General features: G+C 40.9%; 1 protein-coding gene across 1 annotated transcript; it reads left to right on the top strand.

Annotated features, from left to right (window-relative positions):
• The first annotated feature begins 143071 nt into the window (after positions 1–143071).
• On the top strand, positions 143072–271868 carry MPDZ (multiple PDZ domain crumbs cell polarity complex component). Its single transcript, XM_077817668.1, has 46 exons — positions 143072–143130; positions 154529–154600; positions 155265–155431; positions 164644–164871; positions 166025–166164; positions 168284–168497; positions 171639–171767; positions 173441–173644; positions 176852–176966; positions 179811–179899; positions 181434–181629; positions 182971–183060; positions 185819–185898; positions 187724–187870; positions 189406–189570; positions 192623–192811; positions 195188–195397; positions 197550–197666; positions 201722–201883; positions 205996–206280; positions 207379–207505; positions 212149–212347; positions 221115–221219; positions 223564–223656; positions 226971–227148; positions 230696–230806; positions 240342–240504; positions 243551–243747; positions 245993–246084; positions 246407–246497; positions 246841–246921; positions 248243–248335; positions 248437–248511; positions 250234–250423; positions 252665–252810; positions 253227–253310; positions 253404–253597; positions 254053–254200; positions 257601–257687; positions 260885–260981; positions 261727–261770; positions 264093–264215; positions 266579–266683; positions 267028–267140; positions 268508–268631; positions 269548–271868. The coding sequence occupies exons 2-46, from the start codon at positions 154585–154587 to the stop codon at positions 269692–269694; spliced, it is 6150 nt and encodes a 2049-aa protein (XP_077673794.1). The 5' UTR covers positions 143072–143130; positions 154529–154584; the 3' UTR covers positions 269695–271868.
• The last annotated feature ends 16490 nt before the right edge of the window (positions 271869–288358 follow it).

Genomic DNA, 288358 nt, shown 5'->3' with positions numbered 1-288358 from the left:
TATGTCATCAGTCTTTGAATTTTGTACATTTTGAACTTCATCCAAAAATTATAATCCACCATTTGAAATCTTATAGCACTGGAGAAGGAGAAATGGTCTCCCCATTACAAAATTATAGCCGCAAACATTCATGTCCTACTGTAAATATATCACATGCTGTATCATGTTCCCCCTGGAAAATGACTTTTCTTTTCATTTATGAATCCTTTTGCAAAGGTTAGTGTTTGACAAAATCAAGCCCCTAACTGTGCCTTTCCATTTTATGCTGCAGGAAACGTTCGCTCTCTCTGAATGAGAGTAAATTATTTCATATTTCCATATTCACCATGTACTGCATATACAAACACTGAAACTTTGTGCACTTTAGGGGTTTTACATTTTCCGTGTATGTGTTTTTTCCAGATTATCATCATCATGCTAAACAGCATTATAGATTGAAAAAGTATCTACTACAGTTGTAATGCACTCTTCAGGTGGCATCTGTGCCATATAAAATTTTTTTATACCAAACATGAAGATAAAGATCCAGCCAGCCGCAACTGACCATAACCAGAACCAAATGATTTGGCACAAGGGCCAATCCTCAAACAGACCGTCCATTCGACACACAGGAATAATTCCCAATTAGCACAAAGGAGGAGGGGAAAAAATAGTCTGCAAACACCACACTTCTGTGGGGGTGCAATCTTACAATAAACACCGTATTGCAGGTAGGACATGAGATCAAGTGGGACTTAATCCTGCAAAGTACTGAGCTCGACTCCCTTGGAGTTAAGGGGATTTTAGGGTGCTCAGCACCTTGCAGCATGAGGCCCTTAAGTTCTCAGGGCCTAGTTTCCAGAGGACTTTACATATGAATATTAAAGCCCTTAGCACTTTGTGATAGGTTTTTGTTTTATAAGAACTAAAACGCAACTCTAAACTTTAGAATTGTGGTAAGTTGCAGCAGGAGAGAGGCAGTCTGCTTCACCAAAGTGATAAAAAAACTTTGCTTCCATTGGGAGAGAAGTTGTTTAATTTCCCTTTTTGCTATCCTTTCTGAAGACACTTTTTTGGGTGAGAGGGTGGGGTGAGGAGGGTTAGGGGAAGCAGACATGGGTTCTGATACAGTCATTTAACCAAGCAGTATTGTCCACTGATTTATTTTGAGTGCAGAGTGAGAGAGAAGGTTGGGAATGACTCTAAGTCTTCAATAGTAAAGTTTTACAATACATTTCTTTTTTGCCTGGGTCCAACTGAAAATGTGGCTCTAATTCTGCCTGTTTTGTGAAACAGGTCTCTCTCATTTTGCATATCATATGTCCTGTTAAAATTCTTTGTTACTTTTATTTTTAAAATTTGACATTTGTTTCTTTGAGACTATGGAATTTCATCAACACCTGGTGGTTTTGTCACATTTCATATAGCTATAGAAAAAAGAGTGTACTATATAAGCATGTTGGAAGTCTAGTAACAAAATGAAAGAACACAAACAGGATGTATAAATCGCAAAGCCAGAATCTCCTGTTAGCCAAGATATATAGAAATAGTCATAGTTTCAACTGGTAAGAAGCTAAACGGAAATAAATAATGGTATTCAAGATTAGTGCATTAATGAAAGTGGCAACTGAAATCAAAAAGGTTACATAACTCTTCATTGCACACAGATAAATGCTGTACGGTAACATACATTAATAATGCATACTTTCACTTAAGCATTTACGGGTTGATCCTGCTCTCAGATCTGTGTGCTTATTGATGAGTGTTTTGGCCTACAGCTGTTGCTATTATGGACAAAATGTGTGGGTGGGGATGGGCTCACATACCTATGAACAGGCCCATGCATCTACTACTTTTTTAAATGGTTGTATGAAGTGGGTGAAATTCACACCTTGCAGGTACAAAGCCTATGTGGGACATAAGTTGTGCTCAGACTGTGTGGAGGCCCTCTGAATTTCACCCCTTTAAAACAATGATCCTCTAAACTGTACACTCTTTGCACTCCCTGTGCTCCCACTTACTGATTCTTGGTAATGCAAGCAAAGTTTGATTCGGTTTCTTTTATAGGTTCATTTCCTTTCCATCAAGCCCAGAAATTTAGTGGCTGTGATTACCAAAGAGTTTTGCCGAAGAATTATCCAATCTTTCAAAACTGAAGTGGACAGGTTAAATGAATTGTCCATGCCACACTAAGGAATAATTGTTTGAACTAGGACTACATTTCCAGTATTCCTGGCTCTTGGACCTGTGCTCATGTTGCTAGGCCATGGCTTTTGAATAGGAAAAAGGCAAGATGGGCTTTTCTTTTGGAGAAGAAACCTGAGCAAGGAAGTCCAAAATGTAAGGAAGAGTTGTAAAACAGAATAGGTAGATAATATGGTAAGGTCACACATGGGATGAAACTCACCTTTGCAGATAGCCTGTACAAAGCCGGTATGCTATTTAAGTCCCACTTAAATCTCCTTTACGATTAAGTGGTGCATAGGCTTTGCTCTGCCCAAAGTGAATGTTATCTGTGAAGGACACATTATACATATCAGTTCTGAAAATAACTTGCCTCGCACTTCATTGCTAAAGCTGTTGTGCCTGTGACTTTTTTGTGGCTAAAAGCTTGGGGCTTCATTTTCAGGGACCTTCAGCTTTCCAGAGGAACTCATTTGGAGATGGGGGTGCTCAGCACCTCTGGAAATCAGGCTCTGAGGATTTTTTCATTTTTTTTCCCCAAAATGTTTTGCTGATCTCAATTACCTTTTCAGTGCTTAGGTGCTATAGAAAAAGCCTCTCACTTTACCATCTAAAAATGACAGACATTCTTGTGAGGCACTAAGCTTTCTCAACTTTCATTGAAGTCAATGGGCGTTGAGGGTACTCAGCAGCTTACAGAAGGTGCTCAGCAGCTTACAGGATCTGGCGCCAACCTATCAATCATGACCCACAGGTCAGCCATTTTATCTTTACTGGGATTAAACCTGTCATACAATAAAATATAAATGCACTTATGTGGAGATTTTCAAAGTAACAAAGGGGATTTAGGTGCTAATTCCCATTGACTTTCCATGGGAGTTGGATGCTTAGATCCTCTTTATTCCTTTGAAACTCTCTCTCCCTTTGTTATATTTTAAACATTAGCTTCTCAATTGTTTTAATTTTTGTTTTTAAACATCAGAGGGACACTAGTGCACAGGACTGCAACATTTATTATTTAAATGTAACCTTCTTTTTGTTTATCCGAGGGGAGCACAAAAGCATCTGAAACTACTATTTTTTTGTCTTGCTCAAATAAATAAAAAGGCCAGTTATGTTTCAGATTTGGAAAATAAATTCTCTCTCTGGATGAGGACATAAATGCCACATTTTATCCTTGATTTTTCCCCCTTTGTTTTATGAATTATAATTCAAATACATTAGAGATGAGATGACTCAGAACCACAAATTTTAAGACTGCTTCTAGTCTTTCCCCAAAGCAAAGCTTAGTTGGTCTAGAGATTTGGCTTGGATAAGGCTTCTCTATGGGTATGTTTTCACTACCTGCCGGATTGGCGAGCAGTGATTGATCCAGCAGGGATCGATTTATCGCACCTAGTCTAGACACAATAAATCAACCCCCAAGCGCTCTCCCGTCGACTCCTATATTCCAGCGCCACGAGAGGTGCAAGCAGAGTCGATGGAGTGGCAGCAGTCGACTCACCGCGGTGAAGACACCACGGTAAGTCAATCTAAGTACATTGACTTCAGCTACGTTATTCATGTAGCTGAAGTTGCATAACTTAGATCAATTCCCTCCCTCCCCCCAGTGTAGCCCAGGGCTAAGTCCACTCAATGTACTGCAGTACTCTGTTTTGGTGTATAGTCACCAATGAGAAAGTCAAATGTTGACATTAACAACCGCCTCTCCCTCTCAGCTATTGTTTTGGGACCATATAGGATACTCCATCAAAATCAGGGCTGTTTATTATTTAAATCTTTTTAATTATACTATTTATTTTTGAAGAGATTTTCTCACAATAATAAAATAGATGTATTTCTGTACAATCGTAGTATCCATAAAGAACTCCCCCCCCGCCCCTCCCCCCAAAAAAACCCCTGCTTTCCTGTAAGGGAAAAAGGTGCTGCCACTCCACTCAGTCAAAGGCTTTCTCCAGAACCAGGGACATTGTAAGTTACAGATTCTGTTTGGCCAATGATGTGAGTAACAACCTGATATTCTTAGAGCCATGCTTTCCAGTTATAAAACTCACTTGACATTTGAGTACCACAATTTTGCAATGTATCAGAGGGGTAGCCATGTTAGTCTGTATCCACAAAAACAATGAGGAGTCCGGTGACACCTTAAAGACTAACAGATTTATTTGGGCATAAGCTTTCATGGGTAAAAAAAACACATTCTAAGAAGTGGGTTTTTTTACCCATGAAAGTTTATGCCCAAATAAATCTGAAGGTGCCACCGGATTCCACAATTTTCATGACTCAATATGCCAAACTAGTACTCAGAATTAAAGATCTTTTCTAATGAGAATAGACCAACCTTCTGGCATGTATTCACTTTGACGCATAGTACTTTATTGTCTTCTAATGAAGTGTATTAGCTTTTTCAGTGTGTAATTAATTAAAGATGTATCAAAGAGAAGATAATCTTTATGGCAAATATTTTATAAATCTCTGTTACCACAAGCAATTCCTACAACTAAGAATTTTTTAAGCTCGCTGATTTCAACTTCATATATGTCTTGTTTAAATTCCTGGGACTGGGCTTCAGGCAGCTTGAAAAGTTTTAGAGTATTTAAATGAATTTGACTTTCAGTTTTTGAAGGACTGGAGAAAATGCTGTATCTGTCTTTTAAGTGCTGTTTAGAAATGGTTAAATTTTCAAATGCAAAATGTTCATTTAAAAAAAGGCCTGTTTTAAAAAAATTGGTTATTCTAGTGAAAATTGTTGTTGTTTTTTGATTTTTTTAATGGAAAACAAAAAATGTAGACTCTTCTTGGTTTTTCTTTTTCCTCCCTTATCTTCTGTCCTCTATGCTTCTTTCACAGCAAAAAAGGAAAGAAGAAAAAAGTGGGGGGAAAACAAAATTAAACTAAAAAACAAAACAAAAAATCCAACCCCTCAATATAAGAAACCCAACCCTGCAAAAGAACAATAACTGAGCATTTTCTAAATGGATAATAATTCTGAATATACCAAAAAAAATAATTTCTTTTTGAAACCTCGGGAATTCAAATGATTGAAATTTTGCGAAACTTTTCATGAATTCTTCCTCCCCCTCCCACCACACACCTGTTTTTTTGACCAGCTGCAGTGTTGTTGGTGCAGTGACATGTAGAAAAATGAATGAGGCTTGCATGGATTCAGATGGATGATCAATGGCACATTCTGGTGGGAGGGTTAGGAACAAGTCTGAGGACCAAGTGGCTTTAGGATAGAGTATATTTGTGTAGGTGAAGAGGGTACAGTGACTTAGAATGACAGAATGTTCAGCTCTGGGGTCAGTTATTCACTAACAACTTTAAGATGATGTTGCTAGTCGTATAGAGTCAAATACAGTCCCATTTTAGCCAAAACACAAAAGTTTAGGGGTAAGATAAGATTCCAGTTCTTCTCCAGACATCTGCAAATACACTGATCACATAATGGTGTTTTTTATCAGTGCTGCCCTGGTAAAAACTGACTCCACGTGCTGAGGTGGAGGATATGTATGTGCAGAAAAATGTTCCTCCCGCTCCCACTTTGAAAATTTGACAGAAAATGCCTAAATCACAAAAGACTAAAACAAAGGTTTTAACCTTTAATACCTTAAACTGGTTCATTCCTGGCTACCACAGACACCTTATCTTCCCATGTGATACTTCAGCTCCTGAGATAATCTGAAGAGCTCATGCTAAGAACCATGCTGGTTTAATCACAAGGACCTGTAGAGGCAGCATGTTGCTAGTGAGAATTCCTAACCAAAGCCTACATTTGTTGAAGTTCAGGCTGAACTTCAGAGTTATACTTCAAAACCTATTTGTTCTCCCAGGCTTTGCCTATATGGATGAGAAGGTGGGTAAGGATGGTGAGAGAAGTTTGGTTCTGGAGACCTCAGTCTGTTGGCCTAAATTGCTATCATGTTTTTATAAGGGTAACTGTACATTTTAAAAATTGAAATAAACAGACATGAGTCATGGTAATGGCCCTGCTAGAACTAGGAAAGAAACATGCTTCTATCTAAAAATGTGGGAACACAGGTTAAAACAGATATAATGTGCAAGAAAATGAAAGTTCTGGTATGTGTAGTGTGTAGTGTAGAATCTAGTTGCACTCTTACTGAGGTTAATAAACTTTGTAAATCCTTCATAAAAATAAACAGATGAATTAAATAGATGAATTACATGAAACTCATAGCTCATAAGGCATGAGCTAACAATGTAAGACAAATCAAGAGCTCAAGCAAGCACAGGCAGCACTGGAAAGGGAATCTTGGCCACAGAGATTAAAAGTACATTTGTGGACAAAAATAAACTTCAAAATTAGGGATTAAATTTATGACCTGATTTTGGCTAACCATAGTTTTTCTCAGGTCCATCACATGCTTTCAGCTTTATCAGTCCATTGACAAAAGTATTTCTAAAAAGGTCCTGCTGACCTTTAAACATCTGTCATAGAGACCAGGCCCAAATTGGTGCCGCTTGCCCGGCAAAAGCAGAGATGAGCTTTCATTAGTATAGTATAGGTATAGGTCCTAGCGCAATCTTGATTGGTGCCCATAGGTGGTTTCGTAATAGAAGTAATCGTTCCAATTCTACATTTAAATAAAATTTATCAAAAATTGCTGTGCTACTCTAAGGTTTAATTGGAGATAGATTACTTTTATGTGGGATTTGGAATGCAGCAAAACCTGGTAAATGAAAGCAGAAAAGAAATAGAGATAAATAACCTGATTTAATCTGGAATATATGCAATTTGATATTGACCACAGCTTTGTGGTCAATATCAAATTGATAGGGCTAAGACAAATTCTTCTGCATTTGTAAAACAACCAAATTCCGAACAGGAGCCTGACATGTGCACTGTATGTAGGGGGTGTGCTGTTAGGGAACACAAAATGAGAGAGAGCTTTTTTTTACTGTAGTGTGCACAAGTGCAAGAGTGGTTTTATATGTACTTGCATAACATTGGCTTTTAATTGGTCATGGATCATAAATGACTAGAAATCATTTATTTTCAGAAATGTAAACCATGCGCAAGGGTAAAATGTTAGCTATTATGGCAGCAATCACATTATTTTAGAGTGAGGTACAGATTCATTTAAGAAAATGAAGGTGATGATCTTTTACAAGTACTTCAAAAATAAACCCCCCTCACACCAGCTCACTCAAATTAGGGATTTGGGTTTGCTGACAAAAGCAAAGGAATTGAGAATTAAGGTTGCCAGAGTGTCAGTTCATCCTGAATTTGCACCATTGTGACGCCTTGTTGCAGTGGATTCGAAACTTCAGACAAATGGGTCAAATCTAGACTGCTCTAAGAAGGCAGAATTCCAGTCAGTTTTTGCTTTCTTACTGTAGGTCTGAATTTGGCCCTCTATGTGATTCTGCATACCATATATACAACATGATCCGCTTAGTGATTCTGTACAATGGGTAAGGATAGATTTCTTACCTTTTCTCAGTTAACTCTATTAAAATTGGTTCTGCTTTGAAAATTGATTCTGTAAAAATGATCTCTCAATGATTTCCTTACAAGGTATACTCAGTTTTCATCTAAAAAGATGTTGGGCGGGGGGAGGATTTTTTTTTTTTTTTAAACTGCGCATTCCTGCAAACTTAACCTGGGATCTGAGAACCAAGCTGGGCTCTTTTCTTCACAATCATTATTAGTAATAAATGCTTAGCAGGCTGAATCATGCCCTAAATTACTCCTCCGCAACACCATTGTCTTCAGATTCTTGCTTTCAATACAGGTTTGCAGAGATGTGTAATTAATTGGAATCTAGCATGCAGTTTTGTTGTTGATGAAGGGATAGAATCTATCTTATGCTTTGAGAATCTATCTCATGCAGGGCTAATAGAAGATAAAAACATAGAAACTTATTTTTTGTCACTGGCATGAGCCTGTGGCCCAGGAAGCAGATTTACTGAGGAAGAAAGTGCAGCTTTTACATAATTATTTTTCAAAGCAGCACCATATTGCATAATTGTTGTATGATTCAGGTTATTTGTATAAAATGTCGTCAAAGGGCAGCTCGTCCCTGTGAGTAGTCCAGACCCAGCAACCCTACATCCCAGTAGATGCTCACAATTGAGCCAGTTAAAGGGGGCAGGGCTGCACCTACGACTTGGCAGGGCTTAGGAAACGGATGAGTGACTGGGGCAGACTATGTTGAAAAAGCAGCTGCAGAGATGTAGCACTAACTTCTGGGGTGTGACCCTGGAGTAAGGGGCCACGTGTTCAGGGAGATAGATGGTCCTGAGTGCTCCAGAAGAAGGGAGTTGCTAAGAAAGGGGAGCTGAGGAAATGTTTGTGTTTGGTTTCCTTATGTTTGGAAAATAAATCTACTTAATGGAGACTGGACATGGCAGCATGTGTTTGGAAGCTGGGGAAAAGACTTGACCTATGACAGTCCTTCATATCATTTATTAGAAGTATAAAAATAAAATAAAATTGGAAGGAAACATCTAGTGTTATCAAAACAGATCTATAGGGCCTTCAAAGATAAATTGTCATTGGCAATATTACACTATTTTCCACTGACACAGTACTAACTCCTTATGTGCCACTCTGAAGCTCTGAGGTTTATTTTGCTGAGATTTTGCATAATTAGAATACACACTGCCATCTAAGAGAGAACCAAGAATAGGCTTTGAAGTTATCTAGAGTTGGTGCCAACTCAAAAGTCTAGATCATGTTTTAAATTTCCCTGAAGTTTGGGGGTGCTTTGATACGGAGTTTCGATCATTTGGAGCTTGATCTAACACCCGTTGGAATCAATGAAGACACTCATTAACTTAAATGGCAGTTGGATCAGGCCCTCAGAAACTAGTCTTAATTTACTGCAGTCTAATTACACACACTGGCATTTTCATTATAATAGGGCCATAAATTGTTGGATTATTCAAAGAAAAAGTACTTTGATTCCCAGTTTAGTGGGAGATTGTATTGCAGCCTTTAAGATGTACTTTCCAGTTTACCTACTGTCAGTGAAATTAAGGGGATTTGGACTGTTGTTCAGCTTTATGTTATAAGAGAGTAGATATTGTAATTATGTGTTCATAAACAGTTATGTTGCATAGACAGTAGGTGATACACTTCATAGGAAGTAATTCAATCGTTTAACTTCAAAGATAAAAAGAACTTTGACCCCATTCTGTGTTAAGAACCTAACATTTTGCATCTGAAATCTATCAAGAAAATATTTCCCACTCTGTGCCCAGCTAGGAGAATACTGCCCAAACTAATTTCAATCTAATTTTATTCAAAAGGAACCAAACAACCACTCCAAAACAATTAACCTTCTGAAGATCAGAACTTGCAGGCTAAAAACTAACCTGAAGTGAAGGAAATGGTCTGATTTATTAACTTCTCATATCCAAGGTTTTATAGTGGAAAAACACAATACCATGCAGTAAGGTGAGAATAGGATGGAAAAGAGGTGCATATAACTAGCAATAAATCAATAAAACTTTGGTTATAGAAAATGTAATGATGGTGAAAGAACAATAGGCATCTCTCTAAGAGATGACCCAAGAGACAAGAGGTAAGAGTTTGTTCACAAATGGGATACAGGGATGAAATGGTGCTTCAGTTGCTTAGTGTTGTTGTAGCCATGTTGGTCACAGGTTATGAGAGAGACAAGGTATGTGAGGTAATATCTTTTACTGGACCAACTTCTGTTGGTGGAAGGTACCAACTTCTGAGCATCACAGAGCTCTTCAGGTTTCAGGAAGGAAACCAGAATGTCTGAACAAATTGCAAGTTAAGAGAGGTTGTTAAGCAAAAGGGGTTTATGTATCCTGTCAGAGACCACTTAAAATGAAGAGGGCAGTTCAGGGTTAGCAGTCAGTGGGCTATGGTACAAATTGTTGTAGGGAGACATAGAACTAATGTCTGTGAGTCCATGATTTTTAGTGTCTAGCAGAATTATGAATTTAAGTTCCCAAGCTCAGCTTTTGAGAATGTTGTACAGGTTTCCTTTGAGAATGAGAACAGAGAGTGATCACTTTTTGAAAAGTGTTTGCTCACAGGGTGGAGTTTTTTGTCTTTTATCCTTCTGTATGAGAATTTATGCAGGAGCATAGTGATTGTCTGGCTTCATCCACTTAGTTGTTGCTGGGGCATTTAGTGCACTGGGTGAGGTACACCACATATTGTGATAGGCATATGTAGGACCCAGGAATCCTGAAAGGTTTATTGGGGGGATCATCACAGCAGTGGAAATATCTCTGAAGGTTTTGTCTGAACAATACTATATAGGCACTATCTGATTCAAACTTCTCTATTTCACAGACCATCTTTCCCCATTAGTGACAATGGAATTGTCCCCTTCTTCCCCAAACACTGCATCAGCAGAATTCAGAAAGCTACCTGAAAAAATCCAATAAACCAAATACAAGAAAGAACAATAACCACTTGTAATTACAGGCTAACTGATTAATAAAAGCATGACTCTTAGTAGTTGGGACGGCAGCAGCAGAGAGATATGGTTATCAAAATATCTACTTGCCCACAAAATACTATAGGTCCGTCAGTGTTGCTAGTGGATTGCTTAGGGAAAAGAACAAGGAGTACTCGTGGCACCTTAGAGACTAACAAATTTATTTGGGCATAAGCTTTCATGGGCTAAAACCCACTTCATCAGATGTATGGAGTGGAAAATACAGTAGGAAGATAGATATACAGAGAACATGAAAAGATGGGGTTTGCCATACCAGCTGTAACGAGACCAATCAATTAAGGTGGGCTATTATCAGGAGGGAAAAAAACTTTTGTAGTAATAATCAGGATGGCCCATTTCAAACAGTTGACAAGAAGGTGTGAGTAACAGTGGGGGGAAAATTAGCATGGGGAAGTAGTTTTTAGTTTGTGTAATGACCCATCCACTCCCAGTCTTTATTCAAGCCTAATTTAATGGTGTCCAGTTTGCAAATTAATTCCAGTTCTGCAGTTTCTCATTGGAGTCTGTTTTTCAAGTAGTTTTTGTTGTTGTTGTTGAATAATAGCGATTTTTAGGTCTGTAATTGAGTGTCCAGGGAGGTTGCAGTGTTCTCCAACTGGTTTTTGAATGTGATAATTCTTGACATCTGAATTGTGTCCATTTATTCTTTTGCATAGAGACTGTCTGGATTGGCCAATGTACATGGCATGGGGCATTGCTGGCACACGATGGCATATGTGCAGGTGAACGAGCCGCTGATGGTGTGGCTGATGTGATTAGGTCCTATGATGGTGTCCCTTGAATAGATAGGCGGACAGAGTTGGCAACAGGCTTTGTTGCAAGGATAGGTTCCTGGGCTAGTGGTTTTGTTGTGTGGTGTGTGGTTGCTGGTGAGTATTTGCTTCAGGTTGGGGGGCTGTCTGTTAGTGAGGACTGGCCTGTCTCCCAAAATCTGTGAGAGTGATGGGTTGTCCTTCAGGATAGATTGTAGATCCTTGATGATGCGCTGGAGAGGTTTTAGTTTGGGGCTGAAGGTGACGGCTAGTGGTGTTCTGTTACTTTCTTTGTTGGGTCTGTCCTGTAGTAGGTGACTTCTGGGTACTCTTCTGGCTCTGTCAATCTGTTTCTTCACTTCAGCAGGTGGGTATTGTAGTTTTAAGAATGCTTGATAGAGATCCTGAAGGTGTTTGTCTCTGTCTGAGGGATTGGCGCAAATGCAGTTGTATCTTAGAGCTTGGCTGTAGACAATGGATTGTGTGTAAGTAACTATAGCAGGCAGTAGGTTTCCGGTATAGGGTGTGTTTATGTGACCATCGCTTATTAGCACTGTAGTGTCCAGGAAGTGGATCTCTTGTGTGGACTGGTCTAGGCTGAGGTTGATGGTGGGATGGAAATTGTTGAAATCCTGGTGGAATTCCTCAAGGGCTGCTTTTCCATGGATCCAGATGATGATGTCATCAATGTAGCACAAGTAGAATAGGGGCATTAGGGGACAAGAGCTGAGGAAGCGTTGTTCTAAGTCAGCCATATGTGACCAGTCTCCAACTAAGCACAGTCTGCCCTATGTAGATGCACACAGTTCCTACCCATGTGAATGGGAGACCCATTAGCATACAGGATGAAATTCATCCTTGCGCAGAGAGCGGGTACAAGGCTCATGCACCACTTAAATTCACTTAATAACTATTTTGAGGGCTTAAATGGCACTTAGAGGGGCATAGGCCTGGTGTTGGCCTTCTGCATAGTGGGGAATTTCACAGAAAGGGTAGTGTGTGGCACTTACGAGCATTGTAGCTGAAACTATTGGCAAATAGATATTTCACCTCCCTCCCTGTCTATAGCTGGATCTTATATTTGAATATATCCTTCTCTTCAAATAGATTTCCAACAAACCCTGTGAAGCTGACCATGGGCATCTATACAATCCTTCTACATTGCTTTCTTTCAGCAATTAGGTAGCTTTAAAAAATGCTATTTATTTTGAATATAGCTCTGTTACTCTCCACTGCACCCAATCACTCTTGGCACCTTTGTATCCTGTCTGCATTATGTTAAAAGCAAGTAATTGACTTGGATATAAAAAGTTTAGATTTATGTGTTCTGCAATTTCTTAAATTTCATGCACTGGAACACTTAAACTTGAAAGACTCAGATTTTATACAGAAACTGTCAACCCAAGGGACAGCCCAGTGATTTATATCTAGAAATAAAGGCTGAAGTTCCATGATTGCCAAATTGCTCACTTGAAAAACACAGTGACTGTAAGAAGGGAAGGAGCCGTCAGAATTAGTAGTTACTCTCTCTCTGAACAATAGTGTGCTGTTAAGTGTCATCCTCTTTAGATGGATCACTCCTGGTTACCCCAGTGAAGGATTATTTCCTTCCTGAGGACTTGTCACCCATGAATAAGATACTCAGAGTTGGAGTTATCCTCCTTGAAGAAAGATAGATTTAAAAAAAATTTTTTTTTAGATTCTTCTTGTTCAATGCTTCACCTTCTTTGTGACAGCATCTAAAACTGTGTGCCAGTTCTCAAGACTTGATGGGACTGCAGCTATGGCTTTTGAGGTTAGCTAATTCTTCATGGAAAATATGAACTTCATCCAAATTGAAATTATTGCTAAAAGCTAAATTAAGTAATGAAGTTAGATCTACAGGAGCCAAATCTAGACCAGAGGGGTGGACTGGAGGAAGGCTTGCACTCCATTCCACCTTCCCAACAGAAGTAGGACTCATGAATGGAGTGCCAGACAAAGAACTCTTAGTTAAAGTTATTAATTAAGACAGCATCCCACCAGGGGAACATTTGCTCTAGCTGAGTGAATGGGAAGCAGGTGATAGAAGAGTCCAGGAGGAGTGTCAATAAAAAGATGTTTCCACAATAGAGCAATAAGAAAGGTATAGTGGGAGGCGCAGAGTTAAAGGACAGCAGCCAGAAGCTGTAGTGCAGCTGGGGAAAAAACAGCCATTTGCGGCTGACGGAAGAGTTGCTCTAAAACCACAGATGGGGAAAGAACAGAATCATAGACGTTAGAGACAGATAAGTCCTATTCCTTTCAGTAGGGGTCAAATTCTGGCCCCATTTAAGTCAATGGTAAAAGTCCTATTGACTTCAGTGAGGCCCAGAAATCACTCTATTTCATCAGTGGAATTCAGAGTCCCCAATCTACAGTAACAACTTTGCAGTTAACATGGCCAAAAACAGGTAGGAGAATTAGCTCAGAGCTGCTACTCCGCACGTACAAATCTTTGGACCTGCTGAATTTCCAGACCCTTATCTTACCACATCACAGGTGCTCAGGAAGAAACATTATAAATGAGGGGGGCATCCACCCCACACAGGACTGGCTGGGGTTAAAGTGGCTGGGTAGGCCAATTAACTCCATGGGCTGCACAAACAGATGTTCTTGGAGCTGGTACACCCAGAGACAGGAGGGAAAGGAGAGTCCAGGGAAGGAGCAGTGAGGGCAGAGAGAAAGCCCTGACCAGAGGGTCCCTGGAGAAGAGGGCAGGCCCAGTTCCTCTGACAGCCACTGAGGGTTTGGCATAGAGCTGAGGCAGTGAATGGGAAGACTGCCTAGAGCTGCTGATGGACTGTACCCTGGAAGGGAGAACGCTGAGTGACCTAGCCGGAGGGCTAAGTTATAAAGGCGACATTGAGGGCCCTGGAGAGAGAGAGGTGCTGCAGTCCAGAAGGAGACACCGAGTAATGGCGTGCAAACTGTGGAAGGGGGTGTTTACTGCAGGAGCTAATCCCCAGAGCAATCGGGAGATGCCAGACCAGCGGTGAGTGGTGCACCCCGTGACATCCCCGCACACTGTGCTCCCGGGACTTGGCAGCAGTTCTTCAGAATAAAAAGGGCTACGCATTTGCCATTAGAGATGGTTCTGCATTCCAGTTCCTTACACAGCAGAACTGCAGAGGGTATGATGTATTACTATGTGCTTTTTGTGGCCCCCTAGGATTTCATTCACGATCAACAATCATTTCCCTCAGGTCTTTCTCATTCACTATCTATCCAGAATTTTTACTCAGGAAGGTCCTGGATTCACAGTTTGCACAAGATTTTGAAAATTTAGTTAAAGATGAAATCCCACAATTTCCAACAGCAAATACAATGTTTTGTGTTCTGAAACACAGTAAAATTGCACCCTGAAACAAATGCTGAATTCCCACCTATTTGCCCTACACCGAAAACAACTTTTGTCCCCTCCACAAAACTTAAACATGCTTTTGAAATTAAGGTTATTCACTTATGAAAGTGACTTTTGGCTTGGTGGAAAACAGAGGAGTTCCAAACATTTTTGGTTGTGCACTGATTAATTTTATTTTTTTAAAAAATGAAATGCAGGGGCCAGGTGGAGTTCTGGCCCTAGGATGACTGAGCAAGGAAGGTTCACCAAAGCCCTTCATATGGAGGAGTGAGTCAGCGGAAGAGCTGCTAGTGTCTGTGGGGCAGAGGAAGTCAAATAGGCCTCCGCCCGCATAGTATGCGCCTGCTTTCAGACTCTTTCTTTACTTGGGCACCATCTGACTGGCTGTTCCTTTGAGGCTACTATACCAAGCATGAACTGATGCTGAGGTAGTCAAGGTGGCACTAGAAGTAAGGTCCATTTCAGGCAACAGTGGCCAAGCAGGCCAGTTGAGGCACTTAGAGAGGGGAAGAAGGAAAGGGATGATATGGGGAAGAAAAGGGGGGAGGGAATCAGATGTGATCCTGCTGTAATCTCAGACATTTTGCTTTTCATTTGTTTGTCTTGTCTATTTAGAAAGTGAGCTCTTTTAGGCAGGGTGTATGTCTTGCTATATGTCTATACAGCACCCAACACATTGTGGGTGCTACCTCCCATTTAATAAAAATAATAGTTTGGTTGATATTAATCTTCATACATGTTTCAGGAAAGCATGGCCTAGGTAACTATGTGAGTTACCATTGAGGAGTCCCATTGAGGCTGGTAGGCATATTGCATAGAAACAAAAGGACTGATCCACAGATGTCCCACTGCCTATGCTGATGCAAAAGGGCCACAATGCAGAGCCTTTGGTGCAGAAGTCTTTGGTGTTGATAGAGTTTCAAGTCAGGGGCATTCTGGAGGAAAGGGCGGGGGCGGGTAGATGTGGTCAGAGTGGTCTTGCATGCTGGCAATTCCCTGTTCTCAGGAACCCTCTGAGGCTGGGGACCAAAGCAGCCCCTGTATTCCTAGACTCAGGAAAGCACAACCTGTCTCATTTCAAAATACGTGTATCAAAGCCCTTTGAGCTCGATGGGACTCTTGACTTCGATGGGCTATGATCAGGCCTGGAAAGTCTGCAGCAAAATGGACAGTCTAGACAAAGGAGGAGACATACTAATCTTGCTGCCTTTAGTAGAGAAAAATCACTCTGAATCCAATCACTATTATTGTGAAATAATATTTATTATGACCACTCTGTTTGAGATCTATAATTTTTTGCTATCTTTCTTAAATGAAAGCATAAGTAAGCTGTGGAGGAGCCTTCTATTATACTTTGTGTACATACATATAAATCTTTAATTGACTAAAACAAAGTTTTAAAACAATCTCCAACTCATTCATGGGCTCATGTCACTTTCCTCCATGGCAGCCATGCTAATCTTGAGAGACGTAGCACATGAAATAAGTACCATACAGGCATCTGCTCTACATAGATGCCCAAAGTCCCACAGGCTTTCACTCTGTCCAATGGTCAGCTCTGCTACCCTGATGAAATGACTCAGCAAAATCTCTCTGCCCTTCCCCTACACAGAACTGCTGGTTCTTTACATTGCAGAGCATGATGTAGCCTATGTTTGGAAGACAAAGTCCCCAAACAATGTGTTTTCTAAACCCTTAATTTCTTAAAATCTCTGGGTGATACCTTAGGGATATAGTAAAAAGTGTTGCCTAAGCAAGTTAACAGTGCTCTTAAGGGGATGTCAGCAGTTTTATGACTATTTACATTTATAATGTATACACATGTATGTGTTTTGCAATAATTTTTAGATTAATTATACTAAATATAAATAATCTGGCTAAACGTTAGACTAAAACTTGTGGTTATTAGTTTTTTATTGTTGATTTTAATAGGACCAGGAGCTGGCACTTAGAGTCATTTTGCATTTCAGTATTTACTTTTTAGGATTATATCTGAACACTCTACGTGACAAATATTTAGAAATAGAATAAATAAAAAAAATCCAAAACAAAAACCAGTCCCAGCAACACCATCACTTGTAATACTAAGAAGTTGGATAGCATGAGTCAAATTCCCCAGTTTTCTCTAAACATCACACCCTAACAATATTTGCATTTGAAGTGACAGCAGTTGCTATTTTGAAATGCTAACATAAGCAGCTTTGAGTCATAGTATTAAGTAACATTTAATTATAGCCAGAACATCCCAGGCTACAACATTTACTGGATCTTCAGTGTCCATGATTTACTCTGTCCTAAACCATTTTACAAGGCATTTTAAATTTCCCAATAAGCAGACAGAGAGGGCATTTGTATATATTTTTTTGTCTTTGCGTAATTCCAAATGCTCAAAGATTCATCTGTGGACCCTAATGGCCTTTGGGATTTTTGGGAGTGGGTGGGGGGAACCCAAACTAAACCAGTTGAAGTACTTAAGGGAAGATTGTTGCTGGACCTTGTTCAGTATGTTGGAGGGGGAATGGAAAGATGCAAGTGTTATTGATCCTAGCTCTTTTGAAGATCCCTAGCAGCCCTTGTGCTTAAGGGTGTGAAGAGACTGTCTATGAAACCCACAGGGTATGGGAACGAGAGGGAGCCATGCCCCACATACGCCTAGGAGCTAGACAGGCCACGGAGTGGAGCACTACATCCTGTTCCACGAAGTGCAAATGCTGCTGAGACCCAATGCCTCATGTTCAGGACCATGGGTAAATACCACCATTTAGCTTTCAGAGAGACTATCTGATGTGCACAATAACTCCCTTTGGTCAGGAGTTGTGTAGGTATATATAGTATGGCGTTATGTGCCAAAGTACTAATTTTCCACTATGTAAAATAATCTCTTTGGTTGATTTAAGTCTAGTGCTCTTAAATTGTCTAAATACATAGTTACATGATGCCCAGGTGCCATGCTGAATGAGTCACTGTTATTTATCAGATTAGAAACATTTGTTGAAATTTCTAATGAATGTGTTAAGTGTCAGACGTTAACAGCTCCATGGGAGCATTTTGCTTCATTGTATTGCATTAGCTATACTTCTCTGAAGGCTTTTCCCCTCTTGCTTTGCTGTTAAATTTAAAAAATGAAGACATTATTGTCATGTTACCCTGGTAAATAATCCTGGGAGTCACTTTCTTCTAGCACAGAACAAGGAATTTTTCCTAAGAAAGGAAAGCGGTGTCATCCCTGAAGCTGCTTTTTCTCTGCTTCACTGTAGAGCTTTTGCCTAACCCTTTCCTTGCTGCTGCCTGCCTGGCTTCCTGCTAGTTTTTAAAGAAACAGTACAAAGATTCTCACATCTCTCCCCCATTTTCCCTCTACAAATATGTTTTAGCGGAAATTAATATTTAAAACTTGGATTATCAAATCCTAAAACTGTGGACCACTGTTTAAAAGCTTTAGGACTCTGCTCAACAGGATTTTGTCCTTTCACAAAGGCTGTGGTGCGAGTACCATTGCTCCCAGGGTCACTTTTCACCCAGGCCTGTCACGTAATGCTTTGGGTCAGTGATTGAAGAAAGTCAAAATGGGGAGGAGGAAGCTCAGCAATACTAGTGGTGTATATTGTCATGGGTATTGATGTCCTGTGACAAGGTGAAATTGCATCATCTCATTTGATGGGACATAGTACAGAGAATAGAAAGGGGATAAAGGAATAAATGTACCTGAGAGGAGTCCATGTCCACAAGCAAGTTCATAGCCAGACAAGTGTGTCTATGCCTAGATGCTTGGACACACATACGGATTGTGGCTTAGGGGAACATCCGATGTGTTCCCATCCCCTTCCCTCTGTGATCTTGTTTCCCCAGAGTGGAGTGTGCAACTGGGAGGTAGGGGGGAACTGTCAGGATCACTCTTTCAGTTGGATTGTGCTTAAAGGAGAGGAAGCCAATGGCAAGGCCTTGCTTTCCTTGGTGGTGCCAGGGAGGAAGAGCTGGCGGCAGCAGCAAAAGGAGAAACAGCAAGAGAACAGATCTTCCCATGGGGGAAAAAAAAAGGCATGTAGGGGACTCCCATCTTGAAAAATTCTTCATCTTCCGTTAGATGTGGGTGCTACTCCAACTACTGGTGGGAAGTCTTGAAGCTCCATAAACTCCTCATCCAGGCACCAACTCCTCCTGCTGCTCCCATTTCAGATCCCCTCTGCATTTTACCAACCAGTAATGAGGAAGGAAGAGAGGGAATGGAGGTGATCCCAAGGCCAGAAGAGGGGCAGAGACCTTTTCTTATGCTTTAAGTAGGGAGGGGCTTACACTATCTCAGACTCCGCCCTCCCCTTCCTTCAATCCCTGCTCATCTCTAGCCTGCTGGGCTGGTGATGAATTGCTGGCTTCTTTGAGGTCACGGTTGCAGAGCTCTTACTCACTTAGCACCTTCATCTTGTTTATCTGGCATCAACAGGTCTTCACAGAAGGAAGAGGAGGAGTAGTGGGAGGGGGAAGGTAGTGGAAGGGCCAGGAATAGGAAAGCAAGAGCTGGGTACTTCCACTTTTATCATCAGGATGAGGAAACTCAGAGGAGGAAGCCAGGTGTTGGTGAGGGTGTGTGTGAGAGAGAATGGGAGACAGAGATTGGTGACTGTGGTGAGTTGTTTGGAGCCAGATACAGAAGAGGACCCAGGGGAGAGGAAGAGGGGGAGCAGAGATGTGAATGAGGCTGCTAGGTATGGAGCCAGTATGGGGTGGGTAAAGATGTGTTCTGGGTGAGGGGTTGGTCAGTGTTTGGAAAGCTGTCTCCAGAATCAAGGGGAGACAAAGAATTAATTGGACTTGTGAAAGGGAGAGGGGTGTGTTTGTGTGTGTGTGCGTGTGGAGCAGAAGTAGATAAGGGAGGAGGGAAAGGTAGATATGGTGGTGTGGAGGGCAGAGAACTTGGAGGAGGGAAGGGTGAGAAATGAAGCATAAAAGGGGAAGCAGAAGATGGGCTGTTAAATACTTTCCTATCACAATAATTACAGATGGGATAGTACAATTGAGGAACTCATGTCCATTCAGAAAAGGAAGTGTAAGTGCAGGATAAATGATATCTGGAAATGTAGGAAGTGGTGGATTAGAGAATTCTAGATATCTTGTGCAATCTCAGTGAGGGTTTTATTGCAATATCACACCAGTTATACAGGTCTTTCTATTCATATAAAGCACACACACATAACCACTGCCGTTCACAACTGGCTTCTTCTTGGAAGATGACAAAGAATTCATTGTAAAGGGCTTTATAAAACTATATAACAGGTGAAGAACTTCTGCATTCCTTTTTCATTATGTCTTAGGCACTTCTGGGAATAGGAAAGATGTTGAGCTGCTTACATACCTGGCCAGTGCCATGCAATTTTGAGCCTGACAGGCTAGTTAGACTTCAGCTAAGCAGCCGAGAATAATGCCTTCATTGTCAAGCTAGAAGGAAAAGCCTGCAGCTGCTATATGTGTAAGTAAATACATGGAAAATGGAGAAGATTATATGCACCATGAAAACTGCTAGTTTATGCACCCTACCATTTCTAGTACAGTCACATCAAACTGCACATGGCGTGAAGTGCAGATTTCAATTTAGGTAATGTATATGCAGTTGGAGTGGAGCAGAGGACCATGACCATGACAATCTATCTCCTGTAGATTAATGTCTGGTGCAGGCAGGTTTGTCATAAACTATAGCTTAATATGGAGAACCTCTCAGTGTTTCCCTCATTTTCACTAATGCATTGTGCGTGCCTTTAAGAGATTCACAGTAGACGTAGGGCTATTGCTTTTAAATGTTGCCTCTGACCCAGATAATGTCAAAACGTCTGAATGCATGCAATGCTCTTTTTAAAAAGAGCATCTCTAATGTAATGCAAATGCACATTGTGGGGAAATTCCAGCTGAGAAAATGAAGCCTTATATTTCTAAAACCATATACATGTCACTAGCCCATTATTCTCCAGTTTTAAATGTAATTGCAGCCCAGCTTGGAATGAATTCCTGAAATAATAAAATACACCGAGTAGCAGTTACTAAGTCTTCCAGATATTTTATGCTCCCCAAAAAAGAAAGAGGGGTGGTGAGGAGGCAGAAGATGAAAGTGAAAGTCATATCCTTTTCTTTAACACGTTGTTGGAACACTCTGTGAAAAAATATTCTGGGCTTCTAACAGGCATTACAACATCAGTGTATCTGAAGCATTTGTATAAACGTATCTCGATCCAATTTTGTATGACACATTATTTCCAGACAATTAAGAATATTTATAATTGTTTTCTTTGGTAGGAACTTCTATTTCCAAATTTCTTTTAAAACTAATGTTTCCTATAAAGCCTGAGCAACCGTCATTTTGAAAGAATCCTCTCTTAATCATATGAACTGCTGTTTGAAACCACCTATTTTGGATAAATTTAGCATGTGTGTAGTACAGCCTTTATCACCAGGACTGGTACATTTTAAGTTATCATTATTTCATTGTGGATTCTTCTCTCCCTGCGCGCGCTCCCCCCCCCCCACACCCCCAGTCTGTCTTGGGAGAACTCCAAGAAACAGCTCCCATGATTAAAAACAGTGTAGATTAATATTGTGGTGGTGCTGAGCTGCAGTATTTTTCTCTCTCTCTCCTCCCCCCTCATTTGGTATAAAAATCTATGCTGCTCAGTAAGTGAAACCTAGATGGTTCAATTTCTGTGTTGTACTGCTAGGGTGGAGACCATACAAATGGAGTTTCTACAAAGGAAAATGTCAGCAGCCATTTAAAAAAGCAGACGGGAAGTTATTCAGTGACTACCACAGTACAAAGATCTTTTGACTAGAAAACTCACTTTTAAAATAATGCTGTGTGCGTACTCTGGGTTTCAGTAATCCACAGGGCGGATTTAGCTTTTTCATTGGAGGTGGCTTTTTCTGAGCACTGGGCTATTGAACTAGAAACCAACCTACCCCACTTTCAGCCAATGAAGGAGGTGACTGCTGACACCATTCAGCATGCCTTGCTTTCCTTTGGTCTTTTTTTGCTTCATTCAAGAGGAAGTGGGGTCTTCCAACCCAACTTACAGAAGTGCTGTTAATTACTTAGCCCCTTTTATCTTTATTTATGACATAACATACGCATAAATTCCATCTCTTATCTGGTTCTCATCAAGCTAAATTTCTGTCACTGTTAGTAACCCTGAGGATAGTCAAAACTGTAAAATTAACTCCACTTCAGTCTTTGAAAGAAAACAAAAAAGATAAAAACAGTCTCCTCAGGTCTTAAAGCCTGTGGTAGTTGATTAGTCCCTGCAGTAGGGAAAATTAAATTTTGTGGTTGAGACCCAGCATGCTTAGATGGTTTAATAATGCTATGGCCATCATCCAATGGCTCACAACCAAGAACTGAGGGTACTTTCTGTTCTTTACTCCCTCATGCAACACCTGAAAATCCTGGGGCGAATCAAACAGCAAATTAAAGCTCAAAAAACCCTCACCTGCAAAACATGTATAAGGAACTCATTTTAATGCTTTCAGGCTGAAATCATTGGGACAAGAGCCCAAAAAGAATGACAAAGCTATCTTGGTAAGTTGTTAAAGCTCCTTTTTGAATTCTTTGTTATCCAACTGTGCTTGTATTTTAATTTGTTTATTTCTGTTTCCAGTTCAGATACCAGCCAGCAAAAGCCAAGTAGCTCTCTACAAGTAATCAAATCACACAAAATGTTTCAAAAAGCCAATCTGTGATTATGAATGAAGGTTTGTTGCTGCTCAGATATAATGGTATATGGAATTTCTTTCTGACAGCTGACCCCCCCAGCACTCTACATTGAAACTTGATTAGAGCTATTCTTAAGAATCGAGCACAAATACTGTGGTGATTTGTATTATCACACAATATCGATGGTGTGAGACAATGCACCAGGTTGTCATTGTTAGTTACTACTTGTAGCCATTGTTTGCTACATGAAATATGGCTTTCAGTTACCACAACCAGACATGTGAAAATAGCAGTCTTTCTAAATGGAACTCAATATACTGTCCAGAAGATAATGAACATGACTTCAGTGGAGATAGATCTTAAGACAGAAGGTTGGTTCTAGCTAGTAGATAGGATTGTATGGAGGAAAAAAGGCAACAATTATTAGGTTTGAAATAGAAATACAGCTGTTAGAGAGAGAGAGAGGAATTCTATTGCCGTGCACTGTACCCGTGAGACAAATTTGAAAGTATCATTCATATGCAGCACAGTATCAGAAACCTGGGGTGTCAACAATTTGACTTTTTAAGAATATGCTTTGTTGTCTTCTTTCATTACATTTTACTTGTAAGAACACAGAATCTAGGAGAGAAATAGGATGTTCTCACTCAGGTAGTTTTATATTCCCCTTTCAATATAGGACACTTTAAATGACTATCCTGTCTTTTCTTTGAAAGAGTTTCCATGCTTTTTTAGAGATGGCACTGAACCCCAAATTTGACTATCCCTGCACTAGGTGGTGGGGCTTGAAACCTGAACTCCTAGCCTAATTTTCCAAAATGTCCAACTTCGTATCTTTATAATGGGGCTGAACCAAAACTCTGAATTTCAACAGCCCCCAACTTCTGAAGTGTTCAGAATCCTGGTCTGGATATGCATTTTGTGGCTGTCTACCTATTTGCATACTTATTTGGCCCCCATAACTGCTCAGTGTTTTACTTTGTTCACTGGCTTTATCCTCACAACACTTCTACGAGGTAGCAAGGTACTATCATGTCAATTATATGGCAGGGGAACTGAGGCATAGGGAGACTAAGTGATTTGCCCAAGGTTGAACAAGAAGTCTGTGGCAAAGCTTGGACTAGGTCTCCTGTACCTTAACTACAAGAGCATCTTTTCTTCCCTTTGCTAATGTTTGCATAGTCTTTTCAGTTTAATCTCCTTAGATTAATATTGAAACCACTATCTAAGCAAGCAGCAAGTTTCAATCTTCTTGAGGCATGTTTTGCCCAGTTTAGGCAATGTTCTCTTAATTTGCCCGGTCTCCTTTTCCTCATCTAGTTTTAGACCTGATGGAAACCCCAGTTTTCCTGCAAGCCAGAACAGTTGATGTTATACGCACTCTCAAAGGCGTTTGTTACTGCAGACATTCCTCGAACTCAGACCTATTGTAATATTGTTTTCAGAAAGGTGATTTGCATGCAGCCTGGAATGATGTCCAGTACATGCCTGCAACTTAACATGTGCTTGTTATGAAAGAAGTATATGCAGAACCTCTTAAAATTCACCCAACATAATTAGATACACTCTGGTTCATCTAAATGTTATCCAAAGGCTAAGTATCTGAAGCTTTAATTGAAAAAGCTCATTAACTTTAAATACAGCTAAAGTTGTTGTGGGGGCGGGCAGGAAGATTCTCGTTGGAAATAGTAGATTGTCCATGAAGACCAAAAATAAGTGTTTGAGTCTAAACCTATTAATCTTAAAGTTGACTGCATATTTATGATACTTCTGAAATGAGTCTGAGTGCTTAATTAAAAAAGGGAAACTTGTGCATGCATGTTAACTGAATTCTACTAATTGGGTGCATGTTGAGCAGACGTCAAGTATTTAAAAGTAAAAGGAGTCCAAAATAAAGCAGTTGTATGATATAAGAACACAGTGGACAGGTCTATGGTCAGCTTGAAACAATCTCCTAATTATGTATGATGACATGTTCACATATGGTGTAGCCCCTGCTGTTGTAGGTCCTACTGACAGATAACATACCATTACATGAAGGTGCATAATGGATATGAAAGTCATTATTGTAACCAATGGGAGTCAATATTGGGGGTTAAGTAATGCATAAGGCAATAAGTATTCTAGGACTAAATCCACAAAGGGACTTAGGTGCCTTGCCACCCAGTGGAATTTGCAGCCCTTAGTTAGGCACTTAGGCTCCCTATAGAGTATATGAGAGCATTAAGGGCCTAAGAATGGGATCCAAAAAAGCCAACATGGTGAGCAGGGAACTAGCAATGCTAATTAATAGCAGATGAGGAGGAGGAGAGGGGTGTTGCCTAACTCCTGCCCTTCTCAGGGAGTTAGGCAACTCCCTCCAGGCTGAATTTGGATACCTATGTCTGTTTGGGATTCTGAGCTATCAACCCTTACCTAGAGATAGGTGCCCAAACTGTTTTTTACAAGAAATGCTTTTGGGAGGGAAAGGCGTCCTCCCTGAAACATTTATCTGAATGGTAGACCACACAGCCAAGAGAGAGAGAGAGATCCCTGACCTGTGGAGGGGATTTGAACTTGGGTGTCCCACCTCTGAGTGTCCTGCCACTGAACTATGGAATCCCTTGAGGTGGATCTCTCTATATCTCTCCTGTTGAATTTATTCCACTGTTATAAATTAAATATGAATTGGTCCAGAGCGAGAGAGAAACTGACTCTACAGTTAAGTAGTTGGGGCACTTGCCTAAGAGGTGGTAAACCTAAATTGAAACCCCCTCTTAACATTAGGCAGCCAAGTGTCCCACACCCTAGGTGAGTCCTTTAAGCACTAGGCTAAAGGTTATAAAGGGAGGCTATTGTGTCTTCTCTGGCTGTTTTGTTTGAGTTTAGGTATACTCAGAACATGCCTACCGAATCCAGCCCACAGGCAAGATAGATGGGCCAATACCTAGTTTGAGGAACATGCTGGCACTTAGGCATCAGATGCCTAGACTGAAATGGCTGCTCACATACTCACTGGCAGAAACTTAGGCACCTAGGGAACTTTAATGGTAGAAACTCGGGTACCTAAGGATTTTAGCTGCCTATGGGGTTAGGTGGTAGCTGAGCAGGAGGTTTGAGGATCTCAGCGGTGCATAAGCATTGGACTTGTGCACCTCAGACCATGAGTGGACTTAGCCCCTAATTCCTAAAGGGACACACCAAATACAGGACACACCCTAGATCTACCATACAACTTATCTGTGCTACAGTATGGTTAGTGCTAGCCAGTTCTATTAGTTGACTTTCAGAAATATGACCCCTCTCCACTACAATGAAATGCTTTAAAAAACAAAATATTTTAACATTTCTGTGCATGCGTGCACATGGGTCTGTGTGTGGTACAGATGTAACAAGAAAACAAAAATGTAACAAAATTAACTATAGCAGAGCTAGTGCTCCACTGTAATGTTCAGACCAGCTTATATTAAAGTATTAACTGAGTGCTTTTGCTGGAAACTCTGAGATCCCTCTTCTTCCGCTTGTCTCTCAGGTCAAAGTGGAGATGAGCATTAACCCACACTTTTACAGAGGTGATTGTAGAGAAGGAAGGTAGGCACTCCACCCTAGGACCTCTCTCTCTCTCAGATTTGTTTAATGCAGTTGAGAAGATAGTGTCACTCAGTGAGCAACTACTTCTATGTGCCCTACGGGAGTCAGATTGGGAGCACGTGCAGTACAGATGAAATGTGGCAAAAAATAAGGGACAAGTCTGCGGTTCTACTGGGCATGTGCATATATGGCTTCTATCTCTGCCAAATCTGGATGAGAATTTCATGAGAACAAAAGGTACCTTTAAGATCTGAAGACTGTCCCTCTGCAAAACTTCAAATTCCTGAGCCATTTCAGGTTTCAGAGTAGCAGCCGTGTTAGTCTGTATCCGCAAAAAGAAAAGGAGGACTTGTGGCACCTTAGAGACTAACAAATTTATCTGAGCATAAGCTTTCGTGAGCTACAGCTCACTTCATCGGATTCATGCAGTGGAAAATACAGTGGGGAGATTTTATATACACAGAGAACATGAAACAATGGGTGTTACCATACACACTGTAACGAGAGTGATCAGGTAAGGTGAGCTATTAGCAGCAGGAGAGTGGGGGCGGGAGGGGGGGAAGGGAGGGAGGGAGGGACCTTTTGTAGTGATAATCAAGGTGGGCCATTTCCAGCAGTTGACAAGAAAGTCTGAGGAATAGTGGGAGGGGGGATAAACATGGGGGAATAGTTTTACTTTGTGTAATGACCCATCCACACCCAGTCTTTATTCAAGCCTAAATTAATTGTATCCAGTTTGCAAATTAATTCCAATTCAGCAGTCTCTTGTGGGAGTCTGTTTTTGAAGTTTTTTTGTTGAAGAATTGCCGCTTAGTAATGTAATCAAGTGATCAAAGAGGTTGAAGTGTTCGCCGACTGGTTTTTGGATGTTATAATTCTTGACATCTGATTTGTGTCCATTTATTCTTTTACATAGAGACTGTCCAGTATTGGCCAATGTAATTCAAAAGCTAATTGAACAACAAAAATTCTAGCTGTGAAAACTGTGAAACAACAAATGAAAAGGTCAGTTCCAGTGCTGCTACCTCTTGTGACTTTACCTCAAGTCTCACAATATTTGACATTTTACTTAACGATCCAGTTCCTGAAGACAAGTGGGTTCCATCAGAATCTCAACTTTTTTTTTTTTTTTTTTAAACTACATTTCTAGCCCTGGTTACAGAGATAAAAATGTGACACGAGGGCATGCTAAAGTCTCCAAAAATAAATAAATAAATAAAATAAAAAGAGAAAAGAAAAAAGTAAAAAAAATAGAACTTAAAGTGTGGCTTAAAAATCTGAGTTTTTTTTTTTTTTTTTTAAATCTCATGATTTTGGAGGGTCTGATTCATGATTTATGAATGGTTAGGGTTGGCCATAGTGCTATTCTTCATATTTCCTTATTGTTATTGACTTTAGTCTCCAAGAAAATATTGTACCTTTTTTTAAAGTCATATAATTGATGTATTCCACGTCTTTTCAAAAACAATTTTTCTGGTGATTCATATTTTGAGATTCTTAACAATGATATGCTGTGCTAATATTTAATACACTTTCAGAAGTGCTGACGATATGTAACTTCCACTTATTTTAGTAGGAATTACAGGTGGTCAGTGCTTCTTCAAATCTGGTCACTTATTTAAGTACTCAAATACTGAGTTCGGTGCCTAACTTTGGAACCCAAAGTGTTATCTATGTGGCCCACACCGTTCAGACTATGGGGATGCGAACTGCAGCACTGTGGACAAACTAAATACCTTTAGCTTAGTCCTTTTTAAAGAGAACTATGTTGATGTGAGTTTGGTACCTTTTTAGTTTTCACTCACCGCATCCACCTGGGAGTTACAGTGTAGCACACTTGTGCACACTGCAATTTGTACCTCATAGTCCAAACTGCAAGGCCATGTAGACATAGCCGAAGTTTAAAAATTTGGATAATGATTTCCAGTAGAGCTTGGGTGAATAGTGGAAAAAATTATTTGTATACACATTTGTTAAATCTGACTCGTACAAATTTGGTTGCACCAAATCACGATTTTTTGTTTTTCCATCAATAGTCCTGAAATAATTTTTATTCACATAAATATTTGGAGAAAAGAATAAAATAATTTTTTTCATGAAGTCACTTGCTGAGTCTAATGTGCATGCAAAGTTACTTGTTTGGAACGTGGCAAGAAAACTACCTTTAAAGCATACTAGGAGCCAATAAATCTGAACTTCCTCAGTCGGGAAAGAAAACCGCTATTCTTAAATCTGGCATCCATATATGTAGCCAAATAGAGAGCTTTCATGAGCAAAAATGGACTGGAAAATATTTTAAATGTTCTAAAATTTGTTTAATCTGTTTATGCCTTTCTTTAAAGTATACTCTCACTTCTTCCTGAGAAATTTAATGCCCCAATATTTTCTTCAGCCACTGCTCCTACTTATAAAGGTTAAGTCCTCCAATCAGGGATGAGAAACCATAACATGTGACTTAAGTGGCCACTTGCGCAGACTGCATACTGGATTCCATATATCAACTGCTTGCAGGAATTCTTGCTATGAACAGATTGTGAATACCTTGAGGCCAAAACGTTCACAAAAACACTTTGTAATTGTTCAAATAATGAAAACAATCATCATAAATGTGATCAATTTGAAAAGAAAAGGGCAAACTGACATATTGACACACTGGTTATTTTCAGCTACCTGAAGCCTCAGTGAAACAGTGCTTGTTTTAGTAACTTTCCATTCTTTAATCTGTACACAAAGTTTCTGAAGATATCACTTGGAGATAAACATCCAGTCCTCCTCCCTCTTGAGAGATGGCTTATTTCTTCAATTAAGACCCAGGTTGAAAAGGAACGGGATGTGATATTTACACCCCTTGAGGCAAATGTAACATGCACATTTAACAGTTTTGCCTAAAGGTAAAAGCTTTACCTAATCAGGCCAGGAATCAGCCCAGTTCTATCATATGCTAGAGGCTTTAAGATCCAGAGTACATATCCTTTAAAAAAAAAAAAAAAAAACCCGCTGACTTTGGAAAACTTTCCCTTCAGCCAGTCAGTTATTCTGACAAGCTAGTAATTAGCACTAAAAAGCACATGGTCTTTCTTTTTTGACAAATCTTTCAATCTTGACTGCTGAAAGCATTGCGTGAGAGGGATTGATTTGTGTAAATCGTCAAAAAGTTATTTTTTGCAAATGGCTTACATTTATTAATACATGTACTTCAAACAAAATCTTCCTGCTTTCCAAAGTAACCTGTGGGAAGGTATTTTTGAAGGGCCGGGGATGGCTTCACATCACAAGGCATACTGATGTTCTCAGTGTTCACTTTAAAATTGGGGAAACCTCTATATAGTGGGCCATAATCCGTCCTCAGCATCTTAAAGTATGACTGAAGCACCGCGCTATGTCTCAGCAGCAGCTCCACTGGGGGTGTAAATTACAAAGGCATTTATTGATGGTGGGCTTAAATTAGGCTAGTTGCAGATCTGTTATAAATCATGATGGCATGTGCTAAATTTGCATACTGTGCTCCACCTAGCTTAGCCTCTTACAAGGGGTAATGGCAGTGGAAAAGAAAGATGACCAGGGAGGTAGGAATATGTGAAAGCAGGTTGCTGGCTCTAAGTGATTAAGTGGTATTAGATCTTGCTTGTGACTTCTCTCTACTATGAGTATTAAACAGCAAGGAAGTCTTTTTTTTTTTTTTTTTTAAATTGAATGAAATGTCCTTGCCTGGTTATTCTGAACTCCCTGCCTTGTTAGAGAAAGCTGCTAGATGTGTTGCATATCACCCTGTGAAACTTTGTTAATACCAGCCTATTGATTTTCAGTCTGATCTTTGTTCTACATTGTGCCATCTTGAAGTACGAGAGCAACAAGGAAAATCTGATCTACTGGATTAAACTAATAAGTAGACCTGGAGTGTAGACTGGCTCTATTTAGGAAGGAAATAGTATTTTTAATTCACCTAACAAGTACTGTAGTGCAATCTCTTTATTATGAAAGTTGAACTTATAAATGTAGAATTAAGAACCAAACACTGCATTAAACTAAAACAATGTAAAATTTTAGAGCCTGCAAGTCCAGTCAGTCCTACTTCTTGTTAGCCAATCGCTCAGACAAACAAGTTTGTTTACATTTGCAGGAGATAATGCTGCCGTCTTCTTGTTTACAATGTCACTTGAAATTGAGAACAGGTGTTCGCATGGCACTGTTGTAGCTGGCTTTGCAAGATACACCGGACCCTTGCTAGAACGTGGGATTTGGGATCCATGTGTGGTACCGCATTAAAACGAAATGCAATTAAAGTAATTAAATTTGGGATCCATGGCCACGACTGCATTATATGTGAATTCGCACTATATAGATGCGCGTTCTAGCAAGGGTCCAGTGTATTTACATATTTAGCAAGGGTCCAGATATTACGTGCTAAAGATTCATATGTCCCTTCATGCTTCAATCACCATTCCAGAGGACATGTGTCCATGCCGATGACGGGTTCTGCTTGGTAACGATCTAAAGCAGTGTGGACCAACACATGCTCATTTCAGATGCCACCAGCAGAAGGTTGATTTTCTTCTTTGGTGGTTCAGGTTCTGTAGTTTCTGCATCAGAATGTTACTTTTTTAAGAATTCTGAAAGCATGCTCCACACCTCTTCCTTCTCAAAGTTTGGAAGGCACTTCAGATTCTTAAACCTTGGGTTGAATGCTGTAGCTGTCTTTAGAAATCTCACAGTGGTACCTTCTTTGCATTTTGTCAAATCTGCAGTCCGTTGGAATGGTGGCCGAAGCATGAAGGGGCATACGAATATTTAGCATATCTGGCACATAAATACCTTGCAATGCTGGTGACAAAAGTGCCATGCAAATGCCTGTTCTCACTTTCTGGGGACATTGTAAATAAAAAGATGGCAGCATGATCTCCTGTAAATGTAAACAAACTTGTTTGTTTTAGTGATTGGCTGAAAAAGAAGTAGGACTGAGTGGACTTGTAGGCTCTGAAGTTTTTACATTGTTTTGTTTTTTTTAGTGCAATTATGTAACAAAATCTACATTTGTAAATTGCACTTTCACGAGAAAGAGATTGCACTACAGTACTTGTATGAGGTGAATTGAAAAATACTGTTTTTATAGTGCAAATACTTTTTAATAAAAATAATATACACTTTGTATTCTGTGTTGTAATTGAAATAAATATATATGAAAATGTAGAAAAACATGCAAAATATTTTATAAATTTCAGTTGGTATTGTTTAACAGTGCAATTAACTCAAAAAAATTAATCATGATTTAAAAAATTAATCATGATTAATCGCAGTTTTAATCATGTGAGTTAACTGCGATTAATCGACAGCCCTACTACACCTATATAGTGATGGGTTCTAAATTAGCAGTTACCACTTATGACAGAGTGCAGGGAGTAAACCGGTGAGCCTGCACTCTGATCACTTAGATGCTACTTGTTTCCAGAGCAAGCTGAGTGGGGTAATTATCTAATTAGGTACATGAGCTGGGTGGGATAACCATTCAGTTAGCCCATCAGCCCAAGCCTACTAAAGAGGCATGGGAAGGACATGCCCAGGGGGAGAGGAACAGGGCTAGCTGAGCCCAGTCACACAGAGGCCTTAGCGAAGGGAGACCACGGGTCCTGAAGAGAGAGAGTCAAAAGTACTGTAGATATGGTAAACAAATGGTTGTCTGGTGGCTGTAATGATATTGGTGGAGGGAACTTGAAATAAAAGGTCAGTGAGTGCACACCTAGTGGAGTCTGTGCAGTTTCTGTGAGGAGTGAAGCTGTGTCCTGTTACACCACTTAAGAAAGATCTTGAAGTCCACTGTGGATAGTCTCTGAAAACTTCAGGTCAAAGTGCATTACTGGTCAACAAAGGCTAACAATGTTAGGAAAGGGATAGAAAATATCATAGTTGTGATAGCCCCATCTCAAAAAGAATATAGTGGAACTGGGAAAGGTACAGAGAAGGGCAACAAAGAAGATCAAGGGTATGGAACAGGGGATACTAAAAAGACTGTTCAGCTTAGAAAAGAGGAGACTAAGTGGGGGAGAGAGGAAATATGATAAAGGTCTGTAAAATGGTGTGGGGAAAAAAGTGAATAGAAAAGTGTTGTATAACCTTTCCCACAATACAAAAAGTAGAGGTTACCCAATGTAAATAATAGGCAGAAGGTTCAATACAAACAAGAGGAAGCACTTTTGCACACCGTGCACAACAAGCCCGTAGAACTCATTGCCATGGGATGGCCAAAAATATAACTAGATTAAAAAAGAGCTGGCTAATTTCATGGAGGCTAGGTCATTTAATGGCTGTTAGCCAAGATCTTCAGGGATGTGACACTAAATCTCTTCCAGAACATAGGAGGAGAAGATGGGTGAATCACTCCAATTTCCCTGTTTTGTACGCTCCCCTGAAGCTCTAATACTGACTACCATCAGAGACAGGATATTGAGCTAGATGGACTATTGATTTGATCTAGTCTGGTAGTTCTCATGTTCTTAAACCTTCCTCAGCAAATACTAATAAAAAAGTGGAGGTGCTCTGAAAAGTGATTGTGAAAACAATGCTTCTTTTTATTTTAGCAAATCCGCTCCATTTGAATTCAGCCACATCTGCCTCCTCACTTCAGTGACCACATAAGATTTCACTACTTTTTAACCTCTCACTAGTTTCCAAGTCAAATTTGTTCAGCTGGCAAGTAAAAAGGATGGGGTTTTTTTGTTTGTTTGTTTTTTAAAGATGCTTTTATTTATTTTTAGCTGTCACCTTTGCAAAATCAACCAAAATCTGAAAGCCAAGCCGGATTCTTTCCTGCTTACTTTATTCCGGTACCTGTAATACATCAAAGATTCTGCAACTGGTGCTCAGTTTAACAATTTTATTGGTAATGAATGAATAAGAAAAGAAACCAGTTCATTCTCCCATAGCTGGGTTGGCTCAACTGGAATAAAAGGAGGAAAACTATTGAATCATTTGTGTCATAAAACTAAAAATATATGACTAAGTACAAACAGGGAGCAGTTCTGTTCTACGTGCAGCATTTTTCTAGTCATTTTTCTCACCATAAGTGCTGCTCAAGATGCAAATTAATGAGGGATTTATGGAGCAAAGTGATAAATTGAACCATATAATAAACAAAACAAAAAGGACAGATCACCTATTGCTTGCTGAAATCAGTTGAGACTATAATCATTGAGCCAACCTATGATCTCTGATACACATGCACAGGTCTAATAGGCTTCAGTGGGAGTTGCTTGTGTGTAGCTGAAGTTAGAATAAGGCCTTCATGCTTCAGGGGTTGATAATAAATATAAACCAGGTGGTGATGAGTTCAACAAGTTGGTTTCAAATCAGTTATTCTTTTTTGCAACCTGCTGCAGGAGCCCATTTTAAGAACAAACCATATCTTTCTTTAATTACCATTTCTGAATGGAAACAGAAACACAAGATATGGGCACCAGAGCAGTAGTAATAATAACTGATATTCTCAGAAGGAGAGAGGAAAAATGGGAGAATGTAATATTGATCTGAGGGGGAGAGAGTCTGTTATACTTGATAACTTTGGATGGATCAACCTGATTGGCTTTGAAAAAGAAAGAAAACCATGAGTGAGCCATTTAGGTGCATTATGCTCTATGGTTCGTTGAGAACAGTAATTCTGAATTTGTGAAGTCAGACTACTTTTAATGCTTTCTTATTCAAAACCAACTATTGGCTGCATAGATTTAAAAGGGTGAATACATGGCAAAAATAAAATGTGAAAGGCAGAGATACAGTAGAAGAATTTTCTCTATCCACTTCTATAGCAGCAGTACACTCGGTTGGCTATTCATACAGAATACAAAATATGGTAACTTGACCCCACAATAAGATGTCACTATGAATGTAGTAAGAAAACCTCTTTTGATCCTGTCCATGTGCTCTATGGATCATGAGCTCCCAGGCTAGTGCTGTAGGCATGCCAAACTCTAGGGTCTACAGACTTCCTAACCTTCAATGGGTTCCCAATAAACACTTACTTAATTAAAAATGATTCTTTATGAGGGCTGGCAGGAGATAAAGAATGCAAATACCCTAAGTGTAGTGCCTATGAAATTAAGTCAATTTTATAGAAGTCGATTTTTAGAAATCAGTTTTATTCAGTCGATTGTGTATGTCCTGACTAAGCACATTAAGTCAGTGGAGTGTGTTCTCACTACCGTGGTTAGCGTCGACTCACGGAGCGGTGCGCTGTGGGAAGCTATCCCACAGTTCCCGTAGTCTCCGTTGCCCACTGGAATTCTGGGTTAAGCTCCCAGTGTCTGATGGAGAGTGGGGGGGGGGGGCAGAAAAATTGTCGCAGGTGGTTTTGAGTACATGTCGTCAGTCTCCCCTCCCTCCCTCCCTCCATGAAAGCAACTGCAGACAATAATTTCACACCTTTTTTCCTGGGTTACCCATGCAGACGCCCATAGCATGGCAAGCGTGGAGCCCGCTCAGCTCACTGCTGCTGTTGTGAACATTTTAAACCTCACACATTATACTGCAGCATGTGCAGAACCTTGCTAAGAGACAGCAGCATGAGGACAATTGTGAGGAGGATATGGACACAGAAGTTCATGAATGCACGGGATGTGGCAATTGGGACATCATGGCGGCAGTGGGGCTGGTTGATACAGTGGAATGGTGATTCTAGGCCCGGCAAACAAGCACAGACTGGTGGGACCGCATAGTGTTGAAGGTATGGAATGATTCCCAGTGGCTGCAAAACTTTTGCATACGTAAGGCCACTTTCCTGGAACTTTGTGAATTGCTTTCCCCGCCCTGAAATGCAGGAATACTAAGATGACACCTGACCTGACAGTTGAGAAGTGAGTGGTGATAGCCCTGTGGAAGCTTGCAATGCCTGACTGCTACCTGTCAGTCGGGAATCAATTTGGAGTGGGCAAATCTACCGTGGGGACTGCCGTGAGTCAAGTAGCCAATGCAATCACTGATGTTCTGCTATCAAGGGTAGTGACTCTGGGAAATGTGCAGGTCATAGTGGATGGCTTCACTGTAATGGGTTTTGCTAACTGTGGTGGGGCGATAGATGGAGTGCATATCCTATCTTGGCACCGGACCACCTTGCCAACCAGTACATAAACCGCAAGACGTACTTCTCAATGGTGCTGCAAGCACTGGTGGATCACAAGGGACGTTTCACAGACATCAACATGGGATGGCCAGGAAAGGTACATGACGTTCGCATCGTTAGGAACTTCGGGCTGTTTGCGCAGCTGCAAGAAGGGACTTACTTCCTAGACCAGAAAATTACGGTTGGGGATGATGAAATGCCAATAGTTCTTCTTGGAGGTGCAGCCTACCCCTTGCTCCTATGGCTCATGAAGCCGTACACAGGCAGCCTGGTCAGTAGTAAGGAGCAATTCAACTATAGGCTGAGCAAGTGCAGAATGGTGGTAGAATGGCTTTTCTGCAGCTTCACCAGATGCCTGAGCCTGTCCGTTTGCTTCCCCATTAGCCTCAGCATTGCATCCTGCCTCTTCTCATCACATTCACTTAATGCTTTCCTGGACTCTGCCATTGAATGCCTCCATGCATTCAGCTGTGCCCTATCAGTGCAGGAGGACTGCATGAGCTCAGAAAACATGTCATCGCAAGTGTGTTTTTTTTCACCTTCTAATCTGCGATAACCTCAGGGACGGAGAGGATAGGGGGAGCATAGAAATATTTGTACCTGCAGGGGGATAAAAAGGGAGAGTAAAATTTAAGATGATACATTTCTGAGAACAAAAGGGAGACTCTTTCACAGTGAATCAAGCAATTCACAGCAGACAGCACATGTGCTTTAGGTACAAGGTCGCATTTTGCCTTTTATATTGAGCGCCTGCTGGTATGGTGACATCACACAGGGCTGGGTAACAGAATTCGGTTTCCAGGCAGCCATAGTAAGCCAAAGGGTACATGGTTTTGGCTTCTAACACCTTCATAACATGTGGGAATGTTTTCAAACTGCAGCGTCCTCCTTTCCCATAGCAGGCAATGCCGGTTGGGTTTGTCATTTAAAAGGAGGGGCTGCGGTTTTTAGATAGATGAGAAGCACACACTTCCCCCCACCCCTCCATGTTGCTATTTGGGATAATCCCTTTTAGCCAATAGCAAATAGCCCAGCATTTATTGGGTCCTTTTACAGTTCCCTTACAAAAATTCCCCTATTTCAACCAGGTGACCATGAATGATATCCCTCTCCTGAGGCTAACACAGAAAGATAAAGACCGAATGTTGCTTGAATGCGACCAAAATCCAGGACCATTCGCTGCTATACTTTGTGCTGCAGTGATTCCAGACTACTTGCTACTGGCTTGGCGTGGTAAAGTGTGCTACCGCAGAGGACGAAATAAGGCAGCTCTCCCTAGAAACCCTCTGCAAAGGCTTTCAGAGTACCTCCAGGAGAGCTTCATGGAGATGTCCCTGGAGCATTCCTGCTCCATCCCCAGACACGTTAACAGACGTTTCCAGTAGCTGTACTGGCCGCAAATGCATCCCAAGTCTTCAGGGCAAATCAAACATTAAATACTATTGCTTTTAAACCCTGTACTGTAGTTACAAATGTGCACTCACCAGAGGTGCCTGCTCTACCTTTGGGGTCGGGGATCCTGCCTTGGGAGGATATTGGCTCCAGGGTGATGAAAAGGTCCTGGCTGCCGGGGAGAATGGATTCACTGCTTGCCTACTGCACATTCTTCTCCTCCTCCTCCTCCTCCTCCTCCCTGTTGCGTGAGACTCCCCGCTTGCAGGTGTCCACAGACAGTGGTGGTGTAGTGGTAGGGTCCCTCCCTAGAATATCATGCAGCTGATCATAGAAGCGGCATGTATGGGGCTCTGACCCAGAGTGCCTGTTTGCCTCCTTTGTCTTTTGGTAGGCTTGCCTGAGCTCCTTGACTTTTACGCGGTACTGCTGTGTGTCCCTGGTGTAGCCCCTCTCCACCATGCCCTGTGCGATTTTGGCATATATATTAGCATTTCTTCTTTTTGATCGGAATTCTGCCTGCACAGATTCTTCTCCCCATACAGCAATCAGATCCAGTGTCTCCCTTTTGCTCCATGCTGGAGCTCGTTTGCAATTCTGGGGGGACTGCATGGTTACCTGTGCTGCTGAGCTCGCCATGCTGACCAAACAGGAAATGAAATTCAAAAGTTCCCGGGGCTTTTCCTGTGTACCTGGCTAATGCATCGGAGTTGAAAGCACTATCCAGAGCGGTCACATTGGAGCACTCAGGGATAGCTCCTGGAGGCCAATAACGTCAATTTGCATCTGCACTACCGCAGATTCGACCCAGCAAGGTCGATTTTAGCACTACTCCCCTCGCCGGGGAGGAGTACAGAAGTCTATTTTAAGAGCCCTTTAGGTTGACAGAACGGGGCTGCTTGTGTAGATGCATTCATTATAAAATCGACCGAACGCAGCTAAATTCGACCTAACCATGTAGTGTAGACCAGGGCTTAGACTTCAGTTACAGTATGAATATAAAGAATATTCAAGTTATGCTCCTACAGAGCAGTCCAAAAGTAAAAGGTATAACCCTCAGGGGTCTAGGATCCAAATTCGGTCTTTAAGACATCTCTCTTTAGGAAGGAGAGAGAGAGAGACACCAAAGCCCATGGTTTTGCTCAGTCTCTGGTGTTCTAAGCATCTCCCAGTGGTCATACTAGGGGCTCCTTTGTGTCCTCTTCCTACCATCTTGTTATGCTGTTGGTCCAACTGCAGTTTGGATTCTGCTCCGATGGACAGTTCCTCATCCTAGCATCTTTGTGTAAGGTTCCTCCCACAACTTGTTCCCAGCCAAATGTTATAAAGCTACTCAAAATCTCCCTATCCCTCCAGCTCTCAAAAGCGCACTCACCCTCTCTCCCAAATATTAAAGAAAATGAGATTTGTACCATGCCTGACAATAGGGATGATGAATATTGTAGTTAAGTCACTGGACTTGAACTCTAAAGACCCTGGGTTTCCCAGTGTTGCCACAGACTTCTTTTGTGGCCTTCGACAAGTCACTTAATCTACCCGGTGCTTCACTTTTTGGGCATAATGCTCCCCTACTCGATAGCAGTGTTGAGGATAAAAGTAATGCAATGACCTGAGGTGCTCAGCTACTAAAGTGATGAGGATTATATAGGCACACAGATTAGAAATATTTTACTGTTCTGTATGCCCACATGCAACTTCTAGAGTTCTGTGTAACTAGTATTTAGCTTTCCATTCTCCAGGGTGTAAATCCTGAGTTCTCTTCCTGGTTCTGCCACTGACTCTCTGTGTGGCCTTGGTTAAGACAGATTTACAGTCTGACTGTTTCCCCAATAGCATTATGACCTCCATTTTATACGGTCACCTCTCAGGTGTGTTGTGAAGTCTGTGCAGTGCTCTGAACACGTAAAGTGCAATAATGATGCTAAGTATTATTCAGTGTGTATTTAAGCAGCATGGTAAACGTAATAGTATAAACCAGAGAACATTACAAACACAGCTAGAGCCAATAAATATAATCCTTAGGGCCAGATCCTGCATTCACTGAAGTCAGCGAGAAACAGATTGAGAGAAAGTGGCATTTAAATAAAATTGGGAATGACTAACAATTAGGCTGTATTTTGATGTCAATTTGCATTTTTTCTGACTACCTTGCAATAGAAGCATTTTTCATAACTAGTGCTTTGTATCAGTTTTCTGTGTTCGGTAATTCAGGCCATTGCATCATACACAATTTTAAAAAATAAAAATAAAGAACAACCCCCCACCCCACAACCCACAAGAAAGCCATTTTGCACGTTAGACAAAATTGTGCTGGGCATATGTCATTCCACTGATCTTGACCACAAATGGAAACAGCAGCAGCTATGACACAAAAGGACAATTTGAAGGTACCCACCATCCTTCAGGAAGTTATTGGAAGCTGTAACATCAGTTCAAAACATTCATTTCACTTTCAGTCTTAAACAATGCACTTGGATGAATGTCTCAATAAGAATCACCAAGAACACTTATCTACTTCCAAGTACTTATTATCCATTTGGGAATATGAAAGCCACAAACATTGAGAGTGCATATTTATTTTGCAGAAGTACATGCCTTCAAAATATGTTTATATCTAGCTGACAAGATAAATGTTTTTTCTTTTCTGTTTTTTTAAAAGGTAGCTACTATAGGTTTAGAACAAAACTACAGAATAAACTCCATGTTATGTCATCTTATCTCCTCCCAGAACTTCAGTATGATGGAAATAGTTGCAAAATCATGATCATGTCCTGACTCTGATCTTTCACCAGTGTAAGTGAAATGTAACTCTACTGAAGCCAATGGGTAGGGCTAGCTGACAATTTCCTGTTAACATTTTTTTTTTTTTGGCTGGACAACTGAGGTTATGCGAAAAAATGTTTTGCATAAAGTGCCTTGTTTTCCCCTTCTAGCTTTCAATTTAAAAACAAACACCCCTTTTGGGGGGTGAAGGGGGATATTTTGGGGGGTGGTGGTGTGGTGTGGGGTTGACAGTCAAAATCTTCCACTGAAAGTTTTGACAAAAAAGAAAAATTTACATTTTCATCTACATTTGGGGCAGGGGCATTTTGGGACCAGCTCTATCAATGGAGCTAATAACAGCCATGGGAATTCAAATGAGGCCCCATATCACTGTCCTCCTAACTGACATTTTCTGTCCTAGAAAATGGCTACTGACAAACTCTTCTATTCTTCTTCTGGATTCTAGGAGTTTAGGCTTCTGTGGATTGGCACATAGCTTCAGTCTCTTCTCACAAATGTTGTGCTGAAAAGACATGCGCTCTCTCACAATTCCAAAGCATACTGGAATACACAGAGCACAGCAGCAAACAGTCATACCCATATATTCTCAATGTCTGTGGACATGCTGCTGCTATCACTTTACCTCTAGCATTAGAACTAGTCAGTTACTGTGAGCATGGCAGCTGTCGGATCCAGATGTACGGCCTCTGGAATGAATCTCTCCAGTGGAGTCAGTTGACGATCACTTTCCCTTTCTTAGTTTTCTCAACAGTTCTGATGTGGTGGTGCTGTGCATCACGCCAGGTTTATCCACTTTCAGACAGTTTTCCTGTAACTGTGGTGAACTGACTCACTGTGACATGTTTTTGATGTGGGAAAGGAACAAATTACACACAAAGAGCCTGCCCCTCCTGTTGCTTAGGCTTTTTAAACTCTATTGACATGAATAGAGTCAGCCCTGATTTACTCCACTGAGAGAGCAAAATGTATTATAGCCTTTTAATCCAGCAAAGCAAAATGGTTTTTCCCTTGTTTGTGTGTATCGTGTTGAATGTTTTAGCTCTAAATCAGCGTGTCAAATTTACTATAGTTGCCACTGACATATAGATTCTGGTGTACTAGAACTGACTCAGGTGTCTGTCTAAGTTTCTAGCCATTGTGTTGTGTTGTACATTGTACACTTGTTTATAGGGTCCTCATTGTAGACTGTTTAGACAATAGTCCCATTGTTTGTGGGTTTGACCACGGAGCATCCAGGGGGTTCTATGGCTTCACTGTAGAAGTGTTCAGTCACTTGCAAAATAGGAATCAGTTGCACCAGATTCTGATACATTTTGAAACAACAAACACAACTTTTAACTGAAATTCATTAGGAAGGTATAAAATCTTTAGTTACTTTCAATTAAAAGCAGGACTGTGAATTTTGGGAATCTTGTGTGATCTGTTCCGAATAGACATACAGTTGGATTTGATGGGATTACTGTATGAAATTTGAAATGGGAGGACATAGCTAATCTGTATCCCAACTTCACCATCTAAGTAGAAAGTCTGAAAGTAAAATGAAAAGAGAAATGCAGGCATTGGGTTTTGGTTGTAAATATATACCAGCTCCTAGACCTACGGGACTGGTTTCCCTTCACTATACATTGGCCAATTCTGCTTCTAAAGCAAGTCTTTTCTCAGTACAGCTGATGACTAAGATAAAAGAATGGCTTATTCCTCTCCCATCACCAGGACTGGCCTTACCATGAGGCGAACTGAGGCAGCCGCCTCAGGTGGCAGACGGGGGCACCACTAAGAGTGTAGAAAATTGTCTGCAGCTGGTGCATATGTATTCTCTCTGCTCTAGATGCACAGAGATGGTGGAGTGCTGTGCTGGAGAAAGGAGGGCACAAGAGACATAACAGACAGCCAGGGGAAAAGGTGAGAGGGAATAACAGAAAGCAGCAGGAGCTGCAGGGAGAGAGAGGAGGAGGAGGAGCCTCTTATGTACCTCCCTAGCAGCCCCAGGAGCGTGGACTGATTAACACCAGCTTCTCAGGGAGCTTCCTGTTTCCTGCTGCTTCCCTGAACCCACTTGAGGAGAACAGGCAGTCAACTGAAGTAGTAGGAGCCAGTTAGGCCCTTAAGACGCTGATATCTTCCCTCACTTAGGCCCTGCTACCAGCCTGCTTATTTGTCCCCTTCAATTGAGTGTTGAGAGCCACTATAGCTGGCACAGAACAGCAGTCATGAGTGAAAGAAGAAACCGCCCCTCAGTGGCAGCATTCAGAAAAAGAAAGAAAGCAAAGGAAGCTTTCGTTATCTAAGCAGGAAGGCGCTCTCCTGAGATACATAGACACAAATGTTCAGTCAGCCTTCCAGCCCTAGTGAGGATGTGAGTGATGAGGAGATGCCTGATCTTCCAGGTAGTCAGAGTGCAGGTGACCTGGCAGCTAGTGCAGCATCCATATCTCCATCTCAAATGGATGTAACCATGCACATTCCTGAAGAAAAGTGTAGCTCAGAGAAGAGTGTGGTGGAGGCACAAGAAACAGCTGCTGCTGAGTTTAGTTCCTTAAGTCTAAATGATCCAGGACTGTGGACCCACTTGAGCAGTAGCCTGAGGGACTTCCTTGTACTGCATGGGCCACAGCAAGTGAAAAACTTCATGTTCCCCAAAGACAATGAAAATAGAAGTTTCCATTCAACACGTTACTGCCATGAAATCCCCAATGGTGACAAAGTGGAGAGGCCATGGCTTATGTACTCAAAAACCCAGAATGCTGCATGCTGTTTTTGTTTAGTCTAATATTCCAGCCCCATTGGGTTATACAGGAACAAAGGACTGGAAAAATCTGGATAGAAATCTGGCATGCCATGAGAAGGCAGCAAATCACCAGAGAGCATTCCATAGGTGGAAAGAGCTTGAGATGAGACTAAGGTTAAAGGCCACCATAGATGATCAGCATCAAGAGAAGATTGCATCAGAGTCCCTTCACTGGCAAAATGTTCTGAAAAGGCTCATTGCCATTGTGAGAATGCTTGCTACCCAAAACCTACCACTGCATGGCACTTCAAATCAGCTGTATGTGCTAAACAATGGAAACTTCCTTAAAATTGTGGAGTTGATGGCTGAGTTTGATGCTGTACTCCAGGAGCATCTAAGAAGAGTCACCACCCAAGAAATGTACACACACTACTACCTTGGAAAAACAATTCAAAATGAGATCATATGGCAACAAAAGTGAAACAGAAGGTTGTAGCACATCTGAAGTCAGCAAGATATTACTCTGTTATTCTGGACTGCACACCTCACATCCGCCATATGGAACAAGTGATGTTAATGGTGCATTTTGTAACAACAACAGAACCTAGTGAAAGTGTCACTGCAATGGTGACTGTCAGAGCATTTTCTAGAATTTGACATTGATACTATAGGAGCTGGTATGACAAATGTGCTCCTTAAAAAGCTGGAAGATACGGGAACTGCGATAGCTGACATGAGAGGTCAGGGCTATGATAATGGTGCCAACATGAGAGGAAAGAACAGAGGAGTGCAGACACGGATCCAAGAGTTAAACTCTCAAGCTTTTTTTGTCCCATGCAGTTCTCATTCATTGAACTTGGTGGTCAGTGATGCAGCACCAGCTTTTAGTGAGGCAGCTGAATTTTTTAATGTAATTAAAGCATTTATGTATTTTTCTCTGCATCAACTCATGAATGGCAAATTTTGAAGCAACATCTGGGAACATCCCCACTGACACTGAAACCACTGAGTGCCACACAATCGGAAAGTCGAATGGAGACGATAAAGCCTATCAAACACCAAATTGGGAAGATAGATGTTGCCATAGTTGCAATTATGGAGGATAATGCTATGACAGGAGCTGTTTGTGGGAGAATAGAGGGAAATGGAATCACCAGAAACATACATAACTTCAAATTTCTGTGTGGCTTAGTGTTGTGGCATGACATACCATTTGAAATAAATGTTGTAAGCAAGAGACTCCAAGGTGTTGACCTTTATATATCTGGATCAATGGAATAACTGAATAAAACAAAGTTATACCTACAGTCTTCCCTGTCAGATAAGGGATTTCAAAATGTTCTGAAGAGTGCACAGAAGTTGGCAGAGAAACTTCACACTGAAGCTATTTTCCCACCCATTCAAGAATACAAGAGTCACCGAAGAAGATGACTTTTTGATTACGAGGCACAGGATAATCCCATAGGAGATCCCAAACAACAATTCAAAGTTGAATTCTTTAACCAGGTGCTAGATTGTGCAATACAGTCAGCTGAAGAACGTTTCATGCAGCTCAAGGAACACAGCAGTATATTTGGGATGTTGTTATGATATTCCAAAACGCCTCACTATACCTGAAGAAGACCTACACCTGCAATGCAGGGCACTATAGACAGTGACGCATGATGACATGCGTGATATTGATGCGAGTGATTTAGGTGATGAACTGAAATCCCTTTCAAGATACATTTCAGCACAGTCAACTCCAAAGGCTGTTCTGGAATATATGTGCACAAATAAGATGACCACCCTCTTTCCAAATGCTTTTGTTGCTCTGCGCATACTTCTAGCATTTCCTGTAACAGTTGCCAGTGGATAACGCAGCTTCTCCAAGCTGAAGTTAATAAAAACACATCTACGCTCCATGATGACACAGGAGAGGCTGGTTGGCCTTGCAACCATCTCAGCAGAGCATGAGCTGGCCCAGACTGTGGACCTTCAGGAAGCAGTTCAAATCTTTGCAACCAAGAAGGCACTGAAAGCACCACTTTGATTATTCAAACAGATAAAAATGCCAGTGTTTACTATACAGACAAGAAAAGTTACATTTGGTGTTCAGGTGTTTGAAAGTTAAGTGTTACTTAAAATTTTTGAACAAGTCATTTTAAGTTGTTAGTTCTCCTTTATTGGGGTAAGTAGCAGAGCAGTACCATGAGAGGAGTAGAACAGGAAGAAGGCAGAATTGAGACCTTTCAAAGTTTTGGCCCAAGTGAGGAGGCATGGGGGCGTCATTTGAGCTCCCCGCCTCAGGTGCCAACATGTTGTGGGCCAGCCCTGCCCATCACTGTACTATAAAGTGAATCACACTGAGGATTAACTCAATTTAACATTCCTAAATGCATGGGGATAGTAGTCAGAGGAACTCTAACAATACTTCAAAATCCTGCCAAGGAAAACATACTACTTACCTTTTTGGCTTAAAGGAAAGGGCATCCCAGCACAGTCTGTTAGCCACTCGACATCACTCCCTAGAATTGTTGCCCAGCTCTTGGAGCAAGGGTATAATTTTGAACATGGGTGTTTTGTGGCAGGGATTCCAGCCTTGAACATAGATGTATAAGGCAATATGGATGTTTCATTGCTAGCCTATTTCTTGACTAGATTAACTTTTTGAAACTCAATTTCTGGGACCAGAATAAGTTTTGATTCTTAAATCTAGCAAAGTACAGAGTGGAGTCATTGTGTCATTCTAAAAAGGAATTGGAAATTCAGAGAGAATTTTTCATAAACTATGTATTTCAATGTTCTAGGATTGTTTAGCTATTAGCGGAGCATGATAATTGTATGATTATGATAAAATACAATCTTACACAGTATAGTATTTTTATTTATTCAAATGGCCAAACTTAAGCATATGAAATGTGAGCAAGACAGTGTGATCTAATTGCTAGAGCACTAAACTGGGACTTGGGAGATCTGGGTTCTATCTCTGGCTCTGCTCTTGCCCTGCTGAATCATCTTCTCTTGTATGCAGATGTCAGAACTCTGTCCCATATTCTGTAACTGGAGGATAGCCTCTGCATCAAGGGAGGCTAGGTGATCATTCCAGATGTCGAATTGAACACTCTTCTATCACATAAGTCTGCAACTCTACCCCACGGTCAGACAATGTCACCCTGCTGGGTTTTTACATCAAACTATGTGGGAAGTGAAGGTGATGGCGGCAACAAAAAAAGGCCTATCACCAGGGAGCGTACTCTTGCCAATACTTTTCAACATCTGTATGAATGATCAGCTGATCCATCTTAGCACAGGAAGTTTTTATCTATGCAGAAGACCTATGCATCACTGCCCATGCCAAGGATTTTGCCCAGATTGAAGTTATGCTGACATCAGAGCTGCCTCAGTCCATTACACCAAAAATCAATTGCATGCCAACCCAGCCAAAATGCAAGTGACTCTCTTCCATCTTTGGAATCATGAGGCCAATAGACAACTCAGCATCATTTGGAGATGGGTATCAATTACCCACTACTGGAATCCTGTTTACCTTGGAGTGATTCTAAGTCTGCATACTCTCCTTCAAGGCACATGTGGAGAAGAGAAGACAAAAGGCAAAGCTAGCACCTGGAATAGCATGTTCAGGAAGGCTGCAAATTCAAAATGTGGAACTAAACCAGCAACACTAAGAGCCACCACGCCTGCACTTTGCTATTTGACAGCTGAATTCATGTGACCAGTGTGGGAAAGATCAGTTCATGCAAAGAAGCTGACCCTTTGCTGAATGACCGCTGCTGCTACATCACAAGATTTTCTAAAACCAACAAATGTGAACAGCCAATATATACTTATGGGAATCTCTCTACTGGATATCAGGAGAGCAGTCACAAGTAAAATATTAAAATATTATGACTGGTCGAAGGTACCTGACACACCGCAGCAGTTAGCAGCCTGAAATTGCAAAAACGCTTCCCAGCAGCAACAGAACAGCTTAAAAAAAAATCACTGACTGCTACATGACCGGAAATGTGGCATCCACGCCTCGAAATACGTTGCCGTTGCCAGATACCTTCACACTGGTGCGGAGAAGGACTGGTCAATCTGGAGATCTGTAAATTACTTCCAAAAAAGAGCTGGCAGGTCAAAAGTCAATCTGCGGAAGTGGGGCTACCCCATTGACCCAGAAGCGTGACTGTCATGAAACACAAACCATGGAATGTCTGTTGGTCTGCCAGCTTCTGAAGGAAATATGCAGAATGGAAGAGCTCGCCTGGGCCATATCATGTGCCCAACACCTGAAAAACCTATGGTTGTGGTGGAAGGACACGAGAAGACCATGCTGGGTGACATTGAGCAATTCTGTTTAACCCTTTGTTGCCTCCATTTCCCCATCTGTAAAATAGGGCTGATACGTGCCTCCCTTTATTAGCTCTTTGAGATTTACTAATTAGAAGTGCTATATAAGAGCTAGGTGGTGATATATAGTTTTCCTGAACTGAACCATCCTGTAGCATATTTTAGCTCAAGTACAATGTGTTTAGAAACCTATGGGCTGCTGGGAAGATAGAGGATAAGAGCCTCACTTCTGCTCTAGCAGACTTTTCAGGCTGGCAGCCACTTCTGAGTTTTACAGAATGGTCTGTTCGTACCCGGGCGAAGAGCACAAACATTACTATGGCTGTTAAAAGAATTCTTATTGTGCATTCCTTAATTGTCCAATTATCTCTTGGGTTGCAGCCGAACAGAAAAACCTGAGCAGTAAAGTCAAATGGTTATGATTGTGTTTACATTTTATGGGAATATTTTTTTGTTTTGTTTTTGTTTTTTAAATCTCCCAGAGTTCTCAATTTGCTGGGCAGGCCCAGAAGATAAGAGTGGGTTCCTTTCTACCATACTCATGCCAACATGCTGGGGGCAAGTTGGCTTTTGCCTTGTTTAGAAGGTGAGGTGTGTGGAAGAACCTCACCAAACTTTTCCACTGGCATTCCTCCCAAGCTGGTGGATGTGCAGTGTTACATGCATTCTGGCAACACTGTATATTTGAAAGGGAAAGCGCACAAACTGCAAAAGTAGAAAAAAGGAAAATTCTGTTTTTTACTTTTTTCCTCCTCACTAACTACATTATTTTATCTCTCTGCATTTTAAAAAGACCAAGGGAGAAAATAGGAGGTTAGATTTATTTTGCTGAGAATTAACCCTTCACTGCACCACATCCTTTGATTGTGCTCTTTAGGATTTCTTCCTCCAAAGATTTTTGTCTCTTGTCTTCAACTGCCCCACTTCCTTACTTTCAGGTCCCCAAATCTTTCTGATTCTGGTCCTTCCCTGTCTGTCTGTAAGGTTCTCTCTCTTTCCCATGTGTCTCTGTCTGTCTGTCTGTGTCTCTCTCTCTCTCTCTCTCTCACTTCCTGTTACTCAGCCAAGTACCAAAAAGTGCTGGGGGCAGAAGGATCTATCAAAGATGTGTCACAAATATTTCCTACTATTCCCACTGTGGAACCTCAGGAAACTTAGCCTTTTCTGCTGGGCCAGCTGCTGTTTTCCAATCTTTAACCCTGGATAGTCATGAAAGACATAATAAAGAGGAGGGGAAAGGCGACTTCAAGAGGTTCAGGTAACTTCAGATTAGTATCAGACATTTTGGGGGCTTATCCAAACTAATTCAAGGCTCTCAATTCTGAGTTTCACCAGCACTAATCCTGACTCTTCTTCTACTTGTACTTGATCAACACTTGTGATGCTATCTTCCTGCTCTTTCCTCCCTTTCACATTGCCCCTTGCAGAACATGCTACAGCCTTGCTACAGGTTATAGGGTTGTCCTACTGTTTTTAAGATAAGCCACTATAATCTTAGTTTTATGTTTTATGAACAATCCCATCCAATGGTATGACCATTAAGATCCCATAGCTATTTGTCTAAGATGAAGGGCGTTTTTTCTGGACTCATTTTAATTTGTTCAGTTACTTCCCACCTATCTATACTCTCCATGCTTTTTTTCCCCATCATCAGCAGCTTTCCTATCCTCTTTCTGCTATACCTTGCTTGGTATTATTGTTGTGGCATTGGAGGCTGCTGTGTTTCATGCCAGCAGTGGTATTTGCAGTGATCGCTATATGTTCTCCACTTGCCTTGTAAAGGGGGTGTGGTTTTTTGGGGGGTGGGGGCGTGTGGGAGGTGGTAATGAGGCTTAATTGATACTTAAAAGTTGCTTAGAGGGAAAGTGCTGTTGAAATACAACATAAGCTTTAGATCTAAACCAGGCTCGAGTCATCCCAGAATGCTCTGGGACACTGTTTTGGAACTTTTCTGGGGAGCCAGAAAGGTGTTCCTATACTGAGTGATAGTCCCAGAAGTGTATTCCAGCACTTCCTTTTTTTAGGACTCTCACACTGAAATAAAGTAACTCTCGCGTGCCAGACCCCAGCCCCATGGACCACAACCAGCTCTAACACCCTGGCTGCTTCAAGCAGCAGAGAGCAGAATTATGGCCTGAGGCCCTCATCAATTAATTCTCATAAGTTAAATTGAAGTTAAATTTTTCTGTACAGAGTTCAACAAGATTAGTTTTCTGTGTCTTTTTAAATCTCTTTTTGCCTGTAAAATTTCTACATCTGGAACAAAAGAGTGCCCCCTAACTTCATCCTTTCCCTCTGAAAAGGATCATACCGAATGTGCGTGTGGGGAGAGGCATGTTTGTAATAAGTGAAGGAAATGGTTGGGGTCAGCTAGGGCTGTCGGAGACCGTCCAGATGAAATTCATACAGGGAACTGTGGTGGTGATTTTTGAGAAAGTTGGGTGATGGAACTTTCAAAATGAACAGTCTGTAATCTGGGTTTGGCTGAAACATGCCAGAAAGCTTAGGTCAGACCTGCAAGGTTCATTGCTTCTAAATCTGTATGATAGGGAATTGTTGCCGGCTCACTTTTTTTTTTTTTTTTTTCCTGTTTACTGAAGCACTCTAACTACATGTTGTAGAGGGGACACAAACCTCTTTGGGAAACTTCTGATTTTTTTGTACACTTAATTCAATTAAAAAAACCTATTTAAAAAAAATGCATATGGTAGTAATTGTCTAGCAAAATGGTTTATATCTAGAAACAACTGGCAGACAAAGGAGGAAAAACTGGGAACAGTCCAGTCTCCAAAAATATTCCCAAAAGACAGTATTTGCAACAATAGGAAGGATAATATAGTAGAATGAAAGGCATAAACCAGAGTTGCACTGTGCTTTTTTTTTTAAAAAAAAATTATCAGTTATCCTAAGACCTAAATTCTGTTTGAGATGTTTTATTTATAAGCATGAAAACGATTGCTAGATTTAAATGAAGGGTAGGTGTGTGTCAGATTCTTGGCAAGCGGTCGATACTGCAGCTCTTGGGTGGTGTTGGGGAGAGAGTGAACACGGTCCTGAAAGGACCTCAGCACCACGAAAATTCCAATCACAACCCATTACCCCAATCTTGTTTGTTATGTCTATATAGCTCTTTTAAAATAAAAATAATCTACCAACATATACAGCATGCTATAGATTAGCTAGCTTCATGTGTCTAGCTAAAAAGAGTTTGTGTTTTATTGTCTCTGTCACACAGATTGTGTTAATTATCTCTTTCTGGTGTTACAAGGTTTTTCCATCCCCCTTCCCCAAATGGCAGTTTTTTGGTGTTTTATTATTTTTTTGTTTTGTTTTTTTGTGTTTTGTTTTAGGATGATATTGCTGTTAAACTGAGTTAACAAATAAGAATAGTCAGACAAAATTGGTAGTGTGCTTAGGCAAATATTTGTGAAATGCTTGCTCTCAATGTTTTTATTACAAGAGGGGCTCCATTTTTGTTATTGTAAGAGAGGGCCGGAGAATAGTGAGCGTGTCTGCAGATTTTCAAAAAGGCAGTTCTCTATGGGATACAATACACAGACAGTGAATACGCATGAGCACACACACAACCCCAACGTAGATAAGTTTAAAATAATAATATGAATAATAAAAAAGAGCAAATAACACTTTGCAGACATCTAACACAGTATAGTTTACCCTGGCATGAACTGTAGTCTAATGATGGAATAATAACATTTGGCACAGGCCAGCAGATACAACTCAGCAACAATGGCTGCACTGTAGCCTGTGTGGTTTATACAATTGCCTAGTGCTTTACTTGGGACAAAGAATTTTAAAACAGAGGCAAAGCAGAAAAAATAAATGAGCAGGTTCAAGTTTACTGTAATATAAATATACATACACATTGTTGCAGATGTTATTCATTGGCAAATGCTGCCATATAATTATGCTGTGTGCTTCATAATATTTTAATGAGTTTTTACTCTAAATAGCAACAAAAATGGAACAATAAAAAAATAACAATAATTAGGAGGAAAAGTGGTGGGTTTCTCCTCCCCCCCCATTTTTTTTTCCCTTGGGAAAAACTAATAACAGGTTATGTAAAATGTCAAGAAAAAAAAAAGATTCCAATAAAGTGGAATTGATTCTATGTGTATAGTTTTTTAAACAGTTCATTTGTGCTAAAGGTTACAGCGTAATTCTGGTTGATTTTTATTTTTTGTATTCGCGGTGGGGAGGAGAGTGAAAAGCCCTTAAGTGGAATTGTTGCAAGGATGCTATTAATATATTGTGCCAATTAAAATCTTCAAATAAATAACAAACCACTTAATATGTAATGTAAATGTCACATTGATTTAGGCATTGTTATGCATAGATTATATCTCTTCGGGGGATGGATGCCTCGGCAGTCAGTGGAGGGGTATTTTACTGTTTAACTTTGCCAGGATGAATTTCATTGAAAACCAACGGAAGTTTGATAACCACACTAGCACTCAGTGTTTTCATACAAATGGCCTGTGTTAGCATTAGCAAATTTTTTATTATTTCTCCCATAACTTGGCATATCCCCAGCTACCTGAGCAAAAACCCTAAAGCACAATAATCCATTTCATTCTAACATGCCACCAGTTACACAAAATCTTCTGTGCTTTCCCTTTAAAAAGATTAAGTATAGGGACTGTACTTTGTTTGGGGCCTGCTCCAGCTCCCATAGCAGCCAGTGGGACTTTTGCCCTACGTTACAGTGGACTAGGATTGGGCCTTTAGCACAGATTGGTGAAATCAATGGACAGAAAACAGGAAGGTATGCTCGTGAGGTCTGTATGTGCCAAACCTCTTGACTTCTATTGATTTCAATGGCAAATGTCCCTTTGATTTCTGTGGGAAGAAATCAGGCCCTAAACAAAGTAAATTCTTCGTATTTAGATTTGCTTAACTGGAAAGTACAGAAGATTTTGTGTGAAGGACCCATATCTGGTGGCATGATGGAATAAAATCCAAGTGCATTGTTTTGGTATAAGATTATGTTCTGGGGTCGAAGACTGTTGATTTTTACCTTGGAAATCACATGCCCCACCAACACAGCCAGAGATCAGCGAGCTGCAGCATTTACGACATCAGGATCAGTCTGCCAAGTAATTTTTCTCATTTGTTTTTTTTTAAAAAAGTACTGTGACAAAGTTCCTCCTCTACCTTGGTGGATCTTGCGCTTATTGGCGGATTTGCTTGCCTCGGAGATTCATGGCAGTCCTCAGTTTGGCCGTTTTCATGAACCCAGAGTCCTGGTCAACTCCTCCTGTGTCTGACCAGGAGTTGGGAGGTTTGGGGGGAACCCGGGCCCGCCCTCTACTCCTGGTTCCAGCCCAGGGGCCTGTGGAATGCAGCTGTCTAGAGTGCCTCCTGGAACAGCTGTGCGACAGTTACAACTCCCTGGGCTACTTCCCCATGGCCTCCTCCCAACACCTTCTTTATCCTCGCCATAGGACCTTCCTCCTGGTGTCTGATAATGCTTGTACTCCTCAGTCCTCCAACAATGCACCTTCTCACTCTCAGCTGCTAGTGCCTCTTGCTCCCAGCTCCTCACACGTGCACCACAAACTGAAGTGAGCTCCTTTTTAAACTCAGGTGCCCTGATTAGCCTGCCTTAATTGATTCTAGCAGCTTCTTGATTGGCTGCAGGTGTTCTAATTAGCCTGTTTTGTCTTAATTGTTTCCAGAAAGTTCCTGATTGTTCTGGAACCTTTCCTTTGCCTTAACCAGGGAAAAGGGACCTACTCAACCTGGGGTTAATATATCTGCCTTCTATCCTGTAGCCATCTGGTCCGACCCTGTCACAGTACATAAAACTTCAGCAGATACTTGAACTGGAAGATCAGTGACATTCAGTCAAACCAAGCTATACAAATTCTTCTCTGGTTTATCACTCCCTGAAATCTCATTGAAGTCACTAGAAAGATACACCATGTAGATAAGGCCAGAATTTCTATATAGCGCCTAATTAAGGATAAAATCCTGAGTTCCGTTCCTTATCCAGAACTGCACTGTGTGTAAAGTAAAACTATTTCCCCATGTTTATTCCCCCCCCACCCACTGTTCCTCACACGTTCTTGTCAACTGCTGGAAATGGCCCACCTTGATAATCACTACAAAAGGGTTTTTTCCCCCTCGCCTGCTGGCAATAGCTCACCTTACCTGATCACTCTTGTTACAGTGTGTATGGTAACACCCATTGTTTCATGTTCTCTGTGTATAACATCTCCCCACTGTATTTTCCACGGCATGCATCTGATGAAGTGAGCTGTAACTCATGAAAGCTTATGCTCAAATTTTAGTCTCCAAGATGCCACAAGTATTCCTTTTCTTTTTGCGGATACAGACTAACACGGCTGCTTCGCTGAAACCTGCACTGTGTGTAGGCACAGTCAGCTGTGTAGGAGGACTGCAGAGTAGCCATACAATAGCTGGGATACAGGTTGGATTGGCCAGCTTTCCTTTTAGGCACATTCCCATTGAAACTTATGGGAGAGTATCCTGAGTGAATAAGACTTGACTAATATGAGACCCAAATTTTAAATACACCTTTTAATCAAAGTAACCAATGAAATGGAGAGGAGTGAGAAGACGAGAGAAAAGCAAGGATGCAACAGAACTGAGAGAACTGTAAAAGTAAGTGAAGAAAGGCAGTAAAGACGATTTTCAAATGTAGTTCTGCCATCTCAGTTTTGTTTTTCGTCACCTACAGTGCCGTGCCACAGCACAAAGTAAGGCTGACCTGATCATGTGAGACTTTGTGTTATTATCTCCTAGTGCAGCATTCAGGTTTGATATCCAATACAAACAGTACAGAAAGCCAGAAATCCGTACAGTGACTCTTGATTTCTGAAGTTGTAAAGTTAGAAAACATGTAGATCAAAGAGTTTACTTTTGAAACATGCAGCCTGCTCCCTAAAAAACAGAAACCTCCTTTGAGCACTTTAAGCTTGACCATTTAAAAAAAAAACCATTAAAAACACAGGCACGCAGAATACGCCTGGAGTAGCCTGTGTTGAGCTTGCAGATTCTTTACAAACATTTTCTCCTTGCCACTATCTTGTGAACACAACAAACTTCTTCAGAAAGGCAATCTGTGTGTAGAAAGAGTGATTAGGGAGCTACAGTCATTTCCTATCCACTGGTACTTATTATTTATAGTGATAAGTGTTTCAAAGGGCTGATTCCATTTCTTCTCCAGTTAAGCAGTAAATATATATACCCAAAATGTAACAATGTTGTGGTATTAAAATTCAGAAATAGACTTGCCTACTTCAATACCTACAACAGGACAGATTGGGTAGAAGGTACCCAATCAATGTTTCACAGAGCTCCCGTTGGGGGGAGAGGGGAGCGTATGCCATGAGATGGTCCAGTAAGGATCATGAGCTAAATCCGGGGACACCTTACATGAGCACTCCTAAGTAGAGCCCTACCAAATTCACAGCCATGAAAAATGTGTCACGGACCGTGAAATCTGGTCTTTTGTGTGCTTTTTCCCATATACTATACCGATTTTCATGGGGGGGCTAGCATTTACAAATTGGGGGTCCTGACCCAAAAGGAGTTCCAGGGGGTTCACAAAGTTATTTGAGGAGCGATTGCGGTATTGCCACCCTTACTTCTGTGCTGCCTTCACAGCCGGGTGGCCGGAGAGCCTCAGCTGTTGCTCAGGTGCCTGGCTCTGGAGGCAGCACCCCGCCAGCAGCAGCGCAGAAGTAAGGGTAGCAGTAGCACAATTCCCTACCCCTCCCCTGCCCACACACACATGCGCACACACACAGACAATAAACTTGTGACATCCCCTCCCTGCAACTCCTTTTTGGGTCAGGACCCCTACAATTACAACATGGTGAAGTTTCAGATTTAAATAGCTAAAATCATGAAATTTACTATTTTTAAAATCCTATGATGTGAAATTGACCAACATGTACTGTGAATTTGGTAGCGCCCTACCCATAAGACTTAAAAGCAGTGGTCGTCAGAGCAGTGTGTAAGAACTGCAGAGAGTCTGCAAAGGAGGCCTGCCCAGACTCATTTTCTCCATGAAGGAGAGATCTCTGGTGATTCACCGCAGGGATGAGTATACGCAACCTCAGTTTTTTTCTGTTTTCCTTTTTGCACTCTGAAATGTTCCAAAACTTCTCAAACTTTGGAAAAGTTAGAGTGGCAATATTAAAAAATGGCACTCTATAATTCTGCTAATCTGGAATTTTTCTGAAGTTGGGAAATTTTGGAAAGTTACAGAGTCGGGGGAGGGGAGGTGGGGGGGAGTGTGTGTGTGTGTGGGGGGGGAGACCACCTTGGGTATCATTCCTTGTATTGCACTCAATGGCAAGGCGGGGGGAGTAATTTTTTTTTTTTAATTTGTAAAGTTTTTGAAAATATATTTACAACAGTATGGAAACATTCTTCCATTTTAAATCTTCTGAAATGGAAACAACCTGAACATTGTGAAGCTTTTTTTCAGAGTTTGTTTTTTAGACTAGTTTCAATGCTGATTCCAGTGCAGCTGCCTCCAGGGGAGCCCCTGTCCTTGGCTATTGTAAGTGTGTTGGTGGTGGTTGTTAATAGCAGGGCTGAATTTTTTGTTCAGAGTTTTCTTTAATTTCAGGTTTTACTTAGTTCTAAGGAAGATGAATATTTTTCACTTTTGGAAAGATCCTAATCTTTCTCTTACATGATGATGCTCTTTACTGGCATATGTTTGGGGTAGCTATATTTACGCCCAGCTCCTTTCCTATGAATTATACAAATGAGGGCCAACAACATCATTATACCATGCCAAACCTTTCTTTTAATGCAGTGCATTTTACAGAGAAGCAATATTAGGACTATTTTAGATCTTAAAATGTTTGTTCTCCTCTTTTTTCATATCCCTCCCCATGGATATCTAGATTGCCTTAGTGCTATGAGTCCAACTCTACAGACAGAGAAAAATATTATTCTAATTTTTTGGAATGTCTACTAGCTTTCTGGGATAGCTTCTCTATAAATCAGGATGCTGTCACTTTCTGGACTGATATCTCACCAGAATCCTCCTAGTGCTAGAAATTAATACTGTTCCAACAATGAAAAAGGTATCTCTATCAAAACCAGCTTTTTCATACGTGCTCCTATTATATATATATATATATATATATTAGTCTGGGCTCTTCAAGATCTAGCTAGTTAGTGCTGTGTTTCCTACTGGGAATCTGCTATGTCCAACACTAATAGTGCTCCCATTTCTAGCCCCATTGGATCAACAGATACTGGACATTAAACTTGTCACTGGTATGTGTGCATGGCTATGGATATAGAATTATATATCCTTTGCAGTATATTTGTGCAATGGTATCCCCACTAAATTCTCTTTGGTGCTCTTTGTCCACTACCCAATGCAGAGCTGCCTGTTCCCCACTGATATTCTGCTGAAGTAAATGAAATGTTAAGTGGTACCCTCTAGTTACAGTAGCACAGACAGTGTGTTTTTTGCCTTGAAGATTCCAGTGGTTAAAAATAGGTAGCCCTTCTAGCACGTAGTTACTACATTATGCTATTGAGGAGGGAATTGTCATCTTTCAAAACAAGATCTCCTTCTCCAATCTTGCCAAAAAGGCCTGGATCAAGACATCACAGTGCATTGGGGGAAAGTACAGTGAGGAAAAGCATTTTCAATCAGTCCTCTCTAGAGCATAGTGTTCCTCCTGTAATGTCTCTTGTGCTGTTATAATTCTGTTGTGGCTCTGCAGTGGGAGAAAAGCATTATGAGCAGCAAACAATACTTTTCAGTGCAAGGACCACGTCTTTCTTCCTTTGTACCGTGCCCATTAGAATGGGGGCTAGTCTCCCTTAAGGCCTCTGAGTGCTACTGTAATATAAATATTAAACAGTAATAATAGATAACAAAGAAGGAGACTTTAAAGAAGGCTGGAGTATAGTGAGGGCAATAGAACTTTTTAAAATCAATTTTACCTATTTTCACCAGTATCACAGGGTATGTCTTCACTGCAATTAAAAACAAAAACCCACGGCACTAATTTCTCAGAACCTGAATCAATTGACTCTGGCTCCCCGGGCTCAGGCTGCAGGACTAAAAAATTGCAGTGTAGATGCTTGAGGTGGAGCCCAAGTTCTGAATTCCTCCCCTCCCCCATAGGGTTTCAGAGCCTGGACTCCAGCCTAAACCTGAATGTCTACACTAGCACCGCAAGCCCGAGCTCTCTGACCCGGGGTCAGCTATGGTCATGCTTCAATCTTTTATTGCAATGTGTAGACATACCTTGTACCTAAGGGTATGTCTTTTATTACACATTTCTTCTTACTCTGCCTCTGGTTGGCCAACAATTTATCATGGCCTTTTGAAGGAAAGTCCCACTCCCTCTTAAAATGTTCTCCCAGTGTAGTTAAAGAAAAGATCTTGTTCCATCCTCTCTCTCTCTCACACGCTTTTTGTTTTGGGTGTGTCTGAGGAGACAGATCCTCCTCCGAGATTCCACTGCCATGTCTCATTGGCAAATGTATGTTGTCCCAGCAGTAATTATACTCTTGGGATGGAAGCGAGGTTTTTTAAAAAAGAACTATAAAAACCCCACCAACCAGAAATGGGAAATTCACTGTGCTAGTCTGGAAGGCCAGGGTAGCAGGTGTCCAGCTCCCCCCCCGGCTTCCTCCACGGGGGACCCAGACCCCCACAAAATGAAGGAGACACCTCTGGCACTTGGGCAGACTCATCCGGAGTCTCTCGGTCCCCCTCTGCCCTGCTGCCGGCCCCCAGAACCACCCCAAATCCTCCAATGGCCATGCAGGCAAGGCCTGGCCTGGTAGGCTAGGTGCTAGTGGTTGCTGGATGATAGAGTAACTCTTCCTAAGAGTGCTAGAAATGTTCTTTTTCTCCTTTTATACTGCAAATCCTTATATGCTTTAAGAACTGCTACTGCTGTACTCCTACCCACATGCTCCTGAAAGAGAAAACAGGGGCAAAATCCTAGCTTGCAGGTGCTGGAAGTGATATGGCAGAGGGCAGAACTCACTTATGGTGATGTTATTAGAGGCACTGTCCACTTGCCTTCTTGATTTTCCTCATAGTCTATAAAGATCCAGAATGTGTCCCTTAATCCACTTATTAATATAATACAAGTAAACTGGTGGTGAGACCTTTCTCTGAATCATTTACTGTGAATACAAGCAATTCCTGGTCTTCTGCCCATTGACAGAGGCTGCATCTTTGTGAGAAAATACCACATACAGCAAAAATGTGGATGTATATACAAATGTTGTTTTTCTGAAACTATATGGGCAAATTTAGAATTCCTGGGGCCATATAAATCCCTTGTCTAATTCCATTTAAGACTATGCGGAATACAGCAGTCAGTGGAATTACAGCTGAGATGAATTTGGCCTGTTGTTTTCTTACGTGCCCATCTACAACATATTATCTGTTCTGTTGTCTGAATATTGTCCATAGTATTCAGGGAAAGGATCTGTGGAAAGAAAAATATGGCCATGTGACATAAAGTAGTCAGCAGAACCGAGAACATAGAAGAGCACATAAAGTAGTCAGCAGAACCAAGAACATAGAAAAGTTAAAGGTACTTTCTACTAATGTGGTATGGCAGAACTCTGAGAAACAAAACTAGCAGGTAAGGAATTGATCCTTTGTGTCTACAAACAATTCATTATAAACAGGCCTTCACTGAGGAAAAGACTCACGTTTACTGTTCTGGATACAGGTTCAGAGGTTAAGAATAAAATAAAAATCAATTAATCTCAAACAGTTCCAAAGAATGTTAAGCACAGTAATTACAAGATAAGCACTGAAGTAATTTTCACTTGACTGAGTGTGGGTGTGCAGTTTTCTGGCTGATGCAAGAATGGCTTACATCCCAATTAGGGTTTATTGATGCTAATTATTAAAATATATTTTAAAGTTGCAGTTAAAAACCTGAATGTACTTGTATGGTATCTTGTAACTGTGCTGTGGTAAATTGCTCAGATTTTTTTCTCGGAGAGAAAGTGGCTGAGTGAGGGTAAGTAGCATGATTGAATTCTACCAAGTAGGTTATTGCTAATAAATCTCCTCAGGCACCCTCCACCCTAAAAGTGAACCATTACTGGGCCATGGCACTGTGAACAAGGAGCTGATACAGATGGGTCAGTGTAATGTGAAATTATGAGAGCATCCTCTTGAAAATGCTCCATACAACAGGAATCCCAGAGCAAGGAGGCCCCTTGGGACATTCCCTGCCTCTGGGAAATAGAGCTTCAGGTTCATTTGAAAATGCCCGTGTCAAGATATCACTTTCTCAAGATTTCATTATCCTAATTTCTCAAATAATTGCTTTAGACACTGTTGTATTTAACAACTGCTTGGAAATTTAACATCAAATCTGTTTCCTTGCCACCATTTTTTAACTCCATCCCTGCTTTCTGTTACAATCAGAATATTTCTGAATGTGGGGCTGCTCACACTGACTATTTTATTTAAAGGGGGGGGGAAAATCCCTTTTAATTGTGATTACTATGTGAGTCAATGTTAAGGTGTTTTGCTTTGTTTTATTTTCCTAAAACACCATACCTGGATACAGTGAACCCAGTGGATTAGCACTCATGTAAAAAGATAGAGAAGATACGCAGGTGAGGTTTGCAATTTACCAACTGGACAGTGTTGATGGCCCAACCTAATAATACCATAGGTCAGGAACTGAAATCATAAGAGCCTCCCAGAACTTCTCTGTCCTCAGGCTGGTGGGCAGAACGTGCATGTGACACAAAATAAAATGAGAACTAGTCTTCCATAGGAAGGAGATAGCTGCCTGTACACTAGCAACCTCTACTGGCTTCTACTAGGAGAAAGGTTAAAAGCTGAGTTTGGGGGGGAGAGGCACATGCGGGGGGGGGGGGGGAGCGAAATTGGGATTTAGCCCTGTGTAGTGCGTATATGTGTGCACACGCTTGCTTGCGCGTCCTCTCTCTCTCTCTCTCTCTGTATTCAGGAATTCCCAGGGCTCTGTCACCACTCATGTTCTTTCTGATCATCCAAATGTGCCAGCAAGTCTGCTACAGCAGAGCATTGATGCCTTAACTATTCTAGTCAAAGTGGGAATTCATTCATAAGCTGTTCATACTTTAATTCCCCACCTTAATGGGAAACTTGACAAGAGTCAGACCACTGCTTTGGGATAAGGAATATTAATATCTAAGTGTGCTCATTGACCTGAAATGCTACCTATAGTGAGCACCTACACAGCCTCTTCAAAGCAAGAAAGAATCCTGCTTTAGCCAGAGATGCAATGGATGAGCTCTTTACATGCTGCTATTTGTTTGCAGGAGCATCAAAATCAAGCTTCCCCAATGCAAAATGCATCCATGTGGGGAACATTATTAATAATTAACAATTGCATTTGTAATGTAGTGCATACAGTGTTTCCTTTAACACTTTCACACCTTTACTCCAAAGATCTCCAAGCACTTCACAAGGATTAATATTAGAGATGGACTTGAGCTGTAAAATTCAGATCTGCATCTGGATCCAAACTTCATCACAGTTCAGGGTTATTCAGATCAGTGGTTTTAATTCAGCCTATTACAGGTAAAATACAAGGTTTCCACAGAGTTTAGATTTGGACACTACTTCAGCAAAATTCATATTGGTCAGATACAAAGCTTTGGTTTGGGTTCATCTCTAATTGCTAAATTTTCAAGACACACCGGCCATGTATTCCAGGCAACTATCATTAGACTTGTTTTCGAAATAGGCAAACAAAGACACAAGGAAGTTAAATGAGTTTACCAAAATCATACAGTGATTCATCAGCAGAGATGGGAGTAGAACCCAGGAATTCTTACTCAAGGTCCCTTGCTCTAACCACTAAACTTTTCACCTTCTAAACATGAAACAATTCATGGTTAACTTAAAAGTCAGATATTAAAGGTTATTATGCTCAAAGCTGCTCCTTTGATTCCTGAGGAAGATACATAACTACAAGGTAGCAAAGACGCGCTAATTAAAATTTGGCAGAGGACAGGGTGAAGTTGAAAATGTTGCCGTGAAGACTTATTTCAAAGTCAATGGAAAAATATATCACTTTCCCCTCCAGTGCTTGTTTTCAGGAAAATAACTAAGCAAACTTATTTTAAAATATAATTTAATTAATTAATATAACTTGGCTGAGCAGCCTCATAACTTTTTATTTATTTATTTATTTAGAATGTACTATGCACGTGCATCATTAATATCATCCCAATGGCATTGCTTTGTGTGGTTAGTATTAAGATTCAAAGCTATTTTACATAAATAGGATGACAGCTTAACACGGTTGGGGAGTGTTTTTATTGCCAATTTAACTCGTGTTAAATTAGTGGGTATTTAAGTGTCACTAAAACAATTTAGGGACCAATTCACAAAAGTATCAACTCTAGTAATATTTAAATGCAAATAAAAAATTGCACTTTAGTGTACTATTCAATTCATCATTGTTTTCTAATCAACAGTAATGCCACTTTGTTAGTAAGCATCCTGGAAAGAATGCCAGTTGCCTACAATTAAAATACATCACCTCGCTGAGAAGTGTCTTACAATGCAGTGCATTGCTCTATACATCTTCAGAGGGCTGAGCTGCCTCAAATCTGGTCCCAGTTAATGAGGAGAATGCTCTGTACCTTAAAATCTTGCGGCCTGCTTTTTAAAAGTCTTCTGTGTTTCCATATATGTAATATCGGATGGCTCACCTGGAAACCTTAAATTTACAATGTAATATTGATCTCCTAAACTTTTTAAACATACGATACTAATCCACTGAAACAGAAGAATTCTAATGCCAAACTGGGCTATGTTTATAAATACTGCCACACAGTTATCAACCAGCAAAAGTCTCGTTTCTTTGTTTTGTCCAACAGCAGGGATGAATTATTCATGAGGCCCAATTTCATATGCCTATTGTGTCTGCTGGTGAGAACACTGAATGCTGAAGCCCTAGGAAAGCTCAGCGCTTTGCTTGAAGTACATGCTGTGGGCCATCCAGGGGCTTAGTGTGTGCTTTCAGGTGAGTGGAACAAGCAGAGGAAGTTAACAGTGGCATCAGCTTGCCCACCTTCTGTGCTAGAGGAAACATGCTGCAGGATCCCCTCCTCCCGCTGCAAACAGGGTGTGAATGAGAAAAAGTTGGGGGATCAAAGAAAGATGAATGTTTCACAGTAAGTGCTGCTGTTCTTCTCCCCTTCTTTGCCCCAGGACTTTGAAAACGCACTGCAACCTCCAAACTGTTCATGAGTCATTTCAATCTGGTAATTTATGTGTCAAGTTTTTGCTTGTGGAATTTGAAAATTATTTATTCTTTAGTTTATTGCTTTATTTACTTACCTAAAGGATTGATTGATGTGCCAGCATCCCTCAGGCAGCAGAGGCCCTGTTTTTTAAAAGGAAGTCAATTGCTAACAGACAGGAGTTTCACAAACACACTAAATCAGACCTTCCTTATTGTTCTCTGTTTATAATGAATTCCTTTTGGCTCATGCAAAGTACCTGTCACTGACTACCCATTGAAACAGAATCCTACACCAGGCACGTGGTTGGCTGCGGCAGAAAGCCCTAGAACATAGGCAATAGTTTTAAGCCAACATAGGCACCCTCTGCAAGCAGTTCTCTTGAACTGTGCTTTCCAGAAAGTAATAGAGCCATTCCACAACAATGGGAGTTATTACAATTCCATCTGGCATCATTTATCAGCAGATGAGAGATGTGCAGGCAGAGAAGTTCACACTTTGATTTACTAAAATGGAGATTTCAGTTTATCTGCTGCTTTGTGTGACCATCCAACCTGTTTCCCTGGATATTCACTGCCAGAACTGATAGAGGTCATGACTGGGGGGCCAGGGAGGGGGAAGGAGTCTCTGTCTTCATTTCTTTACAGTACCTCACTACTTATTCTGTCACTTTGTGGTGAATTATTATGTATGCTGAAGGAGCTCAGTTTTTCAAACCCTGGATAGAAAAGTGTATACAAAACTCTTTAATGTGCCAGGGGTTTTGTCCATGTACCTCTTGCTTTCCCCCCACAAATAACAATAATTGTAGCACTTATGCAGCAGTTTTTAATCTTTAAAGAACTATACAAAGATGAACTTATTAATTCTCACCACTGCCTATAAAGCAGGTAGTTTTTTAGCTCCATTTTACAGATGGGACAAGTTAGGCACAGATGTTAAGTGACTTGCCCACAGCAACAGAAAAGTCAGCATCAGAGCCAGAATTGGATCCCAGGAGTTCCTGGCTCTCCTCATCTTTTGATGAGCCCTAACCTTAAGTAATGCATCAGTGAGCAGCACAGCTGATGGCATATACCAGAAATGCATGTTGTTTGGATTCAGTTCAGATTCTAAACTAGCTGGTTTCCAGCAAATCAGAAATGGGATTTGAGGGCTCCCAAATGAACAACTGCTGTTCCACATCAGTCTCTTTGTTGTTAGCTTGGCACCTTGTAGCAAAGACAGATATCATACGAGTATCGAACTGAATATACGAATGATCAGGTAATGATACTTCCATAGTAATTATGCCAATAAACCCATTAATATCGAGGCCCTTGATGTCATTATGCACCTGCTCACGTGGATGCACATTTGAAGATTTTTTTTTCCCCATTAGTTGTTGAATAATTGTGCTCTGGAAGATCAGCTTTCATTTTATTTTTTTAAAAATGTGATTCTTGTCTTATGCTGGTAAAGAAAAATTTCAAAATCTGAACTAATAATGATATAATGATAATTTAAATGTCAACACTGTTGATTGTTTCACAGCCTGTTTAACAGAAACATTAATCCGTGTGGTTGACTGTTGTTGTCCAGCAAAGACTTGTTGTCAAAAGCTGCCGTGTGAGAAACATAGAATTCCACTTCCATCTCCCAGATATAGTCACTTCACTTCCACCTCCGCATCAAAAGCGGGAAGTAACTGGAGAAGCATCACCACTACCAAACTCCACAACCACTTGAAAACCAAACTTAACTCTCATGCCTTCCTAAATGCTAAAAGCCCTCTAAAACTCAGAAGTTAAAATTTCCAACTTCCCTCGAACATTTTCTATTATAGTTTCACATTGCAGTATTAAAAAAACAAAAACAAAAAAAAGTACAGCTACTGACAACTGGAAATGTCTCCCAGTATAAAATGGACATTAACAAAAAATAAATAACATCTGGAATATTGCACTGATTGTACTGTACTGTATTAGGAGGTGCTGTGAAGAACAGAGCGCTTCCTGGGAAGAAGTGCTGCGTAATTCCAGAATCCCTGCTGCATCATTCTAGGACTCTTGCCAGCTAATTTAGGTCTTGTCTGCACAGGCCAAAAGGCCTCTGAGCATGCCCATTGTGGACTGTATATTCTAAACTCTGAAGAGTCGACATTGTGAGTTGGATGGTCATGCAGGTAATAAGTTTTAAATTTACATGGTCTCAGAAATTCTATCAAAACAAAGATGTGAGCATTATCCACTGAAAATTGATAAAGTACCAGCTAATCTCTAAATATTTACAGTTTTAGATGTAGGATTGCATTTTGGCAACGTGAGTCAAGTTTTCAATGACTTTAATGTACCATTTTGGAGGCTTTAAGTTTAAGCAAATGCTATTTGGTATTAGTTCTGCTCCTGAGGTATTTTAAAGAATAATTTCCCAGATTTTTGAAGGATTACAAAGTGCTAAAGAGTAATGGATGATGTTTTAATTTGGGCTGTAGATCATAAAGATCAATGAATGACTTCAGAAAGCTCTGTATAGGCAAACTCATATCACTGCATTTTAAAAAGTCATGAACTTGGTTAAGCAGCCATTATCTGTCCTGGACATAAATAGAACAAAGAATTGCTAATTCAGATTAAGTAAAGATACCTGTTCAAATGCCAACTGCACAAGATAAAGTGGATCTGCACAGATTTATGGGTATAGATCAGTGATATTCAGATCTTAGTGGTTCAGGAGCTAAATTAGAAGTCAACATTACCCCAAAGAGCCATAGTCATGTGAATTCATTGTTTCAGTTACTATTTATATATAAATATTATTCCCACAGCAAAATGACCAACTACAATTGGTTAATAACATAGTAAAAGCCTCCTGACTGGTTAATAACTTAGATTGTTTAATAATTAAATCACACAGTGTTTTAGTATGTGCTGCAAAGAGCCACAGGGGATACATTAAAGAGCCACTTGTGGTTCAGAAGCCTCAGTCTGAGTATCACTGGTATAGATTAAATATTAGGACAAATTCTAAGTGTTGATAGCCAACAAGCCTGTAGGTAAATTGCTGTATAATTATTTAATAAACGGGCATTCAAGCAGGCATCAATTGACAGGTTTTAAAATACAAGATTTAACTAAATCAGTTAGATCATCTTCAGATGCCCAAGGAAGGGATAAGGGACAGACCAGCACAGCTCCCTGAATGCTGCTCTCTTATACCGCTGCTTCAGTGGCCCCTATGGACCACTGCAGGGTTGTGAATCCCATAGCTGGACACATCTCCTTCTGCCCTGATCTCAGATGTCCCCTGCAGTTGGAGGTGTTGCTGCCGGGGTATCCCCTCGGGTGCTTACACCCTGCCTTAATTGCCTATTTATGCAAGCCCAACAGAGCAGCCTTCACTTGGGCCCAGATTAATTTCTTAAGTAGTAAGTGCAGCCAGTTGCATTTCAATTAAGATCCTTAAACAAAGCAGAAAGAAACTATCTCCAAATTGAAAGGCATGTTATCAGTTGCAGTTGGTTGTCTATCATTACACTCCCTGTGTGTAAATAAAATGAGGAAAGAAAAATGTATGGTAGAAACTCATTATAAATTATTTGCAAGATTGTGAGGTGGGTTGTTTGTATTATTTTTATCTTTGTCTTTAAAACCCTTGGAATCCTATACAAGATGGTGAAGCTGCAAAGATTTGGGGCAGATTTATAGTTATTCTGCTGCAGAGGGGCCATAGCACAGATGCACGTCCTCCTCAGTGAATAGCACTTGTGCAAGGGGAAACTCTATGACAACCACAAATAAAGCTCCATCAACTCTGTACTACCTCTGTCACCCCCTAGCAGGATCATGAGAAAATATTAGGGAAGCACTGGAGTGGCTATGGGTTGAGCCTCTAATAATTCCATTGTGAAAGAGGTGTTTCCAGAAGCCTGAGCAGCCCCAGCTGCACTAATTATTCATGCCACTAATTGGTTGGAAAGAAGAAACAGCACCTATCTGCCTTCTGAGTACGTACTAAATGTTGCAATCACTGCTAAACCTGTTCATAGGGAATAGTCTTATCAGAAAGTTGAAATTATCAGAGGAAAGATTCAAAAGTAGCACAAGCGCACCGTTGTGAATGACAACTAGAGGATGATGTTCCAATAGCTTATGAATTTGGCAAAGCCATAGTGCATATTATGAAGGTCAATTAAGAATGCAAGCTTTACTGTGAACATCATTTTCCACAGAACAGTGCTACACAATGCTCCTAGTAGTCTCCTAATACAAATATCAATTTGATTTTCCTCAGGAGATTAGCTCTCCTTTTGCAATGCAAATATTTTTAAGTGTACTAAACATGTTCTAGCACCTCAACATAGGCACTAAACTATTCGCATGCAAAATTACCCAGAGTAGGCAGACTGGCATAAGCTTATGCTAATGCCATATGTGCTGAAGAATTTGAGCCAGGAAACAACTAGAATCTGGACACTATTTACAATTTAAATTTAATTTTGAATAATAATATAAAAAAAGATCTTAAATCTAAAGCTTCAGTTAAAACTAATGCTTCACATAAAGCTAATTCCCACCCGTAAGTCATATATTTAAAATTGTTCCTTTCAAAAAATAATTCAATTCAGGAACTCGGTGAACAAACACTTCCAGTACAGCTGTTTCTTTTCTATTCTCCCTACTCCCATGCTATAGCTGCTTGTTTCTAATATGCAAACCGCTGTCCCCAAACAACTTGTGTTCCTTCTAAATGTTAGTGTTTGTGTCAGTTTGTTACCGCCAACATACTGTGTGGTGCACTGATCCAGAGGTTCGGTATCATTCAATATATAAACTGATCTCACCTGTTCGCACGTAGAGATACTGGATCAAACACTGTTCTTGGTTATACCACTGTAAACTTGGAGTAACTCCATTGACTTTAGCTGAGTTACTCAAGTTTAAATGGGAATAGAATTAGGCAAATTTTATACCTCTGTGAAATAGCAGCTACTTGTGAGTAGCATAATACAATTCTGTGTTTCACCGGTATCCACAAGTACTGCCATAAAGCAAAAAGAAATGGTATAGCAAAGAGCGTGAGCTTGAATGGGTGGTATCCCCATGATCAGGGATATTTAATGATATTTGCTCAATTAGGAGGATCTGATAGTGTCTATATATAGTGTCTGCATTGCAGGTAATAGTTGTACTTTTCAGATAATCACTTTTTAATGGCAATGGTAACAGGAAGAAATCTTTTTTTCCATTCAGCTCTTTTACAGTTGAAGGAAATCCACTGGTTCCTTCAAATGTAGTTTTATTTCCTTCAACTGTAGTTTCCAGCTCTGGAAGCAAAATAATTCCAGATGAATCAATCTCTCTCTCTCTCTTTCTCTGTGAGTGTATTAATCTCTCCATGATCAACTTTAATTGAGATTAACTGACTTCTAAGCAGATCTACAGAGTGGCTGAGAAACAGGAGTTATCAACACACAGCTTTTCTGCCCCTTCAGGAACAGCACTATGTATTCTAGGGCTTCGTACAACATGCGAGCCTCATTCTGATCTCACTTAACATCCATGTCAATGAGATGCAACTTCATTGACTTCAGTGAAGTTACACCAGTGTAAATCTGGTTTAAGTAAGATCAGAAGCAAGTCCTGTGTGTCCATTTCAGCTTGAGGTTTATAACCAAGTTTAACATTCATTTGTTCTTTTTAAGGAAATAAAAAGAAATAGCATTAATTTTAGCAGTAGCATTATTTAATTTAAAAATGTACAAACTAGAAAACTATATCCAAAGTCTAGATTTCTAGACAATCGCAATAAAAGGTAATAGGTACGAAGAGCCAGATTCTCTGGTGGTATAAATTGGCATTGCTTCTTTTTGACTTTCCTTGGGTTACACTGATTTACATCAGCTGAGGAACTGACCAAAGATTTGCTTTGTTTTGGAAAGGTAAATGATGACCAGATATGCTTAATCTCACCACAAGTCTGTCTTTGAATATGCCCTAAATTTTAGCTACTGTATATCTTAGTATTTCCAAAAAACAAACAAAACACCTCTAACTTAATTAGTGTTCTACATTCTTGACCTATGTAAAAGCTGCTTTAAGTCAGATCCTTTCTTCCAAAAAAAAAAAAAACTTCTTTGATTTGCATTCAGTCTTAGAAATGTTGAACCAATGCCTCAGAGCTTGAATCCATTTCTGTGAGGTTTTAGTTATAAGAGCCAACATGTCTGCTGCCTGGACTTTCCAAAAAATGTCCCACAAACGTACTAGAAATTTGCGGTTGTGTAGAAAGTTTTAATGGAAATTCTCCTCCACGTTTATGTGTCTACCCTTGCATATTAATACCATTACATTTTAAACAGTGGTTTTATTTCAGACATTGAATTAATTAAGCGGCAAAGAACAACGAAGTCAATTGGTATAGCAAAACAAATGCCAACAGCTCCCTCTACTGGCTGTGGAAGGGAAAAACAATAATTGTGGTTTTGAGAGAGCAAATCTTATTTTCAACCATGAGGCACCTTGAAAATAAAAAAATGTAATAAAAACTGTTTCAAGTTTAGACTAAATTGTGTAGTGAATTGTTTTGACCCCACTAGTGCCTTGGGCTATTCTACCCTTGAACCTCACACAGGGGCCAGGCCTAGCTGTAGTCTTTGCATTCTCTTAAGTGTAGTGACAGCTTACTGCTGGCACTTCTGAGACCCTAGCTACTGCAAAGGGGATGGGGAGGATGTGGGGCCAGGGTTCTCTCCTGCTCAGCAACCAGTAGAGCTAGTCTGCCGTGGTCGGGAGCATATGCTTCCATCTTTTAAAGGCTACACTGCAAGTGTACTCCACTTATGCTCTGGGGAGCTCTGGAAAGCATTGTCTTATTGAGGGACAGTGAGCTTTCCAGGAGTTTGTCTCCCTTAGCATGGGGTTGTACCTTAAAGGTCATGGGGGTTAGTTAACCATGGATATTAATCCAAAAAGTTTGTTTTTTTCTTCTATAATAAAGTTTTCCCTCCTTATCTAAACCTTTTTGGCCTGGAGAGCAGGCTTGGAATCTCATGGGCAAATCCATGCAAAGCTCTGACTGCATCACTCACCTCTACTTAGAACTGCTATCCTCTGAGCACCTGAAACAACATATGACAGACGTATCCAGCCTCACTCATTTGAAGTGAGCTGTCTCCTCTTACTTTTGGAATCATTTTCATGCAGCCATAAAGATTCACCGCATACATCAATGGAAAAAGTAATGTAACACTCCAAATTTTTCAAATCTCACTCATTCAAATGAGTGTGACTTGACTAGTCTGATATGATAAAATAACATGAGGGATTACAAAGATTTCACTTAAATGCACAATGAAATGAAACCTTTAAACTTTAGGAATGAAGATCTAAAATTGTGCATCAAACTGAGAGATAATGGAGTTTTTCTGAGTGAATAGCCTGTCAATTTTAATCCCAAGGTAAGTGTGTTTTACAAGTACACTTGCTTACATTGGTGGAGTCTTTATTTTTAGGGTGGTGGCAGAGGTTATTGTAATTGTGTGGAAGATTATTTGAGCAGGGTAATGTAAGGTTACAGTGGCTCTCTCAGAATCTCCTGTTCCTTCTGTATCAGCGCAAGAGAAGAGATTTACTTTAAACTGAATTCCAAGGGGCCTAATTTCCATTGTTCCCCTGTTTGTCAAAATAGCAGTTGTGTACAAACTACCTCTCCCTGCACCACTGAGAATTTAATCCTTATTAACAGATAAATTTAGTTGCTACATTGGGAAGCCCTTCAAAGGCAATCTCAGCTAATCTCAGGCTAATCTTGGTTCTTCTAAAAAACATTGTATGACACATCCACTATAAAGATATGATTTACCACACAGGAAATTTCCCAAGAATAACACAGAGCCTAAAGTAATGCCTCTATCTTGGACGTTTAAAGAAGGTTGAATACAATGATCAAACTAGATGCAGCACAACTGAGCATGCTTGGTTACTACTGTACAAATTCAGGGAAGAAGAGAGAGCAAAAGGAAATGGTTAAAAAAATAAAATCACCCAACTGCTTCAAACGAAATAAGGAGGAAAATGAAGCCAAGGGCCATTTGTGGCTTTGACTTTCAACTCTTTGGTCAGAGAGTGTGGTGATTTGAGCATCATTTTAAAAGCTTACGTTAGATGGTTAGATAGACCAGATGGAAAAATAGTGATGCACAGTGTAAAAGAGAGGTCCCTGGATACTGGTTAATCCTAGTCTTCATTAGACTTCAAGACACAAGACAAAAATTTCAAACCTAGATTCCTAAAGTTATGTTTGGATATCTAAATATAAGTGGCCTGACTTTCAAAAGAGATAAGCAGCCATAAATTTAACTGAGGTGAATGGGAAGTAAAGACGAGCAGCATATTTGAAAAATCAGGCCTTTTTTTAAAAAAGCTGCCTAAATAGGAGTTTAGAACCTAAATTTAGGCATCCACATTTTAAAATGTCAGTCATAGGATTTTGAATTATTTAAATAAACCTGTGTGACAGACAGGACCATACCTTCCAAAGAGATGAGCACAATTTTGTTGAGGCCATGGATCTGGTATATAAAAGCAATTTTATTGGAGCAGGCACTTGCGGATAGGATTAATAATGACAATAGATTATAGCTGCTATTGGTTACAAACTTTAGAAGGTATAATAAATTCAAAAGCCAATGCCTACGGAGAGGTAGATTTGTGTTAATGTATGTAAGCGAAGAAAGATATCTGTGAAATGCCAACTCAGAAGATATAGCAACTTTGATTCACTACAATTGTAACATTGCTTTGAGGAGTACAACTTTTCAATGACTATATTTAACTCAATGACAGAAATTTGTGGTCAGTTGCATGTTTTCTGTGAGGGAAGAAATTATCCTCAGGTAACAAAGTACATGTCTATTACTATAGATTTAAGTTTTAAAGAATATTTTATTGACTTGACTATTTAACTACCATGGGCCAACTTCTACTCTTGAACACACATCATGCATACGCTCAGCAGTCGGAACTGCAGACATTCAACACCTTGCAGGAGCCTCTAGCATCGGATTTACAGTGATCAGTGCTGTATAAAAACCCACATAGATTAGATAGATGCTATGTACAAATCCCATTGATTTTAGTGGGTGCCCCACACATAGAAAGAAAATAGTCCTATATCTCCATTCCTGGGATTTTTTTTTCTCCTTCCTCTGAAACATCTGTTACTTGTCATTGTCAAAAACAGGAAGTTGGAGTAGGTGGATCACTGGTCTGATGCAATATGGGAATTTTTGTGCGCCTCTATATTTGGGTGTAATATCTACATCAGAATTGAGCAGTTAACATAATTATTTCAACACTACATATGGAATACATGTACAGTTGCTATAATTTTATTCATATACAGAACTTGCTGGGTTTGATGTGGAGGCGGCTGGATGGTGGTTTAGTGTTCTGTGATATACAGGGGGTTAGACTGGCCTCTTCTGGCCTTAAACTCTCTGATCTTTGCTGTCTCTGAAGTATACTCTCTATAAGTAAGAAAATGTGTAAATATACCCATTGCATAGACTAGTGACTGTCTTTTTTTTTTTTTTTTTTTTTAAAGTTAGCACACTTACACAGCTACTTGAAAACTGGTTAGTTATATAATGGCATTTGTTACCTGTACTCGCTTTGGGAACCATGAATTGAGTAAATAGGCAGAGTAAAAAGGCACTACAGGAGCAGTAGTAACAGACGTAAAGGGGCCTCAGGCTAAAACATTGGGCCCACAAATCAGGCTATGTCAACACTGGCATGCAAACTTGGTCACTGGATGTGTACATTCTTGTGAAGGCTTCCCATAATGTGCCGAGTGTCCACATATGCTCTGCAGAACACGGGTAAGATGCTGTGTACACGTATGTACCCATGTTCATGCCGCCACTGTTGTGTGATGTTAGCACTGCCATTTTGGACGATATACCAGGGTTCAAGACTAAGCTTGATAAGTTTATGTAGGGGATGGTATGATGGGATAGCCTAATTTTGGCAATTAATTGATCTTTGACTATTAGCGATAAATATGCCCAATGGCTTACTACAGAGAATTCTTTCCTGGGTGTCTGGTTGGTGAGTCTTGCCCACATGCTCAGGGTTTAGCTGATGGCCATATTTGAAGTCAGGAAGGAATTTTACTCCAGGGCAGATTGGCAGAGGCCCTGGGGGTTTTTCGTCTTCCTCTGCAGCATGGGGTACGGGTCACTTGCTGGAGGATTCTCTGCACCTTGAAGTCTTTAAACCACGATTTGAGGACTTCAATAGCTCAGACATAGGTCAGGGGTTTGTTACAGGAGTGAGTGGGTAAGGTTCTGTGGCCTGTGTTGTGCAGGTCAGACTAGACGATCATAATGGTCCCTTCTGACCTTAAAATCTATGAGCCTATGAATCACAGGGATATGGAGGACTGCTTTGCTATGAGGTGCTGGTACTTCTCCCACCATCACACGTTTGCTGACGGTGGTGTTTGATGGCGGTTTCTCATTGTTCCCTGCCAAACTGGATTGAAGATGTAGAGCAATGGGATGATCTGGTTCTGCTCCTGCTCCTTGTTGCAGACAAATGCTTATTCAATGGAGTAGGCAACCAACGAGATCCTGGATGGAATTTGAGCAGAATTTTCTGACACCTCGAAGATGGTTGACCTTGAAGGTCAATGCCAACTCATTCAGCTCACATGGTACGGATATGGTGAATGCCAATATTGCCTGGTATGACTTTGATAGGCCATTGCTTCTGGTGCAAGAGAACCAGCACAGTGTGTTGGGATCACATTTTGGAAACCTGGGATGACCCACAGTGGCTTCAGAACTTCTGAACGAGGAAACAGACTTTCATGGAGATGTGTAAGGATCTTGCACCAAACCTCCAGGGTCAGAACACTCCATTCAAGGAAGCCATACCAGCGCCAAAGCGCATGGCTATTACCCTTGGAATACCCTGTGGAACCTGTGCATTGCTATAGATCTGTGCAAACCACTTTGGGGTTGGAAAGTGCACTGTCAGGGTTGTAGTTTTGCAGGTTTGCAAGGCAATTAACACTAACTTTCACCCACATGTGATTGTCATAAGAAACTTTTCAGAAATAATAGCAATATTTGAGAAGATGGGGTTTCTGAACTGTGCAGGGGTCATTTATGGCACCCATACTACAACACTTTGATCACCATAAGGGGCAAGTGTGTATGTGAAGCAAAGAAGGCTACCGTTCACTTGTTCTGCAAGGCATAGTAGACGACAGGGGCAGATTCATGAATACAAATGTGGAAAACGCTGGAAAGATTTGTGACACCCGGGTACTGAGATCGGGATTATACTTGAAGGGGAGGACTTTGTTCCCCAAAAGTGATATTTTCTGTATAGTGTCTGTGCTGACTGTTGTTTTGGGGGATCCTGCATAGCCACTCCTAACGCGGCTCCTGAAACTACCCCAGGACATTCCCTGGAAAAAGAGAATTCAATTACAAACTCGGTAGCTGCAGACTGGTTGTGGAATGCGCTTTTAGTAGACTGAAAACTTGTTGGCATTGCTTATGCATCTGTCTGGATGCCAATGTGGTGAACGCTGTTCATATAATCATTGCCTGCTGCACGCTCCATAACGTTTGTGAGGACAGGGGAGTGCTTCTACCCTGAGTGGGCTCAAGCTGGCTTACAAACTCTGTACAGGCAGCCAGATCCCACCCACGTACACGCTGGTTTCTAGCAAGTGAGGGAAATCAGGGCCATATGTGCACATCTTGGCATAGCAGAGAGGCAGAGGATGACATCTTCCTGTGTCGAGGGACATCTTAACATGCTGTACAACTGCTGGAAAAGCATATGACAGAACATTGGCACATACTTGTAGGATTACATAGCTTTATGGGGGTTTTGTTCCCTCATAGGGGATGGTCATTAGCTATTCATTTGTGGCACAATTCACACATTAAAGACAATTTATACCAGAGCACTTCCACTGGATTCACACTTTGGGGTTAGGTTTGTGCTGTGAAGGGTAGTGACTGAGTTGTAATGAGATTATTGTGCAATGTTTTTGTCTTCGCTGTTCACACTCATTTACAAACCTTTTCTCTGTAGCACTCCGTCTCTCTTAATGAGCTTAACAGTTGCGTGGAGGGGGAGAGCGGGGAGGTGCACCAATTTTTTTTAAATTTCGTTGTCTAACTGCCCATCGCAGCTGTTATGGCTAGAAACTGGTCAAGGTAGGGAGGGATAGGGGGAGGAATGAGGGGCCATTTAATCACCAAGCCATTCCTATATTTTCTGCATGTGAACTAAGCCATAAAAAACATTTATCTACCCATTTTTCTGTGTTGTAGATTTCTGTTGCACTGAGAATGAGCTGTGCTTTCTGTAAGCATATAACATTAACTGCATTTTCCCCATCCCTCCCATGTGTCCTTAGGACTTTGGATATTTCTGAACCTGGGATAAGTGTGGGTGTGGGACAGACAGAAAAGTGTTTTGCAGTATGACACCAACAGACAATTACACTATTCCAATTCATGTGCTGTGAAGCATGGGGCCCATTTCTGAATGTGAAAATATATCTTATGTTCATCACACTTAGGAAGGGAGGGTCCATGCACCTCAGGGAAATTTATCACATTTATTAAATGTAATATACATGAGCCAGCCCTAGCTGTCCCCAAGCACTAATTTTAGCAGCTTTCCCCCATTATCAGGGAAGGGCAAGGAGATTGCACAGACACATCAACATTTGTGCAGTGTCCACCAAGATTATTTAAAACATGATGGGACTGAATCTCTGAACATTGCACAAATGTTGATGTGTCTGTGCAATCTCCTTGCCCTTCCCTGATAATGGGGGAAAGCTGGGAAAATTAGTGCTTGGGGGCAGCTAGGGCTGGTTCCTGTGCAAGGTTTGAGGGGGGCACTTGGTGGAGATCAGGGACTCCAGCAGGCTCAGTGTTCCCCTCCTTGGGGCAGATCTCCCTCTGAGACATTTTGGGTGCAGATGGAAGGCATAGGTTCCAGTGGTCCTGGTCGTTCAGGGGGTTGGGTCGTTTGGCTCAGCAGCACTCTGGGTGGCAGCCAAAGGATGAGGAGATGGCAGTTCATGGGCAGGTGCAGTGGCCATGGCAGCAGGTGATTCCTGAATTTGTTTGGCCACCAGTTCTTTTAACCTCTCCATTATGTAATGCTTCCATTCCCTATGGTGCACCTTCTGCTCCATGAACCAGTTCTCGAAAGTCTCTTCCTGCTCAAGAACCTGATCCTCCCATGCCTACAGAAATTCAAACTGTTCTTGGTTCTTCCTGCCCATCCCTATGAGCAGTTCTTCCAGGGTTCTTGTCCAACTGCCTCTGCTGTCTCTGGGGTGATGTTCCTGCCCTGTTAGCAGAAAGGTTTCGTTCCATGGAGCCAAAGGTCCTGCCACCTCAAAGACAAGAGTAGCATGTATATATGTGTATATATACAATATTTTGTTCCTTTGGAAGAAACTGAGAAATCTCCCCTGCATAATATACCTTTGCTGTAGAAAGCCACAATTTAGGTACTTTTCAGTATTCCAGGAATGTGACAGAACCTTTGGTTCTCCGACAGTTTTTGCAGCCCATGAGGAAGGAGCAGATAAATGTACTAATGTTTTTTTAAAACATTATAATTTTCATAGTGTCTCAAGGCAGAGTGAAGAGGGAGGGGCTGTTCCTTCCAGGGGCTAGGTTACCAGTTTGCAAGGTTTTGTTTAAAAGGCTGCCCATCGTTTGGAGAACATAGCAGTTTTTGAGGTACCAGGATAGAAAAGAGAGGTGGCTTTCCAGTCATGTTGAGATCAGGCAATCTATTTCAGACAGATATCACCCCTCTACATATTGCTGAATAGAGGATTTTGGTCAGCTATGAAGTTGAACCAAGAAGATTTGCATTGCTGTTGAACTTCAAGGCCCATCTGGAGTTTCTGCTGCACCAGAAATGTGCTTATAAGACTGGGAGGCAATTTGACTGGAAATTGAGTGTATGGTCAACTAGCATACAGCATTTCCATGCAAAGGAAGATGAGAACTATGAAAACTACACACCCCCAGCATCACCAGAAAGTGTTGCCCCTGTGTCTGCCTAACAATGCTGAAATGGACAGGGGAAGAAGGAGACACGCTACAACTTTTAGTTCCCTTACATTTCAGATCCGCACCAGAAGCCCCTCGCCTCTCCACTGCAAAGGGATGCTGTATGGTGTTTATGCAGCTGCCAGACCAGATCCTTCTCCCACCTCCATTTCCCCACAACTTGTGCAGCATGGCTCGGTGCAGGGAAAGGCTAGACACCAGGGACGGGGATTTGTAACAATTTTGCAGTCTTCCAAGGGAGAGAAGACTGCTGTGACTAACTTTTCTCCAGACAACTCAAGTGTTCCCATCCTTCCTGGACCTAACTGCACACCCTCCACTTCAGCCATCCCCAACATTGTGAAGAGCTCCTCTTTGAAAAGGGTTGATAAGATCAAGAGGATGGGTAGCAGAAGCGTTGAAACTATGTAATCTTCTAAGGAACAAAAGACAGCTGTTACTAACTTTAGACAAACAACTACTGTTCCATCCCCAACCAGGACCTTTCTAACGTGCACTCTCCTGTCCCCTGGGACTATCACTGCCTAATTATGCATTTCTCGGCCAGCAGACACAAAGGTACAATGATTGCTCATTAACAATTTATTTTTAAGACATGTGATGCTGCTTCCCATATTTTTCATAGTAATGTTATGATATGATTGTGTCATAATCATAATGTATTTTATGCAAGATAGGTCATGTGAGGTATCATTGGAAAGGTTATGATTTACTGAATATGACTATCCTATTTGTATACATGTATCATTTTGTATCCAAAGTTAGGACTAACCATCTGTACTACAAAAGTGTTTGCACCTGGGGAACGTCCACCAGCCAGAATGCAATCAGTTTGGCTCGCTATCTGGGAATTAGTCAAGGACCATTAGGGAGAACAGTTGTCTTTGAAGATGCTAATCTTCCACCTTCCTGAGAATCTTTCCCGGGATGCTACAAACAGCCCCTGACTCATGGCTGCTTTGACACTACAGTGTCATGTGATCAAGTCACCTGGTACTGGACTCCATGATAGCATACCAGTATTTTTCCACTGTGGGTGGGGAGACACACTGGAAAACAAAGGATTCCCGCCATATGTAAAACCTTTTTAAGGCAGGGGAGTGACATGATCAGTGTTCATTCTTCACTGACTCCCCAGCCAAGATGATTGTTGTGAACATCTAAGAACCTGAGGGCTTGTCTACACTGTCACTTTGCAGCGCTGCACTTTCTCACTAGGGGTGTGAAAAATCTCCCCCCTGAGCGCAGCAAGACTAAGCGCTTTAAAGCGCTAGTGTGGAGAGGCTCCGCGCGCTGAGCTAATTCCCTCATGGAGGGCTCTCTCTCCCAGCTCTCACATGTGACCACACTTGCACGTCAAAGCATTCCCATGGCAGCGCTTTGAAGTTTCCAGTGTAGCCATGCCCCAGGTTTCAGCGTTGTAACGTGCCAGTGTAGACAGTGCACCAGTGCTGGGAGCTCTGCTCGTGAAGATGTGCCCTAAGACTGAACTGGGGAAGAAAGGACTGAACCCAGGCTGGAGGGCGTCTGGCCTGTGAAAGAAATACCTGGAGTTTTAAACTGCAAGCAAGAGCAGCTTGCCTTCAAGGATCTCTGCAATCTGCCTAAAACAACGTTTAGGGTGCAAAATCACTACTTATAACCAGTTTCTTTAGTATCTTAAGCTTAGTTTGCATGTTTGTTTCATTTGATAGGCAACCTGCTTTGATCTGTTTGCTAACTCTTATAATCACTTAAAATCTATTTTTTTGTAGTTATAAACTTGTTTTTGTTTTCTCTAAAACCAGTTTGTGGAATTCATAACTGGGAGTGGGTATGCAAAAGCTCTGCACATCTTCCTTCACATTGAGGGAGGGCAAATTTCAATGAGCTTACACTGTATAGTTTTCTGTGCAGTGCAAGACGATACAATTTTGGGTTTACACTCCAGAAGCGGTGTACACTTGAGTGCTGGGCAATTCCCTAGCTGAAGCCTTCCCATGCAGTGCTGATTTCAGTGTTTGCGTGTCTTTCTGCAGCTGGGTGTGTCCCTACCTGTGTGTGTGCTGGAGGAGGCTTGAGGGCCTGGCTCAGTGGGACAGTGTAAGGGAGCCCAGGCTGGTGGAACAGGGCGCTCAGTGGTACCCTAGTTCCAAATGGCACCCTGGGGAGAACTCATCGATCAGCCAAACACATAGTAGGACTACATCGGAAATCAATAACCTAGTTTGTTTATGTTGTGTCTTGCTCTGAGACCATTTTGGGGTGGAGTGGGGCAGGGGCTGGACTTAAAATCAGGAATGCAGCACCAGAGCAAGAAAGGATATTGGCAGGGAAAGGTGGCAGTCCATTGTAACTTAGCAGCCTCAGGGTTCTCCTGCCACGGCTTGGGATCCTCCTCTGGTTCATCAGGGCAGTTCCTCAATTGGCTCCTCCAGGCAGAGGTGCATAATCACATTCACCTCATCCTCCGGGTCTTCCAAGGCACTTCTCTGCAGTCCTTGCTTCCTTTTGTCAGCAAGGTGCACAACTGTCCCTCCTGGCTTTTCAAGGTTTTATTCACCTTGCAATGCTTTTGTGGATTCATGAACAAATGGAGTGTTGCCTTGAATTAGTGACAACTGCAGGATTGCAGTCGAAAGGTCACAATGGTTTGTATACAATATTACTATATCTGCCCACAATGATATGCAGTCTTTTAGAATAATTCCTAATATTAAATAACTATATCGGCATTTCACTTTGGTGCAACTACTTGCGGCCTTTATTTGTGCACGCCTTCCCATAACAGGCTTGTGGAGTCACCCAGGCAGTGCTCTTCTGGAAGTCTGATCCATCTAAGAAGGCAGCTCTGACTGAGTAATGAAAGGAGAGGAGAGTGCTTTTCCCTCTGGAGTAGCCTGATGTGTAAAATGCACCCTGGTATTTCAGAGATGGGTACTACAGAAGAAATGCACACGTTTGTAATCATTATAACCTGGAAGTTCTTACTTTTTTATTTAAGCAAAACTCCCACTGACTTTTGGCTGAGTAACTGAATTGACACTTACGGATTCGGCCCATTAATAATAGCTAACATTAGGAGAAGGCTTTTTTTCGTGACAGCCATAAACTTAGCCTACAAATATCAGTTTATCAACTTTCAGCCCTATGTCTGAGAGTGCTGCTCTTTATTTTTAATGAGCCCATCATCATGGTATGTGAGCACAAATGCAAGACAAATCTGGAGCAGGGGATGAACTACAACCCTGTGTGTAACTTACGAGGTGTTGCTCTTTTCATTCTTTTGGACCATATTAAAATGCAGACTCAGGTTTCAAGGGAAGTGAGTTTGTTAATGTCATTCTCATCCAAACTCCATGTGAACAATAGCCTAAAATCACTAAATGAACAATTACACCGAATCAACAGTCTGTACTGGGAAACCACTGAAGGCATCCATGCAGCCTGAAATAATGTATTTCATGAGGGAAGAGGGGGGGTGTTAAAATTGTTTAACTTGTCCTTAATTGCTGCTTTGTTTAGTATAAGGTTTAATTCTTGAGCACGATTCATCTGTCTGTCACCTGTATGAAAATAATCTAGAAAAAGACATTGGTTAGGATACACTGTTACAGCTTTGCAGTTTATATAATTCCCGCAGTTTATATAATTCCCACAGTTTATAGACTACATAGTGTAGGAACATATAAATATTTTGGACGAAAAGAGAAAAGAGTGTATTAATACCACTATTAGATACCATTCCTGCTTAGGTAGTATATAATCATTCAAGGCAGATACTCTCAATTTCCTCTCTGTCCCTAGAATCATTTACCAACATTTCACTACCATGAATAGGATAAGCCACTTATGGGCTCCTGCTCCTCACCTAAGTCATGTTGATTTTTATTGCCCTGTCCCTTTGTATTGACTGCCCTACCACAGTTTCCCATTAAGACGAAATTTCATCACATTACTGCATGTTCCTTCCTCAAGGTTATTGCTATAAAAAGCTAAACTAATTCACCCTAATTCTCAGTTTGTAGCCTTTTTTCAGACACATACCTCTTCTACAACAAGCTGCTTTCACTCGCAAGTACCATGTGCCTTTGAAACCAATTTTTTTCTTCTCAAGTACTATACTTATTGACCTTGTAGATCAATCTTTTGGTGAATCACCTTTTTAGAGGCTTTTACCAAAACAGAGAAATCATACCCATTTGTTCTCCATCAGCTCTCTTCTACTTCCTTAAAACAAAAAGGTGTCAAGCATGATCTCTCATTTATCAAACCTTTCTATTCCTCATTTTAAAATGACCGTCTAATTCAGGTGTCCCTTTACTCTGTCCCACATCAGTTCTTCCACAATGGCCTGTTTTAAAATTTCCCCACCCCATATACTTAATGGTAGATTATGATAATTTGCGTTTCTATAGCACCTTCCATCTCAGGATCCCAAAGAATTTTACAGACGTTGCTGAGTTAAGCTGTGCAACCACCCTGTGAGATAGGTAAGTATAACTATCTCCATAAGGAAAGGACGCACTGAGGTACGGAGAAATTTTTGTGGAAGCCTGTGGTGAGAAGGGAATAAAACCCAGATCTTCTGACTCACAGGACTGTGTTTTCATGTAATTTAGTTCTATTTTTTTAATTACCCTGATCAGATGCTCTATAGTGTCTTTACAATAATTAAGATCTCAGAGGCTGATTCTACCTCCCACTCTAGCCCTTATGTCCTGCTGTGGCAGATATAGAGTCCATACACAAGCTGCAAGTGGATAAGGGAGAATGACCCTAGCACGGGAACAAAATTGGGATAATGTAAGCAGCCTTACACTGTTTCCCCTGCAAGCCACAGCATTGGGGATGGTGTATGGATGGGGCTATCAGAGGGAGAGAGTGTGCCCATAGAGTTGAGTGCAGTGGGGATTCTGGGCTGCTGAGCAGCCCTGGGAATACTCTAATGTATGCGTGGGATTATTTTGGCCCTGCAGCAGGACAGAATCCAGAGGACAAAATGTTATCATAAAACCACCTTTGCGCCCATTCCTCTTGCTGTACCTTTCAGGAGGCAAATGGATTCATGCAAAACAATAAAAACTTACCTCCTGAACCTCTAAAAAGACTCTATCGCACTAACCTATATTCGCTGCATGATTACCCTTCCCAGACTTGGGAGTGGCAGGCTTTGCGATAACCACACTTAGTTTAGTGCATGTGTGACCACTTTCTGTTGCTCCTCCCCATCCTTTCCCTCATTGTGCAACTGATTGCAGTAAAACAGAGTACTTCATATATTCTTGTAAAATCGGCTCTGCTGAGATTCTGTGACTGTGTTCTCTCTCTCTCTCACTCTCTTTTTTTTTTCCCCCTCTAAAGTGTCCAGACAATTGAATGAGGATAGCATGTCTAGAGCCTGGAAAAAATAATACAAGGTGCCTCATTTTCTAAAAGGGTCAAAGACAGAATTTATTGTTGGAATAAATCTATAGTGGGTATTTACTACCAAGCAGCTGAATGAAAGGAGAAAAAATATTAATGACTAAGCTAATAGAAACAGGAAAAGTATATGAAAATAGCCAGCTGAGAATTTGCTCAACAGTGGATTATTGCACCAGCCATTTCAGACCTGGAGATATGGATTCAAATCCTGGCTCCTGGTCACATTGCCATAAAAAAATTCATAAACCTCATGTAGCTATGTATAGGAATCAGGGACTAGACCTACCAGGCCTGAGGACTCTTTTGCCCAGTGTCCCATGGAGTGGAGTCTGCCCTCACTCATTTAGTGGGATTGAGGTTGTAGTCCTTGATGACAAATGAACTTTAGTGTTTTCCTTCTTGTGCTCACAAAACCACCACATGTTTCAGCACAGATGACAGGCCCATCAGTGGGGCAGTGTGTGAAGAAGTTGGCACATTGCTGGTGTCCTATGGGCAACATGGAGAGGTTGCTCTACTATTTCCTTTTCTAGGCTCTGGCATGTTAGGGGAAAAAATGAAGATCTTAAGCTTTCTTTTAGGAATCTCACTTCCCCTATTGATTCCATATATGCACCTTCCTTCAGCTACCTCCATCCACTGTTTTCCTTTCTTCTTTTCAGTCCTTTTCACTGATGTCACCACTGCATTCTCAGGTCTGACTTTCCCTCCCTCCCTTCCTCTGCAACCCCTACAAAAATCATGCTCAAAGTGAGACTCTGATGCAGTAATCTAATTTGCAATGCGCTATTTGATTTCAGGAGCTCAACGGGATCATCCATTTACAGAGCTACACACTTTCCTGCCAGCTTGGCAGAACAAATGTTAACCTCTTACTTCAAAGCCCAGTCTTTGGTGAATGCTAATTGTTTAACCATAAATCAATCCCCAAATGAAACTAACAGCATAATTCCATATGGAAACTCCGATAGAATATAGTAGGATGAAATCAATAGACTTCTACTGACTGTTCTGTTCTAAAACCTATAAAATTTAACCAGGGAAAGGGAGTGTGGGCTTCCCTTCCTCTGCTAAAAGTGGAGGGGACCTTCCTTTCTCTCCCAGGCTTGGGTAAACAGTACTCTCCCAACTGCTCCCCCTCTTGACTGGTGCCGTGAGAACTCCCCTTTCTTGTTCAGTCTATTTTCACTACTGCATTTAATAGAGATCCTTTTTACAGTTGTTTTGTAACCATCCTATGCCATTCTTTAGCAGAAATATAATTTTCTATTAAATCTTATAGGGTGGCTGTATGGGAAGGTTATCTATTACATTCTATAGGACTTTTTCATAAAGGATTCCTGATCATTTATATTCTCGCAGTTGGACATACTTCCCCAACATGCACTGTGTTTTGCAAGACCCCACATCTATAGCTCAAGTGGAAATACATTGAAAAAAGCTTTAAAAATAAATGTATAGCTCATAAAAAAATGGAGCTTGCTCATACCAAGTCACCTCTTTCAGTTGTACTTATAGTTGGTACCACTTTTAAGTTGCACTGGTTGCAGCTGGTCTGTAGGCTCTCAGCTTCCCTGGATATAGTTTACTCTTAAATATTTAATGACCATTTGTTTCTTTAGGAGATTCAGCTCTTGCTCATTCTTTGAAAAAAAAAAAAAATCTCTCAGCATCATTCATATGCAGGCCTCTTGGTGTTTGGAAGACTTTTTCAATAATCTTTTAAGCTATTTGTGGGGGCCTGGAAGAGATTGCAAAACTTACTGGAGTTCATGAACCATTTTCTCCTGAAACTGATTGTGTGTGGGTGGGTGTCTGTCTTTTTAAGTTAGATTCCATTTTAAAAAACGATCTGCAGATAACATGCTATGTGCATATTATGGATAGACTAATACTCCAAAACCAAACCTGACTCAGATTTTGCCCTATGTAGAGTGGAGGCTTATGTAACATGTTTTTTCATTAGATTTTTCTCTCTCTGCTTCTTATCTCACAGTCTCTTTGTGTTAGTTTTCATTCTGCTCACTCCTTACTCTATTTTTCATCTCTTTTTTAAAGGTTGAACTGTTTTCCTTTTTTCCCATAGTCTCTCCCAGTGGAAGGTAATCCCAGAAATGTTTTACTTGGAAGTTCAGCTTTCAAACCTGTGATGTGAAAATGGGTTCAAAATTAGGCAAATGCTCTATGTGTATGTGATTTAGGAAGATGCTGGCAATTGAAGCTGTGTTTTAGAGACTTATGCTTGAATTCTTGACAGTGAAAACAACTTTGAGGTTTTATTGCTGTCTCTTGCTAAAGAAGAAGGAGTGATATTTCTACTGTTCTTACCTTTTAGCCACTCCAGTCACCTTACTTCATTGTTATTAGTGCTGCTGTGGTGCAGTTTTGTTGTTGTTGTGAAACTAAATGAAGCATGGATGGCTTTTGTCTATCAAATATAGACTAGAGCAGACCCGTAAAACAAGGATTTTTTTATTTTTAAAAATTGGCTGTATGGACATGCACTAAGGCAACAGTGCATTAGTATCTAGTATTTTCTGATATTCTACTATGGACAAATGTGATGAGTGAAGGATTGTAATTGCTGTTAGTAAATCAAGCATATTTCCATGCTATCCTCATAATCATTCCTTACATTTTTAGAGTGCTGCAGAACCCTGTATGAACTCTGCCTTGCACACGACATTATGTGATTTACAACTGGTGAATGTACAGAACAGTAAAATAGCAATTCCCACCAGGCATGATTCCAATCTCACTCGCGCTAGTTTTTACACCATTGCAACCTTATGGATGTCAATGAATTCCTCCTGATTTGCACCAGTAAAGTAACATGATAATGAAATATAGAACACAAAACCCACCATCATAATTGGTACTAATTTAATACCTTTGAAGCAGTCTTAATGGAAAAACCAGAGATTGAATGGATCTGGAGCAGGTTTGAGGCAAGAAAACTTTTCTGCTGCTAACTGTTTTGTATCATGTTGATGGATAAATAAAGGACTTCCTTCTTCAAGCCTGTGAAGTTTTGTACCTTTCTTAAATATATAGTTCACTTAAAATCTCTGTCTAAACTCTCTAGCTACTCAAACCACATTCCCAAAACATTGGAGTTAGATTAACATATTTCTGTTATATAACAGAAATTAGCTTAATAATACAAAATGAAATATTACTCCGGGAAGATGCAAGTGCAAAACCATGCATATATTCGGGGTTTGATGGTGAAAATTCAAAAAGAATCCTGTTCCATACTTCTTAGTCAGGCAACATTCCAACTGACTTTACAAGGTTTCTGATGACCAGGGATCCTAGTTTTCTGTGATTTTAAATAAACCTTCAAAATTCTGATTTAAAAACAACAATATAAATCTGTGTTTTTTCTGTAATGAAAATGAAAGGCTGAACTTTAGTTTTCCTAGCCACAATATACATAGATATCAGTTGAACTCATTTTATTGATATATATATATATATATATATATATATATATTAGTAGAACCCTATTTATCCGAGTCTCCATTATATGGTTCTCTGTGTGAACTGAATCACCAGCTGCAGGGGGCTCACTGGCCACAGGCCCCACCACTGGAAGCTCCAGGCAACTGGGGTCTTGGTTAATATGGAGAGCTGGATAATGGAGGCTCAGATAAATGGGGTTCTACTGTGTGTTTTTATTTTTACAAAACGTAAAAAGTAAAGGTTCTCTGTAAAAACACTGCTATATTTTTCTGTGACAAATGGACTTCTACAATCCCTGATGATGACCTACTCTTTCCAAATACACACTGTATCCAGCATCTTTTGTTTAGCTTAATGACTACCTTCTTTGACTACCTTCTTTATCTTGGGCAGACCTTACAAAAGTTTATGCTCTTCTCCCTTACTCTAAAATCTTTTTTGTTTCTTCTAGAAATCTCCATCATTTGCAGTGCAGCCAATCCTGCTTGAACTGGCTGCTTCTTGTAAATGGATGAAGTAAAGATTTATTATCATCAGAACATGTGGAAATTAGAAAATGGACTAATGGAAACCCTTAATGTCCTCTCAACAATCAGATGAATTGTAGATCAATACGGTATATTAATAGATTGGAAATGATTTAATATGGTATAAACATCCAACTCTCAGACAGTCGATGAAAAGAAAGAATAGCTCTTTTTTTATATAATATATATATATATACACACACACTAGATGGGTACCATGTCTTTCTAATAAGATAGTGGTTTGTATTTTTCAAAAAATATATATATTATAACAAAGACATGGTACCCACCTAGTATTTTGATATCTCTTGAAAGGGATAATATGAAAGAACTGTTCAGTATCCTTTTATAAAACCCACCCCACTTTGTTTGATATGAAACAATATATCTCCTGAGAAAAAAACAAATAGTACTGCTACCTTATAACAATGAATAAATCCTTTGTCATGTATTCTACACATAAAATAATAATAATAACTCCCTTATAGTTTGCAGACAGCAATTGTTACTTTCATTAGTATCAATACCTTCTTTGTTTGCAGTGCGTGCATAACATTGTAAAAAAGAATGATTAAATATGATTGATATAACATTTGTGGTCCCCACACACATTTTATATAAACCTCAAAGGAAACCTCAAAGAAGTTTAAAAAAAAAAAAAACTTCCAAAGGAAAATTACTGCAAAAGTACTTTGTGCTAAACTGGCATTAGGCATAAAAATAAAATGTCTGCAAGTGAATGATTCTTAAACTTAAGGGACTAATTAAGATTTTTAATGTGGTCTCATTCCTTGGAAAATATTAGAAGCCTTATGATTTAAGAAACTTTACTTCACAAATAAGAATTTGTGGAGGTCAGCTCACATATAGCTTCCAGGATTGGGTTTTAAACACAATTCTTCAATTAGTTCCTGTTGGATTGCATTGTGCATTACCTATGGGAGCATTTATGAAAACAGAGGATGATTTGAACTACCACAATTCTCATAAATGAGGGGTCAAATTGTTAGACCATGGTAGTTCACAGGAAAAAAGAGAAAACAAACTATCTCCATCAGGAGGACAGCACGTTCAGCCAGACTTCACAGATTTTTTTTTTCCCCCACTGTTAGCAGTCCTCAGACCCTCTCTCTCAGGGCTTGGTTTTAATGCCTTGCTGTACACTGGGTCACTCTGATCAGAAAGAGAGTTTGGGGGACACACACATACAAATATAACTTGCCAAAATATAGCTAGATAACTCTGGGAGTTCTAACTGATTTTAATAGGTTGTGTATAGTTTTCAGTGGTATCCAGCAGAGGAAAATAGGCTTGAATCTTGATGGCCTAATTCCTTTTAAAGCGTGGGTTTAAGATGTCACAAGTGGTGATGGAAGGTGGCCTAAATACCTCTTTCCATTAATTTTGACAGCACACACAAATGAAAAGCAAGAAAAATTACAAAAACCTGGTTCTTATTATTCAGATAGGGAAAATGAATGGGAGGAGGAGCCTGGCTGAGGGATTCAGTGTCACATCATTATGAATTTACTTCATAGTAATGTGCATTCTGTAAGTGCTCCACTGATGTTCAATTATACTTCAGTATTAGTTAAGTGTACCATTAAAGTCTTGTATTACTGACACAGGCAATATTTATTTAATTTAATTTTATGGCACATATTTCAAACAGGATAGGATGAAATATGGCCCAACCTTCCCAGTCATCAGGAGGTTTATTAGCATTGTCAAGCAGACGGAGGATTGACAAACCATTCCCATTAATGCATCAGAATCAAGTGGCATTCTGGGACCTTGCAAATTAACTAGGGATGGAAGAACTGCTGGAACAGGCTTAGTACTTGCTGTGCTCCAAAATGGTTATATTTGTGACTGTGGGAAGGATAGTTTGATGTGAAGGACTGGGGGAGGGAGGACGAAACTAAGGAGCTAAAGGTTCAAATTGTTTTGATTTTAGGCTGCAGATGAGCATAATTCTGGTTCGAGCAGAATGAATGACATCAGAACTTGGAATAAGTTGGTGGCCACACTCCAGCTCTTCTCAGGTGCAATACCACCATAATTGGCATTAACTACCCTCACCGTGCAGGCAGTCTCATGAGAGAGCTCAAGAACTGAATTGTCTGAGTAAATGAAGACCACTCCCACCACTAGAGGTGGTCCCATCAATGGAAGGTTGAGACACACTGGCGGAGAAATGTGGGAAAACCTGCACAACTGCCGGTGCTTTTAACTGTTCTGTGGAGAAATGGAGGACTTCAGTTTCCAAGGCTGTCAATCTGCTAACTTTGGCAGCAGTTAAAAAAGAAAATGCAAGGCAGATCATTGGATACAATCCTAGAGGTATGGAGCTGAAGTTGTTTTGGCATCAGAGAGGGCACTAAGTGAGAGCTCGCTGGGAATACTGCTGCGTGCAGTTTGATCACTAGTGAGACTGAAAATGTTCATCTAGAAGACAAACAGAATGTTAGGATCCAGGCCGTATGATGTTCATATAACAGTATTATTTGTGACTGCAAGGCAGAATCACATTCTTCCTGTCAAACACAGATGTATGGATATGTTTTATGTATGCTGCTTATTATTTTTTAAATGCAATATATAGTTAATTAAAAAAATGAAGCCAGATTAGCCAGCCCTGGCTTGAATACTGTAGGCAAAAATGAGACATGAAGGAATATTATTGAGGTAAATGAGATCCAGAATGGAAAAATATGAATTAATGCCAGTAAGCCTCATATTATAGGAACCAATTTAAAATGTGGAGGTTAAAAAGGACCAGTCTACTGGCAACTCAGTCAGCATTTATTTTACATTGGAGTAACTTGTGGGCTCAGTATTCAAATTCAGCTCTTTGAGAGGCAATCCAAGTCCTATATTTGGATGCTCAAACTGTATCATAATGGGAAGTGAAACAGTGAACTCTGTTGTAATTCACACCTTTACTTATCTGGGTGCAAGCTTGTGTATGGACACTCATTTCACAGTAAGAGTGCTCTCTTGTGCTAGAACTTAAGTTGATTTTTTACCACCTTAAATTATGTTGAAGTAGGCTACTCTCAGTGTGAAATAAGAGGGTCCATACACAGACTGCACTGACATAACTTGGTTGGTTGTAATTTCCAGGGTTATTTAGTTCAGTTTCAGTTTTTGTGCACACAAGGCCTAGGTGAAATGAGCATTTAGGCATCTAGATTTTTAAAGGTCTTTAGGCACCCAAAGAAGCAGATAGGCACCTAGTGTCACAAGTGACTAGATGCCTTAGGCCAGGGGTTCTCAACCTTTTTCTTTCTGAGATTACCCCCCCCCACACACACACACATGCTATAAAAACTTCATAGCCCACCTGTGCCACAACTGGTTTTCTGCATATAAAAGCCAGGGCCAGCATTAGGAAGTAGCAAGCCGAGTAATTGTCTAGGGCCCCATGCCACAGGGGGCCCTCTGAAGCTAAGTTGCTCAGGCTTTGGCTTCAGCACCAAGTGGTGGGGCTCAGGGCCTCAGGCTTCAGCCCCATGCAGTGGGGCTTCGGCTTGTTGCCCTGGGCCCCAGTGAGTCTAGTGCTGGCCCTGCTCGGTGGACCCCCAGAAACCTGCTCATGGCCCCCAGACCCCTGGTTGAGAACCACTGCCTTAGGCTACTCTTTCTGTTTTGCTGTCCTTTTGTAGGTTAATTGGTTGGTCTTTTATTTGGTAGAGCCAGTTTTGCTTTCCTCTTCCTTCCTGCCCCTCCTTATATGTTCCAACTTGAGCTCTTTTTGTCTCCAGCCCAACCCCTTCTCTCCACAGAGTGAGGAGTTTAAAAAACAAAAACAACCCCCCCCCCATCTTATTCTCATGTCTCACTCCTTCCAGGTCACTGAAAGGGACTAGTATCACATGGTGGGTGGAGTGATTTCTAGTGTCTCACATTGGTGGGTGGGGTGCAGGGTGGACTGAGTCCCAGTTGCTCTTTCACCTTTAGGTCCCTTTCTTATATCCATTCTTCCTGAGTGAGTAGGGCTGCAGGTGTATTTTCAGATTAGCTCCATGTTCCCAGGCAGATGGGAGAAAGCCAACTGCTAAGAATGAAGATTCCTGTACCTGGTCTTTGCCTAGGCCAAGCCTAGTGAGCTGAATACAGATCAGTTCACACTCCAAATACTCTCTCTCTGTCAGCAGTGTAACAGTATCCAGTGGCATCAGCACAAACTGTGACAGGGATTTTTTTTGTAACCCTGAGCCATGTCAGGTGATTGGGAGCCAAGAAATAAAGTTCTTCCTGTTGCTAGCACTCCAATGGGTCACAGCTTTATTACAAGGAGAAAGTGACCCTAAAATCAGGTGGCTCTGTACCTATTCAGATGCCCTGGGGTATCTGAGAATTTTTATTTTTTTTTAAACTATTATTCTGTATCTGCTGTCAGCAGTGAAGGGAGAGACAGGAAGACTGAATCATAGTGAAATCACTTTCTTGTTTTCCAATATATGAGCAAGATGTTGCAAGAGATGTTCATCTGGCTAATTCTTAGCTGCCAGTGATTATAAATATATCCCTGGGTACAATGCAGTATACAGATTCTGTTCTTTATTGCAGTTGCACTGTGGCATCATAATGCATGCTTGCTGTGCAGATCCACAGAAAGTCCCATCCCTCTAATTATGTATCTGCTTGCAGGGAAGCAGCTGCTGGCAGTTGCCTCACCTGTGAGTCCCAAAATGTATGTGTGTGGTTTTTTGTTTGTTTGGTGCATGCTGGGAGAGTACAGCTGGTGCATAACAAATGGCACATGGGAATTTCTAATCAGAAGCTATGTAGTGTGCTCAATCCCAACGTTGAGTTTGCATTGTTATGTGCCAGGGAGTCTCTAGCCAGAGTCCTCATGTGTGCTTAAGTGCCAAGTAAAGTTGTGGCAGAGCTGTCTGCTAAGTTTGTTGTTGCCGTGTCCTAATGAATAGTTGTGATTTGTTATTACATTCCCTTTTGTTTGGTCACACTTCTCTGTAGTCATAGGTGTCTTGAAATACTGGTGGACAGCCTTCTGGAAAACTCTGAATTGGGCTTTTGACTACTTCAGGCTGTTTAGAGGCACATCCAGAAACTTCCAATAAGGAAGCAGAGTGGGGAAGGGGAAAATTTGGTACAGGCATTCATTGCATGGAAGTTTTTCTCACTCAATCCATTTCTTTCTCTCCCCTCCCAAACAGATTAGATTGAGACATTACTAATCTTTAAAAGCCTTTAATCATAAAGCAGTTAAAATACAGTGTGTTTTAAAATATAATAAAGTGTGTAGCACAGTGTCCAAAAAAAGAAAGTAACTGCATCAAATAGAGGAGGAGATGCTGGTTTTAGGCAGTGACCCTTGAAACCTCAGAGCTTTGTTTAATTGGATGAGTACATAGTCTTTAAAAGTCAGCACAGGTTTTTGCCTTTTAACCACTCAAGTGTACACTGTTGCCCCCATTTTATGCCCTGGTGAGTCAAAAGTGAACATTAGGATGGATACACTATTCACTCAAGTGTCACTAATTAATCACATGTTGCTAATGAGGTACTGAGTACAAAGCTATGGCCTTTTGAGCTTAATTTTAGTCCGTTGCCTTATTTTTTATTACAAGGATACTTTCATTAATGGCTACTGTTTTATGGCTTCTTCCTCCTAATAAAATGTACTAGTATTTTATGCAAACATAGTAAAACCTGATGGCAACATCACTCTGCTTCAAAGCTTATAGCAATTTGACAATCACCTGATTGTTAGTGCTGATTTGAAACTTCTCGTTTTTGTCTTGATCATTTTTTATAATAAGCTGCAAAGTGGCAGAAATTAGTAAACTTTTTTTTCCACTGCAAAATGTCATCCACAGTAATTAATTTTGATAATTATAGTACATGTTGAGAAATCAAAGAGGAAAACTGACAGACATAAGAAGTCTGCTTGTTGAATGTCCATTATAAATTACAGAATATTATGAGGGTGAAAAATTCTGGAGAAAATAATGAATTGTAGACAAAATAGAAGGAGTTCAGTGAACACTGTCAAAACTTACAATGCGCTTGACTCATGATGAAATCTCCAAATTTATTTATCTAGATATTTATATTACATTACTATAAGATCTGAGCACCTAAAAAGCTAAAAGTATGTTTGGATTAGTTTGGTAAGAATCGAGTGGTTAGCAGTGGGGAATGTAAGTGTCTACAGAAGTTTGAAGGAGGGAGGGAATTTTTTTGGTGCTGCTAGAGATGCAGGAGTAACGGGATGCAATTAAGAAAATGAAAATTTAGACTGAATATCAAGTATAACTTCCTGACACAGAGATCTACTAGAATGACTAAATAGGCCTTTTCTATGAATATCTAGAGATGGGGCTGATTTGTAAAGTTTGGATCTAGTGGAGTTCCAAACTCCCGCAAAGAACAGGAGATTGCAATTCAGGGCTTTTAATTTATTGAGCCACAAAATCTACATCTTAATCTGGGTCTGCACATGCCAAAATCGAGGGCTTTACTTTATATTTTTTTTGAGCTGGTGTTTTAGGTTCCAACACATCTCTGGGTATCCTGCAAGGATCACATGATTGGAATGAGGCATGTTCAATAACTGAGGGATTTAAGTCTGATTTATCTGAAATAAAAATAGGGGTAAATTAAACTCACAATGTCTCCTTCCTGCCTTTATCTATGTAACTCTTTACTTCAGCTAAGACTGGTGGAGAAACAAAGGAAATTTAAGATGGGAACAAAGCAGATGAGAGAGAGATGAGTGAATTAGTTTATTTGAACTATCCCTCTCTCCTCAAACCTGTTCAGATCCCTTGACCCAAACCCAAATATTATATTTGAGGTTTGGTTAAGGACCCTCCTGAGGAGGAAGAATGGTGAGGGGAAGTTTTCCCAGGAAGTTCAGAGAAAGCAGGATCAGTTCCTGAGAGGGTAAAACTTGTCCAACAGGGTGTAAATCAGACACTAAATATATGAAACTCAGAGGAATGTGACTAAATCTGATGATATATGAAGACAAAAAAACACGTTTTATTGCTGGGAAAATACATGGGGGCAGGATGAGGTACTTTATTTCCATGAGAAGTTCATGTGTCTGGAGAGCGTCTGTCTGTTAGGCAGAGAAAACAAAAAAGAGATGGTGTTAGCCATGGGGACCTAACTGTGAAGCTTTGAAAGAACGGCAGGCTTTTGGAAAGGAAGGAAGCCTAAGTCAGAACCAAATTTAGGGTATTCAGCACAGTTATCATCCCATTGATAAATGGGAGAACTGAGCAAGCACAAATACAAGATGTGTAAGATGGGTTTGAAAACAAATGCTTGATGAAGTTCATAAATGTCAAATGAACAGATGGAACTGAGAGTGAAACCAGCAGGGAGATAAGGCAGAGATTGCTATAAGCAGGGGTGGAAAACCGGAAACTCCATTTGGTAGGCTAAAGGATTAGGATGAAGGAGCAGGGTTTGCCAAGATAAGAGCTGTAGCAGAGGCGGATATGGATGATCCTCAGGATAAAAGGAAGAACACAGGTCAGATGGGTCAATTAAGTGGAGAACGACTCCTTGGAAGTGCTGGAAGAAGAACAAAGAGGGAAAAGACTATTCACCACAAATACATTTATTCGATTCCATACAGATATATTCAGTGTTCTCTGTGCTATACAGTATGACACTGACTGTTTTTATTACCGGTTTTGGTGCTTTCATGTGTCCCCAAATTTGATAACATCAGCATATACCCTAGTTACATGCACAACCATTGAAACATCCATTACACTATGTACTGTAAGATCTTTGGGGCAGGGACTATTTTTGTTCTGTTTGTACTCCTGCAATACTCATAGTACTGTAAGTGAGCATTTCTTATCCACATTATACCATGTACTGGAGATGAGAAAAGTGGTCAAATTTTCTTTTGGTGAAATTTCACAATTTAAAAATGCAGGTATATGCAGAGAAAAAGCACACCAAAGACTTCCCACTTTGGGTCAGGAGAGAGTGCACCCATATTCTGATGGTTTCCTGCAGTTTGACTTGACTTCACACTATGCCTCAAAGGGAAGAATTTGGGCCAGTTTATTTTATATGTACAATAAAGTAGTACAGTCATGATCACCTAAGCAACCAAACTCTCTTCCTCTAAGGCTAAATGTTCTCACAGTTCTAGTGAATGGCGTGCATGCGTATAAGTAATTCTCTCTAGTAGCAACTGTAATGTTGAGGAAGACCGAGGGGCTAATTATTAGTGATATTGGGAACCCACAACGCCCATGGATTTTAACGGCCAATAGTGGATGCTCAGCACCTCTGAAAATCAGACTCTGGGAGCTTTATCAAGTTTGTATTTACTGCCCCCTCCAACCATGTCAAAAATTACCATGTAGTGAAAGCACCCATTCATTTTCCCAGCAGGAATCTATGATGCTATTGATATTTTGCGACCTTTCATGACAACATACCAGGCATCAGAGATGAATGCTACTGCCACTTCCAAACTCCCATTTGGAAGGACAATGTCAACTTAAACATCACACTTCATCTGAAAGTGTTGTATTTACAATATTGCAAATAATTCCTAAGATTACGGCAAGTGAAAGTTTAGAGAGAAAATATTTTTCTGTGTTTTTATCAGTTTACTTTGTTCATTTGACACCATTTTGTGTACAGTCAGTTCCCTTGTTATCCCTGTGTAGTGCCTAAGAAAAGGGATCTCAATGGTCTGTGAGCTTTCTAGTGGTGCTCACTGCATTCTGTGTTTTAGAAGCCACAAAACACCAATCAGAACAGCAGTACGTATGTAGCTAGGCCTTGTATGTTTGTGTGTATATTTAGTAAATGCTATTTGGGACCCAACAGTGTCCATGTGATTTCTTCATGTTACTTTGTTGTGTGAAGAGCAAAAGACAAAACAAATAATTTTTCCCTTTTGTTTTGTGACTTTTGCACAAAGCAACGGGGGAGAGAAAAACATTGGGAACCCCCCGAAAAAAGTGATTGTAAAACTAAATGAAAATTACCGTATATACTTGTTCGTTAGTCTGTTCATTTATAAGCTGACCCCCCCACAAAGATGGATAGGTAAAAATTAGTAAAAACTGTATGATCCTTTCATAAGCTGACCCTATATTTCAGGGGTTGGCAAACTTTGGCTCCCGGCCCGTCAGGGTAAGCTGCTGGCAGGTTGGGACGTTTTGTTTACCTGGAGCATTCACAGGCATGGAGCCCCTCAGCTCCCAGGGCCCGTGGTTTGCCATTCCCAGCCAATGGGAGCTGCTGAAGCTCCCGTTGGCTTGGAACAGCAAACTGCAGCCACTGGGAGCTGAGGGGCTCTGTGCCTGCAGACATCCCAAGTAAACAAAACGTCCTGACCCACCAGCGGCTTACCCTGATGGGCTGAGAGCCAAAGTTTTCCAGTCCCTGCTATATTTTAAAAGCTGGCGTCACAAGAAAGACTCAAAAGTTTTGCTAGAATTATTTTAATATAATCTAACGAAAAACCTGTTATAATAATAACTGAACAAATATGTATTCACTTTCAAAATTACAGTCAGTATTTAAAATCAGTAAATGGATATTTAAACAAATAACTTAGAACAATATCAGACTTTAAAAAGGTCTTAAAATCCTTCAAAGTCTGAATCAGTCTCTGATTCACCAAACAGTTCATTAAACTCAGCTTCAGTCACAGCTGCACTTGCATTGTCATCGTAGATGTCGGCAATGTCGTCTTCAGACTCAGATTCCTTCTCATCGTCAGCCTCTGTTGTGTCATCATCAAATACGGCATCATCTTCTGACCCGTTGAGTACATGCTGATACAACATTTCCTAAATGATTTTCTATCCTTTCCGAGGGAATAAACACCCACGCGTCCTTGATCCACTGGGCGACCAGATTGATTCCAGGCTTCATAAGATTCCTGCCTTTTGTCAACTTCACCATGACTGAGCACATCCATTCAGACCATATTTTGTGTAGCCTGTCTTTAAAGGGTTTGTTCAGGTAGACATCAAGCGGTTGTAGAACTGAAGTTAAGCCTCCAGGTATTACAGCCAAAGTAGTTTTCATATTTTTGGCCACATTTTTCATCTCATCCATCTTGTGTGCCCTGAACATGTCCTAAACGAGCATAACAGGTTTCTTGAAAAGTGTTCCTGGTCTCTTATTCCACACTTTTTCCAGCCATTCAATAGTCCCATTTTCATCCATCCCTTTTCGTGTGCATGTACGATGACACCAGCAGGAAATTTCATGTTTTTAGGAAAGGTTTTCCTTTTAAAAATAACAGGAGGGAACTATGATCCATTTGCCAAACATGATAAAACCACCGTAAAATGGATTTTTTCATGGCCAGTGGTTTTAATTCAAACTGTTTTTTCACCAACACTGGTTACAGTTCTGTTGCTTGAGAGATCGAATGTCATTGGTGTTTCGTCCATATTTCCTATTTGTGACAGTTCAAATGCATATTCCTTTTGATATTTTATAGTAAACCACTGGAAAGATTCAATTTTTTTTCTTCCAGATCTCTTGGCAGCTTTTGCGCTATCTTTGTTCGCTGACGAAGACACAGACTATGATGGTTCATGAAACAAGTACACCAACCCACTGATGCAACAAATATTGATGGCTTTACTGACTTGTATTTGTCATCTTTTGACATTTGCAGAGCATGCAGATGAATTCCAGTTCTAGTGACAATGTACCCACTTTGTCGACATTCAACAACCTAATTATTGAGATCTTTCTCCAGCTCAGGAAATGAAGCGCACCTCGTTGCACTTTTTTCTTGCTTCTTTACATGTCTTTTAGTGTTTTATTTTTTCACCATTCTTTTATTGCTTCTCATTGATAAAGAATTCATGAGCAGCGGCGCAATTATTGTTTGCTTCTGCATATTCAACAACTTTAAGTTTGAACGCTGTGTGATAAGCAGACCTTTTTTCTTTTGATTTCAATGTTCATTTTAAATACTAGTATGAAAATAGATTATTATTGTAGTTATAGATTTTGTAGGACTTTATATAGGAATGTCACCTGCTTTATAACTGTCAAATTATTATTGTTCTTTGTTTATTTCAAAGCAGCCCTGTAGATTGGCATGTCTGTGGGGATAACAGGCTATTTCAATTTTATTAGACATTCCATCGATTCTGCATGTTATATTTTCATATTGGCTCAAGACTTATGAGGTCCATTGGTAGAAATGCATGAAGAGATCAAATTACACAGTAGCGGACTGACAGCAGTGCTGTAGTACTATTGTTCATTGTATTTTTCTGATTGGCTTGGAAGGCATAGCATTTTGTGAAATACATGGGTCAAATGTCATGCAGATCTGCAGCACTGCTCTTTTAGTATTCCTTTCAAGCCAAGCTAGTCCACTAAACAAAGCCTTTGCAACTTTTTAAAAGGCTGCAGTATTGACATCAATAAATGGGTCGGCAAACTTTGTCTCCTGGCCTGTCAGGGTAAGCCACTGGTGGGTTGGGACGTTTTGTTTACCTGGAGAGTCTGCAGGCATGACTCGGTTCCCTGTGGCTGCAGTTCGCCGTTCCCAGCCAATGGGAGCTGCTAGCACTCCAGGTAAACAAAATGACAATGTATTAGATATTCAATTAAATGATTTCATAGTTTAAAATCATCAAATTTTGGTGTATACGCGTTTATCAGCCAACTCCCACTCTTTGATGCATCACTTTTTTTACCAAAAATATTCCGCTTATGAATGAATATATACGGTAAATCCTCTAAATGATTTTTAACTTGTTTTTTTTTAAATTGGACTGTATCTTTAAAGGATGCATTTGGTTTAAAAGACAGAAATTCTGTCTCATCCTAGAATAATCAGCACATCTCTGATGTGTGTCACTTTGAAATAATATCTATAAGACCAGTCTTATTTACAGCCAGATAAAAGCACTTGTATATGATCTTACAAAAACTTATTGCAACATTCAGTGGCTGTGAAGGCTACCCCAGAGTGTTTATTCCCTGTGTTTCTCGTCCAATATCCCACCCTCCTCTTTTATTTAAAACTGAGTCTAAAGTCAAATGAGGATTAACCTTACACAGAGTCTGGTACAACAATTGATGTACTTGCTAACTTTTTCCCACATAGCTGTTAGCAAAGAGAATTTAGTTTAAAGAGTTGCATTATAGAAATACAATTTTTAGTTCTTGACACGCTGTCATTTCTTTTTCTTTTCAGTAACTAACTGAAAACTTTTCTTGCCCTTTGAAGCTCCATGAAGTCTTCGTATGATCAATATTTCAGATAGTGACTATCACAAGTTCTTATGGGTAACTGGAGGAGCAACCAGGCAAGTGAAACAAACTATTGGTTTGCTTATAGTATATATATTTTTTCATTTATCCTTGATTGTAGTAGTGGGTATTGCATTCCTGCATTCATTTTACTAGTACTTGGTAATTCAATTTCATGCCAATAAAGTGAAATATTGAAATATCAGCAACTAAGGACGATTGAGTTTCTAAAAACTTTTTGAGTAAATTTAGTGCTTATAAAAGCTGTTACTTATAGTCCTAGAGACTGAAATCCCAATTCCTTAAGAACATGCTTAACTTTCAGAATGTGTTTACATCTACTTCTGTTCAGCAAAGGACATAAGCCAGTGCTTAAGTCCCAAAGTTGTATCAGTACTTTGCTAAACTGGTGTCGAAAGTCTGCTTTATAGCTACAGAAAAGTATTGCACAGATTCCCCACATTGTCACACTAATGTGCTTCCTTCCTGACCTGGAGAGGCCATCCCTAAGAGGCTCAGGATTGTTCACTCTCCATGCCCATTCAGCCCTTTTCTTCTTGGCTGAAACTGCCCATAAAGGTATGAATTAGTGCTAAAATGGTGGCATTTTTTGTACAATGGATATCTACTGCCTGGAAGTGGTTTGAGACCATCAGATGCATTCGCATAGGCCTGGAAACTGCCATCAGATGGAAACAATTTAAGTTGGTCAAATTTTTAAATACCTAATTCACAAATATTGTCATGACCAGTGATTTTTGGGTGTCCAATTTAAGACACCCTAAAGGGGCTAGGTTTTCAGAGGTAAGATGCTCAGCACTTTCTTTACTGACTCTTCACTGTATACTTTTAAAAGAATTGTGTAGTCTTCTTTCGTGCTGTAACTTCTATATTTGTGAGTGTAATATTAAGTTGTCTTTCCATGTTACTTCACTTTGTCAAGTGTGCTGTTTCAGAAGTAAGACTCCAATTCCGCAAAGCTCTAAAGAATGTAAGCAGATGCTTATGTCCTCATACTTATTCATAGTTAAGCACTTAACTGGGTGCTTAATTATAAACTAATGCTTAGGTTCCATTGAAGTGAATAGGAAGACTGACTTGATTAAAATTATGCATGTGCTTAAGTGATAACCTGAATCAGAGGCTAGGAACTGGAAAGGAAATGAGTCATTTTTGTCTATCCACCGCTATCTACTTAATGTGATCACTTTTAGAAGTGAAAATGACAGTAACAGCAAAATATAAATATTTGTAAGCATTTAGGATGTTTAACTTTCATATTTAAAAAAAGAAGTAACATTTCTTTTAGTCATTTCAAATGTTCTACAGTATGATCATAAAGCAAAAACAGAATTTCTGTTACAGATATCAAATACAGAGCTGAAATAGCTGAAATCATAGTATTATTTATGCCATCAGCCCAATTTTCAAATGTTGGCATCTTAATCAGTTATCCAAATCTTGCATTTAGACACACTAAATAGTGCTAGCCACAGGTATTTAAAATGGTCATTATCGTGCCTAAGTGGGGTCATCCAAATGTGGTATTTGGCCAGCCTGTTTAGGTACTGGGATGGGGCAAGGCCAGATGGCTATAGAAAAGTAGTGGGAGATAGATATATTAGCTCCAGGCTAAACAAATCCCTGGTACCAGAATATGTGAAATGGCAGCTGCTCCAGGTCACCTGGGGCCAATTAAGAACTTTCCAGAAGGCAGGGAGAATGCTAGGTTGATTGGGACACCTGAAGCCACTCAGGGGCTGGCTGAAACCAGTTAAAAGCCTCCCAGTTAGTCAGGTGGGTGTGCATGTCAGGAGCTGTGGGAGGAAGTTGCGCTGTTGGAGAGACTGAGTAGTACACACCATATCAGGCACCAGGAAGGAGGCCCTGAGGTAAGGGTGAAGTGGAGCTTGAGGAAGTGAGGGCTGCTGTTGGGGGGAAGTAGCCCAGGGAATTGTACATGTCATGTTTCTAAAAGTTCAGCTACCATAGCTGATACTATTAGGGTCCCTGGGCTGGAGCCTGGAGTAGAGGGTGGGCCCTGGCTCCCACCCCCCACCCCCGCCCACCTTTTCCCCCTGATTAATCACTGAGACTGGGAGACAACAGAGACTGTGCAAGGAAGGATAACTTCTCCTCACCTCCCTCACTGGCTTATGATGAAAATGGCTCAGTAGACTGTGACCCTTGTCTCTAGAGAGAGAAGGGTCACGTGGAGGGTCACAGTAAGCCTCTGAGGCTAGCAAAATCCGCCAGGAGACGTGGAACCCACGGAGACAAAGACAGAGCTTTGTCACAGTACCCATGTTTGAAAATGAGGTTATTATAGATGTACATGAATATAATACAGAAATATTGTCTGGAGTTCGGGTTTATATTTGAAAAGTACTATGGCTTTGTCTGAAAAAGTTAAAATGAAAGTTCTAGGTTAAAACACTGGGCTTATTAAAATCACTGGCAAAACTCACATCGATTTTTTTTAATAGGGCCAGAATGTCACCTTTGATGTTGTAAGCCCAATACAATTGTAACATTTTTTTGGTGTTTTCTTAAACATGTAAGCAAATCATAGTAGTATCTCTCTGTCTACACCTTGAGATCATTTGGAAATACTTGCCTGGTGAAGGTTAAAGAGGAAGCACAGAAAAGAGACCCAACTTACAAAATAGACCTGGCCAGCACAACTTTGGATCAAGGCTCTGTCTAGCACAGTCTGTACAAGAATGCTGGCAAGGTTCAGGCAGTGAGTCAGTGCTGTGAGAAGACAGAACAGTTTGGATTTTTCTATGAATATTGTAGCATACTGTAAAAGGGATTGTGGTGGATTGTAGGGGGTTTACTCACATGGTTTATCATTCCACCAGGACCTCTCAGTAGAATTATGTTATTGTACTACATGATTTTTTTCCTGTTATGTTTGTTAGACATATCTTTATAAATTAAATACATTCACCAACTCCAGATGCTGTAACTGGATGGGGTGGGGTGAAGGGACAATAAGAAAGAAAATATTTCACAATAATGTAGTCATAGATGTTTTATTTTTTATTTCCATAGACTGAAGGGGTTCTTTTTACAAAAGTTTTTAATTCATAGATTCATAGATACTAAGGTCAGAAGTGACCATTATGATCATCTAGTCTGACCTCCTGCACAACGTAGGCCACAGAATCTCACCCACCCACTCCTGCGAAAAACCTCTCACCTATGTCTGAGCTATTGAAGTCCTCAGATCGTGGTTTAAAGACTTCAAGAAGCAGAGAATCCTCCAGCAAGTGACCCGTGCCCCATGCTACAGAGGACGGTGAAAAACCTCCAGGGCCTCTTCCAATCTGCCCTGGAGGAAAATTCCTTCCCGACCCCAAATATGGCGATCAGCTAAACCCTGAGCATATGGGCAAGATTCATCAGCCAGATACTACAGAAAATTCTTTCCTGGGTACTCAGATCCCACCCCATCTAACATCACATCACAGGTCAGTAGGCCTATTTACCATGAATATTTAAGCTCGATTAATTACCAAAATCATGTTATCCTATCAACCATCTCCTCCATAAACTTATCAAGTTTAATCTTAAAGCCAGATAGATCTTTTGCCCCCACTGCTTCCTTTGGAAGGCTATTCCAAAACTTTACTCCTCTGATGGTTAGAAACCTTCATCTAATTTCAAGTCTAAACTTCCCTATGACCAGTTTATATCCATTTGTTCTTGTGTCCACATTGGTACTGAGCTTAAATAATTCCTCTCCCTCTCCGGTATTTATCCCTCTGATGTATTTATAGAGAGCAATCATATCTCCCCTCAACCTTCTTTTAGTTAGGCTAAACAAGCCAAGCTCCTTGAGTCTCCTTTCATAAGACAAGTTTTCCATTCCTCGGATCATCCTAGTAGCCCTTCTCTGTACCTGTTCCAGTTTGAATTCATCCTTCTTAAACATGGGAGACCAGAACAGCACACAGTATTCCAGGTGAGGTCTCACCAGTGCCTTGTATAATGGTATTAAAACCTCCTTATCTCTATTGGAAATACCTCTCCTGATGCATCCCAAGACCGCATTGGCTTTTTTCATTTCATTTTCATTTCAGTCGTCCTATGATCAACCAATACTCCAAGGTCCTTCTTCTCCTCCGTTACTTCTAATTGATGAGTCCCCAGCTTATAACTAAAATTCTTGTTATTAATCCCTAAATGCATAACCTTACACTTCTCACTATTTTAAATTTCATCCTATTACTATTACTCCAGTTTACAAGGTCATCCAGATCCTCCTGTATGATATCCTGGTCCTTCTCTAAATTGGCAATACCTCCCAGCTTTGTATTATCCGCAAACTTTATTAGCACACTCCCACTTTTTGTGCCGAGGTCAGTAATAAAAAGGTTAAATAAGATTGGTCCCAAAACTGATCCTTGAGGAACTCCACTGGTAACCTCCCTCCAGCCTGACAGTTCACCTTTCAGTAGGATCCGTTGTAGTCTCCCCTTTAATCAATTCCTTATCCACCTTTCAATTTTCATATTGATCCCCATCTTTTCCAATTTAACTAATAATTCCCCATGTGGCACAGTATCAAACGCCTTACTGAAATCTAGGTAAATTAGATCTACTGCCAGGTTTCAGAGTAACAGCCGTGTTAGTCTGTATTCGCAAAAAGAAAAGGAGTACTTGTGGCACCTTAGAGACTAACCAATTTATTTGAGCATAAGCTTTTGTGAGCTACAGCTCACTTCATCGGATGCATACTGTGGAAACTGCAGAAGACATTATATACACAGAGACCATGAAACAATAAGTCCTACCACCCCACTCTCCTGATGGTAATAGCTTATCTAAAGTGATCACTCTCCTTACAATGTGTATGATAATCAAGTTGGGCCATTTCCAGCACAAATCCAGGTTTTCTCACCCCCCACCCCCATACACACACAAACTCACTCTCCTGCTGGTAATAGCTCATCCAAACTGACCACTCTCCTTACAATGTGTATGATAATCAAGGTGGGCCATTTCCAGCATAAATCCACGTTTAACCAGAACGTCTGGGGGGGGGGGGGTTTAGGAAAAAACAAGGGGAAATGGGCTACCTTGCATAATGACTTAGCCACTCCCAGTCTCTATTTAAGCCTAAATTAATAGTATCCAATTTGCAAATGAATTCCAATTCAGCAGTTTCTCGCTGGAGTCTGGATTTGAAGTTTTTTTGTTTTAAGATAGCGACCTTCATGTCTGTGATTGCGTGACCAGAGAGATTGAAGTGTTCTCTGACTGGTTTATGAATGTTATAATTCTTGACATCTGATTTGTGTCCATTTATTCTTTTACGTAGAGACTGTCCAGTTTGACCAATGTACATGGCAGAGGGGCATTGCTGGCACATGATGGCATGTATCACATTGGTGGATGTGCAGGTGAACGAGCCTCTGATAGTGTGGCTGATGTTATTAGGCCCTGTGATGGTGTCCCCTGAATAGATATGTGGGCACAGTTGGCAACGGGCTTTGTTGCAAGGATAGGTTCCTGGGTTAGTGGTTCTGTTGTGTGGTATGTGGTTGTTGGTGAGTATTTACTTCAGGTTGGGGGGCTGTCTGTAGGCAAGGACTGGCCTGTCTCCCAAGATTTGTGAGAGTGTTGGGTCATCCTTCAGGATAGGTTGTAGATCCTTAATAATGCGTTGGAGGGGTTTTAGCTGGGGGCTGAAGGTGACGGCTAGTGGCGTTCTGTTATTTTCTTTGTTAGGCCTGTCCTGTAGTAGGTGACTTCTGGGAACTCTTCTGGCTCTATCAATCTGTTTCTTCACTTCCGCAGGTGGGTATTGTAGTGGTAAGAATGCTTGATAGAGATCTTGTAGGTGTTTGTCTCTGTCTGAGGGGTTGGAGCAAATGCAAATGGTTGGAGCAAATGGTTGTATCACAGAGCTTGGCTGTAGATGATGGATCGTGTGGTGTGGTCAGGGTGAAAGCTGGAGGCATGTAGGTAGGAATAGCGGTCAGTAGGTTTCTGGTATAGGATGGTGTTTATGTGACCATTGTTTATTAGCACTGTAGTGTCCAGGAAGTGGATCTCTTGTGTGGACTGGACCAGGCTGAGGTTGATGGTGGGATGGAAATTGTTGAAATCCTGGTGGAATTCCTCAAAGGCTTCTTTTCCATGGGTCCAGATGATGAAGATGTCATCAATATAGCGCAAGTAGAGTAGGGGCGTTAGGGGGCGAGAGCTGAGGAAGCGTTTTTCTAAATCAGCCATAAAAATGTTGGCATACTGTGGGGCCATGCGGGTACCCATAGCAGTGCCGCTGATCTGAAGGTATACATTGTCTCCAAATGTAAAATAGTTATGGGTAAGGACAAAGTCACAAAGTTCAGCCACCAGGTTAGCCGTGACATTATCGGGGATAGTGTTCTTGACAACTACAGCATTTGCTCAAGAAACTTCCTGAAAAAGCACAAGATCAAATCCGCACAGACACACCCCTGGAACCCCGACCTGGGATATTCTATCTACTACCTAAGATCCATAAACCTGGAAATCCTGGGCGCCCCATCATCTCAGGCATTGGCACCCTGACAGCAGGATTGTCTGGCTATGTAGACTCCCTCCTCAGGCCCTGTGCTACCAGCACTCCCAGCTACCTTCGAGACACCACTGACTTCCTGAGGAAACTACAATCCATCGGTGATCTTCCTGATAACACCATCCTGGCCACTATGGATGTAGAAGCCCTCTACACCGACATTCCACACAAAGATGGACTACAAGCCGTCAAGAACACTATCCCCGATAATGTCACGGCTAACCTGGTGGCTGAACTTTGTGACTTTGTCCTTACCCATAACTATTTTACATTTGGGGACAATGTATACCTTCAGATCAGCGGCACTGCTATGGGTACCCGCATGGCCCCACAGTATGCCAACATTTTTATGGCTGATTTAGAAAAACGCTTCCTCAGCTCTCGTCCCCTAACGCCCCTACTCTACTTGCGCTATATTGATGACATCTTCATCATCTGGACCCATGGAAAAGAAGCCTTTGAGGAATTCCACCAGGATTTCAACAATTTCCATCCCACCATCAACCTCAGCCTGGTCCAGTCCACACAAGAGATCCACTTCTTGGACACTACAGTGCTAATAAACAATGGTCACATAAACACCACCCTATACCGGAAACCTACTGACCGCTATTCCTACCTACGTGCCTCCAGCTTTCACCCTGACCACACCACACAATCCATCATCTACAGCCAAGCTCTGTGATACAACTGCATTTGCTCCAACCCCTCAGACAGAGACAAACACCTACAAGATCTCTATCAAGCATTCTTACCACTACAATACCCACCTGCGGAAGTGAAGAAACAGATTGATAGAGCCAGAAGAGTTCCCAGAAGTCACCTACTACAGGACAGGCCTAACAAAGAAAATAACAGAACGCCACTAGCCGTCACCTTCAGCCCCCAACTAAAACCCCTCCAACGCATTATTAAGGATCTACAACCTATCCTGAAGGATGACCCAACACTCTCACAAATCTTGGGAGACAGGCCAGTCCTTGCCTACAGACAGCCCCCCAACCTGAAGCAAACACTCACCAACAACCACATACCACACAACAGAACCACTAACCCAGGAACCTATCCTTGCAACAAAGCCCGTTGCCAACTGCGCCCACATATCTATTCAGGGGACGCCATCACAGGGCCTAATAACATCAGCCACACTATCAGAGGCTCGTTCACCTGCACATCCACCAATGTGATACATGCCATCATGTGCCAGCAATGCCCCTCTGCCATGTACATTGGTCAAACTGGACAGTCTCTACGTAAAAGAATAAATGGACACAAATCAGATGTCAAGAATTATAACATTCATAAACCGGTCAGAGAACACTTCAGTCTCTCTGGTCATGCAGTTACAGACATGACGGTTGCTATCTTAAAACAAAAAAACTTCAAATCCAGACTCCAGCGAGAAACTGCTGAATTGGAATTCATTTTCAAATTGGATACTATTAATTTAGGCTTAAATAGAGACTGGGAGTGGCTAAGTCATTACGCAAGGTAGCCCATTTCCCCTTGTTTTTTCCTACCCCCCCCCAGACATTCTGGTTAAACTTGGATTTATGCTGGAAATGGCCCACCTTGATTATCATACACATTGTAAGGAGAGTGGTCACTTTGGATAAGCTATTAGCAGCAGGAGAATGAGTTTGTGTGTGTGGTTTTTGGAAAAAAAAAAAGAGTGGTGGGGTGAGAAAACCTGGATTTGTGCTGGAAATGGCCCAACTTGATTATCATACACATTGTAAGGAGAGTGATCACTTTAGATAAGCTATTACCATCAGGAGAGTGGGGTGGTAGGACTTATTGTTTCATGGTCTCTGTGTATATAATGTCTTCTGCAGTTTCCACAGTATGCATCCGATGAAGTGAGCTGTAGCTCACCAAAGCTTATGCGCAAATAAATTGGTTAGTCTCTAAGGTGCCACAAGTACTCCTTTTCTTTTTAGATCTACTGCATTTCCTTTGTCTAAAAAGTCTGTTACTTTCTCAAAGAAGATCAGGTTGGTTTGGCACGATCTACCTTTTGTAAAACAATGTTGTATTTTGTCCCATTTACCATTGACCTCAATGTCCTTAACTACTTTCTCCTTCAAAATTTTTCCAAGACCTTGCATACTACAGATGTCAAACTAACAGGCCTGTAGTTACCCGGATCACCTTTTTTCCCTTTCTTAAAAATAGGGACTATGTTAGCAATTCTCCAATCATACGGTACAACCCTTGAGTTTACAGATTCATTAAAAATTCTTGCTAATGGGCTTGCAATTTTGGGTGCCAATTCCTTTAATATTCTTGGATGAAGATTATCTGGGCCCCCCGATTTAGTCCTAGTAAGCTGTTTGAGTTTTGCTTCTACCTCAGATATGGTAATATCTACCTCCATATCCTCATTCCCATTTGTCATGCTACCATTATCCCTAAGATCCTCTTTAGCCTTATTAAAGACTGAGGCAAAGTATTTGTTTAGATATTGGGCCTTGCCTAGATTATCCGTGACCTCCACTCCATCCTCAGTGTTTAGCGGTCCCATTTCTTTTCTTTGTTTATTTTTTTCTTATTTATATGGCTATAGAACCTTTTACTATTGGTTTTAATTCCCTTTGCAAGGTCCAACTGTACTTGACTTTTAGCCTGTCTCACTTTATCCCTATATGTTCTGACCTCAATAAGGTAGCTTTCCTTGCTGATCCCTCCCATCTTCCACTCCCTGTATGCCTTCTGCTTTTTCTTAATCACCTCTCTGAGATGCTTGGTCTACAACTCCTGCCTATGAATTTTTTCCCCTTTCTTGGGATGCAGGCTTCCAATAGCTTCTGCAGCTTTGAATTAAAGTAATCCCAGGCCTCCTCTGCCTTTAGATCCGTAAGTTCTTCAGTCCAATCCAATTCCTTAAGAGCTGCCTCCTAATTATGCAGTGTAATGATTGAGCTAGAGCAGGAGTGGGCAAACTTTTTGGCCCGAGGGCCACATAGGGGTTGCGCAACTGTATGGAGGGCTGGGTAGGGAAGGCTGTGCCTCCCCAAACAGTCTGGACCTGGACCCTGCCCCTATCCACCCCCTCCCACTCCTTGACCCCTAACCGCCCCCTTCTGGGACCCCACCCCCTATTCAACCTCCCTTCCCTGACCCGTATCCACACTCCCACCTTGACAGGCCCCCAGGGACTCCCATGCCTATCCAACCCTCCACCCCCCGTTCCCTGACCGCCCCACCCGCCAGAACCTCCACCCCATCCAACCGCTCCCTGTCCCCTGACTGCCCCCCCCCAGGACTCCCCACTCCCTGTCCCTTTACCATGCCAGAGCCAGCCATGCTGCCGCGCTGCCTGGCAGAAGTGACGGGCCAGAGCGCTGGCGGCATGGTGAGCTGAGGCTGTGGGGAGGGAGGACAGCAGGGGAGAGGCCGGGGACTAGCCTCCCTGGCCAGGAGCTCAGGGGCTGGGCAGGATGTCCCATGGGCCGGATGTGGCCCGCGGGCTGTAGTTTGCCCACCTCTGAGCTAGAGATATAGGCCATGATCATGCAAATAACTATCTAAGTGCTTAACTTTATGCTGTATGAGTAGTCCCATTACCTCCAAGCAACTTGTGTAAAATTAAATCTGCATAACTCTTTACAGAATTGAGGCCATAAGTTTCACCTATGACTGTAGTAATGAGGTGTTTCTGTTGGCATATCCTCTCTTAACCCCCAACAAAAGATTCTGCATCTCAGCTGGCAGGGCTAGGTCCAGCAAATATTTCTTTCAGTGCTAGAGGACACCTTTTTAATTAGATAGGGTTCATCTTTCAAGACACCCTGTTCCAACAATATATTTTCATGTCTGAAAACCTCATCTGTGAAGACATTAAGTTCTTTGGTTAAAAAAGAAAACATAATTAATTCTCTTTTGGCCAGACTCCTGAGATTCTACAGAATTGCTTAAAATGTAGTGAACAGAATACAGTAGTCATCCTTTCCCCTCCGGCACATTCATACTCCACCTTCTCTTAGGGTGAAGTTCCCACCCCAGTAGAGGGCCCACACAAGACCCCTGCACCACTTAGGTGTCACTTAACCTTCTAGAGGGGAGCTTAAGTAGCCCATAGGTCCTGTTCAGGCATTCTGAAGCTGTTCTGCAGAGCTCTTAATTTTGTATCAGGGGGTGAAAGAAAGAAATATGTAGTAGCCATCACCTGGGGAAGTGGGACTCTTATTCTGCCACCTCCAGCCCCTGATGGAAGGGTTGTTGGGGCCATGGAGATGCACTGCAGTCACTAGAGTGAAGCAGGAATGGCTAAACTTAGAGCTTAAAAATAAGGAAGGACTCAATTGTTACATTTAATAAGGCAAACGTTTACCACCAATATCAGAATGAGTTTGTTTCATCATATGAACCATTTTAGTGTCCTTTTCTGAGAATATTCCAGCTAGGATTAGTGGGGGAAGTCACAAATTTTAAGCCAATACTTCAAAGTAATTGTAGAAGGAGAAATCTTGAATCTGAAAATGAATCTTTTGACTGGAAACCTGATTCCAAATAAGCCATTAACATGGAGTCACAGACAGTCCCTTGGGTACTCCAGTTTATCTTGCCACTGAGACAACCTTGCCTTTGTGATAGATGGTCCTTACACCAAAAATCACAACAATATCCTGATTCCCAAAGGTACCATTATGCTGCTGTAATATACAAGCTCTGCATGTCCTTTAGGACTAACCCAAGCCAAAAAGCTTGGAGATCCCTTGCTTATGCTTAGAAATATTGCCCTCTCCAAATTCCAAGCAGCATAGTAATCCAGTTCCTACTGATTAGGGATTTTTATTCCCTTCCCCCAGAGTTCAAACTGATGGGACAAGTGTTGGCACCTGTCACCTCTTCATAGGGGTGTGTGAGAGGGGGCAATGAACAAAGTCTTTGTCCTTTGTTCAATGGGCCTTTTTGTGTGCTGAATGAGCACTTCACATAATAATTAACATTTCTTTCCTGTTTGACAAGTTATACAATTCTAGAGCTTTACAATACAGACACTCAATATAACTTTATATCATGGGCTACAGATGTTAAAAGTGAGATCAATATATGTAGCATCCTACTAGGATTTCATCAAGTCTAAACATATTCTTATCAACTTAACATCTATTTTAACAATGCTAATGCACAGGTGCACCAGACTGGTTTCCAGCTATGCATTTGTCAGTGTTCAGTGTGGCCTAGGGGCCTTGGCATGAGCTGGCATCTGGTCTCCCAGCATCACAATTTCATCACTAGAGCTGCCTCCTTCTCTATGTGCCCTGATTTTATTCTCTTTTTGACACCCCTGGGTAGGTGGTGGTATTTAATGGCTATTTATTATCTACTATAATCCATGCAGGACAAGAACACTTTATGCCTTGTACTAAGTATAATAGCAACAAAACCAATTAATGTTATATTTATGTGGATGCCATATGAATTCTATTACATGTTGTATTTAACTATGCAGAAGATGCATATTTGATGATGACCAAGGCTGGCTTCAATCTCTGCGGGCTGGCAGGTAATAAGAGCTCTGAGGAGGTAGCACAATCAGCCCCTGTAGAGGAAAGAGCTCCTCACATTGCTCAAACGCAGCCAATTAAGGAGCAGCGCAGATGGATTCCAAAGGTAATCGCAACCCATTCTCCTCAGCTGGTAGAATGATGGCTCTGATGTGGACAGAAGGGATTTAAATCAGGGAGGGAAGGAAAGAGCCTCAGGTTTGCAAGTAGCTCCATTGGGGTGAGAAACAAGTGAACTAATGGAAATTTAAGATGAAGAAATAACCTATTAAATGACTGTTGGGGTTTTAGCTCCTCTGCTCCCATTGAAGCCAATAAGAGCTAGAGGCATAACATTTTGAAAATCTCCCCAAAAGTGTGGTTTGTAAGTGAGACGTCATCAGTAATTCATTTGATGTTCATCCTTACAGCGATGATCACATGGTCTCCCTCTGACATTTACAACATCGGCATTATGGGACAGTACAGCACTCAGGGCAGTCTCACTAGCAGCAGAAATTAGGCATTTCTGCTGCATTGGGTGGAGAGAGTGGGCAAAAGGGATTTGAGTGTGTATGCGGGGAGTGCTCCTCACTATGGGGTCTGTCTTCACAAGGGTTCTGAATGCAACATTATCCAGTGGGTAGGTTGGGATATAGTATGGGTGAACTGAGGAACATCAGGGCCAGAGGATCAGCTGATGTCTGGATCCTACAGTTCTATGCCCTACTGCTGAACTCTGTGTGGAAGGATTGTTGGGACTATGGAGATGCACTGCAGTCACTGGACTGAAGTAACTTCCACAGGGTAGTTTTGCAGCTGCTCTGTGCCCTTGGTAATGGTCTGATTCCTTCCCCTGTGGCACCTCCATTAAGATATGGCACCTTGATTAAACCATCATACAGCTGTGAAATTAAAATCCAGGTTCAGAATTTTTATCCCCCTTTGCACTGTAAAGTCAGAGGTATTCAGATTGCACGTGTGGTGGGTGGGGAAGCAAGAGGTTGGGCTCATAACTTACATAATTATGTATAATTACTAATTATTATTGTATTTTATTATGGGTGTGCATAAATGCCTTCTGAGACAGTGAGATGAACCTCCTTCCAGAAGCAGAACACTGAGAACACTTGCAAGAAGAGGCAGCTTCCTCCGGTGGGTATGAGCAACAGCATCAACTTCTTCACAATCTTAAATTTCATTTACAAACAAGCAAATGCAACAGGAAGGTTCAGCCTAAAAACCATTGAAATGTAGCTGACTGTGGAGCTGCCTAGTCCTCTGCAAACGTATGTTTACCAAATTACCCTTCCAACACAATCAACTGCTACACCAAATGTAGCAGTGTGGTGTAGGGGAAAATAATCAGGTCAACAGGATGGGCTGGGGAGGCCAAGATTGAGGTTGTGGTCTGTGGTGTATGGCAATTGTGGAAATTCAAAGGTGTGTGCCTCTGGGAGGAGGAACGGAGTGTATGAATAAGCAGGAGGTTTAATGTTTCATTTCCTTCCTTTTGGGGGTTTGTGTTATGTATTTAGCAACTTTAACCACTTCCCAAAAGAATGTTTTATGTATTTTAAGGGGACTGGAGAGAAGGGAAAACAGTCACACCAGCATGAAAAGGGTTAAAGAATGCCTATGGGCCCAGCTAACCCCACCCCACAGTGAATGCCAGATCTGGAGGGGAAACAAAAGGAGAGAACCTGGCTCAGTTCAGGGCTGACCGATGAAGATGCAGGAGCTGGTTGCCTTCCTATGTGAGGAGAGTATCACTAGAAGCGTGACAGCTGGGGCAGCCACCAGGGAAGAAGCACTGTGTCCCTGACTGAGGGCGACTCAGGGGTGCACAGTAGTGAATGAAGGAGTGGTGGGTGAAATTCTGTGGCCTGCGTTGTGCAGGAGGTCAGACTAGATGATCATAATGGTCCCTTCTGAACTAAATATCTATGAAACTCTGTTACTGAACTGTAGAGATGTTTTGGGGTTTGACCCTTCAAGTCTTACATCTGTCCTGCCCTGAGGGATCTGAGGCTGTGGCAGAATGCTGCAAAAGGTCCACAAGGAGATCTGAGCTGAGTCACTTCATGCCCCAAACTGAAGAAACGGAGGTAGTCCAGAGCAGTGGACTTAGACTCTCTGCTGGAAGACTGCTGCCAGTGTTGCTTCACACAGGGCCCTGGGCTGGGACCTGGTGGAAAGGGAGGGTCTGAGCCCTTATGGATTTGTGCTAGGGGGGCTGAGGTACCTCTGCCAGGGAAGCAAGGGGCCGGAAGTCAGGCGCACCAACCACCAGGCTGCCCAGCCCTCCATGCACCCTATTATAGGAACATAGGTTGGCATGTTTTCAGGGTTTCACTGAAGAAGAGTGGTCTCAAGGTGCTGTAAAGGAATGTATCTGTCACCTCCAGCTTTTTGGTCAAAATTATTCCTTTCTTTAGATGTGTCTATTTGTACATTGCCTTTAAGAAGAACAGGCTCAGCACCACACTCTAGCAATCTCAATCCATGGGGTCTTTGTAATATGACTGCCAGTAACTGGGGAACCAGTTATTTGATTTTTGTTTGTTTGTTTTTAGTAAAGAACAGCAGTAATAACCAATAACTTTCAGTCACCTCCAAGCGTTGGCAGAATTCTCTTTCTAATTAAATTAAGCTTGGAAGCCAAGAGATCACTGCTGTGGAAATAGTGTTTGCATTTCTGCATTTAAGAAACAGGACATCCTGATTCGAGTTCCTTAGAAACTTTCCAGGCTTCTGGAGGCAATGGGTCTAGCTGCAGGAACGTGGTAATTTCAACACTACATGGAGTGAATTCCTTAAAAATTCTGAAACTTTTAATGTTGGCTGCCCCCTCTCCCAAACAAAGTCAGATTATTAGTTGTGTTTTACCAGTATGGCATGAATGTTAATTACAGGATTATCCTGGCCATTCCAGGACATGTAGCCAGCTGGGCTCACTACTCTGTGTGGTAATAAACACTATGCACATTTCCTGTTTCCTGATCTCACACTGAGTATTTATATATAGATAGATTTGATGGTTGATTTCAAGGTTTATCACTTTTCCCCATTCATTTCCTGCTTTCCTCCTCTCCAAAGCACATTCCTTCCTGCAGTATATCAAAGTAAAGTACATTTCTGGATGGGGAACTTTTATTTCCAGACAGGTAACACCCAACAGAAGCAGTTAACTTTGGAGACTTGAGATTTGAAAATGAAGATTTTTCACAGCACCCCCGACTCCCACTCTCACTTCTGCATGTTGTTGCCTGACCCTTTTTAAGGTTGATATTGTTTCAATTAATGACCAATTGATCTGACTACAATAAGATTCTTCCCCCCAAATCAGGCTACACTGAATTCACACTGTGGAGTTCATTATCTTGTGTGGTGTCTCGGGGTGGATATCAAGGACACTCACACTGAGGGCAAAGTAAATCCTTAGATACCTTTATTACAATAATAGTGAAAGCTAGAAAAGATCCAAGTCACATAACAAGATAAAGATAATACAGGATTGGGATAATCTGTGATATCCTTCTCTGCACAAGCTTTTAGAAATGCATACTCACACTCTTAGCCCTGGTCTACACTGGGGGAGGGGGGGAATCAATCTAAGTTACGCAACTTCAGCTATGTGAATAACGTAACTGAAGTCGACTTACTTAGATTGACTTATCGTGGTGTCTTCACTGCGGGGAGTAGACTGCTGCCGCTCCCCCGTGGACTCTGCCTGCGCCTCTCATGGTGCTGGAGTACAGTAGGCGATGGGAGAGTGCTCAGGGTTCAATTTATCGCGTCTAGTCTAGACGTGATAAATCGATCCCCGCTGGATTACCCGATCTGGCGGCTAGTGAAGACATGCTCTTAGTTGAGCACCATCCTTTTCTCCGATGGCACAAGTTCCCCAATGAGTTGAAGGGTCAAGGAGAAAAGAAGCAGACAGCAATGGAAGAGGCCCAGGAAAGAACAGCCCCAGACCACGTGGTGACTGCCTTGTTATGGGGCCTGAGCATCATCTGCTCACGCTCAGTCCTCCATGCCCATTATTATGCCTATATTTAGCCTTTTCACAAATATAATACTGGGGTGTATTTATTCTATAGGTTAACATATTGATATGGGTAACTACCATTTCAGCACATGATCATACCTGTCATCCCTTGCTTAAGCGGATTTGCGGTCATTACTTCCATGTTCCTTGCAGTTGCACTGACTGGAATATTCTGACTCCTATCATTGAGCAAGCTCTTCTTAGTACCCAAAATCTAAAGGTAACCATTGATCTGTGCCAAGGGTTACGGCCTACTTAACCACACTTATGCAAATGTATGCTCCAGCTAATATCTTACAGGATACAGGCCTGTAGGTTTCTTGTGTTACAGCTGAATATAATAAAAGGCAAGGCAGTGAATATAATGGGGCAAACTTGCCCTATGGGCTACATTATCCCATGAATATTGTCATAGGATGACTCTTCCCTAACTTGGGTGACTGAAAGTTTATCATTCTTAATTAGTTTTGCCTAGAGCCAAATCATTTACCATTCTGCTGTAAGCAGTATGTCTATATGTAAATGAAAGGCAATGTCATGTCATATAGCATCAAAGACCCATCTAGTCCACCATCTCTGCCAGTGTACTATATTTCCTTCTATTGTTCTTATTTCATGGTCCAGTACCTATGTGATGACTTTATTGCACATGTGATAATGCCTTTGGCATTAACTGATGCAGTGCGATTTTCTTCTATGAGCTGCTTTATTCTCATAAGGTCTGCATATTAATTGTATTTTACTATTTTAAGCACAAAGCTCCATTTTAGCTTTCTGCCTTGGTCAGGTAATTCCTTAAGATGGTTTCCTTTTTTCTTATGTGATTTTCAGTAAGTTAGTGGACTGCACAAGTGGTTTTTTAAAATAAAAATAAAAATTATATTTGTATTTAACGCTTGTGAAAGATGAGTTTGATGGCACTCTAAACTGAAGTCCTCTGATTCTCTACAGAACAGTTCCAGTATGGTTAGGAGCCAGACAACCCACACTAGCCTACTGGCACTTTCCAGGAGGAATAACACTCAGAATGAGGAAATGGTATTCTTGCCTAGAACATCCTCATCTTAAATTCCCATATGCTATTTGTATCAGGGGTGGTTTTTTGTTTAATCCTGTCTATGAGAATTGAACTAGGATCATTTCTAAGCCACTGGTCAGCTATCTGACTTTCATTTATGGGCTTACTCTGGATTCAAATTAGTTACCTAGAGATAAAACGCTCTTATACCATAAGCATTCCTGGCCTTTTATATCTTTATTAACATAAACTTTAAAAAAAACTAAACTACATACTCATGTGATACAGTACTCAATGTTTCTGCTCACACAGTACAGACGCTCCTTCACCAGGCTTTTTGGGGTAGTTTTTCAAGGAGAGAGATAGGGCTTGAGTTAATGGTCATTTTTAACTTTAATGAGTATCTTGGGAAGTCCCCCACAAAAACCATAACATATTTAGGGAGCAGCCTGTTAAAATAAACACCCCAGATAATTAAATCTAGTGGAAAATGAGGTGCCATTACGGTACCCATTGTGGATCCTAATAAATAAGTTATGGGTAGAACTGGCTGAATAAATATTAACAATAATTTGTTCAACAGGTTTTGCTTTTTGTCTGTTTGCAAATTGCTCATGAACAGACTGATCTCAATCATAGAGTATCAGGGTTGGAAGGGACCTCAGGAGGTTATCTAGTCCAACCCCCTGCTCAAAGCAGGACCAATCCCCAACTAAATCCCCAGCCAGGGCTTTGTCAAACCGGGCCTTAAAACCTCAAAGGAAGGAGAGTCCACCACCTCCCTAGGTAACCCATTCCAGTGCTTCATTACCCTCCTAGTAAAAAAGTTTTTCCTAATATCCAACCTAAACCTCCCCCACTGCAACTTAGAATCATAGAATAGAATCAAAGAATACCACGGTTGGAAGGGACCTCAGGAGGTCATCTAGTCCAACCCCCTGCTCAAAGCAGGATGAATCCCCAATTTTTGCCCCAGATCCCAAATGGCCCCCTCAAGGATTGAACTCACAACCCTGGGTTTAGCAGCCAAACCACTGAGCTATCCCTCCCCCCACTTGACACCATTAGTCCTTGTTCTGTCATCTGCTGCCACTGAGAACAGTCTAGATCCATCCTCTTTGGAACCCCCTTTCAGGTAGTTGAAAGCAACTATCAAATTCTCCCTCATTCTTCTCCTCTGCAGACTAAACAATCCCAGTTCCCTCAGCCTCTCCTCATAAGTCATGTGTTCCAGTCCCCTAATCATTTTTGTTGTCCTCCGCTGGACACTTTCCAATTTTTCCACATCCTTCTTGTAGTGTGGGGCCCCAAACTGGACACAGTACTCCAGCATTGGGGGTGCTCAATCAGAGTTGGGGGTGCTCAGCTCCTTGCAGGTTTGGGCCATATACTTCCCAAATTGTTGGGATTTCCCTATCATTACTCATAAGATGTGCTGCACACCAACTGGAAATACTTTTTCAGGTTATGAAGTTCTACAGTGCAAACAAAAATTATACTATATTTAAAAAAAGAGAGAAAGTGACATGAGCAGTTCCGAAAAACTCCTAACTCTTTTTAAAAAACCTGATTACATAACTCTAGTAGATTACAGCTGGGACAGTGCCAGCCATTGTAGATCCAAGAAAGGTGAAAATCTCCCAAAATTAAACTGAAATTAATGTGGCCAATACTCAGTTGAATTTCCAAATAAAACTCCTCTGTAACTGCATTGGGTGCCAATAAATGGGTCAACTTTCAACTAAGGAACTTGAAATATAACAAAAGCCAAGTGCTAGTTTACTATGTTTCATAGCAACAGGGATATTTTTTTTTTCCCCAATTGAGACATTAGAGGACACTTTTCTATGTTAAAAAAGGAGTTGCCTGATTTTTGCCTTCTTATAAACTATTTGCTTTATTATTGTCTTTTCAGTGAGACAAAAAAGGCCGATATAAAGGTCTCAGTCCAAATTCTCCTAAAATAGGGATAGTTATTCTGGATTTACACCAGTGTAATTGAGAACAGGATTCAGTTCTTTATATGGAAATTTACTGTGAGTGCTCAACAGTGCTCTCCTTTTGATTTTTGCCTTTTTTACTGTGGAAGTATGTTGGCGATATGTGAGAATTTACCACTACACTTGATACCCGCCTCTCCGCTTCCAATTTCAACCCCTAACTATGCCGCTCCAGCCCTGCCTATCAGATTGGGTGTGTGGCTGTATGTATGCAGAGGTAGTGCTAGTCCATTGGGGGATCTAAGTAGGAATATTTGCCCCCCCCCACACACATACTTAATAAGCGAATAGGGTGCCCCCTTGAGTTACTTGGGACCATAAGCAGTTTCTTAGTCTACGTATGCCTAGCGCTGGATCTGTATGTAGGAAACATTTTATGGAATTAATGCCAGTAAAATATTTGGTTTCTTAATACAGACATGAGTCTAATATAAAATAACCTTAAAAATAGAAAAAGCTTTTAATCGTACATATGCCGTAAGTACCTCCTGCACAGCATCTCCTTTTTTTACGTCTCTGACCATTGACCAAAAAAAAAAAAAATCTGAGCCAGATTTCTCCCTGGTGTCATTCCACTGATACACCAGGGATAAATTTGCCCCTTTCTGTCTATTTCATTGTATTTCCTTTCTAAGACCTTTGAGACATGTCTTCTATGAGTCATGTTCAAAGTTGGAAGGTGGCCCATTATCATAGGGGCTCAGCTGAGCATTCAATTAAGTCAGCAGAAATGAGAGGGCACTCCAGGGCTGATTGATGAGAGCTGTCCTGTATGTGAGCAGCCTGCAGAGAGCCTGCCATACGGCTTCATGAAAGAAGTTTTTAAAAATGGAGAACCTTGGAGGAGGGTCTGGTTGCCTATAGTCAAACAGAGAAGGACTGTTTATGCAGTGCTGGAACTCAGCTGACAGGAATAGGGAAGGGTGCTGTTTTCAGTGAGCCTCACCTCTGCACCATGGCGGTCTCTTGTGTTACTGGGGTTCAGCTCTGGCAGAACTCCAGCACTGTCTCCTGTGCCAGTAGAGAAACTTAGCATAAAAACAAAATGAGGAGTTTTGTCAGCAGCGTCCAGGTCGTAGGCTAGTAGATTTTGATTTAAAAACAAAACAAAACAAAAAAACTCCATTGGTATAATTGGCTGAGGATCTGTGTAATTAACATTAATAGTGCTAACTAAACATAGGTATTGGGGGGTCTGAAAGAGAGTGGAAGGGGAAGATGAGAGGAATTGATCTGAAGGGTTTTCAGAAAGGGGAGTGAGGTGGACAAGGAAGAGAAGAAATAAGTTTGACAGAGAAACTACTAGGGAGACAAGGTGGGTGAGGTAACATCTCCTTTTATAATTTCACCTGCCTTGTCTCTTATAACCAGGGACCGACATAGCTAGAATAACACTGCAAACAGAGAACGTACTGTCAGTTATGTCTCAGAACGCTTAAGAAAAAAGCCAAGGATGGGGGGAATAAGTAGCCATATGGAAATGCAGAAGAGAAAAAGAAAAGGAAGAGTACTGGGCTCAGAAAAGAGATGAAAGATGAATGTTCTGTAAAATGAAATGCAAATGTACATTGAATAGATATTGTAGAAAAATTAGACTAACGTAAGCAAACATAGAAGAAGGCAGAGAATAAGTTACACCACAATATACCTGCTCTGCCATTGACTTGTTGTGTGACCATGGACAAAACACCTAAATGCTCCATGCCTCAGTTTACCAATCTATAACATAGCAGTGATAAGAAGAAAAGTGAATTTGAATCAAGGAAAGAAAGAGGGGAGAAAAAGAATATACTATCTTTTAAAAATTGTGCCACTGAAGTTTGATACTAAAAGCAGCATCTGCACCAAAAGCACTCAGAAACACATCTGGACAGTCAAGATAAATGATTGTGTAAGAAGAAGGCAGGGGTTGAAGGTGGTTTAGGAGACCCAACCAGAGTGGAGAAGTGGGCCAGGGCCCTAGTTTCATATGTATGAAGTCTCCTGCTTCAGTAGGGAAAGGCTGATATTTTTATTTAAAATAAAATGCTTTCATATATGTTTCTTGTGATGATGATGATGATGATGTGATATCCGTACATATGTATTTGTTTGCAACTGACAGGAAATATGCCGATGTGTTGGGGGCCCTGTGGTTTTATTGTATCATTAGAACAAATGTATCGTTAGAACAAAACTTACCATGGAATCTCAGATAAATACCAATTGGCTTCCATGTTTCAGTATAAAATGTTTGCTCTTAAATGTCTTAAAGACGTCTACAAGCAATTGCATTTAGTATATCAGAATTTGTCTAGGGAATGTCCTGGATCCTGCACTTAAATTTCCTTACTTTCCCTTAAATAAAATTCTCTCTGCTGGTTATGTCTAATTGTTTGCATGCGTGTCAGATCTAACAGTGTGTTATATAACATATGCGTGGGAAATAGTTTAGGGTACAAAAGTGGTTTCTCATATTTCTGTGTCTTCCTCATTCTCAGGAATTGTTCTTTGCAACTTTGTGCCTAAGGAATCTTCAGAGACGAAAACCTTTGGGTTTGTTGTTTGCATTATCAACTGAAATGGAAACTCCAAAGCAGGGTAATTATTCCAGAATAAAGAAGTGTCCACAGGGGAGAGTTATACCAGCATAGCTATAGCAGAATAGTTATTTTGGTAGAACTGTGCTAGTCAATTTTCCCATCTAGAGAAGCTCTCAAAGTGGAGAGCTAAAGAAGAGATGAAAAGCTTGATTCTTGCAAACCCTTTGTGCAGGCCTAGCATCTGTCCTAGCCAGCAAAGGCTTCTTGGGGGTGCTTATGGCTTCATCTTCCTGAGCATTGGCATCCATAATAGGGAGATGCAACTACATACTCTGTCATCTGTGGAACAGCCATTTGATCCTATGTTGTGTACATAAAACTCCCACAGCTTTCCAATTTCTGGACCTATGTTGATCTCATTGCTGTCCCATAGATTTGGACCTGAGACATAATGTAAAAGGGAAAGCTTTGTTATCAGGTGCTGCTCTTTAATTTATGCAGAACTGGGGTGCTGTCATTCTTAAAATCATATAGGTCTCCAAAATGCACTGTCCACACAGAGGTGGAGGTATCCTTAAAAGTAGATGGGACTATACTGTATTTCCAAAGCATTCTGATCCTGGCATTTCATTCAGCCCATTGTAAAGATAAAGGTGAAATTGGCATTGTGGTTGGGATTCTGAACAATCCCCGTATTCTGGTGTGTACAGATCATCTGTGGTTTTGGTTCTGCCCCATCTCTATGTGAAAACCTCATTTCCCTCAAAATACAGTGAAGACTTTTCTCTCTTCCCCTGTTAAAAAAAATTAAGTGTAATCATTTTTGTCATGTTTAGATAGTTATGGTAATGCTCTTTCTCTTGTGGCTGTGTCCTAAGAAAAATTCAGTGAGTTCTATCAGGTACATGAACTCTCTCATCTGTGCTTCAGTCAGCTCTCCCAGGTTCATCTTTCATTGCATGCCCGGTAAGCGTCAGCAGTCAAGCTAATAACATGTCTCCGTTGGCCCAAAGAGAGATCAATTTTTATTACTTTCCTAACACAAAACATGCTATTTAATCCCAAGCATTTAGAAATGCTCTCAGCCTCTTACCTGGTGCCAAGTTTCTGGGATGCTGCCAGAGGACTCCAAAAGTAGTGCTGCCAATGTGCAAGCCAATAGCACAGAAACTTTGGCTCTCACTAGCTAATCCGATGAAGTGAGCTGTAGCTCACAAAAGCTCGTGTTCAAATAAATTGGTTAGTCTCTAAGGTGCCACAAGTACTCCTTTTCTTTTAGCTAATCTTTCCCACTCTTGCAAGAACGAGCATCAATCAACTGGATACCTGCTTGCACCTAGACAAGAGGGTGCAACAGGTAGAATCATTGTTTGCTGCTTGCTCATATCTTGTGCTTTCATAAGATAACCCATTTTCTTCTGCTGCTGCCACTTAGTGCCTCCTGCTTGGGATGGTGAAACTATTGCCTCTGATACAAGCTGCTGTCCGTTCTGAGCCCTGCTGCTGCCATTTACTTCTGGTGCTGGAAAGAGCCAACAAGCCCAGGCTGCTTCAAATGCCCCGTTTGTAGTGTCTTTTGGAACCCTGGATGTCTAAGATTCTGTCCAATTAACTGGATGGCCTTGCGGTTCTCCAGACTGAGGCTGTTCCTGCTGCTGCAGCATTGCCATGCCACCACCTTGCTTTTTCCTACAGTGTATGATAAGAGCATACAACACAGAGATCAAGAAACCTCTGGTCAGCTCAATTCTCTCCACTCCCTGATGACCCAGCAGAAATTTTCTCAGTGCTTGAGGCCTATGCCAGACCCACTGGACATTCTCATGGGGTACCAACATGAGGGAAAGGTATGTATGAGTATTGGCTCTCTGTGGAGACTAATACACTGATTTCTCCCTGTTTATACAGCCAAGAATTGCATTAGCTCTTTGTGCTTTGCTGTGGGAGCTCACCTTGAATTGCTTGTCCATTCTGACCCCTAAATCCTTTTCAGACTCACTGCTTTTCACTCTGTATTTATCGCCTCCATTCCTTGCTCAGGACATGTTCCACAGCATACATACCTTTATCTGGTAGTTTTAACCTGCACCTCTCTGTAAAATGAATCTGGATGTTGCAGAGACTGTTTCCCTTATGTAGGTTGCCAGGTAATCTGGTCTGTCTGGTAACTGCTCCAGAGGCTTTTCTTTCTAGACAACGAGGCTTTCTGTTCTTCACAGGGACTTGTCCTTCCCACATGGTATCAGTTCCGGTCTCTGTTGTTCAAGGTGCTGAGTACCTGAATCAGGACCTTTCCTGGGTTCCTGATTAGTGAGCCTCAGGCTTTAGATACATGGCATTCCACTTCCTTTCAGGAGTATGTTAGGTGTAATCCCTGCTCTAACATGGCCCATCCCCATAGGTTGTCTCAAGGTCTCTGGTGCCTGCTTTCATCTCCCCCTCCCGCCTACCCGCCCTAGTGCTGTCCATATGTCCTGGAAGCTTATGTCCATCTCTTCTGACTGGATCATGGGCATAGCACCACACATTGCTACAGCTTACTTTAACGGCCAGGGTGGTCACTCGCTCTCAGGGCCAGCTGTATGTTTTTTGCTACCCCAAGCACCAAAAAAGAAAAAAAAAGCTGAAGTGCAAAAAAAACAGGGGGACAGAGTGCCACCCCTTAAAAAGTGCTACCCGAAGCTCATACTTGGTTTGCTGGTGCCTAGAGCCAGGCCTGCTCCCTCCTGCCTTAAAAGGCTTAAAACAGCCTGGGGAGAGGGCTGTGGCAGGGAAGGAAAAGCAGGGCTGATTGGGAGAAGTAGCCTCAGCTGGAGGCAATGCCCCAATCAGGCCATGGCTGGTTTAATCAGGGCCCAGCTGGCCCTTATAAGAGGGCAGTGGGCCAGGAGCATATAGAGTCTATGCCATCTGTGGAGGGAGATGGGCCTGGCTGCTGGGGAGTGTACCCGTGGTGAAGCAGGGCTGGGGAAGGCCAGAGGAGCTGGGAGGCTCTAGAATGGAAAAGCCCTAGGCTGCAGGCCTGGTAGATGGCCTAAGACAGGGTACTGGGGTTACAACAGGGCAGCCCACGGGTAGGTGGAGGCAGCAGGTCCAAACCCCCCTTACCTATGATGACTGGCTTATACAGACTGCAATTGGCCCCAATGAAAGGGGGCTAGATGGTGACTGGCAGTAGCCCATAGGCTGAGGCAGTGTGGGGCTAGAGGGAGGGGGGTTCTCTGGGGAGGGGAGACCCAGATCTGTGGGGTATTGCCTGGAGGGGCAGCACGCCAGGTAAAAGGGCACTGGGGCCCAGGAGGGACATGAGGGCCAGCGACGGCGAGACACTGGCAGAGGGTGCTCCGGAGCTGGTAAAAAGAGCTAATTCCTAGACAGCCAGCAGGAGGTGCCGCTGGGTAAGTCTGTGGCCTCTTACATAAGCCTCTGGTACATGCACCTACTCCAGGTATTTGGGAACTAAATGTGATAAAGGCATACCCATTGTCCACAAGCTCTGCAACTGCCATACTGTACTAGATGCAATTGCTCTACATATTAATGATAATGATCCAGTAATGCCCACTAGAGAGGGCTGGTTATTGAGTGACATATGAATGGACTGCCCTTAGGAGATTGGTTACAGTTGTGAACAGGTTATTAGTATGGTCTGAACTCTCACTATGTTAAGTTTAAAGGAGAGATAAGCTTGCCAGAGTAGATGGGGCCAGGAAAAAGATATTCATCATGAGCTGAAGTGTTCCATGTGCTCTTTTGGCAACTATGTGTTAAAGCATGCTATTTGATTATCCTGGCCTCTTTTGTGACTGATGTGCATTTCTCTGGCACCTCTGAAACCTTCCTCCTCAACTTAATGACTTGGTCCGAGGCATAGCTGGGGCTTGTTGAGGCCCGAGATACCAATTAAGGATCAGAATAGTGGTATTTGTGGTGAGGTGCTCTTGGAACAAAGGGGGAGATCACACAATTGGGATAATGAGGTCTCTACTTCTGAGTTCAGAGCTCCTGTGTTGTCAGTTTGACATTTAGGGAGCTGAAGCAAATTATAATTTTGTTTAACTTGACCTTGTATATGGTTGAGCTTCTTCTAACGTGGCTGTTTTATAGTTCACACACTTGTGTGTGGTTTTCTTCCTCGCATTTGGCTTTAAGAACATACCTCCACAGTTCTCATTCTTCATGAGCATCACGGAACCCGATTCGTGGAGTGAGAACGTTTTAGTCTGCCAAGATGTGGGTTCAGGCTTTTGTGTTCCTCTGTCAATAGTTAATGACATCACTAAAACCTAAAACAGTGCAAAGACTGCAGCTGCGTTCTGCATTGTAGGCATGTCAGGGAGGCATTCAAATAGCAGGTGTAAAGGTGGTTATATAAGTACCTGAGATGAGAGAGACTCTGTACATTGTAATATCTGTCTCTGTTTCCTCATTGGAGTCCTTAGATATTAATGTGCTATATGCAGTGCTAAAACCATGCATTGTAAAGAAACGCCTTCTCAGGTTCTACCCAATAATGGACGTGATTGGTAGCATGTATATTTCAGCTCGTTTTTAGGAGAGAGGGACTCAAGTTGCAAAATTTGGATCAGCAGTACGCTCTCAAGCTCTGCACAGCCTGCATGTATTCGGATCAGGGATTCAGCCCATGTTAAGTGGAGGGACCTGTGTAATTGGATCTGTGGATGGATTTCAATCCCCGAAGTTAAGGGTTGTTAAGACGCAGGGTTTGGGTCCAGACTTACAATTCACACCATACATGTATGTGGATACAATACAGGTTCTATCGTAATGTTACAGATTAACTTCTGCTAAGGTATTACTCTCTCTAGGAGCTCTGGCCCTGGTTGACTGTACAAGGGCAAGAATAAATCTTCCACCTTCCTTGCATAATTATCTGGAAGCAAGCCACTCACAATAGCAATTTCTAAGCTCCCTGTGCTTTGGGGAGCATAGAGACTGGTTGCTCCTGCTCCCCTGAGGAGTAGGATGCTGTAAAGGGGCTGGGAAGAGGTGAGGCCATGGCCATATAGCGTGGGGAGACAATTTGGTTCACTGTAATGAATGGAGCAGATTGCATTCCCTTTGTGACCTAAAGAGAGGCCTTTAAGGCACAGTGATGGTGATGTGGATCTGCACTACCCCTTACACGCTTGGCTTAAAAGTCACAACTTACCCCTGAGTTTTGTCAAACCTTTAGCTCCCTGACTGGAAAAATAGAAGGTTCTCCCACACCATCTCACTCTTTGTGGGTCAAATTCTGAAGGCCTTACTCATTCTTTATCTCAGACTTTGCTCAGTCCTTACTCAGATACCCTCCCCTTGAAGTAAGTGGGAGGTAGTTTTAAAACTGAACAAAATCCAAGTTTAAGGACCTCTTGATCCGGTCTTGTGACTGGATAGCTGAATAGGTCAGTCATTTATCTTGTCTTACAAAAGAGAGTTTTTCAAAATAGCTGCAATTTCTAATTTTTTCATAACAAATAAGCCAAATGTTTTGCATCTGTTGTGCATTACCAAATTTACAGCTAAATGATTCTGAGAATAGCTTGAGAATTATGGTCATTCCCTGCTCTTTCAGCCAGGCTTATATTTATATTTAGACTGTTTATATTTTTTGTGTGTTTGAAGGATTAAGGATTCTAGTAAAATTGAGTACATCTGAACAGGAGGAGCTACACAATATTTAGCAAGACTTCTGAAATAACCACACACAATATGTCTAGGCAAATGTCCTTCAAATTCAGTTAGGTATATTTGGCAAATCATCTCAAGCCCCAACCAGTTATCTGACCTAAAACAAGCTCTTCTAAAACTAACCAATGTTAGCTCATGATCATACTCATTGTCTGAATAAACTTCCTGCATACAATACTAAATAAGGAAACCACTTTCCACAGTCTAGTAATTGAGTTCCATGACTGTAGTGACACCTACTGGTACAATAATATTTATAACTCTTCAACATAATATTTGAGACAAAATATGACCAATTTGTTAACCTTGCAAATCACTTATTTTTAAAAAATAACTTGTTAATTAACATTTCATTCTAAATGAAATGTACTGTCAAACAATTGTATTGCTTGAAGATTTGAAATTAAATATACCACTTCAGTATTGCATGTATTTTAGCAAAGTGATGAAGAAATGTATGTTCGCATTTCTGTAGGGTAATTGTTGTTAACATCACTTAAGCTAGCAAAGGAAAATGCAATGATACTGTAGCTAAGGGTATGTCTAAACAGGGATAAAAGACCTGTAGCCAAGCCCCATGAGTCCAAGTCAGCTGAACTGGGCCAGCTGCAGCTGTGCTGCAAGTCTTTTATCCCTGTGTTGATGTACCCTTAGGGTTCAGGCAAAATGAGGTCATTCTGTGTTTAAATTTATCTGACCCCTCTGTCATCAGCCTTAAATGGTGGTGGTTGTCAGATCCCTACCTCACAGAAAATTGCTTGAAGGTGTGGCTAGCGTAACTCATTCTCTGATTTGACACAGGAGGTCATTTGGGGCCCTAATTCCACCAGCCCCAGTCAATGTAGTACCTGATTCCGCAATTGCCTTTAACTGCTAATAATTCATTTAAATTTTTGCCCTCAGAAAAATGCAATGGTAAAAGGTGCTGGAGAAAATTTCATAGCTGAAGCAGGGCTGCGGAAGGAAAGGCATTAAGTGCAGCCGAATGGTGTGGCTCTGCAGTGTTTGGTAATCAGGCAGCACAAAGGTCTCCTATGGAATTCTGCAAAACTCTGTATATTGCTGAGACGATCTCCATGGTGATCCATGGAACAGGAGCATGTGGGAGGGTGGGGTTACATTATGGATTGGCTAGGGAAGTGGCAGGGCCGTGCTTGATGGGCCTACAAAACGCAGGCTCTACTGGTCACATACCATGTATGTAGGTCCTGATTCAGCAAGGTGCTTCTTAGGCATGTACCTTTTATTAAAGCACATGATTAGTCCCAATGAAGTTAAAGGGACCACTCACATGCTTAAGTACCTTGCTGAAGTGGGACCCTAGTGAGCCATAGCTGATACATCATCTTCTCATTGGCTGTGAATATGCCTGACTTTTGACCTGAAGGGAGAAGTACTTCCTCTTACCCCTTCATTGATCCCCCTGAACTGTTATATTTGGGTGCTGCTTGAAGGAGCAGATTTTTAACTCTCAGCTGGCCAAATACATTGTGACATCCATGGAGTTACAGCAGGGTTGAATTTGGCCAAAACATTCCCAGGAGGAGACTGGTGGCTTTTGTTTTAGTTTTTTAAAAAAGCCTTGTCTGCAGACTCCTAACATCTAACTTTCACTGTAGTTTACAGAGAAATAAATACAAAATTGTGCTACCTTTTTAAAATGTTTCCTTCCTAGATTTCATAGGAACATGAAACAAAATTTTTAAAGTTAGTAATGTTCTCTCTAATTCTAGTTGAGGCTCTCCAGACTGTAAAACAATATTCTTAATCTTCTGCAGAGAGGGGAGGCATGACAGTAGCAATGCCAATTCTATTAGAATGGAGAAGGGAGACTAAGAAATTGGATCCCTTGCTGACTTAATGAAGAACTATATGTTGATTTGTACCTAAGGTACTTATAATGTGAATGTGGGGCCCTTGGAATGGTCTTAACAGCCCTTTTAAAATGAAATAAGTTGTGGGACCTCAATAGTAGCTTGATTTTGCTTGATTTTGTTTATTATCTTCATAAAATTTACCTTAAACAAGTAGTACAAAAAAGTCAACATAACATACTAGGGACCCCTGTTAAACTGAACAGAGCTACCTTTTAAATGATGACTTATGCTTGTTTTGGAACTAAACAAGAATTACTCTGGACATATGCTTCTTGACGGTAGGTACATTAGGAATTTTTGGTCTCAGCTTTTGGATTTTAACAAAACAATTACGTAAGTTTAAGCTACAGAATCATAATGAAATCAGTGTTCCTGACAAGTGATTATGAACTTAATCTGAAAAAAAGAAATGAAGACCTGATGTCCTGCTTATTATTTTTCCTTAAAATCATATTTTGCATGTCTGAGGATCTCAAAGCACTTAGAAACATTAATGAATTAAGTGTCCAACTAAACCTATGTAGTAGATGTGTATTATTCCCATTTTACAGATAAGACATAGGGAGATTAAATGACTTTCTTAAATTCACAAAGCAAATTGGGGAAGTTGGGGCTAGAACTCAGATCTCCTGAGTGCCAGTCCTGTCCTTTAACCTTAACTTATTTGTTTGTGCACTTTTTTCTTTTTTTCATAAATCCAGTAAGTATTGGGGCGGCAGGGGAGCAAATATTAGAGTTAAGGGTGCAAAAACATTAATTCAAAACATTATTGAAATGTTCAAAATTCAGATGTTTGAAATTGAGGAAATTCAGAATAAGTTTTCCACAAACAACTTTAAATCTGAGCTTGCATTCTTTCAAACACTGGAAATCTGTCAGCTGATTTCAGTGGGTCTTTGGATTTGGCACCATGAGAGGATACTGGGAACTGTTAAATGGTATAACAACTTTAGAAATGGTTCATATCTTTCACTACAAATGAGAATGTAATACACTGCAGAAGTACATATGTTGACTTCATTTCAGTGACTAATATTCCAACATATGAGGCCAATTGGTATATTGCTAAGTAGTAATGGTATTAGGCCTACCTCTCAAGGACAGCATCTTAATGACAGGCAGAGGGAGAAGATGGAGGAAGTAGCTTCAGTGGGACTCCTAGTCTGTATTCATACATTCAGAGAGTAAGGCCTTATATCATCTAGCCTGACCTCCTGTACATCACAGGCTATTAAATTTCACCCAGTTACTCCTGTATTGAGCGCAATAACTCGTCTGGCTAAAACATATCTTCCAGAAAGGGATCCAGTCTTGAAGACATCAAGAACTGGAGAATCCACAACTTTCTTTGATAGTTTGTTCCCATGGTTAATCACCCTCACTGTTTGTTTCTGTTTTGAATTTGTCTGGCTTCACCTTCCTCCGCTGGAAATATAAAATATATTAAAGTATTAAAATATCTTATTAGTTCTATCATTTAAATAACAGCACTGATAAACACAGGAATTGGTGTCTTGGTCAATTTATTAGTTTAATTTTTCTTAATCACTCTAGGGTCTGGCTCTTCTTGATGAAAAGTGCTTTGTAAATATAGAACATTAGTAGTACTGGTTCCTCTCCTTTGATGCTGTTGAAAGAGACTTCAGCTGGTTTGATTTGAGTAAGCCACATATTGGTGCAAGACACTGTGGCTTTATGGCACTGTGCCTCTAGAGTTAGGATCAAGTTCAGTATTGGCAGAATAGCCAGCTTCCACTGACTTTGATGGGAGTTCCAGTTACTCATGCCAGGGCTGAATTTGATATGCATTTACTGTATGAGTCAAAAATGTGGAGAAGACAGAATATTCTTGCATCCCTTCAGTCAGCCTCACCTCTTTACAAGCAATGACTGTGACAACTATTTCTGCACCTGGCATTAGGTAAACTGTTAAATCCAGTTCTGGTCAGCTCTTTTGCACATCCCATCTTCACTCTTCAGTTAGAAATGTTACCAATATTTTATCATATTGTAATTTAACAACGGTAAATGTCAATAGCTTCCACACGCTGCAAGAGTTTCTCTCCATGTGAATTAGTGAAATGTTAATATTACATTTAGTGCTAGGTAATAATAATAATAGCTCTGACTATGAAGAGGCAGGATAAACCCTACACTATGTCTGAACCCTGCTGGATGCCTGATTAAATAGAGAAGCTAATCTGGACTGGCTGCCTTTCCCATTTTACGATACTGGAATTCACTACATCTATTACAGAGATGAGTGTTTGCCTGTAGTGCACGTTTCATCTTATCTGACAGTCCTGGGAAATGTAATCCTTAAATTTCTTAGTGTTTCTGGGCTGTTCAGTTGATGTATTCACAATTTTGAAGAGAAATTAAGACTTTCTGAGAATTGTCCCAGCTCCTAATTTACTGAGCCATCTGCCAAATTAATTTGAAGTATCTATCTTTTTGTTTTGGTTTTTTTGTTTGAGCTTCTATGCTGAAAGTCTTCCCGATTTATTATTTTTCTCATTGGAGAAACACTTACTGAGCTTTAACAGATGTTCAAATTCTTTAATTTCTAGAGTTTGCAAGTCCCCCCCTGGTCTTAATGAGTTCCTTCAGTACTCTGGGTTACAAGACTTTTATGTTCTCCCAAAAAATTTGATTTCTCAAAACTCCCATGAAGAGTGAAAAATCACTTACCCCCTGTGACTAATGCTGAGTTTTTATGGAAGACCCTCTTGTAAGCAATGCATAAGTGTTATTCCCATACTTAGTACTTGCTTCTCTAGCTGACTGCTGAAGCCTAGAAGAAGTTAGTGACATCTGAAAGTGAGTAGGCAAAACTGACACATGAAGTTATTCTCCAAATTTATTTGTTGCAGGATTGGGATACATAAAGATCTTGTATCTGACTCAAAACAGAGTAAGTTACTCTCTGCATACCGCCAACAGAGCCTCAACTGCCATGAACACTGGTTTGCCAATTAAAAATATTTCTTGGTTTTCCTTTATAAATTAGAACTAGATCCAAATCAATTTTTTTTCCAAACATTGGGGGGGTTGTTTGAATTAGGTAATCTAATTTGAGGCTGGACTCTCCTGTTGGACACTCAGGCAATCAAGCCTCGGCGGTTGCTCAGGAACGGACCAAATGACGAACAGTTGCTATGTCCGACCGCCTGGCTAAGCGTTGAAGAAGAATAATTTGAGACTACTACAGATATGGACCCAAGACATGCAGACCAGATCTGGTTGTGGATTCAGATTTTAGATTTGGCAGGTCCAGTTTGTGCCTGTCTCTATTTTTAGTAAAAGTTGAATAGGGACTAATTCTGCTGTCACTTACACTAGTGTAGCTATTTGACTTGCACCAATGTAATTAGGATCAGAATATGACCCACAATTGTTTCAGTGTGGAACAATAAACTGTCACAGATGCCTCCGAATAGGCGCAGCACAGAAGGTGCAGTCCAGGGGAAGAGCAGGAAAAAGATTCTGGGCTGGCTGTAGGCTATTGCAGTTCCTGTTCTAACTTATGGCAGCCTTATCTAGGCTATCCATAGGCTGTACCACAGCCTGGAGCAGTCCAGAATTGCCATAATACTCAGTACTATAGATATTCAACTTCTGCCCCTAACATGCTTCTCCCTGGATCTACCTTGGCACATCTCTTAGCTGAGGGCTGTGCTGGGGGCCAGACAGCAACCCTACACTGCTCTTGCACTGGGAGAATTCTGCAGCACCTGTACAACCCTTATATGCCAGCAGAGTAACATATAGGGTGTGGGTTGGGGGCCAGAACTGGGTACCATGTGTTTAAAAAACTCCTATCTTAATGCAATATAGGGTTATATCTCTCAAGAGCTAAGATCTGGCTGAATTTTCTACCTTTTAGCATTCTTTCTCTCCCCATGTGTTTAGTGACATGAATTTTTTCAACTTTTTAATACTATTTTGCAATTTAGACCTGCAAAATCAATAAATCAAAGTTCCCAAAATGATGTAGGTGTCAGACAGCAGCACCCCCCCGTCAGAAAGTTTATTTTCTAAAACAGAATTTTTATTATTTCCTCTCTGCGTATTTATATGGTGTTAAAATATTAGTAACATCCGATTCAAAATTCATCACTTTGGAATTCTTAAATCCAGGTCCTTATTTTTTTTACTAAGGGGACAAACCTAAAAGCAAGCATCTGATGGAGGCAGGATGTGGGGGAAATCACAGCCCAGCTGAGGCTTTCTTTTCATAGCACACTGAGAAGATTACTGACTGTAAATTTGATTATTCACTCAGGCCAGAAAATTGAAAAGATGTTTTATGAGGGACCCAGAACTCTATGCTTTTCTCCCAGTGCTGTAGGGACTCCTACAGGCACTGATTTGTAGACGGAGTCAAAAATTGAGAGCTGCTGGTTATTGACATTGTTGGTGCTGAAACATAGCTAGCTAACACTGCTCCTCTCATCTCCTCCTGTATCCAAACAGAGAACCTGACCATGGACACCTCTACCCAGACCCTGGTGTGGATTTGTAGCCAGTCCGACTTTCAGAAAGACAGGCTGGGGGACAGTCTAGTGTGAAAGGTGCCTGCTGGTGGAATCTCTCAGGAAGCAGGTAGGAGAGCTACAGGAGGCAGTGGCTAGGCTGAGGTGCGTCCGTGCCCATGAGAAATTCATAGAGTATTCATATGGAGAGGTCCAAGGTTGAGCAAGCTATCTAGCTAGAAAGGATTGTTGTCATTCCACTGCAGGAGGAGGATATGGCTCTGTCACAGGGAGGACGCTGGCTGCCTGTTTCTGGCAGCAGGCAGTGATCCACACCTAGTCCCAACCCACCTACCATAGTGATGAAGAACTGTTATGCTGCCCTGGCAACGAGGAATCACTCCCAAAGGTGGAGGAGGAGAAGCCATGTACCCCTAAGGATGGGAGTATCACAGCCACCTCTCCAAGGAGGAAACATAGGGTAGTGGTAGTAGTGACTCCCTTCTGAGGGGGACGGAGTCATCCATCAGTCACCCTGACATGGCATCCTGTGAGATACACTGCCTGCCAAGGGCCCATATATGAGACTTATGGAGGGATTGTCAGGATCATCCAGCCATCTGATTACTACTCCGTGCTACTCATCCATGTGGGCACTAATGATACCATGAGGTATGACCCTGAGCAGATCAGAAGTGACTACAGGGCTCTAGGAGCACAGGTGAAGGAGTTTGGAGCACAGATGGTGTTCTCTTTGATCCTTCCGGTCAAGGGTAGGGGGGCCCCAAGCAGACAGATGCATCCTGGAGGTGAATGCCTGGCTGCGAGGATGGTGTCACCAGGAGGTCTTAGGATTCCTTGACCATGGGATGCTGTTCCAGGAAGAACTGCTAAGCAGAGGTGGAGCCCACCTATCGAGGATGAGCATCTTTGGATACAGACTGGCTAACCTAGTGAGGTGGCCTTTAAACTAGGTTTGACGGGGACAGGTGATAAAAGCCCATGGGTAAGTCCAAAACACCAATACCTAGGAAAAGGTTCAGAATCTGGGGGGAGCATGTGCCATTATAGCAGGGATAAGGGAAGGACGAGAGAATGTAGGGGGAAATCAAATCAGACTTAGATGTCTGAATACTAATGCAAGATATATGGGGCATAAGCAAGAACTTGAAATGCTAGTTAATAAACAATGACATATTTGGCATCAGAGACTTGATGGGATAATGCACCTGACTGGAATATTGGCACAGGAGGGTACAACTTGCTCAGGAAAGAGGCAGGGGAAGAAGGGAGGAGGTATTGCCTTATATTAAAAATGTGTACACTTGGACTGAGGTTAAGATGGCAATAGGAGACACTTATTGAAAGCCTCTATGTGAGGATAAAAGGGGTAAAAACAAGGGTAGGAGTTTACTACAGACCACCTAACCAGGAAGAAAAAGGGTATTTTAAACAACTAACAAAAGCACAGAACTTGGTGGTAATGGGGGACTTCAACTAGCCAGACATTTGTTGGAAAAATAATATGCCAGGGCACAGATTATCCAACAAATTCTTGTATTTCTGTAGTATATTTAACTTTTCTTTTTAAAAAAAATAAAGAGAAATTTCTAGCATATATAGAGCATTGCATGGACTGAAACTCTGCTCTGTTACACACATGTAAATCCTCAGCAACTCCATTGACTTCAGTAGGGTTACTGTGGCTTCACACCAATATTACTTAATGAATAATTTCTTATCCGCAAGAGAATCTGTTTATCAAAAGTCAAACCAGGTGGGGCCCATTCAATAGAAGGGGGAGGGGGGTCTATTGAAACAACTCCCTGCTTATTACATTTCCTGTAATGTCGGGGAGGATGTGGTAGGACTCAGGGTTGTGGTTTGTGTGGTTGTTTTTTTTGTTTTTTTTGTTTGTGTTTGGAACAGTCTTACTTTGACTCAGTCTGTGATTTACTATAACCCTCAGATCCTTTTCTGCAGTACTCCTTCCTAGGCAGTCATTTCCCGTTTTGTATTTGTGTAATTGATTATTCCTTCCTAAGTGTACTATCTTGCATTTGTTCTTATTGAATTTCATCCTATTTATTTCATACCATTTCTCCAGTTTGTCAAGTTCACTTTGAATTCTAATCCTGTCCTCCAAAGCACTTGCAACACCTCCCAGCTTGGTGTTGTCCACAAACTTTATAAGTGTACTCTATATGCCACTATCTACATAATATTTTGAAAATCTTGAATAGAACCAGACCCAGGTCGGATCCCTGTGGGACCCCACTTGATATGCCCTTCCAGCTTAATTGTGAACCATTGATAACTACTCTGAATACACTTTTCCAACTAGGTGTGAACCCACCTTCTAGTAGATTTGACTAAGATATGTTTCTCTAGTTTATGAGACAGTCATGTGAGACGTATCAAAAGCCTTGCTGAAGTTGAGATATCACTTCTTAAATTCTGCAAAAGGAACGAGGAGTACTTGTGGCACCCTAGAGACTAACAAATTTATTTGAGCATAAGCTTTCGTGGGCTAAAGCCCACTTCATCGGATGCATGCAGTGGAAAATACAGTGGGAAGGGGTGTGTGTGTGGAGAACATGAAAAAAATGGGTGTTGCCATTCATCGATTTAAGGTGGGCTATTATCAGCAGAAGGGGAAAAATGTTTGTAGTGATAATCAGGATGGCCCATTTCAATCAATTGACAAGAAGGTGTGAGTAACAGTGGGAGAAAAATTAGTATGGGGAAATAGTTTTTAGTTTGTGTAATGACTCATCCACTCCAGTCTTTATTCAAGCCTAATGTAATGGTGTCCAGTTTGCAAATTAATTCCAGTTCTGCAGTTTCTTGTTGGAGTCTGTTTTTGAAGTTTTTTTGTTGAATAATAGCAACTTTTAGGTCTGTAATCAAGCGACCAAAGAGATTGAAGTGTTCTCCAACTGGTTTTTGAACGTTATAATTCTTGACATCTGATTTGTGTCAATTTGGTCTTTTATGTAGAGACTGTCCAGTTTGGCCAATGTACATGGCAGAGGGGCATTGCTGGCACATGATGGCATAGATCACATTGGTAGATGTGCAGGTGAATGAGCCTCTGATAGTGTGGCTGATGTCCCTTGAATAGATATGCGGAGAGAGTTGGCAACAGGCTTTGTTGCCAGGATAGGTTCCTGGGTTAGTGTTTTGTTGTGTGGTTGCTGGTGAGTATTTGCTTCAGGTTGGGGGACTATCTGTAAGTGACCTGCCTCCCAAGGTCTGTGAGGGATTGTCCTTCAGGATAGGTTGTAGATCCTTGATGTGTTGGAGAGGTTTTAGTTGGGGGCTGAAAGTGACAGCTAGTGGCATTCTGTTACTTTCTTTGTTGGGCCTGTCCTGTAGTAGGTGACTTTTGGGTACTCTTCTGGCTCTGTCAATCTGTTTCTTCTCTTCAACAGGTGGGTACTGTAGTTGTAAGAATGCTTGATAGAGATCTTGTAGGTGTTTGTCTCGTCTGAGGAGTTGGAGCAAATGTGGTTGTATCTTAGAGCTTGTATCTTAGAGCAATAGATCGTGTTGTGTGGTGTGGTCTGGAGGCATGTAGGTAAGCATAGCAGTCAGTAGGTTTCCGGTATAGGGTGGTGTTTATGTGACCATTGCTTATTAGCACTGTAGTGTCCAGGAAGTGGATCTCTTGTGTGGACTGGCTCAGGCTGAGGTTCATGGTGGGATGGAAATTGTTGAAATCATGATGGAATTCCTCAAGGGCTTCTTTTCCATGGGTCCAGATGTCAATGTAGCACAAGTAGAGTAGGGGTGTTAGGGGACGAGAGCTGAGGAAGCATTGTTCTAAGTCAACATAAAAATGTTGGCATATTGTGGGGCCATGCGGGTACCCATAGCATTGCCACTGACTTGAAGGTAGACATTGTCCCCAATGTGAAATAGTTGTGGGTGAGGACAAAGTCACAAAGGTCAGCCACCAGGTTAGCCGTGACATTATCGGGGATACTGTTCCTGTTGGCCTGTAGTCCATCTTTGTGCGCAATGTTGGTGTAAAGGGCATCCATAGTGGCCAGGAGCGTGTTTTCTGGAAAATCACCGATGGATTGTAGTTTCCTCAGGAAGTCAGTGGTGTCTCAAAGATGGCAGGGAGTGCTGGTCGCATAGGGCCTGAAGACAGAGTCCGCATAGCCAGACAATCCTGCTGTCAGGGTGCCAATGCCTGAGAGGATGGGGTGTCCAGGATTCCCAGGTTTATGGATCTTGGGTAGCAGATAGAATACCCCTCGCTGGGATTCTAGGGGTGTGTCTGTGCGGATTTGTTCTTGTGCTTTTTCAGGGAGTTTCTTGAGCAGATGGTGTTGTTTCTTTTGGTAACGGCCTGTAGAATGTGGTGTTGGAGAGCTGCCTATCAGCCTCTTGTTCATATTCCGACCTAGTCATGATGATGACAGCACCTCCTTTGCCAGCCTTTTTGATTATGATGTCAGAGTTGTTCCTGAGGCTGTGGATGGCATTGTGTTCAGAACGGCTGAGGTTATGGAGCAAGTGATGCTGATTTTCTACAACTTCAGCCTGTGCACATCGGCAGAAGCACTCTATGTAGAAGTCCAGTCTGTTTCAGCCTTCAGGAGGAGTCCACACAGAATCCTTCTTTTTGTAGTGTTGGTAGGAAGGTCTCTGTGGGTTAGTATGCTGTTCAGAGGTGTGTTGGAAATATTCCTTGAGTCAGAGATGTCAAAAGTCGGATTCTGGGTCACCACAGAACTCTATCATGTTCGTGGGGGTGGAGGGGCAGAAGGAAAGGCCCCGAGATAGGGCAGATTCTTCTGCTGGGCTAAAAGCTCGATAGATTAACAATAATTTTGAGCGGGTTAAGGGAACCACTGTTGTGGCCCCTTGTGGCATGTAGTAGTTTAGATAGTTTAGTGTCCTTTTTCCTTTTTAGAGAAGCAAAGTGTTTTGTAAATGGCTTGTCTAGTTTTTGTGAAGTCCAGCCACAAGGAAGTTTTTGTGGAAGGTTGTTTTTTTATGAGAGTATCCAGTTTTGAGAGCTCATTCTTAATCTTTCCCTGTTTGCTGTATAGGATGTTGATCAGGTGGTTCCACAGTGTCTTTGAGAGTGTGTGGCACAATCTGTCAGCATAGTCTGTGTGGTATGTAGATTGTAATGGATTCTTAAATTCTGCGGCTATTCATTGCCCGCTCTAAGCCAAAATCAGCAATAGGACTCCAGGTTGATAGAACTGGAAATCACATTTCTGATACTCCAAGGAATAGAAACTGCTTATCTAAAATGTGTGAGGGTGTCAGCATTCTGTGGCACATGTTAGTGAATGGAGAGTCAATTGACCACATGCTTTTTAGTGAAGGTATGACAAAAAGGCTATCCCAGGAAATCCAAACAAAACAGTCCACCCTCAATTTTGGAGGGAGGGGGAAGCAGGCATGGAGTGAGGCGAGAACATTTATAACTAAAAGAAGGCTGTGGTTCCATATTTATGGACTGTATAATCAAAGATTAATATCAGTGCTGATTGAACATCAGAAACCTTGATTTGTCAAATGTTGCCTTTTTTTTGTTAAATAAGAAATTATTTGACTGACTGCTTTTGTATCACACATGGAGGTGGTGATATCCATATGATGAACTGTAGCTATACACAGTGGACTGCTTCACCTTAGTGAACATGAAATCCATCATAAGAGTTTATTCTAAAAATAAATCAATTTGCTGGGGAAATGTCCTTGCCAATATGGTTTCCTTCCCTTGCAAATACATTTTTGGTTTAGCATGGACTCTTCTCAGCTGAATGTATCCTCCTGAGTGATGAGATGACAGAGAATGGAGACAAAGGAATACAATGTCACTTAACCACATGACACCATGTTGATACCAGGACAACATAAAAAGCCACAGAATTGGTCAGCTCCCCTTCTTTTTCTTTTAAAACCATGGTCTCCCTAATCTAGGCACTATCCATTTTTCTACTCCAAACCTTATTGAAAAGACATCTTGTTGCTTTAAATCCTGGAACAACTGTTGTATTAATGAGTCTCCCATGTCACATTATATCTGGACGGCATCCCTTGCAGCATTTCTGAAAAAGTGTCTTTAAATTTAGTGGCCTGCGACTGGGGTCTGTCAAATCTGTGGTCACTTTGCAGAAAGTACAACCTTCTTAAAATAGCCTTAATCTGACGAAACCAGACTCTCCTTGTAGGTATTCTCAGTCTGAATAATCTATGATAAGGTTAATGTGCTTTGTCACTTATTTGGCTACACTATTCTGTTAAGAGCCAGGCCTATGGTTTTAAACCATCATGTTTGTATGTAAATAAATGCTCTTTTAATTTGTTGAAATTTCAAATTTGTTCTGTAGTTATAAATAATTAACATACCTTTTATGAGATTTTTTGATTTCTGTTCCACCTTAAGGCATACTCTACCCTTCAGGCAATGTGTAACCACCAATAGCAGTAACAGCTAGAGTATGTCTCCCCTGGAGACAATCTTCCTCCCTCCCGACCCCCCAAATGCAAATCTAGGCAATACTCTTGCCAAAATATATGCTCCAATAAATCAAACTAATATTCTGTACTTGCCAGTACAATAAACCAAAAGTGGAATGAATCCTAAACACCAACCTTGACAGAGTTCCTAATTTTAACTTTACATAATAACATCAAGGATGTTACCACCAGCTGCACTGCTGTCTGTTTTGCCTTCTGATTTTGAAGCATTATTTTTATGCTGAAAATATAGGGGAACATTATTTTGCATTTGAATGTATGTTTCTATACTGAAAGTTGTACTATCATTGTTTTCAAACCTTTCAAAGGGCCAGGCAAGCCCTTTTTGGGGGGCAATACTCCTGTAACTTAGGAAAACTCACATGGCTTATCAAATGGTTTTAGTGTTTTGTTTTTTATCTATAATATAAATAGTTATGTATTTTTATGGTTAACATTTGAACATATTTTGAGTTAATGCCCTTGATTTTAGGGAAAAAAATACAATGGCTCAAATTTATATTCAGTACAGTTACACAAAAAGAAAAGACTGAGAAAATACATTTTCATACAATAGCCAGCAAATCCCTAGAAGCCTTGTGTCATCCTCTTTCTGGGGAAGGGTTGGGTCGGGGAGATATTGTTCTCGAAGGAATCTGAGTGAACCATTTTATTCTTCTGCCCTGTGTGGTAGGACCTCATCTAAAAAGGAAAAACAGAATAAACGAACTAATTACTCAGCCATCAGATTTGTTTATCAACGGTCTTCCTAGCCACTCCCCTAGACTGTCTCCATTTACTAATGGATCTATGTAATTTATTTCTGCATATTTTCCTTTATAAAGGCTGAAGAGAACCCAGGCTGGTGTAACATTTTTTGTTATACTTGTACAAACTTCTAATCTAGACATGTTAAAGTGGTGTAAAGTAGATCTTGCATAACACAAACTCCTGCTACAGACAGTGTACTTAACTTACACTGTCTATAACTACACCAATTTAATATAAGCAAGGGCTAAGAGTAAGTGTTTTTTTTTGTTTTTTTAAATTTTAATAGATATAACCTGCCTAATGTATAAATCAAGAGACATGGCAAAAGCTGAATTGTAAATGTCACTTTACTTGAGAATTTAAGGAACATGCCTCACCCAATATTATGCACATTAAAGAGATTTTTAAAAATAGACCACTACACCTACACAGAACACTTGGAAGTTGTCATACAGTAGATATTGTTATATACCTAACATGGATAATTACCTTGTGGGCCTAATTCTGGCATGTCTTACATTTCCTGTAAGTCTATTGACTTCATTGTCTTTGACCGGTGGGATGTCATAGAGTGTAAACCAGAACTTGACCTTACTGAACTAACGTTTTTCCAGTAAGCACTTTAAGTCACTTTGATCTAGGTAAAAAAGCAAGCTCTAATTGATTTCCCCTAGGAACACAGGAATCACCATTCTGGATCATATCTGTGGTCCACTCAGGCCCATATCCTGTCTCCAACAGATGCTGGCATCAGCAGTGTCCGAGGAGAGTACCAGAATTCCACAGTAGGCAGACATGGGATAATCTACCCCCAACCAAAGTCTCACCCTCCTAACACCATGGTGGTGGTTTTCTCAAACCAAAGCTGCACATTGACCAGAGCTGTTTACAATGAATTCAGATTGCTTTCCTGAGTTGATACAGTTAATTTAGATCATTATAAGGTGTCTGAGAAATTCACATCTTTCCCTCCACTGAAAACAACGTAGTATTGACCTAGTGGTGCAAGTAGGGCAGTATGCCATACCACTTAGATTATTTATAGTTGGTACTCCGTACTGGAAAGACACAGGAGGAGCAGAAAAAGGGGCTGCCAGTGTCCCCATGCCGGCAGCTCCTCCAGCATGGCTGTACCACCCCCAGCCGTACCACCCCCAGCCCCTCCACACAGCTGCATCTCCTGTCTGGGGTCTGTACAGCAGCCCCCCAAGGAGGACAGGGCTGGGGGAGGTACATCCATGCTGGAGGAGCTGCCAGTGGGGGCCAGCCCATGGCACCACATTCTGCTCATTGCTGCTGCTCCTGGGAGAGCCCTGCAGTTCAGAAGCCTCCAGCGCAGCAGGAGGAGGACAGAGGCCCCACCCCAGTAACATGGGATGGATCATGGGGAAGCAAGGGGGAGAACGTAGGGCACGAGGAGTCATGTGGGGTCATGTGAGGAGGTCATGTGCCCCTCCCCCCACCTTTTAGCTGGAGTAGTGTGAAGTAGATGGTTGATAAATACAGTACTGAATGAATTGTAATGAATTCTACTTGTACTACTGTATCTACCAACCACCTTCGAAATTGGCATGCAGAGATCACTAACTGGTTCTTATGGTCATCACATTCCCAACTGTCTCATTGTCCTAATGATCTAACCCCTATCCCCACAGCCAGTTTTTCTGTCAAGTTTAACATTCCCAGGAGTGATGTCATCAGTGTATGAAGAAGCATCAGCCTCCTTATACCAGTTAGAAGGTATGACCTAGCTGTGGGTGGGATTCCTCCATTCTACCTGTGAGCCCTTGCAGCATGGGCCTGGCTTCCTCCCCTTTCCCAACTTGTTAATTCTTTCTTTTCTGCTGAAAATTTAAAAAAAAAAAATATCTCTTGGTGTTAACCCCTAAGCTTTGCTACACAATGTACTATAGCACGTGCTACCACATCTCACATTTGCAATGAATTGATAAGGGTTCCTAACAGGAAAAACAAAATCCCTAGGCTAAGAATTAAAAACAAAAGTCTCCTTCCATCAGCTAGGCTCCTAAATAAAGTGTCCAGATTTTCTAAAGGCCTGCACGCCTAAACTTCCATTGATTTCGTTTGTAATATTGTCTGAAGGATTTTGGCATTTACCTGATGAGACTAAGAGACCTAAGTCTTCTGGCCCTGCTTAACTGGGTGGTGGTACCCCTTAATTTCTGTGCAAGATCAACTGCACTCCCCAGAGCACGAGTACCATTCCCAGTTAGCACCACCTGGGCTACAAGTGACTCCAAATTTTCTATGGAGGTGGTGTCCCTACCCCCATTCCCCCTACTGATCAGTGGAGCTGGGTAGCTATAGACGGGCATACATGCTGCATCCTATAAGTGATGGTACAATGGGTGTCAAAGAGATCCAGGAAGCATTCTGCTTCACCAAGGCACAGTGCATCCTGACCACAGGTACTCTGCAACTTTTTCACTGCCGCGATACGGAACAGTCACTAACGCACATAGTCTGCTTCTGTGTTTCTGTAGGTTATTTTATGTGAGTAATATTACAGCTAGTAATTATACAAGTAAACAAGCTCTAGTTTACTTTTTAAATTTTGGACTGGTACGAAAAAAGTGTGTGTAAACTTCAAAATTACTGGGGAACTTATAGAAGCCCAGTAGCGTACGGAACTGTCACTGTGACAAATATAATCCTGCTATTTACTTTAAAAAGTCAGTGGACAAACCAGAACATTAATGGACGAAGAGAAACATTTACAACCTGGAAGGTTCTGTTTTGTGAGCTTAATACCATGGCTGTATTTGTAGGATCTCTGTTCAGCCATAGTCCAGTACAATCCCATTTAGCTAAAGGACAATATTTTTTACTGTATTTGAGCTGAAGAACACAATGGTGTCTTTTATTGACCTACTTGGCAATGTTTACAGTTCAGTTACATTTTGACAGAGTAAACTAAATCAAAACAAAAACAAGCAAATCAACACCCAGTACCAGGCCCCAGTCAACTGCAACATGAGGTATTCAGCAGGGCGAGCCTGCTTTCTTTCTGGTACTAAGGATGCTATCACAACAGAGCTGCTTGAGTAAATGGAACAAGAGGTGATTTCTTGGCATTATAAAGGAAAATAATGACCCTAGTGATAGTTACTAAATAAAAAAGTACATCAGCTAGGAAGCAAAATGCTCAGCAAACAAAGGAAAACAAGCATTAGCATTCCTTTTTTTGTGCTGAAAATAAATTTCACTGTCATTGCTCTTATTCCACTTACATATTTGTTGTATTTTATTCTAGCGGGGGGTGTGTGTGTGTGTGTGTGTGTGTGTGTGTGTGTGTGTGTGTGTATATATGTGAAGGGAACATAGATAGAGATCACTGTGTTTTTTGGATATTATTTCAAATTCAAATAAAAGCTTGAAAAACCCCCAAGACCTCCCCTTTTGTTTAGCCCTGCAATCCTCTTTAATAACAAAAAGAATTTTCAAGTTTTTTTTCTTCTCTTCTCTGTTCAAACCCTGAACAAAATATCCCTTTCCCTGAACAAACAGCAGGCAGCTTGGTTCCCTTATTTACTTTGTACAGTATAATACACCTATCCCTCCCCAATTATTTTCTCCATAAGAAAAATCTCTTCACATTTAGTCAATTTTAGAAGGGAAAACAGTAACAAGAAAACTGTAGCATACAAGTTGGGGAGGGGTCACTTATGCAGTCTTTCCTGAATTAATAAAAGTGTTGCCTGAGTAAGACATTCAAGATTAGGCCCAAATGTACTAGTGGTAAAACCCATTTGATGTTGGAACAGTTTCTCAGAGGAAGTAGGGGAAACAATCACTCTGGCACTATTTTTTTTTCCAATTTCCTTTATACATTTCACTTGGTATAGTCACTTGCAAAAAAAATACGAAAATGTGACTGCAAAACCACAGTAACTGTCAGGAGAGGAGGCAGCTCAGGCTGAGACAAATAACTTCTGAAAAATGATTGGATTGCAAGTTGATGTCCCTTTAAAATTGGAGTGGAACGAGAACTAGGTAAACGGCTATAGGGAATAACGCTTAAAAGCTGTGTGAGGCCAGACCAGCTTGAACCGAGTTTTCAAAAGGCCACTAAAGCCCCAATCCTGCGCAAAAGCGTGTGTATTACTTTCCTGATTAGCGTAGTCCTGTGTGTTTGCGGGATCGGGGCCTGAATTTGCAACCTCCAGCGGGACGGCACTCTGCATGCTGTCTCCACAAACTGCACATGTGAGGTACCGGTGTGTGTGTGTGTAAGTGTAATGTGTTCCAGGAGCCATCGCCCCCCGAAGACACGCTTGTGGCAAGCGAATGCGGAGGCCGCCACTTTGCAAATGTGCTCCTGAGCAGAGCAGCTCTGTGGCCCTCCGGCATCTTCCCTCAAAGCAGGCAGGGCGCAGGGCAGACGCGGCACAAGGAGGGCGAGGGCAGCAAGTGGGGGCCCCCCTCCTGTTGCTGGCTGCTGTTGTCATGGTTGCTTCTTTGCAGCCGGTTCCTACTCCTACTTCTGCGGGGCTCGGCTTAAGAACGTCTGGTCGCTGGGAGGGAGAGAGAAGGGGGAGGGGGCGGCTCGCCGTCTAGCGGCCTGATGGTTGGGCAGGATTAAGTTTCATGGTAGCCTCTGCGTGTTTATCCTGCACCTCCTCTCCGGGCCGTTACTTGGGGGCGGGGGGCAGGAAGGTCTGCAGAGCCAGCAGACGAGGGCTGCAAGTGCTCTTCTCCCCCCCCCCTCCCATCCCCCGGCTCGGCTGCGGGGTGCCTGGAGCAGCAAGCCGGGTAAGCTGAGCGCGGCGGGGCGGGGCGGCGGCGAGCCCGGGGGGTGCCCCGGAGGGTAGCGCTCGCTCCGCCCGGGGAACGTTCGGTGGGCGCCGAGGGAGAGGCGCCTGGGTGTCTTTGCCCCGGGGGGCGGGGGGCTCTGCCTTTGTCTCCCTCGCCCCCCCGGCTGCCCCTTTCGGTGTAACTGTAAAAGGATGCGGGTGGGGGGAGGGGTTCGGGCATGTTCCCCTCTCACCCCAAAGACGGGATTTAGCCATAACACCCTCCCCCGCTTAAAGTTTCCTGGGGGGGGCGCTGGGGTTGTGGCCCCCGTGTGTTACTAGGAGGAGGGGAGGGCGCCACAAGGCCTTGCGCCGAACAGGGGAAGCCGCTGCTGGTGGGCTGAGCCTGTTGCTTCTTTCTTGGGCTTTCGGGCGGGTGGCTGGCGTGCAGCGCCCGTGCAAGGCTGCCGCCGCGGGGCACGCTCGCCGGCTGGCGCTTGCTAGACCCGGGGCTGTCGGAAAGCGCGGGGGAGGAGCGGGGAGAACTGGGGAAAGATGCTCTACCGGGGATGTTTACTCGGCTTGGCTCTTAAGGGCGCGTCCCTGGAGGCGGCGAAGGGAGACTGGTCACTGCTGCTCCATCGCCGGCCTGGGCCAGGAGAGATCCTGCTGTAAACAAAAAGCCACGTCTCCGCCGGGTATTGCAAGTAGCTTCTGGCGTGGGCATTTTGTAACCCCCGAGCGGACCGGAGGGCCTCCCCCCCCTCAACCCAGCTCGCCTCGTGGGCTCTTCACGCACAAACCCTATTTTTATTTTGGTGTTTTGCAAACGATCTTGTGTTACTCAGCTCTCCCCGCCTCCCCCATGCCCCCTCATTCAACAGGATAAAGTCTGAGCTCCAATTTAAAGGTGTCAATGAACATATTGCACTCCTAATTTCCTGGAGTAGACAGAAAGGTGAGAATGCAGGTTATGAGGAGCATCCCCCATCCACACCATCAGTCCTACAGAATTTGCACGGTGCTCTTGGTCTGCTGGGAAGAAGAATTGCACCTGTGGTGAATCTGAAAAACCTTTTGCTTTGAGTTGTAGTGAGTGGATGAACCTAGGAATGCACAAATCCTTCCCCAAATTCTTGTGATTATTTGTCTTTGAACCACTTGGCTAAAAAAGAAAACCCTTCTCCACCCCATATTCCCCAGATTAGTGCCTGCAGGCAGAATGTTTGTATGAGAGACTCCATAAAAGTTGAAGCTGAAGAACTTGATGGAGCTGCAAATAAGAATGCAAAGCTATTTGTAGCCTATCTTGTGATAAATAAACTACATTTGGTGTTGGGAAATCGTGATGACTCTGCGTTCACAATTTCACTGCAATTTCAGGAATTCTGATCTTGAAAAAATATTTCTTTGAATCAACATATTTAGACATTTTTCCAGCAGAGTACAAACAAGGGCCAGTCTCTGCCCACAGGTAGTCATGTTTGCCCTGTGGGAATTGTGCAAAGTATCAGAGGGTAGAATTTGGCCTTATGTCCGGATAACTTTATTTTATTTATTATGTTTACTTAGGTTTATATGTTTTTAAACACTTGAGAAGATTAAACTGATTACATAGGTGTGGCATAAGCTATAATACTTTTTGAGGGAAAGGTAACGTTGTTTGCACTCTGTTTCATATTTACATTTCATGAGATGGACGCATTAGTTTCTGACTGGTGTTGTGATGTATTTACCCTCCAGTTTTAAAAATGGTACCTCATACAGCACTAGTATGTTTGCCCCATATCACCTGCTGCCAGTTGAAAAGAAAATGTTAGTTTTGCTGGAATTTCTTATAAAGTAAGAGGAATGTGAGGGAGAAGAATAGCAATCCCTTCCGTGAAGTTTTGCTTGAGCACCGATTGCTAATTAGGGTCCATTATTATTATTTATTTGTATTACCTGGGGTCCTTAGTCATGGACCAGGACCCCAAGTTGCTAGATGCTGTACAAAGAGAATAAAAAGACAACCCGTGCCCTGGAGATATTACAATCTAAGTAGTATCTGTAAGGGTCCAATCCTGCTCCCACTGAAATCAGCGTTAAAATGTCCATTGATATAATTTTTAGCAGGACAAGACCCATTGCATTACTATAAAAGCAGCAAAGAGTCCTGTGGCACCTTATAGACTAACAGAGGTATTGGAGTATAAACTTTTGTGGGTGAATACTCACTTCACTCACTTCTCAAATGGACAACTTGTGGCCGGGGGGAGGAGGGGGAGGAGGAATCAAAACTAAAAAAGAAAAAGTGGGGGAATGTTACTTTAGAATAATGATTTGCTTTGCATTTGAAAACAAGAATGGGTACAAGAGAAAAATTAGTGTAGTTTTTAAATATTTAATTAAACAAATACTGTATTTTAGAAAATGAGCTTCCGCTTCCTATTTAGCTTCAGCATTAATGTATTTGTCATTAAATGTCTGAGTTTGTGTATTATATGTCCTGAAAACTTTCCTGATTAGCCGACAATTTATGTGAAGGGAAATGGGGGGAAAAAAGTCAGTCACTTAAGAGAAAAAAAACATTTGTTAGCAAGATAGAGAAAACTATGCAATTTGTAGTGTTTTAGTTTAATGTGCCTAAGAAAATAAAATTATGAAATAATTCAAACTGTACAGACATATTCTGTTAGAGTTAAAATATATTTATTTGGAGAATTAGATATCCAGTGTGTGTGACTGTCATTTTTATTTTACAGCTGTCTGGATAGTTGATGTTAAGTTTCTATAGCTGCCATGCTTATTTTTGTATGGAAGAGTGGTTCAAAATGCATACTAGAGTAGTTATATAATGAAAGTGACTAATTTATATGATAGCCCAGGCATGGTCAGATAATAAATACCATAGAAAGATATTTTCAAAGAGTTTACTTCTTTTCTTTCAGCATCCCAGTTTTATTTAGAGAGAGGAAAAAATGCACCTACAGCTACCTACCTACTTTGGGCTTCCTACATGGATTTTTTTCCCTTGCTGATTATCCATTTTGGTACCATGCTAATGCTTTTCCTTTTTGCTAGCAGAGAAATGTGCCTATAATCAGTTACTTATGTCACTGGCTTTTATGAATATGCTCCCAGAACCTTATACTCCAGCCTACTATTGAGAAGATTTTTTGTCTGAATACATTCTTCCTCCTTTGGTATAAAATCTGCCCTAGGCCATCTAATTGATATCAGCATGAGGAAACAAGAAAAAGCTTTGCTTTAATGCTAGTACATGCCCCTTATTTTTTTTTCTGGTTTTGTGTGTCTTTGAAATCCACAGAACACAGTTCAATGAAACTTTTTACAGCTTATCAATTTATAGACCAGTTTCAATATTTTATTGTAGAATAAATCTCCTCACACACAGGCCACATTTTAATAATCAGATTTAAAACCATCTGAAGGCTTTCAGGATCATCCAGTTCATGCTCCAAAGAAGTAAAATACAAAATACAGTTGTTACCCAATAGATTATGATTTCTGTGAAATTCACAAGAGTTCAATAAATCAGCTGCTTAAGTGACTTTTACGAGCATCCTACTGAGGTACCTGAAGTCAGCAGGCTACCATGTTTAATGAATATGACCTCATTAATTTAATATTCATAGCAATGATATTTTTATTTCACTCATTGGGACTCCTACCCAGATCATATTGTAATATTTAATTTTGTTCCTTTTGTACATGTCTATACATTTATGTGTAAATATGTGCCCTCCACTATCTTGGAAAGAAGATTTGGGGCTCTTTTGGCTGGTAGTTGAGAAATAATTGGCCCAAAAAGAATTAAGGTGCTAAGTTGGTGGAATTCTCATTGTTATTTGGAGCAGGTCTTTCCATTGAAAACATTAGCATAGTCAGAGGAAACCTGTTACATATTCTAATATGGCATTGGAAAAATATGCTGAATTTAATAGTCTTTTAGTACAGAAAACATTGTTTTATATTTTCATGTCCTTCAGTTGTAAGAAAAACACTGAATCTTTGAGAGACCTTTTTTTGAACTGTTGCTTACTATTACTTACTGTTTTTGAACTGTTGCTTACTGTGCTGGGAACTATTTAATGTCCTGTAAAATATGTAGATGTTTTAGGAGTCCTAGAGGAAATGGTTCAATTTATAAATGTTTAAGAGTGTAAACATGTTTGGATTTGAAATACTAATGACCAAAGTATATTTGTTGAAAAGCTTTCCTTGTTTTACATCTTGTGGTTAGCTTTATAATTGGTTGAAGTGACACAGATATGTACTGTAATTCCATCCACATAATTAAGTTTGCATTTGATATAGATGCTATTTTTAAAAAGTAGTTTACCAAAATATAATGTAATTTCCTTATGAAAAATTCAGTTCGCCTAATAGTTTTCCATTTTATAATGCTGCTTGCATTTAATAGTAGTTAAAATAATTCTGAATAAATGGAATCAGGTGCATTTGTCAGTAGGGGAAAAAAAAACCTTAAATGTGTTTAAAATTTTGAATCACACTAAAAATATACTTAATTAAAAATTACGTGTTAGTAAATAGAGTACTTGAATGTTCTTGTGTCTTATCACAGAACAGATTGTAATATTAAGAACAGGTGTATAGATAACTTTTTCATACAGTGTTGTGGTAAGTTCCAGTTAAACAGCAATATGATTTATACGAAAGTGTTAACAAAATAAAACTTATAAAAATAAACTAAATAAAACTGGAAGCTAACTTAAATATTAAAATTATTTTTCATCCATCCCTCAAAAATATTTAACATGACTTTTAGCAAAAGTAAAACATATTTTTATTCACTGTCATAATTAATATATGCTCAATGTATTCTCTTTTATTTTGTGCATCTTTTTTCATCTTGGTTCATACAAAATTCTGATAAATTTGCAGAGATTGGGAATAAAGCTTTTCATATTGAATTATATACAGTCTTAATATGACCTACAGTGGTTTGTGAACTGTCAGTTTTTTAAATACTTAATTGCTTTTTTACTTTAAGGGTCTCAAAATCCTCTTTTATTGGTGTAACTTCTAAAATTTAGATTTCAGGCTTCTTGGGCCTGTCAGTTACATACTTTAGTCAAGAGAAATTTGCTTGGTTCATGAACTGTGTAGACAGTGCAAATTGCTTTTGCTTATATTAAATCCTCAGTGCAAATTGCTTTTGCTTGTATTAAATCAGTCCTCCTCCCATCATGCAGAAGGGTGTGCTCTAGACTCTACTGGCTGAGGGAACACGTGGTTAATCTCAATCTGGAACATGGATGTCCTGTCAGTAAAGCTCCTTTCTTGTGCCTTCCCCTCTTTATATTGCTCCTCTGTTTCTTCTTACCTCCCTTGTCTTGCTGTTCCCCATTTATCCGTTGCCATTCCCAAGTCGCTCCAAGCACCACCAGCAGAAGGTTGTGATTTGTGCACAGCATTTACTGAGCACAGTAAAAGTAATACAGTCTGTGCAATTCTTGTTTGTTTCACTCAACTTTTGTAGGCAAGTTATCCTAGAAAAGCACTTCAGGCAGTTACATAGCCATGATTCTCCATGGAGGTGAAAGTAAGAATATAGCAGGGTTCTGTGGGAAAAGTGGGATTTTCTTTATCCTGTGCCCAAATTAACCTACCTATATACCTTAGAAACAGAGTAACATGATCAAAGCAAAACAACATTTGTATGCCTTGTGGGAGCCCAGAGTTCAATGTTTGCCTCCCCCTCTGGGGTTGCAGCCAGTGGTGGCAGTGAGGCTAGGTGACAACAAGCTTACCTTTGGAGATTGCAAGCTGTAGTGGCAGGGAGACTTGGCAGTAGATAGTAGCGTCCCCTACTTGTGGATTGCAGTTTGTACTCAGTGACACTGACGACGACCACAAGATGGCAGCCAGACAACAGGGGCGGGGAGGAGGACAGGATGAAAAAAGGCATGCTAAGCAGGCCAAATTCAAGTGTAAATGTAGATCGAACATTTGGAAATGTTGGCCTTAGTATATATAAAATGTGTGTCCTGAATATTCTTTTTGTTTAATTGAAGCAGATTTCTGTTTAGTCTCTAAGCCTTATAGCCAACATTTGGGCCTGGATATCCGTCTTAATACAGGCATTTCTGCTCTATTCTGAAAATGCTACCAGTACAGTAATGGCTATAGGATAAAGCCTATTACAGTGCTTTCTATCTTCGGCATTGCGTGTTTGCTAATCCAGCGCTATAAGCATTAGTTTCCAAGGTATTTATCTTAAAAAGGATTTGTGAAATACTGGATAGAGTACCAATCAATGAAGCAGGATGAAGCACTCTCTTGGAAATTATATAATCAAACATAAAAGAACTCATTAGATGTGGGCCAGTTTTTCTTTTTGGTGAAGCTTTTGATGGTTGCGTGAAATGGTTTCACTGCTGTAGTTAAAGGGGTACTGTCAACATAAAACTCATGGCTAGATTCAAGAAGGCCCTACTCCTGTGCCCGTTGATGTCAGTGGTGCAGGATCAGGCACTAAGCGTTCAAAGCTGCAACATGCTGAACACTTATTGCCAATCACTCTGCAGAATTGGCCCTAAAGTTGAAATAAAGAGGTGTAAATTACATTCTCCTGGTCCAACAAAGGAGGATTCAACCCAGAGGAGAGCAAGTGCATTGCTGCTGCTGCCTCCCTTTGAGATTATTCTAGGGGGACCGGCTTTAACTTCTGTGTCTAGGATGTTGGAGGTAACCTCTTTAGGAGATTGGTGGATGGGAGGCCCTGAATTTGCCCTCACCAAGCCTCTTTCTAGCCAGTATCACCTACATTTTGTTGCTGTTTTGGTCCCGTGTTGTCCTTCCCCAGCAGAAGGGAAAAGGTGCTGCCACTTTTGCCACCTCCATGTCCTTCCAGTAGCCTGTGTGAATTTAACCTCATATTTAAATAATCCTGATGATTATCATTGCCTCTGCTGCTTTAGTGATAACTGAATGATTATTAAATCATTGCTTAAATTATAACTTAAAATGGTGAGTGTCCAGTTCACTTTTTATTGGCTTGTACAAAGATAACAGAGGGCTTTCCAGTTATTGAAGGAATCTAGACCCTGCCACTTAGTTCTAATGCCTAATTTTGTTGTCTTATCACCATCACAACCCATGACTGCTGTTTTTTCTGCAATGTTCTAAATTTTTTTACCTCATCCTCCCATTCACCCCACCCCGTTTATTTGTTTTGTCCACCTTTTCTGTCACATCAGACAGTAAGCTCCCTGGGGCAGGGGTTGTCCACTGATTAATCTGTTCAGTGCCTAGCATAGTGGGGCCCTGGCCCTTGGTTAGGGCTTATAAGTGTTAGCCTAATAAAAAAGACAATAACATTAAATACTGCAGGCTCCAGTGGTGGAGATTATAAGGCCAGGATTTTCTAAAGCATTTCTACTCAGCATTGGCTTAACTCTGCTCCCCATGAAATCAGAGGGAGTCTTATCATTGGCTGAAGTGGGAGCACTGAAAGCTTTTAAACATTTCACCTGAAAGATCTTGTTGTTTGATAATTTAGCAATCAGACATAGATAACATAATTGTATAACACCCCAACACCTTCCTTATTAATCCAGCCAACGATAACACACAAATGACCTGTTAACATTACAGCAACAGGCGTCCAATTAACATGGCTATAGTTGTGCATATTAGCATCGGCAATACTGATGAAGCTAGTGCATAGAGTAGTTGTTAGAAAAGGTGACTTCAGCTCCAGCAGAAACAGAGTAGTAGAAACTATGTGAAGTTAAGATAGTAAACTCTTAGGGGCATGGACTGTGTTTTAATCAGATATGTCTGTAAAAAAACTGGATTGGCACCTCTAGGTGCTACTTTAATACAAATAACTAATCAGAGTAGCCATATTGAAAATGAGAAAATAAAACAGAACATGCACCTTATTTTCAATCTTCTAAGAGTGTAATACAAACAATACACTGAATCCTGCCCTCAAATATACAGTTGTAAATTCAGCTATGCCTCCATATCTGAAGGTAGAATTTGTCCCAATGAGCAGAGAGTAAAATACCAGAAAACTATTAAAATAAGACTTTTTTTTTTTAATGAGCCAAGAGCTTTTGTTGTAACTGCTCATGGTGTTTGTGTGGTTAAATACAGAGCTCGGCCAAGGCATAGTAGTGAAAGCTGTTATGATTGAGAAGCTGCTGATTGCTCTGCTTCAGTCCTGGTCAGATTACTGACATAACCAACCAACAAAAGAACACAGTAGGCTTTTATTTCAGTGTTGGGATCAGTTAATGAGAGACCCTTACTGAAATACAGAAATACCAAATTAAAGTAAATAATTGGTTTGCTGACAAAGTGACCGCTATATAGCAAGTATCCAGAACTTAAAAGATCATATAAACAGCAAACTCTAAAAGAGACTATAGCATGACAGAACATAACAATATACTAATGAGACAAAGTATCTGGAACCTAACATTTTAAATTTTATCTCGCCTACCTGCTCCACCCCCCCGAATAAATAAAACCGAATAAATAAAAGACAAGCTCCTCATCTTGTGTGTATCAGCTTCGCATATCAATACATCTATAAAGAACGATCTGCTTCTCATCCATTAACATACTCATCTTTCAACATGCACAATTACAGGACTGTTCCCATACCAGTTCGTCCACCTCTCACTCATCAATACTTTTTGTTCTATCTCGAAGAGAATTCACTCACAGGAGGGTCACCTTAATTTAGGCAGAATTTATTGGAGAGCTGATATAAGAGCTCCTGGCAAGTGGAGTCATTCTGACCAACCTTAAATGTTCATGGACTGTTCTAGTGTACAGCAGCTTTAGGATTGTGGACACCTTTTCGTGTCCCTCCTGAGCTGGGCTATGTGCTCTTTTGCTGCACATGAGGAATTGGGACTTACTCTCTACTTGTTCTAAAAATGGGGCTTGGCTGGGCTTGAAGGAAACATAATTGGTATGAATGGATTACAATGGCGAGAGAACTGCAGACTTGTCCATCAAATTACAGAAACCTCTCTACGCCCAAATATGTGCTTTGAATAAAGGATTTGATTTGATAAATTTAGGTATTTGCGTATCTGGCAAGAAAGGTAACCAGAAGCCAGTTCCTCTTCAATATTTAAAGCCACCTAATCTATCCACTCTCTTATAAAATATAGCTATATGCAATATTATGGAAGCTGATCCAGGGAAACTGGCCTCCTTCAGTTTTAGACTTCTTGAGATCTGATAGGCATGTATGGGCATCGGCTCTGCCAGATGACATGAGAGAACAAATTCAATAGTGCGTGTAGTGTCCGTTACTGCTCTGTGTGTCAGTGTAGTGTGGGTTATGAAATAAGGTTACTTTTCATTCAGTCACTTGGAGAATCTGAATTCCAAGCTTGACCTGAAGTGGTGAATTGTCATGAAAAAGACAATTCTACTAACTGTGAATCATTGAAAGCATCCAAAAATAAAATGGTGTGAAATGTTAAGTCTTGTTGGAACTAAAGAGATGTTTACACTTAAACTGTATTTAAACCCACTAGATTTTGGGTTTCTCTACTAACTCAAAACACAGTCCAAGTTTATCAGCCACTTTCCATTGTTCATGACTTGTTCAAATGAATCTGGGCAGGTAGACCTTTACTCGGTTTCTATGTAGGGAGGGATTCCCCTTACATTCTTATTCTTTCCAAACTGCATAATTAATTGCCCTGTGGGGTTGTTCTCCTGTTCCTGCCCCCATGCCTTCATCTGTGCCCCACCACATAGAATTCTTAAATGACTAGGTTCACCATGTCTCCTACCTCTCTGGTCTCCTTGACAATACTCTTCTTCTAAACACCTATAGACCACGGTTCTTTACACATTGATGTGTTAACCAGATTTAAGTTAAGATACAATATATTGCATATATATCACATAGGAACATAATATTGTTACAGATACGGAGGTAATATCCATGTGATAGATACATTTTATCATGTACTTGCCCGCACTCTGCCCACTAATCCACCTTCCCAGCACCCAAATGCTCCAGACTTTTGAGCAACTTCAGAAACGCATCATAATTAAATGAAAATATCGAAAAAATGTTTCCTCCACATATGGAATTCCTCCCACCTCTCCACCCAAATCTCTGCTGCAAATAAAATTGCATCTGTCTGAGAGTCAAGATGGCAAAATTCAATCCTGGACCAGTGATGGATTTAAAATCCAATGTCTCTTGGTACTGTAGAGCTTGAGATGGGAATTATCCTATTCTAGTCCTGCAGGGCTGCAAGGTATTACATTTTAAACATAGCTTTTCTATTTTTTAAAAAAATCTATGTAAGGTAATTTTATGAATTTTCTGTGGCTCCTTCTGAGATCTTGTACAGTTGGCTTCATGGTAAGTGAAGCTCCTGACTTTTCAGGTGGATGGATTTAAAAAAAAAATAGACCCAATAATAATTTTTAAATCTTCCTAAAACGCTTGTAAAATAGTCTGTAATTATATCACACATACAAAAGACGTGCTGGTATAATGTTGGATAAAGGTTTTAATGGAAGTAATTTTGGATGACATGCATAGCTTACATGTAGCTTCACTACTCATGAGTAATTGAGACATCTCAAACTTGTGCTGATAAAGACGTTCACACCAGCATGTATTCAGTATAAGCACACAACAATCATGGAACTAACAAGATACATCCTAGTCTTTACCTTTCCATCCCTTTGGTTTTTTTGTTCTATCCTATCTTCCATCCTTTGTTTGTACATTGTCAGTTTAGATTGTAACCTCTTGACTATGAAGTGCTATCAGATTTTTGATGCTGTATAAATAATAAATAAAGATACTTATTGCATATATTCCTTTGAAATTCATAGTTTTGCTTTGTTTTGATGCAAAACCATGGATTCTGACAGTTGGAACTCAAAACCTCAAAACATAAATTGTGCATGTAACATGAGGAAATTGATATTGCAAGAAGTATGTCACGTGCTCAAGCAAACGAAGCCATCAAGTTTTGTACAGTGTCACTTGGAAACTCATTCGGAAACTACTCTGAAACTTGGAAACTAACTTTACAACGTCTGGTTAAAATAGTAGACTACACCTTGCACATCAGTAGGCAAAAACACCATTGTTTTGGAAATTTAGAAGCATTATGAATGCTCCTAAAAAAACTAAGGTGCCACAAGTACTCCTTTTCTTTTTGCGAATACAGACTAACACGGCTGTTACTCTGAAACCTAAAAACTAGTTTCCATTCTTAGTTTTCAGGTTCAAAAGTGACTTTCAGAATATAATCAGCTGCTAGCTTATTTTAATTGTTGAAAGAGTGGTTGTGTTGATTGTTTTTCAAGAACTTCAGTGTTTTAAGATTTGATTCTTAAAATTCTCTTAACGTGATCACTTTCTTTTCTACTTCTGTTATTTTTAGGGAAGTATATTAGCTGCCATTTCCAATTTTGGGATAGAAACTGAGCAGTGGAAAACATGCTGGAAGCAATAGGTGAGGTTTTATGTTTGTGGCCAAACTAGGTTTATACGAAAGATGTGAACTTAAGACATTACTGTATAAGATAATTGAGCTACATTGTGACAAACATAGCTACTGTACCTAGAAATGTGGGATGTGTTTGGATTCTTGTGTTCATGCATGCATTTTGAAGTGCACATCATTTTCTAGGTTATGTACGTTATTCCTGATGAGCTATCTGTTATTGTCTGTTTTCAGTTTTATTTTTTCATATTTAATAATAGAGCTAGATGGAAAATTGTGTAAATCTTTTGTGAAAATTAAAAACAAACAAACCACAATATCTGTATTTATTGGTGTTTGTGTTACAACAGTCGATTGAAAGCTCACTAGCTGCGATTCCTGCACCTGAGTTTACATGAACAATTTTTCATGTATAGGACTTGATTCTGCCACTACTATTGGCTTCTGCCCTTCCATTGATGTCCATGGGAATTGCACCCACATAATTGAGGGCAGAATTGGTCTTTTTTAAATTGTTTTAATGTTCAATATTTTTCACTTAATGTTAAAGTTTGTAAAATATCACCCATCTCTAATTTTAGCTGGTAGGAAAGGGATGTTGTTTATATAGCCTTTGCTAGCTGCATGTGAGCTTTTGTAAGCTACTGCTGACTGGTAATGAATATCACTGCAGATACACATCGGGCCCTGCGGGCAGTGGAGCGCCTGCAGGTGAAACTGCGGGAACGAGGTGACTTAGCAAATGAGGAGAAGTTGAGCTTGCTAAAATCAGTGCTTCAGAGCCCTCTCTTCAACCAGATCCTGAACCTTCAGACGTCTGTCCACCAGTTGAGAGATCAGGTAGGAATGTAGTATCTTGGGGAGAAGAGAAAAGATAAAATGTAGTAAAAGCTTATGTTTATCTGATTGCTATGTGTGATAAATTAACAAAACGCGTGTTGAACAGTAACATTAAATAACTAAAACTGAAGGGCTGATCCAAAGCCCATTAAAATCAATGGAAAGACTCCCACTGACTTCAGTAGACTTTGGCTCAAGTCCTGAAGCTCATGTATATGTATAGTTTTTTCTAGCTGTTTGCCTGTAGCTTATTGCTGTGTACTGTAGGAAAATGATGACAACATGTGGAAAGTTGTCGGAAGGCTGACTTCTACCACCACTCAAAAAAGAAGGAAAAGGATACAGTCATGATAAATTACTATAACAATAGGGACAGATGGTTCGCTGCAATAGCACTATTTACTTCCATGGAACTACCCCAATTTACATCAGATGAGAATCTAGGGGTTTATATCCATCAGTTGGCATGCACTCTTCGTGTGATTTATCATACTTGTAGGGAAGAATACCATATTGTTTAGACATGGGTTTGCATATAGAAATCAAATCTGAGGATGGACAGTCACTCCTATTTTGCCTTCACATTGAATGATCGTTTTGGGCCAGATCCTGCTTCCCTTTTGTTACAAACACATGGAAAGGAAGAGCTTAGTTCTAAAGATCTGTGACCATGATCCTTTTGTGCTACACTGCATCTTTTCCCTAATGGAGGTATGGCCTTTGGTGGTATAGAAAGACTGACTGGAGTGGCCATTACTTCTCATGGAAGGTTGAGATCCACAAGCACAATGGAGCCATTTACTTATACGGAAATAACAAATAGTAAGTAGGCAACATAAAGGCACAAAATATGACATTACATTTTCAGCACTTTATCAGCATGAGTAAGAAAGCAGACATTTCTGTTATATTGGCTGGGTTAGATTTTTTTTTTTTGTCTTGAGAGAGAGCTTGAGTAAAAATTAATTTAATGAATAACATTTAGGACCAGATTGTGCATCTGCCTCAGCATCCAGCTGTTCCACTGACCTGTGTGAGAGGGGCATAGCTGTGGCTATTGGATGCAGAAATTCCACAATTCCCTTCAGGTTAGCCCGTGCTCCAGGGGCAGTAGGAGGAAGCAGTCCCTGTATTCTGAAGCATATGGGACTGCAGCTGTGACTGGTCCTTGCTTGGGGAGTGAAACTGGTAAAAGATTCCTGATCCCTCATACAGCTGTGCAGCAGCCGGGCATAATCTGGCCCTTGGTTTCCTGTAGTTCTTGGATTTAATCTTGATGCTATTTCACATGGGAAACAAATACTTTTGTAAAGTATTTACAACACTATTTTATTGTAAGTTTCACTCTTTGTGTATTTGATATGGAGGAACTAGTTGCCTGAGAGCATTACAGCAATAATAATAAAATCTTACCAAAAAACAGTCTGTTGAAATTCTGAGGTGAACATAATGCACAATTAGTGAATGAAAATTTAATGCTGACTTTAAAAAAGGTACAGAATGAGTTATGTGGTTGATGTCTGTAGGAGCACGCCATCTGAAATAAAGGTGCGCCAGAAACTGTTATCAGGAATTTGCTGAAAAGTGAATGGAATTTGTATTACTATGTGTCGGGTGGGGAGATAAATGGGATTTTTCTCTATTTAAATGATTTTACTAATTTAGGTGAATGGAGTCTTTATCAAATCTGGAACACAAACACCGTCTTTGAGGGAGACAATTTTTTAAAAGTGAAAGGTTTATCTGAGGACATACATATGCAATTGCACAGCTATATTCAGACGTCTGCTACTGTGATGGTGCTTGCAAATTGGGTGATTTTAATACAGTTTGGGTGTCCAGTGAGCTATCTGCATGTGAATTTACCTAATCTGCATGCACCAGCATGAGCAATAGCATTTGCAAATATAGGTGTGCAACTGTGCATGGATCTGTTTTTAAAAATGCATCTCTCTCTGTCTCTGTAAAGAGCATTCTATCTGAGGTTGCTATTTTTTCTTATTTAAATGTTTTCAAACAATACAATTGACAATTATTTTTAAAAAAGAAAGAAAAACAGGAAGCTCAATTAAAGAAAATCAAAATGAAATTCCCAAGGAATTTCCTAGGTTTCAGTTTTGTCCAATCTTACTTTCTTTGTGTGTGCTGTGTAAATGTTGTGCTCTTGAAAAGATTGACTAAAGTTACTTTCTAGTGTAACTGACAAGGAAGACAAGGGGTGTACTAGAGCAGGGGTGGGCAAACTATGGCTCAGGGGCCGCATCCGGCCCCTCAGATATTTTAACCTGGCCCTCGAGCTGCCGACGGGGAATGGGGTCCGGGGCTTGACCTGCTCCATGCGTGCACGGCTCCCAGAAGCAGCAGCATGTCCTCCCGCCTGCTCCTGTGCATAGGGGCAGCCAGGGAACTCCGCACGCTGCCCCTGCCCCAAGTTCCACATGCGCAGCTCCCATTGGCCAGGAACCATGAGCATTCATGGCCCACCATACCATTTCCATACCCAGATGTGGCCCTCAGGCCAAAAAGTTTGCCCACCCCTGTACCAGAGTCAGGAAAGAAATGCAGCATACTTTTGTTGTTCAAGCTCCGGGCTCCTGTTGAGGAATGAAGTTGTATGATGGTTTTGTGCACAGTAGGTATTAAGATGAATATGTCAAATTTATTTTCCCTTGAAACTGAACAGAGATTTGAGCAGTGGTCTCTAGGGTCTGAAAGCAGAAGAGCAGGTGCATTAACCTGTCCACTACTTAATGTTGTCTGAGGATTATTTAAGTGATTGACTGTCATGTACTAGGTGCTTGTTGAATAGTCAAGAGAAGATAAGATGAGAGAGACATGCAGACTGAAGTTAGGGGAAGGAGAAAAATGATGGTAATTTAATATAAAAGTCCATTGATTCACTTTAAACAACACTGCAGAAGTGGGTCTTTCAGAAAGTCTTGCAAGAGGCCCCTGCTGTGGCTACCTCCCTGAACTCAGGAGGGGCTGTACCATGCATAGGGGCTGTGTGGGGAAGGGATGGAGGTGATTATGTGAGAAGCTTAATTCTTAAATGTATCTTTTGATAAATATTTAAAATTTGCTAGTAAGCCTCCAGGAGATCAGGTAAACACATAGTCCTAACATACAAATATCACTTGCACTGTACTTAAGAGGTCATTGCCACCTCTTTGGGGTCCAGAAAATTAGACTCCCTATTTTAGTTCACAGAGAGCCACTCTGTGTTTTCATTCCCTTGTATTTCCTCTGTTCTCTTGAGGTTTTTATGCTTGCTGTCACCTTTCCATCCTTCTTATTTGTGTTAATTGAGAATTGATCCCTTTCATCAGGAGAGGTGGGCTTACCTGAGACCTGTAGGGTTTGAATTTGTTCTAGACCATTTGGTTTTGGTCTGCTGATTTGTTTATTTTGGTGTTGATGTTGTGCACTGCCTTTTAGTATATTGCTTAGATGCCCTATAAATACTTTAATTAAAATAAACAATTTTTATAGGTTATTTTGAGATTCTTACAATGCAGAGTTAGGAGATGGAATAGGAAAAATACTTTCTCCCACTAAGAAAAAGCATGGATTCAGTTCAGTTCCTAGTAGCATTATGCCTTCAGCACTCATTTGCATATAAGTGTACTAAAGCAACCAGGATGCTCTTTCCATCTCCCCCCAGCAGCCTCTCTCTTTACTGAATGTTTTCTTTCTGATGCTACAGAGCAAGCTCGGTGTTTGAAGATAAGGGAGCGACAGAAAAGACAAATAGAAATTCTGCCTTGTGGTTTGTTGAACTTCTCAAATTTTAAATAATTTGATTTAATTTTTCACCATGTAAAAATATTCTAAACATATTAATCACCCAGCAATGGCAATCCTCCCTTCTCCTTTCTGTCTTTCACTCTGTGCTTCCTCTCCTCCCTCCATCTTAAGAGCTCAAGGCACTGCTAATGAGAAAAATCCCTTCCTTGGCTGGACTGCATTCCTCAGATTTTTCTCCCTTGGAACTATGACCATTTTACATATGATTCAGGAATGGAAAAATAACCCCTGCAAAGCAGACATATGCTAGCTTGCCCACAGTAGTCAGGTGCTCAGTGCTGTAAAGGCTATACAGCAAAGAAATTAAACATTGGCACCGGGAAACAAAAATTTTTTTGCCTGTGAAAGGTGATGTGATGAACAAGTGAAATTCCTGCAAAGCATTACACACAAAAAGCACTCGCAGTTACTGTTTTGTTGTCTTTCTACTGCAGTAGTGACTGTTGGTCCTGGAATCTTTCACATGCTCATAAAACTAAATTTACTCTGACCTAAAAACTCTCCATGTGATTCAGTGAGGTATGAGTGGCAAGGGCAATCAGCATGGCTCTTTTGGAACTGTGCTGCCGGGGATCGTGGGGGTGGGGGACAGGATTCCAGGGATACAGAGCTGGCACTGAAGATTACGGCTGCTATGTAGGTAATGCTGCTAACCTCCATTGAACAACATGCTCATTTTTAAGGAGCTCGGGTGGGCGGTGTTGGGGTTTGGGGCCAGTCCTAAGGTCTTTTTTTTTTTCCCTTTTTTCTTTTTTCGAGTGCTCTGTACCCCCTACAGAAAAAAATGAAGAGAAAACATTACAAAGGGAACTTTGCAGAGTTAGCCTCTCATTTCAGGTTTTTCAGGATGATTGGACCCTTTATGATTATGCATGCATAATATGCTTGATTATTTTAGGAGAAACAAATATCAGATTAAATACTGTATTGAGGTCTGTGTGGTCTTGGGAAATAGTGACACCTGCTCAGTCTGACACACACAAACACTTAAGTTTTAAACAAACTAATTTTGTTAGACCTAAAAATTTTGATTACCAGTATGTTTCTTTAAATGCTGATGTACTAAGGATATGACTGGAATAGGATTTTTTTTATTAAAAACATTTTGAACAACCAAATGAAAGTAGTATTTGATTGCATTGAGAGTCTGTCTATGCAACTGTAACATAAGTTTTAACAAACTGTGTAGTATCAGTGAATTTTCTTTTTGTCTAATGCCAAATTATGTCAATATTGCAGATGTTACATACAGTAAAGGAAAGCCAATCAAGGCAAATTAGCATAAGCCAAATTATAGAACAAAGTAATGTTCCTTCTTACAGTACTTACATAATCACAGGGCTATAAAGCTACTTTATAACGGCATAATAATGGTTTTATTACTGCCAAGCAGTGCAATTTATATGTTGTGAAAAATATTTCTTATAACCCAAAAGCATCATTTTTGTAGGACTTGCATTTGTGGTTTAATGGCCCCCGGGAATGACCTCTATCTGTGTGATTGAGAGTTGTGTTCACCAGTGGTTCTCAACCTTTTCTATACTGTAATCCTTACCAAAAGAAAACAAACAAACAAATCAGGAACCCCTTCCTATTTAGCCATAAAGAAAGGGAGTATGGTCATGACCTTCCTTGTTTTCAGTTCCCCTGGGTGTTAACATCCTTCAGGGGAAGAACTCATGGCATATGCCAAGGGACAGGTACCATATAGCAAGATGGCTTTGCATAGTATCAATACTTAAAAACAAAACAAAACATTAAGTGTGTGTGTGTGTGACAGAGAGAGAGAGATTAAGTTCTGAATATGTGTGAAAAACTTTACTTTTTCAACATTTTTTTCCCCAAGTTGCGATCAGGAGTCAGAAGCAATTTGACATAGTCCTCTCACATTAAGCTAATCCCCATTGACCATTCAACTCAATTTCTTCAATTAGCTTTAAAGATAAAGATCACTAAAGTGGAGTGCCACCATCAATTACATTAGAAGAGCTAGTATTCAATAATGCATCATAGCTGTGCTATAGTCAGTGTTTTGCTGAAAGATTATTTTAAGAAAAGAAGTCTTCTTGTGAGTGTAGTTTTAAGAGCATCTATGATTTTAGTCTTTTTTTATAGTGTATCCAAGGGGCATGTCAGTAGTCCTCCTATAAATTCATACATAGGAGAAGCTTTTCTCACCCTGTGCTTTTCATTTTTGGACACACTAAGGGATTTTTTTTTTTTACCGAGCTCCTTGCTCTCCCAGGAAAGTTAGTGATTTATTCTATAACAGGGAGGAGAAACAATACCTTGATGATGTAGACGAGCTGCTGTTCCTAAAAAGGTCAGACCCAGGGAGTCACTGTGGTTCACTCCAGTTGGGATGTTGGTACATCTAGCTCTTCTATCTGCCGATATGGAAAGTTCTAGATGCAGGACAGGCATTACTGTCACTCTTTGTGGGGAGACAGGCTGCAGAGAGGCTGTTCAGAGGCAATCCATGCCCCACGTGAGATTGAGAGCACTTTTCAATGGCAGCTGTTCCTAAAGAGCATGGTGAGAGGGCAGGGATGAGGCCAGTGAGTCTACGACTATGGGGATGTGCTGGTCAGGGATAATGGTAGAGGAGCATAGTTGTGTGGCTGCAGCCAGCTCTATATGTTAGGAAGGCAGGATAGTATTCTTCCTCACCTGTAGGATGATCTTCTATGTAAGGCATCTCTATTTAGCTTTGTTCAGGTGGTCCAAAATTTGTCTCTTCATCAGCGTTATTTTCAGACTTTCTGTGCTTTTCTGACTTTGTCTTGGAGGGCGATTTTACACATCCCATCAAAGGGGGTGGCTTGAGAACCACACAGAGTGGTGAGGCTTCCGTGGAGTATCAGGGAAAGGGGAAAATGCGGGCACTAAGACAGCATTTCCCCCACTCTATATGCTCAGGGTAAAATCTCTCCTGGAAGGGAGGGTTCCTGCCAACCATGCGTAGTGTAAGAGACACCTTGGCATTCTGGTATTAAATGAAGAATAATGGCCCCCAAGTATAAGTCTAAGGATAAAATATTGCATACACTTCTATTCGATTATTTTCATAGGTAAAACAATTATAACACACACTTCTAAAAACAGTTGTGCAAGGTGCCTGTTGGGGTTTGCAGCTTTAGGTCCATGTGTTGTGACCTCAGGTTACACATCTAAAACTTTTTGGGTATGATTCTCATTTACACTCAGGCCACTTCACACTGCTCTGGGAGTGTAAAGGGACTGTAATGTGGGAGTGAATTATCACACCTGCTTTAAGGGTGCTTTACATGATTAGGAGTGTGTAAAATGTCCTTATTGTAAATGAGAATCAGGCCCTTTAAAATGTGTTATGATAAGAAACATGACTGTTATTGACATTTGAAGATGGAGCGTACAGAGAGGGATATAGAGCAAATAAAATGTTTACTAACCTTCAAACTGTCAAGTTATGTCACTTGATTGGATTATGTTAGCTGCACAATAGGGAGTAGGTCATCCCTTCATATCATTATACTATATTTGGCAGCAAGCAAGGATTGGGTTTTGAATTTAGATTCCAAGGGTCAGATAGATTCCAAGAATTTAGATTCCAAGGACCAGATTTTCAAATCCTGGCCTCCAGTTTTGTGGGTGTAAATAATTTTGGACATAGTATTCCGCACATAATTATGGGCCCTTTAGAAGGTTAAATTTCTGACTTGAGGGTGCAATCAGATGTCTGAATTAGAGATTGTAACAGGGTGTAGCAGAACCTCTGCTCCAAAAGCACTCAGAGACCTTCTGGCTCAGCCCCTGTTCTGAGGAGTAGAAAAGAATCAGATGATTAATTATTAATAGAGATAATAAAATATGAACAGAGTTAGCATTTTGTGACAGAAAGAAGAGTCATAGAATCATAGGCAATTTTCAGCCTTAATGTCTATCAGGTATTCTTGTCCATCTTCCTGTCAATGCAGGATTGTGTCCTACAGTGTATTTTTAAGTGCTCTGTCCAGCCCTGTCCAATTCTAAATAACTCAAGCAAAGAGACTTGCACCATTAACCTTAGGATACTACTTCACAGTCTGAGAGTGTGTTCAGTCTACATTTTCTTTGAAATGAGAATGAATAGAATGAAATACTCTTCTGCTGCATTTGGATACGTTAGAGGATGTTTACTAGAGTGGCACTTGCAGGTAGTGTGAAAGTTTAAAGCTGAAGAAGGAGATAAGTGATGGAACAAAATAGTGATTATAGAATGGCAGAAATAATAGCAAGATGATTTAATTAATTTCATTACCCAGTGTAAGTACAGTAGTTAGGGCAGTGATATTGGAGTTGATATAATACTATTAGAGTTAAGAAAATGATTTAAAAAAATCAGGAATGTTTAGATTTTTTATTGATATTTGAAACTATGATGACAACTTTAAAGATAAAGAAGGAAAACTACAATCTATTATTTTACCTAATTTTTCCTTTGGCATTATAGGACATGGTGCAAGCGTTTTGGTACAGTGTTTGCTGTTGTAAACAGCAAAATAAGTCCATAATTACTAGTCACAGTGCAGGAGGGAGAGCAGGTGTTCCAGAGCTTCTGTGAGTGGACAGGCAAGAGTGGGGAACAGACAGAGTCTTGACTCCCTGCCTTCAAAGTGCTAGTCAGCATAGCTCTACTTGTACATTAAAAAAAAAAAAAGTAATCTGCTTCTGGCCAAGGGCAAGCAGGGCAAGGATTGTGATCCTCTGAGTCAGTTTATTCTCTAGTCAGCTGTAGGGGCAGCACGATGTACAAGCCCTTTTCTCAGGGCAAATAGTAAAGGTATAAACTAGAGTTGAAATATTTGCAAAGTAGTCTAGGGGATTTAGACACATCATCCATTAGTTTTAAATTAAACCCTTGAACTGACTGAGAGGTTAATAGAGCGTGACAGTCTTAGTATATGGTGACACAAAAGACCAGACCCATGAACTCTCAGTGAGACCTCTAATTGCGTCATCATTGGTGAGGTTTCTCTTCCCAAGATAAATCCAGATTTTATTTAAGAGGGTTAAGTTGGTTTTAAAAGACTCTCTGGTATGGTGACAACAGCTCTGTTCAAATTTGTCCTGAATTACCACAGTGCTAGAACAGTTCTGGCTGTTTACACTAAAAAGAACAAATACTTTTAATATAGGATACAGATGATGCTTTCAAACTGTTTCCATGATTTTTTACTTATATATTTTTATGGTTCACAACTTGATATCAATGAACATATTGTCTGTATGAGGAAAAAGTGTGTCATTTAAAAAAAATCTAAGATCATTTTTGTGTTCTTTTTGTCGTGGCAAGAAGATCTATTAATCATGATGCGGTTTATCCATAATTATTTTTTTGCCAAACTGTAAGACTAAAATTCTATAATGTTGTGAATCATCTTCAGGTAAATGTCGCACCATCCATACATTCGGCTGGCAAGTTCCCACAGCTTCCCTATCATGGTGCTAGTGTGGATTCCTTGCCACATAACGAATCCTATTTATTGGCTCAGCAGAATGGCAGCCCTGCTAATGTGCTAGAAGCATCTGTGAGATCTGTTACTCCTCAGATTAATGGGAAATCCTCCAGCTCCAGTGATGAGTTGGAGCAACTAATCAGAAATATGTCACAGGTAAGACAACATGCCTGCAAATAGTTAAATTTTCCATTGACGTATTTGATAACTTATGGTAACCACAACGTTATTGTTGAATGAATTCAAAATATTTTCATTTTTATGCTTCTACTTAAAGAGAAATGAATTACAGTATTTAAAAGCAAACAGCCCCTCCCCATTTAAACTGTTTTGATGTGAAACAAAATATTTCTAGCCTTTTTATTTGAGAAGCACTTGGAATTTTAGAATAAACGTGGAAATATTCTCAACGAAATAGCATTGATACTATGCTATTTATTATTTACCGCATGGTTAACTACACTTCTCTTAATGGAGCAATATTTTCACAGCAGATCTGCACTCCGGTATTCTTCTTTCACCATATGTGAAGAACTGCCATTCCATATATGAAAGAGTGTGGATTATCAGAGTCTGTATCAATTGTGTGGCTCTCACAGTGGAATTTTGCTGTTACGGGGTATTACAGGATTAATAAAGTATATAATAAAATCAGGAATTAGATGTGAAAAAGACCTATTAAGCCATCTAGTCCATCTCTCTGCCATTATAGTGGGCCAAAGTCTGCCTTGACTTACAACTCCATTGACTTCAATCAGGTTGTATAAAGGGACGTTAGGTTAAAATTTGGCCAAGAAGTTCTTTCAGTGCATTTCCAGTTTATTTTTAAGAGACTCAGGGGAGAGGTTTTCCATCACTTCGCTTGGGAGAGTTTTTCCCAGTCTAATGGACAATACTGTCAGGAAGCTTCTCCTGATGGCCTAAATGTTCTCTTTTTGAATTTCATTCCATTATACCTACTTATACTCTGTAATTGCTCTTCCTCCTTCAAGTATTTATAGACATTTAAGGTTTCCCTTTAGTCACCACTCAGCCAACCTATATGTATCTAGCTCTTTTCAGCCTTTTCTTCCAGGCTATAACAACTTTGTTGCTCTTCTCTGAAATCCTTCTATTAACTTTTGTCTGGCCCAGAGATATAAGAACTGGATGCAGCATTCCATGGTTTTGCTATATGTTCCAATAAGTTATTAATTTATTGACTTGAGCGAAGTCTACTCTGGTTGTAAGAGTTTGTTAAAATGGTTCATCAATGCTGCTTTTGAGTATATTTAACATTTCTACCTTTTTGTTTATTTTGCTTGAACAGGGTCGCCTTGTTGAGACCTTAGAGCTGGTTAAACCTCCAAGTGGTGGGCTGGGCTTTAGTGTTGTGGGATTGAAGAGTGAAAACAGAGGGGAACTGGGAATATTTGTGCAGGAGATCCAAGAAGGAAGCGTGGCATATAGGTGAGATCATTGGTTCTGAATAATGACATCATAATGTAACTTAGTCATTGGTGTCCTTGTTTGTGCTTTGTCATTCACAGTACCACCACACATTCTCTTTTACTCTTAGGCCCAAGACCTTTAAAGTCTGCTTTTAAATTGAGATTTAAGATTTACATTAATAAATTTTCAATCATAAATGTAATCATAGTATCATATTATTGCATTGGATTAGAGCTATATATGATCACTTATGTAGTATTTTTAAAATTTATTCTACCAGATGAAGGAGTTGATTCTGATCTCAGTACCCTGGTACAACACCTGTTTGTATTGCTGGGGAATATTCTATACCTTTAAAGATAGAATAGTCCCCTCAATTCTTAAAAAATAGTTTCAAAGATGTATGTTTGAGGCAATTGTTTTTGACCAAGATTCTTTACTTGAAATAGTAATGTACTGTAGGAGTATCCCCACTGGAGTTACCGTTGCTGCTTGCAGAGTAAGGTACTGTAGAGCAGCAGTAAGGGGATCAGAATGTCATTACAAACAGTGCTTAACCTAATATGCGTACACTTTTCAAAAAAAAGTGGATGGAATTAACCAAATATAGCCAGACAATGTTACCTGGAACTCACCAATAATTATTGTTTGTGAAAATATCCTTTATACCTTAATCTTGGTCTCACAAGCTAGGCTTGAACAAAGAACTTTTGGGCTTAGGAGCTACATAGGAAAGCCCGTACTCCTAGAGACTATTAGGAGGTGTAGGAGAGTTGGTCCACTGTACTCTCCCCCTCCAATGCCCAGATTGTTTGTTACCCAGTGGATTTGCAATGCATGAAGCCACTGGCTATGCCCCTGCCTAAGTTTACCTCTCTGTGGCCATGGGAAGTCCCTGTGGATATCCTCTCTGTTATATGCAGCATGGGATCTCCCTGCTCACCTCTCTGGGCAACAGGTTAGTATTTAAACTGCTTTTGGTCTGAACGCAGCCATTCAAGTGAGTGCAGTGTACGGGCCCTAGAGTTAAATTCAGCAACATATGGTTTGCTCTTCACCGCAACAATCTTTTCTAGACTGTTTAAGGCCCACCTTCAAATTACTTTTCCATGCAAGTGGTCTGTGTTGCCTTATGCAAAGGGTTAAGCTGAAACATGTTTTTATTGAATCAACTTCTTATTGATTTGTGAACCAAAACTAGTGCTATGTCAGTTCTCGGGTCACTTTAGTGGGGTACAGAACTGTTCAACTACTGTGATGTAAATTAGAGAGTCCCTGAAGCAATAAATCTTACAGAGGATTTCAGTTCCCAGCAAAATATTCTTGATTAGGGCTAGAGGACATTTCTTCCTGGTCACTTCTAAGTACTTTGGCCCCTTTTCCAGGCCAGGCAACCAAAGAAGTATGTGATATGGAGAAAAAAAATTACGACTTCATGTGTGTTTCACAGAGAATTGTCATGTATATATTTTGAAAAAGAGCCTTTGCTTCTTTGAATCTTTCTGAAGCAATAAAGGTTAAGAGTAACTCATCTGTAGATTTCATACACATTCTTTTGAAGTAGGTCTGGGAAAGGGCTCAATGTGTGACTGTACATCAGTACTTCATTTGCCACAAAATGATTTATTTTATAATTTATGTAGGTGTTTCATTTAAAAGGGTTCTGTTTTACCATACATTCTCTCCGTCTTGCTGAAAAGAAAATTGTTTTTTCCTAAGATCTTGATGAAAGTGTGTTCCACTACATGGTTTGATGAATATTCAGAACTTGCACACTGAACAAAGTAGAGCACTTGGTCTGTTAAGCAAGCTCAAAGTCAGGAATAAACATAAGTTCCCAGGCTATGGTTGGGAGCAACTCGGATCTAATATGCTTAGTCTCAGATGGGGGTGCAGGGAGAACGGAGCTAGCTAGGGGGTAGCAGCCATGAGAGAGTGGCAGTGGGATTAGCTTCAAAGGGAGCTGATCACCAGAGTGCCACAATAGCTCCTTGTAGCAAAACTGCAGGGAAAGATTAAGAAGTGGGGAAAATAGAAAACAGGATAAAAAATACTGGAAAATTGTCAAAATACTATGTCTGTAGCAACATTTTTTTTTCTTGTGTGTTTTTTTGTTTTGGTTATATGTTTGTGACAGAGATGGAAGGCTGAAGGAAGCAGATCAAATCCTTGCTATTAATGGACAAGCCCTTGATCAGACAGTTACTCATCAACAGGCTATCAGCATCCTGCAGAAGGCAAAAGATAATGTCCAGCTAGTTGTGGCCAGGGGTTCCTTGCCTCAGCTGATCAGTCCTGTAGTTTCTCGATCTCCATCTGCTGCTAGCACAGTCTCTGCCCATTCCAACCCGGTGAGTACCTCCCAAATGTAAGGGCTGTGTATATGTTTTCAGTTTTGGTTGCATATAAGCTTACAATATCCAGTACTATGTAACCCATGTATTTTTTTCCCCCTGCTCCTGACCTCTTTCTCCCAAAATAGGCCATTTGGGCTGTACCTTTCCTCCTGTATATACTGGAAACATTTCAGGATTGTTCAGGAGGCTTTGGGGCTTGGTCACGTCCTTTCTTCCCATGTGTCAAATTCTCTGTCTTCAAAGAGGCAAATGGAGCACTTCTGCTTTACAGCGGTAAACAGCGGTAAATGGAATGTTCTCCTGTGATCTACATCTCTCCTTTTAGGGAACAGAAACTTGTGGGGCTTTGCAATCTGATCTATACCAGCAACCAGGCTCATTCTCCCTGTTTATGCTCTCATTCTCATATGGCAGAGAAGGCCAAATAGAGCATGCAGAAGGCCAGTGTGTGGGAAGGGAGGCATAGGCTAAATGTCTCAGATTGGGGGAGACATCTGTCATGATTACAGGGCTATAGCTGCACCTCTGTCTCCTTTTCTGGTCTCTCTGAGTGCACCCTCTCAGGTGTCAGGTCTATACCAGGGAAGAAATCCACAATTCTCCCAGTCTTAGACTGGGCTACAGTACCTTGTGTAACAACAGCTCTTACCCTGCAGTTCCAACTGAATATGAACTCTTCTTTTCGGCAGCCTGTGACCAGCAGTGTATGTCGTGACCAGAGAGCCTTTTCAAAACCAAGTATTGTTTATTTTGACAATAGGAGCAAAGCATCTAGACAGTGGTGTTTTTTTTTTGTTTTTGTTTTTTAAGTTTGCATGCATGTCTGTCTTACTGTCCCCCGACTATACCCTCAGAAGGCTTAACTTTTTCTGATGTGCTCAGCAGGTACCTGTCTCTCAATCTGGTTTCCCCAAATTCACCCCTCTCTGAAAGTGTTCATTTTGAAACTAGCCACAGGTCTGTTGATCTCCTCTGAGCGTGGACCTTTTCCTGTTCTGGTGTTGTCTCTTAACAACCTTCAAGAATTTGCGGAGAAGTGGCTTATCTTGAGCTTGCTTGTTTTTCCTTACAGAGCACTATTAAATGAAACAATTGTATTCATATAGTGAACACCCCAATAAGCAGGTCAACATATAGCATGGAGTATCCATAAATCATTGCAGAACAGCTCCACTTCCATCACAATGTCAAGTCCAGAAAGAAAGCCATCAGGCAACAAATATTCCATGCTCATCATATCAACTTCAGACTACTCGTTGTAGGCTGGGAACCTCTGTTTATCACTCAAGGGACAATTCTGCCTGTGCACAAAGCTGTTGATTTGAAGTGGAATGTGAAATGAATGACAGCTGATTATTTGGATCTACACTGAAGAGGCTTTCGTCCTTTTCAGTGGCTGAAAATGCCTGATGCTGTGTGATGTAATCATAATGATTTACACCACTTAAACGAATAGTACTGTTCATGTCCTAATTTCTTTGAATAGACACAGATTTTCTAACCCATGCTACTCTCATGGTGTAAAGGGAGTAGAAAGCTTGTTGAATTTTCCTTGTTGAGGTTATCTCTGGCATGGAGGACTCCTCAGGGAGTACAGAGTTGGCATAGGCAGTCCTGCAGCCTCCTGATGTTGGGGTCGGGGTTTGGCTAGAGTGAGCTGTGCTTCTGCTATTTCTGTTGGATGAATGGTCCCCTACGGAGGCATAGCCAGTGTGTGTCATTTACAGCAGCTGCCAGGCTGCTCTCATCTATGCTGGGGATGGAGGAGAACTGGCCCTCTTGCAGTCTCCCCTTCAGTTGTAGCTAAGAATTGAGTCCATAGCCTCTTTTCAGTGCATGCATGTGACTTCTGGTGGGAGTGACGCATCTACATTAGAGGAGACTTTGAGTCCCATTCCAGTAAGATGCTAAATGCTTCCCATAGGGTATTGTGATAAAGAAAGGGGGGAACGGGGAACGATAGCTGTAAAATCCCTCTTCGTAGCTGTTCTTTACTTGATTTAACTGTAAAGGGTTAAAAAGTCCCCCAGGTAGAGGAAAAAAAAGTGGGCATCTGACCAAAAGAGTCAGTGAGAAGGCCAGAACTTTTTAAAATGGGAAAAGAAACTTTCCCTTTGTCTGTGGTTGCTCTTTCTGGGCTGCAGGGACACAGAGCAGCAATGCTATAAGCAGGAATGCTATGTGAGCTTTGAATCAGGTATGAAAAATTATTTTCCATACTTAGAAGGAATTATTTGGATAGGGAATGTTTAGGTAAACGTGATCAGGTTTATTTTTTTATTTTGGCTTGTGGATCTCCTTTGTGCTAACCCCAGATGCTTTTGTTTGCTTGTAACCTTTAAGCTGAATCCCCAAGAAAGCTATTTGGGGTGCTTAATTTTTGGAATTTGCTCTTTTAAAATCTAGCAAAAGCCTACATTCCAAATGTATTTTCTTTCTTTTTATTGTTAATGAAATTCACCTTTTTTAAGAACAGGATTGGATTTTTGATGTCCTAAGAGGTTTGTGCATATGCTGTTAGATTAGCTGGTGGCAACAGCTAATTTCCTTTGTTTTCTTTCTCAGCTCTTCCCCAGAGGGGGTGTGAAAGGGCTTGAAGGTACCTCACAGGGAGAAATTCCCAAGTGCTCCTTCCTGGGTCCAAAGTTTTTTGGTTTTTTTTTTTGCATTTGGGTGGTGGCAGCGTTTACCAAGCCAAGGTCAGAAAAGCTGAAACCTTGGGAGTTTAATACAAGCCTAGAGTGGCAAGTATGAATTTTTAGAATCTGTGCGAGTCCCCACCTTCTGTACTTGAAGTGCTAGAGTGGGGATTCAGCTTTGACAGGTATTAAGCACATTTTATTCCTTTTGACTGTGTTGAGAGTTGAAGGCACTCAGCACTTCCCAGTATCCCTAAGAATTTGATCTGTAAACAGATTCATGGAGAGGCTACATAGTGAAGAAATTCTTCTTGTTAAATGCCCACCTGCCTTTCCAGTGGGCTAATAGTAACTGATATAGAGCCACCCTTAGTCTTTCTTTCCCCCCTCTTTTCAAAAATATGTCATAGAAATACTGTGTAAGTATCCTGTGACGAGACTGAATAGGTGTGTTCTAAGTCATTTGCAAGCTTATTTACAAGTTTACTCCTTGTAGGTCCACTGGCAGCATGTGGAGACCATTGAGTTGGTGAATGATGGATCAGGTTTGGGATTTGGGATAGTGGGAGGAAAGTCAGCTGGAGTGATAGTTAAAACCATCCTCCCAGGAGGAGTAGCTGATCAGGTAATCTTCTTCTACAATTTCTTCTTTACTGTTTAGTGTGGGGTAAATTTATCATGTAAATCTGCCACAATAATGTTAAGTGACAGTTTTCTTCCTTGTAGGCTGAAAGAAAAAGATGATGCTAGTAATGTATATGGGCAAATTACTCTTTTTAATGATCATGTGTAGAATGTGGGATCTGCACGTACAAACCCAAAAGCGGAATCTGGCCTTCAGTCACTCTCCTAAATCTATTACTTTGCACCACTCCTATTGTGTGCTGATAAGTATATCATTTCTAACTCTGAAATAAATAGCCCAATAGTCTTTCACCTGTCTAATCCAACCCAAGTTGGAAATGACCAAAGGTAATTAGTATCATAGTGTCCTGTGTGAGATGAGTTTGGTGATCTCGCTCCATTTCCCAGTGTGAAGGTGTCTATAACACAAAACCACCCCCCAGAGCACCCTGTCAGCAATTATGGCAAGGAGTGCAAGGATTGAATGGGCTCGGAGACAGATTGTTCCTCTGACCTGTAGGTCTTTGTAGATCAGGATTGAGGCATTAAGGTAATGTCTACACTGCAGTCGGAGGTGTGTTTGCAGCACATGTAGACGTACCCAAGTTAGCTTTAATCTATCTAGTGCGATTACCAATAGCAGTGAAACCATGGCAACATGGACTTCAGCATGGGCTAACCCGTGCTGCTGTGGCTTCACTGCTATCGGTTCTTACGCCAGCTAGATGAAAGCTAGCTTAGGTTCGTATACACTGACTGCAATCACATTTGCAGTTGTAGTATTGACATACCAAACACTGCTCTGTCTGTGGGTAGCTCAAGCTGCTGATGTCCATGCTGCATGTGTTCTGTGGACCAAGAGATGAGTTCACTCCCCAGTCTGTCAGTATTAATACCTCATGGGTACTAAAGTCACTTAAAACATTTTGTTCGTTTAAAGTAAAAGAAACAAGAAATAAATGAAGAATGTTTTTAAAGCAATATAAATAACTGTGATATCACACTAAATGAGAAATATAATTTATTTTAAAAACATGGTTAATCATAGAATATCAGGGTTGGAAGGGACCTTAGGAGGTCATCTAGTCCAACCCCCTGCTCAAAGCAGGACCAGTCCCCAATTTTTGCCCCAGACCCCTAAATGGCCCCCTCAAGGATTGAACTCACAACCCTGGGTTTAGCAGGCCAATGCTCAAACCACTGAGCCCTCCCCCCAAGGGCCAGCTCTTAAACAAGAGGCCCACGATCTATACACACACAAATGCGTGTTTGTATGTGCACAAATGACAGTGCACAACATAACTGAAATTACAGGTGCAAGTCAGGCACTAGTGGGTGTGCAAGGGTATTTTGAAGACAAAATTCCCATCTTTGTATAAAATTGCTAAATGTGTAAGCAGTTTACATAATTATAGACAGTTTTGTATGCAGAAGTTGGTCTCCACTTCTAAAAATATTTTCCTGTGCACATACAGCTGCCCTTATATCACACATGGGCATATTCTTTTTCCTCTGCCCCACCATGAGTGTATGGTCTGACATTTAAAAACTAGTTGCAGAGCTCACACGTTTTAAATTGACCAATATGACCGTTTGTGTGAGGGAAGAGGGAAAATAATTGCTAGAGGTTTTTATTATAATTGTGACTGGTTGTCTGGTTACTTCCATGTCCAGCATGGAAGGTTATGCAGTGGAGACCACATCCTGAAAATTGGCGATACAGACCTGGCTGGAATGAGCAGTGAACAAGTGGCACAAGTTCTGAGACAGTGTGGAAATCGAGTGAAGTTGGTCATTGCAAGAGGTCCCGTTGAGGAACCACCTCCACCAGCCGTCCCTCCATCTACCCCCGTACCAACTTCCATACCAGAGAAACAGGTACATATAAACACATATTAAAATGTGGCAATTGTCACTCTGTTACCAGTTGGATAATATTACATTTGTGTCAGGGACCAGTGTTTTAATGACCAGTAGCCATGTTTTCATCCTTTAGCTATGGAAAGCAGGATCCTACAAGCCCAGTGTGTAAGGAGCCCCAGTGACGTGAGTGGAAGTTGTATGGATGGAGTTCTTTCAGGATCCAGGCTTGAAGATATGTGTGTGGTAGAAATAATTTTTTAAGCATCCAGGTTGATTAGCCCATTAAACTGGATGTGCCCGTTAGTGGTGCTTTGGGACAGCTTAATGATTAATGTGTTGCAGCACCTCCCTGAAGTTTGCAACCCTTTCTCTAGAGTGGGTCAGCTGGATCTGCAGTCCTTTCCTCTGTCTGCCTCTCCGTCTCCTCCTCAGGCACATCTCTTCATCCTCATATTGTCATCACCATCCGTCAGACAGCTCCTCACTGTGCCAGCCAGCACATAGCTGCAGCTCCTTTCCTTGGTAACCTGACACAGCTTCATGAGCTAGCCAAATGCCAGACAGTCACCCAGCTGCTACCCTTATTCCTCTTCCGATGTTCTGACACTCCCTCTTTCCTCCATTGTTCTGTTTCTCTCTCTCCTGACTTCCCCAAAATATACCCTATCTACCAGTGCCTCCCCTCCATGATTTCTTCCTTTTAAATTTCAGTAAAAAATGCTGAGGGAGAAGATGTCAACATAGGGAAAAAATGGAAAATACAGGAAAGTGAAAGCATTTGTAATTTAAGCGCAATTCATATGTCAAGTTCACTTATTCAGATGTTTGCTATCATGAGAATTACCACTTTTTCATGAAGCACACTATAGTAGGAGTGTCACAATGAGTTGTAAATTTAAAATAGGAAGCTGAAAATCTTTGTATGTGTATATAACATAGCCTAGTTCAATGCAGTGAGTACCTACTCAACTTAAGTGTGGCAGTATCAGTCCCATAATGAGCACACACACATAGCCACATGTAGATAAATGAATGAAATGAGAGAAGATTGTTAAACTTTTAAGACTAAAATAGATCTTATTTAAACTCCATAATAAATTTCTCGTTTCAGCTTTCCTTACTATTTCTAGGAATATGTCTACTGATGTCAGTGAATTTAAAACACTTTTTTAAGTTAGACTACTTTGAGAAAATTCTTTTTACCTGTTTAAAAAACAAAACAAAACCAATCTCCCCTCGATAACCATAGCTATTTCATGTTGCAGAAAGAGGATAGAATAGGCAGATAACTTCACCCCTCCTGTTCTATTATAGGCAGGCTTCTATATTCCCATTAGGTGGTGTTGAAACAGTTTGAGAGGAGATTACTATTTTCACAGTGCCTAAAGGTTAAGCGAGGGGAAGGGGGGATGAAGAGAAGTTAGCTCTTCTGACCCTTGTTTGCAAATCAAAATTGTCCCCCTTTTTAGAAGGGAAATGTCTCAATTCAGAACATTTCAACAGAAGTTTTCTTTGTGGGAAACATCAAATAGAGGAGTCAATAACCACCAGCATATATTATTTAACTGTAAAACAGTACTTTTAGAAAAGCAGCTGATTCTCAATACTTCATGTATCAAAACATCTAGATTTATGTTGTTCTGGCTGTTACATGATGTGAAATGCTGGTATCAGAGGTTGCAATCATGGGGATGATATAATCCAGTGCTTCCATTACTACTACGGAAATAATGCCAAAACCTCACTTTTATTTTTTAGCCTCCTCTTCCCTCCTGTTTTTTTTTTTTTCCTCAGTTCACCACCTTGTCCCTGGCAGGAGGTGTGTTGTGTTTGGGCAGCTGCCCAACGTCTGCACAAAATCTCCCTTGCTGAATATAGAAACTCAGTTAATGATGCTGAAAGCCGCAGTAACTTTTGTGTGGACATTTACCACCAATGTTTTGGAGAATGCCTCTGATACAGCTCCCCCTCAGGCATCCGCGGCTCACTCTTAAATGCAGGATGGGAGGATGGGCCTTAACCGGTGAGGCTACAGCAAAGGGGCTTCTAGAGGACATCAATAACACAGGGATGGTGCCATGAAACTGGCACCCTTCTTCTGATTCTCAGGAGAGATTAGTAATTCTGGAAACTAATCAGCTAATGGAAATGGAAGCAATTATTGGGCTCTAAACATGGATTGTTATAATTTATGTGCCATCCAAATAACCCTGTAATATGAAGGAAGTAGGTTTAGAGCTGCAGAATTAGTTGCTTTGCTTGTGCTTGACTGTATTTTTGGATGGAGTTATTCAGATAAAGAAATGGGTCAGATCTTCAGCTGATGTATATTAGCGTAGCACTATTGACTACAGTGGAGTTACATTGATTTACTCAAACTGGTAATCTGGCCACTGAATATTTATCTAAAACACCAGAAAAAAGCCAGTTCTATGAAAGTGATATACTTAATGCCTCGAAGTTAAGTTTTCTGAATTTTTTTAATAAGACATTTATTATTGACATGGGCATTTAATTGGCATTCTCCTGTTGTAATCAAAGCACTTCCGCTAGCAATAAATAAACTAATTAGTTACCAACAGCCTTTTCTGTCACAGAAGTTCAGAGGACTATAATGGGTGTTAGTGGTGATTATCATAATTTAAATAGCTGGAAGTATAATTGCCACCTTCTAAAATAGAAATTTCAAGTCTTACTGAAAACAGGAAACATAATTGTTTCACTGGAAATAGATTCCATTATGTTTCAAACTTGGCATTTATAAGAAAAAAATAACTAAAGTTACTGGCCATTTATTTGAAAAATTACAAGTTTTAAAAAAACCTTTTTATTTGTGGTTATTTTAAATTTAGCACAAGCCTTTGTGATCTGTTGAAAGCTGAGATTAAAGGAGTCTCAGAACTGTATGCATCACTTTATTTAAGCATGTATTGTGCATATTATTGTGCAAGACATATATTGCTCAGCTTGTTAGAGCTTCATCTGTCATTTATTATTTGTGTGTGGGTGGGTGGGTGTGGTGAGAAGTGTCAGGATCCCAGTAACATTCTGGTGAGGAATGTTGTCTGTGTACAATATGGCTGTCTGTCTCAATGTCAAGGTTGGAGCAGAAGAAAAGTTGCTACTTTGTCTTTGACATTTGTCTCTAATGTTTGACTTCATGGAATGCAGCTTCTTTTTTTTAAAAAAGGTTTCCTTTTTCATTACACTCTCTCTTGTTAGGCAGAGACTTCTTTTGATATTGATGAAGATGGAGAGAAATTTGATGTAGAACTCACTAAAAACCTCCAAGGATTAGGAATAACTATTGCTGGTTACATTGGAGACAAATCCTCAGGTAAAGTTAAAATAAATTCCTGAAGTTTGCTTTTATATCGCTGCAGCTTACAACAGCCTGTATGCATTTCTAATTCGATATAGACTTTCTGGTACATAAAGAAAAAAAACTTCATTAAAAAAAAACTAGTTAAGGATTATTTTAGGAGTTGTAACTTCAGATAGGCTAGGATCAATCACCATGAAACTCTGTTTTAAGATTTTGTAGCAGTCTTGAAAATCATTCTTGGTTGAACCTTGACATGCATTTTTGAAAAAAACATTTCTAAAAATTGATACAGCCATTTTAAGGTATATGACTATTTTAAAAAATTATTTTTATTTTAAAGGGAATTTTGGAGAGAGTAAATTGCAGGAGTATATAAATATACTCCTTATATTTGCAGTATTGCAGGCAGTTCCAGTTGATGTTATTTTTAAATCAGTGAACCAAATTCTGCTTTTGTTTACATCAGTACAGATGTCCTCTATCTCCACTGATTTCAACTGGGTTATTTCAAACTTGCCCTCGTGCAACTCAAAGCAGAATCTGACCCACTGAGTTTTTTGGGAAAAAAATCTAATGTGCACATATAGTAATTTATTTTTCTAATAATTTCAACTACATTTTTGAGAGAACCGATGTAAAAATGTATCACACATCCTTATGAGGCAAATTGATGCAGTACTCTTATTAAATGACATTAATAGATTGCCCTATAATGATTTTCAAATAGCTGCTGCTATGTTTTCTGTCCTGGTATATATTGAGAAAAACACAAAGAAATGGCATTTCGATAATAAGAAACGTTTGTTAGTACAGTAATCACTATCATCATCCCTTTTGAGGGTTCTGAGTGGTAATGCAGATATCTTGACTAAATCTTACTAGTCCACTGAGCTATCAGATCAAAAGAAGCCTCCATCGCCATAGCACGGAAGGAACACAATTTATGTATTCCCCTTCTAGCACCACCTACTATTATCTTTAAAAAGGCAAATTAAATCTCAAGTGTAGAACATGTTGTGGATCTGATATCTGATTCACAAAAGTGATGATGTATGTCTGAAATGTTGCTAATTGAATTGCTCCATTGCACCTTGGTATATTAGGAAATCTTACTGCCTCAGGGAATGGCTGATAAACTTACTTATTCCTCCAACCAAAAACCTTTGTTAAAGAACAGCCGTGGTTGCACAGAAGCACCAACACACCTTTAAAAAGTTGGGAGATCACTATTTGAGTCGTTTTCTAGCCCTTGCAAGCTACAGCTGCGTTTTTGGTGTGGAGTTAACTGGCTCCTTTATCATTGTGTGGTATGTTGAGGCAGCAGCGCTTGGGAGCCTTTTAGCTGTGTTTCCCTAGTGCAAAGGCACTCCGCTTCCCCCCCTTCCCAGTCCCAGACCTCCTGCAAAGCTGTGGACCATTCTAATGCATATAACCCAAAGAAAAACCCTCTTTCTTCCATATATATCCATGTTTAATACTCCAGCTCCCACAAAAGCTGTAATCAACTCCTTATGCCTCCCCAAGACCTGCTCTTTCTTCCTAACTCCATGTTCACCATCCCACGTCCCTACTTACCTGCCAGTTATCTCTCAGAGTATACTCTCCATAACCTCACTGGCCTTCCTGGCTCCCATGTTCTCTATCAGGTGACTAAGGGAGACAGGATGGCAGCATTGGAAAATAGACGCAGCTGACAGATTGTGTGTGTATCTGAGGCTAGCAAGGAGCCTGTCTGCCCCGCTGCGTGGTGCAGCGGCACCGCCAACTGGACAGTCAATGGCCTGATCCGCGGTCCCTTTTTGACTAAGTGTTCCAGTCCAAAACCAGATACCTGGTCACCCTATTTGTGTGCAATGCCCCTGTGCTATCTGTTGTCATTTAGGTGTTTTGGGGGTAGGTTAAGATATGAATTCCAGCTATGCCAAGACAGATTAGAAGTAGAGCTGGTTGAAATTTTTTTGATGGAACCCGTTTTCCATTGGAAAACGCTGATTAGAGTGAATAGAAACATCCCACAGGAATGTGTTAATTCCATTGAAACTTTTGGCTGAAACCAGACCTGCAGGCAGGCTCTCCAGCTCTCTGGGCTGCTCAGCTGGCTTCCTAGACAGGCAGCTCCTTGCTTCCTTGGGCAGTGGGTGGCCTGGACTCCCAGGCTCTGCACTACTTGATAGCCCTGTCTGCAGTTCCTGTGACTCACTGGGTCCTCTGGCTCATTGGGCTCCCCAGCTCAGTGGAGCCAGAACTGGAAATTTCTGAAAAACTTCGTTTTGGTCCTTCTGAAACAGAATTTTTTGAAAATGTTCCTCCTACAGAAAGCATATCTGACTTTTCATTCCAAATTGGAATGAAATATTTTTTTGTAAATGCAAAATTTTCTTTGGGATGGAAACTCCTCTTCTTGCCTAGTTCTAGTTACAGTGCTGTCCTAATTTACATAGGCAGCTTTTTCTATCTGTAAGTTCTTCCCTCTGCAAAGCCAAGCACATATTTGTTCACGGAGACATTTTAAATTATAATAGAAAAGGAACCATGTGGCTTTATCATATTTACAATAAACAAAGCAGTGGATGTATGCATGATGCGTGCTAAATTCCCTTGCCTTTTGGGGTTAGGTAAGATCTGTAACAAGGGTTCTGTGGAGTTTTTATTGTGAATTTTGTCAGTCATGATTAGAATATTTGCTTGCTGTAAAAGGTCTAGTCCTGCTTTCATTAAAATCTGCACATCCTTTATGGCTTTTCCTTATCTCACTTTGATACCACATTTTTTTTGAGGGGTGGGGGGAAGGAAATATTGTTACAGAATTTGGACAACCTTTGGTATTAAATAACTTTTTCTTTTTTAAAATCCCAGAACCTTCTGGTATTTTTGTGAAAAGCATTACAAAAGGCAGTGCTGTTGAACATGATGGTAGAATCCATATTGGAGATCAAATTATAGCGGTAAGTAAATACGGGGATAAGACTTACACAGCCAACTCTGAGTATGTGAAGTTATTTGCATGAGAAAATCCCTCCAGTTACTGTGGGAGGGTTGTTGTTTTTGGTAGATATGCTAGTATCATTTTAGAATACCTATTCAAACAGATAAAAGATTGGGTGTGAAATGACAGCTCCTTCGTTTTGATTGAATATTTTGTCACACTATCTTTCTGGTCAGGCTAGCCATATAAATAAGTGGGGAATTTTTTCCCCTGTTTTGTAAGAAATCAATGACACTTTGTTTTCTCTTGACAATAGAGAGTTCTTTATTTCCACAAAATACATGGTTGTTCAGTAGTTCCAAGCAGACCTAATAAAATATGCCACTACAGTTCTTTAGCTGCTCTGAGATGAAAGAAAATCTTTTTAAAAATACTGATATTAAGGGTGAAAGCCTGGAAGGTTTTTTTTTAACTTCTCTGAAGGTTCTTCATAATATGTATTGTGCGGGGGGATTCAGAATACAAATGCAGGAATAATTTTTGTCTTGAAGATGTCAGAATGGGCCTCTTAGCTATGTGCAAAGAAAGAGGAGAAGGAAACTACAGTATGTGCACACGCATACACACAATTAAAACAACAGAGTATGAAGTATGTGTATTCTGTAGATAAGACCATTACTAGAGTGAAGGGATATGATATCATTGGTAAGTTTTTGAAAGATAAAGATAGCCAGGAGGGAGGGGAATAGTTTAGGGTGTTTTAGCTCTTGTGGGGAGGAGGAAGAGTGTATTATTAAGAGTTATGGAATGAACTTGAGCAAAAGAAAACTTAGGCTTGTTAGGCCGTACAAGAGTTTCACAGTGGCAGTGGTGTAGGCCCCATTGTTCAGCCCTTTAAAAACTGTAGACTAGACAAAAACCATGTAATGTAATCCTTGATTGGCTGAGGAATTGGACTTGATGGCCTATACTAAAACATCTTTCCATACCTAATATCTGTGAAATAGCAAATAAACGGGGAAGAGGTTTTGAAGTTTTAAATATTGCATACAATAGGAATATTTCTAGACAACTAAGAGGTGCTTCCATTCTTTCCTTCTTATCTCCTGCCCTAATCCAGTAATCACAGGACATTTGTTATTGACCTTTTTTTTTTTTTTTAATACATTCACTTTCCAGACAGTTGGGATCCCTAGTGTGAACAGAGCTACTGGAGGCCCACCAGCATTTTAAGTGCTTTGCTATGGAACCCTACTCAGAGTAGGCCTACATGATAAAGGGCTAAGAACACTGGTTGCCATTGGGAGTCAACTTTCACCATTGCTATTATGGCAGTAGTAGTAGTGGGCTATTATAGGCACAGTGCCTGGTATAGATAAGGTCACAGTGGCATTGGGGTTTTTTTTTTCCTCTGACCCTGTTTGTTTTGTGCTCAGATTAAAGAAGTAGTGCCCTGGGCATTTTATTTTGCCTTGGAGAAAAATGTGATTTTTTTTTTTGAATATTTTATCCATGTAGTGGCTTGCTGGTTAATAAGATGTTTAATCCTTCAGGTGGATGGAACAAATCTTCAGGGTTTTACTAACCAACAAGCTGTAGAGGTTTTGCGGCACACAGGACAAACGGTTCGACTCACTTTGATCAGAAGAGGGCTTAAGCAGGAAAATCATATTCAGCCCCATGAGGACTTCACTGCTGCTGTTGAAAAGGACTTAATTTTCCAAACTGTGGATAATGGCACAGCCAAAGGTAATTAAAACTGGCTTTACTGTAGGGTAGCTGGAAGTATTTTTCTTCACAGGGTATGAACTGGAAATGTTGAGCCTAGTTAATTCCTAGAGTTCAGTGCTGCTTCACGAGGGATGAATTCAGCCCGGTAAAGTTTAATCAGTTTTGAGAATCAGTGGCATTATTCATTACATTTCTGAAGCAGATTTTGAAATCTGTGCACTAGTCTTTGCTAATTTGCACTAAGGCTTTGGTCTTTCAAGACCTTGCATCATCTGAGGCAGTGAATGCAAGGTTGTGTCATGGCTCAAGTGTAAGTGAAGCTATACAAGGACAAATAGGGTTAGCAAAGACTTACCTTCTGCAGTGAGCAGAGGTAAATCTCCAGGGTATAAGGGCACAGAGTATAAAAGGGGAGTGGTGTGTGGGGAGAGAATGGGCACATCCTGGACAATTGATGACTGTCTTGGACAGTGCTTCAGGTGTATTAGGTGTACCCAGGTCAGAAGACCTTGTGAAATGTAAGGCATGCCAGTGACTAAAATGCAGATTAGCAAGGTTTTACTGGAAGCACCTAACATTATATCATGTATTCACTTCTTGAGATGCATGTGTATGGCCAGTAATTCGTTAATATTTTAGATGATACAGTGCTCCCATCATATAGGCTCTGTATGTATGTAAAGAATTCTTAAAAAAACTCATTTAATTCATTGATTATTGTGTACAGAAATAGATCCCAACTCACAAGTTAAAATATAATCATCCCCTTCATGTAAAATCTTGAAAGAATAGAATCCCTTTCCACTGTGTCTTGAAGGTTAGCACTCCTCAGACTCAGCTGAAGCCATAAAGAAAATAAATTGCATGGCCAAGGGCCCTACTTCGAAGATAATGTGCTTACTGCCCAGAGATGTCCAAACCTGGTGACTGCAGTTTAGCAAATCTTGATTTGCCAGGGCCAAAAGGATATGTGACTTTATAGGTCAGTGTCAGCACCTTGACAGAAAAATAAGAATTGGTAGATGAATGTTAATGAGAGTTGCATTTCCTCAGTATCCAGCAATCATGTCGTTATACCTCCAAATAACAATAATGGATCTAGCAACTTTCTTTCTTTCTTTCTTTCTTTCTTTTTGAAAACTTGTCATAAAACACAACATTTAAAAGAAAACAAAACTTCTTTTTAAATGCACCACATCCTGCAACCATTTCTTCAACACTGCAGTACAGAGCCAGACCCTACAAGGCATTGAGACCCAAGTAGCTTGGTCACTTAGCACCTTACAGGATGGCATGACAGAGATCTTGATGAGCATTAAAATGCATAGAATGGCTGAGGATCTTCTTCTTCTTTTCCAGAACAGTGTGAAAGAGAGCAGGGATCTCCACCACTGCCGTGCAGTGCTGGTGTGGTACACATTGGAGAGGACAGTAAACAACAAGAATCAGGTTCTTAATATTCAATAGCATTTTTCCTGTGGAAATGCACTGGTATGTGCTTACATAAAAAGCAGTCATTTTGTACAGGTTCCCCAGTACATGTTTCAGATTATACAGGTGGACAATGGAAGTAACCAAACCCAGAAGAGAGTTTCCAAAATCTGGTTGTATGAAAGCAAGTATTGTCATTGAGTGTAATTGTATATAGTTAAGACTAAGATGTATATCTCAGTGTTTAAGGTGAAATGTGAGCAGTTTTGCTTTGGCAAATATCCTTTTAGTTTAGTAAACTAATTCCAGTTGGTCTTACTCATTAAATTTTTTATTTTCCATGTTAAGGATTTTCATTCCAATCCTCTGTGACCATCCAACACTTGTAATTCTTGTGATAGACTTCTTTGTGATATATCTCCTAAACTGCCTTTATTTTGGTGGTCTCTATTCTCTGATAGTATTTGAAATTGAGACACTTCTTGCTCATTGGAACACTGTGACTTTCCTGTTCTCTTTCCTGAAATTCTTATTTTCTATCTTCCATTCCTCCTGTCTCTTGAGCTGCTACGTCTCATTGATGTGCTATGGAAGGATATATTATCTAATACCGTGCTCTTACAGTTTCTTGATTGGCATGTAAATGTTCTGTACATTCCATACCTAGAGAGCAGCTGCAAAATGCCATCCCAGCTAGTTCTCTAAATTAATTTACTATTTTTCTGAGTTCTCTGTCAGCTGCTTTCCGTCATTCTAGATAGATGATCAAATGTATTCATTTATTTATTTTTAAGAGGTTCCACTCAGATGCTTCATTCCCAACTGAGTCTTCTGATCTTGGGAAAATATTTCAAACTTGAGTACCAGTGGACATCTAAATAAATGGCCTTATTTTTATTTAAGTACCTAAATATAGACTAGAGCTGGGATTTTAAAAGTAGCCTGAGGGAATTAGAGAGCCAGTTCCCATTGAAAGTTGGTGAGAGTTGAGAACCTAGGTCTGTTAGGCAACTAAAGCTGGGATTTTGACATGAGCCTGTCATTAGCACCCATGTTTGGAGAATTTGTTCTTAGTATTGTACTAACAAATCAATCTTTGTAGCTTTGATATCGTGGCTTTTGCTTGGTCATTCTAGGTTCTCATTGGTTTGTGTCAGTATCATCATGAGAATCCGACTCTCCATGTCTGTGTCTGTTAGCTCTTTTATCTAAACACTGTTGTTTCCCTTTCTAGAATTGAATCAATTTAAATGAGAAAAAATGAACAATAGAGACCTGCTATTTCTTTGTAGTTTTCAGTTGCATATAAACTTCATATTATGTTAGAGTGACTGGAGTTTACTGCCTTGCCTAGCACATGATTGTTTCTCACAGCATTCTTCTCTTCTCTCCCCCCCCCCCCTTCTTTTCTAATAAAACCTTTGTTGTTCCCATGACCTCTAATGTATGTTTTTTCTCTTTTTATGAAGAAAATTTGACTTCGGGATTTCATTCTTCCACTGCCCTCTAGGGACCACAGTTTCAAAAGCGGCCTCTAAATGTGTGCTCCCAATTCTGAAGGCTTGAAAACTCAGATTCATGTGTGTGAATTGGGTACTTAGACTCTTGTCATATAAGCTGCTCAACATTCACACAGGGGCCTGCTCACAAGGAGCAGTTTGTAGTATCAGCACCTTAGGTATCTAAACATTGAACTGGCACACATGCTGTGTGTGTGTGTGTGTGTGTGTGTGTGTGTGAGAGAGAGAGAGAGACTCATACATTTGGGGCATGCTTCTAACTTGTCCCTCCACATTTTGAGGTTGGATTGAGGCACTTTTGAATATTTGGCCCCAGGAGTCATCCTTATGACTTTTTCTGACCTATACTTCTAGCTTTTTGTTTGGACTTCATGTGTTTGGGAAAAACATATATTTAAAGCTTTATACTGTATCTTACTGTTACCAGTTTTCATTTTACATCAGCATGCAATAGTATAATTTAGACCTACCTATGATATAATATGATTTTTATTAAACTGAAAGTGTACGTCAGTGTAATAGGTAAAAGCATTTAGAGCTACCACTGTTACAATCTTTACCTCACAGTTCGAAGAAGTGGGTTATGTTATAAAAAGGTAGAAGGTACTTGCAGTTTCTCCATTAATAGAAATGGGGATGGCACAGTAGAAGGTAACCAGAGAGACCCCCAGGGTCTTAGTTATTCAGGAAAGTCAGATAAGTGAGGACTGCATTCTTTGGAAGAAAGGAATTGAAAGAAGCTCCTTGAAGCATACACAGCACTGAATGGAATAAGGGTTAGTAGGGGTTGAAGGCTATTTGGGCTAGTATTAAATATAAAAAACAAAGAGACACAAAAGTAAGCTAAAAAGATGTTTTTCTAAAGGAATTTTAGTGTGAGCGCTTCACTCTGCAAATGTGTAATGTTTGAATATATTACTAAGGGTAGCGATAGAAACAAATAGTATAAGTAGTATTAAAAATAATTTGACAAGTATATTATATAGACAAAATGTTTGGGTGCTGCAGGTGGAACTGTAAAGCTGTAATGGAGCAAACCGTATTTCCAACCCTTTTTCCACGTTAAAATTGTTAATGTTCCTGTGTGCTAAATCTAAAACTGGGGAGGAAACATATGTTGCACTTTTAAATAATGTATGATAGTATTTTCAGTATTATGGAATATTGTGCAAGTCTTGCCACAGTCCAGGTACTTTACTCACTATAGAAATAAGATTGTCAGGTTTTCATTGTAGTAATCTCAATACAACTTCTAGGTTTCCAGCTAACTTCCACAGGAGAAGCAGTATTGCAGAATAAATGGCAGAGGATTATGGGTACAAATTATGAGATAGTGGTATGTAAACCCTAATTATTGCTATTAAATGTTCTTTATAGTGCTTACCTATAACGTTTACTGCATTCAATTTTCCATTTTTGTGTGTGCATTTTAAGCTACTGACTCATGAAATGTGTGGTTTTTTCATTTTAAGTGCTGAATGTAGAGATGTAATTTTTCTCCTAAATACATTTTTATGCAGTAAGCCAGACAAGCAAAAAAATAAGCGCAGGCTTCTGAGCAAATTTACTATGGATTTTTTGGGTGCTAAAACAATTCACAAATTTAGTGAATAATTTTGGCCAAATGCAAAATAAAAATTCGGAAGTGTCAGAATGCTTTGATATATTGAACAAACCCTTTTACACTTCATTTCAAAACAGTATTTTGGAAATGAAACGTCATTTCATTTTGAACATATTTCAAATCAGCATTCCAGATATTTTGTTCAACCTGAATAAAAGGTTTTCATGTTGGTAAGAAAAAATGAAAATATACAGTTTTGGTTCAAAACGAACCATATTTGTTTCAGATTTTTGATCAGTCACTGAACTGAACAATCATATTTACTCAACTCTACTTAGGACCCTCCATCCACTCTATGTAATGAGTGAATTGTTTTGATTGGTATAATGATCAAACTACTGCATGAGGCATTTATAATAAACAATGAAAACACACTCAATGACGGGATTGATTTTTCAGAAGTGCACACCCACAAGAATACACTCTAAAACGTGTGCGCTATTGCAATCTAATTTTTATGTACAGTGACTGCATGTGTACAGGCTAAAGGGGTAATTTTGTGTGATAATGACCAGGTACTTATGTAACAGTCCATTAGTACAAGCAGTTCCACTATTTGTATATGCAATTGTGAAAATAGTACCGATATGTACTGAATTTAGGTGGAAAGAGCCTCAGCTTTTGTGCGGGCATTGTAGGGGTAGGCAGAATTTCAGTTTCTGTGCTCAGGAAATTACAAAGCCTTTTCTCCTCTGTACTCCCTGGAAATATGCAGCACCCCAAAGGAGCATGAAGGGCAGTGGGAGGTAGGGCCATGGCTCCAATCTCTCCACCCCTATTCACTGACTAGTAGAGCTGGCAATCTACAAACATAGTAAATTTCATTTTACAGACTTGTGTGGCATCCCATGTGCAGCCACACTCTGCTTGAGAGCTCAGGTAGGGAAGTGTCTGTGTGAAACAGCTAATTGTGAATCCATGTCTGTTGTGTAGAAGACCTGAGAGAGACAAGGCGGATGAGGAAATATATTTTATTGGACCAGCTTTCAAGCTCCAAAGAGTTGTCCTTTGGGTTTGGGGAAAGCTCTGTGGAGCCCGAAAGCTTGTCTCTTCAACAGCATATGTTGGTTCAATAAAAGATATTACCTCACCCGTCTTCTCTCTGTCTCTCATATCCTGGGACCAACACAGCTACAACAACACTGCAAGCATAGAAGACATTCCTTTTAAAAAAAACTGTAATAGCCTTTGCAGCTGCATAATTTCTGCTGGATTGAGCCCTTTGATTTTAGCCTTCATTCCATTTGTTTGGAGTTCCCCCTGGATACCTTTTATCTATAGGGTAGTCTTTGCTACCAGCAGTTGTAGTCCTCTAAGTAAAATGGGAAGTTACAGCTGGCTGCTTCCTTTCAGCATCTGTTGTTATTCCATCTTGTGTTTGATGTAAAACGAATGAGCAAAGATGCTCTTTCAAATGAGTGAACTTGTAATTTAAAAGCAGAATATATCTGGCAAGTCTTATATTTCCCTTCTAAAACTACTGCTTCTTTGTGTGTGAATTTGACTGAAAAATAACTCTCTTTCTCAATCTTTTTAGGTGGCTGAAGTTAACAAATTTAGTGAAAGCAGCGGGTTAGGGATAAGCTTGGAAGCTGCCGTGGGACATCATTTCATCCGATCTGTTTTACCAGAAGGGCCAGTTGGACGATGTGGCAAGCTGTTCAGTGGAGATGAACTCCTGGAAGTAAGGGAGAATTCCCACTTTATCTTTGCTCCTTTATATATCAAGGTCCTGAGAAGATGGCCTAATTTCTCACATCTCTTATAACACACAGTTATTTAAATTAAATTAAATAATAAAAAAATGAGCAGCTACTAGTTGAATTTTCAAAGGTACAGTATGTAATGGGTCAAGAAGTGTACAAAAATTTTGGATTTAGTCAAAACGTAATTTTAAAAAATTGGTGTAAGTTTGGTTTTCATGAAGGCAAGAGAACAATAAGATTCATCTTGGTCCATACATAATGTTACTGTTCCTACCTAGCTCTGATAATGTTGTTCAGTCTTTACCTGGTCTGTCTTTTCTTTTCCTTTCCTGGGGGGCTCTCTTCAGAGAATAGTCCCATTCAAGCTAAAATTTATGGTGGTTTGTGATGTGAATACATGTTTTTTTATGAAATGACCAAACTCATTATCCACTTTTGACTATTCAGTTTAAAGCTTATTTTGGATCTGAGCCTGCTCAATGGACTTTCGTAGAAGCAGGATTGGGTCCTATATTGATTTATTTGTGCACAAATCAAAAAACCAAAGGAAGTGAGAGAAGAAATTCTTTAATTGGCTGTAGACTGATGCTGGGAGCTTGGGTAACAAACAAGAGGAATCAGAATTGCTCATCTGTGTGCATCAATTCAATCTAGCTGGTATTACTGAAACCTGGTGGGATGATTTACTTGACTAGAATATTAAAATAATGGTTATAACCTATTTAGGAGGGATTGAGTAAGCAAAAGGGGTAGCGGAATGGCACTCTGTGTCAAAAATGGCATTACCTGTTTGAGTCACTGACAACTCAGAAGAAAATGATTTTGAATGCTTATGGATCAGTGTTCTAAGAGATAAAGCACATGGGGTACTAACTGAGTCTTGCCACAGACCGCTAAATCACTCTAGGGAACAGGATGACTGGCTCCTTAGGGGCCTACCTGTATAGGAAGAAAAGCTGTGTGATCATGGGGAACTTCAAACTGAATGACATATTAAAACATCCTTGCTATTTCTACATATTATAGGTGAGTTTCCTAACTCAAGAAGTGTTGTGTCCAACATGGGGGGAAGGGAGAGAATTCTATGTTAGACTTCATCCTGATGGATAAAGAATTATTGATTACGTAACTATAAATTAGTAGTAGCTTAAGTACAAGTGGTCGCGTGTGTCTCTCTCGCCCTCTCTCTCTGCCTCCTTCACCTGCTTCCCCCTGCTTGCTTGCTTTAAAAAGGGCCAGATTCACAAACCATTGGAACAATCTACCAAGGATTGGGGTGAGTTCTCCATCACTGGCAATTTTAAAATCACGTTTGCATGCTTTTCTAAAATAGTATTTCTAGTTCAACTGATATTTCAGGAATGTTTTATGATCTCTGTTATGTACGAGGTCAGTCTAGATGATCAGAGTAGTCCTTTCTGGCCATAGAATCTGTAAATCCATGCTAACAAGTTTATTCTCATTTTTATTCTTTGTATTTCTGCTGAATGTGTTTTGTTCTGTTTTTCCCCAGGTGAATGAAATATCTTTGCTTGGGGAAAATCACAAGGATGTGGTAAATATTTTAAAAGAGCTGCCTATCAAGGTGACAATGGTCTGCTGCCGTCCCAAAGCTCCCCCCGTCAGTCAATCAGAGTTGGACAATCTGACCCTCTCGGAGGTTCAGCTCACAGAAAAGGTACTGCTGTAAACTTAAAAAGTAGCACCTCATTTATTTATTTTTATTTTAAAATGTACCTTATTATAAACCAACAAAATTTCATGTACAAAGATTTGAAAGACCATTATGGTTTTAAATTAGTGATGGAAAAGTTCAAAGTTTCCCTCAAACCATATACCAACTCACCAGCTCCGATTAATGCAAAAGAAGTGATTGCCTTGCATCATGCCTAAGGTTAAGATTTTGTTACGGGTGTTTTCAGTAAAAGTCAGAGACAGGTCGTGGGCAATAAACAAAAATTCACAGAAGCCCACAACCTCTCTGTGACTTTTACTAAAAAAATAGCGAGGGGGAAACTAACAGTTGGAGCGCTGCCAGGGCTTGACCTCCAGCAGCTGTTCTAGTCCTGCCACTACTCCTGCCCTGAGTGTGTGGGAGGGATGTTGACCCAACCATGGCTGTTGCTTCAGTCCTGGAGCTGCTGCTCTGGCCCTGGGCCAATCGCTGGCCAGCTGCTCTGGCGGCCCTGAGGCTGGCCACCACAGAAGAAGTCACGGAGGTCCCAGAAACTCATAGAATCCGCAGCCTCCGTGACAGAATCATACCCTTAATCGTGCCCTAAGAGAGATGGACATAATCTCCATTTGATTCCTGGTGGAGGAAAAATTCCAGAATCAAGGTCTGAGAAACTCCATAGCAAGGATTTTTTCAGTGAACTTGTAAATTCAGGGGTTGTACCCTAAGACTGGAGAATTGCTAGTATAGAACCTATTTTTAAGAAAGTGGGAAAAGATCCATGGAACTACAGGCCTTTTAGTTTGATTCAGTTGTATGCAAGGTCTTGGAACAAAAGAAAGTAGTTAAGACATTGATGTAAGCAGTAATTATGGTGTGGTTTTTAGAAAAGGTAGATCGTGCCAGACGAACCTGATCTCCTTCTTTGAGATGATAACTTTTTTTCAGTCAAAGGAAATGCAATCAATCTAATCTGCCTGAATTTCTGTAAGGTATTTGATTTGGTTCCACATGTGAAATTATTAGTTAAATTGGAGAAGATGGGGATTAATATGGGAATTGAAAGGTAGATAAGGAACTGGTTAAAGGGGAGACTACAATGGGTCATACTGAAAGATGAACTGTCAGGCTGAAGGGAGTTAACTAGTGGAGTTCCTCCGGGACTGGTCTGGGGACCAATCTTATTTAACATTTTCATTCATGACCTTGGCACAAAAAGGAGGACTATGCTAATAAAATTTACGGATGACCCAAAGTTGGGGTATAACCAATATGGAAGAGGACCAAAATATCATACAAGATCTGGAGGATCTTAAAAACTGGAGTAATAAAAAATGGGATAAAATTTAATAGTGCTAAGTGCAAGGTCATGCACTTAGGGACTAACAAAATTCTTGTTGTTATAAGCTGAGGATGTGTCAGTTGGAAGTGACTGAGGAGGAGAAAGACCTAGATGTATTGGTCAATCACAGGATGACTATTAGCCAGCAATGTGATGTGGCCATGAAATAGGCTAATGCCATCTTAGCATGCATCAGGCAAGATATTTCCAGTAGAGACAGGGAGGTGTTAGTACCTTTAAACAAGGCGCTAATGAGACCTCATCTGGAAAACTGTGTGCAATTCTGGCCTCCCATGTTTTAGAAAGATGAATTCAAACTGGATCAGGTGCAGAGAAGGGCCACTGGGATGATCAGAGTAATGGAAAACTTAGCTTATGAGAGGAGCTTGGCTTGTTTAGCCTAATCAGTTGAAGACTGAGGGGAGATGTGATTTGCTCTCTGTAAATACATCAGAGAGATAATTACCAAAGAGGGAGAGGAGTTATTTGAGTTAAGCACCAGTGTTGACACAAGAACAAATGGATATAAACTGGATGTCAACAAGTTTAGGCTTGAAATTAGACAGAGGTTTCTAACCATCACAGTGTGTCCCTATGGGTCCTCCACAACCCACCCTCCTCCCCTCTGCTTCAGAGCTCTTGTCAATGACTCTGTGGTGGAGGTGGAACTGAGGGGGGTTACCTCCCGTGCACTGTCTGTCTTCGTGGCACAGCACGAGGAGGGACAGCGCATGTACAGGCCTAACAGACACTGATACCGAACTTCTCCAATCAGCAGTGCAGGGATGCAAGCGCACCTCAGGGGAGCACCCATAGGGTGACACATCTCAAAGAACCCTCGTTACTGCACAATGTGAGTAACTTCTTGTCAGTGCTCTCAGTACTACATCTGAATGCCTTGCTCCTGTTGAGATGCCATTGCATTTGGTATCATTCTTAGTCAGACAGCTGGTATTGCACATTATAGCCACATAACTGTGGCATCTTCTTTTGATTGTGTACACCACAGTGGTAGAATGTGGGTTAAGGCATGATTCATTACCTCAGAAACGATGTTTGCAAACTTTACCCACTTAGCATATCTGTATGTTAAGTATGTTGGAGTAGTGTATGGCAGTTTCTGTAGAGGGAGATCCACCATGAATTTTGAATTCTGTGCTTATATGGCGTATGGAGCAAAATGTGTCTCCTCACTGCTAAGCATCTGTATTCCACTAAAGGAATGAATACTGTTGCTTCTGTGCTCTTCTGTCAATATTATTAAATCAGTTAGACAGGGAGCAGATTGCAGATGTGAACTATACATTTTTCTAAGAGTCTGTGATGATAGATGTAGTATAAACGTGTAGATAGCTAGAGAGAATGATTAATTCTGCAGGCAAGAATCTATTTGAATGCACAATACCCCATGTCGGGAGTGCAATTTCCTGTGGGTTTGCATGTTTTATGACAAGCATGAACCCTGTTCTTTAAAAGTATAACTTTGATATTAAAACACTTGAGCAATGATGTTTAATCCTTCTGTATTAGATTTATTATGTACTTTTGTTTGTTACACTTCCTAGATACTCAGCACCATCAGATAAAATGGAATATAACCTCTGAGCTTTTATCTCCATTTTGGTGTGCATCACTTGGGTACTGGTAATTCATGAAATTTGACATGTGCCACATTAATATTATGGGGTTGGTGGGTTTTCTTTGTCTTTCCAGTCTCATGTAGACCTTGATGAAGTCATTGGCTCCTCAGAGACAGAGGGTACTGGCTTGGAAATGGCTGATGTAGGTCAGAATATCGACGAGGTGCAAGGATCTCCTTTGGCAATGTGGGAAACAGAAATACAACATGTTGATCTGGAGAAAGGGAGCATGGGACTTGGCTTTAGCATATTAGACTACCAGGTAACTTCTATATTCCTTATTTCAGCAGAAGAAGGTAAAATATTTTTTATTGAACGTAGATCCCATCCATTATATGCGAGGTGAATGCAAACCAGACAATATTCTCATATGTTAGAGGAAGCAGGTAATAAAAATTTTCATACTCCTCCTGGGTCTTACTCAGACATCTCATTAACTATATTCTTCATTCCTTTTATTATATTAAGAGCACAGAGTATCAATCCAGCCCAAATAAATAAATATTCACATAGAGGGCTAGGTTTTTAAAAGGCGCTTCTTCCTATTCTTTGAGTGCAATGAGTTGCGCACACAATTCAGGGGTTCTAACCATGTGATTTGCATCTGCAGTTAAGTACTGAGAGGCACAAATGTTCTGGTTTGCATCCAGAGCTCAACTGCAGTTGCAAATTATGCCCATACTTCATTTCTTATGGGTTGGCTAGAGGGTGGATCTTTTGAAAACACCCCTCCACAGTATTTCTTTATGTAGTGAGCAATTAAGGAATGTAATAAAGGTTACATTGTCTAGTAATAGTTGCATATTCTGAATTCTGGAGATTATCAGAGAAATGTACAGTTCTTGTGAACATTTTGATATTTACTGTGAACATATTTCATATTTATCTCTATCAGTTCTTGGAGATTTCATGAAATTGATTCACTGTTCTCATGTATAAGATGGAAAAGTCATTCACAATATTTATGCTTTTTTCTCTCAGGAATATGAATGATGAGCTAAATTTACAGTATATTTTATATTTGGAGGAAGTTTTATCTTTATTTCTAGCAAATTTTCAGTTAATTCTTAATTTTGACTATAGTTACAGTTACATAAGCATGAGTGGTTTTTCCCTCCCACTCCTGCTGAAAATGAATGAGTGAGTAAGGGTGGGGGAGAGGGAGTGACAGAGGAAGGGGGGGAATGCAGTGAACAGGGTGAGGCCTCGGAGAAGGGGCAGGGCAAGGGTGTTCGGTTGTATTTGGTCAGAAAGTTAGCAAACCTAATGTTGATAACTGTAAGCAGATTCCTTGAAAGGGGAGAGGATATTCAGTGTGACACAGGTAAAATGCAGTCCCATCTCAGATGATGCTGTAAATGTTCTTGGATGAAGTTGTGAGGGCTACTGCCCACTCAAGTAATGTCTCCAGAGAGATGCTACTTGCATTACACTCTGTAAGACGCTGATGGTACTGTATTGTTAACCACAGTTTCATGGATCCTACCTTATTACATCATACTAATTCCCATGGGTTTTCAGGGATCTTGTCATTTCTTCATATTAACTCTCGAGTCACTTATTTCCATATTTTCAGTTGTACAGCTTGCAGTGCTAAACTAGCATCTTTTCCAATACTTAATACATTGGCAAGGAAAGTTGCTACTGTATCTAAGTTGAAATTGCTAAATGTGTTGATCTAGGTACCACTATGTAATTTAGGGTTTTAGTCACTAAGCTTTTAGAATTAATAAAGCTTATACTGTATTATGTAATATCCTACTGTGCTTGCACAGTGGAATGAAAGTAACATATTGTGAAAAATTAACGTCTGATGTTCTAACTATGGTCCTTGTGAGTTTCTGTGCCGTATTATGCAAACGTATATAACTCTGATACGGTAGAATTTGTTATAGAGATTAAGTTCCAGTTCTTGGTCTTTGATCACAGTATGTTTAATTAAAATGTGTGTGTCAGGGAGTGGGGATTGTATTTTTTAAGTGTTAAAAACAAACTTTACTCTTTTTGTATTACATTGTTTATAAAGTGCTTTATAAACTTACCTTACAATGGTATGTGTCGATCCCTATTAAAATGTCTGTCTCATGTACATATAAGGGATCCTCTCTTATTATAAAGTCCCTTCATGACTGAGTGAGATCACGTACTACGAGCTGCAAGGATTCTCTAAATAAACCCTTTGGTCCATCAGAGCCCAGATGTATTAACCTTCCAAGCCTTTATCCCCAGGCCTTTGAGCATGTAGAAGGTTGAGGGCTGGAGAGATGTTGTTACTGTGGAAGGTGTTTGTTTTAATTGCTGGCATGTAATTATTTGCCACACTGGGAAGTGCAGTCCACGATTCAGTAGTTTTACTGTGAAACTAGATGATGTAAAAGCACTCAGCGCATGTGAGGACTAATTATTTGTGCTTTTATGTATCAAAATAAATGATTAAATAATAATAGGGGCAAATCCAGAGGCCTTTTCTAAGTGTCCTGAGCCATTGCTGAAATAAGCTCACTTTGAAAAGTCATCTGCAGTTTGCCTGAGTAGGGACTGAGTCAGGACCTCGGGAGTTGGCCCATACAGGTTAGGTAACTTTTTATGAATTAAAAATAAGCATGTGAACTGGTTTCCTCACTTTGTTTTCAATTAGGACCCAGTGGACCCTGCAAACACAGTAATTGTAATCCGCTCATTGGTTCCTGGTGGCGTTGCTGAACAAGATGGTAGACTTCTTCCTGGAGATCGGCTGATGTTTGTCAATGATATCAACTTGGAAAATGGCAACCTGGAGGAAGCTGTACAAGCACTGAAAGGAGCACCAGTAGGAACAGTTAGAATAGGAGTTGCCAAACCACTGCCTGTAAGGATTGGGTGCTAGATGATTGATTTTTCATATGTTGCTGGCCAATGTCTTTGCTTAATCTACGACTGCTTTTGTGCCACTCAGATGGCATAAAGCTGCCAAAAGCTGTTTTAGCTGACTCACTGAATCTTCTCCTTCCTGTGGGAAATCCCTGGGTGGTACAGAGCTGGTGTAGTACTTTTACAACCCTTCACTCCTGCCCCCAATCTACGGGGTGTTGCTGGGGAAAGGGGAATGATCGGAGCATCCCTATGCCTTTGGAGCATCGCAGCTACCAATGCAGACACCTAGGGCTGTGGATAGCGAGGCATAACTTAGCATTGTCCTGAGGTTGCTCTCAGATATGAGGGTATGTGAAGGTGGTTTAAAGACAGTCTTGTATCACCTTTCCAGAGCTGTGCTGACTCTGATTTTAGTCAGGATTTATGCTGAAACATGTACGTATTTAATATCAAACATATTTAGATTATGTTCTTTATGTTAAAAATGTATATGTACATTTCAGTTCATCCAGTGTAAACCTAATAGTTATACTGAAATGGTATAGTATTTCAGCTAATCAGAGCGTGAGGATGTTGTGCAGTTACTGACCTATAACTGTTATCTGTTATTAATTCACTTCTGTGCACTCTGGCTGGGGGGTCCTAATTTGAACGATGAATTCAAAATACTTTACAAACATTAATTAAACCTCAAATAGTCCTCCTTTGGTAAGCAGGATTACTCACATTTTAGATTTCAAAGTAGCAGCCGTGTTAGTCTGTATCCGCAAAAAGAAAAGGAGTACTTGTGGCACCTTAGAGACTAACAAATTTACTTGAGCATAAGCTTTCGTGAGCTACAGCTCACTTATCCAATGAAGTGAGCTGTAGCTCACGAAAGCTTATGCTCAAATAAATTTGTTAGTCTTTAAGGTGCCACAAGTACTCCTTTTCTTTTTTCACATTTTAGAGAGAGAGAAATTAAAGCACTACCAAGAGGGTAAATAGCTTGGTCAAGACCACATAGTGAGAGTATTAGAGAGAGACATGAATAGAAGCCAGAGCTCATTGAACCATACTCCCTTCCTCACTGACCAGGGAAATCAAACAAAGCCTTTGGAATAATGCTTCTTTGAGTAATTACAGAGTAAAAACAAAATATTTGACCAGATTCTCCCTTGGTTTAAATTGGAATCAGTGGAGTTACACCAATTTCCACCATCTGAGGATCTGGCCCATTTTATTTATAAGACTGAATTATTTTTTTTTCCTCTCTCTCTCTCTCATGTTACAATCCCACAGTCCTTCCCTGCACAGAATTCTCCTTGATTTCAGATTCTGGCTCTTAGCAGTTAACCCTGTAGTAATAACAAAAGTTACAAGGAATTTTGTATTTTTTTTTTTTTGTTGAAAGAGATATTTTTAACTTGTTTCCTGTTAAAAAAGGTTTGCAGATTAGAATGAATGCTCCATGTTGCACAATAATGTTTTTTGCAAAACAAATTTTTCAGAATTAATATCTTGTTTAAAGCATGAAAGAGGATGAAGCACGATTAAGTGTTACTTTTCTCTGGCTTTGTATAAAGGTTCAGCATTAAATATTTAACACGTTATACTTGCTGAGTTCCGCCACACTAGAAATAATATTTTGCTCTACAGTGGTGTTGGACAGCACCTAACAGCAGCAGCAAATTACATGGAAAAAAATTGATGCATCTGTAGTACACTGACAAAGTATATTTTGTCCTCCTCTAGTGGCTGGCCTACATAGGGGATAAGAGCTCACTACTGTGACCAGCTAACAGTTACTCCTTTAGCTCTAGTAATAGAGGCCTATTGTTTCAGTGATTAAAATTCCGTGCTCTGTACCCCTGGGTGGACCATGTGATGACTGTTTTTGTAAATGCTTAATTATGGGCAAAGAATACAGAAGCCTTAAACTTATTTGTATAGTATATTATGGGTTCTGTGTACTACAGCAGGTAAAACAACATGTGAAGGTTAAAATATGTATCATTTTACTTACCCCACACTATGATTTTGAATGAGATGATTTCTCTTCTGTATTTGGTATTTATTTGCATTTCTAAAACTCCCTTAACATTACTGACTCTGCATGTCCTATATACTGGCCACTCATCCAACTCAGAGCTTCATTCTTTCTGCAGCTTTCACCAGAAGAGGGTTATGTTTCTGCTAAGGAAGATTCCTTTTTCTACACTGCCCAGTCACTTGAGGAGGAAGGGCCAGTTGATGCAGCCCTCTTCCGTGCTGAGCTGGCTCTGGTTAGTGGGCACAATTTATCAAGATTTCTGTTAAAACCCTTTTAACATTGTTTTTTGCCTTGTCCAAATGTAATGAAAAGTCTTTTTCGTCACTCTGCTTATGATTTTTTTTAAAGTGTTTAGCCTCACTTCACATGTGACCTGTCATGATCTCACCAGATAGCCAAATGCTGTAAACTGGCATAGATCCATTGAAATCAGTACAGCTCCACCAGTTTGCACCAGATGATTCTCTAGCCAGAATGTTTTAGCGACTAGAAAATAAGAAAATATTTGGCTGAGATTTTTTCAAAGCCAGCTAAGAGATGTCTATGCCCAGTTCCAATTGTAATGGTGGGCATTGGGCATTCAGACTTCATAGGTGTCTTCAAAAAACCTTGTCCTTTGTATGTAAGCTTTTATTTCACTACATAGTAGAAACTTCTATTTACCAACATGTGATAATGTGGATGTCTCTTTTTTAAAAAGTTTGAAAAGTTGGTGGAACTCTGTTTTGCCTCTAAATGGCATTCTTGCTGTGCAACTTTATTTAAAAGTTGTCTGCATTTCTTTTTTTAATAGCTGTATTTACACTACAAGATTGTTCAGTGATCACAAGATTTGTGAGTATAAAAACTGGATTTTTACAGTGCAAGCAACTTACATGAAGCGTAGATACTTTTCCTCGTCTCCAGAAACTGCCAATAGGAATCCAGATTTTTAATGTATTCTTCTCTTTATTTGCTCAGTCCTGGGTCCTGAACTTGCACGATGCTGAGCACTTACTAAGAAATATTGAGTACCTTCAGCTCCCGTTGAAGTCATATTTTGATACAGATATGAATTGAGAAGTTTAAGTTAAATTTATAAAAAATCATCAGCATCCTTAAAGAGGATGTTTCATACAGAAAAAAACTGTTGAATAGGAGAATTAAATCCTTCCACGTGTTTGTCATAGTTTTTCATGTTTGTGAATTACGAAAGTGCTTTTTTCTAACAATGTCTTTAAATTCCACTGTCCCTATCCTCTTTCTGTTTAATCTTGCCTTGCTATCATCGTACAGCATTTATAATATCACAGTTGTTTTCCCGACAACAAGATTATGACTTTATTGATATATCAGAGAGAAACTAGGTTGTAAGTGAGAAATGTCCTTTATTGCTAGTTGGCTGAGTAAGGATTGAGTAAAAACTGAGCTCAGAATTTGGCCCACAGGTTTTGTTCATGCAACTCAGGTGCTCACATTTCAAGAAGGATGTTGGTGAATTTGAGAGGTTCAGAGAAGAGTCTGGAGAATGAGTAAAGGATTAGGAAAAATGTGAGTTATAGTGATAGATTGAGCTCTTTGAGTCTATCGATTTAGTTTAACAAAGGGAAGGTTAAGGGGTAACTTAATTATAGTCTGAGTATCTACATGAGGAACAAATATTTAATAATGTGCTTTTCAATCTACCACAGAAAGGTAAGTCATGATCCAATGGCTAGAAGTTGAAGCGAGATAAATTCAGATAGGAAATAAGATGGACATTTTTGACAGTGAGAGTAATTAACAATTGGAACAATTTGCTAAGTGTCAAAATGGGTTCTCCATGACTGACAATTGTTTAATCAAGATTGGATGTTTTTCTTAAAGATCTGCTGTAGTAATTATTTGGAAAAAGTTCTGTGGCCTATATTGTATTGGAGGTCAGAAAGATGATCCTTTCCGGACATGGAATGTGAAAAACGTTTGAAAATAATGCTGATATATTAATAACAATACAAAAAATGAAATAATTATAAGGTTTACATTTTCGAAACTGGGTGCCTAAATTGTATCTGCAAAATGGGAATTTTCATCGGCAGTTACAAATTCAAGATCTGGAGACTGCAAAGTATATGCAGTTACTTGTTTTCCATTTGCAAATATAAGGCCAAATACTGAAGTCCTTTTTCACTTTACTCAGTTTTTATTCAGGCACAGTTTAGACTTCAGTCTAAGTTTCCCTGAATATGGACTGAAGGGTAAAATTCTCCAAAACACCTAAGTGACTTCGCTTCCTAAGATGTATTTTCAAAAGTGACCTAGGCTCTTACGTGCCTAAATCTCCTTGGAAGTCAATTGCAGTTAGGCTTCTAAGGGCCAGATTTTTAATGATATTTAGGCATCTTACTCCAATTGAAATGGGAGATAGGTGCCTAAATACCCTTAAAAATCTGACCCTTAAATGTTTAAATCACTTTTGAAAATGGGACTCAGTAAAATTTTTAAAGAGCCTCAGTTAAAACTAAGTGATAAGCCCAGGATTTGACCTGTAGGTTTTGCACATGCAGTTTAGGCATGCTTTTTTAAAATTCAGAGGAAGGTCTTTGACTTCATCCTTCATCTGGTCTGTTGTGGCCTAGCAACATATATTTCAGGAGTCTGAGTTAGGTATGTTATGTTATATATTTTAGAGCATAATCTACCTAGCGGAAGAGCATACTGCATATGCTGTTGTACCTAAACACAACAGAGTCAGTTGAAGACTGAATGTAAACACTTACTCTGAATTGTACAGGGATGCAAGGTAGTACCTTTTTAAAAAAAATTTCTGCATACACCTTTGATAAAATTGAGTCTGTTATGAGAGAGGTCCATTTGCATTAGCACAAGGGTCTCAGTGGAAATATAAAAGACATTGCTCTAATCCAGTGTTTCCCAAACTTGGGATGCTGCTTGTGCAGTGAAAGCCCCTGGCGGGTCGGGCCGGTTTGTTTACTTGCCACATCCGCAGGTTCGGCCGATCACTGCTCGCACTGGCCGCGGTTTGCATCTCCAGGCCAATGGGGGCTGCGGGAAGCGGCGGCCGGTACGTCCCTCGGCCCACGCCGCTTTCCGCAGCCCCCATTGGCCTGCAGCAGCGAACCGTGGCCAGTGGGAGCTGTGATTGGCCAAACCTGCAGACGCGGCAGGTAAACAAACCGGCCTGGCCCGCCAGGGGCTTTCCCTGCACAAGTGGTATCCCAAGTTTGGGGAACACTGCTCTAATCCATGGATCATTGATGCAACAGAAGGAATCAATCCTTTTGAGCCATTACAGTCCATTGTGACAATTATCATAATTGGAAATCTGAAATTACTAATTAATAATATGATTAACCATATAAAATAAAATACAGTATTATGAGCTGTGTTACCAGCTCTACTTAGAAGGGTCTTAACCTGTGGATTATCAACAGAGTTGGCTGTATTTGCTTCATTTGGAGTTGACCGTGTAGGTATGATTCTGGTATACACCTGTTTTACAATAGTGTAATTCCTGATTTATATTGGTGTGAATTAGATTAGATACAGGAACATAGTATATAGATGATAAAGTACAGTATAATACAGTTGCCACTGTACTAGTATATGCATATGACAAGCCTTATGAAACTGTAGTGATTGTACATGCATATAGTGAGGTTTTAAAATCGTGCTATCTGTCATATTAGTTATTATCTCATGTTAAAAGATAATAGCTTGCAAATCTTTTTAATAATATAAGCTACTTTGGAAATATGGGAACAAAGTAAAGGGCCTAAAACCCCAGGAGTTTGTATTTTTAAAATATTTCTGTACCTTTAAAAAATTTCTGTACCTTTTAAAAACCACCAGCCTATTTAAACAAACTACTAGGGGGAGGGAAATTAATTTGTCCCTAAAATGTGGCAGTAAGTGAAGATTTCCATTTTTGTAGCATGTATTCACCAAGAAGAAAAACAAACAAAAAAAAGTCTCCGGGATTTGTTGACTGCATAGAATAAAGCAGCATTTTTCCACTATCTAATATCCGTGGTCATGGCTGTTAGCTCATCTCTGCTCTGTAGTATTTGCAAAAACTCAGAGCCAAGTTTGGCTTTCAGATACACCTGTGCAACCTCTATTCCGTTTGGGGTTACGTAGGTGTAATTGCATGTAGAATTTGGTCCACTGTGTATAGAAGATTTTGTATAAAACAGAAAAATATTAAGCAAAGTACCAGCAAGGATTTAGCCACACATGTGCAAGTGTTTGGGGCTTATGTGGTCTGAAAGTAGCAGATAGCCTGATTAAATTGCCTTTTGTTATTAGGTGGACTCAAGTGAGGCAGATCTAGCGGATGAATCCACCTTTGAATCACAGTATACTTCAGACAATGATGACACCTTCCAGGCTTCTGTGTTAGCTCTGCACGGCAGTAGCTGTAGTGATGGTCTGAACTACAGCCTCTCTCTTCCATCATCAACTCCCAAGGTAAAAAGAAAATATAATTTTATTGATGGCAGACCTTGATTAGAAGTATAAAAAACTCAATGTTTATGTCTAGCTGCTGTATTAAATGTAGAGGCATTATGTTGCCACAGTTCCATCTGCTCATAGGTTCGTTATCAGATTAAAGTGCAATTTCATTTAGGTAGTGTTGATTGGATACCTTTCAGACTTGTATGTCAGAGAGAGAAGGAGATAGACGGTTCAAAGCTTTGATTGTATTTTGTATCACCAGAAAGTTAACCTGTTTGGAGACAATTTGTAACATCAAATTTGTGCTGAGTAATCTGCTACAAAAATATAAATTGTTATTAAATTTCAGAGCATATTAAAGACTGGCTACATAAATGGCTGTACACAGAAAAATTGCATTCTATTACAGGTACAATAGTTTAGGCATGAAAGCAAAAGTTACTCTCATTTTCTGCATATCTTTATTATGTAGTAGTTAGAATTATGTTAATTTCTATGTTCCTGAGACAATGATGCTATAATTAATTGCTGATTGAGATTCCATTAGCAGTTAAACTCAGTTAATCAGCAAAGAACAAGTTCCTAAGAAATACAAAAAATATTTTTTATTTTTGTGCCACTCACATACCCATATTGAATTGCTTTTGTGTATTGATGGTCCCTTTTTTGTTCCTCCCAGTCATTGCCTTTTCTTCGTTTGTTAGAAGACTATTAATTTTTTTTAGCCAGGACTTTTCCAGTGTGTTTCTTCAAGTATTTGAGGTAGACCTGTGATCATCTTTGCGGGCAACACCATGTAGTTTTCTTGGATGGTTTGCAGTATGTAATCTTGAATAGAGCAGCTGCTGCATCTTCCTGCACACCTGAGACTCAGTGGCTGGCTTTATCCTTTCTGGAATGTGTTCAGTCTTTACTATCCATGGGACTGAAAGCTGAGTTCATCTCCTAATGGAATCTCCTAATCCACAATAGAGTGTACCTTTGCTCTGCCAATGGGACAGATTGTATTGTTTAACTTAGTAATTGTTACTTAAAGGGATTATGCACTATGCATGCTGAGAAACATACATTTTACAGGACAAAGGCTGGTCTTACTGAATGCATGGTGCTGGGGCTCCCTGAAGTCTTCAGTTTTTTTCAGCATTTTTTAGAGGCCATTTTTATTTGAGCTTTTAAAATTGATGGGTCTGATTCTCCACTGCCTGGCTCCTTGTGCAGCTATTTACATCAGTGCACAATGGGTATAAAATGTTAATATTCTAATCTGGTAGCACTTTCAACTCTCTGCAGAAGTGTAAACAACTACACATGGTGTAAGGCAGTGGAGAAACTAGTGTTAACAAGGAGACCTCTGAAACAAGGGGCTGATGCAGTACAACCCAAAGAAGTGTATGTTATAGGCATATGAGAACACAGTGAAACTGGATGTGTCTAGCCATTTGGAAAGTGCATCTCATATGATAGGTCACTGGAATACAGGCTTTTGAGTGCTTTATTGTTTTCAAAATAACTAAAGAAAAATGTTTTAAATCAAAATAATCAGGTGCATTTTCCTCAAATAAATAAAATATAAGTTGCAAATTTTAAAGTGGTGACCTACTGTTACAGAGTAACAAAAAATGTAGGGAGTGGCACCAGTGTAATTCATTCGTAGCTGCATGTGCACTAAAATATAGAACCTAAAGGTTTTCAGGCAGCAGAAATAGCATCATCAGGAGAATAAACATGAACAGACCATGTCTGATGTAGCTTTCCCATCCTTGTACCGTGAAATGAGCCATATCTGTACCATGCATTGAAGTCAATGACAGTCTAAAAGAAGTTGCCTCTTTCTTCCTGAAGACATGTGAATTCTCAGTTTATGTGTTAAAACTTACAGCACTCTTTTGCAGTTATGTATATAAAAAGGAGAATCCCTGTACTGATATATGATAGCTACACTCAGCCACCTATCCAATGCCCACCCATATGTCCATGCATGACTATGCTTTTCAGTGTGCTGGTATTCAGTGTAGTAGATACATGGAAAGGAGAAAAAGGTAGATATGCACAAAGAAACAATTTCAGAAGATGGTCATCGAAACTGTCTGGATAGTAATCAAAACAGGCCCACATTTGAGTGTTCCATCTAAGTTGCATTTGAAGGGATAAAAGCCTAAATCCTTCTAATCAACATGGTGCAATAAAAATAAAATCACCTCCTACCATTTATAGAACAGAACACCGGAATCCTAATCTATTTAGTCATCATCAGCATGCTTGAAAGACAGCTGCCATTCCTACTTTAACACTGTATTTACTCTGAAAGGGATTGATCCAGCTCCCATTGAAATCAATGAAAAAAACTTTCACTGACATCAGTGAGAACTGATGCCTTCACATCTGCTGTACTGCTTGTGCATTTGGTCACACTTGGTGATGGGATTAGGAGCAAGCAGAACATCATAAAAAGTCAGTGAAAATAAATTTTAATGCCTTCTGATGTAAAATATCACAAAACACTACTGCTTGCTGTGCACTTTGTGTCATATATAAAACGAATGATATCTGAGAGAGGAATAGGGGATATTGTGAGAGCAGTGTAGGAGAATTAAGGGGAGGGGAGAGTTCTTGTAACTATTGAAATATGCTGAAGAAGGAAAGAGATGGAATAAGAGAAATTGCGTACTATTTCTGATGGTGAAGGAAAATGCTTTAATGTCTTTGATATATTGTTTAACAGTAGTTAGTAGCCTGCATTTTCAAAAATGACTAGGGACTTTGCATACCAGTTCGCAACTGTAAAGGGCCTGATTTTCAGCAAGTGCTAAAACCAGGCCCTTTAAGGTATTGTAAACTGTGCATCCAAAAATCAAGAGCCCCCAAATCAATAGTCAGGTTTAAAATTTTCAGCCAATCTTGTATAAAAAGGTTTACTGTGGTAATGCAGCCCAGGTCAGTGAAATTTGGAGTAAATACTGCTTGACCTCTCTTTTAAATAAAAATGTGGATTATCAAAGAAAGCTTGGCAAACTTGAAAACATCCACACTTGGTTGTTCATCATTGGGTCTTCTGGTCTTTTATATTCCCCGTCCATCTACTGCAAGTATGCCCTGTTGCAGGACAAGCATATAAATATTGATGTAGAAAGTCTCTAGAGCTATACCAGTTTATACCAGCTGAGGATCTGGCCTGTAAATATTTTCTGCCATAAATATTTTAATAATAGAAAAAATGCAACAAAAGAAGAAAATGTTTATAAAAGAAAATCTTGTTATAGTAAAATGACGGTCAGTGATCTGTGAAGACACTGTATTTTATTTGATAACAAGTAGTTGTACGTAAGAGTTCAAAAAGCTTTAGCTTCAGTTTAACATATTTAGCATAAAATATCCATTTTAACAATACTATATATAGGGCCCTACCAAATTCACAGTCCATTTTAGTCAATTTCACAGTCATAGAAATTTAAAAATCTTAAATTTCATGTTTTCAGCTATTTCAACTGAAATTTCATGGTGTTGTCATTGTAGGGGTCCTGACCCAAAAAAGAGTTGGGGGGAAGGGGGTTGCAAGGTTATTGCAGCAGGGAGTTCTGCTACCCCTTACTCCTGTGCTGCTGCTGATGGCCAGCAGCCGCGCAGAAGTAAGACTGGCATGGTATGGTATTGCCACCCTTATTTCTGTGCAGCTGCCTGCAGAGCTGGGCCCTCAGTCAGCAGCCGCCACTGTCCGGCCACCCAGATCTGAAGGCAGCAGTGCAGGAGTAAGGGTGACATGGTATGGTATTGCCACCCTTACTTCTGCGCTGCCTTCAAAGCTGGGCACCTGGCCAACAGCCACCGCTCTCTGACTGCCCAGCTCTGAAGGCAGTGCAGAAGTAAGGGTGACAAAACATAAAATAACCTTTCAACCCCCTAAAATTACCTTGCAACCCCCCTGCAACTGCCTTTTGAGTCTGGACCCCCAATTTGAGAAATGATGGTCTCCCCCGTAAAATCTGTATGGTATCGGGTAAAAGAACACAAAAGACCAGATTTCACAGTCCGTGACACTTTTTTTGTGGCTGCTAATTTGGTAGGACCCTAACTATATAAGATCGTTAATTTTTTTTTTATTCACTATTCCTGATTCTGTTTAACAGGGTGTTGGTGAAGATTCCTCAAATGCCTCAACTGATTTCCAACCATCCAACAAGAATCTATACAACATGGATCTAATCCAGGAAGTGGGAGAGAACCAATCCTTAGAGGACACGAGCATGATACCTGCTGGTCGTGTTTCCAAAAAGGGTCCTCTGCCTTCAGATGTTTCTGAGAAACATGCTGAATATGAAAACATAGCTGCTTGGATGGAACCTCAGGTGTCAGCCGAAGTTGCACAAAATACAAACTCTGCTATCACAGCGCACCCTGACCTTACTGGAAAAGTAAAGATCCTGTTGTATGGCTTTTATACAGAGAATATTATTTACATGCCATGGTCATTGTGAAAAATCAACATTTGCTCACAGCTACTTCCTGGTGAACATAAAGTTATTTCTGGGAGTCAACTCTGGTATCTCATAGCTGGATTGTGACTTTAGGCACAAGCCAGAGCAAGGACTACCAGCCCAGGAGTAGCCCTGTCAGGTGGTGTGGCTGAGAGACACATCCCTGAATCACAGTTCTTCCTCTGCCCTCCTTGCTCTGGGGGAATGGAGGAGCTAGTAAAGGAATTCATTGCTGGCCTATACCAGCAATAAATCACTACACACAAGCAGGGCAAATAGGGGAACTGGAGCAAAGGCTTTAGGCATACTAACCCACTTTCTTCTGTATGCCTCAGCTCAAGGCCTGGGTAGTGCATGAGATGTGAAAAGGGAGTTCTCGCATCTGACCGCCTCATATAAACATATAGTTCAGTTCACAAACAAGCTTAGATACTACTCTGTGCAAACTATTAGGTTTTTAATGACATCCTCTTTGATGTATATTTTCTTCCCTTTGGCTCAGTGTGATTTTCATTTAAAAAAATAAATAAATTGCAGTTTCGTATTAAATTAGCTGTTGTTATCAGACATGCCAAACCTTGGGGAAAAAAACAGAAATTGGGCTTCTTTTTCGCTTAATTGGCTTGTAAGTTGCTTGTTGACTAGTTTTTGGCTTGTAGCTTGTTGCTTGTCGTAGCTTGTTGCTTCTTTTTTCTTTTTGATCAGCTCGCCCGGCAAGCAGGGGGGAGAGAGTCAGGGGTGCACAGTGGGATCACCACAGTCCCAGACTGTACGCCGAGGGGATCTAGTCACATTGGGTGTTGAGGTTCTTAGGGATTGACTTGTTTTGGCCTTGTTTTGAAATGGGATTAGCTTGATTTTTGGCTTGTTGTGAAAGTTGGGGTGCTTACTTACTGCGTGAAAGTTGGTAACTGTGGTTGTTATTCTTAAAGCTTGGCTTATTGTCAAATATTTGTGATTTTTACATCCTATTAAGTTCAGTCATATTTTGAACTTGCTGTTTTGAATTGAAATGTTGTTTTTTCTTTGTATTAGGATGCAGTGTATTTAATGGAAAAGAGCTACCTGACATCTACTACTGAGGGAAGTTCCACAATCCAAAATACACCCAAAAACATGCATGAGAAGACTATCACTATTGCAAAAGGCAATTCAAGTCTAGGTAGAGTATCTGATCATTGGTGTGATTGCTCTTTCTCGGCTAATATTTCCCTGTCTGTATGGCCTGTTGTCTTCACTTTTCAGCCTACTCCAGTTACTTCTGAAGATCTTCACTGTAGTATAGTAGGTGTACCCTTGCCTTTATACTCAGTCCTCTCCTGGTCTCAGTTCATTGAGAGTGGTGAAAGCAGGTGTTGCCTCATCAGTCAGTTAAGCTCCAATAATAAAATAAAAATCAACAATAAAAAAAAAAGCAAAGTGCTTGATAGTCCAACCAAATATATTTCCTTCTAATAAATCAAAAAATGGAGGAACTTCTACACTGAGCTGTTTTGTAAAAAAAAAATCTAATACTTTTAATATTTTTCTTCGTTACCATCATCATTTATATTAACTGATTTAGATGGAATAAAATAAAATTAAGGTCATGACTGAAACTTGAGGAAAATGAGACTAAGCAGTTTGTATAATTGGCTATCAGAGGGTTGAGGAGTTCTGCACTGGAGCATGAAAAGGACTTGGGTCAAAGGACTCTGGGCCAGATTTTCAAGGGTATTTAGGCACCTAAGCATACAGATAGTTATCTAGGGGGATTTTCAACGGGGCCTAAGTAGGTTGAGCACCTAACTCCTATTGATTTCATGTGACTTCTGTTTTCATCTTTAGGTGTCTAAATACATTTGAAAAAGCTGCCCTTTATCTCTTTAATGGATAATATTTTGAGTTCAAAGACTCAATAATTGTTAGACCTTATTCCAGGCTTTATGGTTTTATGTTTATCTGGGATGTGTAATTTCCTGACCCTACTGACTGCACCCACAATATGACTAGACAGTATGGTGTGCACAGGCTCAGTTGACAAGTTGAAACATTTTGGGCTGGATTGTACCCTGCCCTTCAGTGGCCCTGCAGTGGGGAATAGACAGGAATAGCTCCCTGCTCCATTTGGTATGGCCTGTATAAGGGCCATCTCAGCCCCTGCACCTGGGTATGCGGGACTACAGCCAACGTGGCCATTTGCTGGAAACAACTCTGCAGAAAAGAAGTGAAGCTCCATCCCCTCTCCTCCCCCCACCCCCCATGTATTGGCCAGTAAAGCTGGCTGGCTGGCTGTATGGAGAGGGATGTAGGTGGCCCCCCTTAAAGGTTGTGGAAAATTATTCCCTTTACAGTGCATCTAGTCAATCGCAGGAGGCACTGCACCAGAATGCCTAATGGTGTTCCACATGGGGCAGTGCAGCTCTGGACTGCCCCCAAAGTAGGGCACATAGTAGCCCTGTGTAGTCATTTCCTTCTAGTTAGCTAAATAGCTAACAGTCATGTATTGATGATTGAAGCATGTAGGGGGAGCCCTGGCCTGCCTTCTTTCTGCTGAGTTACTCCCAGGAGAGGTGTACCTTGACAGCTGTCCCTTCAAATGCAAACTGTATGATTCTAGATATCCCTTACCCAAGGTGTGCAAAGATGGATGGGGAGCTCTTACTCTCCCTGCTCCCCACCATATAGCTGGAGATCACAATGTAGTCCGAAGTCCAGCCTTTGCCAAGAATACCTAAGCACTCCATACTGTCCACATGTACTGTAGGTGCAGTGAGTAGGGTCAGTAAGTTGCATGTCTAGTGTATCAGTGAAACATAAGCATAAGAACACCCAATTATATGTAGTCCAAAGTTAAATGGCAAAAAGCTGGAATTCCTTAGTCATAGTATGTATGATATAATGTGAAAATAAAAGAATCTAGCTTTTGGCTGTCCCCTCCCCCTTCCCCTTGCAACCCCTTCTTGTTCTGGACCCTTGTGCTGCTGGGGCCTGGCCAGCGTTTTGCACACATGGCTGCACTGCTTTTAACTTTCACTTTTAGTAAAGGAGCTAAATCAAGTGCTGTATAATGGTGTTGAAAGCTGCAGCTGTGTCAGTTATTTCAGTTGAGAACTGGCATTTTGTTTCTTTAAATGGCATCGGTCATGGCTTCAAACTCAGACACAACACTGTTAGCTTGCGGTTTGATTAAAAAACCTATGTTGGGAGGTTCAGATATAATGAAAGGTAAAGTGTCATTGTTCTGGTAATATATTAGTGAAAGCTGTTGATGCACTAGCGGTGGCATTTAATTTTTTTTCTTTGCTTGTTCTTCTGAAGTCATGGATATGACATCAGACATGCAAGTAAAGTTTAATATTGATGTGATCTCATAGACAATGGGCCAAATTTGTCGTTGGTATGATTGTGTTGATTACAGTGGAGCTGTGCTCATTTACCCAAGGGAGAAACTGGGTTCATAATCTGGAGAGAGATTTTCGTTGGCACCCGGGAAACGGGTAATGCCCACAGAAAGGAACACACATGCTGCCTGCGTTCTGGCTGAGTGCAACTCAACATAGAACTACATGTGCATTCTGTTTCCACTATGAATAACGCATGCAAGTGGATCTGCCCAGAGATTAGTGTTGGATGCGGGAGTGTGTGAGAATAAACATATGGATGATGCCCCCAGACCACAGCCTACGCTGGCCATCTGTCATGTGTGCAGCATTTGTTTTGAACTAACCTAGGTGGCAGAATAAAGGCAGCTGACTTCTGTCCTGTACTCCACTACTAGCCATGGGGTAGAAGAATTTATGAAAATTGAAAGCATCCTTTCCTCTGGGTGTTTTACAGTAGGTTAAAATACATATGTACATGTGCATTGAGACAATCAGAGAACCTGCCCAGAGCTCAAAATACCTGCCAAACATGAGTCCTCTACCCCAAATAACCTTGTGTCCTTCCATCTGTTTTATTATTAAATGCCCTGAAAAAGAGATGAGCTTTGTAGTGTGCCTGGGAGGTTAATAAATCTGGGCCCTGGCATGCCAAAGCAAGGAAGACCATTCCAGAGTTCAGGGCCGTGCTTGTTAGCAGCAGCCCCCTGCTTCAACTCAGGAGGCTCCATCTCAGTAGCCTCCATTGATCTCAACTGCAAATGGGGAGAGAGGTGGTTTCATGTAATCAGGAGCCACTTAATAAGAGCTTTATAGTTTCTGGCACGAGTCCATGCATAGGACAAGCCAGTATTTGGCCTATTGTTACTTGTTTCTTTAAATCGTTACAACATTTCCCCCTTTCAAAATGTGTTCCTCACTTTTTATTTGGGGTTGGACTAGATGACCTCCTGAGGTCCCTTCCACCCGTGATATTCTATGATTCTGTTCTATGAGTGTGAAAGAACCTTTATGGTGGTGCTTATAGGTGCCCAGTTTCGTTTACCTCACCTTTTATGCCTATTTTCAAAAGCTCTAGGGGTGTAAGCAGGCTGAGTGTAACCTTAATGAGTGTTCCAGGGTCTTGTTGTGCTGGACAAAATTTTCAGAATTTGGGTGCTGGCTCCTATATCTACGTTTAGGCCCCCTACATAAACCTGGTTTGCTTTGCAGAAGCAATGAGTTCCTTTAGTTCCCACTAAAGTGGGTGGGAGCTGTGGGTAGTCAGAACTCTACAAATCAGGTCATTGTTATTAAGGAGACTAAACATGGATTTAAGAGCCTAACTTTAGGTGCTTATGTTTGAAATATTTGGCCTTGGTGTTAACTGGCACGCTTTGTGGCACTCTTACTACAGAGGACAAAGACAGACTTGGTTAAGGAGATAGTATTAACCTCCCATCCCTAGAGGTTCATTGGCAGTGCTGAGTAGAGGAGCTTGACCTGCTGTCCTACAGGTACCTTTCTTTTGCCTGTTCTGTAGATTATTAGAGAAAGACAGCTCTGGAGAATGACAGTCAGGTACTTTTCATGAACACTAAATGTGCTCAAAAATAAAAAATGAAAAAACTTGTATTTAAAAATACCCGAACACACAAGCATACTTGAAATCCTTCAGTGAGTATGAGTCAGAATCAACCAAAATAGTGAGCAGCATCTGTCTTTCCTACTTCCTGTAGTGAAAGGAAGATGTAAACAAGGATTGACTATAAGTGTAGGCTTATAAGGTACTGCGTGACCTAGCTAAAGTGTATATAACTGACATATGATCTCTCTCTCAACAGAACACGTTCTAACCTAAATCATAAGGCACTACTTGATCCAGTGTCCATTGAAATCAATGGGAAGATGCCAATGAACTTCAATGGACATTGGATCAGGCATTCTGTACGCACCAAGAATATGTTGATCAGCGTTAGGTGTATTGACTTTTCTGTTCCTATTTATTGATCCTGACTTCGTTTCAAACCTCAGGATTTTTCTGGTTTTGTTTTTTAAAAACCCTCTCTAATATAATTAAAATAAATAAAATTACCTTTACCATCTAAGACTGATCTAGCTGATCATGTTTAGAAGCAATTTATCTCTCTCTCACTCAAGCTTTTTTTATTTTTGTTTCTCTCTGTTTTAAATACCACTTCAGTTACATTTTTCTTTTGGTATGAAAGTTCAAAAATAATGTCTTTGTCTAGGGCTGTGACTGCTGTTCCTGCCCACAGGCTGGATTAGCATCTTTGGGCCTATAGAGTGCATTGAAACCAGACCCAGATTTAGGGGTGCAATTCACATCTCCTTCATCTGCACACTCCATTATGGCTCAGTGCAGGTGGAGTGTATTTCACTTTATACACTGTGTTCCTTATTTATATACACAATAATCTGCTCCATGCCTGTCTTATAATAGGTATGACCGTAAGTTCCAATAAAGACGGCTCGGGAATGATAGTCCGCAGCATCATCCATGGCGGTTCCATAAGTCGCGATGGACGAATCGGTGTGGGGGATTGTATTCTATCCATTAATGAAGAGACAACCACTAATTTAACCAATGCACAGGCCCGGGCTATGCTGAGGAGACATTCACTCATTGGATCTGATATAAAGTAGGTAAAGCAAGGGTAAGAATTGTGGTGGGAAGGGACTTGCAGTCAAGAACCATAGTGCAAGTCAATATTCTAATCAAGACAGGTTTTTGGGGAGTTTTTTGCTCCTGACAATTAAAGTCATCTTTAAATTGGGGTTTTATATAATTGAAAGTTGAAATCATTTGTGAAAGGTTTTGTGTGTTTCCTTTGGTGCTATTATCATTGATCAGCCTGTCTTTACTTGAGAACAAGGTAATCAAAACCTTTTAAAGAGCAACTTTCTCAAATCAGGTTCATTCAAGTCCCAACATTTCTATTTACCTCTAATTGGGGAGCTGCAACTAGAATTTTCCACTTGCCATGTGGCTTTTAGAAAAAAACTTTTCATATCAAGAAAATAAGAAGACTTTAATTGGGGATTTGTGATTCTGAAATGTGAATTGTTCTTGCCATAGCACAAGTGATTTTGTTTGCAGAATATCTTTATAATGAACTCATCTTTGCTGGTTGCCAAACAGAAAGTATGACACATGATATTAATGCAGAAGAAGAACGTTGAAAGGATATTTTCAGTACATCTATGACAAAAGGCAGAAATACAGTACATCTTGTGAAGGCTTTTCCAGTTCTCTGTTGGTACATAAAAAGGAGCTACTATTGTAATAATAGCACTCCAAACAACAGACTTTTTAGAATGTGCATGATTTAATACAAGGCTTGAAAAATCCACTTGCATGTGGAGAGTAAGTGTCCCCGTTTCCCTCCCCATCCCCCCACCGTATATTTTGTCAATTTCAGAATCTAAGCTTTCCTTTTAAAATAAAATTATGTGTGTAGCTCTTATAGTTGTGGAGATAACCTTCCAAACATGAACCATCTGTAAAGGGATTCAGTGATGTCTTCCTGAGTCTGCAGAGAGCAAGCTCCAGAGCCTGTACTGCTGCTGCTTAGAGCTTTGCCAGGCTGATCAGTCCTGTTAGTTTTCTGAACCCTGTGGGCAGCAGTGAAATTGACAAGCATCAGGCCAGTTTCACTTCAGCTCCTTTGTGGGGAGGAGGAGAAGAAAAGGCATTGTCTGTACTACAAAAGTACACTGGTTTGAATTGATTTAATACTCAGTCTCGCAAAATCAGTGCAAACCCCTATGTTGACACTTAAAACCATGATAATCTTTGCTTATATTGAATAAATTTAAATTGGTAATTTGCTGACATAAGCTAAATCAATGCAAGCAAGGGTTAAATCATTGTTAAATTGATTTGGTGTGCTTCTCTAGTATAGACAATTCTTAAGAGGATATGTGTATGCAGCCCATGGCACCCAGCCTCCCAGACTGGGTTGTCAGACTCTGGCTCACAGGGCTCATTCTACTGTGCTGCAAATAGCTTGTGTAGACAATACTTTGAAGTTGTGGCTTGTCCTCTGAAGCCCACCACCCTCCTAAGGCTTCAGAGCCTGAGCTGCAACATCGACACCGCTATTTTTAGCACGGTTGTGAAATCCACACGTCTGTCAACCTGTGCATTTCCTTTGCTGTCATCAGCATTGCTCTGCCTGTCTTTACTCAAAACAAGGTAAAAAAACCTTTTGAAGAGCAACTGGGAGGCTCATGGCCACAGGTTGTGTAGACACAAGTATAGCAGCCCCAGTAGCAGTAATTGGAGATATTCGTGGGGAAAGGGAGAGAGATTTAAGAGAATGAGAAACGGTTAGAGTAGCAGAGTCGTCCCACCCCCCCCGCGCACACACTCCAGTCACAACAATCAGAAGGGGAGGGGAGGGATAGAGCAGTGTAGCCCTCCCACCTACCCTTGCATCAGAAAGATGAAACCAAAGATAGACTGCGTCTTTCCACAGCAACTAAAGAGAACTGGGAGTATCACTAGCATTTGATAAGAAAGATGGACCCAATTATGGTCAAGGAGAGGACCCTGCTGGGAACCCCAGCACACTCCTCTGTCCCAGCCATGATGCTGGAGAAGAAAGCTTGCTTCTCATCTGGTTTTTCTCCTTGCACAGTGCAGGCTGCCCATTTTTGTCTGAATCTTTGGATAGTACATCCAAATTGTTAGTAATCCAGTGATTGTTAGGTGTCTAAATAAAATGTAGGGGTAAATGGGTCTGTGAGCGGGCATGGGAGTAGTGGAGAGGGAAAGATTGATGGGATTAGAAAAGAGAAATTAACATAAAGATTTTGAGGGGAGATGTGGAAAGGGGGAAAAGAACAGAAAATATATGACGGGGTAGAGAACATGTATGAAAAGGAGGAGAGAGAGAGGGAGAGAAGGAAAAGAGGAAACAATTACTTAAGACAATGCAGGAAAATATGCATCAGCATCTGGTAAGAAAGAAAATGTGGTGTAAAGGGAGACAGGGAAATTAAGATATACATAAGGCAAAAGATATGGAAATACACAGTTTTTAAAAAGTAGTGAGCAAAAGGTTGACAATGTGTTGCAATTAAATGTAGCACATAACGGTTGTATTGCTTTAAATTGCAAAGGGCATGGCTTGGGACAGCTGTGGGTGCAGCTGTACCAGGATTTTTTTACCCTGGTTATTTCTTTGCCGTGTGGGAGGAACAGACTTCAACTTGTCTAAGTACCATTGATACAGGTTCATTTTTGAAGATTTCTTCAGTCGGTTTTAACTGGTAAATGTAGATTTTTAAATGAAAATTTGATGTTGTAGTCAGGGTGGTTGTTGTTCTATCAGAGATTTGATGGACGTAGAAAATCTCAAAGAAACAGGGCATTTGTCATTATAATGCTGAATATGTCAAGTTTTCATTTGACATCTACAGTTATCTGTTAAAAGCCTGCTTAATAAAACTTCACAAGTTGAAGCCTGCTCCCTCCACTGCAAAGAAATAACCAAATAAAAGGCCAAACCCTGCTGTGACTTCACTGGGAGTCTTGCAGGAGGAAGGACTGTGACATTTGGCTCTAAATGACTCTGGTTTTGCTCTTGCTCGTTACCCTCTTTTGTCAGTACAGCATCACTTCTCGTTCATTTTACACTGTCAAGAGCACTGTTGCCAGAAAAACACTGAATTACAGTATCACAAAAATACACCTGGATTTTTCTGCAAATGCCCAAACTGGAGAGCTCTGATTATGCAGAACTGTAGCGATTGCTGAACAGGGTGCATAACCTAGCCCATATCAGTCTGGAGGCCAATGAAAGTATTCTGCCCTGCCATGCAGAAGACCCTAGTGGTTCAATGCCCAGTCTTTCAGACTAACGGGTTAACAGTCGTGTGGGAGGCAGCATGCTTAGCCTGTGGGGAGAGGAATCAAATCATTCCCATTACAGTCCTGATTAACTTACAGCATATAGGGAGGGGGCTGCACTGTAGGGCCTCAAATGTGAAGTTGTGGAGGCATGGGTGGGGCTTAAATGAAATATTTCACTTACAAAGTTGTGTTGCATATTTTATGGGGAACCTGATTTGTTGAAAAACCACCCAAAACATTTGTACTGTGCACCTATTGCAGATTGCACCTTTGTTTTATTTTTACTCAAGGATATTTGAGTTTCAGGAGTTCAAGACCAGCCAGCTTGAATTCCAGGTTTCATTATTTTTTGGGGAAAACCAGATGTGTGGCCTTGCCAGAATGCATTTTTTTTAACTTCTCACTCCACCTTGCCAGAGGCTCTTATATTTCTGTAATAATAGCCAGGGTTTTTTGCTCAGCAGCAGCTGCTAGTAACATCTGCCAGATAATTACTGAGCTGAATCAAAATTCACCTGCCTTAACCTAAAGTGTGTGGATGAATTCCTGATCAAGGAATAAAAGATTGATTGCAGTTCCATTTTCCCATGCTTGTTAATAATCACTGCTATAGACACCAATAAAGAGCAGATGCTTTCTGGGGGAGGTGTAGATGGAATGTTGGTGGGAGGGATAAAAATAAATAAATAAATAAAATAAACAAACAGAAGCTCACACTTTTAACTACATATGTATGCAACTCACATTCAGCCTGAGACACTGACATTTGTTAAGACCATTGTAAAAAGATGCTGCATCGTATGCTTCACATTCTAGATCTTCTCCAGCACCTGCTGATGATCAGGCCCCCTTTTATGTGTGAGTATCGGTGATTCAAAAGCTCATTATGGCTCTGTGTTGCAACTTGTCTGTGAATCATTTCATGCTTTTATAACACCCAAAATGTCAGGGATGTATCCAGATATAGGTACAGTAAATATATATATGGCTTTTAAGCATGCAGATTGGAGCATACTTCCTCAGACTGTATTAAAAACACTGGTTTCTGAAAAATTGCTGATTTTTACTTTATTTTATTTCAGTCGTATTATCCATATAGAATGTATCCTAATAGCTTGTGTGTAAGAGAACAATCATTGGAATTGATACATATGTGGATGTACTGATATCTGGATTAATCTCAGTGTCATATTTTCTTTGGCACTAATGTTTTATTTTCTCCACATGTAACAAAAAGGTTTGGTGTAGTTATAAAGTAAACTGTATGTTGACTCCAGTAACTTGTCCTGAATGTGTACCTACTTCGTTACTCAGTTTGTTTCCTCTCTTAGTGTTTAAAGGTTTTTGTGTGGCTGTTTGACCAAGCATGCAATGAATGTTCCTTTTGTACTGCATGCGGTGTTGTGTTTACGAATTGTTTTTATGTCTACACCATTTGGTGTTTCCATTGTCACTGCTTTCTTTGCAAAGTGTATGTTAAAACATTTTTTTTTACATCTCATCAGAAAGGAAATAGCAACATTTTCAATATAAAACTGAGTGTTATAAAGGAGAGGAAGTTATTAAACTTTGACATTTTAACCTCTTACAGATCAGAAATACAATGCAACTATAATTCACTCATTTACCCTTGTTTCTCTGATTTGTATGTCCTCCCTATCTCCCCAATCCCCTCCCCCCCAGCAGTTTGTTACACTTCTCCGTCCTTTTTCCTGACCACATTTTGGAGTAAGTTTTAAAGCTGGTGTCAGTTTCTCCTATGGATGAGCCTTTTCAATGTTGGAGTAGAACAATGTTATCTTTATTTCTGTCTCTCAGCACTAAGAACCACAGTGTTCCAGTGGCCCAATGCCTGGGAACCCTCAGAGTCCTAGGCCCCTGGTCACCGATGATTTGATCATTCAAGGTACTGAGCAATTCCTGGAGGCACTGAGTGCCCCCAGCTCTCACTGAAGATGGCAGTCAACATCTTGCAGAGACTAGCCTAAAGACTGTCCCAAAGAGAGCAGCCCCAATAAAAGAGGGCTTTTAACAGTTTTCCTTTGTTAGGGCATTGTACTGTATGCTCTCATGCAGAGCCTACCTCCCTACAATTTTGGTTATTCCACTAGATCTAGTTCTATAATTTCATTTGAGTAACATGGTGTAAATGTAGGGAGAAAGGGGGGAGAATTCTAAATGGTTCTAACGTTACAGTAGAACCTAGCTAATTGCAGGAATGACTGGGGAGTTGATTACAGATGACTGAATTTTGGAAATTGTTGACTTGCTAATCGCAGTAACCTCCCCACACAGAATATAACTTCATGTATGACAAGCATAACTTCCTTTTTTATTCATGCTGATACTTTCTGGTGTACTACCAAATATTCTGTAGCATATTTTGTAAAATAGCTGAAGCCTTTATAATTGGCTACATAAAAAACAAATTCACAAATGGACACCTCTGTCAAATCTTAGCTGAGAAGTGAGAAGAGAGAGGCAAGTTTTGTGTGCAAATGATAGGTTGTGTGGATTAGGGCAATTTAAATTAGCAAGGTTGTACTGTATTTATTTAAGTGCTAAGTGCATTCAAATTATGTGTTTGTTTTGGTATATTTACTGTAGACGGAGGATAGGTAAAACTTGAGCTGTTGGGTCCAGTTCTTTCTTCAGACACATGAGAATAGCTTCCACTGATTTAAATCAGTAGGAAGCTATGTGCCTATCTCAGGGCAAAATTTGGACCATATTGTTTATAAAAAACATTATAATGGAATTAATTAGGAAGTCTGGTTTACCATGTTCACATTTGCAAACATAATGATTAAGATAAGACGCTTGTGAGACTTTTGTAGATGTGATCCCTTGAAACAATACACTGTTGGTTTTTTTTCTTTTTAATCTGGTCTTTTAGGTCCTGATTCTTGGGTATGGATGAGCTCTTGGTGGAAGACTCCAGGGGAGACAAAGGTGGAATTATATCACCCTGGCAGTCTCATGACCCTGGGGGTCAGACCACCTGCAAGCACAATTTAGAGCAGCCTCAGGGCTGTTTATGGTCCTGAATTCTTTATAGCAGACACTTTTTAAAAATACTTTATTATGGTTTGCTGTTTATGTCTGCATTTGTATTAAGGTGAAATTTGATTAATTTGAGTGAAGGGTGGAAATAATTAGATCAATAGATGCTTTTCTCTTGTTTAAATGACATTTTAATGTTTTCATGGCTTTTATAATGGCAGGAATTCTTATGAGCTAGCCTGCAAAAGTAGTAGTTGAGTTGCTATGTCAGAGCAGCTCTAACTCTTTGTTCCCATTTATGACACTCACAGCTGGAGAGGTGAGGTTGAGTGACAAGGGAACTTATTGTAAAATGTGGAGAAACAAAGGGAACTTTGCAAAATAGTTTTATGAAAAGTTTGACTTGGTCTTTTTTTTCCATTTCAGAACCTAGGCCTGATAATATAAATGTGTTGTACTAGTGTATGTCCATTAGTGATGTACAAGAATCCTAGAAATCTGTTTGCCATGGAAAAACATTTATGAGAATCTTTAGTTTTTACATTTTGTGAAAAAATAAAAACATTTACGGTAGAACTCCATTTATCTGAGCCTCCATATCTGTCTCTCTGTATTAACTATGCTACCACCTGCCTGGGGCTGACAGCAGCTTTGGGGTTGGGCAGCCAGCCTCCACCTCAGCTCTGGGTGGCTCGTGATTCAGTAATATGGAGAGCCAAATAATGGCGGCTCCGATAAACAGGGTTCTACTGTCAATAAAACATTGTGTTCAAGTGATACCCGTATGTATTGTGACTAGGGAAATGAAAAAGTTCAGCATTTCATTTTAATCGTGGAAAAATGCAGATTTTTATGTTGTTTATTATCAGAGTTTTTTTTTTTAATCATATAAAACTAAGATTCCTATTGATGTCCTACTCTTGAGGAAATGCAAGTAGCAGGCTGTGGCATTGCTCTGAAAGTTTTGTATTGGCATTTTGTGTTTCAGAACTGAAAAGCACTCAGTAATTGGCACTAGTGTTTGAATGGGGGCATTTTCATGATGGCCCAGGCGCAAAAGGCTATAGGTCTTAGGAAAGAAAACCAAACAACATGGAGGGTGGGAAAACCTGGAATTTCAGCCAAAGGGAAACTATTTTATTAGAGGGGATTGAGTAGAAGAGGCATTATTTCTCCCTTCCTCAGTGGAAGCCCCTTGTGCATTTTTGAGACACTTTGATTGTGTGGTGGGGAGTGGTGCATGCCTTGTCAGGGACAGTGGAGGGGGCTTTTCTTTGCCATCAATTTTATACTCCAAAGCTGTAGGTTGACAGCATTGTTTTATGTAAGTTCCTTCTACGTGCTCTTCCCTTTACTTCCTTATCATGTGCAGTTGAAAACAAATTGGAGCACAAGATAAGGGATACTTTTGTGGAGTAGTGAAAAGGAATTGGGCTTCTATGCAAATACCCCAGGCCTGTACAGATACACTGAGTGTTGCAGGATTTCCCTTCTCATGGAACTTGGGATGTCTGTGCATTTGCCAGGCTTGTCTCCATGCCCATTCTGTGGGAGAATAAATTGCCTTGCCTTTTCCACAACCAGATGATTGGCAGGGTAGACCTCAGTTTGAAACTAGTAAGTTTTCTCCCAGTGCAGGACAAGAGCTGGACCAAAAGATTTTTGTTTTCTGGAACTTTTAAGAGTTTTTGGGGAAAAAATGGGGAAAGACACTGTGATTCCCCAGGTTATTTAGGTTCTTGTCATATTCTTTGGAACTGTTCTCAAATACCCAGCTGCAGAGAATGTTCTATCAGCATCATTCTCCTGTTTGACTATATTGGAATGAGCCATTCTTTTAATTGGTAAGAATGCTGAAGGGCTTTTTGGACTCCTCCGTGCCGCCATAAAGACACCATTGTCATTAGCACTGGCTGAAAAACGAGGAACCAATATTATTTTTCTGCACTCCCTTCCCCTCTACTGTTTTGCTGATGATGTGTTGTTCAGGCTTCTTACTCTGTGTATGCATCACCCTCATGGCTGTTATTGCATCTACCTATCTATCTATTGCATCTATCTTCACAGGAACTGTGAAGAACAAAAATCAAACCTTGATGGAAATCATAAAAGCTACTGTAAAATGTGTGTAAACAAGCTTCCAGAAAGGGACAGAAGTGCTGCTGCGCACGAATCATGTTCTTCAGCATGTTGATGCCAAGGGCTTTTTGTTGTAAACCATTCCTTCAGCAGGACAATCTTTGCCACGACTGAACTGTACATTTCCAGTATTAGAAATGAAAAATGGTGTGATGAGCACCAGATAGCTTGGTGAAGTGGACAGGCGCTAACATGACTACAGATGCGTAGTAATGTGACTGCTTAATTAGGGATATGGTTTGCATAGTTGCAAATCATCCTTCCTTGTACCTGGGCTATCTGTTTCACATCAATTGATGCTTGAAGTGGTCTGAAAAAGCTATACTCAGCGTTTTCTTAGGTTACCTGAGGCATGACCCATGACTTCTGTTTTGCTTTTGTGTGTTTTGTTTTGTGTTTTATTGCAGGATTATATATGTGCCAGCAGAACATTTGGAAGAGTACAAAGCCAGTTTGGGACAACAACCAGAAGACACAATACCACTCAATCTCTTTTCTGCACACACTGTAAGGTGAATCAATATGTTCTCCTATTATCCTACTGTAAGGGCTCTTTGCTTTAACTCTTCCCATGCATGGACATCAGTATTAAAGACTTTTGCTCATATCAATATTTTTTCTTTATCATTATGGTAAAGCACTGGCAAGTAAAGCACTCTTCCAGTATTCTTGCCAGCAAGTTTAAAGAAGTATGGACTGGATGAATGGACTGTAAGGTGGATAGAAACCAGGCTAGATCATCGGGCTCAACAGATAGTGATCAACGGCTCCATGTCTAGTTGGCAGCCAGTGTCAAGTGGAGTGCCCCAAGGGTCGGTCCTGGGGCTGGTTTTGTTCAATATCTTCATTAATATTAATATGGAGGATGGTGTGGATTGCACCCTCAGCAAGTTTGCAGATGAGACTAAACTGGGAGGAGTGGTAAAATATGCTGGAGGGTAGGGATAGGATACAGAGGGACCTAGACAAATTAAAGAACTGGGCCAAAAGAAATTTGATAAGGTTCAACAAGGATAAGTGCAGAGTCCTGCACTTAGGATGGAAGAATCTCATGCACTGCTACAGACTAGGGAATGAGTGGCTAGGCAGCAGTTCTGCAGAAAAGGACCTAGGGGTTACAGTGGACAAGAAGCTGGATATGAGTCAACAGTGTGCCCTTGTTGCCAAGAAGGCCAATGGCATTTTAGGCTGTATAAGTAGGGGCATTGCCAGCAGTTCGCGGGACGTGATCGTTCCCCTCTATTCGGCATTGGTGAGGCCTCATCTGGAGTACTGTGTCCAGTTTTGGACCCCACACTACAAGAAGGATGTGGAAAAATTATAAAGAGTCCAGCAGAGGGCAACAAAAATGATTAGGGGGCTGGAGCACATGACTTATGAGGAGAGACTGAGGGAACTGGGATTACTTAGTCTGCAGAAGAGAAGAATGAGGGGGGATTTGATAGCTAATTTCAACTACCTGAAAGGGGGTTCCAAAGAGGATGGATCTAGACTGTTCTCCATGGTAGCAGATGACAGAACAAGGAGTAATGGTCTCAAGTTGCAGTGGGGGAGGTTTAGGTTGGATATTAGGAAACACTGTTTCACTCGGAAGGTGGTGAAGCACTGGAATGGGTTACCTAGGGAGGTGGTGGAATCTCCTTCCTTAGAGGTTTTTAAGGTCAGGCTTGACAAAGCCCTGGCTGGGATGATTTAGTTGGGGATTAGTCCTGCTTTGAGCAGGGGGTTGGACTAGACGACCTCCCGAGTTCCATTCCAACCCTAATATTCTGTGATTCTATAAGTAGATTTTTGTGCCTGGCTAGAAGTTTTCCATTACATTTTTGTAAGGCTAATATATATGTGTCTGAAAGAGGTGAGTATACACCATTTATATCCTATTCTAGTTAACTTCATCCCTTTCTAGGCCTCTCACTGAATTAGAAGGTGGTGTGTATGTAAATATTGGTTGGGAATACGCTTCATTAATTAAATAGTTTTTTAAAGCAACAAAATACTGAAAAAATACTGATATTTCAACATTGTCAGATTTGTGAGACAATGGGAATATTCTGTGAAATCAAGCAGTTATAGGGGATGGGGAGGGGGGTTTCAGAAAAAAATTCAAATATTATGTCTTATTAGCTGTACTCTTCCAAAATTTGAAAATGACATTTCTGTTCCATCTAGAATGTATGTTGCAACAATTAGATGTGAATTTCCAGTCACAGAATGAACTTTTCTCAGCATTCTCCTAGGCCTCAGAAAATCATTAGAAGTATTGGCCAGGATTTTCAAAAGTGACTAACAATACTGCATACCTCCATCTCAGCTTGAGACACTTTAAAGAAATCTGATTTTCAGAGAGAGAGAGGGTGCAGATCACCTTCAGAGTGTTTCAAGTTGGGTACCAAAACCACTTACCACTTTTGAAAATTATAGCTGTTATTTTTTTCCCTTTGGAAACTAAACTTCAATTTGTTTAAATTTTGGCTCCACTCCCATTTAGAAATGCAGAGTATTCTACTCTGTGGTTGTCATTGGTGAAAGCTTAATTGAAGAGAGTGGAACAGGAATTCCTAAACACAGGATATATTATATCAGAAGCTTACTGGGAGGGTGGTGACTCCAGATGGTTCACAGCTGTACCATAAAAATTTAAAATCTTTCTTACAATATAAGGGGAACACTTAGAAATGTGCTAGATACTAAAGCACTTTTTTACTCGCTATTTTCTCGTGTAAAAGCACGGCTACCTCCATAATCTGTAAAAATTCTCATTCTGTCCGTTAGATCCGTTTGGTGTTCGTTGCATAACGACACCTGGGACTTTATTAGGATTTTAAATGTACTTTGTTTGCTCTTATTTATTAGCAGAGAAATTCCAGAACTACCTGAACGTGAAGAGGGGGAGGGAGAAGAAAGCGAACTTCAGAATGCAGCTTACAGTCACTGGAACCAGCCCAGGCGGTGAGTATGGATTCCCAGTTGAATGACACTCTCTCATAAACATCGGTGTATTGAAATTGGAACTATAGTGGATCCTTTCCAATACTGTAAAGTAAATAAGGAAGCAGTCAAAATAGTGTAGCGTTTATATCTATAAATTACACAAATAGGGCATATTTATTTTTACTGTAGTCAGCCTAAATCCCTGTGATCCAACTTGTGTGCTGAGTGCCTGGGAAGATTAGTTTTAAATTTAATTTGCACTGATAAACCTAAGCCAGGGGACTACAAAATTAACTCTTCGCATATATGAGTGGGATGATATCCAAGCTCTTGGAGGTAGCCTTCCAATTATAAAAAGAGCAGGAGTACTTGTGGCACCTTAGAAACAAACAAATTTATTAGAGCACAAGCTTTCGTGGGCTACAGCCCACTTCATTGGATGCATAGAATGGAACATATAGTAAGGTTTATGTATACATACAGATAAGTTGGAAGTTACAATACAAACTGAGAGAGGCTAATTAATTAAGATGAGCTATTATCAGCAGGAGAAAAAAACTTTTGTAGTGATAATCAAGATGGTCCATTTAGACAGTTCACGACAAGAAGGTGTGAGGATACTTAACTTAAGGAAATAGATTCAATATGTGTAATGACCCAGCCACTCCCAGTCTCTGTTCAAACCCAAGTTAATGGTATCTAGTTCGCATATTAATTCAAGCTCAGCAGTTTCTCGTTGGAGTCTGTTTTTGAAGCTTTTCTGTTGCAAAATTGCCACCCTTAAATCTTTTACTGAGTGGCCACAGAGGTTGAATTGTTCTCCTACCGGTTTTTGAATGTTATGATTCCTGATGTCAGATTTGTGTCCATTTATTCTTTTGCGTAGAGACTGTCCGGTTTGGCCAATGTACATGGCAGAAGGGCATTGCTGGCACATGATGACATATATCACACTGGTAGATGTGCAGGTGAACGAGCCCCTGATGGTGTGGCTAATGTGATTAGGTCCTGTGATGGTGTCACTTGAATAAATATGTGGACAGAGTTGGCATCGGGCTTTGTTGCAAGGATAGGTTCCTGGGTTAGTGTTTTTGTTGTGTGGCGTGTGGTTGCTGATGAGTATTTGCTTCAGGTTGGGGGGCTGTCTGTAAGCGAGGACTGGTCTGTCTCCCAAGATCTGTGAGAGTGATGGGTCGTCCCTCAGGATAGGTTGTAGATCCTTGATGATGCGCTGGAGATGTTTTAGTTGGGGACTGAAGGTGACAGCTAGTGGCATTCTGTTATTTTCTTTGTTGGGCCTGTCCTGTAGTAGGTGACTTCTGGGTACAGTTCTGGCTCTGTCAATCTGGTTTTTTCACTTCAGCAGGTGGGTATTGTAGTTTTAAGAATGCTTGATGGAGATCTTCTAGGTGTTTGTCTCTGTCTGAGGGATTGGAGCAAATAAGGTTGTATCGTAGAGCTTGGCTGTCGACAATGGATCGTGTGGTGTGTCCTGGATGGAAGCTGGAGGCATGTAGGTGGTCAGTAGGTTTCCAGTATAGGGTGGTGGTTATGTGACCATTGCTTATTAGCACAGTAGTGTCCAGGAAATGTGTGGATTGGTCTAGGCTGAGGTTGATGGTGGGATGGAAATTGTTGAAATCCTGGTGGAATTCCTCAAAGGCTTCTTTTCCATGGGTCCAGATGATGAAGATGTCATTAGTGTAGTGCAAGTAGAGTTGGGGCATTAGGGGACAAGAGCTAAGGAAGCATTGTTCTAAGTCAGCCACAAAAATGTTAGCATACTGTGGGACCATGCAGGTACCCATAGCAGCGCCGCTGACTTGAAGGTATATATTGTCCCCAAATGTGAAATAGTTATGGGTGAGGACAAAGTCACAAAAGTCAGCCACCAGGTTTGCCGTGACATTATCGGGGATACTGATCCTGATGGCCTGTAGTCCATCTTTGTGTGGAATGTTGGTGTAAAGGGCATCCATAGTGGCCAGGAGGGTGTTTTCTGGAAGATCACCGATGGATTGTAGTTTCCTCAGGAAGTCAGTGGTGTCTCAAAGATGGCAGGGAGTGCTGGTAGCGTAGGGCCTGAAGAGAGAGTCCGCATAGCCAGACAATCCTGCTGTCAGGGTGCCAATGCCTGAGAGGATGGGGTGTCCAGGATTCCCAGGTTTATGGATCTTGGGTAGCAGATAGAATACCCCTCGCTGGGATTCTAGGGGTGTGTCTGTGCAGATTTGTTCTTGTGCTTTTTCAGGGAGTTTCTTGAGCAGATGGTGTAGTTTCTTCTGGTAATCCTCAGTGGGATCAGAGGATAATGGCTTGTAGAATGTAGAGTTAGAGAGCTGCCTAGCAGCCTCTTGTTCACATTCCAACTTATTCATTATGACGACAGCACCTCCTTTGTCAGCCTTTTTTGATTCTGATGTCAGAGTTGTTCCTGAGGCTGTGGATGGCATTGTGTTCAGAACGGCTGAGGTTATGGGGCAAGTGATGCTGGTTTTCCACAATTTCAGCCTGTGCACGTCAACGGAAGCAATCTATGTAGAAGTCCAGTCTGTTGTTTCGACCTTCAGGAGGAGTCCACGCAGAATCCTTCTTTTTGTGGTGTTGGTGGGAAGGATTCTGTGGGTTAGTATGTTGTTCAGAGGTGTGTTGGAAATATTCTTTGAGTCGGAGACGTCGAAAGTAGAATTCTAGGTCACCACAGAACTGTATCATGTTTGTGGGCCTGGAGGGACAAAAGGAGAGGTCCCGAGATAGGACAGACTCTTCTGACAGGCTAAGAGTATAGTTGGAAAGATTAACAATATTGTTGGGTGGGTTAAGGGAACCACTGTTATGGCCCCTTGTAGCATGTAGTAGTTTAGATAGTTTAGTGTCCTTTTTCCTTTGTAGAGAAGCAAAGTGTGTGTTGTAAATGGCTTGTCTAGTTTTTGTAAAATCTATCCATGAGGAAGTTTTTGTGGAAGGTTGGTTTTTTATGAGAGTATCCAGTTTTGAGAGCTCATTCTTAATCTTTCCCTGTTTGCTGTATAGGATGTTGTTCAGGTGGTTTCGTAGTTTCAGAATGTTATTCTTTCTGTAGCTCACATAGGATATACGAGGGTTAGCTAGAAGCCAAAATAAATGGAGGGCAGTAGACAAAAGTTAGACACTAAATAGACTTGTTGGTCATTCCCAACCCACTGTCCTAGAAAGGCATGAAAACATCCAAGGAAGAATTTTTCTCAGATGTGTTCCATAGAATTGTACAAATGACAGGCCTTTGGAATTTATAGACGAGAGGCTGTGATGTAGATACAATGCATTCCTTTTTGTTTTTTTTGTCATTGTAGGGTTGAGCTTTGGAGAGAACCTAGCAAGTCGTTGGGAATCAGCATCGTCGGTGGACGAGGGATGGGGAGTCGGCTGAGCAATGGTGAAGTGATGAGGGGAATCTTTATCAAACACATTCTGGAAGACAGCCCCGCTGGCAAAAATGGAACTTTAAAAACTGGAGATAGAATAGTGGAGGTACCATGCAAACTTATTATGTGCTTTAATTTTTCACATGTATATACATCAACCTTGCAAATGTCTGCTTGTGGACATAATTTTGTTATGGCAAAGCAAGAGATTGTGATTTTTTTTTTTCTCATCAGCCATCATGGTACAGGGCCAGCAACTAGATTTTGTGCCTACAAACCCAGGGCCTACATGGTGTACAGTTATCACTTTTTTATTTAAATATTTCTGAATATAAAACCACCACCACCACCACAATGGAATGTAGGTAGCCCTGTGAGTACTGCACCCCTCCAATGTCTCCATTACTGTCTGCATTACTGGCAGCCCTTAAGAGTTTTACCACGTGGTATACCAAATGTAGTTACTGCATTATAACCATAGTCCTATCATGTGTGTGTTTTACATGCAAAGGGCCTCCGGCTTACATACAGCCCCAAATGTACATAGTCTTCAGAGTAACACAGGGATGCACAAGGTCCTGGATCCTAGCCCCTATTTAGACCAGCTGACTCAGGAGAAAGATTACCATGTTTCATGCAGCTGCATGGGGTAGTTAAAGAGATGGCCATAAAGAGTAGGAGAACTGCAAATAGACATCCCACTTACCTGCATGTTAGTGCCTATCCAGACCCTGTCTTTCATCTCCACTTAGTCTCCGTGTCCGGGTGGGAGTACATAAAGCTCTGCTTAGCTGCTAACAGAGAGGGGGTTAGAGTCAAACTTGTGGGACACAGAGAAACTTTTCCACCCCTGCAGCTAGGTTAGGGGGAGACTTTTTTCTCCTGAACACTGATCCCCTTTTTGCCATCTTTGCAGGGATGATGCCCTCACCTTCACTCCACCCTGGTTCAGCTTTGGAGCAAAGTTGGCAGCCAAGATTAAGCGACATTCTTTCTAAAACTGTTTTTCAGCTGGCTGTCAGTTAATACTCCACCCTATATCTTAGGTTGTTAGGAAATGCACTATTCTTTATGACGTCTGGACCCTGGCTGCCATTCTTTAAGTACATGGCAACCCAGATGGCAGAGTCTGTGATTCTGCCTCTCAGGTAGGGTGGTTTTAAGTGGGTAATGTTTAAACTGGAATTACATGGACAGTGTATAGGACAGAGATGCAGGGCATCAGAAAAGCTTCTACAGTGAACAGCCAGAGAGGACTGCAGAGCTTCCATTGGCCAATAGGTATGAAGGTGGAATTTGGGCTGGAGAGGACCCATTTATAACATATTGTATAAATAAGCACTTACATCATAAAAAGTTACAGCTTCATCCAGGCACTTATATGACCTCCTATCTAAGCACCAGTGCAGAGCTCTATTAGGTATTGGTTTTATATAATAGCACAAATAGACTAGTATTCAGTAATGGCTGACGTTGGCCTAAATGTTTTGGTCTGTCTCTGATGTATGAACACATTGGTTATATCAAGGATGAGAATTGCTTTTACTTTGCAGAATGGCTAGAAATGCCATTAATGGTCAATATAAGTGAGTCATTGGGTTTTAATGAGCATATGGACTGTCCCAGAAAATGAAACTTGCAGAAGTGAATGTGGGGGAATACACATGTTAACTAGACGACTGTAGACATAGTGTGTGTGTGCGCGTGTATATATCTATCTATCTATATATATAGTGACCACGTATGTCTGGACATGTACGTATAGTTTCCCTTTCTTATACTGTAACATAACCTGGCTCTGCTCTCTAGTTAGCACCTGCCACTACTTCGGTCATTGGAAGTGATAGAGTGATAACAATACTGTTTTTTTCCTAATAGATTTAGAATCTGCTATCTTAAATGGTTTTCCTTCTCTTTATTTTACATTGGATGGTTAAGTCTCAGATAACCTATGAAATTAAAGAGGCAGAAGTAACTCTCACTATATGGCTTCTTATGCAAGTACTACTAACAAATAACACTTGTATCTTGGCTTTTAGCTATTATCATAGCCATTATGAATATGCTTTTCTAATGCTAACCTCACCATAACATGGATTTTCCTTGGATACCAAGATAAACTTTTTTTTAATCAACATATCAGTACATGTTATACGGAGAGTGAAAGAGAGAGTATGTTACATCTCAAAGAATTGTTCTTAGCCATCCTTTGTAAATATTTTGTTTAGGGAGGAAGAAATTTTTTCAATTCTGAGCAAAAACTAGTTTTGGGGGGCAGAGGGGAATGTAACAAGGAAAAATTGTCTAACATTAAAAAATAGTACTTTGCACTTATATAATGCTCCTCCTCCACCAGGGATCTTCAAATGCTTTGTAAGTATCATATAATTAAACCTCACATTGACTCAGTGAGGTAGATATAAATAGCCCTGATTCTGAGCCATAAATGACTGGAAGCAATTGTTGGCAAACTCTGACATTGCTTTCATATTATTACATATTCTATAACCGTGGCTTTTGGGACAAAATATCGACATGGAACTTGAATGAAGCAGATGAATAGCCAGTTTTAAAATCCTTTAGAATATTGAAAGCCTAAATTATGTGGCTGGGATTTCAAAAGAGCCTAAGGGTGATAGGCACCAAAATTCCCAGAATTAAAGGTGGGTGTCTGTGTCCCTTTGGACTTGTCTAATGTAGCAACAGTAAGGCCTTGTCTACACTGGCAAGTTACTGCACAGTAAAGCAGCTTTCTGCAGTGTAACTCCCAAAGTGTACACACTGTCAAGCCACTTAGTGCGCAGCAACTCCTCAGTTAGAGTGTTTCAAAAAAACCCACCTTGACGAGAGTCATAAGCCTTAAAGCGCAGAGGTTCCAGCGCTGTATTGGCAGTGTAAAGACATTACAGCGCAGAAAGTCTCTCCCCCCACTCCATACACACACACACACACACACACACACTCCCTGTCACACACTCTGCCCTCCCCGCCCCCACACTTCAGTTGAAAAGCAGCTGACCGTGTAGTAGGATGCCCATGGAACAATGGGATTGGGAAACCTGCATCATGTGATGCTGTGCCTGCCCCATGGGGCATTCCAAACCCTTCCCAAAGCACCCTGCAGCCAGTCCCACAGTGGGATAGCGACCACAATGCACTGCTCTCTTCACCGTTGCAAGAGCTGCTAATGTGGATGCGGTCCAGCATCACAAGGAGCACAGTGTGAGCATGCGACAATTGTTTATTAATTCCAGAGCTTTAATAAAAGTGGTATCACTTGTTGCTCAGAAACTTGCCAGTGTGGACATACCCTAAGTTAACATACACTAGGGATCTTTTACTGTGCACCGGTGGGGTCTACGTGTGGCAGTTAGTGCATAGCATGTTGATGCATTTTAGAATTCACATCCCTCTAGTGTGCATTGCTGTGCCATGTAGATTAGCTCTTAGATGCCTTTTGAAAATCCAGTCTGTACGTTGTTGGTGCCTAAGGACCTGATTCAACGTATGTTGAAGTCAGTGGGGATCGTTCTGCTGAGTGCACAGGCCTTTGGCTCAGGCTGCAATAGACGATCCAAAATCAAAATCTTAGAAGTTGCTTCATTATACTTTAAGTTTTGTGTAATGTTAAGCTGAGGCCTTCCGATTTTCAGGTGGATGGAATTGACCTCAGAGATGCAAGCCATGAACAAGCTGTGGAAGCCATACGGAAGGCAGGCAACCCTGTAGTCTTTATGGTACAGAGCATTATAAACAGATCAAGGGTAAGCATCATAAATGTGAAAAAGAGACAAAAAATAGGGATAGTTTAAATAAATGTCCAAGCTGATATTATTTTTGGGGTGGGGGGAGATATTTAATCCTGCAGGTTCCATCTCAAACAGATCATTATAGGAACAAAGGTTTGATTTTTAAATATTATTTCCATTTAGAATGAAATTGATTTGGAATTTACCTATAGTATGCTTGCTTCAAAGTATTTTGAAAAGCCTCCAGAATGATTGATTGTTGAGGAGAAAGGAGGGAGCCTATCTAAAAACAAGTCTTAGAGATTGATATTGTGTCCAAATGCATGCGAAATATACGGCAACAATTGTTGTTATATTAAGGGAGCATTAATGAAAGGACCTAGAAGTACACAAAAATAATTTTTCCTTCATTAAACTGCATGGACAATGCAAACACAAGCTAATAAGCTTTAAAATAGTAGCTTGCATCACCTGAAACTAAACTTCCTCATTGGAGAGTCTATGTAATCTGCATGTTTATTTACTAGTTGTCTCATAACTTTTGTTTCCCAGCCAGAATCTCTCAATAGCTCTTCATCAACCTCTGCTCTCAGTGGGCAGAAACCTACTAACCCATTTTATCGTCAGTCATCTCAGGTAACGTTGCATGGAATAGCTTTCCTGAATGTTGGCTATTGATACTCAGGCTGCTAAAATGAGTATTGTGCATTTGCTAAGAAATGGGCAAGATTGATGTTGTTTAATGAATGTTTAGGATGAGAGTGATGCTTTTACTTCATCACAGATGACTTTTCGTGTATATATGAATGTTCCTTCAGGAATTTTTAAAATTACAGTTCTACTTGTTCTGTTTCTCTACCCCCAACTAGCTTTACTGTATTTTAAAATTGACTGTTTATTAAAATATCCATACTTTTGTATGTAAAGCAAGGCATTGCACATGCTTTTCACTGTACACATGCTTTGTGATATAATTTTTAAAACAACTCTTTTTACTATCTTAATCGTTTGAAACTTACATCTGTACATATAGTAAGAACTTGTGAGGGAATTTCCAGTCTTCGTTCATGTGTACTCATCCAGACAGCTAGCTGCATGCAGACAATAACAGTCTTTAATATGGTGCAACAACACATCTGCTAAAAATGACTGTTAAAAGAGAGTCAGATTTTCCACCGTTGTATTCTTCAAGATACTGTACATGGAGATTAGAGTATGGCCCAGATAATATGAATGGGCTGTGTTGTCTGCTGGAAACAAATTTAGTAGTTCTCCATGCAAGCAGTTATGCGCCACATCTGTGCTACATAATGACTCTGCTCTGTTTATTTTTAAATAAGAATTACCGATTGAGATGAGCGTATCTCCAGCCACATTGCAGGGCTTCACCCTTATGCATTTTTTGAATGCTTTGTTTGCTCAAATAACTAAATATTTTTATGCTAGTGGTTCCTTTTGTTTTGCTATGTACAAGTGTGCTTTCTTGCACAATGGTATTGTTGACAACAATCATTTTTAGATTACATGAAGGTAATTCCCTAAACAGTGCCCTGATTTACCCCTTGCACAGTCTCAATAACTTCTTCAACACAGTGGCATGGGATAGAAGTCAGGGCAGCCAGTGTTTTTTCATTGACATATCATTATGTCAGACATATTTGAGGCACAAATATGAATGGTTGGGGATTGATTTTCTGTGTTATTACTAGAGCTTGATTATTTATGCACAAAATATGTGTTATGTTAATTTTATTTATATAACACTCTGTCAAGATAGTTTAAACTCTTAATGCAGGCAGCAAATCTGATGGTTACATAGAAACATTAATTTCACAAATAGTACTTAGAAGACATTGCATGTGTAAACAGAAATTCTTCTCATAGGGAAAATGTTCTCTCTCAAGTTTGTGAGTGGCATTGTCACAATGGATCCCTTGTCTTAACATCGCTCTGTCTTTCAAACTGTAAAATACTGTAGATCCAAGAAACATTACACTGGCAAATTAGATCAATCTGATTTGGTAAACTGATGCCTGAATATGAATATTGAACAATGCATTTTCCAATTTTAAGTGTTTTTTGAAAAACAACAAATGTTTTAGCTGGTTCAGAGATTTCTTTACACGGTAAGATAAAGGGCTTTTCTATACAGAGCAGCAGTGCACACCGCTAGTACATCAGAGGGTGGTAGGGAACCTTTGATGTGCACCAGCAGGCTCTATATGGAGCAATTAATGTGCAACATGTTTGTGCACTTCAGAAGTCACACCCCCATACGGTTCATTACTCCACTGTGCAGACAGGCCCAGATAACAGTGATTTTTTGACGTATTTCCCCCCTCCCCGCCCCCGAAAATTCTCCTGCTGTTTTTTATCTTTTTTCCTTTTATCCGTACTAAAGTTTGCACTTTTCCTTTTACCCACTACTTAAGCATGTCTTGATTATGTAACTGGGGTACAAGGGGTATTCCTTTCTAAGCACTGCACTGCCTGTTTTCCAAAAGTGTTAGGCTCATAGCTGCAAAGAACTTTGGCCAGCATAGCAGCTGGTTCCCTTGTAGAATTTATTTGCATGAATTTAGGACACTCCCATCTACTACAGAACATCAGAATGGTTGCCTCTTTCTTTTAAGTGAGCACGTTTGTTTCAAAACCATTCTGGTCCTACAATACAGTACGAGAACTGCATCAATGGCATAAACCAAAGGTTAAAAATGTTGACAGTAAATGACAAGAGGAAAGTAACTAGTATTGTCTTAGGAAAAGCCAGCTAATTCTTATTTTGTTTAGCCATAAACCCAATAAAGCTTACTAAAAAAGTGGTCCCTCCCACTTAGCTGCACATATTTAATGACAATGTGCTATAATAAGATCCTGTATTACTAAAACTTAATTACTTCTGGAAAATATCCTGCTGCCCATTTATTAGTATGCTGCTGTTTACTTGTCAAAATAAAAGCACAACCTAAATTTTGCACTACATTTTCTACAAATTGTTCTTATGTTTGTTCTTTTCCTGATTTGCAGAATTTGTATCCAGGTCATAAATGTGAATTAGTGACGTTTCAATATAGAGCCATTGAAGCATTTGGCTCTCATCAGATAATAATCAAAGAAGGCAAATTTTTCATCTTCTCACTCATGACATTTTAAGACACTTAATATGTTTATGAATGTGATTCTATGCTCTGTATACCAATTCTGAATTCCTTATTCAGCAAAAAAGCTGCCATTTATATCAGTGGGAGTTTGACCTAAGTAAGGACCATGAGGATTGGATCAAAAGACTATAAGGGGAGATTTTCGGAGGTACAAATGGCACTTATGTGCCTAATTCCTGTTGGCTTTCAGTGGGAGTTGGGTGCCTGACTGCCATTTGTGCCTTTAGAAATCCTCCTTATATGTAATAGTGGAAAAGAAGTACTACCTTCATAGTTCCTATAGAATGAGGGAAGAGGGCCATAACCTATGAGGAGGATAAAACTGGTAGACTGTTCTTCTCCCCATCATTTAACGTCACCAATGTGTGTCAGACAAATGTAAATGTACAGCCTCGCCTGCCTTTGCTCACAGATGTCTTTAGCATAGCGTATGACATGGGCATTGTTAACACAAGAAACCTTGTGGTCTGTTCTGTAAGCCACAAGGTTTTATTTTAAACCTACCTTCTTTGTTGTTTGGTTCCTTTTGTTTTCTTTGTAGCTGCCTTTCACGCAGCACAACCTTTTCTATGGGCCTGCTACCATCAGCAGCACTAAGCCATTTGCTGATTCTCCTCCGTTCAACACTAACAAGGTTGGATGACACCTGATGGTCTTTATTGGTTCACCGAACGTTATTTATGTGCTTCTGCACCACTTGTGTGTCCTTCTCTGTTTGTATTTTTTCCACATTTGGGTAAAATTCTGTGCTGGTGAGGATGGAAATTTTCCATGATAAATAAGAATGTGTAGAAGTATTGTACAGATGCCAGATATGTAATCATAACCTCTTAAGACTGAGATTTTCAGAGCCCCCTAGAGGAGTTTGGTAGTTTTGAAAATCTCAGCCTAATATGAAATGGCTTTTTTCAAGGACAGAGGTACTTTGTTATCTGTTGTTTGTATGTTGGTCCTTTCTCTGTATGAGTGTGGTTAGGAATTTCCTACTTTATTTTTGCCATGAACAATGTGTCAATACCTCACATTGTAAGATGGTGACAACTTTTTGGGGTTTTTTTTGGAAATTTTTGCCCTGTACCACAAGCAGGGTGCCAACATTTTTTTGAAATCTAGAAAAGTTAGATTCTTCTCTTCGTAATTGGTGCTAATGCAACTAGACCTCTGACGCATCCCTGATTAAAGGCCAAATCCTATCTGCATGTACATGCATACAGCTCTGATTTTGCACAGTCACCTGTAGCTGCTCATGCATCTGGGGGATGAATTCAGCTGTAAATCCGTGCTTCTTCAATTTTTGTATTTTTTCCCTTAATCTCATAACAAAATCTCAAAATGTATAAAGAGCAAAGACTGACTGTAAAACTGCATATGTATGTTTTTGAAATCTATACCCACACTTATAGTTTTGAGGTAGTGACAGTAGAAGTGTAACAGAGGTAATTGCTTATAATTTCTAAATAAACAGTTATTACAAAAAAATTATGTTGCACATAATTACATGCAAAAACTTATGTGCTTGCAAATATTAGAAAAGTCAAAACCACCTGCCACCCCCATCTGAACCCTACCCCCAAGGACATTTTTTTGCTTTTTCTGCCAGATTTTTGTGGAAAAAGTTATGAAGGCCCTGATTCAGTAAAATACCTTGCTGAATCAGGGGTTAATTAGGTCATGTAAGCTATTTTGTCCATTTTGAAATAAAATGGTGTGAATTTACTGCAGTTTATAAAATACACCTGTCACTTAAAAATATGTGAACATGAGTTCATATTGCTAATGCTACATATTGTCAAAGGTACTGTAATATATGGATTGCTGTTTTCTGTTACTGTAGGATGTGCAGAATCCTGTTAGGGTTGCCTTCCATTGTTCCCCAACTAACCCTTTTGCCCCCACACCATTTAAGGTTTGTCTCCATGTGAAAGTTACAGTAACTTGTGATTGTGTCACACATCCTTTTTGTGCTGTGTTTTGTTTATGCCTGTTTGTACGTGGCCTGTGGTAATTTTGGAAAGTACTGATCTTCCTTCCAAATGGGTCTGCTACATTGAAATTGATACTGCTGTCCATTCACTGCCATTATAAATACATGCTTGGTTGTGACCAGAGCCCCATGCGTAGCCAGAAGGCTCCATGTGTTGTCAGATGTTTGCATTTTGGTATGTCAAGAGTCAAAATATTTTAGCCTTATGTTAGGGCCCAATTCAGAGAACAGAAGTCTTGTGTGTAAATAAAAGGGCCAGATTCTGTCCTTGGAGATGCATGCATAATTTACAGTGATTTGGAATACAGAATTTGGTCCTGTACATTTTAATTGTTGTTAGGACCTTATTTGTTTTACTCTTTGCTTGCAGAGAAGACTTTGAGCATTCATTGGCTTTCATATCAGCATTTGCTTAAACTTAAACAGGTGCAGAGTTTATACGTGTACATATAGCGAGACATAAGGAAATGATCCTTGTTCATCAATATATGGCACTTTGTGCTTTCTTTTAATGATAAATCCACTGGAATTTCATTTGTACATACAGAAGTACACCCGTCTTTCCAGAGCTACTGGATAGCAAACCATCTTATTGTTGTCTTGATCATTGTATTGAGTACTGCAACATTTTAGGCACTTCCATTGTTCACAAAGAGCAAGATTAAAATGATGCATTACTTTGAGTTAGAAATTGTGTACTACACTGAGTTAGTTGTTTCATGTCCTTCCCTAATCTTTGTGTTGACTCCCCCCGCTCCCCCTACCCTCCCACAAACACCTGCATTAATTTAAGGTTATATGGCCTCCAGTGAATATATAGAAAGTGCTTATTGAGTTTCTGGAACTCCTGTACCCTCACCTTGAGGTAAAATTCTTCTACTTACTTTTTTCAGTTAGGAATATGCATTTTAAGCATAAAAGTACAGCATGAATGCTAATGTGTGCTTTTGCTAACAATTCTGAAGTTTAGGAACTCTCTTTTGCAATAAGTGTGGTTTATGACAGTGGTTCTCAAAGCTGGTCCGCCGCTTGTTCAGGGAAAGCCCCTGGCACGCCGGACCAATTTGTTTACCTGCCACGTCCGCAGGTTCGGCTGATCATGGCTCCCACTAACCACGGTTCGCCGCTCCAGGCCAATGGGGGCTGCGGGAAGGGCAGCCAGCATGTCTCTTGGCCCGCGCCGCTTTCCGCAGCCCCCATTGGCCTGGAGTGGTGAACCCTGGCCAGTGGGAGCCGCGATCGGCTGAACCTGCAGATGCGGCAGGTAAACAAACCCGTCCGGCGCGCCAGGGGCTTTCCCTGAACAAGCGGCAGACCGGCTTTGGGAACCACTGGTTTATGAAACATCACCCTCCCTGTCCACATTGGTGTTTGAGTTTTTCAGAGAGTGCTCCCACAATTTAGGTTCTAGTAAGTATCTCAGTTCTCATAAAGACTGATCTAATACCCTACATCATTTTAGGAATTTCAGCAGTTTGCTTTGAACTCTCAGATGCTTTCTGCACAATGTATTCAAAACAATTCAAATGCCTCACATTCACTTAAAGCTCCAAGTGCCAAGGGAAGGTTGTGTATAGCAGTAATTGCTTGTGTAAGATTGAGTCTTTTGTACCATTCTGTCAGCCACCAGCATCTGTCTTGTTGTTCTAAGTGTGTGCTATATCTAATGTGAAGGATATGAAGGATGAAGTGAGCTGTAACTCACGAAAGCTTATGCTCAAATAAATTGGTTAGTCGCTAAGATGCCACAAGTACTCCTTTTCTTTTTGCGAATACAGACTAACATGGCTGTTACTCTGAAACCTATACACACAGAGAACATGAAACAATGGGTGTTACCATACACACTGTAACAAGAGTGATCAGGTAAGGTGAGCTATTACCAGCAGGAGAGCCGGGGGGGCGGGGGGGAGGCAGGAGGAACCTTTTGTAGTGGTAATCAAGGTGGGCCATTTCCAGCAGTTGACAAGAATGTGTGAGGAACAGTAGGGGGGAAAATAAACATGGGGAAATAGTTTTACTTTGTGTAATGACACATCCACTCCCAGTCTTTATTCAAGCCTAAGTTAATTGTATCCAGTTTGCAAATTAATTCTCTCGTTCGAGTCTGTTTTTGAAGATTTTTTGTTGAAGAATTGCCACTTTTAGGTCTGTAATCGAGTGACCAAAGAGATTGAAGCGTTCTTCTACTGGTTTTTGAATGTTATAATTCTTGACGTCTGATTTGTGTCCATTTATTCTTTTATGTAGAGACTGTCCAGTTTGGCCAATGTACATGGCAGAGGGGCATTGCTGGCATATATCACATTGGTAGATGTGCAGGTGAACAAGCTCTGACAGTGTGACTGATGTGATTAGGCCCTATGATGGGGTCCCCTGAATAGATATGTGGACACAGTTGGCAACAGGCTTTGTTGCAAGGATAGGTTCCTGGGTTAGTGTTTTTGTTGTGTGGTTGCTGGTGAGTATTTACTTCAGGTTGGGGGGCTGTCTGTAAGCAAGGACTGGCCTATCTCGCAAGATCTGTGAGAGTGATGGGTCGTCCTTCAGCATAGGTTGTAGATCCTTGATGATGTATTGGAGAGGTTTTAGTTGGGGGCTGAAGGTGATGGCTAGTGATGTTCTGTTATTTTCTTCGTTGGGCCCATCCTATAGTAGGTAACTTCTGGGTACTCTTCTGGCTCTGTCAATCTGTTTCTTCACTTCAGCAGGTGGGTATTGTAGTTGTAAGAATGCTTGATAGAGATCTTGTAGATGTTTGTCTCTGTCTGAGGAGCTGGAGCAAATGCGGTTGTATCTTAGAGCTTGGCTGTAGACAATGGATCGTGTGGTGTTGTCTGGATAAAAGCTGGAGGCATGTAGATAGGCATAGTGATCAGTAGGTTTCCGGTATAGGGAAACCCAGGAACCTACCCTACCCTATCTCTTTGGTCACTCGATTACAGACCTAAAAGTGGCAATTCTTCAATAAAAAACTTCAGAAATGGACTCCAACGAGAGACTGCTGAATTGGAATTAATTTGCAAACTGGATACAATTAACTTAGGCTTGAATAAAGACTGGGTGTGGATGTGTCATTACACAAAGTAAAACTATTTCCCCATGTTTATGCCCCCCCCAATACTGTTCCTCACATGTTCTTGTCAACTGCTGGAAATGGTTCACCTTGATTATCACTACAAAAGGTTCCTCTCCTCCCCCCCCCCCCGACTCTCCTGCTGGTAATAGCTCATCTTACCTGATCACTCTTGTTACAGTGTGTATGGTAACACCCATTGTTTCATGTTCTCTGTGTATATAAAATCTCCCCACTGTATTTTCCACTGCATGCATCCGATGAAGTGAGCTGTAGCTCAAGAAAGCTGATGCTCAGATAAATTGGTTAGTCTCTAAGGTGCCACAAGTCCTCCTTTTCTTTTTGCAGATACAGACTAACACGGCTGCTACTCTGAAACCCAAAATGGTACTGTTTTTCATGGGACATCTATCAGTTGCGATTCTCATCACCTGATTTATCAATTACCAAGCCCTCAAGGCCCATTCTGGCCTATTGTTTACTATTGATCACAGTGCCAAATAAATAAAAATGATACAAGTTGAGAAGATGGAGCCAAATCATACAGTTCTTGATCACATTTCCCTCAAGCAACCTAACTGTATAATGGAAGTTTTGCCAGACTAAGGAGTTAAGGATTTGACCATGATTTGCAGTAGTAATTTGTGTGCGTATAGTTTTGTTTTTTATTTTTTTTAATAGAAATTAATCACAAGACCAAGAGTAGGTATCCCCCCCCCCCCTTTTATGGCCAAATCTTTCTCCCTTTTGACATGATTATTCATAGGTTGCATAGAAGACAAGTAAAGGACTTGGAAGAAGGTATTCTTGTGTTCTTCACCATCTTTTTTTTTTTTAAATAGGCCTTTCTACCAACATTTCAGCTAAATATTCTTCTTTTTACAAGATTCTTCAAAGCTACCTTAACTCCATTGCTCCATCTCTCCTTTGTTTGTATATATACAAAATTATAGCAGAAGAAATTGTCAATTTTTTTCTTTAGATATAAAAAAAGAAAGTCTGTGCAAATAGAATATTGAAAAAATTCGATTAAGTTTTCACACAAGGTTGTTTCTCAGGCATAAAGCAACACACAAAACTTCACTGAATTGGGCTTTTAATGTCAGTTCTGTTTGCTTAAAAATACATTTGGAGACTTACTCCTTCTTGCCTAGTGTTCTTTACATCTCTGATCTCCCGATGCCTCTCTGTGTTTTGTTTAGAATTCCTGGTGCTTGTTATTTAATTTCAAAGCCATAGTCATTGCCGTTTTGATATTTTCATGTACTAGATTGCTCTGCTCTAGAGTCTGCATATATTTAGTCACGGCATTTTTCTTGTTCTCCACAGGCATCCAGTCAGTCAGATTCAGAGCCAGGAAAGACTTCATTTAGTAACTTGCCTCTGCCCCCTCCTTCAGCATTTTCAGGAATGAGCTGTGAAATTGCACAGTCATCTTCCAGCAAAATGGAAGAGGATGTGGAAAATGATGATGAGTTTGGTTACAGCTGGAGTAAGTTTATTTTTTGTGCTATTTGAAAAGCTCAGCATTGAAATAGCAATGATGTGGAGTAGGTTGGGGCTCAGGTTGAACTCCTTCATTTTCATCTATCTGGGTATAAAATGTTACTTTCACCTTTCACTTTTGCTTGGACAGCTGCACATTGTTGAAACACAAAATCATTTGCCCTTGTTCTGTGCATTCAGTTTCAGTGCTAGTCCTGGTAAATGTAGGTTCTGCCCTGCACATAATGAACCGCAATAACAATTTCAATGTAGTATATGTCACCCATGGTAATCGCATATACAGTTCTGTTATCTGAATGTAATCTCACCTGCAGTTAAAATATGGGTGTGGGTGGGCAGGCAGGGGGACTAGTGCTTTTAGAAAAAATCTTTGGGGTGGGAGGTAACCATAGACACCTAAAAATGTGGGAATGGAAGGGACCTCGAGAGGTTGCCTAGTCCATTCTCCCACACTGAGTGAGTACCAAGTGTACCCAGACCATCTGTCATGGAGTCACATCTTGAGTGCCTTCTGATACTTCAGGCCTTTTCCTGCTCTGGGCACCTTTTGTAGGTTGTTGACTTTGCTAGGCTGGTCTTCAGTGGCTCAGCCCTCCAGCTAGGTCCCAGAGTCAAAATGGATGAACCCCTTCCAGGATAGCAAAGAGTTCAACAAAATGTTAGCTTTCACCAGGATCCTCAGTCCTTTAAGTCCCGCCCTTCACTCGGTCTTCTAACCAAGCCCTGTTCCCTTTTCAGGCCTTAGGACACTTTCCCAGTGGCTGGTGGGGGAACTTGGGCCTGTTCACTACTCCGGGTCCCAACCTATGAACCCTATAAACAGCAGCCACTTACTGCTTCCTTGGTTGGTCACTGCTACGTTCCCTGAGCGTCTTCCCTTCCGGTCTCTTTTTTACCTCTGTTCAATACCTTAAGGCTAGAGCTCCTAGCAAATGCAACCCATCAAGCTCTTTTGACCAGAGTGGAGTAGAGCCCTGCATGGGATTTTTTTTTTTTTTAAATACCACTCCCGCTATTATGGCAGCGGTCCTGCGGGATTCCAGTCCTGCTGCAGGGCTTTAGAGTGGGGCACCTTCCACCTTTCCTTGCCCCTCTGGTCTTAGCCAGGGACTGACCTGTTCAGACCTTGCAGCTTCTTTTATCTGAGCCTGCTGGGCTCTGATTGGCTGCTTTGATTTTTCCTTCCTACGTGAAGTTCTTCACTCATTTTTATTGAATTTCATCTTGTTGATTTCAGACTAGTTCACCAGTTTGTCGTGGTCATTTTGAATTCTAATTCTGTCCTCCAGAATGCTTGTGATCTCTCCAGGCTTGGCATCATCCACAAATTTTATATGCATACGGTCCACCCCATTATCTACATCATGAATGAAAATATTGAATAGTACTGGTTTCAGAACAGAACCCTGTGAGACCCCACTAGCAACATCCTCCCAGTTTGACAGTGAACCATTAATAATTATGCTTTGATATGGTCTTTCAACCAGTTATGTATGTATCTTTATAGTAATTTCATCTAGATCAGATTTCCCTAGTTTGCTTATAAGAGTGTCATTTGGGACTGTCAAAAGCCTTACTAAAATCAAGATATATCACATCTCCAGCTTCACCCCCATCCACTTGGCTAGTAACCCTGTTAAAAATGGAAAAGAGATTGGTTTGGCAAGGTTTGTTCTTGACAAATTCATGTTGGTTGTTACTTATTACCCTATTATCCTGTAGATAGGTACAAATTAATTGTTTAATAATTTGTTCCAGTATCTTTCCAGGTATCAAAGTTAGACTGGTTGGTTAATAATTCCCTAGATCCCCTTTGTTTCCCTTTTTAAAGATAGGTACTATGTTTGCCCTTCTCCAGTCCTCTGGGACCTCATCTGTCCTCAATGAGTTCTCAAATGCCCACATCAATGAGCAGCATGGGGTAGTTGTCGGAGGGACAGATGAGCCTTGGCAGCTTTTCCACAAAGTCTCAGACATGGGCTCCAGTCAGGCAGCACATCTCCTGGGACATCAGGTCAGAAGATGGATGCCTCCATCCCCCTCAAAATGGAGTCCCTGACCATCACCCCCCTATATCTCTTCCTCTTAGGTGTGAACCTCCCAGCCCGTGAACCTCCCAGCCCTGGCATGAGTTGGCTCCTCTTCCTCAGCCATTGGGGCCTGCTCCTCTCCACCTGTTTTCTGTACAGCATACCAGTTCTTGGGTGTGGATTGGAGCACTGTCTGCTGCCCAAGCTAGCTAGCAGCTAGTCATCTCCTCCCCACAGAGCAGCTGGTCCTCCTCCTTCCTCTGGTGCTACTGTATTCTGTTCCAGCTGACTGCATCATCCATCCTGGACGTCTTCATGTGCATCCTGTCAGTGAAGTCCTTGTACTCCTGGCAAATGAGCCTCCTGCAGCTCTCTTACCTGCTTCCTGAGTGACTCCACCAACAGATGCCTCTTGCACTGGGGGGTTCTCCCTTCCTGGCTTTCTTCAGCAAGGACGTGCAGGCTGCATTCCCAGCAGGTCAAGACCATGAGCTGGGTGGGAGCCTACAGGATCAGGATGCCTCTCTGGGCAGGGACCCCACAGGTACAGGCTGAGGAAGAGCTAGCAGTGGTGTTCGCAGTGCAATGTTTTCCTGCCATTGAAGATCCTTTCTTGCAGAGTACCTACCAGTTAAGGGGGAAAAACCTGCTTTCCTTTGCTGAGGAGCTCAACTGGCTGACTCAGTCTCCCAGCTGCCTTTGTCTCACCAGCCATGTGTCCATGTGAAAGATGTTTTATTTATTGGTATCAGGGAAGAAACCCAGAGAAAAGAACTTAAAAAATGTTCATATTAAACCCAGCCCCCAAGCAACTGGACGCATTGTTACAGGTGACAGTTTTAGCTTGAAAAGGGAGTGGTTTGTGCTGCTTCAGTCATGCAGGGATTATGCTGTTGGATAATGCCTGTTGCACACTAAAGCTGATGAGCTGAGTGACCTGTAAAGTGTTCTAATATGAATTCAAGCCCTTCTGCCCACAACTTTTCTCCCCCTTACATTTAGAAAAGATCACACAGCGTTATGGAAATCTACCAGGGGACCTGCACATGATAGAGCTGGAAAAAGGAAGGACTGGTTTGGGACTTAGCCTTGCTGGCAACAAGGATCGGTCCAGGATGAGTGTCTTCATAGTGGGAATTGATCCAAATGGGGCAGCTGGAAAAGATGGCAGGTTACAGATTGCAGATGAGTTACTAGAGGTAAGTTTCTAGCAATTGTACTTAAAACCAAACATGTTGACTATAAAGGCAGTAGAGTGGTAGTTTCTTGGTGCAATATATAGCCTTGAGTTAACTATATAGCCTTGTAATACCATCATTATTTCTTTGAAATCACATTTTCATTCCGGTATGTGCCTAATAGTTGGGGTTGGGAGTTTTATTTTCTTCAGTCAGACCACTACTGCGTAAAATTTGATATACAATAAGTGAAGAACTCAGCTTTGGCATCATGGGGCAGGGTGAGAAGGAGAAATTAGTTTGTGAACTAAGAAAAGTAGTGGGTCATACAGTGATAGTCCTTCTGAGGCTCTCCCACTAGATTCTGTGGACTGCTGCAAGCCATTCTAGTTACAGCTCTGTCTGCCTAAAAATGTTGTAATATATATGTATTGTTTATACATCTGTCACAAGAAATGAAAAGGAATGAAAAGAAATCTGGAACAGCTGTATTTGTATACTGGGCTCTAATGATTTAATAACCTATTGAGGCTGCTTTTGCATGGTATCCAATGATATCAGGACCCTCATTGCACAGACAGGAGCCTCATTCTAAACCACATTTTTTTAAAATATTGTCTCAGTTCAATAGATGGCAATTGCAGCAGTTGCTCTCTTATAACGTTTGCACTCCTTTTCCTTTTGGTGAAGGGTGAGATTCTGCCTGTTGCACAGACCTGGCAAGGCCATCCCTAGCACTTCAGCTGTGTGGTGGGGACCGTGCAAAAGGGAATGCCAGTGGAGAGGGGATGTGGGGGCAGGGAGGCTCAGCAACTCCTGAGTGGCACTGTACCAGTTCCAAATAGGCTAATGCAGAAACAAGCACTTTCAGACCAGCGGAAGTGCTATGGGATCTGTGACTGGGGGGATCCACTAAGATAAGTGTATTCACATACTGGCTGCAGGGCCCAGTTTTCACTACAAAGGACTTGTTCAAATCAGTCAAAATGTCTTTTCATATAGGGCTTGATGGTGCGGGATCAACATTCATTGACCCTCCAAACAGTGCCCAGAACTGTACAAACAAGAGTTCCCACCCTAAGGCACTGAGAGCTAGAGCCATTCATTCATTCATTGAAGTGCTAAATGGACACTGAGGGCTCTCTGCCACACTAATCTTGTGAAGGCCAAGACTATAACAGGGTTCAAAAAAGAACTAGATAAATTCATGGAGGATAGGTCCATCAGTGGCTATTAGCCAGGATGGGCAGGGATGGTGTCCCTAGCCTCTGTTTGCCAGAACCTGGGAATGGGCAACAGGGCATGGATCACTTGATGATTACCTGTTGTGTTCATTCCCTCTGGTGCACCTGACATTGGTTACTGTCAGAAGTCAGGATACTGGGCTAGGTGGACCTTTGCTCTGACACAGTATTGCCGTTCTTATGATCTTCTCGCTACTTTTGCTCCTCCAGAGCCTTCCTGCTAACCACCCCCTCTCCTGTCCTCCCCTCACACCTCTCTTTGTACCTGTCTTCCATGCTACTTCTGTGCTTGTAATTCCTTCCTTCTCCTCATGCCTCCATACTCTCCTTCAAATCCTTCCTTTAAAATGCTTCTACAGTTCTCTCTCCAAGTGCTCACCACAGCTTTTGTGATTGCGCCATCAAGTGTTGCTTGTAAACAGCATTGTCTGAGTAAATGAGTGCCTGATCGTGCAAAAACACAGGAGTAACTTTCCTGACATGAAAATTCCCTTCAGCTTCAATAAGACTACTCAAGCAAGTAAAGTCGCACATGTGCATAAATGGTTACAGAATCCAGCTCTCAGTGCTTTACAGTGGGAACCCTTGTTTGTAACGTTCTGGGCACTGTTTTGAGGATCAATGAATAATAACAACTTTTCTTGTTGGATAGAGGCAGTTCAGTTACTTGTACTTATAACTGGTAGCCTTTTCCTATGACTCTGTTTTATCCACTGCTAGTGAGTCATGAGGTGATCAGTGACAAATGGAAATAAATGATATGCCTAAAGGCAAGCCATTGTAACCTAGAGAAGGACATTTTCAGCAGAGAGAGAGTCTATAGCCAGACAAGCAATTGGGAGGAATGTTGTGAACTAGAGGGGTGAAAACAGAGTGTTGTATATTGCAGAGTAAATTTTCAAAATGATGTTTAGCTCGTGATGGTGAAAGAAGATAAGTGTTTGTTGTAGATCACTTTTAAACTGGTGAAAATTTAAGGAAATACACATTCTGAGCCATATTTGCCATTCTCCTTCATCTAGATCAATGGACAAATTCTCTATGGAAGAACTCATCAGAATGCTTCCTCGATAATCAAATGTGCACCATCTAAAGTAAAAATCATCTTTATCAGGTAAGCAGTGCTTAAAGTGTCTTTCCTAGAAATAGTAATCTTTAACATGTTTAAAATGAAGTTTTTTCACAAGCTGTTTTTATATAAAAAAGTCTTCCCAATATCACAGTTTTGTCACCCTGGTAATTTTGGTGATGTACTTCTGTAAGTCTAACATTTGGACTTTACAGGTTACGTATTTTCTTTTTTGTATTTTGATCTGCATAGTGACTGCCAAAAATAAAACAAAATAAGAAATGAAGGGTAGCAAAATTAAACTTGTGAAAAGAACTTCAACTTCAGTGGTGATGCTTCAACACATATATGCTTTAATATATTGCAGAAATAAAGATGCAGTGAATCAGATGGCCGTTTGCCCTGGGAAATCAGTAGAATCTTTACCTTCCCCCGCAGGGACTCCTCAAAATCAAGAGGTAATCTAAACATTGTGTGAGTCTATTTGAGCTGATTAACAGCTTTCTGGGTAGAAAAATACTCTAATAGTTATATTTTACAGCAGAAAAAGTCCTTGTGGAAAACCAAATGGGGTTTTAGCACAGCTGTTGAACATTTTGGTCCTGATTCTGCTCTCAGTTTACACTGATGTAAATAAGGAGTAGCTCCAGGAAAGTCATTGAAATTATACTAGTGTAAAATTGGCTTGAGGGGGGAGTCAGACTCACCATATCTATGTATGATTGTTCAATTTTTAAGGGTACACCAAATGCCTATTTTTAAAATACAGTTGTGCATTGCTAAATTGTCTTCCTCTCTCAGGGTGAACCAAGTGCTACAAGTCCTGTTACGGCAATAGACTTCAATATATATACAAATATTCAGCATGTGGAACTCCCCAAGGTAAATTTATATTTTAACTAAATTTAGATCAGTGCAAGTTTATTGCCACAGGGTTTCTCTTCTGTGATTATGTCCCTCTGGAAACAGAGGGACTGTCCCTTCCCTTGGAGGATGAGACGGACCACTGGCAATTTTATTCTATTTGCAGGTGGTCCCAAAAACTCTTCCTAAAGCAGCAGTTGGGCCCAGAACTCCTCAGCATCTCAGCTAGGTCCTCCTCCCAAGTAGTTGAAATCTAGCACGTCCCATAGCTACATTTCCCAGGAATAATGCACTGCTTGTCTCAGATGCAAAGTTGTCAGTAAACAGCAGCAGGGGCCCCAGCACAGACACTTCTGGAGATTTTGGAGGTCTCAGTGCAATCAAGAAAAGGTAGGCAAGGGAGTCAGGAGACAGATGTAGGAAGGCCAGTTATGCTGCACTGGAAAACTAAGAGTGGTAGAACGTCCATGGTACATTTTGGGGTTGCACCATCTCCTTCCTTCTGTGAACTTTTTTGACCTAAACAAAACTGTTTGGATTGAGAGCACAGAGCAAAGTTTGGTAGGACTTACCTGTGACTGTCCCGGTGAAATCATTGACTAAATTGCTCCAAGTAACTTAATTAGCAGACTGTAAGCACCAAATCCTAAGGACAGCATATCCAGGAATAATGTATACTTGTCAGGACTCTGCACTTGTCCCTGTTGAACCTCATCAGATTTCTTTTGGCCCAATCCTCTAATTTGTCTAGGTCCCTCTGTATCCTATCCCTACCCTCCAGCGTATCTACCTCTCCTCCCAGTTTAGTGTCATCTGCAAACTTGCTGAGGGTGCAATCCACACCATCCTCCAGATCATTTATGAAGATACTGAACAAAACCGGCCCGAGGACCAACCCTTGGGGCACTCCACTTGATACTGGCTGCCAACTAGACACGGAGCTATTGATCACTACCCATTGAGCCCGACAATTTAGCCAACTTTCTATCCACCTTATAGTCCATTCATCCAGCCCATACTTCTTTAACTTGCTGGCAAGAATACTGTGGGAGACAGTGTCAAAAGCTTTGCTAAAGTCAAGGAACAACATGTCCACTGCTTTTCCCCTCACTGAAATTTAGAATTCAGAGCATTTCAAGCTTATTTAGATTCTCTATCCTGTGCATGAGAAAGTGAGTCCTTGCCAAATAAGTCTTTAATAGTTTTTTCAAGCTTTGAGTCCTTCATGAAACCTCAAACTTCTGTGACATCTACAAACTTCAGTAGGCTCATGTGAATATGTGTAGTTCAACTTTGATAAATGTAGCACCTTATTGACTGTACATTCCTATTCCCACAGGATCAAGGGGGACTGGGTATTGCCATCAGTGAAGAAGACACACTTAATGGAGTGGTTATTAAAAGCTTAACAGATCATGGTGCAGCAGCAAAGGTGAGAATTGTAAATGAAGTCCCATTTGGGAAAGAGGATGGTAAACCACTGAGGAAGAAAAATCCTGCATTAATCTTTTTTTGGTCAATTTTATTTCCCAGGATGGACGGATCAGAGTTGGGGATCAGGTCCTTGCAGTGGATGATGAAGTTGTTGTGGGCTATCCTATAGAAAAGGTACTTTAGGAATAAAAGGACTATAGCAGTTGTATGAGGCAAATTCAGACCCTTCCTCTAAAATTGCAGAGCACCCTGTGCAGGAAATCTTATGTGGTTATGCTCTGGCTGAGCACTGGAGTGTGGATGTTAGCCTGAGGATGATGGTCCCTTAGTACTAGAACCACACATATGTATTCTACAGTAACATGTCATTCTCTTTGGGAAAGCATAATTCCTGACAGCAAATCATTATACTGTGATGACACTCTGCAAAATGACTGTAAAAATGGTATTGTGGGGTTCCAAGTTCGTTGGCTCTGTGGCTTCCAGATAAAATTTAACTCAATTGGCAATTTCTGCCCCCTCATTTCCAGCTCTGCAAACTCAACCTGGGCTCTTTCTGGCTCATGCTTTGTTACACTAATAGTCACTCTGCAGTTAGAACTGAGTTAGCAAATTCTGTTGGATACAGCACAGCTGGAATAGAATCCATCTCTCTCTCCCAGACCTGTATTGGCTCTGCAGAGTTAACAGACAGTAAAATTCATTGTTATCTATAGAGGAAGCAGATGTGGTTTGGAGTAAAGAACAGATCTGTTGCCCAAGGTGTCAATTTTACAAAGTCACTGTTCCAATTTGAAATATACTTTAAAAGCATGATCCTGGGAGGTGCTGAGCACCATCCACTCTCACTGAAGTAATTTTGAAGTCAATGGGATTTGAAGGATGCTCTATATGTCTGTCAGGATCATGACCTAGGGAAGTTGGGACCACAGGTCAGAGCAGGATCAAACCTAAAGCTGAATACCAGAGGATTTCGTAGTCAAGTTGGGCTGGGGTTGATACCAGGGATCAGAGTCTGAGTGAGGTTTCGGGGACCTGGTCAGGAGGTGAGATCCAGGTTAAGCCGAGATTGAAGCCTGGAGTTCAAGAACAGGGAGCAGGAATGGTCATAGCAGCTACAGGAGATCTGCGCTGTTGCCTGGATGCTTCCTGGGATTCCCCTTGGGGTTATATAGGGTAAGGAGCCAATCAGGAGCCATGAGGCTGCTTCCTGTCATACTTTTTGAGGAGGGACTTTCTGTGGTCTTGTGTCCTCAGTGGATTGTGGGTAATTGAGCATGAGCTGGTCATAGCTGACACAGTATGGCAGCATGAAGGTGTCTGCTGCCTGACAGTTTTGCAGGCCTGCATTTGAGGCTCACAACAAGGCTCTGTATTTGCCCCCACCTTGCTTTCCTCTCCAACATCCCCTCCATAATTCAAATATTAGTTGTACCATATTTTCTCCCCCAAACCAAACATTTAATCAAAGCCATTGGATGGCCTGCTCCTATTCCTATTGATGTCAGTTTTGACATTTACTTCAGTGGGAGCAGTACTGGGGTTTGCACCAACATTAGTACTTACTCCTAGTTTTCTGATTTTGTTCTAATAACTATCAACATATAGTGTAGCATCCAGGAAAGCTAACATAGATTGTGTGCCGTATCCTCAGTAGAAATTGGCATAGTTTCACTGAAGTCAGTTGAGCTAATCTGATTTGTGGGATAATGGTCTGGCCCACAATAATTAACTGTGTTGCCACTCATCATCCAAAACATTGATCTTCTTCATTCCTGTCTCCAAGAACAACAGGTGTGTGTGACCTTTTGCTCCTGATCATGGAGCAATTGCTATGACTGATCTCTTTAAGTGTTACAGTTGGATCATTGACTGTTCTCTTTATTATTCAATAAGTTTATCAGTCTGCTGAAGACATCAAAGACCACAGTGAAGCTCACAATCAACTCAGTTGAACATGATAGTCAAACATCTCTTCAAACACCAACACCACCACTTTGCAGTGCTAACACAGGCGAGCGGAAGAACATCCAACAGTCGCTGGTGATTCCGTCATCTGGATCACCAGAACCAGAGACAATTAAAAGTAAGAGCACTTCTGTTGTCTATAGTCTCAACAGTGGGCTAAGTGATAAAAAATGAAGAGCCTTATGAATGTCTTCAGAGCTTTCCTTCACTTTCTTGCACCTCTGCTCCCAGACCAGTCACAATTGCATCCCTGCGCTTTTCTGAGTGCAGAAATTGCTTCCTTCTAGCACATTATGGTTGGTGAGCATCCTAAGTGGAGCAGGAAAGCAACAGGGCTATGACCTTACTCTACCTCCACACTGCCCAGGTGCAGAGGGAGGAAGACAGAGAAAAGCATCCTGCTCCATCCTAAAGGATTGTGTAGGAGTCCGTTTCCCCCTACATGTTAGTGAACGGTTGGATACTCTTGTTCTTCCTGGAGCAGTAAGCACTGCAGCACCACCAGTCTAGGCCAAGATCTGAGTGAAACAATCTGGCCCTACAGGCATACAATGAAAATGGGTGCATATGCTGATGTAAACAATTATTTATTTTTCTAGTTTCCCTCTAGCTGCTTGAGTGGAACCTCTAAAAATCAGCTTCCTTCTATTTATTTAGGATTTAGGTGCCTAACTTTAGACAGCCAAGTTTGAAAACTTTGGTTAAATGACTTGGTTGTGGGCACTCTAGCTCATCAGTGGTACAGGTAGAAATAAAACCCAGAAGTTCTCATTCCTAATCCCCTTCTCTGGTCATAGACAAAAACCTGTCAGGGATTGCCTAGGTATACTTAATCCTGCCTCCGCATAGGAGGTTGGACTAGATGACCTCTTGAGGTCCCTTCCAGCCCTAGACTTCCATGATTCGGCAACACTGCCTCCCTAATACATTTTTCAAAGCATAAAGGAAAGCAAGGAAATCCATCCAGTGGCCCCAATTGATCAGGTATATTGCTGTATATAGGCATATGTTGTAAAACCAGGGACAGTGTACATGCATGCATGACATTACAGTATAGTAGGCACTTGTTACCTGTGATAAGAATGGCTGTAGAATGACCGTGCCTAATCGGCACCAGCTTGTCTTATGAAAGGAGACTCAAGGAGCTTGGGTTGTTTAGCCTAACCAAAAGAAGGTTGAGGGGAGACATGATTCCCTCTGATATATTTATAGAGAACATAAATACCGGAGAGGGAGAGGAATTATTTAAGCTTAGTACCAATGTGGACACAAGAACAAATGGATATAAACTGGTCATTGGGAAGTTTAGACTTGAAATTAGACGAAGGTTTTTAACCATCAGAGGAGTGAAGTTTTGGAATAGCCTTCCAAGGGAAGCAGTGGGGGCAAAAGACCTATCTGGCTTTAAGATTAAACTTGATAAGTTTATGGAGGAGATGGTATGATGGGATAATATGATTTTCACAATTAACTGATCTTTAAATATTCATGGTAAAAAGGCCCAATGGCCTGTGATGGGATGTTAGATGGGATGGGATCTGAGTTACTACAGAGAATTCTTTCCTGGGTATCTGGCTGGTGAATCTTGCCCCTATGCTCAGGGTTCAGCTGTTTGCCATATTTGGGGTCAGGAAGGAATTTTCCTCCAGGGCAGATTGGAAGAGGCCCTGAAGGTTTTTCACCTTCATCTATAGCATCGGGCACGGGTCACTTGCTGGAGGATTCTCTGCTCCTTGAAGTCTTTAAACCATGATTTGAGGACTTCAGTAGCTCAGACATAGGTGAGAGGTTTATCGCAGGAGTGGGTGAGTGAGATTCCGTGGCCTGCATTGTGCAGGAGGTCAGACTAGATGATCCTAATGGTCCCTTCTGACCTTTGAATCTATGAATTACTTTTTTTTTGGAGCAGGTATATTGGCGCCAAATCTGCCCTCAAATAAGTGCACACAGCTTCTGGTAACTTCACTGGCTGCACATTGTATGCACATACATGAGAGCAAGGTGTGGTCTATGCAGTGAAGAAATAAGGCCACATGCAGTGTACACATCTTTGTCCACAATCTCAACAAACTATCATGAACCTGGTGATGGTTGGGCACCAAGATTAGGAATTGTGATTTTAACCAGAGCACAGCTCTTCTTCTGGAGAAAGGGGAGGACCAGAGGCTGTATAATTTTATTTCTTGGGAGTATTTTTAAAATCAGATGAGTAATTAGGGTAGGTTGAATTTTGGGTCCATTTGCAGCTATTCTTGTAAGGCTGTCAATGATCTCTCAAAATGTTATTTTAAAGTTCTTTTTTTTTCCCCAGTTATTGTGGCCACTCACTGTAACCAGCATGTTTAATTGCTGTGTTTAGATACAAGCAGGTCCTCAACTCCAGCCACATTAGCCTCTGACCCAGCTACTTGTCCCATCATCCCAGGATGTGAAACAACCATTGATATCTCCAAGGGACGCACTGGACTTGGATTGAGCATTGTTGGGGGAGCAGACACCTTACTGGTTCGTAAAAATCAGTGATTCTTCATAATGAGATAACAGTACCAATTTAAAGTCCTTAATAGAGAATGTTACTCTGAAGGTGAATATATTATTTCAACAAGTGACTGGAGACAATATCTGTCTGTCTGAGATTTGCTGCACTGAATTGATTTAAGCTTGAACCACAAATATTTTTGTAATCACACTTTTTAAAGCAGAAGAAAGTGACTTCTTTAAAGATCTTTTGCCTTTAGAATTGAGAACCTGAGTTCTCTTACAGCCTGCTGATTACTTAGTTTGCTGTTATTTGGTTACAGTCTTGTCTTCTCATACTAGGATTTTTCAAAAGCTTTCTCCAAAGCCAAAGCTTCGACCAGTTGCTGTGCATATGAGAGGTGTTCTTCTGTGTGCTATGTATTTTTATTGTTAATCCACAGGGAGCTATTATTATCCATGAAGTATATGAAGAAGGAGCAGCATCCAAAGATGGAAGGCTCTGGGCGGGAGATCAGATTTTAGAGGTGCAGTCTTGTGTATATCACTTTTAAATCCCTATGAACTCTTTAGTCATTTAACTCAGGAAAGTATTCAATCAACATGTGGTTACATTGCAGGTGAATGGAATTGACCTCAGGAATGCCACGCATGATGAAGCAATAAGTGTTCTCAGACAGACACCCCAAAAAGTCCGTCTCACTGTCTACAGGGATGAGGCCCAGTACAAGGAGGAAGATATGTATGACGTACTGAATATAGAGCTTCAAAAGAAGCCAGGCAAAGGCCTTGGATTAAGTATTGTTGGGAAAAGGTATGAAGTGAATGGAACTACACTGATGTACCCTACTCAAGACCTAACCCTTGGATCACAGAGCCAGCCCAGGGTTAGGGGAGTGAAGAGATGAACCCTCCCTCCTCAAACTTTGCTCCTCCACCATACACAAATTGTCTGTCTCAGTAAATCTGCTCTGTGCTAGCATGTTGTCAAACAATGTCAGTTGTTTCTTTTTTAAACAAAACAAAAATAAAAAAAAATATATAATTTTACGGTGGGCCCATTTGGCCTCCTTTCCAGGGGATTATTCAGGAAGTAAGATACTACTCCATGTGAGTAAGGGTGGAATGGTGGGATCTAGCCCACATTTACTAACCAGAAATTCTAGTAAACAGTTTCTCAGTTCTAAGCAAAAGTCTTATTACAATATGGATAGTGAAATGGTACAAAGAGTGACAAGTTTAAAGCAGAATAAAATTATGTGTTTTCAGAAATGATACGGGGGTGTTTGTGTCAGACATTGTCAAAGGAGGAATAGCAGATACAGATGGGAGACTGATGCAGGGAGACCAGATATTAACAGTAAATGGAGAAGATGTTCGAAATGCTAACCAGGAGGCTGTTGCTGCTTTGTTAAAGGTAATTGTAAAAACAGAGATGGGGACAAGCTGCAGAGTTTAGATCTGGAGCCAAACTGTCTTGAAGTTCAGATTGGATCCAGGGTTCATATTCAGACCATAATAGAGCGGGATGAGGTAGTGAAGAACTTTGGAGCCAGATCTGAACTTTCCCGAACTATAAAGGTGTACAGATTTGGTGTTTTACCTTATGCACATTCCTAGCTGAAATTAGTCGTGTTGGTGGCACACAGATTCATATATCTTAAATCTAGAAGATCATCTAGTCTGACTTCCTGAATAACGCAGGCCAAAGAACCTCACCCAGTAATTTCTGTCTCAAGCCCATAACTTCTGATTGAACTATAGCATATTTTTTAGAAAAACATCCAGTCTTGTTTTAAAGACTTCACATGATGGGGAACCCACCACATCCCTAGGTAAATTGTTCCAATGATTAAGGACACTCACTGTTAAAAATGTGCCCCTTATTTCTAGTCTGCACTTCCCGAGCTTCAGCTTCCAGCCTCTGGATCTTGCTGTATGTTTTTCTGCTAAATTAAAGAGCTATCCATGAGAAATCTCTTCCTGTTATAGGAACTTGTGCATTATGATGAAGTAACCTCATAACTAGAACAGTTTGAGAACTGGAATTTCTGCCCGATAAGGAGCTTTGCATTTGACTTTTTTGTTTTGTTCCTGCACAGCATTTTGATTCTTTTGTAGCAGTATTTTCTAACAGAAAACTATTGTGTTGGAAGATTTTCGATCAGCTTTTCTCATAGCCTTCTCTTGGATAAATTAAATAGATTGAGCTTCTTTCATCTCTCATAAGATGTATTTTTCAGACCTCAGATTTATTTTTGGAGTTCTCTTCTGACCCTTTCTATATTTTCTGCCTCCTTTTTTAAGTGTGAACACCAGAACTGGACACACTATTCCAGTAACAGTCTCACTAGTTCTGTATGTGGAGGTAATACTATCTCCCTACTCCTCTTGGTATTCCCCTACTTGTACATCCCAGGATTGCATTTGTCCTCTTAGCTACAACGTTACATTGGGAGCTCATGTTCAGCTGTTATCTAACAGGCCCCTCAGTCCTTTTTAGAGTCATTTGCTTTCGAGGATACAGTTTCTCTACCCAACCCCATCTTATAAATGTGACCTATGATCTTTATTCTGTGATGTGTGCCTTGGCATTTGGCTATGTTAAAACTCATGGTGTTCAGTGGATTCCACCTTTCCAAGCGATCTAGGTCAGTCTGTGTAACTGACCTGTCCACTTCATTGTTTACCACTTCACCTATTTTTTCTGTCATCTGCAAATTTTACCATCAATGATTTTATATTTTCTTCCAGATCATTGGTAAAGATATTGAATAGCACTGGGCCAAAACCAGGTTCTTCATGACCCAGCTAGATTATCCCAATTGGATGATGATTCCCCATTTACAGTTACTTTTTGTGATCTATGATTTAACCAATTCCTAATCCACTTTATATGGATTGCATTGATTTTTGTTTAAGGGTAATGTTTTTATCATCAGAATGTCATTCAGGACTAAGTCAAATTATATTATGTCAGTACAGGTGCTTTTATCAATTGTGATCTCTCAAAATCAGATTTGACAAAACCTATTTTCCATAAAACTGTATTGTTTGGTATTAATAATGCTACCATATTTTAATTCTTTACTGATTCTTTACCGATTCTTTACCATATCGGCCTTTTCCTTCATTTTGTTCTGGGGGTTGATGTCAGGTTTAATCAGCCCATAGTTTCCAGGTAGCCACGTTTACCATTCTTAAATATTGGCACAACATTAGCTTTTTCCCCAGTCCTCTTGAACTTCCCCATTGTTCCAAGATCTGCTAAAAATTAGAGTTCTTCAGCCAATTCTCTTAATCAGGGCTGCACTGACGGTGTGGGAGGGCCACGGGCAATATCTGAAACTGAGGCCCCTCCACCCTTCCAAAAAAATTACCACTAAGGGGAGGCTATGGTCGAGAGGGGGTTGGAGAGTGAGTTTGCACCGCACTCACTGCACAGCGGCAGCTCACCTCCTGTCCCACGGGGCTGAGCCCGCCTTCCTGCTCTGGGCATTGAGAGCTGGTGCATGGGGTCGCAGCACTACTCACATTTAACTTGGTAGTTCCTCCATCATGGGCCTTGGTGGTTCCCCTGGGCCAAATCCGAGCGGTGCTGCAAACCTGTACACCAGGTCACAACACCCCTCTGTTTGGGGCTTGTTGCCACTCCCTCCCCACCTCCAGGTGGCCCTGGAGTACAAGTTGTGAGCCTCTGTTAAGGTAATACAGCTAAACCATAACAGAGTGATGGCACGTCTGCAATCCGCTCAAATCGCTGCACACTCACCTACATGGAAATAGGATTTTATAACAGTGAACTCCCAAAGGAAGAGGAGGAGGAAGAGCAAAACAGTGACAAAAGACTGAAATCTCTCTATTTTAATAGGCTGCAAAATAGGCCTTTACACCGAAGAATAAGTTGTTTTTACAAACAACTGTCTGCAACATTGTAATGTCTTTATGTCTGTCTAGGTTGTTATAGTGAACCTACCGTCCTGGTATCTTTGTGCTCACATGTATGTTAAGTTCCTTCACCATTCTATCAAAGTTTTCTTCATTTCTGGGAACTAAATTCATTCCTAATGTAACATCAGTTTCCTTGTGGCCATCTAATGTGTGCATCCAAATCGTACAATTGGAAGCTTAAACACGAAAGAAGAGATTTTGCAAAGGTCCGAATGGCATTTAAGGACCACTTTCCCATTGGAAGTCTGAAGGAGTAGGGCACTCACACCACATTTGTGCATTAAAAATCTCCCTGCAGATCCTCATTTCAGTTACATTGGTGTTAAGCCAAGGTAGATACTAGTTTCAGTTGCCATTTTACATTTCTAAATACCAATTTAAATGCCATGTTCTCAGTTACACTATCGTAAATGTGGAGTAAATCTGTAGATTATATGGCCTGTTTTGGTACCCGGAATTCGAAAGTTCTTCACTTTCATGATTTTTAAAAATGTTTTTGTTTATTAAATAGCTATATCTTGAAAGTGAATTTTACATGCTACTCCCATTTAAGTGAAAGGGAACAGGATTACGCCCTTAGTGTAATTTTGGCATCTGAACTGTAATGTTCATTTGTTAATCCAAATATTCTGCCATGTATTTTATTTCACAGTATATAATTGGAAAAATACTGTCCATTTCTGGCTCTGATCCTGCAATGAGCTTTACCTGTGCAGTCCGCATTGCAGGATTGGGGCCTGTGTTTATACACCTTCCATAAGTCTTATTATTTCCATCATCAGTAACTAATATATGCCTTTTAATATTAGTACATTAATGGGTCCTTTCACGGTTGGGAACTGCATTATAAATTTCCTGTTCTTCAGTGTTCATTAGGTATTGTAAGACTAGAAGTTGGAAGAATAAAAGCAGGTCCATTCCATTCTGAGAGGAGAACATCCCAAAGCAGCCAGGTTTGTAACTGTGAAGCTGTTCAGTTTGGAAGAAATCAACTCTGGTTAAATAATTCCCTTTATTTGCTTTTATTGATTTTTAAAGTGACAAAGATTTTCCATATAGTGTGCCGAGGATGAGTTAAAAAAAAGCAGCTTTTATGTACTTCACAGCTTTTTCATAGCCATATCGTATGTTAACTTCATCATATTATGTGTTGAAAGCATGATACAGCCAAATATTATCCCATGGATAAAGTTTACACCTTTGCTGCATTGCCTGATCATGATTTTAGGGCCCTCTCCTAGGAGGTGCAGAGAACTCTAATTCCCACTGAAATCAGTGAGAATTGGAGGGTGCTCATATTCTGGCTGGGTCAGGCCCTTAACTTAAGAATGCCCCTTCTGTTCTAGATTACTGTCCATGAGGTATTTTATTCAGCTCTCTACCACACTGCTCTGATATTCCTACAGAAGTGTGCAAACCATTGAAAAGACTGAGAAAACAACAGGGTTTTAAATGGTTAATAGACCCAGTCAGAAAATAGAAATTTTGGTCTTTGTCAAGCTTTTCCAATCAGCTCTGCTGATTAATTCTAACATAACTAAAAAGTGTTTGATCTTCATCAGTTTCCATATTTGATGCCTTTTCTGCACTGTGGATGACATGTAGGGGACATGCAGCTAAACACTGCAGTGAAAAACAGGCTGCATCCACACTGCAGTGCGTTGCTATACAGGGCAATGAAAGGCTCTGGCAGGGAGGAAAGGTTCTGGCTACGGCAGGTCCCGGTGCCTTTCCCCTCTGCCTCCCCCACCAGAACCTTTCCCTGATGCCAGAGTATTTCCCTTGGGCAGGGAAAGGCTCCAGCACCTCCCTGCAGTGGGGAGCTGCCAGAGACTTTCCCTGCTGCCCTACCAGAGTCTTTCCCTGCTGTTGAAGCGTTTCCCCGTTGTGGGGAAGGGCTGAGGTAACGGGACATTACATTGCTAAAAATAGTAGTGTAGATGTGGGAGGCACTGCTTGGGCATGTAGAGAGCGATGTAGGGTATATACCAGGGACAGGCAAACTTTTTGGCCTGAGGGCTGCATTGGGTTTTGGAAATTGTACGGAGGGCCGGTTAGGGGAGGGGGGGTGTGGCCCGGCCCCCACCCTCAATGCACCCCTCCCCCCCGCTTCTGGCCCCCTGATGGCCCCCCCCGGACTCCTGCTCCATCCAAACCCCCCTGACCTCCCCCAGAACCCCTGCCCCTGACAGCCTCCCGCTGCCCCATCCAACCCCTCCTCTCATTCCTGACTGCCCCCTGGGACCCTTGCCCCATCCAACCACCCCTTCTCCCTAACCGCCCCCGGAACCCCTGCCCCTGACTGCCCCCCACCGCCCCATCCAACTCTCCTCCTTCCTGTCTGCCCCCCTGGGAACTCTGCCCCCATTCAACCCCCCTGCCCTCTGATCGCCCTGACCCCTATCCACACCTCCATCCGCTGACCACCGCCCCTTCCCTCTATCCAACCCCCTCTGTCCCCTTACCGTACTGCCTGGAGCACCGGTGCCTGGCGGCGCGACAGCCATGCCACCTGGCTGGAGTCAGCCACACCCTGCGCAGCACCGGGTCAGGCCGGGCTCTGCAGCTGTGCTGCCCCAGGAGCTCACAGCCCAGGGCATTGCACCGGCAGCGCAGTGAGCTGAGGCTGCGGGGGAGGGGGAACAGTGGGGGAGGAGCTCAGGGGCAGGGCAGGGGGCCGCAGTTTGCCCACCTCTGGTATATACCCTAAGGTTCTGGCATGTCTAAGCGGTGCTTTGTCATCTACACTGCTATTTATACCAATACCGTGGCAGGGAGGGGGCGCGCGCGGGGCATAGCCTGAATGTGTTCTTGATATTAAACAGTTCAGATTGTACTGCTATGGTGATGTGCCTCAGTGTTTTCATTATAAACTTTATTTTTCAAAGTCTCAGAATTTTTATGAAGATTTCTCTGCCTAAAATGTTCATCAGCAAAGACCATCAAGGACCTGAGCCTAAAAAACTCAGGTCAGATTAGTTAGGATTGAGGTGAAGATTGCAGGATTTGACCTGGATGCATTTTTCACTAGGAGTTAGGTTTGAGTAAGGACTGCAGCATTTGGTCCTCCTTAAATGTATATGGACCTTCAGAATTTGGCTAAGGTGAAAATGCAGAATCAAGCGGTAACCCAGGCCGTTAAGCCAGTAGAAATGTATAATGAGTAATTTTTACTTGAAATATCTATAAAGCCTTTTAGTCTAATAATGACAAAGTAACACAATATCAGGGGGAGGGATAGCTCAGTGGTTTGAGCATTGGCCTGCTAAACCCAGGGTTGTGAGTTCAATCCTTGAGGGGGCCATTTAGGGATCTGGGGCAAAAATTGGGGATTGGTCCTGCTTTGAGCAGGGGTTTGGACTAGATGACCTCTTGAGGTCCCTTCCAACCCTGATATTCTATGATCAGTCACCTTGTCCCCTCAGATATGTGTACACATACAACTGATGTCAGAGTTCTAATGAGAGGTGTGCACACACAGCCGAGAGGATAGTCTGGCCTCAAAACTTTATTTATATAGCTTCTGAATTAACAAGTGAGTACATACTAGGGCAAAATGCGTGTTTTCAGTTGAGATGTAAACTGAATGGAGAAATTAAAATCACAAGAATTACAGAGCGGATTTTAAGACAAAGGAGATATGGGGAGGAGAAAGTGTTTTTATAGTCATGGCTGATGATGTGGTTACAGACAGTGGAGGCAAATGGATGGTGTGGATTGATTTCCAGGAGAAAGAGAGAAACAATAGAATCATTTGTTAGGGTGCCCCTATCTTCTTTGTCAATGTTCTATACTCTGTCCTTCATTTTTTAACTTTTGTCAGAACACTGTCATCAGTTACACCCATAAAACTCCAGCAAAGTCATAGGAAGTTCCATGAGTTAATCTGAGGGCAGAATTTGGGCTCCTAGAAGCAATCTTTCTAAAGGCTGTGGAAGGTTTTAGCTATACAACCACAAACCTTCAACTAAGAGAGCCCTCCAGAATGCTCTGAGGATATAGAGGAGTTATTGTTAGTCTCACAGTACATCATTTCTTACTAGGCACAAGAGGAAGGTAGTAAAATAGCACTGGAGCTCATAATTTTACTTTCCGGCAAGCTAGAAGTTTGAAGACTATGGTATAATCCCAATGTGATGTTATATTTTAGGTGAGTGAAGGAAGTGGCAGCCTGTCATCATTCAGTTTCCCACCTTCTGGTTCCAACCCATCTGAGGGCTTTGAAAGTGGTCTTAAGAAGAATGCGCGTAAGATTCATTTGGTGCCTTTAATATTCTATATCTAAAACTTCTCCCCGTTATCCTGTGTGTGAATCAGTAGCTGAGGTATCTTTTGTTTGTCTGAAGTGCTAGAAACTCTTTTGAACTGTAGGCATAAAAACAGTTCCTCGTAATTCAAGTCCAAAATGCTGATAGGGCAATTATTGTAAAAAAAAAAAAAAAAAACCCACATAGGTATCATTCTATAGCCCTTTATAAGCATAACTGTGGCAGCTTGTCATACCTTATGTTGTATTATAAGAACGCAAGTTGTTAAATCAGAGATTCTCATCAAAAGTAAGTATATCTTCCATTCAACTATCTCATGCATCCCACATGTGAATCTGTGGACAGTAGCAGATTTTGTGTAGTTAAATCAGGAAAGATGAGTAACAGTTTTCTCATGTTTAAATTACAAGGAAGTCATTATTGCCCTAAGTCTGTTTTGTTAATTGCTCAGATTGAATAAACCTGACCGTCTTTATTCCAGAATATATATATTATTCAGAAAATGAATGACTGGGTATCTTTTTTATTTTTGTGTAAAATACACCTAGTCCCTCCCATCTCAAAAGTAGTTCAATCTTATTAATGTAATGAGAGCAGATGTCCAGGCATGTTACTATAATAGAGCAAAAGCTAAAATCATTATAACTGTTTTTATGGCTATAATGGAGAGCTTACTTTAAAATCTTACCGAACCTTTTATATATTTATTTTTATCGTTTCACAGTATCATCTGAAATACAAGGATTAAGAACGGTTGAAATAAAAAAGGTAAGTCATACTGTAAAAATGTACAGGGAACTGGAACCCCTCAGCCGCTATAAATTAGTGTGTTTACACCCACCGCGGCTCTGGCCCTAGATTTTTACCTGTTGGAGAGAGGTAGTGCCATGTCCTGAGACTTGTAAAAGATATTTTAGGTTTTCATGAACATATGTCTAGTTTTGTTAGTTAATCCATTTTATAGAACAAACACGCTATTGGCAGGTTTACATCCAGCCCCTAGGTTTTCCACCTGCTGTGGGGATGTAACACATAGGTCCCCATAATATCAGTCTGAGTCAAGCATCTAGATTCCTGTAACCTACTTTGAAAATTTAAGGGACAAAGAATTAGCATGAGTTTGAGCCATATTTTTATTTTTGTCACATTGAGTTAAATCCAGAGTAAACAGAGTTTAGGATTTACAGTCCCACTTTTTATCATATTTTTCTTACTGAATCATTTTCAGTTAGGATGTACTTATACTATGACTGTTTTTAACTGTACTGTATATTTAATAAAATCATCAGTATACAGATTCTGAAATCAGTTTCTCACACCAGTTTTACACCTGTGCAGTTCCATTGACTTCCTGATTTATATGCAAATATCAGCAAAATCAGGCTCTTTTATTTTTCCAGTATTATTTATTGTTTCAATTGGCTTGACAATCAAGGCTTTTCATTGCATGGATTTATTTTAGCTACTTTATTCTCTCTGTCCCTTCTATAAATAGCTTTTTACACTGTGCTGAAATGTTATTTTGAACTTTCTAAAGCTGTTACTGCTGTGTGTGTCATACAGCAGCAATACACTAGGAGGAGTATGCTTCCTCTTTCTATATTTACAGTGTTACGAAAATAGTGTACATCACCACAGCTAGCCCTATTACTTACAGATACAAAATCAGTAGATCCTCTTCTTAAAGCACAGGCCTATAACGGGGCAATTTCAAATCATGGCCGCTATTTGAGTGCAGTGACAGAATCTGCATGCTCAAAACCCAGTTTGTTCATATAAATTGAGCTCAAATAGATTTTGCTCATGTATAGTCTGTCATTGGTGTGCATGATTGATAGGCCTGGTTATAAAATCAGGAGCAACTCCCCTGAAGTCAGGGAATTGCATAGGTGTAAAAACAATGTAAGAAGGGGTGTGTGTGTGTGTGTGTGGGGAATCAGGCTGCAAAGTGAAACCAATTTCATGCAAATGTGATACATACACATGTAATTTGCACCACACAAACGGCAGCTGGATTGAATCATATCTGAATTTTTTTTTTTTAGCAGAACTTAAGCTAAACAGCTTTAGGTTGAGATTCTTGATTCTTTCACTGTGGACAAGTTTGCTCTGTTTTTCATCTCTTTTATTTCCCCTGAGAGATGAACATTGTGCAAGGGGAGTTAAATTGTTACATGGCTTCCTCAGTGCTTGTGTCATTGTTATAAAAGCTTTGGGTGAGTCTACAAGCCAACACTCCCACCCTACCCCACAGTATCACCTTTACTAAACCTCATTATTGGCTACGCTTTCCAGTCATTGGTGCGAGGGAGCCTTATTCTGCCCAGTGGTTATCAGTGGCTTCATTCTGCAACTTCAGCAATAAGGGATCTGTATAGTAAAAAATCAAGACAGAATAGCCAGTCAGATGTCACATAGGTGTGAGCTCAAAATGCCTGCCAGGCAATCTACAGGGCAACAGTGAAGGTAGAAGGAACAGAGATTCGCATCTTCTTGGTTAGAGTAAAAAATTCTCAGTGGTAGTGAACCAAAACAATTCATTGTTCCTTCTCCCATTACTATTTTCCATTCTCCCGTCCCTGTACTCTGTTGCTTGCTTACTAGCACCTGTACGCGTTTTACGTTTCAACTTTATTTTTCCTTTTTTTCTCCCTGAGAAACTATTTTAAAAAACAGGGTGCTTTCTCCTACTTCTCTCGGTGAAGTTTCTTGTGACACACTATGTGAAAGACCCTTCATGAAGACAAACTGACAAGTTTTGAGGAATTTGCAATAGTGGAATGAAAGTGAAGAGGAGTAGGAGTGCCATATCCCCTCCCTGTACATTGACCTGGAGGAATTAGGACTGAATTCTTCATAAGTGAATAGTTATTTTTTCCATTCATTGGTTTTTAGGGTGCCTGTCTTAAGACACTGTAAAGAGGCCTGACTTTGAGGGTGGGTGTTCAGTGCTGTCTGAAAATCAGGCCCCTTTAAGAGGCTTTAAGTTGGGTACCCAAAATCACTAGTCAGTCTTGAAAATCTGGGCCTAAAGGTAATTGTGTATTTTCTCTCAAACAGTATCTTAATCTGTTTTCCTTACTGTAACAGGGTCCTGCAGATTCCCTAGGAGTGAGCATTGCTGGAGGAGTAGGAAGTCCCCTGGGAGATGTTCCCATATTTATTGCCATGATGCACCCAAATGGAGTTGCAGCTCAAACTCAGAAACTCAGAGTAAGTTAATTGCTAAGAAAGGAGGTTGGTAAAAAAGCTTAATATGATGATGCTGAATAAATTACTCTGCCTTGGTCACATAGTAGAGCAGGGGTCGGCAAACTTTTTGGCCCAAGGGCCACATCTGGGTTGCAAAATTCTATGGAGGGCCAGGTAGGAAAAGCTGTGCCTCCCCAAACAGCCTGGCCCCCGCCCCCTATCCACCCACTCCTACTTCCCGCCCCCTGACTGCCCCCCTCACAACCTCCAAGCCGTCCAACCCCCCCTGCTCCTTGTTCCCTGACCGCCCCCTCCTGGGACCCCCTGCCCCTAACCACCCCTGGAATCCCCCCCCTCCATCCAACACCCCTCCCCTCCCCGTTCCCTGTCCCCTGACTGCTCTGACCTCTGTCCACACCCCCGCTCCCTGACAGGCCCCGCAGGTCTCCCACACCTATCCAACCGCCCTGTTCCCCATCCCCTGACCACCCCCCCATCCCCCAGAACCTCTGCCCCATCCAATCGCCCCTCTGTCTCCTGACTGCCCCCTGGTATCCCCTGCCCCTAACCGCCCCCTGCTCCCTGCCCCCCGGGACCTCCTGCCCTTTATCCAACCCCTCCGCTCCCTGCCCCCTTACCATGCTGCTCAGAGCAGCAGGACTGGCTTATTGGAAAACCCGGCAGGATCAGCAGGTCAGAGCACTGGCGGCGTGGTGAGCTGAGGCTGCGCGGGAGGGGCCGGGGGCTAGCCTCCCCGGCTGGGAGCTCAAGGGCTGGACAGGACAGTCCCATGGGCCAGATGTATCCCGCGGGCCATAGTTTGCCCACTTCTGGAGTAGAGCCACATGGTGTATTCACTAGCACTTCAGGCCATGCCAGGAATTTCTCCCATTCAAATCAAGAGTACAGTAGTTTTAGATGGGTTTAGAGTACAGTAGTTTTTTTCACAAACATTAGCAATTGGGGAGAAAACCTTAAAGCAACCTTGGAACATGGAGCCAGCATGGCTTTCAGATACCAAAGTGAAGAGCTTGGTGGAGAAAGTTAATAGAGAAGTGTTATTTATCCTTTCACACAATACAAAAACCAGGGATCACTCAATGAAATTAATAGGCAGTTGGTTAAATACAAACAAGAGGAAATACTTTTTCATACCACACACAACTGTGGAAGTCATTGCCATGAGGTGTTGTGATCACCAAATGTATAACTGGGTTCAAAAAGAGCTGGATAAATTCATGGAGGGTAGGTCCATCAATGGCTATAAGCCAAGATGGTCAAAAATACAACCCCATTTTTGGGTTGACCTTAAACCTCTGACTACCAGAAGCCGGGGGGGGGGGGGGGGGGGCGGGTGGATCACTCTATAATTGCATTGTTCTATACACTCCCCCTAAAGCTCTGGTGTGGGCCACTGTCAGAGATATGGTTAATCTTGCCCAGTATCCTGAGCTATCCCATACGGCAGCTCTTATGTGTAGATAAATAGATCCCACATCTGTCCTGATTATTGGCACAGCAGTCAGCAGCCTCCCCAATGCCTGCAGTTATGCGATTTATTTTACATCCTTCTGTTAGTTGCTTTTCCTGCAGCACATTCAACTTACCCATCTCTGTGTGTAGGCTATTCTTGTTTTGTACACCCGCTGAGTGCAAAATTGGTATGAATTAGTGTATTACCACTTGCAGCCATTTATGTCTGGTTTAAGACCAGTTTGCATCACCACTGAATGTGGCCCATGTATTCCCCTGAGAGTTGTACTGGATTATTCCAAGCTGCATTTGAATGTGGGGGACCTGATGATAATATGCTACATTGGTCTGTCTTCCCAGAATGTGTAAATATATGACTGTCGTCTACTGATTGAAATATCAGAGGTATGTATGTGTTGACTTCTAATGTCTAATGGCAGCTATGCAATCTATAATACTGACATCTCTGTAGTGTATGTGATTATATTATCCACAAGTAGATTCAGGTCTTTGAGGATATAAACCTCAATAACTACTACAGAATCAGGGCTGTTTCACCAGTTATCACTAGAGAATTATGACTTGCACTGGAAACAAAGGGCCAGATTCTCAGGTGGCATAAATTGCTGAAGCCTTATTGAATTCACTAAAGCTGCATTGATTTAAATCAGCTGAAGATCTGGGCCAAAGACTTTCTTGTATCTAAGATCAAGAATATGCTGTAGACAGGTGGTAAATATTTCCTTGATACTATATATTTTTTGCAAATCCTGCTAGCTAGATCCAGTTACTCAATTCAGGTATTCTTCACAGAAAGGATATCCTCTTATTTTGTGTTGTAAAAATGGCATGTAGATCTTGGTGACATAGCTTCTTATTAATGGCTAGCTCTTTAATTTTCTCTTCTGTAGGTTGGGGATAGGATTGTTAATATTTGTGGAACATCCACAGAGGGCATGACACACTCCCAAGCTGTCAGCTTACTGAAAAATGCTTCAGGCACTGTTGAACTGCAGGTAAGGAGTTTCTCTGCACTGATGTTTAGAATGCACTTTGCAGTTTTGATTCTGAGGCTGAAAAACCAAAAGTAACACACAGCTGCCCAGTTCTGAGGAAAATGTAGCCATAGAATATAGGGGGTTGGAGGCTTATGTTGTGCAGTTTTCACATCCTCTCCATATTTTGCTCCAAAGTTACCACTTAGTCTTATTTTAGCTGAAAGGAAGAAAAGTCTCATTTGTTGCAAAAACCTGTTTTGGTCATTTCACCTTTGTAAATAATGTGGTGTTAATCATGGTGGGCTCAGTTGTCCGAGCGTCACCTTCCTCATTTCACAGCTATCTACAATATGCCCTCTCAGGTGGTGGCCGGAGGAGATGTAAGTGTCGTAACTGGTCAGCAACAGGATCCACCAGCTTCCAGCCTTTCATTTGCAGCACTAACCTCAAGCAGCATCTTTCAGGATGATTTAGGGTAAGTGCATCTATTATCCTTGATGGATCCTTTCTAATTGGGTTACTGTAAGGCCCACTAGCTGGGACTGCTCTTGAAAACTGCCTAGAATTTGCAGCATGTTCAGAGTGAGGTGTCCTGCCAGCCTAGTCATGACTGTCACAGGAAGCAGAGAACTGGGCTCCGTAGGCCACATAGGACATTCTGGTTCATTTCAGAGTACAATTCACTATGCGGGTTTTGACCCAGAGAGCTATGGTATAATTTGATTGCAGCACTGCAGAGACTACTTCATTCCTTGTGTTGTACTTGAGATTAGCTGAAGTACTTAAGCTAATTGCCCCCCGGCTTAAATGTCAGGGCATTTTAAGTGCGTGGCTGTTGACTCTAGAACTCACTCTCCCTGCCAGTCCATCAGAGCCTGAGTTTGTTGACTTGTCGGGTATGCTGGAAGGCACAGCTGTCCATTTACTGCCCGAGAGAGTGTTTTGGGGGCTTCATAGATTTTGATAGGTCGCCTGATTTCCTGGGCCAACACAGCCTCCGCGTTGGTTGGGGTTTTTTTTGTTCTTGGAGCAGGGTGTTGGTGTTTTAATTTTATACATAATTGTACCTGCAGTTTATTGCAGACACAAACATTATTTGATATTTAAATACTTGATGTGTGTGCGCAAACAAGTAGTTGGATGCCTGTCTGCTAATATTCCCATCCTGAGTATGAAAATATGGGCACAGTTCTTCGTGGTTGAAAAGTTAAATTATTTCAAAGCAGACCATCACTAAAAGTCAGCCCACAAACTTCTAGGTATACAGTGTATATTATCTACTGGAGGAGTGGTGAAAAACGTGATTCAAATTGTAAGTTCTATAGTTCTTTTAGTCTGTCAAAACATTGCAAATTTATAAAAATACAAGGCCAAGCAACAGAAGAGAACAAGAATGACTAAACCAGACTTAGGAATTGGTTGGAGTTATTTTTGATTTTCTCTTATATATGAGTTTTGGGGGAGGGAGGGTTTTTTAAAATAATGTAGCTTTTGTGGGGTTTATTTTGTTTCTCTCTGAGCTCCAGGATACTTACTTATCTATAGGTAATAAGCATCATTCAATTATGCAGTGTATTAAATGACAGAATGAATAAACTTCTGCAGACAGAAGGTTAAATACCATGGAGAAGTTATGAAAGGAAACTGTAAATAAGTAACCAGCCTATGGCATTAAGCAGGATTACAGTGGTTGACATGAACTGAAGTATTCACTGCAATATACTTAAAATCCTATGTAGAGTTCTCAGCAAAGGAAAGTTTAAGAGCCTCTTTGCTGAACAATCCACATACTGAACTAGACATTCACAAAAGAAACAGGATAACTTCTTTTCTCTGTTGTAGGCCCCCTCAGTATAAGACCATTACTCTAGATCGAGGACAGGATGGTCTAGGCTTTAGTATTGTGGGAGGATATGGCAGCCCTCATGGAGATTTACCCATCTACGTTAAGACAGTATTTGCAAAGGTAAGTGCACAGGTGTAAAACTACTCAAACATTTCAGTGCTCATGCTCAGCAGCTGATTTATTAATATGGCCTGGGGAAAAGCCAGTGGGTTCTGGACTGTTTATTTTATTGTTTGTCTTCTCCAAGCAGGAATGCAGATACCATTTTAAATTGTGTCTGCAGTTTGAGGCTTTAAGTAAACTGGGCCCAATTTTCAGAATTCCCATTTGCTCCCAGCAAACATTTGGATTTGAGGTTGTAATTTAGTTGTCCACTTTGGACAATTGCACCCTCCCCTTCCCCCGTTTAGTTTGCATTCTCTTCAAGCAGTGCTTGGGGTTAATTTGAATTATTTGCTATGAATATTGGAATCAAATATAGGCCAGAAACACTGGATCCAAATCTTAACTTTGGAGAAGTTCACATCCTCATCTGAACTTGGTGTATAAAGCAGGCCTGAGTCAGATAACCAAGTTGGAAGACCTCCATACCTTGACGTTTAGGTTCAGATCTGGATTCGATTTCTAATTTGAATTGTTGAGAACTTTGCCAGCCAAACCAAGATGGCTGAAGGAGTTTAAAAATTCCATAGATCTGACTTATAGAATGTATGTAGTACATCGTTCCCATGCTGTAAATTTCATTCCACTAATAAGGTGATGAGGATTTTCATGAATCCACCTGGTTAGTTTGCAAAGTGGAAACTTTATGCAAAAACCTATAGGCAGGTAGAACCAGCACCTACTAAGGACAAAATGAGCCTGGGTTTGTAATAGTGAAAACTGATCAGCGTAGCCTTTCTCAAGCAGAAAAGTTTAATGTGTGCTGTATATTGAACCCATCTTACTAAGACCCTCTTTAGATTTCTCTTTGAACAGCTATAAAACCAGGAGTTTCAGAAATGCATGTCTGCAGTTACATGCTGTTTAATTTCAGGGTGCAGCAGCAGAGGACGGACGGCTGAAGAGAGGGGATCAAATCATTGCTGTCAATGGGCAGAGCTTAGAAGGGGTGACCCATGAAGAAGCAGTTGCTCTTCTAAAAAGGACAAAAGGGACTGTCACTCTGACTGTTCTCTCATGAATTGGCTGTCCAAAGAATAGGATCAACAAGATCCCATTATCTACATTCCACATAGCAAAGTTTATGTAGCCATCTTACTATTCCAGCTTGACCAGACTGTTACATCACTGAAGAAAAAATAACACTTAATTGTATTTTTGAACACAATAGAAGTATTTGTCCTACTGTCAAATCACTGGGATGGGCTTATGTAGTCTCTGGCAAAGACTTAAGGTTTTTTATTATTATTGTAATGAATACAGTGATCCACCAGAACATGAAAGTTTACATTAGTAACCGCATTGCAAAACTGGAATGTTTTGCAAAGAGGCTTTGAATATTTGAGATAGGTGTGGGAGGGAGAATGTGTGCACTAAATAGTCAAGGGGGAAGGAGATAACTAAGGATATTTAAAAAGCAGAAATAAAGTCACAGGAGGAACAACAGTTGAACAAAAGAAGGTAGATGGAAAAATTAGTTAGAAAGTCAGTGCTGCTAATTCCATGCTCCAGAAGCAAAATAATGGAGAGGTAGGGTTGGGTTTTTTTTGGTGCTCGGGGGTTGAAAAATCCACTTGCAGGAAACTTTCCCTGGTGAATGAGGGAGCCCTACTGCACCTGCAATATCACAAGGATTTAGGCTTCTCTTTTAAAGTAGTGAAGTTCCTAAATTTGGTGGGTGTGAAGATAATGTTCCTGATGTGAACAGTAAAATGATCACTGCCCTCTTCCTAAGTTTGCAGAAAGGCAGCTCCAGTGTCACTGCTGCTCAGAGCTTCTTGAAGCAACAGCACAAATTAACCACTCTGGCTAGCTTCCAGGTCACTAGTCAGAGCCCAGTGGAAACAGGTGTGGAGTCAATTTCATGCTGCTGCGATTGCTCTAAGCCAGTGGTGGACAACCTACGGCCCACAGGCCACATGCAACCCATCACGGTAATCTGATTGCAGGCCGTGAGACATTTTGCTGACGTTGACCATCCCCAGGCCTGGCTCCCTGCAGCTCCCAGTGGGCGGGAAAGGCAAACTGTGACTGCTACTGGGAGCTGCGAGGAGCCATGCCTGCGGATGCTCAATGCCAGTAAATGCCAGTAAAATGTCTTGTGGCCCACAATCAGATTACCCTGATGGGCCACATGTGGCTCACCACTGCTCTAAGCAGAAGCAGATACTGAAGACATTCAGAGAGGAGGAGGACCCAAAAGAAGGGATAGAGGAGGGGTAGAGTAATAAAGACCCCCCCCCCCAGTAGAGAGGAGTCCAAAAGTAGGGCAAATGATAGAGGTTCCTCTACATCTTCACCCTAGTCAGAAAGCATGCAGGAGGGGAAAGGATGGGCAGAGAAAGAAGTCCCTTAGTCCTTCCAGCTGCTGGAAGGAGTTCTAAATTATTGAACGCTTACAAGACAGACACTGATATGTAAGATGGAGCCCTGTAAAGATCTAGGAACAATGCTCCTGGCTTCTCACTATAAAGTGTTGTCCCTGGACCTTACTTGTGGATTCCCTAACGGTCAGTTTCCCCACTTTTGCCTCATATGTATCTGCTTGGTCAAGCCCCATCTGTGATTGAACCTTGTCACTAAATACAATATGTCTTTAAAACCTTTAAAGAGGAAGAAATGTCAAAGGTCATGTGAGCACTGGTGTTCCTTTAGGCTAGGGTGCTGCCCACGATGTACATTCATGTAGCTGCAAGATTGCATATTGACCAGCAAACACTTATAGCAGCTGGAGCACCATGTCAGTTGTTTATAATATTTAATTATTGAGTTCTAAAGCGGGGGCACATTCAAACTGTGCTAGAGAAATATGCAATTTTACTGAGTGAAAAACAGCAGGGTTAGGAGTGTTTGAGAGCTACTACTTGTGAATTGATAGCTAAATATAAGTGGATTAACTAAAAAATCCCTCTTTTTCAATAATTATTTGAGATGTTACAATACAATAGGCTAAGAAAAACAGATGGTGCCAGTACTTGAGGCAACTGGTGATGCATTATTAGCCTGTACTCATTCCAGTGTAGTGTGTGAAATGCCTAAGTTAGAGTATGTAAAGTCTCTTCAAATATTATCTATATTTGTAACAGAAGTAGTGTACAGATATTTTATTATTGCCTTTGTGTCTAAATGCAGGATTCAAGAAAATAAATATGAAGCTGTAAGTGGTGAATTAATAAAGTTACAGGTGTATTTGTGGTTGCTTTGTGATGGAGTTGTTTTTTCCCATTATTAAAGGGTTGGTATTAGGCCCACAATTTAGGTTTTGTAAATTAACATCATCAGATTTAACAAAACTGGGATTAATGCTATAAATGCATCAAGGATTCTTTTAACTTTTCCACTAAAAACTATATTTAAATGTTGCATAGCTGCATTCCAAACACTGCAGTACTGTCTTCCAGCTAATTCTGGAGAACCAGACATCAAAACTGACTAGAACAGAGGTTCTCAAACTGTGGTCCGTGGACCACCCGTGGTCTGCAAGCTCCATTCAGGTGGTCCGCGGATAGTTCCCTCTAAGATGCGCTCCTGGGCGACCGCACATGAGAGAATGAAGGGCCACCCACCTAATTAGTGGAGCTGCGCAGGCATGGCTCTGCTAATTAGGTGCCTGGACCCTGGAAAGGATTCACAGGTAAGGTGAGGTAGTGGCCTTGGGGGGAATAGGCAGTAATTGGGAAGGGGCTGTGGGGTGAGAAGAGGGAGTGGGGGGGGATTTCGGACAGGACTGCAGTGGCCAGAGAGGGCACATCCATCGCATTAGAAAGGTAAGACTAATTATTATTAAAATATGAGTTGTGTGCTTTTATTTGTAGAACAAACAAAGTTGTTTATTATTAGGGGTTTTTTTATATAGTGCTTTTATCCAAAGCGCTTCACAATAGTTAGCTGGCGGTACAGACAACATTTGGAAAGATCATTAAGTAGTCTGCCAAGACCCTCAGCAATTTTCAAGTGGTTCGCAAAAAAAGACGTTTGAGAACCATTGGACTAGAAGTAAATGTGAAATTGGCAAGTTCTTTTTCTCCAAGTTGTCAAATGGAAAAATCAGTGAAAATAAAATTAGATTAGGGACACAGGAATTGCCAGAGCAGTGACCCAGCTAGACTGTCTTTGACCATGGCTATACTGCTTCCTCAGAGAAACGCACAAGATACCACATAGTGGACAACTATGGAATAACTTATGCTGCAGTGTATACACCAATCACTGATGGCAAGGGGCTGATTATCCAGCCAAACTTTTTTTTCTCTTTCATCATTGTGTAGTTAACCCTATCTAACGTAATTGGACTCGGTCCTGCAAGGTGCTAAGCCCTGTGGCCCTGATTCTGCAAAGCACTCATTTCTTAGTTACTTTGATGGCTCTATTCCTGTGCTTAAAGTTAAGTAGTGCTTTGGAGGATTGGCATCAGAAGGAAGGCTCAACATTTCAGATGGCCAAGCCCATAGAGATGTCTCACCCTTTAGTTGAATCCTGCTAAGTGCTTGACTTTTAATAAGATAAACAGATGTGTGAAAAATGTGGGTCTGGATTGAACACAGCTGACATGCAGGGGTGCAAATTTCTCACCCCCGGCAATGATAGTCATGTTTTGCAAGAGGCTGTCCATCAGGGAAAGAAGGCTTTAATTTGTGGTTGGGGTTCAGGGCTATCCCTAGCAATTCTGGGGCACTACGCACCCCCCCCACACACACACACACATTCACCGGCAGCACGGCTGAGGCCAGGTCACTACATTCCCGCTGCCGGTGAGTGCAGGCCCAGCCCAGCTGAAGATCTCGCGGGGGTGGGGCTGGGAGGGGGCCCAGGGGGAGAGGTTGGGGGGTGTTGTAGGGGCAGGACCCTGGGGAAGAGCTGGAGCAGCACGCAGCTGCGCAGGGCACCAGGAAATATGGTGCCCCAAATTTCCTGGTGCCCTACACAGCTGCATGCTTTGCATAGGGGTAAGGACAGCCCTGTTGGGGTTTCACAGCAGGCCAGATCAGTGCTGAATCCAGTGGGGTTGAGATTATTCATTCTCTGCAGGAATCACGCCCATAAAAACAAGAACATGAGCTGTATATTACATGGCAAAAATTGCACCTGCTTAATGGGCCTATTTGTTCTGCTCTTCAGTGGCAAAGGGGCACGTACTGTTGCAGGAACAGAGCACAATGGCTAAATATTCAGCAATGATTAACCAAACTGTTACGTTTTGCAAATCCAGTATTTTGCCAAGCTAGAAGATGTAATCCATGTTACACAGTTCTTTTCCTTTCCACTGATTTGTAGAAACAAAACCCACATTTTTGTAGAATGGCTAAGCTATTTCTGTATATCAAGTATTAGATGATCATAATGGTCCCTTCTGACCTTAGTATCTATGAGTCTATTTCTTGCCCATGGCACATATGATGCAGTTGGGAAGAGATGAAGACTTACTTTTACAAATGTTACTAAGGACGTTGCACACAGGGACCACTTTAGTGCATAAAAGCCTTTAAAATGACATTATACATATATTTATTTTTGTTCCTTTCCAACTACTGGATCATGGATCTGCCGTGGCACCTTTACAGATCTCAAATGTTTGGAGCTACTGGTCACTATAGTAAGGTTGGTGTAAGCATGTAACAATATCCTATTGATTTTAGGAAAACTTCCACTTACTGACAGTGGACACACAAATTTCAAACTTTATTGTAATAATGTCTCTGGTGATGGAATATGACCTCGTTTCTACTGCAGAACTAGGACAAGCTTCCCTTTGAATTGTTTTCCTCCTCCCCTGCCCTCAACTTTTCTTTTCACTAGGGAAAATGCTTCCACAATGGGATCAATATTGTTATTCCTGACAGAATAATAATTTGAAACTATACATAAAAAGTGGATGCGGTTCCCCTAATAATGCTGAATAGCAATTAAAGAGAACGGATATGAGATTAGACAGTGCAGACCCTGAAAACTTTGTTTACATCTCAGAGGGAAGATAACTGGCATGCTACAACCTTTCTTTATTTTCGCTTGACTGCTGTTTTTTATTGCCAGCATTGTCATTCCAAAAAATTACTTTAGTGACAAAATGTTTTTACAAGAAAGAAACCCACCTAATCTTCTCCTTTGAGCCACATTTTAGAAAACAGCCTTTAGCAATAAAATCTGTGCGACGCAGTGACGGTATTAGATCAGGAATAGTGAGTTCTGTACAAAAGATTTTTTTTAAAGGCCATGAATGTGCGATTTGCATTACTTATCAATATAACTAACCTTAAATAACTGAGTTAGTGTCTGATTGCATTTAGAAGCTGAAAGGGCATCTGCGGTTAGGTGATTGCAAACATCATTCGCCTGCCGCAGAATTAGCAGCTGGCCTGCTAAAAGCAGGTGAGGACCAGTTTCAATTTCAGTGCTCAGCGAGTAAATGTCTGACTTGTTATCCACTTATTTAAGAATGCATTCTGATTGGGTAAAAACTATGTTTATTTGGAAACATTGTTTAATTTTTTTCTCTCTCTGCCCATCTTGGCAGACTTAACCAGCCCTATGCATTCAGCATGTAAAAATAGTCCATAGGGTAATGGGATAGCCCAACACAGCTATTGTGATAAATAGTTTTTTGTCTATTCATGGTGCTTTTGTGCACTTCACTTGGGAAGTGGGTTAAATCTAGAACTTATTCCATGGGAGGAAGCATGTCATGGGATAGGAGTCAAGCTGAGTTCTAATTTTGGCTCTGCCAGACAGCTGGCTTGACCCTGAATAAATCACTTGGTCTACACTTCTGCCCACACCCAACTGAGATTAAGGAATTTGGAACTTTCTATTAGCACTTAAAGTGCAGGCTTAGTACTAAACCCAAATAGTAAATACAGTAATTTTCAAACAGCTGATGAAGTGGAAAATGAATGAGGTCTATGATAATGTATGCAGGTTTTATGTAACTATTTATTAGAGTGTTTTTCAGCAGAAAAAAACCTAAAGTAAAGATGTAGTACTTCACATGGCATCCATAACAAACAGGTGCGTTAGCCATGGGGGTTTCTGTGATAATACAACAATGCCTAAAGTCTACCCATCACATATTAATGTATTTCATTTGGTTTAATTTTTCATATTAAAACAGTTGGCTCTCTTTGGTTTACAATTCTTCTAACACTCTGGTATTTCTGTAAAGATCAATAACGTGTGAATAATTGTGTGTGGAAGGGAACAGGAGCTGGGGGTGAAAATGTAGCCAGTGCCTGGGACGTACAGTAGATGGGGCAACAATCACTGATTCTTGTGTGTGGCTCATCTACCCATATTCATTTTCCTTCTGAGTCATCCCAAACTTCATGATCCTGTCTCTACCTTTTCTTACTGACCAGGTTCTGCAGCACACCCTGTGGGCCAGATTTTCAGCCTGTACTCAACCGTGCCTTGGTTTTTGGCAACTGCAGTTTTTTGGGTACAAATGAGGATGTGCTTTAAATGAATTAGACAGTTAATGAGATGCACAGATGTTGAGATGATATGAGTACTCATACATAATATTTGCCATGAACTTGCACCTGCAAGAATTGACTCTCAAGAACCACAGAGTCAGAGGATACTGATCCCTGTCACAGGGTAAGGGTATTATTAACCTTTGCGATCCAGGTCACGTGTTCGAGGTAGACCTTTCAGTTCATGATGTGTCACCCTTCGGTGTAGTTATGACTCCCAAGTATTTCCAGCAGACAAAATGGAAGCTGGGTTTTCAAAATCTGATTCTTTAACTCAAAGACTCCGTACAGACACAAAGAAATATTGTTTGAATGAAATTATTCTGAGGATTAAAGCGAGGCTAGTTTCAAATATGTACTAATCTTTGCCAGTTCTGTTACCTGCAACAAACAAGAATAATATAACTCCTTATATTAGATTTCTCCTTAGGAAGTCCACCAATTGGGATATCACATTGGATATGTCAGTTTTTTTAGCTTGGGATTGACATAGGGCAAGTGACAAGTATTCATGGAGTAAAATTAAGGTTGTTTTGGGGTGAGCTTGCTGCACGTGCAGAGGTAGGCAGACGGTGCATACTTAATTATTATGAACACTACAAAGCTTTAAATTTATTAGTAAAACCTCATTTGAATATAAAATACAGCACCATGTGTTCACTTGAGCCCAGGTCCTACGTGCGTAACAGGGGGAGCTAGGTTTCTGGTTTTGCTCTAGCTAATTTCAGGGAGGGAAGCTGTGTCCCGTGCACATTTCTCATGATTTTTTCCCCCCAAAACCAACTATAGGGGCTCCAGCAGGGCGAGAGCACAGCCTACGTACTTCTCCTTTTCATATACAACAATCCAATCATAATCTTCTTTTTGTCAGTCATTGATGCACTTTTACTATTGATAGAGGCTAGATCCAAGTCTGGATTTGTGTCCTTCCCCTTCAGACACACACACACACGTACACTTATAAACAAAGGGGTCATCTGTAAAATTTGCTCCAGGTTCACATTTCTAGTATGTCCAATTCAATGGCATTTTCACCCTTAGTTTTGGGTTGGCCCACTCTTTAGTATAAATAGTCACGCTAAACACTAGAATGTGTATGGTTTTGATGTCATCTTCGTTTAAGCTTTATGTACAAATATGCAAGACCCAACTCCCTGTGTACACTGCTGCTCAAGCAGGGTTCTGAATGGCTTCTTAACAGAAGGCCCCATAAGTGGGCACCCAAAACACTTTACCTAATGCCTATACAGTACACTTTTCAATATAAGTAACATAACAAAGGAAGGTTTCAGAGTAACAGCCGTGTTAGTCTGTATTCGCAAAAAGAAAAGGAGTACTTGTGGCACCTTAGAGACCAACCAATAATAAATAAATAAATAAATTGGTTAGTCTCTAAGGTGCCACAAGTACTCCTTTTCTTACAACAAAGGAAGAAAAATATCAGGGGGGAGATGGATGACATCTGTGAAGCATGATTGTGTGATAGGAATTCTTTCAATGAAGTTATTCATAACTTAATGCACAGTGCTCTTGATAATTTAACCTTTCCAATGACAGGAGAGGTAACATTTTTTCAGAAATCACTTAAGTATATTGACACATTGGACAGTTTTTACCATGATGCACACACCTCAGCCAAAACCCTTCTGCTGACTCACTATAGAGCAAGTTAAACTTTAGCAACCGAGTGGACCTTTCATGCGCCAATTTATCAAGTGCTGTGCACAGTAATGAGTTAGATACTAGTAGTACAGCAACTCCTCACTTAAAGTTGTCCCAGTTAACGTTGATTCGTTGCTGATCAATTAGGGAACATGTATGTAATCCAGTGCCTGCATCTGCACCCACAGTTGGGAATCTCCCTGGAACTAATGGGTTTGATTCACCACTGTTACTCCAGTTTGATGCTGGTATAATACCCTTAAAGTTAGTGGCGTTACAGTGGCACACAGCTGGAATAATAGAGTGGGCCATCAAGCCCCGTTCACTGATGCCAAGTCCATGCTTATAATATTGGGGGCAATTTTTACTATTTAAGGGATAAATCTTGCCCACTCCTTAATGGCTACAGCGGGCCTACCGCTAACGGACCAAGAGGGGTTCATTAAACACGGTGGATGATTTGGGAAGCTTATTCACTCACCCTTGTGTGCTGCAGAGCACGGGATTCCCCCCCCGCCCCCCGTGAACGGGGGTGTTTCGGGGTGGGGCCGTGGCAGCCCAGCACCTGAGAGCGGAGGTGAAACTGGTGGCGCTGTAATAATGTGGCTCTATTGGCCACTTCTCCCACTCTCCCCATAGAAGAGGTGGGCTGCAGCCCTAGGGTCTGTGGCAAGCCCAAGGCTGCAGTAGCATGATGCCATTCCATGACCTGTGGCATCACAACTGCAGCCCCTGGCCTTGATGAATCCCCCATTCACAGTTCTTATTTTATGACGCCCCATTCACTTGAGCTGAGTGCTGAGCTAAGCATAAGGCCTGACCGTAGTACCTGGGCCACAAAGACAGTTTAGGCCCTGGGCAGCTGCATGGGGGCAATCAGGAGGAATCCTCTTTCTGAGGCTTCAGAGTGCTCATATACAGCCCCCCGCCCCTTAGGGCAAGATGGGGGATCTACAAAGGGAGCTCATGCAGAGCAAAGCTTGGTGGCAGTGACTACTCATTCCCTACACCCAGTCCCTTGCCGACTCAGCAGAACCATACCAGTTCTGCTGCCAGGGAGCTGTATAGAAATTGCAGCGTGGGGGTCTCATGCCTAAGGAGGGCTGGAGAGCCCAAGCGCCAGCCCAAGATGGAACCTCAAAGTGACGTCTACACAGCTCTATTTAGCATGTGCCCCACGACCACAGGACTGTGGACCCAGGCTCGAAGGCACACTCCCAGCTGCCGTGTAGACATACCCTAACCCCCCCCTCAGTGATTTTCAAACTGGGCTATGCGTAGCTCTAGGGGCACCCGAGTTCCTGTCAGGGAGTACACAAGAAAAACCCTGTAACGGTGGGCAATCATAGGTGTAATTTGATTTCTATGGGGGGGGGGAGCGCAACAGGGCTCCTGGCCTGCAGCCGCTGCTCTCCAGATGCCCAGCTCTGAAGGCAGCGCTGCTGCCCGCAGCAGAGCAGAACTTCAGAGCTGGGCAGCCGGAGAGCAGCAGCTGCTGGCGGGGGTATTTACGTGGTTTGCTGCAGGCGAGGACTATTTTTTTAAATCTCACTCCTATCCCACCTCGCAATATCCAGTCCCACATTGTTTATTGAAATTTTATCCTGCTCCTGCTATTATGGTAGTGGGTTCTACAGGACCTGTGGGATCCCAGTCCCTCTCCAGGCCTCTAAAATTGCCCCTGCAATTGTTCCTGGATGTGCTGCCCTCAGCAGATGTCTCCTCACCACAACCTACCCACTCCCTGAACTCCCATGCAGTGGGATGGGAACACCCCCAACCCTCCCCACTCACCCATGCAGAGGGATTGGAGTCCTCAGACATTCCTGCAAGGGGATGAGAGGACCCCAAATCTCTCCTTTGCCACCAAAGGGATTCAAAACCGCTAAACCTCCAGGCAATTGGCTGGAGAGCCCCTGCATTGTCATGCAGATGGGACAGAACACCCCCCACTCCCAGAGACAGGCAGAGAGCGCCCTCATTGCTAGCCTTACTTCTGCGCAGCTGCTGATGGGGGTGCTGCCTTCAGAACAGAGCCTGCAGCAGAGGCTTCATTCATTTTAATTAATTACAATAAAATGATATTGAACATTTCCAGTATAATGTTTACAACAAACAGAAACTTGTTTGAGGGATTATTTTTATCCAAATCAAAAGTATATATAATAAAATTGTTCATTATAATAATAAATAATAATAGTATCCTGGACAATATGCTCCAGGGCTTGTGCGTTGTGTTGCATTGTGTTATCCCTTACAGACCTTTTTTTTCTGTTTTACAGGTATATTATGATCCTATCGCAGATGGGGGGTACGCAGTAGACTACATTATTTGGAAAGGGGTACTCAGACTAAAAAGTTTGAAAACCACTGCCCAAACTAAGGAGACCTGTCTACTTGCATCTATGCATGTTAACTATTTTTCCTCTTTGACCACTAGATAGCACTAGAGAATCAAGGTAACTTGTCAGTAGTGTAGGATCTGAAAGTTTATTATGGCAGGGGGTGGGGGGGAACCAAACAAAAAAACAACCACCAGGACTGCCTTGCTTAGTGCTTTAACTCTGACCAGTGGCCTAATGGTGACTATTCAGACTATTCATGTGAGTTTATTGCACCTGCTCCTAGATTTAAAACTTCCATATAACCGCCTCCCCACTTAAACACAATGAAATTAGCCAAACAGAGATAACTACATCCTCACTCCAGTCCTCTTCTCAATATTATAAGGCTTGCTCCAAAGCCCACTGAAATCAAGGGCCTTCAAAAGTGAATGCTTTGGAGGGTTAAACAATAATGATGACAACAACAAACAACCCAACAACCAAAAAGATAAGCATATGGTTGTCCTTTGTTCTTGAAATGAGTTCGAGCAAGAACTAAACAAAAAAATGTCAGTTATGCCTGTCACTTCTGAAGCTTCACTCCAGCCCTTATAAAATTCTCTGATACATTTTTGCTGAAAAGCTAAATTCAAGCCATGGTGACACAGATGAGGTTACATAGTACTATCACTGACTTTACTAGTGAAAACCCAGGAAGCACTACTAGTGACTGATTGTTTTAATTTAATGCTTTTAAAAGGGAAAGCAATAATGACACATTTCATCAATAAAAGACCATCTAAATCAATCCAATCAACTCCAGAGGCATGCATCAGAAAAGCGGAAGTTCACAGATGTTTGGATCATCATCTATTTGTACTGTATATGTATGTATGCCTGCCTGCCTGCATACGGCCCATCTTTTTCAACTGGCTCACATCCTGACACAGCAGAATCTAGTGTTTCATCTGTGCATTCTATACGCAAATTTTATGGCAGTCTGCAGGAATATACATACGCTGGAGTGTAGTACTTTGCCCACATAGTGATAAGAAATTTGCACCAAACTCTGTTAGCCCCTGAAAAATACGTGACTGGACACATTTTCAAAGCATTGTGCTGTAGGTACTCACAAATCCTGTTATTATTCATTAACAGGATTTGTACACATAATTCCCAGATCGTACTTTGAAAATTTACCTCTACAGTTAATGGCATGAACATGAAATGTTCCAGTTTGGAAGTGATTGATGGGAGCGTGGATGCAGTTAAACCTCCCATATGCTTATATCCAAGGGCAGACTTGTAATCAAGACAAGTCATCAAGCTCTAGTGTTTTGCTGATAAAATTATATTAAACAGATTAACACCCAAGCATATGCAATTATTCCAGAGGCTAATTTGCTGTAGGCATGCTTCATTTCCTTGACATTGGCCTTCAAGAACAGTACCTTGGCTGTTGCTGATGAAGCTTTTCAGAGGCTCATGAGTCAATGCTGTTTAAACATGAAGAATTTCAGCCAGTGAGCTGTTTCTTCCAGAAATAACAACCTGTTATCAGATGATGCAGGGGGAAGTCTTGAGGTTTGCTTGCAAACACAGCCCATCCAGAGCATCACTGCTTGACAGTTTTCTGTGGAAATTCAACTTTTCCTTTCAGTGACTGAAGGAAGAGCGTGTTTCAACATGATAAGGGATTAAGCAGTACTAAGGACTGATCATCTATTGCTCCACCGTTAAAGTTGAATGAATACACCCCCTTGCCAATGCCCTCCATTCTGGCTTGAAGGGGCAAACTTTCCTTGGTGATAAGAGTCTACACTAACTTGGAGGGGAACAAGATCTGCCAATCATTCCTGTAGCCAGTGGCAGGCATTCTTGTTTAATGGACAGCTAGTCACAGCAGGCAAACTAGCAAAACAGTTAAATGCAGACTAGAAGATGGGCTAAAAATCAGCATGTGCCTCAAATGCTTCACAACAAGCCCCCACGCCCTGCTCTTTGTGGGCTTATTCATTTATTGCACATGTACAATTATACTAAGCATGTCTTGGCCATACAATTCTACTGCACTCTGAAATGCAGCTAGTTTTACAGAGAGGTTGTGCCGTGATTCATTTCCCTCCAGATGCCAATGGCCGGGAAGCTGTTTGGTAGCTAAGAGCATTAAAAACAAGTTCCAGCAAAACTGATCTTTATCAGATCCTGTTGAAAAGGCTGTATTTATTAACTGAATGGTGAAAGAGGCTGAGAACAATCCTTTATGATTAAAAGATTAAAATTTAACCAAAAGAAAGTAACACAGACTGACATTGTTTTTACACCCATTCTAACTCATAATAGGGTAGGGAAAAGGTCCAAGCTATTTTTTAAAAAACATAGTTATAATAAAATGATATGAGCCTGCAACCTCTCTGCTGGGCTGTGTTTGGGGGTCACTTATAAGAGATGCATTATGTAATTCAGTAACTTCATATGAAGGACAGTCTTGATTATGGGACCTGCTGCCACCAACTAATAGTCTAGTCTCTTGTGTGCTGACATACTATGTTGTAATTTTGGTTATTGGGTTCCACGTGCGGGTGCTTGGTGGTGTCGGTGGCCTAGGATGTACAGGATGATGATCTGGTGTGATCTGATGGTCATTTCTGGCCTTAAATTCTATTACTTTAAATAGAAAGGTTTCTTTCTCTAAATTTGTTTTTGTTTTTGTGATGCTCCCTCTCCAAAAGTGCAAGCCATTATTAAACTGGAGTTAAGGAGAATTGCTGCTAACAATATAACGGACTTTGACACAAAGAAAAGGAGTTCTGATTTTGTCCAACAGAGAGCAGTAATGTACATAGCCAGTTCATCACCATATCCAATAATATATAACTAATGGGCTTTTACATTTAAAGTCTGTTTTTTAAACAAAAAGTCTTATTGGATTCCAGTCTGTACAAAGAAATTGTAGTAGCAGTACAAATAATATCAGTAGCAATAGCAAAAAAAGCTATTAAGATTCTCCTCTTCGTCTGGTGTAAATCAGGTGTGTTTCTATTAAAATCAGTGGAGGTAACACAATTTAAATGAGAAGAAAATCTAGTCCTTTAACATTTTTTCAGTTTTATTTTATTTCTTAGCTACTGTGAAATGCAAACTAAGGCCCAATCTAAATCAGTAACCTCAAAATTTAAATAGCCACTTAAAAGTTTCTCCAAGGCTTCCATTCCATTTATGTTTGACCTTTCTTTAAAAGGGCACCAACACTTAAAATACAAAAAAAAACCTGTTAAGATCTAAGAGTACATAAATTCCTATTGTGTGCCAAACTCTGATGTCATTTACACTGGTGTAACTACAGATTAACTCTACTGAAGACAATGGAGTTACTCCAGATTTATACTTGTGTAATTGAGACCAGAACTCAGCAAACTGCATCTGGCCTTCCCCTCTGAGTACAGACACCTTTCCACTGGCATCAGTCCAGCTTTCAGTGGGGCTTCACCATCATAGAATCATAGAATATCAGAGTTGGAAGGGAACTCAGGAGGTTGTATAGTCCAACCCCCTGCTCAAAGCAGGACCAATCCCCAACTAAATCATCCCAGCCAGGGCTTTGTCAAGCCTGACCTTAAAAACCTCTAAGGAAGGAGATTTCACCACCTCCCTAGGTAACCCATTCCAGTACTTCTCCACCCTCCTAGTGAAAAAGTTTTTCCTAATATCCAACCTAAACCTCCCCCACTGCAACTTGAGACCAATACTCCTTGTTGTGTTGTCTGCTACCACTGAGAAAAGTCTAGATCCATCCTCTTTGGAACCCCCTTTCAGGTAGTTGAAAGTAGCTATCAAATCCTCCCTCGTTCTTCTCTTTTGCAGACTCAATAATCCCAGTTCCCTCAGCCTTGCCTCATAAATCACGTGCTTCACCCTCTTATCATTTCCGTTGCCCTCTGCTGGACTCTTTCCAATTTTTCCACAACCTTCTTGTAGCGTGGGGCCCAAAACTGGACACAGTACTTCAGATGAGGCCTCACCAATACCAAATAGATTGCTTTTAAAAACTCATCACGTGGAAAACTTTGCTCACTTCACTTTTCAACACAAGAAAGAACCAGAAATCAGAATTCTGGGAACACTGCTGACTAACCCTTGGCCTTGACAATGTTTACAAGAGGCCACTGCTGGTTGAGGTTTTATGGTCAGTGGAGAGCCACACAGTAAGGGGTTCAGAAATCATGAGCATCAGAATACAAGGTGATTTGGGGCCTCATAGCCCCACTTGGTTCCCTTGAGAAGCAGAGAAAAAAATCAGCAGTAAAAACCAGAGGAAAATTAACCTGACAAACTTGTTTCCTTTGTCTTCAAGTCTCTTTAGGAAGTCAGGCCCCTTCCCCACAAAGTGAACAAGGGCCACAGCTGCCCAAGTGAGTGAGTCTATTTCTTTTTCATGAGCTAGGCTTTTCCATTACACGCAGTGAAGCATCCTGGCTATGAGTGAAGCCAGACTGAAAATTGGGAGGGGCCCCATGAAGAAAAGAAAGATGGGAAATAGTGAAGCTCTCTCTTTATGTTGTAAAGTCAGGATCATAACACATTGCATGGGCCAGGCTCATTCACTACCTCAAGACTGCAAGAATGCCAACCACATAGGGTGACCAGACGTCCCGATATTTAGTTGTTTGTCCCGCGTCCCGACTGATGTACGGTCGGGACACCATTTGTCCCGATATTTTGCTTCGACAGCTTTTTTTTTTTCCTTGGGGCAGCAGAAAACCTAGAGCTGGCCCTGGTAGGGGGGTGAGCCTGTGGCTGCCCCCATTGTGTCCCGATATTTTGTTCTTGTCATCTGGTCACCCTACAACCAGACAACAAGGACTTCAGGATTTGGCACACTGTATGTGTCCAGGGACAATTGTGGTAAGCACTCTTTATACATTTAAAAATGAATGAATGGTAATTAAACATAATTCTCAGTCCAGTGTCAGTCGGGTCTTAATTTTCCTTGTGCCTAAATTGTGAGTTCTGATTCAGTTGTAGCAACTCTTAAGTATCATAAAGACAGCACATTATTTATTGATAAATGGAGGCTGGAATTAATGTAATCCATAGACAAGCTGCTTATGGACCAAAACTAGATGGAAAGATGACTTGAGAGTACACAAATACACAAAACTGTGTGTCAATGATGGATGGATTGTATAATGGGAAAAGTAAGCATTAATCAACTGAAAAGATTATGGGCACAATTCTGCTCTATCTTGCATGGGTGGGTTGGGGACCGGCTGTGGGGAGGCTTTATACACCCACCCATCATCCCATTCCCAGGGCTTACAACCCTAGTACATCAGCTGACTTGGTGACCTGGCATTGGCACCCTACCCCACCTCCCCTCCCCTCCCCTCCAGGGGCTGTGGGTGGCAGCAGGTACTCTGTAGAACTTCTTCACTTCAGAGTATCAGTGAGGAGCTCTGCAGAGCACGTTTCCCTTCGGCATCCTGAGCTATTCTGTCTTACTCAGGCAAAAAGAGAAAACCCTCCCCAAATCCATTAGCGCTCCACTCCTTTCCCCAGCATCTTTCACTCAGAAAGTCAGAATTTTGCATTTGGATTCCTAAACCAAACTAAAATTAAAGTTAGGCCAGGCTGGTTAGCACAAGTTCAAGCACAGAGAGGGTTAGCTAGCCTTCCTTTATGGTCTCTAGTACATTGCATATGCCCTTTGCAGAGTGCAGTCCCTCATGCAGTGCGGTGCTGTGACACTCAGACAGGAGGCCAATTGTGGCTAAGCAGCAAATATTCTGTAGGGTGGCAGATATTTAAAGACAAGCACATTTCTAAAGTGGAGCGTCTCATATGGAATACTCGCATTTCATTGACAATTTTCTAGTATGTGTGTGTAATCTGGGAAGGTTAAATCTGAATTTCAGCTTCAAAATGTTCATTTCCCCTCAGCCTGTATAATTAGTTTCCCTCCCACTCCACATCTTTCAGAATACTATAATGAGGAGTTTGACAAATAATCCATATAAGTAGAGTTAAAGCAAATATAATATGCAGCTGCCTTTGCATTAAGCGATTAAATGAAATAGCACAATTTTGAAGTAGATCTGTAAAGCATAAACTTACCTTGTGGCAAAACTGACTATGGTGCAGGGTGTGTTACATCTGCTCACTGAAAGCTTCCGTGCTCACAGTATAAATATCCCCTGCAACTACTGTTACAGACAATAAAACAGCAATCAGTGAGAGTTCAAGTGCAGTAAGGAAGGCTCAGTTTGCGGGCTCACATAACACATTCTTGGCTCTTTCTAGCGATGGCCACATCACTCGTCTATGTTACATCCAAATGTACATATTTTAAGCCAAAGTCTGGTTGTGATGTAAATCCTGCCAAACACCCGGAAACATCAAGGCTACAGGTACAGCACATTAGAGAAAGGCTAGTGGAAAGATCTGTCAGGTTTATTATGACATAAAGGAGCATGCCACGTTCTGAAACTAGGAAATTTTGATTTTGACGTGATTCTTATTTAACCAGAACAAACAAGAAGCAACCTTAATCCAGCCCCTTGTGCAGACCCGTTATGAAGCCATCTTTCATTACACGATCACATATTATTTCCCCATCAGCTTCCAGTCCCAGTCTTTTTGCCCAGCCAGTCCTAGTCTCCACCACCCACCCCAGTCCACTTATCATGAGGATTCTTTTCCCAATCTATTCCCTCCACTGCCCTTGCCCCCACCGTCTGGCTCTTGTACTTCTGCATTTGGCCCCTGGCAGCAGGAAGCAGCAATTGCAAAGGAAGTCCTGCTCCACCCTCTATTGCCAGATTGAAGCATGCCCAGTACAGATGCAACCTTTGGAGAATTTAGTTGCCAAACGCTAATAAGTCTCTTCTGAGAATGTATAAATTGAGATTTTTCAAGGGCTTATAACTGGGCCAGAGGTAGGCATGGGAACTGCAATAGATATGTTAGTTACTGGTATCAGAGATATCTCTGAAACCCACTAACTTCCCAACCCCAAATTTCTAGTCTTCTCTCCAAAGTATGGTGGTACTAGATCATTTAAGCATATGCTTAAGCATGTGCATAACTTTAAACACTGGGAATTAAGCATGTGCTTACCAGCTGATCTGAACATGGAAGCTTTCCTGAATCAGGGGCCTTTAAAGAAAGGAGCCTCTTTCCTTTTGATATTGACATATAAAGCTCCATATGGTCTGAATCTTGGCTACCTAAAAGACTGAGTCTGTCCCCATGTCTTGCTTTGGCAGTTGTAAAAGCACCTTGGGCAAACTCAGAGAGTCCCTTGATTTATTTATTGTGATATATCATAAATATGCACTAAAAAGGGACTCTCCTGGCTTTTTGACAAAAACTAAAATGACAATCAAATAAAGAGAGAATCAGTAGCAGTTCCTGTCCCCTCCCCCTCACCAAGATTAGGGGAAACAATTCTAAATAGAATAATTAAGTTCAAACAACACTCCCTTCTCCCACAAATCTTAGCTCTGACAGTACCCTGACTTGACAGTCAACACATTCAGGCTATATTGAACCAAGACGGGGGAAAAGGGTCTAAAAATGAGGTCAGTTTATGGCTAACACCCTTCATTCCATAAAACCTGCCTCAGAAAAATCCTCCATATCTTTTGGCCCAGTCTCAAACCAAGATCTATTGACACAGTGCAGCCAAGAGGATATGAGCACCATCATTGCCAGGAGGCACTGGACGTGGATTTGCCATGTGCTTCGGGTGGAAACTGATTCCATCACCAGAGTATCAATAAGATGGACACCTGAAGGCAAGCGAAAATGAGGCTACCCAAAAACAACTTGGCCAAGAGCTGTGGAAGCTGAGCTGAAAAACCTGGGGCACAGCTGGGGAACCATTGTAAAACTTACCAGAAACAGACAGGAGTAGAGGAAGTTCGTCGCTATCCTAAACAACAGAGGCATAATCGGAACATGAGGATGATGATGACCCTGTTGGGAGCTCATTCACCTTTATACCAGGAGACGTCAGTTGCTGGGCATCTGGAGTTCTAGCTGTAGTAAAATGGCCTGGGGACAGAGATGTGATGTCTCAGGCAGGCAGGACCCAATATTTATTTAGGGCTTTATAGGTCAAAATCAACACCTTAAACTCTATGCAGAAATCTATAGGCAGTCAGTTCCAGAGCACTGGGGAAGCAATATAATTAAAACAGCAAGGAAGGAAGATAATCTTAGTAGCTGCATT

Source organism: Eretmochelys imbricata, chromosome 5 (genome assembly GCF_965152235.1).
Source record: "Eretmochelys imbricata isolate rEreImb1 chromosome 5, rEreImb1.hap1, whole genome shotgun sequence".
Lineage (NCBI taxonomy): Eukaryota > Metazoa > Chordata > Testudines > Cheloniidae > Eretmochelys > Eretmochelys imbricata.
Note: the sequence above shows the minus strand (reverse complement) of the source record. Positions and strands in the feature narration are given on the sequence as shown.

What these genes read in the sequence shown, in the direction of transcription:
- MPDZ (XM_077817668.1), top strand. An exon ending in TTAGCATATTAGACTACCAG is followed by an intron (nt 192,812 to 195,187) that starts GTAACTTCTATA and finishes GTTTTCAATTAG; the next exon opens with GACCCAGTGGACCCTGCAAA. An exon ending in CTGTTGCTGCTTTGTTAAAG is followed by an intron (nt 254,201 to 257,600) that starts GTAATTGTAAAA and finishes CCTGTTCTTCAG; the next exon opens with TGTTCATTAGGTATTGTAAG.